The sequence below is a fragment of the Pipistrellus kuhlii genome, unplaced genomic scaffold, assembly GCF_014108245.1.
Source record: "Pipistrellus kuhlii isolate mPipKuh1 unplaced genomic scaffold, mPipKuh1.p scaffold_m20_p_9, whole genome shotgun sequence".
Taxonomy (NCBI): Eukaryota; Metazoa; Chordata; class Mammalia; order Chiroptera; family Vespertilionidae; genus Pipistrellus; species Pipistrellus kuhlii.
In genome coordinates, this window is record NW_023425595.1 from 34,036,511 (window position 1) to 34,282,993 (window position 246,483).

Genomic DNA, 246,483 nt, shown 5'->3' on the forward strand with positions numbered 1-246,483 from the left:
CATGAAAGAAAGAATTGATAAAAAATACAATTAATTTAATTTTAATTTGTTTAATTAAAATTAATTTTAACTTATTAAAATTAAGAGTTTCTCTTCTGTGAAAAATACTATTAAGAGAATGAAAAACAATGAACAGACTGGGAGAAAATATTTGCAGTTGCTATATCTGATAGAAGACTGTTATCCGAAATATACAAAGAACTCTTAAAATTCAATAATAGGAGAACAAACAACCCAATTTTAAAAAGGGGAAAAGACCTCACCTAGGAAACACAGTGAAGCCTCACAGTAAGTCACTGGGATGTTCTGAGAAACATGACCTTCAGCAAAATAGCGCAGAGCAAAGCCAGTTTTACCACAGGCTGAGTGAGGTTCGCGCAGCATACTTCCAGCCACAAAACATCACCAAACTTCTAAATAAAGACCCAAACACTTCTAATGTTAAACACAGAAATAAATGTGACATGTACATTTAAGAGAGATTAAGAAAAACAAATACGATAATTATTTTCCCAACCGCGTATTCCAGTTCAGGGTTGCAGGTGGTTGAGCCTATTCCAGCAGGAACCAACCCTGGACAGAACGCCATCCATCGTAGGGCCACTCACAATCACACACACACACACACACTCACACACACAATCACACACACACACACAATCACACACACACACACACACACACACAATCACACACACACACACAATCACACACACACAATCACACACACATACACTCACAATCACACACACACACTCACAATCACACACACACACTCACACACATACACTCACAATCACACACACACACAATCACACACACTCACACATACTCACAATCACACCCACACAATCACACACACACAATCACACACACTAACACATACTCACAATCACACACACACACTCACACACACACACACACACTCACACACATACACTCACAATCACACACACACAATCACACACAATCACACACACACTCACTCACACACACACACACACACACTCACACACATACACTCACAATCACACACACACAATCACACACAATCACACACACACTCACACACACACACACACACACTCACACACACACACTCACACTCACACACACACTCACACACATACACACACAATCACACACACACACAATCACACACACACTCACACACACACACACACACTCACACACATACACTCACAATCACACACATACACATACACACACAGACTCAGACTAGTACAATCCAGACAGGCCAATTAACTCACATGCATGTCTTTGGCATGTGGGAAGGAACTGGAATACCCACAGATGCAGACATGAGGAGAACATGCAAACTCCACACAGACTGTAGCCCTGGCCAGCAATTGTTCTGTGTTTTTTCTTTTCTTATCAACATCACATCATATAATGAAATGACATTGAGCAAAAGGATGCTATTCAAAGGCCTGCTACATACACATGGCTCCATATCATATATATATTATTTGGGAACTACAGATTAAAACAACATTGACATATCACTACACACCTATTAGAAAGGCCAAAATCCAAAACACCGACAGCACCAACTGCTGACAAGGATGTGGAGCAGTAAGAACCCTCCTTTATCGCTGGCAGGAGTGCAGAATGGGACAGCCACTTTGGAAGACAGTCTGGCAGTTTCTTATAAAATTAAACAGTTTCACCATCTGATCCAGTGATGGTGCTTTTTGATATTTACACAAATGAGTTAAAAACTTATGTTCACATACAAAATCCTATGCATGGATTTTTGGCACTGCTTTAGTCACTCGTGAAGTAAGAGCTAACAGAACTGAAAAAAACAAAGAAGTAGACACATTCACAATTTAGAAGGGATAAAACAAAAAATCAGGAAGGCCAACAATTCAGCTGGCTTAAGGTTGAAATCCCAGTGGGGATAAACAAGGGACCAAAAACTCAGCAGGATATACAGGGAATGGGACAGCCAGATTGGGCTTGAGCTCCCATCCCTCTGGCAAGGCATTTGAGCGGGAAAGACCAGAGTGCCCTGGCTATCGCATACTCTGGTGTAACCTGAGATCATGCAAACAGGTAAGGGAACAGGAAAGTGCCCAAGAGGAAGCAAAAGCGTGGGCAGGCTTGTAAACAGCCTACGTTTTGAATGCACCATCTAACCCAAGCAAAGGACCTAGGACAGAGCCACTGAAGAAGGTGGAAGTGTTACGGGCTCAATGTGTTTAAGCACAACCCCTGACTCAATCATTGACTGAATACTTAGCGATACTGACACAGAGGCAATCCTTAGGAAGAAAAGCTTAAAAATAAAGATAAGAGCCGAAACTGGTTTGGCTCAGTGGTAGAGTGTCAGTCTACGGACTGAAAGGTCCCGGGTTCGATTCCGGTCAGGGGCATGTACGTTGGTTGCGGGCACATCCCCAGTAGGGGGTGTGCAAGAGGCAGCTGGTGGATGTTTCTCTCTCATCGACGTTTCTAGCTCTCTATCCCTCTCCCTTCCTCTCTGTAAAAAATCAATAAAATATATTTAAAAAAAATAAAGACAAGAATTAAAGTAAACAAACAAACAAAAAAGACACCAGTGGCTACACACTACAGGCTCCACAAATTTAGTCCAGAAAAATTATTATACAACCAAAAGCAACAACAACCCCATAGGGGGGAGGTCGGGGGGAAGGGGTAGCAGATATCAGAATAGCTAGAATATATATTCACTCCATGTTATTCCTTGAGCTTCCAGCCAATGCAATAAGATAAGAATATTAAGTACAAGGCATATAAATAGAAAAGGAACAAGTAAAATTATTTTTACTTTCAAAGAACATGATTATATACATAGAATAACTTTAAAAAGCTACAAAAAAAAAAAATCTCCTGAAGCCAATAAATAAATTTACTAATGTGACAGGATACCAGGTCAACATTTAAGAATCAATTGTATGCCGAAACCGGTTTGGCTCAGTGGATAGAGCGTCGGTCTGCGGACTGAAAGGTCCCAGGTTCGATTCCGGTCAAGGGCATGTACATTGGTTGCAGGCACATCCCCGGTAGGGGGTGTGCAAGAGGCAGCTGGTCGATGTTTCTCTCTCATCGACATTTCTAGCTCTCTCTCTCCCTTCCTCTCTGAAAAAAATCAATAAAATATATATTTTTTAAAAAGAATCAATTGTATTGTCCTAACTGGTTTGGCTCAGTAGATAGAGAGTAGGCCTGCAGACTGAAAGGTCCCAGGTTTGATTCTGGTCAAGGGCATGTACTTTGGTTGCCAACACATCCCCAGTAGAGATTGTGCAGGAGGCAGCTGATCAATGTTTCTTTCTCATCAATGTTTCTAACTCTCCATCGCTCTCCCTTCCTCTCTGTAAAAGATCAGTAAAATTTATTTTTTTTAAAAAAGAATCAATTGTATTTACAAATACCAGCAAAATTGGAAAATAAAACATTTAAAATACCATTTATAATAACACTGAAAACAAAGTATTTCAAGGAAAATATAACAAAATATATGCAAGACCTCTACACTAAAAACTACAAAACACTGAAGAGAAAAATTAAAGAAACTTAAAACTAATAGAGAAATATACCATGTTCATGGATCAAATGAATGCAATATTGTTAACTTGTCAATGTTCTCCAAATTGATCAACAGGTTCAAAACAATACAAATAAAACTTCTAGCAGTTATTCTTAAAGAAATTGGTTCTAAATGTTATATGGAAATATAGAAAATATAAAAGATCTAGAATAAGGCAGTCTTGTAATAAGACAAAGGTAAAGAATTTACCTTACCTTATATCAAGGCTTACAATAAGTTGCTTTAATTTTTCTCTTCAGTGGTGTTGGCATAAAGATAGAAAAAAAAATAAAATAAAGTTCCATGGGGCAGGATAGTTAGTCTAGAAATAGTGAATGGTTGAATTTTATCCAAGGGGCAAAAGTATCTCAGTGTGGAGTGTAAAGTTTGTTCAACAAAAATTTCTAAAAACACTGGCTATGACAGAGATTATTTTCAAGTGCAATTATTTTCATGATCTTTGGATAGGCAAATATTTCTTAGCCAGGACCCAGAGCATAATAACCATAAAAATCAATACAATGAAATTAATCAAAATTCAAAGTTTAATTTAAGGTTTCTGCTGCTCAAAAGACACTTAAGAAAATGAGTAGGGAAGTCATAGAGTAAATATTCTCTATATATCTTCAGTCAATCTATGTGACTGCCTATTTATCTTCTTGACAAAGAACTTCTATCCAGAATTTTTTTTTAAAGTTTATGATTTTTTTACAGAGAGGAAGGGAGAGGAATAGAGAGCTAGAAACATTGATGAGAGAGAAACATCGACAAGCTGCCTCCTGCACAACCCCCACCGGGGATGTACCCGCAACCAATGTACATGCCCTTGACTGGAATCGAACCTGGGACCTTTCAGTCCACAGACCAGAGCTCTATCCACTGAGCCAAACTGGTTTCAGCTCTATCCAGAATTTATTAAAAACCCCTAAAACTCAGTAGTAAGAAGATCCAATTAAAGTCCTCAAAAAAAAAAAAAAAAAAAAAAAAAAAAGATACAGACCCTGAACAAAATATATACAAATGGCCAGTAAACACATGAACATGTCATTATTCATCAGCAAAATATAAATGAAACAAACCTGCAAAATCACAATGTTCCCACAAAATGGCTAAAATTAAAAAGACTGGTAACACCTAATTTGGTGAGGATTTGAAGCAAAATCATTACTGGTGGGAGTGTGAAGGGTAGTGATGCAACCACTTTGATAATTACCCTGGAACTTTCTTGTAAAGTTAACATGCACCTACCAAATAACTCAGAAATTCCACTTGGAAATGTTTGCCCAAGAAAATGAAAACATATGTCCATATAAAGATTTGTACTCTGATGTTCATAGCAGCTTTATCCAGAAACTGAAAACAGCCCAAATGTCTATCAACAGGTGAATGAATAAAAAGTTGTGCTATCTCTCTATATAAAAGCCTCAGCGACTGTTTGACCAGTAGCTATGATGCATACTGACCACCAGGGGGCAGACGCTCAACACACAGGCGTGGAAACATGGAACAGACTGATGACATTTCAGAGGAAAGGCGGGGTGGGGGGGAGAGGAGGAGAGAAGTAAGAGATTAACCAAAGATATGTGCATACTAGAGGCCCAGTACATGGATTCGTACACAAGGAGGGTCCCTTGGCCTGGCCTGTGAGGATCGGGCTGAAACTGGCTGCCTGACATCCCTTGAGGGTCCTGGATTGCGAGAGTGCACAGGCCAGGCCAAGGGAACCCACTAGTGCACGAATCCATGCTTCAGGCCTCTAGTGTTTATGTAATAGACTACAACTCAGCAAGAAAAGGCTCACCAAACATGTAAAGAAAATTTACTACCAACTCTTCACATTCTTACACAAATTATTAGAGAAAACAAAAACAAAAACACTTTAACTCATTTTATGATGTTACTAGAGGCCCACTGCATGAAATTTGTGCATGTTGGGGGGGAGGGGGGTTTCCTCAGCCCAGCCTGCACCTTCTCCAATCTGGGATTCCTTGGGGGATGTCCCCCTCACAATCCTAACTGCTCACCTGCCTGCCTGTCTAATTGCCCCTAACTGCTCCCCCCTGCCAGCCTGATCACCCCTAACCACCTCTGCCTGTCAGCCTGATTGCCCCCAACTGCCCCATTCTGCCTGCCTGTCTGATTGCCCCTAACTTCCCCCTCTTCCCACCCCCCCCTCCTGTCAGCCTGATCACCCCTAACCACCTCTGCCTGCTGACCTGATTGCCCCCAATTGCCCCCTCTGCCTCATCGCCCCTTATTGCCCCCCTCTGCCAGCCTGATAACCCCCAATTGTTCCCCTCTGCTGGCCTAGTTGTCGCTTACTGCCCCCCTTCTGCTGACCTGGTCACCCCTCACTGTCCTCCCCTCTGCACTGGTCTGGTTGTCCCTCACTGCCTCCCCTGCTGGCCTGGTCACCCCCAACTAACTCCCTGCTGGCCGGTCACCCCCGACTGTCCCCACCTCACTGGCCTGGCCGCCCACACAGCCTGCTGTTCAGTCATTTGCTTGTCCCTCACTAACCTTCCTGCTGGCCTGGTCGCCCCACACAGCCTGCTGTTGGGTCGTCTGTCCAGTTGTTTTGGTTCTGACAGCCCCTGGCTTTTTATATATTAGGATTGTTACTCTGATACTAGACAAAGACTTCAGAAGAAAATAAAACTACAGACTAATATCTCTTGTGAATATTGATGCAAAAATTATCAACACAATATTACCAAACTGAATCTAGCAACACATAAAAAGGATTATTCACCATGGCCAAATTAAATTTATTCCTAGGAATGTATGGTTGGTTTAACATCTGAAAATTACATAATGTCACACACATAACCAACAAAACAAAGGACAAACCCACATGATCAGCTTATTAGTCAGAAAAAGCATTTGACAAAATTCAACACCATTTTATAATTTTTAAAAACCCACTAAAAAAATTAAGAATAGAAAGGAACTTTCTCAACCTGAATAAGGGCATCTATGAAAACCCACAGCTAACATCATACTTAATGGTGAAAAACTAAAAGCTTTCCACATATGTTCAAGAACAAGACAAAGGGTATATGCATTTACCACTTCTATTTAACACTGTACTGAAGGTTCTAGATAGGGCAATTAGTCAAGAAAAAGCAATAGAAGGGACCTATATTGGAAAGAAAGAGGTAAAACTATGTCTATAGTCAGATGACATGATCTATATATAAAATCCCAAGGAATCCACTAAAAAAACTATTAGACCCACTAAACAAGTTCAGCATGATTTAGGATACAAGGTCAATATACAAAATCCAATAATATTGCTATAAACTAGTAATGAACAAATTGAAAATGAAATTAGAAAACAGTTCCGTTTAGAAAAGTATCAAAAAGAACAAAATTACTCAGAAATTAATTTAATAAAAGTATAAAAATTATATTCTGAAACACACAAAACATTGTTGAAAAAAATTTAAGAAGACTTAAATAAATGAAAAGACATCTCATGTTTATGAATCAAAAAACTTAATGGTGGTGTTAATATGGTGATAGTTACTACATTGATCTACAGATTCAATGCAATAGCTATCAAAATCCCAACTGGATTTTTTTTTTTCCCCAAAAATTGACAAGTTAATCCTGAAATTCATAGAGATATGCAAGGAACAAAATTTGTCAAAACAACCTTAATAGGAAGAACAAAATAGAATTACTCATACTTTTTGTTTTCAAAATTTACTGCAAAAATACAGTGCTCAAGATAGTCTGATACAAACATTATGGATGGACATACAGATCAATGGAACCGAGTTAACAGTCTAAAATTAAACTCTTATATTTATAGTCAACTAGAGGCTCGGTGCATGAAATTTATGCACTTGGTAGGATTGGGCCTAAATGGGCAGTCAGACATCCTGCTCACAATCCATAGGACTGCTGGCTCCCAACTGCTCACCTGCCTGCCTGCCTGCCTGCCTGATCACCCCCTAACCACTCCCCTGCCAGCCTAATTGATGCTTAACCGCTTCCCTGTAGGCCTGGTCGCCTCCAACTTCCCTCCTCTGTCAGCCTGGTCACCCCTAACTGCCTTCCCCTGCTGGCCTGATCTCCCAAAACTGCCCTCCCTTGCAGGCCTGGTCCCTCCCAACTACCCTCCTCTGCTGGCCATCTTGTGGCAGCAAATTTGTGTCCACATGGGTCAGCCATCTTTGACCACATGGGGGCAGCCATCTTGCATTGGAGTGATGGTCAATTTGCATATTACTCTTTTATTAGATAGGATTGCTGTTCAACAAGAAAGCCAAGACAATTCATGGGAAAATAATAGTTTTTTTTTAATAATGGTAGTGGAACAACTGGATTTTCACATGCAAGAGAATAAAGTTGGTCCTTTTCTTATACATAAAAATTAGCTCAACAGGGCCTGAGGGTAAAAGGAAATGGGGAGTTCTTCAAGTATCCAGTTTTAATTTTGCAAGATTATAAGTTCTGGAGATTGGTTGCATAACAATATAAATGTGCTTAACACTACTGAACTTTAACATTGTTAAGATGGTGGATTTTATGTTATATTTTACCACAAATTAAAAATTTTAATAAAAATATTTAACTCAAAATGGATCATAGAAAAAAAAAAAACCAGGGGTAAATCTTTGTAATGTTGGGTCAAAGCCTTCTTAAACATCAAAATCATAAGTGACAAAAGGAAAAAGAATTAAATTGGACTTCAAAGACAGCCTCAAATAATGAAGATACCACCTACAGAATGGGAGAACATATTTACAAATCATTTATCTAACAAGTGAATTGTATCCAGAATATATAAAGAACTATTACAGCCCAACTGAAAAATAGGCAAAGGATCTGAACAGACATTTCTCTAAATAATATATACAGTTCTAGCTGGTTTGGCTCAGTGGATAGACCATAGGCCCTCAGACTGAAGGGTCGCAGGTTGCATTACAGTTAAGATCATGTACTTGGGTTGCAGGCTTGAACCCTGGCCCCAATAGGGGTGCATGCTGCATGCAGGAGGCAACCCATTGGTGTGTCTCTCTCACATAGGTCTTCCTCTATCTCCCTATTTCTACCCCTCCCTTCTACTCTCTCTAAAAATCAATGGGAAAAATATCCTCGGGTGAGGATTTTAATATATGTATACTAGTATACACACACACACACACACACAAGTGACTAATAGACACATGAAAAATTGCTCAGTATCATTAGTCATCAGGGAAATGCAAATCAAAATTACATTGAGAAACCACTTCATACCTACTGAAATGGCCATAGTAAAAAAGACAGACAGTAACAAGTGTTGAGGAGGATGTGGATAAACTGGAACCCTCATATCTTGCTGGTGGGAATGTAAAATGGTGCAGCCATTTTGGAAAACTGGAAGTTCTTCAAAATGCTAAATCTATAATTACCCTGGGACCCAGAGATAGCCTTAAAAGGTATATACTTAAAAGAAACAAAGCATATGCCCACTCAAAAACCTGTTCACAGATTTTCATAACAGCCTTATGCATAACAGCCAAAAAGGAGAAACAACCCAATGTCCATCAACTGATGAGAAGATATATAAAATGTGGTACGTCCATACAATGGAATATTATTCAGCCATACAAAGGGATGAGGTACTGATGCGTGCTACACAACGAATGAACCTTAAAACATCACACTGAGGAAAAGCAGCCAGACACACAGACTACCTCTGACGTTTCAGCGGGAGGCAGAGCGGACGGGTACGGAGGAGCACGCAGTCAGTATGTGCTGGAGGAGTAAGCGAATTAAATAAAACGCCCAGGACTTGGCCACGTGGATGTTAAAGGTGTAAGAGAAATGAGATGGAGGTAAGGCTGAGTTTCCCACGCTGGATGTGTGAGGGGCAGGAGGGAACGTTTAAGAGGCCTCGGAGAAGCAGGGGAGACCCTGAAGCTCTCAGGGCCCAGAGGGGAGCGCAGGTGTAAGTCATCGGCTTAGAGGTGATTTACGTTCACGGAGGGGAAAACGTTCAGAAACGTAAAGAACAGAGTCAGGGCCACTCCTGCCCTTCCGTGTTTTTAGAAGAAGGTGTCCGAGACCCGGGGCATGTAAGTGGCACGAGGGGCAGGGGGACAGAACCGAGGCCTGGAGTCAGAGGACCCGGGTTCGAGGCGTTAGCTTCACCCTGCTCCATCACCTCGGGCGGCGGGTCTTACTGAGGGAGGCTGACTGTCCTCACCTGTAACTGGGGGCGATCACGCCAGTCCTCTCTCTCCCCCAAAACCGTTACGTGGAACAAAAGGGAGAATGCATAAGAAAGTGCTTTGTAAGCTGCAAAGACTCACCAAAGGCAAGGGATTATTATGACCGCAGTGGGAAATTCAGAAGGCCAATAAAGTGGATTTGCTTGCAGTAAGCACAGGGCTTACTTTCTGCTTCTAAAAAAAAAAAAAAAAAAAGGAGAGAAAAGAAAACCCAGCAGCAGCAAGGACTGCCAGGTGCACAGTGTCGTTTTTCCAACTTTGAAAAGCAAATAGCAGAGGGGCCAACTGGCTCATCCCGGGAGGCCTGTCTTCACCAATTGCATCTGAATTCATGACCCGGGGAATGGCAGCGGGCGCCGGCCCAGGACAGCCGGCCCGGCCTGGCAGGGTGGGACCCGGGAGTGTGGGGCCAGCAGAGGTTGTCCTTGGACCCCGGCAGCTGGGAGCTCCCCTCAGCCGCCCCAGCCCGCAGCCAGATGTGCTCCGTGGGGTCCCAGGTGGCCCGTGAAGGGTGCTGCCCAGCCCGCGGGCCACGTTCAGGAGGATCACCTCGGGGTTTGTGGTTTCAAAAGAGGCCGGGCTGGGTTTCCATGGCTCTTCAGGGGGCCGGCCTCAGGAGACCCGGGGCCACCTTGAGGCTGCCAGATGGTGGGAGAAGGTCCAGGGCAGGAGGCTGGGGGAAGCTGCTTCTAGTTCTCTCCAGGCCCAGAGACACATCCCCCTACCCCCCTCCAGTGCGTGGCTAGATGTGAGCCCCCCTGCAAGGAGGGTGCCAGCCTGGAGACAGGCCTCTCAGGGCCCTCGGAGGCGGCCACATGCTTCTCCAACCTGCGTGGCCAGGACGAGAGAGGATCCTGACCCTCCAGGCAGCCCGCCCACCTCCATTTTCAGTGGAAGAATCGGAGGCCCGGGGAGTCAAGAATGTCCGGAAAGGTCATATTAGGGGAGGTTCTCTGAGGCTGCACAACGGCACCAACGAGAGCAGAAAGCAGGCCCCCGGCCTCCCAGCTGTCCATCCCTGCCCTCCCTCCTTTCCCCGCGACTGGCATTTTCCAGGTTCCGTCCCCAGGGGGCCACTGCCCTCTCACCTCTCTCTGAGCTTCCTGGCTGGCCCTGCCACCCGAGCTCTCCACCTGAGGCTCAGATCCTGCTTCCCGCATCTGCTTGGCACTGGCCAGCACCCTGTGGCCCTGAACGGCCCCCCAGGGACCTCCCGGGACAGGGGGGCTGGGGCGCACGGAGGGGGGGGAGGGGAGGGGGGAAGGTGAAGGGGAGGTCAGGCACTCAGCACCAGGCCCCGTTCTGCCGCTAATGAGCATGAGCAGGCAGAGAGAGAAGGCCACCCTTTGAATAAAACGACTCTTCCATCAAGACCTGTGCTGGATGGAGCTTCCACTATCCCTCCTAGGCCACCTCCCGGAGCATCCAACGTTCATTCTTCTCCTTCCCTGAAACCTGGCCGGGAACCTAGGCTCAGCGCCCAGCACAGGTCAGGGCACAGGACACAGACAGCACTTACCAGCTCAGGCCTGCCCTCGGCGGGCCCCGTCGGGTGGAGGAGACAGCCCAGCAGCCGAGAGAAGGAAGCGCAGGGCCCAGAGGCCCCGCCGTGGCTGCTCAGAGGAGGCCTGGAGCTCACACGGAGCCTCAGAAGACATTTCCTGGGCAAACGGGGTGGGGAAGGACCCAGGGAAGCCCACACGACAGGGAGAAGGGGAGGAGGGTGACAGACCTGGAAGACAGGGCCAGACTGGGTGGTCTGAACCCCAGGCTGTGCAGGAGTGAGGCTGGGTGAGACGGGGGTCGGCAGAGGCCACGGGGGAAGGGTGCGGGAGGGAGGTCCGAGGACGTGCGTTTTCCACCACCACCAAGCAATGAGCGGAATGCTGACGCTACAATAGTCACCAGGTGCCGCAAGTTAAGGGCTCAGTCCTACAGCACGGCCCCACCTGTGCCTCTGACCCTGCAGACGCTGTGGGTTTGGTTCCGGATCACCGCGATAGAGGGAGTCGGGAGCTTTTTGCTGGTGGAGGGGCTGGCCTACCATTTGTAGAAATGCAACACCTGTGCAGTGCACAAAGCAAAGCACAAGCAAACGAAATAAACTGGAAATAATCTGGAGGGTCCCCTGACCTCCTCCCTGGGCTCAATTAACTTGCTAGCGTGGCTCACAGAAGGCAGAGAAAGGCTTACTTGCACTTGCCTGTTTATTAGAAAGGGTAGTATAAGAGAAACAGATGAGTAGACAAATAAAGAGGTTCAAAGAGTGGCGTCCAGTCCAACCCTCCCTTTTCCCGCTTGCCCTGGGCCTCCTGAGAGATCCAGTCAGGCCCAAGGAGCCTGCATTTTTTTGTGTGTGTGTGTGTGTGTTTTTGTGGCGTGCCAGGCCTGGTAATTCTTTTCCTTACCGAGCCCTAGGCTTCCCATCCAGCCATGGAGCTTTCTAAATGACAAACACATGGGCCCCATCCCACCTTCCTAAGTCATCCTTTTCGTCCCCAAATATGGGTTGAGCACAAGGCGTGCTCACGCCGTTCTAGGCCAGTGGTCGGCAAACCGCAGCTCACAAGCCACAGGCGACTCTTTGGCCCCTTGAGTGTGGCTCTTCCACAAAATACCACGGCCTGGGCGAGTCTATTTTGAAGAAGTGGCATTAGAAGAAGTTTAACAAATTTGGCTCTCAAAAGAAATTTCAATCTTTGTACCGTTGATATTTGGCTCTGTTGACTAATGAGTTTGCCGACCACCACTGGGGCCAGGCAGTAGGAAGACAGCACTGGGCAAAGCACCTGCCCCGCCCCCTGGAGCTTACCCTCAGAAGCCCTGGGACCCAGGCATCTGCATTTAGAAAAGCTCCCCTGGTGATTTAAAAACCCGCTGTTAGGGGCTGGATTGCGTCCCCCTCAAAATTCATGTATCGAAGACCTCAGAGTGTGACTGTATTTGGGGGAGGTCAGGGGCGAGCCTAATCCAGTATGACGTGTTCTAAGAGGAGATTAGGGCACAGACACAGGCAAGATCAGGGGAAGACACAGGGAGGAGGCTGCCATCTACAAGCCAAGGAGAGGGCCCTCAGAAGAAACCAGCCCTTGCCAACACCTTGATTTTATTATTTATTATTTTTTTTAAATGTATTTTATTGATTTTTTACAGAGAGGAAGGGAGAGAGATAGAGTTAGAAACATGATGGAAGAGAAATATCGACCAGCTGCCTCCTGCATACCTCCCATTGGGGATGTGCCCGCAACCAATATACATGCCCTTGACCAGAATCAAACCTGGGACCTTTCAGTCTGCAGGCTGACGCTCTACCTACTGAGCCAAACCGGTTTCAGCAACACCTTGATTTTAGACCTCTGTCCTCTAAACGGTGAGGAAATACGTTACAGTGGTTGAAGCCACCCAGTCTATGGTACTCAGTAATGGCATTACTAGCAAGCGAATACACTCAGCCTCACCCAGTAACCAAAGGAACTGGCAAAGGGTGCTGCATGCAAAGAGAGGCACCTCCGGCCTTTGGGAGCTCAGCGGCACAAAGCTTGGAGATTTCTCTGTGACAGAAACCACAGTTCTGTTGCCTGCTGCCACAAACACTGGCCAGATGGGTGCTGGTGAAAAAGAGAGAGTCAGCCGCTGAGGAGATGGGGGTCTCTTGTCCAAAGCCCATCTCTCCATCTCAGGCAGGCAGAGATTTTTACACAGAGGGAGAGGCAAAGCAGAACAAAGAGATCAAGGGTGTGTGTGTGTGTGTGTGTGTGTGTGTGTGTGTGTGAGAGAGAGAGAGAGAGAGAGAGAGAGAGAGAGAGAGAGAGAGAGAGAGAGAAAGAGAGAGGAGAGAGAGAACCCACGCTGCCCAGAGAGACCCAGAACGGGCAAGGACCTGGCCTGCGGTCACACAGCACCCCAGCTGGAGTCTCCCCCCTTTCTCGTCCCAGCTGCTTTGTCCTCCAGCCCTGGCACCTTGCCCGAACCTGCTGCCACCCACTCTGCGTTCCCACCCTCCCCTCGCCACCTCTCCGCCTCCGACTGAGGCCAGGAGCATGGTTTCAGGATGAGGAAACGCGCTCCTGAGGTCACGCCGGCCTCTCTGCAGTGGCTGTAATTTTGCACGGCCCTGTCTCCCTCTCCGGCCCCCCTGGTAGGCTGGGGAAGCTGCCAGGTCTTTGGCACACGTCTGGGGGAAATGATGCAAACAGAAGATATCACTTTAAGCCAGCCTGAGAGGATTTGTACATGACGAACCATCTCCGGACCCAGCTCTGGTCTGAGAGACAACCAGGCCGATTACATGATCTTATGCTCACGTCATGCCTTCACTTATCATCCCACTTAATCCTCACCGCGTCCTCTTTACGCTCAGGCTTTCCAACGAATGCTACCAAGCCACTTGGACCTCTGTCCCCAGGCTGTGCTGACGTACACCTCTGGGGTCTTGCTTCTGCTGAGTCCTCTGCCTGAATTGTTCTTTCCTCCTTTTCCCATGTCCCCTTGTCTGCGTTGCCTGGCTATTCCTACTCATCCTTTAAGGTCCAGCTCTGGTTCACCTTTTCTGGGAAGCCTTCCCTAGGCATCTCCCCAACCCCAGCAGGTGGCCTATACTTCGCTCTGCACTCTCATCATACTCCATCTGTGTGCTCCTCATGAATTCAAACCACCTGCTGACATGGCTGCCTGTATCCCTATCCAGAATGGAAGCTTCTCATGAGCAGGGGTGGAGCTGGGACGAGGTTGGATTCATCTTAATGTCCCAGCCCCAGTGCAGAGCCAGCATAGAACGAATCACTGAATGTTGGACAAGCCTACCACCCCTCACAAAGAGAGATGAGGCAGGGAGTGTTGGCTCCCATTTCACGGAGAGAGAAAACTGAGGCTCAAAGGGATTTACCTGACCTGTTCAAGGCCCCAGGGTGAGTTAGGATCAGAGCAGGGACTAGAACCCAGCTCTCCTGGAGCTTAGGGGAGTTCTCTTACACTTCAAGGAGAACATTCATGGAGCAGTCAGCTAAAAAAGACCCACTGAGCCAAAATGGGTGTATTAGTTTCTGATTGCTGCTATGACAAACCACTACAAACTGGGTGGCTTAAAACAATGCATATTTATTCTCTTACAGTCCTGGAGGGCAGAAGCTCAAAACGGATCTCGCCGAAACCGGTTTGGCTCAGTGGATGGAGCGTCAGTCTGCGGACTGAAAGGTCCCAGGTTCGATTCCGGTCAAGGGCATGTACATTGGTTGCGGGCACATCCCTGGTAGGGGGGTGTGCAGGAGGCAGCTGGTCGATGTTTCTCTCTCATCGATGTTTCTAGCTCTCTATCCCTCTCCTTTCCTCTCTGTGGAAAATCAATAAAATATATTAAAAACAAACAAACAAACAAACAAAAAACAAAACGGATCTCACTGGGCAGAAATCAAGACTTTAGCAGATCTGAAACTTCCTTCTGGAGACTTCAGGAAAGGATCCACTTCTTGCTCTTTCCAGCTCCTAGAAGCTGCCCGCATTCCTTCGCTCATGGCTCCCTGCCATCTTCAAAGCCAACACTGGCTGGTCAGGTCTCTCTGACATGGAACTACTCTGACTCGGCCTCTTCTACGTCCCGCGTTAATTTACTATGATCCTGTGATTACACTGTGCTCACCCAGATAATTCAGCACAGCCTGCCCCCCTCAAGGTCAGCTGATCTGCCTCCTGAATTCCTTTTGCCATGTGATCGAGCATGTCCTCAGGTCCCAGGGGTCAGGACGTGGCTGTCTTTTGGGGGGGGAGACATTATGCTGTCCACCACACAAGTGTGCAAGGACGTAAGGATCTGTGTAGGGCAGAGTCACCAGACGTGGCAGTGTGCCCACACTGTCCTGGCGTAGACCTGCCACCCTGAGGTGATTATTGTAGCACCTCCTTTCACCCTCAGAGGTACTCTGAAGGACAGCTGAGATGGTTACCCCAGTCACAGACTATTCGAGCAGGAAATCCAAGCCTACATTTTGCAGACGAGGAAACTGAGGCACCTAGAGGGGAAGGGACTTGCCTTCCTTGTCATATGGTTAGTGGCAGAGTTGAGACTGGCATTCTGATTTTTTTTTTTTTTTTTTTTTTTTTTTGCCAGGAAGAGGCAGTGAACTTGGTGCCCGATTCAGACAGAAATATTTCATTCATCAAGCGGAGAAGGTTTCCTAGGGGAAGGCGTAGGCAGTCGCCCATGGCAACGGCAATGAAGATGATGATGACAATTGATTAACTATTTCCTATGTTCCAGGCACTGTTAATGAGAAATGCTTTGTATGTATTATCTCATTGGGTCCTCACACAAATCTCTCTCTTAAAAAAAAAAAAAAAAATATATATATATATATATATATATATATATATATATATATATATATATTGATTTCAGAGAGGAAGGGAGAGGGAGAGAGAAACATCAATGATGAGAGGGAATCGTTGACTGACTGCCTGCCTACCTGGGATCAAGCCCACAACCCAGGCATGGGTCCTTGGCTGGAATTGAACTCGGGGCCTTTCTGTCCACCAGCTGCCACTCTATCCACTGAGCCAAACCGTCTAGAGTTAAAAAATCTTGGGTCATTTTACAAATAGGAAAGCAGATTTAGAGTGTTTAAGAGACCAACTAGGAGGTATGAAAGCTAAGTTTCTTATTATAAACCTCTACTTAGCAAGCTGCTGGGCTGGGGAATGAAGAGGACTAGAAGCATTACTCCAGAGATTCATTAGCTTTAGAATAGAGATGGTGAGTGATGGAGAGGGCTGCCGACTTACTGAGCCTGTGATTCTGTGAGGAGGAGGTGGCTCAAGCAGATGTGTCTAATTTCCCTGGAAGACTGAAATGTTGGTCCTACAAAGAGGAGTTTTTACCTACAGAAGGCTTCATTCGTTTCTCCACATCTGCTCAATGTAGAATGTTTGGAAAATGCCAGCAGCGAAAAGAAGATTCTCGTGAGAATTCCGTACTTCCAAAGAATCACTGTTAAGATTTTGGCCAATTTCCTTATTACAAGATTTTTAAAAAAAAAAACACAATGATTTCAGCATATGAAAAAGTATAACTATAATATCAACACTCATGTACCTGACCCTCCCTCCAGGTCAAGAAGTAATCTGCTACACCTGTAACGGAAGTCTGAGGCACCCATTTCCACCTGATTGCCTGACAAGAGGTCCTTCCATGCTTGTCTCTGTGCATATTGCTTTTTCTTGGTTGATGTCACTGTGATTTTACAGTTTTATCCCAGAAGAGGTCAGGAAAGACATCAGAAAGTCCCTAACATTCCCACAAACAGGGTTTCCAAATTTTTTTCTCTCTTGATAAACAGAAAGCAGCTTAGGCCTGGCTCTCCCTTCACACATCTGGCTCTCGGTGCCCCAGGGGTGTTGCTCTACCCTTGGTGGTTCCTGCCCCAGGAGTGCAGCGGTGGCCCTGCTTCAGGGCCTTCCCCCACCATGTCCGACCTGTGTGCTCTCCATCCCCCTCTCTGTCTCCATCTCTCCCCCTCCTCCCCTCGCAGCTCACTGCCTTCTCCTGTCAGTCCCTTCCCGGGGGTCCCTGTGTCCTTCCTGGGGCCCCTGAGCTCCTGGAGGTCCCTGCCCTTCGCTGTGTGCTGCTCAGCCAGGCCACGCAGCTGCCCAGATGGAGAAAGCAGTTCTGCTTCCCGCCTGGGGCCCTGCTGCCCAAAGGTAGATAGGACGCCCTCCCCATCTTCCCCACGGATGCCCGGGATGCCTCTGTTTCAGCTAACTCCCCAGTTATCAGGGCGGCAAGCACCCTTCCCTCCCCCCTCTCCCCCTTATTCTGTGGCCCTGAAATAGGCTGAGGGAGGTCACTCGGCACAGTGGACAACAGAGGAGAACCAGGGTCTGGGGGTCCTGCCTCTCAGTTCGTGCTCCCAAGACCCCTCCCCCTGGACCTCTCCCCCCAGGGCTGGGCCCCTCCCGAAGCCTGCTTCTGGGGGCTGGTGTGCTGTGTGCCGGGCGGGTTGGTGGGTGCTGTCCTGTCTGGAGCCAGAGCACCTGCGCAGGGATACGAGAGGGTGCGTGAGGGCCTGGCAGCTGCGTCCTCTCAAGAGCGATAGAGCTGGTGAGGTCTCCGCGATCACCAGCGCCTGCTCCTTCCAGGCGGGAGGGAGGTGGAGCTCGGAGAGACTGGGCTTGGACCAGGGTGACATGCACCCGCTGTGGCTTTCAGTCGCCTGACTCAGTGTCTGCCCACACCAGCATGCTGCGGGGAGAAGGAAACCGCCGGCCAGAGGAGAACTGGCCTCCCCGCCCGCCCGTGTTCATGTTGCCCCTGTTTCTAGTTTTCTGAGTCACCTTTCTCTCTCCCTCCCCTCCCGGCTCTCCTCCTCCTCAGTGCCCGCTGGCCAGCCCTTACGTGCGCAGGATGGGGAGGAGCAGGGCGCGCTGTCCTGGTGGCAAAGGGTAAGAGCAGGTGTGGGTGGGGAGGAACAGGCCTGCTTCGGTGCAGGAAGGAGTGAGACCTGTCTGGTGGATGGTTCTGAGGTCAGCCTGCGAGAAGCGTTGAATGCTGGGAATTTGATCTTTACCCAAAGGCTGCTGTGGGATGCAGGGAGTAGAGAGGCAGGATGGAGGCTCAGCTCCATCACTTAGCAGTTGAACGGACTTGGGCAAGTTGCTCAACTGCTCTGAGCCTCCCTGTCTTCGTTTGTAAAACTGGGTGACAATAAAATGTAATGCGCAGACGAAATAGGATAATTCAGAGTGGGTACCCAGCACGGAGCCTGACACAATAGATGGAGCCTGGCTCAATAGGTAGAGCATCAGCCTGCGGACTGAGGAGTCCCAGGTTTGATTCCGGTCAGGGTCATGTACCTTGGTTGTGGGTACATCCCCAGTGTGTGTGTGTAGGGGTGTGTGTGTGTGTGCAGGAGGCAGCTGATCGATGTTTCTCTCTCATCGATGTTCCTAACTCTCTATCCCTTTCCCTTCCACTCTGTAAAAACAAAATCAATAAAATATATATATATATTTTTTAAAAAGACCTTTAAGCTGCATGCAATTCCTTAGACCTTGCAAAGGCCTCCACCAAGGACTTGACCCCATAGAGAGGCAAAGGTGAGGGGGATTTATTCTCTCTAACCTGTCACACGCAGAGTCGCAGTCTTCCCTGGAAGCCAGGTGTGTGCACACAGGAGCTGCCATTCTTACTGGTGAAGGGTCAGATATACTAAGGAAAGGGTGGGTACCCTGGGAGGGGAGGGTCTGAGAAGCAGTTCTGGCCACACCGTGTATTCTTCAGAGGTGAGAGCTCAGGCCTGTGTGTAGATGTCAGCGCCTACCGGGCGTGATGGGGGTCAGCCCTTCCTGGTGCAGCCAGGCCCCGCTCCACAGCGTCCCCAGGCTGCCAGGCCTCAGAGGTCGCTCCTGCTGGGCTCCAGCCCAGTGCCACCCACTGTGTGACGTGGAACCGGCCTCCCCAGCAGCTCCCTGAGCCTCAGGTTCCTCGTGTTCAGACTGAGGCCGGCAGCACCCACCTGATGGGCTTCCCAGTCAGTGGGTTGTCACGTGGAGAGCACACTGCACAGCATGGCACAGAGGAGGCGCTTCTGCAAATGGCAGCGAGTCTGCTCTGTGTGAGTCTCACCTTCCCAGACAGACCGTGATGGGAGCCCTCGGAGGGCCGCCGTGATGAGATCTCTTTCTCTCAGACCCAAGCGGTGCCAGGCCCCCAAGTGGGCTTGTTCTGTATTCGTCTGCTAACCTAGGCCGGGCTGGGGGGTAGGGGGGCGGTGGAGGGAGAAGGCAGAGGATTTGCCATTTGGTGTTTTCAAGCTGGTGAGGTCATAGATGATGAATCACATGTAACTGGATGCTGAGTCTCGGTGTGGCGTCCAATTGGTGATCTCATTTCGTTCGTACCACCCCTCCCGCTGCCGGCATCATGTCTAGTGGGAGGATAGGGACAGACTGGGATCGGCCTCCCCAGTTTCCAGATGAGAACATTGAGCTTGGGGGAGGCTGAGGGACATGTCTGGGCCACCCGGCAGTTGGTGCCCGGGCTGGGGCGCCTCCCTCCCAGCTCACGGGTTTTTGCGGGAGGCCCGTGGGTACGGTTGGATTGCTCAGGTCACAAGGGACAAGGACCCGCTGAGGCACTGCGAGGACACGTGGGGATGGCGAGGGAGCACAGAAGGACGTCTCCTGGACAAGCCTTTTCCAGATCAGTCCGTAAATGCAGCTCCGCGGGCCCAGCCTCCACTCCAGAGGCCCCCGGGGGCGCCTTCTCAGCTCCAGCCTCAGCCTCAGCCACTCCCGGTCCCATCACTCTGGGCCTCCCACGCAAACCCCCGAGAGACAGAATCTGTCAGCTCCACAGGCATGTCGGTTGAAAGAAGCACCGGCTCTCTCTCAGGACATCTTAGGAATCCTTTTTTTGTGGGGGAGGGCACTTGGTCTGAAACTGGGAGGATCCCAAACAACAAGACAGCCCTCCGCACACTGCATCCTCCTCCGCTCTCCCTGCCCGGTGCTTTGGGGGCCTCCGGGGAGGCCGAACTGTTCACCACTGGCCAGCTTATCACCTCACCGCGCCCACTCTGCCTAGAGGCCACACTGGGGCCTTAGGGAGCCTGTGAGCTGGTGTGCCCCCTGCCTCTGGTCCCACCAGCGGCCTTCCCTGGGCAGCCCCTGCCCAGCCGCTTCCTTAGAGGAGGGTGTGGGCCCAGCGGCGTGGCTCAGTGGTTGAGCAGCAACATTTGAACCAGGTGGGCACATGCTGGGGTTGTGGGCTCAGTCCCCAGTAGGGGGCGTGCAGGAGGTACCTGATCAATGATTCTCTCTCACCATTGATGTTTCTTTTCTTTCTTTCTTTTCTTTCTTTCTTTTTTTCTTTTTTTAAAAAAATATTTTTATTGATTTCAGAGAGGAAGAGGGAGGGAGAGATAGAAACATCAGTGATGGGAGAGAATCATTGATTGGCTGCCTCCTGCATGCCCCCCACTGGGGATCGAGCCAGGCATGTGCCTTTGACCAAAATCAAACCTGGACCGCTCAGTCCACAGGCCAACGCTCTATTCATTAGCCAAACTGGCAAGGGCATTATTGATGTTTCTCTCTCTCTTTCCATCTCCTTTCCTCTCTGAAATCAATTTTATATATACATATATTTAAAGAGGGTATGGAAGTATAGTTGCCAGAAGGAATTGTTGGGCAGGGAAGGCACCTCCTTAGTGCCTTCAGATTGGGTTTGCCTCTACTTACCCCGGAGTGTCCTGGCGGGCAGTATTCCAGAGCCCGGCCATCTATAGACCACCACTCTCTCTCAGGTCCAGCCTAGAGATAGGCACCTCTGTTTCAGGTGTAGCCGGGGTGGAAGGGCGATGAAACTCAACACTGGCAGTTTGTGTGTCCAGAGCAGCCATTTGGCTCAGACAATGCTGTGTGGGTAGCAGACTCCCGAGGCAGGGGACGCCTCACTGGTGGAAGAGGATCCCAGAGCAGAGTAGGACAGCCAGTGAGCACCTGGGTCCATGGTTGGGGCCCTGCCAGCCCACAAGGTGTGTAACATATGGGGACTCAAGGCAAGCATTGCACAGCATGGCGTTCTGGAGAGTTCTAGGCAGCAAGTGGGAAGGTACAGATGTAAGACGGTGCCCCGGTGGGTGTGGGGGAGTGGTTGGAGTGAATATGCAGGTCTCAGATGAGCTCACCTGGAATGAGCCCATTGCAGAGCAGAATGCACTGTGGACTCAAAAGAGAAAGAAGCTGAAACCGGTTTGGCTCAGTAGATAGAGTGTCGGCCTGCGGACTGAAAGGTCCTGGGTTTGATTCCAGTCAAGGGCATGTACCTTGGTTACGGGCACATCCCCATTGAGGGGTGTGCAGGAGGCAGCTGATTGATGCTTCTCTCTCATCGATGTTTCTAGCTTTCTATCCCTCTCTCTTCCTCTCTGTAAAAACTCAATAAAATATATATAAAAAAAGAAAAAAAGAGAGAGAGAAATGTACACAGGTCCCTGTCCTGGGTGAGCCCAGGGATCTAGAGACCACAGGGGGGCGATGGCCAGGGCTGTTGTGAGGGACCCCGCACGGCCTGCCCAGAGCAAGGTCATGTGCCTTCACAGCTGCTGACCGCCCACCACAGAACCTGAATGGGGCCTGGTGAGGACCAGGAAGATGACAGCGCTGACTTGACTCTCCTGTCCCAGGAATGGGCATTCATGTCTGGGTGGATTGGTCCAGGGGAGGGCTTTGGAGAGCAGGTAGCAGCTGCCTGGTAGGGAGCAGCCAGGCTTCCCAAGGGCTCTCTGAGGGCCAGCATCTATGTACGTACAGAATGTTCCGGGGGAAGTCACTGAATCCAACCGAATGCCATCTGTGGGGTGGTCTGGCCATGGGGCCTCCCCGTGCCTCTTACCCTCATCCGTGGGGCCATCCAGAGCAGGAGGCTTCTGGGCACAAGTGCTGGCCTCCTCCGAGCCACCCTCGCTGGTTTAGCAGGAGCCCGAGGCCCCTGGGGCAGCCTGAGGAAGCTGGAGTCCCAGCTTTTACCGGGTGACCTTGGACAAGGGACTGACTGAGCCTGAGCCGAGCTGCCTCGGCTGTAACCTGGGAAACACAATGCATGTTCTGTTGTGGGAGTTCAGGTGGAAGTGCCTCGGGCCAGCAGAGCTCTGAGCACACCTGAGCAGTTCTTGACGTTCGATGGCAATGGAACTTACTGGAAGTCAGAAGCCTGTCTGTCCAGTTCACTTCCGTGCACCCAGTGTCCAGCACAGAACAGATGCTCCGTCAATCTGTTCTAAAGAAACCAGCAATGAAAAGAGGGCGCTTTGAGACTCATTTTTTTAAAAAAAATTTCTTTCTTGTTTAAGGTATCACATATTTGTCCTCAACTCCCCATTGTAATTCCCCACCCCTCCCCACTCATGCCCCCGCCCCCCTATTGTCCTTGACCACTGGTTAGGCTCATATGTGTGCACATAAGTCATTTGGTTGATCTCTCCCTTTTATCCCCACCCTCCCTTTGAGGTCCAACAGTCTGACCCATGGCTCCTTATCTCTGGGTCTGTTCTTGTTCATCAGTCTATGTTGTTCACCATTTCCCCCAGATGAGTGAGATCATGTCCTACTGGAAACATACTTAAAAGAATAAAAAATGAGACAAGCAATAATTGTTGTGCTAAAAGACATATGAATCAGTCTGTAGTGAGTTTCTTTCTGGGCCACCAGTTCTTTTGAGACCCAATTTCAATCTCAAACAGTTCCTATGGGTACATGTCAGCCATGATATTTCAGTTCTGGATGGTGGACAAATGGTGGTAACACAGGTCCAACCCTCTCTGAGACTCATGGTTCATGACGGCCATCCCATCAGCCGGCAGAGAGGGAGGCCGAGGGGCCTGCGGGGAAGGGCATTCGCCGGCCCCTGGCCTGCTGGGGAGCCTGGGGCAGGTCACGTCACCCGTCCGGGCCACACTTCATCACTCGCTCGGTGACAGGCTTGGGTGAGAGGAGCGCTCAGCTGGCTTCTTGGCTGTCTGGTCCTGAGGATGACCCTCCCCCGTCTGGGTCCATGATGGCCATGGCACCGTTCTCCGGGCCCTGCCTCCCTCCCTTCGTGTTTTCTTCCTTCGTCCTCTTAGCATTCCCCCCCCCCCCCCCTTTCTCTGATTGGGCTATTTTCACTTTCAGGACTTGAAACCCTGCTTTGGTCTCTTTGTACACGCGTCTCCTCCCCCTCCCCCATCTAGGAGTCCCCTGTGGGCAATGCTATGTTCCCTCTCCGCCCGCACGTCCCAGGCCCTCCTCGGAGGGGGACAGTCCTCATCTTCTCTCTGGGTCTCTCCTTGGACTGGGCTCCTGGCTGTGGCCGCCCTCATGATGGGTGGGGGTGAGGGGGAGGCAGAGTGACACACTTGCTGACAGACCGAGGCGGCGCTCCGAGGGGACTGGGCCAGCAGCCGCAAAGGTGCAGGCTGTGCCAGGTGGGGCTTGCCAGCGGAGCTATTTTTAGAAGCCATGTTTGCAAATTTTGTGTTAATAGTGTCTCTGTCCAAGCTCTGGCTCTCGGGGCTCAGGGAGGGGGAGAGTCTGAGAAGCCCTCCCTCCCTGTTCTCCTCCTTCGAGTCCTCCTCGCAGGTGGCTGGGGTTAGCGGAAGATCCCATCCAGGTCGGATCCCTTCCCAGCTATCAGCCTGCGGACCGGGAATGCAGAGGGTGGGAGAAGCTGGAGAGGCTCAGAGTGAGGGTCGCTAGAGGCCCAGGGTCAGAGGGGCGGCAGGACGTGCAGCCACAGACATCTCAGCATGCGTGTCACGGGATGAGAGAGAGCCTGGTCTGTCACCGCCTTGGGCAGTGACATGGGTCCCCAACCGAGGTTCTGTGTCTCTGTGATGATGCCTACCCTCACCCCAAGTCCCCCAGCCAGGCCTTCACTGAGCCTACCTCCAACCGGAGGAAATACTGTCCAGTGCGTCTTCCCCGCCCAATTCATCAAGAGGGTCCTGGTGGCAAAGGTGAGCAAGACCCCGACCGAGGCCCAAGCCTGGCAGGGAAGGCAGCCACCGTGAACAGGTCACTACCCCTGTGACAGCTACTCCCAAGGTCGCACGGTGGGTGCTGAGAAGAGTCTCGCCTGTTCTGGGCTGGCATCTGCAGCGTGAGTAGAAGCCAGGTGAGAAGCGGGCGGGAGAGAGGTCCACATGGCAGGAACACGTTCTCCTCAGAGAGTGTAAGGCCCCCCGCGGGAGCCTAAGTGATTCTGTGACCACCGAGGTCAGGGGAATCCCACCACCAACCATGGGGGCTCCCAAGGAGGAGGCTCCCATCTTTCCTTGGTTCCCATCATCCTGGCAGACCTGCACCCCACGCACCCCACCCCACCCCAACTCCCACGCAGCCCAAGACACAGAGCAGTGCCACGGTGGTGAGCCGGGATCTTAGAGACCTGGGCTGGGGGCTCACTCCAATGAGCAGCCTGAGAGGTAATGAGCAGTCTGCGATCAGGAAAAAATTTTTTCAGCTGAAACCCACCGTCCTGTGCGGCCCCACCTGGCCCCCACCTGCTCTCCCTCTAAGAGGCAGCCCCTGGTAGTGTCTGATGTGATGGTCTTGGAGCCCAGGCCTCGCTCGCTCTCTCCTTTAGGACTGTGTGCCCTGGGGCAAGGCGCCCAGCCTCTCCGGCCTGCAGCTCCCAAACTGGGATGCGAAGAGTTGGGAGGATTCAATACCAGTGGGACAAGCCTTAGCCCAGGACACAGACTCCAGGAAGTGCAATAAATACTATGTCTTGCCGAGACCGGTTTGGCTCAGTGGATAGAGCCACGGCCTGCGTACTGAAAGGTCCCAGGTTCGATTCCGGTCAAGGGCATGTGCCTTGGTTGCGGGCACATCCCCAGTAGAAGGTGTGCAGAAGGCAGCTGAATCGGTCTCTCTCCCATCGACGTTTCTAACTCTCTATCCCTCTCCCTTCCTCTCTGTAAAAAAAAAAAAAAATCAATAAAATATATTTATAAAAAAATATATACGATGTCTTGGCAATACTCTCCGGTTGCCATCCTGACCATGGAACACGCAGGGAAACCGAGGCCCCGCGCGGGAAGGGCGGGGGCGGCGCCGTGGCCTCAGGGGCCCTCTCCGGGCTCGGCCCCCCTGGCCGCCCGGGCACCGCTGGGCCGCGGCGCTTTACGAGCAAAAACAAACACGGCCACAAGCGGCCCCTGTGCCCCCGCTCAAAGCCGGCTTTGTGCCCGCGCCGCCGCCCCCGCGGCCCCGGCGGCTTTAATGAGCGTCTGGGTCTGCGCCGGGGCCGCGAATCAAAGCCCCGTTCTTCCCGCGCCCCCGCCCCGCCCGGCTCCGCGCACCCCTGCCGGCGGCCGCGGGAAGGGGCGTCCGCCCGCCCGCCAGCCCGCGCGCCCCGGGTTCGAGTCTCCCCGGGCACAGCGCGGGGACCTGCCTGGGGCGCGCCTGGACGCTCTGAGCCTCCGCCGCCTCGTCTTAGTCCCTCGTGACAGCGCCTAGCGGAGCCCACCAGCCCTGGGAATGCCCCGGAGGGCGGAGGCGGCCCCCAGAGGCATGGGGAGGAGGAAAGGTGTGGGGGCTGCAGGCTGCAACCAGATTTGGACTCTTGTGCTCTTGAGGGTGTCTGACAGGGCAGCCTGGTCCTTCCAGTCCGCTTGGGGTGCTTGTTTTAAATGCGAATACCTGCCTAAACCGGTTTGGCTCAGTGAATAGAGCATCGGCCTGCGGACTGAAGGGTCCCAGGTTTGATTCCGGTCAAGGGTATGTAAGTTGGTTGCAGGCACATCCCCGGTAGGGGGTGTGCAAGAGGCAGCTGGTCGATGTTTCCCTCTCATCGGTGTTTCTGACTCTCTATCCGTCTTCCTTTCTCTCTGTAAAAAAATCAATAAAATATATTTAAAAATAAAATAAAATAAAATGCCAATATGACTTGCCCAATCAGAACCTTTGGGTTCCCAGAATGGACATTTCAAACAACTTTCCTGTTGATTCTAGTGCAAAGGAGGAATGAGCCATAGACCATGGGGGGGGCGGGGGGGAGGGAGGGAAATACATTCCTCCAGTACCATGACTCAAGTGCGACATTTGACCCTCACTACTGAGCCTCATTCCTCTCATACAGCATGATGTCTTTCAATGGACCTCAGTGTGCTTGGCCATAAAACGGGCACAGCTTTGCTCATCCTCCCTCCCTCTTAGGGCTCTGGGAGAACCAACAGTGGCCTGGAACGGCCTTCGGAGGCAGAAAAACTTTACTAGTCCCCTCCGGCACCTGACAGTCACTCCTCTAAAGGCTTTTCGTGTATGGCTGCTGCTGCGGCTGCTCAACATCCTTCTGTGGCTCCCAACTGCCCTCAAAGTAAAGCTCTGGCTCTTTATTCTGGGGTCCACCAAAAGTCATCCCCACCAATCTGACCCCAGCAGGAGGACCCGCTTTGGAGTGGGGTCAATGGGGAGACTTTATTCAGTGAAAACAGCTCAGACATGGAAGAGCACCACTGTGAGACAAGGGATGTTGCAGTTGCAGCCAAAGACTCAGTCTTCAATGGAAACTGACAGCATGCTCCCCCCTGGCGCAGGGGAAGCTGGCCTGATAGAGAGGAGAGCCTGCTTCTGGTCCCCCACGGTCCCGTTTCTATGCAAACGAGGGTTCCAAGCTCTCACAGCTTGATTGGTCCAAATGGCACCATCTGATTGGCCTGTGAGGATGCCAATGAAGGTATAGCTGCCCAGCTCCTATTGGATAGGGCAGGTCTCAGTCTCAGGGATGGAATGGTGAGCCTAGGAGGGGATTTATAAAGGTGCAGATACAGGCGCGCAGTGCAGGAGGCTTGGCAGGCCGCTCTGTGGCTTCTCCCTGAGTGGCAGCCTGCGTGAGGAGATGCAGCGTGTGCGAGGGGCCTCTGTAAACCATGTTTGCTAGATTCTGGTTATGAATCTGAGCCCAGTTAACCATGAGGAGCCCTGTGCGGCAGATAGATTCTTCTCGGGGTCAACACCGGTGTTCCACATCGGACCCAGGTCACCTCTACAGCCTCCTTTCTCACAGCCCCCCATCTTGGTCTGAAACAGACTTCCTTCCCAACCCCATCCCAAGCACGTGTGCTTTTCCGCTTCCTTGCCTTTGCCCAAGCTGTCCCCTTCTTGGACATATGCTTTCCCCCTCTCCCCGCACCCCATTTTTAAGTAGCCAGATTCTGTTCTTTCTGTACTACCCTGTTGGAAGGCTGCCTCCTCCGTGCCTGCCCACCTGCCCCGCTAGCGATGTTCTCTGTGTCCTAGGAACTCCTCCAGCACTCCATGCCTCTGGTGAAGGACTGATTGCTTTCTACGCTGGTTAAAATCTTGGGTTTGGGCGGAAACCAGTTTGGCTCAGTGGATAGAGCGTCATCCTGCGGACTGAAAGGTCCCAGGTTCAATTCCGGTCAAGGGCATGTATTTTAGTTGTGGGCACATCCCCAGTAGGGGGTGTGTAAGAGGCAGCTGATTGATGATTCTTTCTCATCGATGTTTCTAACTCTCTATCCCCCTCTCTTCTCTCTGTAAAAAATCAATTAAAAAAAAATCTTGGGTTTGGGAGTTTGATAAACCTGACTTGTTGTCTGACACTGCCACTGTGAGACCTTGGGCAAGTCCCTTAACCTCTGTGAGCCTCCATTTCCTCCTCTCAATTATTGAGGGGACTCAGGAACATACGGGGAACGTCCTTGGGGCGGTGTGTGGTCAGTGCAGGGTCACAGTTAAGAGAGCAGTCTCAGGACTAGAGTGCATGGGCTGGAAGCCATAGTCTACCTCTTCTCATTAGTGTATGGCTTTGGGTAGGATTACTAAACCCTCCTTTGCCTCCATTTCCTCAACGCTACCATATGGGTAACACTAGGGTGGTAGACAGTCCCAGGTGGCCCCCATGATGTCCATGCCCTGTATAATCCCTCTCTTTGAGTTAGGGGGGGAGACCTGTGATTTGTTTCTGGCCAGTGGAATATGGCAATAGTGAAGTGATTTTTTCAGATGTGATTAAGGTCCCAAATCAGTTGATTCGAATTACTTTAAAAGGAGAGTGTCCTGGGTATGGATTTAATAAAGTAAAGCGCTTTAAAAAGGATTTGGACCTTCCCTGGAGCCAGAGATTCTCTGTTTCTGACTTGGAGGAAGTAAACTGTGAGTTGTGAGAGGGCCCATGAAGAGACCATATGGTGGGGTCTAGGAACCAGAACGCCAGCTAGCAAGAAAGCAGGAACCTCGTTCTCTCTGTAAGCACAGCAGGCGGGTTTTCAATAACCCAAGGGAGTTTGGAAGTGGATCTTTGCCCCAGTTGAGTCTCTGATGACCTACACCCCTGCTAATACCTAGACTGCAGGCTGGTGAGACCCTATATCAGAGAACCCAGCGAAACTGTGCCCAGACTTCGGACCTATATAAACCGTAAAATAATTAAGCTGCCAAATTTGTGTTGCTTCTCAGCATAGAACACTAATGTAAGTAGTATCCACCTTATATGGTTGGTAAAGATTAAATGCAGTCACTGAGGTAAAGCCTTAGCCTGGTGCTTGGCTCATGGGAGATGCTCTCAGTAATTGGAAGTAATGAACTGGCATGGTTATTATGTTTAGAATATGGCACTTGACATAAATATTTTTAATCATCAGCTTATGAAGTAGTGTGTTTAAAAGAACCATAGGCTTTACAGGCAGGAAAAGCCATATTTGAGCAAGCTTGCTGGGAGACCTTCCCTCACTCTGCTATGTCTGTAAGGATGCTTTAGGCCGCGAGTACAGAAAACCTGGCTAATGGTGGCTGTCTGGGGTTGAGATTCCTAGAAGCAGAACTTGAGGTGAGGAGTCACGTGAACGCGATGTATTAGGAAGTGTTCCCAAGACAAACCAGTGGTGGGGAATGGGCAGGGTGGGGGAGTCCGATATCAAGCCAAGTCCCATAAAGGGGAACTTGGGCTCCATCCTACAGAGAGGGTCTAGGGACAGCGTGGACCACTCCTCAGAGCTGTGCAGACCAGTGCAAGGCAGCTGGAGGACTGACACCTCCGTATCCGTCACTGGTGAAGGGGCACCCTTAGGGGGTGGGGTGTAAATTCCCAGGACCTTCTGGGTTTTCGTGCTCACAGGCAAAGTGGGATCCAGCAGCTCGAGGGTGGTCCTGTGACAAAAAGAAGCAGGTGCTGGTTGCAAGGAGGGAAGGCACGGGGCCGAGGAGCCGGTGTGTGAGCATGGTGAAGCGATGAGAGGGCCATTGGCAGGGCTGCACAGTGGCACACGCTATAAGAACATCTGTTGTTTTCTTATCAAGAAACGTAGGCTGGCCCCGGACCAGAGTGGCTCCGTTGGTGGGATCCTGTCCCGTGCACCAGAAGGCCAGGGGTTCAATTACCAGCGACGGCACATGCCTAGGTTGTGGGTTTGGTTCCCACTCGGGGCATGTACAGGAGGCAACAGATGGATGCATCTCTCCCATCTCTCTCTCTCTCTCTCTCCCCCCCTCTCTCTCTCTCTCTCTCTCTCTCTCTCTCTCTCTCACACACACACACACACACACACACACACACACACACACTCTGTCTCTCTCTCCTTCCTCCCTCTCTAAATAACAACAGCAACAATAGCAAAAAACCTTAGGTGGCTCCCAGATTGGTTATTAACATCACTGAGGCCTCAACTCCTTACAGCCTTCTGCAGCATGACCGGCTTTCAGAATCCTCACCCTCACGGCCACAAGATGGATGTCAGAGGTCCATGCCTCATGCCCTTAATCTAAAGTAAGAAGAACAGGGCCCAGCCAATGTGGCTCAGTGGTTGAGCATTGACCTATGAACCAGGAGGTTGCAGTTTGATTCCCAGTCAGGGCACATGCCTGGGTTGCGAGCTCGATCCCCAGTGTGGGGTGTGCAGGAGGCAGCCAGTCTCTCTCTCTCTCTCTCTCTCTCTCTCTCTCTCTCTCTCTCTCTCTCTCTCCCCTTACTCTCTGAAATCAATAAAAATATATTTTAAAAAATGAAATAGGAAGAGCAGGGAGGGCAGCAGAAGACAAGTTTTCTCTTCATGTGACTCTCCTATGAGGAGGAACAGCTTCTCTCCCTCCACGCCTCACCAAGACTGGAGTCTGTCCTGGGCCCTGGACCAGTCACAAACAGAGGAGAGCTGTCACTAGCAAAGGGTAGCTGTGGCCAGTCATGGTTTGTCTTAAGTGATGAACACTGTTCAACCAGGATTCCTTCAGCAAAGAGGAGGCAGGGAAGGACTCCCGTGTGGGCAGGCAACATCGCGTTTTCTCAGTTGTGAAATGGGAATATTGTATTTGCCTCTGACATTCGTGCTGAGGACTAAACAGGCTGAGTTTAATTGCCACATATGTCCATGCTGTTTCTTTGTTGAAGAAGAGGCCATGTCTGACTCGCCCTGGCTCTTGTTGATTCTACCCTCTAAATAGCGCTTCACCATCTTAGCCCAGACGGCCATCACCTCTCGTGGAGACCTGCTACAACGTCTGTATCAGTGTGCATCCATTTGTGGCTCCCTCCAAGCCTTCCTTTCACAGAAACCTGAAACTGTTTGTAAAAAATCACAAATGTGATTGACTCACCTACCTGCTAAAAAAAAAACTTCCAGGTTCAAAAAAAAAGGGGGAGGCGAGGGGGTAATATTCAGAAAAACTACTGGTTTGGACGAGGCCCTGGGCAATCAGAAGAGGTGCCACTATGGACAGCCATGTCCGCGCACTCTCCCTGAACATCACCCCTGTTCGGAGGCCCTGGAAGAGCTGGCTTCTGCACACCTCTCCAGGCTTCTCTCTAGAGACTGCAACCCTATTCCCTGCTGCCGGCACCACCCCCTCCACTTCCCAATCTGTCTCTCTTGCCAGGCTGTCTGGCTTGTACTTCCTCAAATTGACCGCTCTTACTTGTCACCAAGCGTCTGGACACGCCATCTCCTAGAACTGGCATAAGATTTCTCCACTGTCTCGGCTACTTCCTTAGAGTCTCTATCTAGGTGTCCCCTCTTCCATGGTGCTTTCTCTGCCGCCCCTTCTCCCCCCCACCATGGTCTCCCACAGCCACCCTCTGCTTTCTCTCTCGGAGCGTTTGTCACTCTCAATGTTTGTTACGTCTCTTTCTTCCTCACCAGACTGTTTGCTGCTCTTGTTGCTGTTTTGTTTTTTGGTTAATCCTCACCTGAGGATATTTTTCCCACTAATTTTTAGAGAGAGTAGAAGGGAGGAATCAGGGAGAAAGAGAGAAACATCAATATGAGAGAGACACACATTGACTGGCTGCCTCCCACATGTGCCCCAACAAAGGCCTGGATTGAAGCTGTAACCCCCTGCATGCCCTTGACCAGGAATCGAACTCAAGATCTTTTGGTGCCCAGGCGGATGCTCTAACCATTAAGCACACCAGCCAGGGCTAGACGGTGTGTTTCAAGGGCCCAGTGGGACACAGAGGACAGCTGCATCACTGTGCTGGTAGCAGTAGGTGATTATAGTGGTGGTGCTGACAATGGAGAGCAGGACCACTCAGATCCAGGGAAGAGGGACCCCCACCCTGCGTCTCATTCTGACTTGCTTTCAGCTGCATCCCTACCCATAGCACAAGGAACTGTGGGATCAATTGGATGTGTTCCCCATTCCCCTACCCCCTATTCTAGACCAGGGAACCCAGGATCCTGGAATTCTCGGAATTCCTGTCCAAACAGCCCAAGTCTGCTTCCAGGACTGCACAATCTTCTTCCCCAGATCTGTTCTCTAAACTTGAGGGGCGGTTTGTAGGAGGCAGAGGTGCTTGGATCAAACCTGGGCATTGTTCCAGTTACTATTGCTATCGAACGAATTACTACAAATTTAGCAGCTTCAAACAGCTGCTTTGTAATGTTCATAGCTCCTGTGGGTGAGGAACTTGGACAGGGCACGATGGGGATGGTTTAGTCTCTGATCCACAATGTCTGGGGCCTCAGCTGGGGAGACTCATTGGCGGGGTCTTTATCCACATATCTGAAGGTTGATGCTGATAGCTGGCTGGGAGCTCAGCTGGGGCTATAGACTGGAGTGTCTCTGTGAGGCCTCTGTGTGCTCATCTCACCTTGGCTGCATTCACCATCAATGCCACTCTTCCATCCCTCGTTTCCTTCTTCACTAAACATGTATTGGATGCCTCCTGTGGGCTAGGGGCCACGCTAGAGGATGAAAATACAAGGATGACTCAAGAAGCTTACTGTGCCCTCACAATATGGCAGTCTTGGCATAGTTGGACTTCTTACCTAGCTGCCCAGGGTGCCAAGAGTAGCATCTCAGTAAACAGAGCAGTAGCTGCATTGCCTTTCCTGGCCTTGGAAGTCACCTAGCATATTTTCTGCTTCATTCTGTTGGTTACAAATGACTTACAGCACCACTAGTTTTAACAGGAAGGGACATGAGCCACACCTCTCAAGGAAAAGAGATAAAAAGGAGATAAAAGATTTAAGACATGTTTTAAAACCACCAAAGACATGCAGACTGTTGTGTTCACATGTGTGCCCCTCACAGAACAGGAAAGGGTTGGAATGAGAGGAGAGTTGGGCCAAGAGCTGGGAGCCAGGGACCAAGGTTTGACTCCCTGCACCTCCATGTTCTAAGAAGAATCAGAGAAGCATGAACATTTCAAACTTGGATTTGGCCTTCGAGGTCATTAAGAAGGTGTATTTGTCAAGATAAGAAAATAGGTATTTACTTAGTTTGTTAGTTTGGTTTATAACTTTTAAGTATTTAAGATATGACATGTAGACTCCATTTATATTCCTACTGGGCCTTGCAAATGTGAAGGGTGATCCTGGTGGTGGAGGTGGCAGTGGTACTGGCAGTGACAATGGCAATGGTGATCATTCAAGGGCTCAACAACTGCTTAGTGAGCACCTACTACATGTCAATCAACTACATCTCACCTTGGTTGCATTCACCATCAATGTCACTCTTCCATCCCTTATTTTCTTCTTCACTAAGCATGTATTGGGTGCCTCTTGTGGGCTATGGGCTATGCTAGAGGATGACCACCCTGACTCAAGAAGCTTACTGTGCCCTGGGAGAAAGGCCTAGGGACAGATCATTGCAGCACAAAAGGGTAAGTTTGATTACAGAAGAGCATACAATGCTGGGGTGACAGAGAGGACCAGGCAAGGCTTCTCTGAGGAGGGAGTACTATAAGTAGAGACAGAGAAAGGCATTCCAGAACGTGGGAAAGCTGGTTTAAGAGGACACTTGCTTAAGAAATTCTCTGAAATTGTAGCTACGGCAGCCTGGGAACAGGGATCTCTTTGATGACCATCTATTTGCTGCCCACCCCCATATTTGGGGTCACTTATCCCCTTCCCACTCCAATCACATGATTCTAGTACCTCATCCCTGACCACTGAAGACTGAGTATGATGGGTTGATGGACTAATTAGAGTTGTTTCCCAGAATCTTTCCACTGGAAGTGGAGGGGCAGATTCTTTATCCCTTGTCTGATTGAGGTCTATTAAGGCACTTGCTGAGCAGTGCACGATGTCTTGTCTGCCCTTTGAAAGAGTAGTTTGGAAAGAAAGTGCTGATATGCAGGGGGCCACAGAGAGAGAATGTCCTGAGGGTGTCCGTCTGTGGTTCAGGTCTTCTTGGAGCCCAGATGCATTCCATCTTGGTCAGAGAGCAGCACTCTGGCCCCTGCGGTGCTGCTGAGAGACATGGTGAGGGAATTGGGGCTGAACAGACCACAGGAGCCAAATCCTAAAGGGCCAGGAGAGGGAGCATTGATGTTATCCTGAGGGCGGAGGGAAAGCATTGAAGGGGGAGCCTTAATGAAGGAGAAATAGGGTAAGGTTGGAGTTTTTGAAAGAGTATTCTGGATTGTTAGGCAAGACTTTCTGGGAAGGGGAAGAGGAAGGGGTAGACGGGAAGGGTTGCTGGTGAGAAGGCCGATCTCATCCTTGGCCCGGACACCATGGGGTAAAGACAAGGGACAGACTTTAGGGTCAGACCCTGCAGGTCTCAGTCCAGCCCCAACCTCTGGTTGCTGTTTGACTTTGGGCAAGTTCTATGAGTTCTGTGCGGTGAACAATGGTGGGACTGGGATGAGGCAGCACATGTCAAGTGTCCATTCAAACCGTCTTGAGCTGTGGGCCAGAGAGCCAGGCCCTCCTTCCCATTCTAAAAGGTCTGAGATGATTCCCTGGACATAGATACTCATGCCACCCTACCCCCTTCCAGCCTCAGCCAACTCCCCACAACACTTTCTATTCATCTCCCATATCTGACCTTGGGTGAAGAGAAGGCAGGCAGGAGGTGGCTTCCAGGGACCAGGTGGGAGGAAGGAGGCGACTAGCCCTGCCCTGGAGCTGCTGTTGTGTCTGGTGGGGCCTCAGCCTTCTCTCACCCCCAGGCCAGTCATAAACCACAGGCCCCATCCGACTTCTCAGAAACACTACCATTTCCCAGAGCCCAGGGTTTGCGGGGGGAGGCAGCGGGAGGTGTCTTCACAGCTGCTGGAGAGAGAGGAGGAAGCCTCCCCAGGAAACCTGGAGGCCAGGCTTGGCGTGATAATAAGATGATCAAGTTTCAGGCCAGGAAGCTCCTTGGGAAGGTGAAGTGCAACAGAGGCTCTGAGCTCAGGTCCACAGTGCCTGCCCCAGCCCAGGACCTGGCCCCGAGGCTCTGAGACCCATCAGAACTCCAAATCCCAGACCTTAGCTAGAATCTAACCCTTCATGAGATCTTGTCCCCTCCCTGAGCCTTAATTTTCTCATTAAAAAACAAACACATTTTTATTGATTTCAGAAAGGAAGGGAGGGAGACATAAACATCAATGATAAAAGAGAAGCATTGATCGGCTGCCTCCTACATGCCCCTTTTGGGGATTGAGCCTGCAGCCCAAGCATGTGCCTTGACCGGGAATCAAACCGTGACCTCTTAGTTCATAGATCGACACTCAATCACTGAGCAACATGGGCCGGGTAGTTTTCTCATCTCTTAATGCAACAATCCCCACCTCGCTGGGTTGTCCCAGGGATGAGACAGCAGATTAGAATATGCTTTGTTAACTAATGGCCTGGCACGTGGGAGGGGACATGACTACTTTCCTCCAGAGCCTGGTCACCAAGCAGGTCAGTGGGTCCCATAGGACTCCCTGCTGGAGGCTCAGGAAGCCCCGTCTGTGGGAAGCTGGGCAGCCCTGGGAGTCCACCCTTTTCCTCTCCCTCCTCCTACTCAGGGGAGACCCACAGCGAGGCAGTAGCTGAGGGGAAATGGATTTTAACTTGTCCCTTCTCTTCCTCCAGCCTTCATCCTCAACACCTGCTTTAATCTCCTCTGTCTGCAAAACCCTCTTCTTCCATCCCATGCCCACTGCCAGCCATGGCCCTGCTTCTCTCCCCTTTACCACCAGAGTTCTCAAAGATGTGTCTGTTTCCTCGCCCCCAAACCTGCCTGTCTCCCAGCTCTTGACAGCATCCATTGCCGCAGGCACCAGAAGCCCCTTGTCCTGCAGACACATGACCCTTTCCAGGCTCTCAGATACCGCACTCTACTGGCTTCTCTCTGGCACACACTGTGGTTCCTTTGGTGGGTTCTGTCCTAGGGCCCCTTTTTACTCTACAATCTCTCCCAGGCCAACGTCTATCATCTCCTCACTTTAGTTGCCACCCACAGGCCAACAGCTCCCAAATCCCGATCTCTGGCCCAGGATTATCTCCAGACCCATAACATACCCGGGGGGTGCCTCTTGAGACTCACTGGGTGCTCAGCTGGACCTGTGGGCTCTCCCCAGTCACCACAGGAGACACCAGCTGCCCTCAGCCCTCCCTCTCCCTCAGCCCCACGTCCAGTCTGCCATCAGCTCTGCCTTCCCTTCCATCCCGTCGCCTCTCCCGCCCAGGCCATTGTCATCCCATAGATTCCCACAACAGCGTCCGACCTGGTCTGTACCTCACTCCAGGTCTGTACCTCACTCCACCACAAGGTTCTCCCCGCAGCAGGCAGAGCCAGCTTTCTAAACCTCAAATATGACTCCATGCTGCCCTCAGGATGAAGCCAAAGCTTCCTGGCTGGGGATCAGCCTTCCCTCCTTTGCTTCTCGACTCAAACTTGCTTATCCAGCAAACACCATGCTGTTTGATTCAGCCTATAACATGCCATGTCTCATCTTCCATGCGGCTCTCTCCCTATGTCATCACCCACTCTCTTCCCGCCCTCCATCTTTTCTTCTAACTCCTGCTCCCCCCTTACAGCCTGTTGAAATGGCCTCTGTCTGAGCAGGGCCATGTTGTCACAGCCCTCAGCGCTCTGGTGTTGAGATGCTTTCTCTCCGTCTCCAGTTAAGACTTGGCTCCCTAAGGACAGGCAGGGCCCTATTGGTTCCTGACGCTGTCGGTGGCCTAGCCCATGTCCTACCCCCGAGTAGCTTGGAGAGTGTTTTATGAATGAAATCGTGGAAGAGACAACCTCAGGTGTAAAATCATGGAGAGCTGCTTAGAGATTCCCTAGGCAAGCCTTGCATTTGCTAAGGTGACCAGATGTCCCACTTTTGGCGGGACAGTTCCGATTTTTAACAATTTGTCCTGCGTCTCATGGCGTTTTTAAAAGTCCAAAAGATTTAAAAAGAATCTTTCCAAAAACTGGGACGTTTTAAAAATGCCGCGGGACACGGGACAAATTGTTAAAAATCAGGACGTCTGGTCACCTTAGTTTACACCCTTAGAAAGGTCTGGACCAGAGTGAGGAGGTGCTGATGTGCTAAGCATGCCTCCCCTGGTGGAGGAGGTTTGGGGAGAACACCACAAGCTTCGGATGAGCCCATCCGAGAAACCAGGAAGCAGCTGGCCTGCAGCACCGGGAAAAGGACACAGGGGAGTCCCTTCCCGTCAGAGGCCCCAGAGCTGCCTTTGATGGCCGAGCCTCCAGCCTCCTCCTTCAGCAGAGGGGAGGGGTCACTGTGCAGGGGGCAGAGGAGATGGGGTGGCTGTGACATCTTCATGAGAAGACATCTAGGCGAGGCTAAAGGATAGCCAGGGTTCACCATGCGAATGGCTGAGTTCTCAGATTCCTAGATTTTAAATGCAAGAACATATCCCCAGAGTTCCAAGTTAACCCCAGGTGGTGAGCAAGCAAGGCAGGGCTGGTGCCTTCTATAGGAGAGGCAGGCAGAGCCTGTGAGGAGGGTCTTCTAACTCAGAGAACCAGGGGAAGGTCCCAGCCATGTCCCTCAAACCCTAGGCTCAAAGCAGCCCCTCGGACGATGCAGGGAGGGTAACAGCCGTCCCTGCTCAGGGAGGAGAATATTGGTAGGATGCTTAGTATACTTCCCAGGCCTCAGACACACACATACAAGATCAGGCCCCAGAGACAGTAGCCAGGGCACCCTAATGCCAGCCAACTGGCCACTTGACACCATCTTTCCATGGCTTCATCTGGCTTGGGGGTGCTGGGAGGGGGTGGGGAGAGGGGGAGTTGTGGCTGTACTGGGTAGAAGGCAGGGTTCTGGTAGTGAGTAGACCTAGGCTTTAGTCCCGGCTTCACCATTCATCCCTGTGAGGCTTTGGTAAGACATTGGCTGATTCTGAGCCTCTGTTCTCTCCTCTCTAAGGCCCAAGATAGTGGCAGCTTCCTGAAGGAAGACACTAAACTAGCCTCCCATGGGCAAACTCAAATACATACAGGTGTAGAGAGCAGTTATTCCTGAGAGACAACTGAGAGCTGGATGAACAGCTCTGACCAACAAACCAGGGAAAGAGGCCGGAGAGAGGAGGCTGGGAAGCATGAGAGCTTTCCAAGAGCTGCAAGAACTCTCTGGCCAGAGGAGCCCTTGAGCGCCATTGTTTATCGCCCCTCCATTTCCATAGGGCAGCTGGGAGCTCACTGGGTGGCTCACTGGGTGACTTTGGCCTACCTGCAAGGTCACCACAGATTATTCTCAGCTATGATGTTTGCCTCTGAACAAAGGAAGCAAGCACAAAGGCAAAGCAGTGCCCCAGGCGCTGTAACCACCTGCTCAGCTCCAACCAGCTTCCCAAGCTCCCCAGCACATAAAGCCCACACAGAGGCTGCCTCTACTCAGGACTGATTTGGTAACAAACAAGAGAGAGAGCGTACAGTGAGAGCTGGAGAGCTGTGGGAGCTCTCTGAGAGCCAGGGAATCAGGCCAGAGAGGCAAGTAAGAACCATTGTTTATGACTCTCTCCACCTCCATAGCGGGGGCAGGGCTCTAGCCAGCCTACCTGCAGGGTCGCTTCAGCGTCTCTTGGCCGCACTGCCCAAGCCCATTTTGGCCTCACACTTAAAAGAGCAGGCGCCATCAATCAACAGGCCACACCTGGCCTCCCCACCTGGCACTGCTTTGAATGCCTTAAAGCACCCGCTTGGCTCCTACGACCAGCCAAAACCACTGGCACACACAGCCCACAGAGAGGCCACTTCTACATACGGCCACCTTATCAAGGGAGAGGGGAGAGAGAGAGAGAGAGAGAGAGAGAGAGAGAGAGAGAGGGAGCGCGCGCTATTTTGTCTAATTTATATAAACAAATATAGAAAGTCAAACAAAATGAGAAGACAGAATAATAACTCTCAAATAGAAAAATCCCCAGAAAACCCTAAGGAAATGGAAATAAGTAATTTGCCTTATAAAAGACTGAAATAGCCGAAACCGGTTTGGCTCAGTGGTAGAGTGTAGGTCTGCGAACTGAAAGGTCCCAGGTTCGATTCCAGTCAAGGGCATGTACATTGGTTGCGGGCGCATCCCCAGTGGGGGGTGTGCAGGAGGCAGCTGGTCAATGATGTTTCTCTTTCATTGATGTTTCTAGCTCTCTATCTCTCTCCCTTCCTCTCTGTAAAAAATTAATAAAATATATTAAAAAAGAAAAGAAAAAAAGACTGAAATAGTCATAGGGTGCTCAGCAAACTTGAGAGAGGAATATATGAATTTAGGGAGAACTCCCACAAAGAGTTAGAAAGTAAATGTAGAACTAAGTATAACTGAAGAATATAATAACTAAAATGAAAAACACATTAGAAACAATCAACAGCAGATTAGCTAACACCGAAGAATGGAAAACAGACTAGTGGGAATCAACCAATCACAACAGCAAAAAGAAAAAAATTTTTAATGAGGACAGTTTGAGGGACCTCTGGGATAACACAATGAGCTCAAACATTCACATTATAAGGATCCCAGAAGGAAAACAGAGAAAGAGAAACTTTATTTAAAGAAATAATGGCTGAAAATGTCCCAAACCTGGGAAAAGAAATAGACATCCAGGTCCAAGAAGCAGAAAGACTTCCAAGAGATGAACCCAAAGGGACCCACACCGAGACGTATTGTAATTAAAATGGAAGAAGTTAAAGATAAAGAGATAATCTTGAAGGAAGAAAAGGAAAACATCAAATTACATACAAAAGAAACACCGTAACACCTTCAGCTGATTTCTCAGCAGCTACTTATAGGACATGCTGACAGAAAGGAATCTACAACCCAGAGTAATTTATCCAGCAAGGTTATTATTCAGAATTGAGGGAGAGATGGTTTCCTGGATAAGCAAAAACTAAAGGAGTCCATCACCAGCTTTACAAGAAAAGTTAAAGGGTCTTCTTTAAGCAGAAAAGGAGAGGCCATAACTACTACCTGAAATAGACAACTATAGATATAGGATAATATACATAAACTTCATAGTAACCATCAATCAAAACCCTAAAAAAGATATATAAAGAACAAAGAGAAAGGAAACAAAACAAACAAAAACAAAACAAACAAAAAAGCCTAGCAGAAGATGGTGCCTCCCACAATCACATCAAAATCACAACTAAAATACAGAACAACCATCATCCAGAACCACTGAAAAGTTGGCTGAATGGAAGTCCTACAATGAGAGAAGTACAGAAGAAAGCACGCTGAGAGTGGGAGGAGGTGCAGAGATATAGGACGGCTGGCCCAGCACCCACCAGTGTTACTGTTTTAATCGGGAAGGAGATCATCTCTGCAGAGGCCTTCCATGAAGAGCAAGGAGTCCTAGCCCCACACCAGACCTCCAGCCCAGGGCCCAAGAGCTGGGAAAAGAAGTCCCGATGGGCAATTAGAACTACGGACTATAAAATCCAATGCAGATTGGGGCTCAGTGACACAGAGGCTGCTGGAGGTCCTGCTTCCTTTGAGCTCCAGCACCAGGGTGAAGCTCTGGAGAACACAGACACATACAAGGAGGAACTGGATTGTCTGGCATCAGAGCAGGAACTCCTTGTCAAAGGTGCTGGGACCTCCCCAGTCACAGGGCCAACTGGCAGCCATTTCTGTTTGCTCTGCCCTAGTGATTCCTTAAAACCCAGTCTCATCCAATTTATAATCCCATCCAAGCTGGGATCCCACCATTGCATATGAATGGCCTGTCCTTGCTCAGGCTAAAATCTTTCAACAAGTTGCAGCTGGGTCAGGCAGACCCAACTATCAATAAAAGGCCCAAGACCCAGCACCAGCACCAGCCTGCCTTCCTTCATAGTTGGGCCTCATCTGGGCACTTTCAAACCCGATACAAAGAGGAAGAATCTGCAGATCTCTCTGTAGCTCCTGCTGGGTGGCCCCAGGCAGTGCACTTCCCTGGAGACTCAAGAGCCAGTGTACCCAGTGGTCAGTGTGAGACCATATCAGATTACAACTCTATGCATCTATAAGTGACACTCTCAAGGGGCAGACACAGTGAGCACCAAAGCCCCACAGAAGCAAGTCCTGCTCCATAAGGGTATCTCCTGCACAGCAGTTCTCCCACTGTAGTCCTAGCTGATCCTCAGAGCCAACTGGCCTGGAGGTCAATTCCTCCCAGTGATACCAGCAGTAATCAAGTCTCAACCACTGCAAGATTGTGCTCACAGCCCACAAAGGGGTGCACCTAGAGTGCCCAGCTCAGGTGACTGGGAAGGCTGAGCCACTGGGCACTATAGGACACCTACTACACAAGGCCACTCTATCAACTCAAGGAGACATAGCAGCTCTACCCAGTACATAGAAACAAACACAGGGAAGCAGCCAAAATGCAGAGACAAAGAAACATGTCACGAATGAAAGAAATGGAAGAAAGCAAACCACTGGATATAAAGTTCAAAACCATGGCTATAAAGTTACTCAAAAATCTTCTGAAAACTTAAAAAAAAAAAAAAAGGAAAAGGACCAGTCAGAAATTAAGCATACACTGACTGAAATAAAGAATATACAGGAATTCAACAGTAGAATAAAGGATTCTAAGAATTAAATTAATGATTTGAAATATAAAGAAGCAAAAAACATCCAATCAGAAGAGCAAAAATGAAAAGAATTAAAAAATATGAAGAAAGTGTAAAAAGCCTCTGGGCAACTTCAAGCATACCAACATTTGCATTATGGGGATACCAGACGAAGAGAGAGAGAGCAAGATATTGAAAACCTATTTAAAGAAATTATAGAAAACTTTCCTTACCTAGTGAAAGAAACAGACTTACAGTATAGGAAGCACAGAGAGTCCCAAACAAAAGAGGACCACACCAAGACACATCATAATTAAAATGCCAAGGCTAAAGACAAAGAGAGAATCTTAAAAGCAGCAAGAGAAAAACAGTTACCTACAAGGGAGTGCCCATACGACTGCCAGTTTCTCAATAGAAACTATGCAGGCCAGAAGGGAATGGTAAGAAATATTCAATGTGATGAATAGCAAGAACCTACACCCAATATTACTCTACCCAGCAAAGCTATCTTATAGAATTGATGGTCAGATAAAGAGCTTCACAGACAAGAAAAAGCTAAAGTTCATCACCACCAAACCAGTATTATATGAAATGTTGAAGGGTATTCTTTAAGAAGAGGAAGAAGAAAAAAAGAGAAAAAAGAGAAAAAATATCAACAACAAAATGGCAACAAATACATAGCTATCAACAATTGAATCTAAAAATCAAAATAAACAAGTAATCTAATAAACAGAATAAACTGGTGAATAAAATAGAATCAGAAGCATGGAAATGGAACAGACTGACATTCCCAGAGGGAAGGAGGGTAAGGATTAGGAAGAGATTAAACAAGGATCTTAATATGCATATGTACATATATGCATTACCTATGGACACAGACAATAGGGTGATGGAGGTCTGGGACAGGGTGGGAACCGGGTGAGGGAGGCAATGGGGGGAAGAAAGAGGGACATCTGTAAGAATTAAACAATAAAGATTAAAAAAAAAAAAAAAAAAAAAAAAAAAAAACTCAGCAAACCACAAGAGATCAAGAGAGAAACAGAGAACAACCAACAGTTAACAAAATGGCAATAATGACCTAGCTATCAATAATCACTTTAAAATGTAAATGGATTACCAGGCTTGTCTTGCAGTCACTGTGAGAAAACAAACTCAGCAGGCAGAATTGAAGGGTAATGCAACTTATTTATTAATATACAATATAACAACAAAAATAATAAAGCTCATATCTGCAACAGTTTAGGTCTTTGTTATAAGGTCTTGGTTCCTTTGTCCAGACTGGCCATGACCTTCAGCTCCGGCGTCTGGGCTAGGAAGACGTTCCAGTGACCTGCATGGAGGAAAGCAGAAGAGTTGTGTGTGTGGGTAGGTATGTGTGTGCTGGGGTATGTGGGGTGTGTGTGTGTGTGTGTGTGTGTGTGTGTGTGTGTATGTGTGTGTGCACGCGCGTGCATGCGGCTGGTGACTAGTGGCTGTGTAGAAAAAAACAGGACAAGAAGGAGGACTGTGAGGACCTGGGTTCGGAACCCACCGGGAGGAAGGAGGTGGTGTGTCTCCAACATACCCCCACATCCAGATCAGCTCTGGCACATGACCCCACCTTCAACCAACCAACAAGTGGGGGCTGAGCTTGTTTCCTGACACTTGTTGGTGACACTGCCCTCTGTGACTCCCCCAGCCCCTGAAGCCCACCTGGGTCCAGTCTTGCTCAGGGGAGGGCAGAGCAAACTCAGGGCCTCAAGAGGATGTGGTTAAGAGATCCCAAGGGGAAATGTCCCCGTAGAAAGGGCAGAGGCAGCACAAGGGTTTGAGGCTCAAACCTCCCTCCTCTCCAGCCCTGTGTCCCCCATCCCAAGACCAAATCCAGCGAGGCTCCGCTTTATCCTCCGGCTCCTCAGCACCGGAGTTGAGAAATCTCTGGCGCAGACACCCGCTGGATTCCTGTGCCGGGAACTGACGTCTGTGGCTCGCAACCCCCCTCCGGCACCAGCAGCCTGAAACTCGCCGAGAGGCCCTGGCCCCTAGCCAGGCGCTCTTCCCTGGCCCCGTCCCAGCCCCAGGGCCCACCTTCGTGGGTGCCGGTAAGCAGCCGGAAGTTCTGTGCTTCTCTCTGGAAGTCTTGCTTCCTGACTTTCTTGATCTGAATCAAGTGGAAGATTCCTGAGGGCAGAGACAAGGGCATGAGCGGGCAAGGCGGGGCTGTGGGTCAGGGAGACGGGGTGACTCGGACTTGGAATGGACCCTGTCACCTCCCTCCCCTCCCCTGTTCTGATCAGAACGCCAAATCCCGTGGACTGCATTTCCTCAGTATTGGGAGTCTGTTCTGTCTCCGCTGCCGCGCTCCCCATTAGGCCCCCTCATGTCTTGCCTGAGTCACTGCACTAGGTTTCTGACCACTTCACTCCCCCTCGAACCTAGGATCCTACCTGCAGTCATTCAAACGTGTAGTTTCCCTGTCATCCCCCTTCCCTGACCTCTTGTCACCTCTCTGCTGGTCCTGCTCTGGTTTCCATCACTCCCCTGCTCTCATACCACCACATGTCCACAATACAGAAGGGAGGGTTGAAGGAGGGAGGGAGCAAGGGAAGAAGGAAGGAAGGAAGGAAGGAAGGAAGGAAGGAAGGAAGGAAGGAAGGAAGGAAGGAAGGGAGGAAGGAACAATGTATGGTAAAAATCAATCGGTGTGCTTATTCAGACACCAAAACACTAACAAGTGTCAGAATTGTAGGCCCCCCCTCCCCCAGTGCTGTTCACCAGAACCCCCTCCCCTGTGCTTCAGCCCTAATCAACTACTTGAAGACCCCCAAGGGGCCAGGCCTTTACTATGCCACCCTGCCTGTGGGAGCACCTTCTCTTATCGCCACCAAGTGAACTCCTTCCTACTCATCCTCCACGCCTTGGCTGGAAGTCTTCCTTCGCCCCCCACCCCCACCCCACTGCCAGGTACTTATAACTTCTTCTGCCATAGAGGAAGTTATAACTACCATAGCTCTTGGCTCCTGTTGCTGATTGTACCTATGTCTCATGTGCGATCATTGTCTATTCTTTTTTTTTTTTTTTAATATATTTTTATTGATTTCAGAGAGGGAGAGAGATAGAAACATCCATGACGAGAGAGAATCATGGATCGGCTGCCTCCTGCACAGCCCACACCAGGAATTGAGCCTGCGATCCAGGCGTGTGCCTGACTGGGAATCGAACTGCCCAGTTCACAGGTCGATGCTCATGGTGTCACAGTTGGAGCCCGGACAAGGCCACGCCGGCCAGGCTCATTATGTCTTGCCTCCCCCACCAGACTGGGAGCTTCTGGGGGACTTTCCTCTCTGGGCCCCCTGAGTCTGGCCCACATTAGGCATGTAGAATGAATGAATGAATGAATGAATGGAGGGAGGAGGGGAGGGAGAAAGGGAGGAAGGGAAGGATCAGCAAATGCGTGTGTACTCATTCTAGGCCAGGCCCTGAAGGAAGATGAGGTATTTTTCTGGATCTCCTACTGTTTGCATTCCCCCCGGCCACTGGCACCACATGGTGCGGAAGCCCTGCGTACGTGGGCTGTGAGGTCGCACCAGCTGTTACTGCCTGGGTCAGTGGCCAGAAAGAACAGATGTGACAACAAGGCCTCTGGTAGGCCAGTCCCACCCTCAAGGAAACCAAGCACTGGCCTTGCTGATGGGAACCTGAGTGGGAGCTCACCAAGGGCAACGGACAGCACGGATTCTGAGATGAAGGTCTCGGAAGCCAGCAATGCCCTTGGGAACCCCAGCCCAGGCGTCAGGGAGCAGGATATGGGAGAGACTGACTCCAAAGGCCAGGCCACATCGTGAGCGTGAGATAGGGATGGGTCCTCGTGCTCCAGGCCTGCCCTGAACCCACACCCCCCAAAAACACAAACTGGAGAGGAGGTCACAGGGAGGCAGGTGGGGTAGAGGTGGGTGGGCGTGCGTGTACTAGAGACCATCTGAGAGACCACAGGGGGCTTCTGCTCTGGACCCCTTCTACTCTGGAACCCCAGAATATAAAACACCCTTAACCCTAAGCCATCTCTCTGTTCAGCTTCTGGAGCCTGGGGCTCCCCCTCTGTGGTGTGGCCACACTTAGTCCAGGTTTCAACGGCTACCTGCTCCCTTTGTCTCCAGGCCTATCATGCATTTCCCACTGAAATTACCCCTCGGGGTGTTTGACTCCCATGGACAGGGAGAGGGAGGCAGTGGGAGGTGGATGGGGCACTCAGGCCACCCAGGAGGTCAGGAGGGGGAGGCTTGTTGGTGACAGCAGGGTAGGGCCTTGCGTTGGGAAGGTGAAAAGGCCCCCACACCATAGCGCCCTGTTTCTTTTCGGAGAGGCCGGGTGGCAATGAGATGGGCCTGGAGCTACAATGACCCCTTCTGCACCATTCTGGGCACCCCTTGGCCTTCCTCAGGCACCTCCCTAAAAGCATTCGTTCACCTCTGTGAGGCAGCCCTGGGTGGGGACAGTCAGAACTGGGTTTGAGTCTTTACTGCCTAAACTGTATGCCTTTGAGCAAGTTATTTTACTTCTGAGACTCAGTTTACTTATCTGCCAATTGGGGCATTCATACACACCCCCCAGGTTTCCTATGTGGATTAAATGAAGCACATGGTACGTGGTGCCTGCTGCTCACCAACCACGGAGCACGGGGCATAAAAGTGTGGGCTCTGCAGCTGTCGCCAACCTTTCGGACCTCACGGACCACCACCGGTTGGCGACCGCTGCTCTAGAGCCAGAGTTCAAGGCCATTGCTACCGCCTGCCTTTCTAAATCCCGTCCAGCCCCCAGGCTCACCTCCTACACCCAAGTCGCCGATAGACTATTCTCTGTGGTTCCAGCATTTGGGGGGCTGAGGGGAGTCCCAGAATAAACACAAGCCAGCACCTGCCCAGGGACGGGTGGAATCTCACGGTACAAAAGAATTGTAAGGGCTACTCGCCAGCGGCCGGCAGAATCCCCACCCAGCTCTTGGCAGAGGACATGCTCCCCTGAATGGAGCTTGCTCCCCCCTTTCACACAGGAAGGCTCTGAGCATGGAAAGTTCTTTCTCTCTTGGCTGAGACCTGCTTCGCCGCAATTCTGACCGAGTCAAGGAGGTAAGAGGAGAAGGATAGGGACATGGTTAGCACCTGCTATAGGTCAGAGGCTGTACCTACCTTATTTCATTATCCCTCCACACACCCTTTCCCCAATTAACAGAAGAGAAAACTGAGGCCCAGAGAGGTCAAGCGAGTGAGCCAGGCTACACAGCTAAGAAATGGCAGGAACGGGATTTAAACCCAGGCCTGATTCTAAAGCCCCTGCGCATAGACCCCTGTGGTCGGTCAGAGCCCAGCGCTCCCTCTGCCGGGAGCAATCCTTCGGAGCCATGAAGCCAGTGGTCCCGTCCCCCTGAGTCTTCTCTTCTCCGGGCTGCACAGCTCCGCTTTCTTCATCCGTGCCTCCTACGACAGGGGCCAGGGCAGAGCAGGAAAAGAGCCGCATCTGACGTCACAAGACATGGGCTCTAGCTCCTCCACTTACTGGCTGTGTGGCCTGGAGCCAGGTACTTCACCTCTCTGAGCCTCAGTTTCCTCATCTGTAAAACGGGGATGATAATAATACCTAACTCTCAGGATCGCTGAGCATCACGTGAGATAATGAACGTGAAAGCACTTTGTAAACTCTAAAGTGCTCCACGATTCGGTTATTATCACGTCATTATTCTTATTGTCCCTTTACTGTCCCCTTCTGATTGTCCCCTCTTTTTCCACACCCCCCACCCCCACCCCAGGCAAACCCATCAGGAGTGAAAAGTGACCTTAGAACGAATCACAATTAAAGGGGTTTCGTTTGTTTTACTCTACCCAGGGAATTTATTTTTGTCAAGAGAATCAGAAAACAGAACTTTCGTCAATGTCCTCATCAATGAAAATTTCTCTTGACCTCCATCTGGTGACATGAGTAGCCTGTTGAATAGGGTGGGGTGTCCACGGAATGAGAAATACATTCTGGTTTTAACTTGCGGTGGAGTGATAGAACCAGCCACACAGAAGAGGCTGAATGAGGCTAGCCTCAAGGCCCTCCTGTTCTGAGGCCGCTGTGTGGGGCCCTCCTGCCTGAAAAGATGCTGGAATCCCACTAACAGATACCTCTTTCATCAGGGTAGGCATTACTCCGCCCTGACTCCTTGCAAGGTGCAACAACCCCTTCTGCCCAGGAGAGGGAGCACTTCCAGGCCCTGGCAATCTCGGAGTAGGTGAGCTTATCAGAACCGCCAGAGAATCAGACAGAATCAGTGTCTCCCTCTATCCTGGAATCGGGGGCTCAAACCTGGAAGGCCTGCCATAGAGGCAGAAATTCCTGGGCCAAAGGCACCTGATGAACAAAACATGCCCGAACGGCCCCTAAGGGGCCTGGGAGCCCGGGGGAGGGGCCGGTCAGAGGTGTGCCCGGCTGGGAGGACGCCCATGCTCACCTTTCACCAGCCTCCAGAGGTACACGTCCACCTGCTCGGAGGCCTCGCGCTCCAGGGCAAAGCGACGCAGGTTGTCTGGACTTGGGGACACGGACTTGTGCACGAGGACCCGGCCCGGCGCCTTCGGACACCGGGTGGCACTGATCTCGCCACGGCTGGCGTCTGCCTTGTCCTCTGGGAGACACAAGGAGCTTGTGAATGCTCTGTCTCCCCACCCCTGCAGGCTCAAAAAGAGGGGCCACTGGCCTGAACCCCCCCTCAGGGTCTCTTGTGGAACTTCTGGTGCCCTGGGAGGAGGAGGTCTCTGGGGAAGGGAGGGGCATCTCCTCCTTCCACCCCCATTGATTAGCATATCGGCAAACTTCTCCCCGTTGGGGCCCAGGTCACTTCCCACCTCCTCCAGGCGGCCCACTGCTTCCTCCCACTCACAGCTTTTAAAACGCTCCATGACTTCCCATGACTCCCCCTCACGCCCTTAATCCCACAATGCCTTGTCGTTGCTGCTTCACTCGGGTGTGTTTTCTCTTTAAGAGAAAGGCGAAGGGCGGGAACCATGTCCTTCAAGTCTGCTGAGTCGCTCACAACAAGCACAGGCTCTCAGGGAACACACACAGAACGAAAGGTTCGAGAGGGCTTAGGTGATGATGATGGCGGTGATGAAGGTGATGGTTGTGGTGGTGGAAGAGGTGGTGGAAGAGATCATGATGATGGTGACTGCAGTGGCGGAAGTGGGAGGGTGTGGGGGTGAGGATGAGACGGTGGGGATGCTGGTAATTTTTTGGTTGGTGCCAAATTGGATACATTTTGACATGTCGGAATTCCAAGAACATTCTCCAGAGTTTTCCGTGTACCAACATTCCCTGACTATTTTTCAGGGACCAAAGGATATACTAGACTTACTAGTTATGAAGCCCTCAGAGATGTCCAGCTAAGAACTGGTACAGTCTCAATATTTTCAAAAGGAAATGGCCTGGATGCTGATGGCGGGCCCACGACCAGGGATGTGTGTGAAGGAGCCCAGGAGCGAGCCTCAGCCAAGCTCAGAGAGAATTCAAGTTGAACCCCCATCCTGTTGTGCTGCCCCCGAGCCTATTATTCTGATAAATAATAATTATGCCTTAAGTTTGGATATTGATTTACGATTCATAAAGCATTTTCATCAACCCTGTGTCTAAAGCTCAGAAAGGTCAAGCAACTTGTCCAAGCTCACAACAGTAAGTTAGGTAAGTCAGTCAGTAAGTAAGCTGACGTAAGCGCAAATATCCTGACGTGAATGCTGGGGTGGGTGGAGACTTAGGGTAATCGCAGCCACTCGGTTATCTCATTTGTGGAAGTAACTGAGTTGTGAAAATTAAATGAAATGTATGCAATCACTGGGTGTTAGCAGGTTCCTAATGCATGTTTCCTTCCTCTTTCTCTTCTCCGTTCCTCTCCCTTCAGCTTTTCCAACAAAGCCCTTGAACCAGATGTGGTCAGGGCACAACCTCACCTTGCACCTCCTACCCCCTTGCCTTCTTTCTAGGCTGCAGGGACTAGGCCTGCCCCTCACATCGGCTACATTGACACGCACAGGCAGTGCTTCTCAATGACATACTCCAGCCAAAGTTCCCTTTGGCACATCCCAGGGTCACATGGCATTGTTGAAAAGAACTCAGCCAGCAAGTCTGGAAGCCTGAGTTCTAGTTCAGCTCCACCACTTTGCTTGTGACAGGGAAGTCCCTTCTCTTCTCTGGGTCTCGGTGTTCTCATATGTAGAGGAGGGTTGAAGGAAGATAGCAGGGGTCAAAAGTATGGTCTTTGGAGGAAGACAGATGAGGGTTCAAACCCCAGTTCTGTCACTGACAGTCGGTTGTGTGACCTGGGACAGGTATTTATCTCCTCGTCCTGTAAAACAGGGATCCCTGCCTTGTCGGTTGTGGTGGGGGTTACATGAATCCAAGCATGCAGGACACCTGCCTGGCACATGGGAAGTGCTCAGTAAACGTGGGCTATTTCTCTTAAACGTCCTCCTATCCTAAGAGGCTATGACTTCATCAAGTCCAGAACACTATCTGATTCTACGTACACATGTCCGAGAGCCTCTGACGCTGTCCTGTCACAGCAGATGGCTCTGCAGATAACACATTACATGCTTGGCACTTTCTGCCGCCGTGCTCCCAGCATTCTGTGCACCTAAAAACCCTGCCTTCTGTGGCTTGGTGCCCGCGCCCCGCCCACATCAGAGCTGCTCGCTCCGGCTTATGCCCTTCCTGCCCCCAGCTCCTCTTTGTACCTGGGCAGATCTTGCAGCACTTCCCCGCCACTTTCTCCGGGCGGTGGCAGGGGTACTCCGTGGGGCAGGTCACCCGCTGGCAGTCCTGGCGGCCGTCCTGGCAGGTGCACAGGATGCAGGGCAGAGGTCCGAAGGAGCGGAAGGCTGGATGCCACACCTCCCCGTGGGAGTATGTCCTCCCACCATGCACGCAGGCTGGGCCAAGGAAGGCGGAGAGACAGAGGAGAGTCAGGGCCTTGGGCTCCAGCCAGAGCCAAGTAACAGGCAGGGGCGGAGCCTCAGAGAGCCCCTGCTCCACAGCCTGGCGCAGCTACACTGACTGGGAAGTGCAGGCCAGAGTATAAAACTCCCCACTTCCCTGACACCTCCCCCATCTCAGCACTCAGGGCTGTGACATGCTCAGTGAGGACTTGCCGGAGATGGTGAGTCCTCCTCCCACCCTCATGGGGCCCTGTGGAGGAGCAAGGAGGGCGATGGCCTCACAGGGGGAGATAGGACATCCAGGTCTGTCAAGCTCTGGCAGGTCCCTCTGCCTTCCTCAGCCTCAGTGTCCCCTCTGCACCCACCCCCACCCCCTCAGTCGGGGTGGTGCCTCCCCGCTCTGCGGCCGTGGCTGCCCCGGTGGCCTCCTTCCCAGCCATCCTGACTGTCCTCCTGCAGCCCAGCTCTGCCCACTCCTTCCACTGTCAAGAACGTCCCCTCAGCACTTCCTTAAGTTAGAGTCATTGATGGACGTGTCTGGAGCCCCTCAAGGACAGGGACCATTTTCCATCTCTGTTCTGGGCCCCTCAGTTCCCAGGAGAGACATAGCAGATGCTGGTTCTATCTCTGACTCCATACGCTGAACCTCAGTGTCCTCGTCTGTCAAAGGAGGGGGGAATCAGACCTTACTACCTTGAAGGACACCTTCGTTTTGGTGTTCTATGCGTCTATAAACTCATCGCCAAATTGAGATAGGAGAACCACTGAGTCAGGCTGGAGGAATGGGAGGTAGGAGCAGGCGGGGGGAGAGGGGTGTCCCCCTTTTTCCACCTCAGGGGTTGGAGGAGGCTCCCATCCCCACCTTTCTTATGTTTCTCCTTCAGGACGATCTTGACGGTGGTGCTGCCTGCCCCCTTCGGCCGGAAGTGGCGAGGGATGAAGCCCAGAGGGGAGCTGAGGCCAGTGGGGGCTGGGGTGTCCAGGCTTCTCTTTCTCCCGCCGTCCCCTGAGCACGGATCCTGGGAATGTCTCTGCAGATGGCAGGGAGGGTAAAGGTCACCGATAGGCCACCGCCAGAGAAGGAGTGTCGAGGCGCGAGCTGCAGCGAGTGGCCTGAGGGTAGATGCCAGCGTGACTTCCTAGTGAAGAAGGGGCCTGAGCTAGGGACAGAGCGATCTGGATGGGGTCTAAGATGTTCTCAGACAATGGGTCTTTGAAAACTCGGAGGGCAGGACTTTGGAAATCCAGCCTCCAACAAGCCCTTCTTAGGCCTGTCAGAGCCAGGGCCCTGGCACTGGGTGGGCAGAAGGGTTCAGGTCTTTATCTGGGTGACACAAAGTGGTCAGGGACCTGGAGAACTTAATGTTTAAGAAGCAAAAGCAGTGAGGATGAATGTCAGGCAGTCCTTCTTTGAGAAGCATTAGGTGCTGGGACAAGGAGACAGGCCTCTGACGATCCCACCAGCACCCCGTGGGGCAAAGACGAGGAGCGGCCCCATCCGGACACAGAGGGTCCCCAGAGCTTCAGCCCCTACCCCCTTCCTGAGCCCCTGGAATCCAAGGTCCCAAGGCTCTCAGCTTCAGACCAGATGGGGAAGCTGGCAGGGACAGCAACAGGCGCGTGGTGAGGCCAGTGTCACGGGGCAGGAGCTTTGCGTACTTTGGGGACCGGCAGCTCTAGGCCAGGGGAGAGGAGCCAGTGGTCTGGGGCAAGTGGCAGAGCTTTACCCTGCCTCGCTGACCCCCATCACTCCCGTTCCTTCTGCAACCCATCCTGCTCTGCACAGTCTCAGTGAGTCTGCTGATGGCTGGACTGAGCCCACAAGCGCTCCCAAAGCAGAAGCCCTACCTTAAGGCCCCAGCTCAGGCCCAAGCCCCTAGGAGGCCCCTGGGACGTGCTTGTCAGGTGGAGTAGAGGCAAGAAGGGATTGAAGGGCCCAGCCCCCTAGCATACTGCCTCCCAGGGAAAGGGTGGGGGGAAAGGGGATGGCCTGGCTCAGGTCCTGGGGCACCGGCACCCAGACCCCACCTGAGAGGGCCCAGCCGAGGCGGGGAGGACGAGCTGGCAGAGGAGAGGGGAGAGCTCTTTGGCTCGGAGCCCTGGGAAGTCGCAGGGAAGGGAACCCCACCTCCAGGGGAGCCAGGCAGAAAGAGCAGGTGGAGCTGTTCACGTTGTTGGTAGCGCAGATGGCAGAGGTGAGGCGTGAGCCAGTACAGGAGCCCATTCTCCCACCTCTGCCCTCTGTATCCGGAGAGAGCTGGGCAGTTCAGTGCACTGCACTCTGGACCGAGACTGAGAGGGGCCAAGGCAGGAGGGGTAGCCCCAGACAAAGAAGCGGTATCTCAGGAGCAGGGTGGGGAGGGCGGGCCTAAATGAGAGGCCACGCCCCCAGGGAACCCGCCACTCAGAGGTGGCCGGAGTGAGGACAGACACGGGCTCTGGATGGAACAGGGTGAAAGGGTTTCCCAGGAGGGACAGCGGTGCGTTTGGGGCCTGCGTCTGCATGGTTGGTGCTCCTTCCTGGCCCCTCCTGGCCCATCAGCCATGATGGGAGCCATGACAGGAAGCTAAGGTGAGGGGCCGGACATGGTGGGGCTCATGGAGCTGACCCAGGGGACAGAGGAGAAATGAGGGTTCCTTGCTCCACCATCATGGAGACTGGGGCCCTGGCTACCAGCCCACCTCTCCTTCTCTCCCCTCCCTGTCAGTCCATCCGTGTACTCACCGCCCCGCGGTGTGACTGTGCCATGTCCTCTTCCGCTGGCTTCTCACTTGACCCATCTGCAAACCCAGAGGGAAGTCAGATGAGCCTCTGCCTCCTCGGGCAGGCAGACCTCCACCTCCAGGCTCTGCCCACCTCCAGGGCCTATTGCTACCGTGTTTCCCCGAAAATAAGACATCCTCCAAAAATAAGACCTACTTACAGGTTTCCTTCTGACTGAAATATAAGGCATCCCCCCAAAAATAAGGCACCCCCTAGGCTAAACATGAGAGATCTGGTCCACTGATTCTAAAAGAAATGGAGTCACAAGAAATTCACCAGGAAATTCAGGAATTGGATTGTTATGATGATGTTCCAGAAGATGATGACATGATTGTCATTGAATAAATGAGTAAATTATTGATACTGCAGGATTCACAGTTTGTCTGGTTTGTGTTGACAACTACTGTACTACCGTACCATATACAGGTAATAAATTTCCTTTATTTTCATTTAACAATAAATGTGTACCATATTCTTCTTCATGGAAAAATAAAACATCCCCTGAAAATAAGACCTAGCGCATCTATGGGAGCAAAAATTAATATAAGACACTGTCTTATTTTCGGGGAAACAGGGTATTTCTGCAGCCCCAAACACCAGCAGGTCCCTCGGCCCCACCAGGGACTTGTTCCCCCTTCTTATCATAGCGTCTCCTCCCATCGAGTTGCTGCCCCAGTTTTCACGCACGGACCTCCTGGTCGCCATGAGGACTGAACTGCTTGGCTGGGCCAGAGCTCTGGTTCAGTGCCCATCATGGACCGCCCAGAATCCCATCCCTGCAGCTGCTTAGTCCCAGTCACTGGGCAGCCACTGGGCCAGTGGAAGTTCGTGGCTGTCCCTCTTCCCTCTACAGCCCCAGCCTTTCCCGAGGAGCAGAAGATGACTTAGAGCACGGGGCACACTTGATATCAAGCAGAGGCAGCTCCCCAAGGCATCCCTTACACTGTGTCTCCCTCCTTCCTGCTCCTGGGACGGCAATAAAAATGCACAGCAGCCTCTGCGCGGGCTCAGCCTTCTGGGAGCGCAGGGCTGAGTCCCCGCCCATGAGGATGGAATGGTGTGCTACATGCCGAGTGTCTCTGAGGTTCCCCCTGCTCTAACGGCCCATGGCAGGGGGGTGGGGTGGGCATTGCTATATCTAGGGGCGGACTCACTTTTGCAGGCCTGGCAGCAGGAGCTGGGCAGTGGGAGAGGTGCAGGGCAGCCTGGTTCCGGGCAGGTCATGAGGCCGCAGTAGATCTGGCCCTCCTGACAGACAGAGCAAGCAGGAGTTGGGAGATGAGCTGTGGTGAGGACTGGCCCCTGCCAGGGGAGCACATGGCCTTGAGGTCTCCCCTGAGGTGGGAGAGGGAGGGAGCGGCAGAGGGCAAGGTGTGGGCAAGGCCCAGCCAGTCCAGAGGAGGGGTCCTCTGTCCCCTCCCACTCCCTCTCGGGGCCCTGGAGTGGCATCCTCCTCCGCTGCTAAGGCGTTGTCACACCCCGTCTCCCCGTGGGCTCCCACAGCCATTCGGTGAGGGGGACCCTTCCTTCCGGCTTACAGGTGGGAGAGTGCAGGGCGCCTGGGCTGCTGAGTCAGAGACACAGCCGGACAGGATGGACTAGAGCCCAGTCTTTGGGCTTTTCCTACCGAAACCAATGTCCTTCCCCCTGGCCTGGGAAGGAGGACCCGGCACCAGGGAGAGACATTGGTGGGGGATGCCTGGGGCTCCCCTTGCTCTCACTGAAAACCCTACATCTGAAACGTTGGGACTCAGCCCCGAAAGGCAACACAGCCCGGGAAAGGGCCTTCTGGGAATCAGGAGGCCAGACGACCTCTGACGAGTCACTTCTCTTCTCTGGGCCTCAGTTTCCTCCTCTGTGAGATGGGGGCACACCCATCTGGGCTGTGAAGATCAAGTGAGGGGACAGTTGTGACAATCCTTTCTAAAATGTAAGGCCTTTTTTAAAATGGGAGGAAGTGATATCACCTCAAGTCCTTTCCTTAGTAACATCTTCTCCACCGAGTCTCAAAAGGATTCTGAGCCCTCAGACAAGGCCAGGCGTCAGACCCATATAAACAGGCATGAGAAGAGGGCAGGGGAGACCCACGTAGAAGGGAGAAGACCTCACACGCATGCGTTCCCCGCCCCACCATCATCATCTCTGTCTTTCCCCGTAGCCCCCTCCTACAGCAGGCCCTCGACCCTCCTCAGGAGGTGGCGCGATGCAGGAAAAGGGGCGTGGGTTTGGGAGTCACGTAGCCCCAGGTCTGATTTTCGGCTCTGCCCCTTGACAAGCTGGGTGATGCGAGGGAAGTTGCTTGACTGCTCTGAGCTTCCATGTCTCCATCTGAGATCCTTCTCCCAGGGCCTCTGGGAGCTTGTGTACAAACATGAGACATTCCTATGAATCTAGCAGGTGCCATGGAGTACTAACAAAATAACATCGTCCCTGCAAAAACGATCCCATCTCTGCACTGACTTACAAGTAGTCTCCCTCCTTTGTAAGTTGTCCGCCCGGCAGCACAGATACTTTGAGGGTCCGAGCCTTACTGAGGAGATGGAGAGGCTGGCCGAGAGAAGGGCCTCACTCACGGCCACACGGGAGCCCTGGAAGAGCTGGAGCTCCCACAGGGATGTCCAACGCTAGTCTAGGCCTCCCCCCTCGCACCTCTACTACATCCGGTGATTATTTTAAACAGGGAGGACACTGGGACCACCTGGTCAGACTTCGTATGCATGCAAAGGATCTGGGGCCCAGAGAAGTTTGGTGACCTGACAGTAAGGGAGTCTGGAGAGCAGGGGTTTCTCCTGACGAGGACCAGACAAGGAGCTGAGGGGCAGGCTGAAACCCCTGCAAACCCGTGGCAGGGCCACACCGAGAACCCCCAAAGGAGGAGGGTGATCAGGCCTTGTTTGGCTTCTGCTGTGGCACCCTGTAACCTGCAGAGTCAGCCTTGCCTGTCCCTAAGCTCAGCTCTGACGACAGCAGGGGGCGTTTAGGCAGCTTCCGATTAAAATCCACTCGCTGCAATCTGGCCCTGTCTCTGTGCCCCAGGACTGATAACTGGTTATTCACTCACTTATTCATTCATTCATTCATTCACTCATTCATTCAACCATCACTCAAGACATCCTCTGTATGCCAGGCCCTGGGCCAGGAGTAGCGGAAGATAAAGAAACGAATTGGGTATGTTCCCTCCCCTCCAGGAGTACAAAGTCTACTGGAGGGGAAAAAAAAAAAGAGCCAACGTCGGTCAAGGTGACCCGGGCTGCAACAGGCAGCTCAGGAGGGTGCAGACGCCCAGAGAGAGGGGACATGCTCCTGAGCCCATTCACCTCACTTTGTTTTGACCAGGGAGAACCACCTCCCGCCCGCCCGGCCCACACCACCATGCCTCTCAGGCCCAGACCGCGGGCCTGGGGCCCCGGTGACGGCAGGAGCCTCTTACGGTGCAGCTGCAGAGGACACACTGGTTGGGCAGGCGGGAAGGGAACAGCTCGTGGGCACTGAACATCTCTCCGTGCTGGTACGTGGTCCCGTTGTGCTGGCAGGACTTTGGGGGGGCCCGGAGCCCAGAGGGCGTGTGAGGTTCTGCGGGTGGGGAGGGGCAGGAGGAAGAAGAAAAATGAGGTTCCATGCAGATCTAAGAACTTTGCCAGGATGAACTGGGCCACTTTTCTGAAGATTTTGGATTTTAGGTTATTTTGGCATTTAAATTGAGTTCTGGCCTTCTTCTCCCAGACGCACTCCCCCTCACCCCCCCACATCAGCTAGCCAAGAAGAGGCCCTGCTGACACCTACATCTGACCTTGTCACTCCTGCCCATGGCTCCTCACCACGCCCTTTCGGCCCCCCAGTGTCTGAGCTGGTCCTGACTGGAGCCTGAGGCCAGGTCAGAAACCTCAGCTCCACTGAGCCCCACTCAGCGGGGCCCTGTGTCAGTTCCTGTAACACTCAGCAAGCGTCCATGGGCCACCTCCTAGTGCCAGCACCGCTCTGGGTGCTGGGGACACAGTAGTGAAATGAACAAGGTCCCTCGTGGGGTGACATCCTCGTGGTCAGCTGGGGTGATCTAAACTATCCCTGTGCCTGGGGTAAGCTCCTGTCATTCTCTGGTCACCAGAGCCTCCCTCCCCATCACCTACCAGTTAGCCAGTGTCCATCCTTTCAGGAAGAGGGGCAAGCCTCAGCCTCCCATCCTGAGAGAACCTCTCAGGCACTGTTACTAAACATCTCTGTGCCAGGCTCTGGGCTAGGCATTGGGAAAAGAGTGCTGACAAGACTCAGCCCCGCCCATCAGGAAACTCACAATCTGATTGGTAGAGAGACATTCCAGAAGCAGTGATGCTGCTGCATGGACGGGTAGCCACTAACTCGGGCAGGACATGCGGGTGGGGTAGACAGGGGATGATGGTCTGAGCTGAGTCATGAAGAACATGTACAGCCAGGCAGGCAAAGCGGCAGGGGAGAGAGATAGAGAGATAGAGATAGAGATAGAGATAGAGATAGAGATAGAGATAGAGAGAGAGAGAGAGAGAGAGAGAGAGAGAGAGAGAGAGAGAGAGAGGAGCGTGTGAGGAAGAAGGGACCTGGGCCAAGGCATAGTCAGCAAGGAGCGGTCAGGATTCCAGGAGTCAACCTCAGACAGAAGGAGGCATGCTGCCCCCTCACTAGGCAGGAGGAGGCTCAGAGCTCCTGCTCTCTGAGGGAATCCCGAGCCAAGAATCTCTGTGACCCAAGGCAGAGCCACAGTCAGATCCCACTACAGCCCCATCTGGAAAATGAACCTCTCTATCTCCACTCCACACAGGCCCCGAGCTCCCAGGAGAGCCCTGGCTTCAGAGCCTGGACTGGGCTGCAATGGGGAGCCTCCCGCAGCCCCTTCCTGATGCTTCTGAGGAGGGATTCTCCTCTCAGCATCTCCCCGCCCACACTCTTCTCAATCAGCCTCCCGCTGGCTGCCTCTCTTTGGCCACTTGCAAATGCCAGTTTCTTTGCTGGCTACCTCTTCTCTCTGTTACCTTTACTTCATAGAATCCCGATCTTAGAGGCTCTTACAATCTTAAACTAGTGGAATCATAGACATTTAGCATCAAGGTACAGAAAGTCCCTGAACCACAGTGCTGGGAAGAATCTCAGAATACACCTACTCCAACCCCTCTGGTCACTCCCAGGCCCAGAGCTGTGGTCACGGGGCTCCCTGCAGGGCCTCCAGCCCCAGATCACTCACCTCCACTTGGACAGGCAGGTCCACTCCCTTGGCTCTGGCAGCCGGAGACTGTAGCCCACATGTGCCCTCAACAGGCCATTCACGCCCCTGTTTCCCCCAGCTGCTCCCCACAGTCTCTCCCCGCTCCTGCTAAGCACAGCTGCTTAAGAATGAGCAGCTTGCTGCTGCCCCAGCCCTCACCGGGTATCCAGGGTGTTTCTTCCCCTGAGCACTCTGGTGGTGCCCCTCTCATTCCCGGGGCCTCCCTCTGCCGGAGGCTTGCATCGGAGGTGAAATAAGGATCACGGGGCACAAAGGATGAAGGAGGCTACTTACCCACACACCGGGGACAGCACTGCTGTGGCTCAGTCACAGGCTGGGGGCAGTGGACGGGCGGGCAGTGGAGACGGTAACAATTCACATGGGCATTCTGAAGGGGACACAGGGGTCAGTGTTGGTTCCAAAGAGCCACTGCCTCCCACCTGAACCCATCCTCTCCCCAAAACACTCATTTTAAGCCAGAGGTGGGATAAAAACAATAGACTCGTGTGTCCAGTCTCTCCCCTTCCCTTGCTCTCTTGTGTGGCTCGCCCATCCACGTTCCTCTCTGACCACGGAGGAAGGCACAGTGCACATGGGCTTGTGTCCCCTTCCTGGTGTTTGAGACACACAAGGGGAAGCCTTGAGTTATTTCTGCATTGATCTGACTGTGTTAATAGAACTCCAGGGCTTTGTTCTTTGACCTCTGAGCCTAAATGTCATGAAGGCCAAGAGAGGAACGTGACATATGAGGACAGATGGCAGGGATGGGAACAAGACTAGAAACCTGGTGTAGAGCAGGCCCAGGGCTTTGGGATCCACCCCCTCAATCTCTGGGAGGTCCGGTGACCTTGGCACCAGAGAAGAGAGAGTCCGAAGTTCTAATGCTTTTTTCAAGGATAGCAAATGAAAGAGAAAGGAGCAGAGAATAAGGACAGAGAGAGATGAGGAGCTGGAGAGAGAGAAGCCACCACACCTTTTGTCAGTTTCTCCATCCCTAGGCTTCCCACACTGTATTTCCCCTGTTGGGAGGGTCATTGTACTGTGTTGTAATGAACCATGTACAACTGTGTCATCTATTCACCACGAATTCCCAAGAACAAGGACCACGTCTCATTCCATTCATCTCTGAATTGTCAGCATAGGGCCTGGCTCCAGGCTAGTACCTGCTGGAGTTTGAATGAAGGAGTGAGGGAATGAATGGGAGCCAGTAACAGAGGAATTGATGGTCTCTCTTTTAGAGAAATGGAGCCAGCTTTGTTCAAATTTTGAAGTTGGCAAGTTTGTTTCCTGTCTCCTTGCACATCTGAGTGCCCGACGGCACTTGTCCCAGAGGTAGCTTCTTCCCCCACGGAAAACCCAGGCCCAGGCCTTAGTCCCTCTGGAGTCACTGCCCCCCAAGGAGTAATCTGGGCTGAGGCATCAGAGTCCACAGAATTGGTCTGAGCTCCATAGGGGGCCTTCAAGAAGCCTGGCACACAGGGGTGCCTAGCAAATGTCCAGCGGGTGCACTGAGCCCTCAGGTGAGAAGGTAGGACAGAGTACGAGGAACTGTGTGGCCTGAAGAGGTAGAATCTCTCGATTCTGTCCTTGAAGGATCCCAGGGATGGAGATGATCAGCAACATGCAGCAGGAAGTGAGAAGGAGAAAGGCCTGGGGTTGAAAGGGCAGGGGGCCTCGCAGCCAAAGGTGCCCCTCAGGGAAATAATAACTCCTGGGTGGGGGCTTTATGTTAAACAGAAATGCATTATCTCACCTCATCTTCTCAAGAACCCTAGAGGTGGATCCTATTGTCCACACTTTCAAAATGAGAAAAGAGCTTCTGAGAGGCGATGTTGCCTGAGATGCCACAGCAGGTAAACACACTTCCAGGGCCGTGCACTTTCCATGATGCTAAACTGTCTCTGTGAACAGGGCGGGGACTCGTGCATTCACTCAGTAGTCACTGCATGACTACTGTGAGCCAGGGACATAGCAGCGAATGAGACAGACAAGGTTTCTGTTCACATGGAGCTTTCATCCTTGCAGGGGAGAATGAAACAAACAAGTAGCCCTAGCCAGTTTGGCTCAGTAGATAGAGCATCGGCCTGCAGACTGAAGGATGCCAGGTCTGATTTTGGTCAAGGGCATGTATCTTGGTCGCAGGCACACACCCAGTAGGGGGTGTGCAGGAGGCAGCTGATCAATGATTCTCTCTCTTCGATGTTTCTAACTCTCTATCCCTCTCCCTTCTTCTCTGTAAAAAAATCAATAAAATATATATATTTTTAAAAACACACACAAAACAAACAAACAAGTACGAACAAGATCATTTCATGCCTGGCCAGTGTGGCTCAGTGGTTGAGCATCGACATATGAACCAACAGGTCACAGTTCGATTTCCAGTCAGGGCACATGCATGGGTTGCAGGCTCTATCCCTAGTTGGGGGCATGTAGGAGGCAGCCAGTCAATAATTCTCTCTCATCTTTGATGTTTCTACCTGTCTCTTCTTCTCTGAAGTCAATTATATATATATATATATTTAAAAGTTCATTTCCTATGTTAAATTGGTGATAATAATCACAGGGTAATGTGACAGAGTTACTAAGATTAGACTATTTTAGAAACAGAGGCCGAGAAGGCCTCATAAGGAGGGAACACTTACGTTATGAACTGTGAGAGCAGAAGGAACCATTCGTGAGAAGATCCAGGGGAAGAACATTCCAGGTGAAGGAACAAGTAGGAATGGGTTTGGGGTGTTGGTGTGGGTAGGAAATGAGTTTAGAGAAATAAGGTGAAATAAGATGAAAGTCAGATCACACAGGGACACAGCAGTGGGCAGGGGGAGGAGGGGGCGGATGGTTGAATTTTTCTTTAGGTGCACCCTAAAGCTATTGGAAGGTTTCAGGGACTTCGGAATGACATGGTCAGTTTCATTGTCAGCAGAGATGCTTCTAGATCCTAGGTGAGGTATGCGCTTAGAGAAGGGACAGGGATGCATAGCATCCAGGTGAGAGATGAAGATGCTTAGATTAGGGGGAGCAGGATGGTGAGAGAAGTGAAGGGATTCAGGGTATATGTCAGGGGCATCGGCTATAGCTCTTTGGGTTGAGAAAACCGGGCATGTAAACTCTGGGGAGGGAGAAATGAATGAGCTTCCGTGGATCACAAAACTTGGACTTTGTCAACTGGACCACATAATATGTCTGGAATTTTCTGTTTGGGTTTCCTTCCTGTTCTTTGGCTGTATTTCATCAAGTTCTTTTCGAAAAGCTGATTGGCCTCAGATGTGCTAAGGAACACCAGGGGGGGGGGCAGTCCTGGGGGGTTGTGGCCCTGTGGGCGGCAGAGTTCCACCTGGGCCAACATGGTAGAAGTAGGAGGGAGTCAGAGGGAAAGGCCGCAGGAGGAGGGAGACCCCAGTGATCAGAGAGAGGAGAGGGGTTGGCCCACAGACCACCTACTTGCCAGAGTCCACTCTGATTCCCTTCTCTGTTCTCACCCTGAGCTGGGGATTGTTTAACAAGGCTCTGACTGGCCTTCTGCACGCCTCTTGTGGCTTTTGAAGGAAAAGAGAGGGCCTAGGGTACCGGCTCCAGCTGGGAGCTAGGTAAACCCTCCCTCCAAGCACCAGCACCAGACAGAGATTGGTGAGGACAGCATGCCAATCAGGCTGGGCTCCAAGCAACTAAACTAAACCAAGGAATGTTTTAAGCCTTCTTACTCCTTCCCTCCTTCCCTACCCTTCCCACCTTTACCTGGCCTGAGGATTCTGGACCATGTGGAGGTCTCATTTATCCCACCCGGTTGATTGTACAAGGAAGGCCCTGTGAAGGCTGCTGGGTCAGGGATGGATGGCAGGAGAGAAGAGGTGAACGAAAAGACAGGGTCCTGCCTCAATCTGTTCAGCCTTCGGCAGGACACCAAAGTGGACAAAGGAGAGCGCCCGGGGAAAACCTGCTCTCAGGCTCCACCAAGGGGAGGGCAGTAACTGGCAGACACAGTACCTACAATCCTGGCCAACAGGGATCAGGATAAAGGGATAGAGAAATGGATGTGGGACCCAGAAGGAGAAAATGCTTGTAGGTGAGGGATCAAGTGAGGCTCTTGGTCCAGGTGGCATTTGGCCAAGCCTTGAAGAACAACCCTCTGGACCAGTGGGGTTGGGGGGAGGCATCCGAAGGCGGGTGGCAAGAGAGGGCTGGAGGAAACAGCATGAGGAAAGGAGGAGAGGGAGGCCTGGTCAGAAAGGCTCTTTTGTGATACACAGGACGCGGGGAGGCTGGCCCTGGCAGGGGTGGAAAGACAGCTGGGATGAGAGATGGGAGAGCCGCATCCCAGCCCAGCCTAGCTGCTAACACCTTGTGTGACATCTCTGAAAGGGTGAGCAGTGGTGGCAGGTATTGTGTACTCCCAAGCTCCTAGGTGTTGGAGACCGGGCGTAAGCTGACAGAGTCCTTGCACCTGAAGGAACTGATAAGATTCAGTCCCCTACCCACACAGTGTTGTTCCGAAGCTTGTTCGGATGGCGATTTCCAATTATCAGCAAAATGAGAGCAACTTTTCATAGCTTACCAAAAAAATCTATAACTAAGTACTGAAATGTATTAATACTATACCAAAAATTTGCCTTTCTATTCTGTCTCTCCCCTAGAGAGTAAGAGAAACAAAGTGTACATTCCTCCTGACAAACCTCCTATTCAAATGTTTATGTATAAAACACATGACACAATTCATAAAGATACTACGGTCTATCGGCGGCTTGCAGCCCTCCCGATCCCGCTTTCCTATCTTTTTCTTTCTTTTCTCAATTCCCACCTCTCTACCTCAACCCGATTCACCCGTCAAACTAGCCCTAACACCTAGGGAGCCTGCTTCCAGAGTGCTCCTGACCTCCAGAGTCCCTGACCTTGACGTCTCCCAGGGTCTCCCACACATACCTGACACGGGTGGCCCGGGGGCCGGAGGCACCTACCTCGGAACACGTGCAGCGAAGGCAGTACATCAGGCCCTGTGGCTCCAGGTAGGGGTGCCAGCTCTCGCCCGGGGAGTACTTCTTCCCGTGGAAAAGGCAGAACATGTCTGGGCCTGGCAAACCAACCAGCGCTTTGTCAGTCCCAGGAGGCTCCGACCAAAGACCCTGCCTCACCCCTCCTTCTTCTGGCTCCAGGAAGAATGTCATCTGCATCACTCAGGCAGCAGAGAATCCACTGGCCAAGCTCTCCCAGGCAGGCGGCCCGAGCACCTGAGCTTGAATCTCAGCTGGACTAAGCTCACTTGCTGTGTGACTTCAGGCACTCTGCTGTCCCTCTCTGTACGTGAACACTTCTCTCATGGGTGAGGTAAGGGATGAAGCAGGGAAAGTGCTTTAAAGATTCAAATTGTGGTATAAATGCTAGTGACGATTAGATGAATAATTTGAGGCCCGGAGAGGATAAATCACACTCCCAAGGTCAGGCAGCAAGCCAGTCACCAAGCAGGGGTGGCAGCCTCAGTCTAACTGGCTCCCTCTGCCCTCAGAATCACACTTCCTTCCTTTTCCTTTGTCTCACTTTGCTTATTTATTTACTATATCTCTATCCTCCCCTCCCTTGCCCTTTGCTGCTCTCTCTCTCTCTCACCTTCCTTTTGAATAAAGTCACTCAAAACAGTTTTCTTGATTTCATATAATACTTTGTCCCTGTATCTCAGCTAGCTGTGATGGATAATGCTTGAATTGGGAAAATAAAGTACTGCCTAGTGAAAGGTTAGAAAACTGACTTCACTATCCTTAAAAATAGACATCGGTACTATAGAATTGCCAACTGATGATTGTGTGCGTGATTGCACATCAATTACTTTTGTCATCTGCATATTCATTGTCAGTGCGGAGATGAATGCTTCTACAAATGTTTGCAATAGTTAGCTCTCCTGTGTGCTAGCTCTCCTGCAATCCTGTTTTCTTCAAATGTCCACCTCTCTCTCACTTCCTGAGGCCAACCATTGGGCTCTTTCTAGAACACACCAGCCCCCACCTCTTATCCTCTCACTGCCTAGCAGCAGGTCAGGGATCCCTGGTCAGACTGAAGCTCTTGGCCCCACCCCTCTGCCTCTCGCCCTATCCTTCCCACTCTTCTCCACTCAGGCACCTGCTGATTTTTACAACCCCAAGGAGATGCTGCCATTCCCATAGGCAAGCTCTCTGTTATCTGAAGAACAACCTGAGCTCTTTAAGGGAGGTACCAGGAGACTCAGTACCAGCGAAATGTCCACAGAGCTTTGTTGAATTAAATGAGATGGACATATAGAGAAAGGAACCAACGTTTCTGAGCTAACTTCTCTTTACATAAATTACTTACCTCATTAACATTCTGGTTTTGAAAATTAAATGGGTTAGTGCTTGTAAAGTGCTTACGTGGCTCGGTTTCTGACTTAGGATAACCACGGTAACAACAACCCTGCAGGACGGACATTATCATCTTGAATAGACGTGTAAAATTATGGAGTCACTGGGTATCGGAAGCAGTGCACTTGTAGGGGGCGCTCACACACAATGCACAATTCCCTCTCAGGGCAGGTCTGGGCTGGCGCTCGGCCCGGCTCAAGGGCCATTCCCACCCAGCCTTCAGAAAATGTCCTCTGTAAGAGGCTCAAATCGACCTCCCTCTGGCTCGCAGCACTGCTCTGGCTCTGCCTCTTGGCCTCTCAGAACAAGGGTTTGAGGCCATGGTCATGAGGCCTCAGAGTCTGTGTTTCGATGGCCATTGGGGACTGAGGAACACAGGGCTTAGTTCCTTCCTTACCCCTCTTCAGTCCCCCAAAGTAGAAGAGGGGGTCAGACAGCCGATCCAGTTCCCAGCAAGGCCCCGGGCTGGCCTGTATCAAATGAGGAGTGTTTATCTCTCAGCCTCCGCTGGCAGAGAGGGCGGGACACGGGCCCAGCCGGGGTCCTTGTGGGAGCCAGCCCAAGTCTCCAAGGATTGAATAATGTCTTTCTTCCCCAGTCCCCTCCTCCAGCAGGGAGGGGCAATTGCAACACGACCGCGGCCTTAGATCTCAGCCATGTGGCTGAAGAAACCTCGTCCCACCTTCTTTGGGGCAGCCCTGTAGCCCAGCTCCTGTGCCAGTTGGCACGCCCCTCCGCTCACCGCCCGCAGCACGGAGCACGAAGACAGAGAGAATGCCTCAGCCCATGGCCAGGCCAGGAGGCCCCACCCCCCACCAACAGACCTGGCCAAAGCTGAGAGTGTGGGGGGCCTGGCAGCCAATGCAGCCTCAGCCCCCACTCACCATGCCCGCCTGGGTTAGAGGCACAGGGAAGGGTGACAGTGCCTGGAGCTCCCTCTTCCTCTAAGGAGGTAGGTGCCCAAGGCCATGTCAAAACCAGGCAGGAGGGTTACTTCCCGCAGGGGGTGGTCTCTCCTCTGTCCCTACAGTCTTGGCACTGGCCCCGACCCTGGCACATGGCTGATGGAAGGGGCGACAGGTCCTCATGCTACCCGTTCACCGAGGGGGGGGCCATCGAGGAAGACTCTCCCCTTCTCTGAGTCTCAGTGTCCCAACTGAGACTGTGTGTGTGTGTGTGTGTGTGTGTGTGTGTGTGTGTTCAACCATTTTTGGCAGATAGTTCAGAAATCCAAGATTTCAAAATTCTAAGACTCCAAGGTTCTAGGTTTCTAAGACTCAAGATTTGAAAATCCCATGTTTCTAAGAGCCTGCATTTCATTGGAATGTGAAGCCTCTAGAATTGTACGGTTTTGTAGTCTAAGATTCTTTTTAAAAATATATATATTTTATTGATTTAAAAAAATATATATATTTTATTGATTTTTAACAGAGAGAAAGGGAGAGAGATAGAGAGCTAGAAATGTCGATGAGAGAGAAACATCGACCAGCTGCCTCTTGCACACCCCCTACCTGGATGTGCCCACAACCAAGGTACATGCCCTTGACCAGAATCGAACCAGGGACCTTTCAGTCCGCAGACTGACACTCTACCACTGAGCCAAACCGGCTTCGGCTATTTTATTGATTTTTTATAGAGAGGTCGGGAGAGGGATAGAGAGTTAGAAAATCGATGAGAGAAAAACATCAACCAGCTGCCTCCTGCACACTCCCTACTGGGGATGTGCCCGCAACCACTGTACATGCCCTTGACTGGAATCAAACCTGGGACCCTTTAGTCTGCAGACCGATGCTCTATCCACTGAGCCAAACCGGTTTCAGCTAATATTCTATCTTTTGAAGCTTCTATAAGCTAGCACGTGTTTATGATCCCACACACCCAGCCTCTCAGGGGCTCCGAGGGGAGGTGGGACCGGGTTCAGGGATCCAGCAGGCCGTATCCTGAGTGACGTGGGAGGAGGCAAAGTCTGTCTCTCACGTCCCCTCCCTCCTACTCCCTTTAGTCCTCTGTGGCCTCCCACGCCTGCCCTGACCTTGGGCCTGCCCTGCTGTCTCCCCACCCCTCCCCCACCTCTCCTCCCCACCCCCTGCGCCACATCTTTCTCCAAGTCAGAGGACCAAGAGGGCCTTTTGGAGGCCATGGCCCCTGGCTGTGGTGTCTGACCGGGAAAAGACTACTGGAGGGTGAAGTTTTTGTTTGAAAAGAGGTACTGGCCCTGTTTTAGGCTTCATGGAGACACAGAAGAAGTAAAGTTAAAGAGGTCTCATCCTTCTCAAAACCCCTCACTCAGTGGACTCTGGCTTTGGAGTCAGATCGGCCAGTGTTCAGACTGGATTTGGCCTTCTTTTGCAGCCTGAGTTTAGACACGTTACTTAGCCATTCCAGGCCTCAGTTTCCACATCCATTAAGTGGGATTAGTAATCATCTCTACTTCTTAGGTTCATTGTAGAATTAAATCAGATAATACATGTAATATGCCTAGTGCCTGATAACATAGTAGATGCTCAATTAAATAGTTGGTGGACATTTGCTCCCCAAAATTTCTGACCGTCTGTTTCTTACAGTATTTCTTTTATTCCCAGAATTCTATGAGTAGCCCCGGGCAATCTATTAGGGCTTGAACATCATGGATCCTGCCACCGAAGTCAAATCTCCTTTTCAACCTCACCAACCTCGTTTCTGGGGGCTGCTGGTATTCTCCTAGCCCGACTCACAAGCCAGACTCTCTCGACCCCACCTGATGTCTACACAGACCTTGGGCCTTGGGATGGGATGCAAGATGAAGAAAGTGGGCCAGAGAAGTTAGAGGAGCGAGCGGGACGGCAGGAATGAGAGACCAGAGACCAGGCTGGAGAGAGAGGCAGGGACTCAGAAGGGCCTTGACAGCCTGGGGGCAAAGGAGAGACACAGAAAAGCTTTACACCAGGGCATGCCAGCGACCAGGCGTGTTAGAAACAGCACTGTGGCCGTAGGAGAGTGGATTGGAGGACAAGACGCGAGGCAGAGAGGCCAGGAGGAAGCTGCTGCCGTCGCCTGTTTGGAGATAGCGTGGACCTGGACCAAGAAAGAAGCAGTGCCCACAGGCAAGCGTGCAGATCTGAGGACCACTTCCCGGTACAGTGGGCAGGCTTTGGGACAGACTGGATGCGGGTGGAGAGGGGGAAGGAGCCCTCAGGATGGGACTGAGCCTTCGGGACTGAGCCAATAGGGGACCTGGGAACCTGGCACCATAAGCAGCGCGTGCTACTATCATTAGTAATAGCAACACTACTTCCTGCTATTCACTGAATGAGCTTTTTATGTAGCAAGTTTTAGACATGTCCACGGGCCTGGTACGTGGCAGTAAGACACGGTGCCCGCCCTCAAGGACTGTGTGCAGTTTGGCCAACGCTACGATAGTGGGCGCATCGGCTCTTCAGGGAAGGCTTTCCTGAGAAGAGGCCTGAGCCGAGTCTCGAGCAGCTAAGAAGGTGCAAGGGGGCAGCAGTAGCTTTGTGCAAAGGCACAGGGGTGGGGTGACCATGGCCCCTGCAGGCCACTGTAGGCAACTGGGGTGCCCTGGGTGGCAGTTCCCCCTCCCGTAGGAAGCATCCACTTGGATAAGCCACAGCCAAGGCTCTTTCTCTAGCCGGACACGGACGTACAGTGACTGGACTCAGTTGACCTAGTCTGCATTCAGGGCAGCAGTGTTTACTGGACAGCATCCAAATGCTATCAGGCTGCCCAGACTGTCAGAACCTGGCTCCCTCTTGCTTTTCCTGAAAAACACTCTGTGACAGCCCCGCCAACACTTTCAACCTCATCTCCTCTTGCTGGATTTCTCATTCTTCCACCCTCGCCCCCTCCCCCAGGCTCCTTCACACTTCTGTGTCTTCTCACCTGTGATTTCCCCCCCCCCCCCCCCCAATGTCTGTCCAACTCCTTCTCATTCTCAAAAGCCTGTATAGGTGCCATCCTTTCTGTAAAGCTGCCCCAGCCTCCCAGGCCCCTGGCCAATCCTTCCTCGGGACTCCACAGAACTGAGTTCAGCCCTCTGTCACTACTCTCATCACACTGGGTTAGAAGTATTTGTTAAACGGGTTCTTCTTCCTAACTCCACCATGAGCTTCTCGAGAGCAATAAGCAGATCTTGCCCGGCTGGCGTGGCTCAGTGGTTGCACGTCGACCTATGAACCGGGAGGTCGTGGCTCAATCCCTTGTCAGGGCATATGCCCAGATTTCGGGCTCCACCCCTAGTAGGGGGTATGCAGGAGACAGCTGATCAATGATTCTCTCTCACAGATATCCTTATCTCTCTCTCTCTTTCTCCCTTCCTCTCTGAAATCAACAAAAATGTATTTTTTTTTTCCTTAAAAAAAGAAGCAGATCTCAATGACTATTTCTGGCGCTCCATGCAGAGCCTACCCAGAGGAGATGCCTTGGAAGTGAACGCGTGAAGAAAGATGAAGTCAATGGAGGGAGTGGTTCTAGAAGAAGAGGTGATTGGTGGCCAATATTCCTTAAAACACTTTCTTTAACAGAAAGAGAGCTTCATTATGTGATAGGAGAGCCAAATCTCTCTCGCAGCACTTTGGCTTTGCCACCTAACAGAAATTAGCCTTTGACCTCCCTCTTCCAGGTCTCACCATCTGAACTACCAAACCACCTACCAAACCAAGCACCAGGTACAAAAAGGTCAAGAGCCTGGGCAGCTAGGGGATGAGTGAGTCCAGGATATTCACATGTGAGTCAACATTTCCAAACCTCGAAACGCTCGTGCTAAGAGAAAGGGCTCGTAGTGGGCAGTGTGGTTGGGAATTCTTCCACTAGGAAGCAGAAGGGACAACCAGAAAGATGCTTCCGAGCTACAAGGGAGGCTGGAGGGGATCAGGAAGGGCTGGGGTGTGAAGAGTGGCTGGCCTGGCCCCAGCCTGCAAGAACTCAGGAGTCCTGCACGAACCAGGCTCCACAGGAGCGCGAGAACGTTTACATCTTATCCCTCGCGCCCCCACGGCCGTACTCCGTGTATTTATGGTCCCCTTTCTGCCCTAACAGATTGCTCCCCTCTAAGACAAAAGCTATGTGGGAGGCCTCCCAAGGGAACCGGAAGTGAGAACCTCCGTTCCTCCTCCGAGGAGCTCTCGGGAAGGGGCCCTCGCTTCTCCGAACCTGACTCCTCTCATCTGGTCCATGACAGCTGTTCAGAAGCATAGACTAACCTCAGTGCAGAGGATCGTCACATCGGGAGAGGGTCATGGGCAGAGATGACACTGTTCCATTCTAGAACATATCTCACTTAAATTCACAGAGTCTTAAAACGATGTGGGGACTGAGAGATGGGGTCCAGTCCTCTAACAGATGTGGAAGCTAAGTCCCAGAGAGGAATCAGGGCTTGCCCAAGACCATGGATGTTTGCCAGCACAAACTCCAAAGCCAGTCTTCAGATATCTGAGGGAGGTGCTTATAAAAATATCCATCCCCTGAGAAACAGGACCAGAAAAAAATGGCTTTAAATTGCAAACAAAGGAACTCAGGGGAGACATAGGAAGATCCCGACTAGAAGAATGAGTAACGGAAGAAAACTGTGGGACAGCCTTCTCCGGATGGGGTCCTGCCCAGAGGCAGGGATGTCTGAACGGATCTCCTCACCCTCCAGGGGCACCCTACGCACGACCATCCTCTTATTTGGGAGTCCGAAAGATTCAAGGTCCCTCTCCCAGAGCCAGGCGCCATGGCCAGTGGCTGGGGAACTTGAGAGGCCAGTCCTACAACAGGTGCAACAGCTGGAGCCACTGCGCAGCTGTTGCTGGACTCTGGCTCAGAGCTAAGCAAGGGAGTGAGTGAGGCAGAGCCCTCTACTGGTGGGAGAGAAGAGGTGCAGAACTGCCCAGACAAACCTACAGAGGGCCCGCCTGGAGCCAGAGGCCAGGCCTTCACTCAGGCACGCACCCCTTCCCCGCCCTGTACATCTGGACAGGTGGATGGAGATGTGATTAAGCTGAGCAGAAAAGCTGGTGGGTCTCCCTCTATACCCACTGCCCCATCCTTTCTAGGAACTCTCTGAGGGTATCTACTCTACTCCTCCCTGGCAGGGCAGGAGGACCCCCTCCACCTCCCCATCCTCACCAAAACTCCCTTTTCTAAAGGTCTGAGAACACTCAGAATCAAGGCAATTGCATCTTTGGATCTTAACGCCTAAGGGTCGCAGGATGTTAAAGCCAGAGTGGTCCTCAGTGATGATCGATGTGGGTCCAACCATCTAGCTTTCTAATTGGGGAAGCTGAGGGGGCAGAGAAAGGGAGCTTGCTCTGTGTCACAGTTAGACTTGGTGGCAGAACCAGCGCTGGAGCCCTGGCCTTCTGACTCCATAGGAGCCCCCTTGCCACCCTGTCTCTGCTTCTGGGGTTTGGGATGATTCTGTCACCTGGGAACAGAAACTTCAAGTCCCTTCCATAGCACAATAACCCATGGAAGAAAGAACAGAGAGATGAATGTGTCTACTTCTTAACTGACTCCTAAAAGCAGAATCAAATTGAGAGAGAGGAGAAGCTTGCTGAACCCCTTAGGGCACATGTGTCAAACACAAGGCCCGCGGGCCAAATCCGTCCCGCCAGGCCTTGCAATGTGGCCCGCACCGCGCTGTCATCACTGCACTCCGCTGCGTTTCCATCACAGTGACAGTTTATGACTGTTCAGTAAACCATTCGGCCCGCGATTTAGGCTGGATTTTAGATTTTGGCCCCTTCTGTGATTGAGTTCGACACCCCTACCTTAGGGGGAGGGCCAATTTAGTAAGGAAAGGGCACAAAAGAGAGGAGCTGATGCGGGGAGGGGATGAGAGCATGGGAGAGGGAGTCAGGATACCAGGCAGGTTCTCCTTCCTTACAGGGATGAGTGCCCAACGTGACGCCTATGCGTGCAGGCGACTCCACCCGGGGCTGCAACCAGCACTGCTCAGTGACCAAGTCAGGGGTACGGAATCGGGGTTGAGTCTGTGGCCACGGTTTGAGACCCAGTCTGGGTTGGGTAAAGGACTCAATCTATGGCTGGGAAATAGAGCTCAGGATAGAATAACCTTTGTGTGAGTAGCTGCCACGGGCGCTCACTGGCCCCTGGCCTTCGCAGGGCTGGGCCACGCCACAAGTCCACAGACGGGAGGATTTCCATCTGTTGGCACCACGTCCGAAGGCACCTGAGAGGTCCCCATGGGGTTTCTTACCCACAACAGGCCTGCGATCTGACTTAAACCAAGACAAGGGCCTTCGTAAGAGACTTCAGAGCCGCTGACCAGTGACTTCAGGGTTGTTTCCGGATTTACACATTGTCCCCAGTAGACAAAATGAGGCTCAGAGGGGTGAAGTGATTTGTCCCGATCCATACAACCAGTAAGGGACAGGCCCAACACAACCAGCCGGGCTCTGTTCTTCCCTTTAATCAATTCTCTGTGTGGCTGTGGGCAAGTCACTAACCCATGTTGGGGCTTAGTGTCACTGTAAGGATGGGAAAACTGAGGGGTGGAAGCAGATGATTTTCAAAGGCTGTTCCACCTCTGACATCCGGGAATCGGAACACCTCGCCTAACTCAGTAAATCTGCTCTGTTATTTCTTGGGGGGGGGGGGGGGCTGGGGGGGGGGCAGCTAAGCTCCAGGCTGCAGCAGAGACTGACCGCTGGCAGGTCCCGGTGAGAGGTCCGGACCTGAAGCCAGTGGAAGCACGGGGGAAGGGGGTCAGGTGGGCCAGGTGGCCAGGGAGGTTTGCTAAAAGAGGGATGGATGCCTCCGCAAGGCGAAGGGCTGACAAGACATGGAAGGCCATGGGGAGTGCTGTGGGTTGGACATGAGCAACCCTGCAGGGTGACCTGATGCTGGGGCATCTTTCCAAGGTACAGTAAGGGCGACAATATCTGCAAAACCACCCCGGGGGCTACGGAGGATGTGCCAAGTGGGCGAGGCAGGCAGGGCGGGCATCCTGTGCTAAATCCCTCTGAAGGAACAACAGGGAAGTGTTAGGAGGAAACCTCCGGGGCCCAAGAAGGGGGAGGAGGCACGGACTGAGTGTGGGGCATTGTCCTGAGCCCTTTGGCACAGGCACCTTCTTTCATCCTCCCCAGAACCCGCTGGGTTCCAGGTGAGCATGTGCCTTGGGCAGATGAAGAGAGGGAGTCTCAGAGAAGTTGTGATTTATGAAAAGACACACCACTGCTAAGGGGCAGAGCCGGGACTTGAACCCAACACTGAGCTCTTTCTGTGGCTTGTTCCTGTGGACGACTAGGAAGCTCATGCCGCTGGGGGCTCGGGGACAGCCGGACTTGCCTTCGGGAGCAGAGACAAGAATGAAACACCATTCGGCCCCACGGGCTCCAAAAGTCACGTGGGAAAGACGGGCAAGATGGGGAGCTGGGCCGCGGGGAGGAAAGGGCGCGAGGTGGGGTACTGGGTCTCCATCCTGGCTCTGCCCTGTCTAAGCTGGAGTAAGTCACTGCCCTCCCGGGCCTCAGCTCCATCCCTGGGTACTGCAGGATTTGAACTAAGTTCCTTCTTTCTCATTAAGAGAATCTTTGGCTCTGTTTTATATCTTCATGGCATTCCGAGAGATTGGCAAGGGATGGGGTGAGAGGTCCACCAGCCTTTTCGGGGACAGTGAGGAAACTGAGGCTCAGAGATCATATAGACTGTGTCCAAGTAGAAAAGCATGAATCGGAGGACTGATATACTGAAAGAACCTACCATATGCCAATGAGTTGCTTTACACGTTTTTGTTTTTCGAACTTAATCCTCTCATCAGCTCTGGGTTTGTTTTTATTTTATTTTTTTTCACTCCCATTGTATAGGTTAAGAAACTGAGGTTCAGGGAGATGCCCTCCCTGCCTGCCTCCCACCAGCTGGTATTCAGCGTGTCTGGGATAGTGAAGATTGGCTTCTCTCGCTGTGCCTGCTGCCTCCCAGGCTCTCACAAGTCCAAAGCAGCTCCTTCCAGGCCCCGGGGGCAGGGGAAGGCACAGGGTTTGGAATTGTGGAGCTCTGGCTTCGGATGGCTTGCTAGCTCTGCACACTGGAGCGAGTTTCCCCTCTCAGCCTAAGTTTTCTCATCTGTAAAATGCAAATGAGACCCACCTCCTGGGAGTGTTGTGAGAATGAAGAGCGAGAGCAGAAGGGGAAGGTTATCCTAGTTAGCTCTTCTCTCTTCCCACCAGCTCTCTATTTCATTAAAAAAAATATATTATTTGTATTGATTTCAGAGAGGAAGGAAGAGGGAGAAACATAGAAACATCCGTGATGAGGAAGACTCATTGATTGGCTGCTTCCTGCACGCCCCCTACTGGGGATGGAGTCTGAAATCCCGGGGAATCTAACCTGGGACCCTTCAGTCCGCAGGCTGATGCTCTACCCACTGGGCCAAACCGGCTAGGGCCCACCAGCTCTCCTTAACTCGCAGAAGCCTTTTCCTCTTCATCACATCAAACACAGGGGACTACGCTAGGAACAAGTGTCCCCCGCCTCCATCCTCCAAACACAATGGCCAGCCCTCTCTCAGGCTGCTCCCAGCCCTCCATTCTCAGATCCAGGCAGCAGCCCCCGCGGCTCTGCCTTTTGCCAAGTCCCCTCTTTCCCTCCCACCCCCCCCCCCCACCCCCACCCCCAGTCTCCCAGGCATCAGCCCATACCTGTCCGAGGAGGAGCGCCACCCCTCCGGCACAGGTGCTGCCCGGGTGCCAGGCACAACCCTTTGGGGTCCCCCCAGTCCTGGCACTTTCTCCCCGCACATCCCGGGGGGCTCGCACCCCTCCTCTGCCCACCGGGTGCCTTCACCCACCCGCTACTTACGGGCTCGAGCGTGGGAGTCCAGGGGGAGCCAGAGCAGCGCGAGTCCCAGCAAGGAGGAGAGGACCCTTCCCTCGGGAACCATCCTTCCTTCCCCCGGGGCCGGGCCGCCAGGTGCGGGGCCGGCGCGGGCGGCGGAGGCGGTGAGAGGAGAGGGACCCCGGGGCACCGGGGCACAGGGGCACCGGGGCACAAAGCGACCGCAGACCCGGCGGGGCTGCCGCTACAGCGGAGAGGCAGACAGGGGTCCCAAAGGGATGCCCAAGGTGGGAATAGGAGGGGGGCGGAGAGAGGAGAGGGGACCCCGGGGCACAAAGCGACCCGCAGACTCGGCGGGAGAGGCAGACAGGGGCGAGGAGGAGACGGCGGGGACCCGGGGGGATGCCCAAGGTGGGAATAGGAGGGAGGCGGAGAGAGGACAGGAGGGCTGGAGGCGGGAGACGGGGAGACGGGGCAGGGATGCCGGAGGGGAAGCACAGCCCCGGCGGCGGGGAAGGTGAGGCGGAGACGCGGAGGAGAAAGCCGGGAGCGGACCGGGGTCCGCAGGGCGCGGGGCGCGGGGCGAGGCGCGCGGGGCCGGAGGGCTGCCCGGGGCGCGGCGGGGGCGAGGCGGCCGGCGCCCCCCGCTCCGGGGGCTCGGGGTCGGGCGGCGGGGCGGCGGGGCGGCGGGGGCTGGAGGTCGGGCGGCGGGGAGCCGGGGGCCGGCGGGGCGGCGGGGCCGGCGGCGGAGACGGCGGGCGCGGCGGGCGCGGGGCAGGCTGCGCGGGGCCGGCGGTGCTCGCCAGGGGCGCCAGGCGCCGCGCTCGGGCGCATTTGTACTTTGCCGCGGGAAGCAGCAGCCCGGCCTGGCGCTGGCCTGGCGCTGGCGCCTCCTCCGGGGCACCGCGGGCTCGGTGGATTGGCCGCCCGAGGAACAGGCCCACTTTCCCCCCCTTCCCCCCTCCTCCCGCGTGCAGGTCTCCCGGACGGAGGACGCTCCAGGCGCGGCGCGGGGAGGAGGCAGGCGAGGGGGCTGGGGAGGGGGAAGGGGCCACCGGGGCCAGGGGCTTTAACCCCTGACTTCCCGCGACGCCCGGGGTGCAGGGGAGCGAAAGGCACGCGGGCTTCTGGTGGAGGAACTTTCGGGGAAGGGAGAGGCGAGGGAGGGGGGAGGGAGAGAGGCGCTCAGGTGGGCGAGCTCGGTGCGTGCACCGAGCTCGGGCTCTCAGCAGATTCAGTACACTTGCTATGTCTTCTTAATGATGTTTGCAGTACTGTCTGCTCCACCCAGAGCCTGTTTCCCATCTCCGAACTGGGGATCTTAATAGATGTCATAGTTTAATAGCTTCCCACAATTGTTTTTGCTCCGACTCACCATGGCCAACGACCCTGCACTTTACCAATGAAGTGAACTGAGAAAAATGAATGTCACAGCGCTCCCATCTGAAAGAGGAAAGGCCCTAATTCAGGGAGCCTACAATACCCTTACCAGCTAGCTTCCCGCCTCCCCACACAAGTCCTGGCCAGGCTGAACCCAGCACCGCTGGGTCCTCGACACTCCCTCTGGCAGTCCCCTTTGTCCCTATTCCATTCCCAACCCCTCCGGACACTCTGGGATAACCTCTCCTTCCGGTCCACAAGAAGGCCTGCCCTCCTCCCAGAGTGCTGGCCATGCTCGTCCGGTCCTCTTCAGGAAGGGCTGGTTGTCAAAAGTGCTGACTGGCTCACCCCCAGCCTGTGGCTGGTGCTTTGTACCTGGTGCTGAAGGAGTACTGGAGTTGGTAGGATCCTAGGAAGAGAGCCACCAGCTCCATCCAGACAAGGAGCACGCGGACTCTGAAATCCAAAGGGCAGGGTCCTTCCCTGGGCGCTCTCCCTCACTGGCTGGGCCATGTTGGGTATATGCATCCATTCCTGCTTTGGCCCTCAGCTTCCTGCCCAGCTCCTCTGGCAGTGCTGCTGGAGACTCCAACGAGAGCTGGGAAGAGGAGCCAGAAATGATAGGGGAGGCTGAACCACAACCCACTCCGGTAGGGAATCGCATTTCCAGGTTGAAACACTCCTGACTGGCTGCCGGTGAAGATACCTTCCTGTTCTGAGGTCGGGATCCCCCCTCAGAACAGAGGAGGATGCTAGTCTGCCCCCTCCAGAACAGAGGGCCCTGCGGGCAACCAGTGGCCCCAGAAACAGAGCTTCCTCGGGGCTGTCAGAACCAGGGACAACATGATCTGTCTCCCCAGTGCCCTTCAGGCTTAACTTCTATTCCAATCTGGCCTCTCCATTGAGTATACTGTGTATGCTAGTGGTTGGCACACTCATTAGTCAACAGAGCCAAATATCAATAGTACAACGATTGAAATTTCTTTTGAGAGCCCAGAAATCGACTTCTGCGCATGGGCCATGAAGTCTCAATGGCACAGTACGTCCGTGCCCACACGTGGTGTTTTGTGGAAGAGCCACACTCAAAGGGCCAAAGAGCCACATGTGGCTCATGAGCCGAAGTTTGCCGACCACTGGTGTATACCATCAAGCTTCCTTTTTTGTCTTGTCTTTCAGGGAGTTCAAGAATTAAATTTAGCCCTGACCCGGTCCAGTCACTCAGGGGTGAGAACATCAGCCTGCACAAGGAAGAGTCACAGTTGAATTCCAGGCCAAGGGCATGTACCTGGGTTCCAGGTTCCATCAGCATATGGGAGACAACCAACAGATGTGCCTCTCTCACATCAATGCTAATATCTCTCTCTCCTCTTTCCCTCCCTTCTACTCTCTCTAAAAATCACCAGAAACAATATTCTCAGGTGAGGATTAACAACAACAATAGAGTTAAATTTAGGGCTTAATTGCAGAAATAATCTCATGCCAAGGATCTGGGACACAGATCTTTTCCTTTTTCCGGTTGTTGTCATATCTTCAGTTCTTAGATGTAAGAGGTGGATTAAGATGGGCCTCCCCTACATCCTGCTCATTCTACTGCAGGAAAGGTCTCTGCCCGCCTCCCCATCCTACTGCCCTAGAGTTCAGGCCATCATCATCCCTTCCTGACTTTCCCAAGAGCCTTTTAACATGTCTTCTGCCCCTCATCTTGGCCCCTCCAATCTATTTTTCTCGCACCTGCCATAATAATTATGTTGATCATTTCCACAGACAAATCTGATCACATCACTTTTCCATCATTGGAAATAAAAAGCAAATAGTATTAAATGCAACGTGGCATCCTGATTGGATTCTGGGACAGTGAAAGGATATCAGTGGGAGAACTGGTGAATGAAATCTGTATTTTAGTTAATGGTGATGTACCAACGCAGGTATTTTAGTCTTGACATATGTGCCAGGGCTATGCAAGATGCTAACTCTGGGGGAAGCAGGCGAAAGATACACAGGGTGGAACAAGAGTAGGTTTTCCGTTGTTCGTATGAAATATAATACAATAATTAATAAATAATGCAAGAATAGACTGTTTTTGCATACTCACAACTGCAAACCTACTTTTATCCCCACCCTGTATGGTTCTGGGATAAGAACCATGTACTCTCTTTGCGACTTTCTGTCAATCTAAAACTCTTTCAAAATAAAAAAATTTTAAAAAATATATTTTATTGATTTTTCACAGAGAGGAAGAGAGAGGGACAGAGAGCTAGAAATGTCGATGAGAGAGAATCATCGATCAGCTGCCTCTTGCACCCTCCCCCCCCCCCCCCACCGGGGATGTGCCCGCAACCAAGGCACGTGCCCTTGACCGGAATCGAACCCAAGACCCTTCAGTCAGCAGGCTGACGCTCTATCCACTGAACCAAACTGGTGCCGGCCAAAATAAAAATGTTAAGTGAATGAACAACAGAAGAACACATCCTCGGCCTGCTACGACTTCCGTGTTAGAGGGAAACAGCCTCCTGGCCACCGTGTGGCTCAGTGAGTTGGAGCATCCCCCCACCCCCACCCCACCCCCACCCCAGCACCAAAAGGCTTTGGGTTTGACTCCAGGTCAGGGCGCATACCCAGATTGCCCTGGTCAGGGCAAGTGTGGGAGGCAACCGATTGATCGATTCCCTCTCTCTCTCTTCTTCCTCCTTCTCTCTTTTTCCCTTCCTCTCTCTCTAAAAATCAATAAAAGCATGTAAAAAAATCTAACAAACAAATCATCAGCATTGGGTGAAAAATGCACAAATTTGGCTCCTCTTTACCATCACCAACCCATCCTACATTGTACAAGCCATTCACCGCCCCAAACGGCATCTCATTTCCGTGCCTCCATAGCTTCCTGTGCTTTCCTTCTGCCCGACTTTCTCCTCCTTCATTAAGTGAATCCCTTTTTACTCTTCAAAGTCAACTCTCTTCATCCCCCTCCACCCTCCTTCTATTCCACTCTGGCAAAGGGGGTCCAATACAAGGAGCCTAGACTTTGGGTCAGCTCTGAATCGCTTCTCCTCTGAGGCCTTCTCTGGATCCCCTTAGCAAAGTGATTTTTTTTTTTTGGTACCATTTTGTATTGTAGCTACTGGAGTGTAAATATTTATTTGCATTTCTACTCTGCACTGTGAGGGCAGGGATCTCTTTCACTTCTATCTATATTTCCAGCACTTAGTAAAGTCCCTGATACACAAAGATACCGAATGAATAATCGCTTCATGAATGAGTGTAGACCTCAGTGGTTTGAAAGATATTGTTCTTTCATGGGAGGGCTTACAGCATCCCTATTGCCTTCAGTTTTAATTAATGATTGACGTGAACAAGCACTTGAGGAAAGTCTCTGTGTCTCCTATAGAATTGCTGTTGAAGATGGTTTTCCACATATTATCTCATAGCCTTTAAGCAATACTATTTGATAAATTCTTCCAAAAAATTTTTATCTATGCATAGCAATTTATTGCACCAGGTTTGTCTGGGACGGCTTGCTTCCCCCTTGGGGAACTCACTCATTGCCTTCCCAGGCAGCCCAGAGCACTGTTGGACAGCTCTGCTAAAAAGTTAGCTGAAATCTGATTCTCTTGGACTCCCCGCCTCTGCCCCAGCTCTGTCCCCAGGGCTGCACACAGCAAGCCAACCCCTTCTGCCTTTTGAGAGCTCTTCTCTACTCTGTACTCTACTCCTTCCCCGTTCTAGTCCTTGGACCCTTCATGCCACATTAAGTTCGCTCTTTCTTCAAATGTGTGAGCTCTTTTGCTTGCACTCACCTACTCTAAAGTGAGTTCCCCGAGAACACAGACTACTATTTATCTAATTATTAGATTCTAATATCTCCCCTAGTCTTCAGCACACAGCTTTGCACACAGTAGCTACTAAATAAAGGTTTGTTGAAAAATGTCCTTGTTCCTTCAAATAGTCCTCTTGAGACATGTTATTTGCGGGTGGAAGGCCTCCTCGTGGGCTGCAGGCTCGATTGTGTAACATTAACATGGCAATAGGCTGTAGAGATCGGTGTGGAGGAGAAGACTTCTGAACCCAGCCCACTTAGTTCTGGAAGGTTCTAATAGCAGAGGCACTGCCCGGCCAGTGTGGCTAGGTGGTTGAGCACCGACCTATGAACCAGGATGACACAGTTAGATTCCTGGCCAGGTTGTGGGCTTGGTCCCCAGTGTGAGGCAACTAGGAGGCAGCTGATTTAATAACGCTGTCATGATTCCAGTTTCTATCTCTCCCTCTCCCTTCCTCTCTAAAATCAATTTAAAAATATATTAAAATGTAAAAACAAAAGCAGATGCACCACAAGAGTTAATCTAATACTACATAATAGAGACTCTCCATCAGTGGTGTGTTTAACAACCAGTTTTCTAAGGGGGAAAAAGTCCTTGTTTTATAGTAATTGCCAGTCTCCATGGTATAAATACTCCCTCCATGGCCAATTTCAAGCTACCAATGTGACATCATTGGATGTGAGGTTGAGATGTACAGTAGGACTCCACTATGGAGTATTTCCATCATACAAGTACAACAGATGTAAACAATTTCAAGAACATTGGTTATTAAAATATAGTGAAATAATTAGGAGGTGATGAGTTTGACTATTTTGACTTATGGTTTATATAATTTAATATTTAGTAATGATTGTGTTTAACAACCAGCTTGCAAAATTCCTGAAAAAAATTTTAAAAAAATATATTTTATTGATTTTTTTACAGAAAGGAAGGGAGAGGGATAGAGAGCTAGAAATATCAATGAGAGAGAAACATCGACCAGCTGCCTCTTGCACACCCCTTACTGAGGATGTGCCCACAACCAATGTACATGCCCTTGACCGGAATCGAACCCAGGACCTTTCAGTCCACAGACCGACGCTCTATCCACTGAGCCAAACTGGTTTCGGCAAAATTCCTGAAAATTTAACATTCAACTGTCCTGAGCCTTTACAAGCCAGTTTTGGTTATTTTTTTTAATGATAAAATTGAGGCCTAATTAATACAAAATTATATTAGTTCACATTTATAATATAATATATGTATATATTGTGAAATGATCAGCACAATAAGTTTAGTTAACATTTGTCATCACAGAGTTACAGATTTTTTTTTGTGTGTGTGGTAACTTTTTATTTTATTTTTAAATTCTTGATGGAGGATATGATTTTTAAAGTTGATTTTAGAGAGAGGAAGGAGGAATGAGAGAGATAAGGAGATAGAGATAGAGATGTTAAGAGAGAAAAATATGAGAGAGAAACATTGGTTGGATGTCTCCCATAGGTGCCCCAACCAGGGATCAAACCTTTTGGTCTGTAGGATGAGGCTCCAACCAACTGAGCCACAGTGGTCAGGGTTCTTGTGATAACTTTTAAGATATAATCTCTTAGCAACATTTAAATATGCAATACACTATATTAACTACTAGAGGCCTGATGGACGAAGATTTGTGCAAGAATGGGCATTCCTTTCCCTGGCTGCCGGCACTGCTTTGGCTCTGGCTGGAGCCACCTTTCTGCCTTCCCACACAGCCCAGAGGCCCGGAACAGTTAGGGTGGTGTGAAATGCCTCCATCATCATTGGATCAAGTATCCCGCCCCATCCACAACTGCTCTGTGCCTGCATATGCAAATTAACCCACCACCTTTGCTGGGTTAATTTGCATATCCACTCCTGATTGGCTGGTGGGTGTCACGAAGGCACGGTCAATTAGCATGTTACTCTTTTATTAGGTAGATAGGTGCCATATACTGCCTTTACTTGACAATGTCCTAAAAAGGGAGATTCTCTTCAGCCAGGTCAGAGTTACTAAGCCATGTAACAAATATTAATACCTATCTATATAAAACCCTAAGCAACCGGTCAACTGTTTGACCAGTCACTATGATGTGCATTGGCTGCCAGGGGCAGAGGCTCAATGCAGGAGCTGCCCCCTGGTGGTCAGTGTGCTCCCATAGTGGGAGCACCTCTCAGCTGACCTGACTGACAGGTGCCAGATTCTAGGCTCACGGCTGGCTGGCGAGTTCAGCTGCACAGAGTGATCCTCTCCCACCTCCTAGTGTGGTGGTGGCTGGTGGCCGCAGGCACAGTGGGGCCAGGATGAGCAGGAGCAATGAGGCACCCAGCCAGTGCTTGGGCTCCTCTCCCACTGCCTGTAGCTTCCCGCACTACTATATCCCTTGGAGGATGTCGGGCTGCTGGTTTGGCCTGGCCTGTGGGGATCTGGCTGAAACCAGCAGTCCGACATCCCCCGAGGGATCCCAGATTGCGAGAGGGCACAGGCCAAGTTGAGGGACGGGACCCCACCAGTACAGAATGTACTAGGCCTCTAGTTTACTTAAAACACACTATTATTTTAGAATTTCTTCCGTTGGATCTCCAGATATTGGGCATACAGTTGGCCTAAATAAATGTCTGTAGAATGGAGAATGAGCCTCAGCACCCCCAAGTAATGCCTGGTAAACCGTGGGTACTCAATATCTTTATGAACAACTTAATGGATTTTCTTAAAGCGAGGTTCACTTTAAGAAGATCCTGTATTAATTTGTGTGGGTTCTTCTGTGACTATGTGAATATTCCCAAGCCTTTTCTCTCTCTCAATGGGCCCTCTTTTCCCAGGACAAACTGCACACAGACATTCTGATGGAGGAGGTGTCAGGAACCAGGATGAAGGGACACAGAGCCCTTAATGTCACAGAGCCCCCATGAGGGAAGCTGCGTGGGCATAACGTGTCTTCCGTGGAAGACGTGGAGTGAGATCATCCCTCATCCAGGTCCTAAGCTCTGCCACCGACCAGAGTCTCCTCCACTGCAGGTGTCACCACGAACCCAGCGCCGAGAACAGGGCTTCGGCTCCTGCTCCTGTTCCTGCCTCCCCCTCACGCAGGGGGACTTTCAAAAGCAGTTTGTCCTCAGAGACTTCTTCCCACGAGTCTGTGAAGATGGAGGTTAGAGTGCCAGAGAACAGTGCCAAATACCTTGGGTCCCACAGCCTGATGGCGGCAGGTACTACACCCACCCAAAGGTGGGAAAGAAGAGCCACCAGAGTCAGCTTTAAAAATACAAATCAGGCCGAGACCGGTTTGGCTCAATGGATAGAGCGTCAGCTTGGGGACTGAAAGGTCCCGGGTTCGATTCCGGTCAAGGGCATGTACCTTGGTTGCGGGCATACCCCCGGTGGGGGGTGTGCAAGAGGCAGCTGGTCGATGACTCTCTCATCGATGTTTCTAGCTCTCTATCTCTCTCCCTTCCTCTCTGTACAAAATCAATAAAATATATTTTAAAAAAAAAATACAAATCAGGCCAAACCAGTTTGGCTAACTGGATAGAGCGTCGGCCTGTGGACTGAGGTGTCCCAGGTTCGATTCCGGTCAAGGGCACGTACATTGGTTGTGGGCACATCCCCAGTAGGGGGTGTGCAAGAGGCAGCTGATAGTTGATTCTCATTGATGTTTCTAACTCTATCTCTCTTTGTTCCTCTCTGTAAAAAACCAATAAAATATATTTTAAAAATAAATAAATAAAATAAAAATAAAAATAAAAATCAGATCATGTCACTCCCTTACTTAAAACTTCTCCAAGGTCCCTCCCTTACTTAAAACTTCTCCATTGCACTCAGAATAAAATCCAACCCCTATGCCACATTTTGTAAGACCCTCCACGACCTGACCTCTGCCTACCCTCAGACTTTGGCTGTTCTTCTTATGCCTGTTCTGTTCTAACGCACCAGCCTTCTTTCTGGCACACTATGCTGTCTGGATCCTCTGCAGGGTCTCTGCTCTTGAGGTTTCTCTTGCTTGCAATGTTCTCCCCTCAGCCTTTTCCCTGACTGACACTTCATTCAGCTCAAATGCCGCCTCCTTGGTGAGGTGTTGCTGGCCCAACCTACCTCATAATGTCCCCATCACTTTCTACCATATTGCCTTGTGCTTTTTAAAAAGGATTTTTAAAAGTTCATTGATTTTTTTAGAGAGAGGGAGAGCGAGCAGGGATAGAATCAGAAACCTTGGTATATGGGCATGACACTCTAATCAACTGAGCTACCCAGCCAGGACTTGTTGCATTGTTTGATTCCCTTCGTGTCACTTACCATGATCAGAAATGTATTTCTTCACTCGTATGTTACCTGCCTTTCTCATGAACATAAAAGCTCCATGACAGCTTGGACCTTAATTCTTGATCACTGCTATCTTACTAGTTCCTAGAATAGTGCCTAGCACATAAGGCTTACTTATTTTAAATAAATGAAAATAAAGAACAGAATATTTATCTGGATTATCTGATTTATGTGAGGGGGAAAAACCCTTAAACTCAAGACTCCACATCCTTGGAATCCAATCACAGTGGTATTTTTATAGTTATTATTACAACCTTCATTTTTATTCATCTCACAACCCTCATTACCAACAGTGGTGCTACATGGCACATGGGGGTACTTGAGTAAATGAATGGATGTCAACTTTATCGCTGATCTCAAACTTCCTTATTTCCTACTCCCTTCTCTACTCCAACTCTTATGCACACTATGCACCAGCTACTGGGAAGCAATCATTTGCACCTAACACACCATGTTCTCATGTCTCTGTGTTTGGACTTACTCAGCTGTTCCTTCTATTTGGAATTCCCATGCCTTCTTCTGCTGAGTTCTCATTTTTCCGTTAGGGCCCAGTTTTGTATCCAGATAGCCAGACACCTCCTCTTCTGTGCTTCCCTACTGCTTTGCCGGCACCACTGCCACAAACTCCCTTCCTGATTTATAGCTGTTCACTGGCATATCTGTTTTCTCCCCTAGATAGTCACCTCCTTGAGGGCAGGGACAGTATATTGCCATCCACGTGTTCTCAGGAACTGTTGCCGGGCTTTCCGCTTAGCAAGCTTCACAATTATTTGTTGAAATCCTCCATCTGGTATTAGAGCCAGCCATGTGCTAGGTGCTGGAGAAGATGTACAATACGAGTCAAAGCATGGCCCTTGGTCCTGAGGACTTATAAGCTAATTGAAGCGACCCGTCTATTACATAGACAAGATACCGTTACAAACCGGTGTGTTCTAAAATTAAACAGGAGATAGCAGTAGCTAGTGTGATAGAACATGTAGAGGACTGGGGAAGCCAGAAGACTTGGTTACTGGTTCCTACTATGCAGCTTTGACAAATTATTTCCCTCCTGAAGACCTCGGTTTTTTTTTTTCTTTTCTTTTCTTTTTTCTTTGTAAATGAAGAGGTTTGATCAGAAGCCTTTGCAATTTTTCTAAATCCGGTTCAAGCTACGACATTCGGAGTTTGGCTCCTTGGAAACAGTGTAGAAGAGACCTTGGGGAGAGCTCAGTAGTGTTAGCTTGCCCCCTGCTGGTCTCTCAGCGGCATCACAGTCCTGGGAGCCGCCCTTAGGGCTTTTGGCAGGAATGAAGGGAGATAGCAGAGCCTGGAGGCTAGGAAACAAAAGGAACTGCAGGACGATGGCCGCTGGAGAAGAGATCCAATCAGGTTCCTCACTAGTCACTTGGCACAGGATCCCGTCTTCCTTCAGGACGAAGGAACTTGGGAGGCCGTGCTCTCTGTGCTCAGTCTCCAGCAGAACCCGCCTTCTATCTATTTCCTAACTAGAGGAAGTCAGTCAATCTTTGGGAGGCTGTTTCGTGAGCCCCTCCTGACCTGTTCTTCTGACTCCGTCACAGGGCTCTCATCTGAGGCCAATTCTTCATCCTGGTCAGCATAAATATCTATTTATTTATGACAAAGTGGGGGTTTTCTCCCTCCCCCTCTCTCCTGGAGTAGGGTCATGAGCTCCTTCTGGGGCACTGGGTCTAGCAGGCGTCTTCAAACTACGGCCCTCGGGCCACATGCGGCCACATGCGGCCTGCAGAGGAGTCTGATCCGGCCCACCAGGTTTTTTGGGCAGTGAGCGCAGCCGAGGTGTTACAGTAGGAATTAGTAGTTCATATAGTCCGGCCCTCCAGCTCTCTGAGGGACCGTGATCTGGCCCCCACTTTAAAAAGTTTGAGGACCCCTGGTAGGCAAAGCGAAGGGAATAGCATTTCTTTGAGGAGATGGGAAAGAGAGATAGACTCCGCTGGAATGGGGCAGGTGGCCAAACTAGCAGAGACAGGTTTGTGTTTTGGCTGTTTCTCTGAAGTGGGTTTAGGGGAGGGCCATTTGCTCATTTATTTCCTCACTCTCTGTGTGTTGAACTCAAAGGACTTTTTTTTTTTCATATAAGTATGATCTTTGAGAACTTAACGACTTCTTAAAGTTACCTCTATTCCTTAAAAAAAAAAAAAAGAATCACTATGTCAACAAAGCAATTATTGCTTGCTTGAAATATAATACTAGGCCAGAGCCTTGAGGAAGGACAGAGACTCTGAGGGTAGGGGGGAGAGGAGGGACGACCAAGGGGATGGGAGGGAGGTGCAGACAGACAGACGGATTGTAGGTGGGTAGATAGTTATCTAGAGGGGACATTGAAAGAAATTAAAGAACTATTTTTCTCCACTAATGTGCTTGTTAAACAGTTTTCTTTTTGGCAATGCACTGTACTTTGGACCTTGCTAGATGTTAAAGGCATAACTAAGAAGATAACATTCATTCATTCCACAGCATCTGGAATGTGTCAAATACTGTTCTCACAGCCAGGCTCAGCATCCACATCTTGCCTGCTTTGTTCACTGCTGAGTTCTCAGCACCCGCCTTATCCTGCAACATGGTAGGTGCTCAATAAATGGTTGTTAAATGAATGGCTGTTAGCTGCACTATATATTTTTTCCAATGATAGCTCAACTCCATGATAATTATAAGGCTGAGAGCTATTCTTATAAAATTCAAATTCATATGTAACACTTCCTTGGTCCAAATGTTAAAACCTTGTAATGTTCCCCAATATCCCAAGTTTATTTCTCTATAAAATGGAACTAATATGTCAATCTTACAGGGTTATGTTTGGTTTAAATGAGATATATTATTGCTTAGCAGCCACTAGCACATGGTAGTTGCTCAATATATTCTAGTTTTTTTTCTTCCCCAATTTTCTAGCCTCTTGTCCAACTCTGTATTGTAGCCACACTGAATTCCTTACCACGCAGATCCCGAACGGTTGTACCTTTGTGCCTCTGCCCTTGTTTTCCCTCTGCCTGGAGTGCCTTCCCCTGACTGGTGAACTCCTCCTGCTCATCTTTCAAAACAGAGCTCAGATATCCACTCCTCCGTGAACCCTTTCCAACCCCCTCCCCAACTTTCTCCTCTGCTTCCTTAGCACCTTATATGTGTCTTAGTGATAGAGCTTGCAATTCTGTTACAATTCTTTTTTTTAAAATTTTGTTTTGTTTTCTTTTTTAATATATTTTATTGATTTTTTACAGAGTGGAGGAGAGAGGGATAGAGAGCTAGAAATGTCGATGAGAGAGAAACATCGACCAGCTGCCTCTTGCACACCCCCTACTGGGGATGTGTCCGCAACCAAGGTACATGCCCTTGACCGGAATCGAACCTGGGACCTTTCAGTCCGCAGACCGACGCTCTACCGCTGAGCCAAACCAGTTTCGGCTTACAATTCTTTTTTTTTTTTTTTTTCTCCTGTTACAATTATTTATTAATTGTGCCTCTCCATTAAACTGTTCTCTTCAGGGGGTGAGGGATCAAGACTTGCTTGTACTTTTAGAGTGTTGGGGAAGAATCTGGAGGATGCTGGAAAGGTGACGGGCTAGAAGGTTTAGCATTGCAAAAAGCACTACTTCCTCTGCAACGAAAGGGAAGGAATTGAAGATGAGTAATGGTATAGCAAGAATCGTGAAAGCAGAAGGGAAGGGGCCACGTCTCCAGGGGAAATCTGAGGACAGGAAGAAGATGCCACCAGAAGAGAAGAGGAAGGAAAAGGAGAGGTGGTGCCGGTGCGGTCTGAGAGACTGAGCCTCCTCCTTCCTCGACGTGTGCGGTCTCCGGATGGACTCAGGGCCCGGTTAGCGAGAAGGGGTGCTTGGGTCTGGGACAGGAGAACGGCCTGTCTTCCTTCACCTAGGGGGTTTCTCAGTCCAGCAGGGAGAAGCTGGCGCCCCCTGCTAGGGGGAGAGTGGAGGAGGAAGTTTGGGGTGCTGTGAATGAGGGGTGCAGAAGGGAGAGAGGTGGTGTGGACCAGGGAGAGCTATCTAGGAAGACACCGTGAGAAGGATGGCAGGGAACTTGGGCTGCAGAGCAATCCTCAGGAAGTTCGACAGGAGGGGCAGAGCGAAAGCGGCTGGAGAGGAAGCACTGGCAGCGCGGCCGGCTGGCCGCACTGCCACCTGTTCCAGCTGGCACCCTGGAGGGCGGCGTTACAGTGGGTCCGGGGACCCTCCGTGCCACGGTGGCCTGTGGTGCAGGGGAGGCTTCAGAAAGACACAACCTGTGACACGCAGGCTTGTCGGGTTGTTTTGTAATTTACAACGTAGCCTTTGCAAGCATTTTCAGGCGACCCTTCAAAATCAACAAGCCAGCCGAAACCGGTTTGGCTCAGTGGTAGAGCATCGGTCTGCGGACTGAAGGTCCAGGTTCGATTTCAGTTAAGGGCATGTACATTGGTTGCGGGCACATCCCTGGTAGGGGTTGTGCAAGAGGCAACTGGTCGATATTTCTTTCTCATCGACGTTTCTAGCTCTCTATCCCTCTCTCCTCCTCTCTGTAAAAAATCAATAAAATATATTTAAAAAAAAAAAAACCAAGAAAACAACAACAAGCCAGTGGCTCAGGCAGAGTACTTTGATGCAAACAACAAACAGAATTTGTAATTGAAAAAAAAGGGGGAAATGTGCTGAAACGATACAAACTATAGAGGGGAAGGCTGGAGGGTTGGATAGGGAAAATGGGTGATCGCCCAGACGGGCCAGGCAGCAGGCACCACAGCCAAGGCCATACATCGGAAACAAGTGGACCTGGCCACCATCCTTGGGCAGGAACGCGGCCTCCGAGGGGCCCACGGTACTTGAGCACTCACTGCCTCTGCTGCTCTGAGTGATTCTGAACTTGTCCGTCTGTCTTTGCAGTTCTCTGAAGATTCAAAGCTCAGAGGGGAGCGGCCGGGCGGCCGAGCCTAGGTCAGATGTCACGTCCTGGCCGCTTCGGGACAGGGAGACCAGTATCTCCCTGCTTCAGCCTCCCTGCTCTCAGCAATAATGCAGAGAATGGGGCATTCTCCCAAACAGAAAGAAGGCTTAGGTGCTGATGGGAAACAAAACTAAACAAAATGCTGACCGTGTCCTCCTTTTTTAAGACCGCCTTTCCTTTTTTTTGCCAGTTGTCAACGAGGATCATAATCCCAGGCTCCTGGGCTTGACGTGTTAGAACCATCCCCGTCTCCCTCATTTCCACACAGAGCGAATAACTCTCCAGATTAAAAAAAAAAAAAAAATATATATATATATATATATATATATATATATATTTTTTTTTTTTTTTTTTTTTTTTTTTTTTTTTACAGAGAGAAAGGGAGAGGGATAGAGAGCTAGAAACATCGATGAGAGACAAACATCGATCTGCTGCCTCCTGCACACTCTTCGCCGGGACTATGCCCACAACCAAGGTACATGCCCTTGACGGGAATCAAACCTGGGACCTTTGAGTCCACGCTCCATCCACTGAGCCAAACCAGTTAGGGCTCTCCAGATTTCTTACAGTGGCCTTGTCTTCCTTCACAGCGCCTGCCTTCGTGAGACTCCTTTGGCAGCAGCCATGGAGGAGAGAAGGGACTGGAAGTTGGGAGTCAGACTTCTAGAATGCTAGGACAGGAGGAGACCTTTGAATTGATCTGTTGGTGATCTCAGTAGGTCTGAGGTGGGACTTGGGCGTATGTTAAGGTGACCAGACGTCCCGCTTTTGGTGGGACAGTCCCGATTTTTAACAATTTGTCCCGCGCCCCATGGCATTTTAAAAAAGTCCAAAAGATTTAAAAGAATCTTTCCAAAAATCAGGACTTTTTAAAAACGCCGCAGGACGCTGGACAAATTGTTAAAAATCGGGACTGTCCTGCCAAAAGCGGGAGGGACGTCTGGTCACCTTAGCGTATGTGTGAGTGTGTGTGAGTGAGTGTGTGTGTGTGTGTGTGTGTGGGTTGTGTGTCTCTTTGTGTGGTGCACCCCAGGTTGAGAACTGCTGAATTCCAACAGCCTTGCTTTAAAGATGAGGAGACTGAGGCCAAGAGGTTAAAAAAAAAGTTACCTGTTTGAAATTACACACAAGGAGGTCATGAAAGGGGTGATGGAGCCAGGACCAACCCCAGATCTCCTGGCTTTTGAGAGAGCGCTGTCCAGACCTCTTGCTTTTTCCCCTCCGCAAAGTGGCACTTCCTGTCTTTATTTGTCTCCGAGAAAGCATACCACACTTCTGGCTCAGCTCCTCCAGCAGCAAACAGGCTTCTGGTGAAGAGCCCCCGGCGGTCAGGAGCGGACAGCCCACCCCAAGGGCCCTGCTTCTAATGGTAGCTGGCTTCATCTCCAGACCACAGGCCTCCGCTGTCAGAATCTGGGCAGAGTCCTCAAGAACCGCAAGTGGGGGGTGAAACGAGGAGGACCCCTGGACAAAGGACAGTGCGGCCGAGGCCATCCTTCTGCACTTGGCAGGACTCTGACTGTCTGGGCCTCTGTAAACACAAGCCTTGCTTCAATTACTCATTGACCCTTCTTCAATTCTTGACTGTTCTGCAGCCATCTGGTTCTCATCTTGGGAATCCACTTCTTTCTTTCTTTCTTTCTTTTTTTTTCCTTCCTGCTCTCCGCCTTGGATTGGTTTACCACCACCTCGGGCACTGTTTCCGGACAATCCCGTGGAAATCCAGGCCTCTGATGCCTTTCCTTGCAATTGTGTTGCTGCTTTAGACCGTTGCTCTCCTTACAAAACTTGTGTTTTCTTATGAAGATTCCCAAAAGGAAATGCCATTTTCTCAATGCCTTCCTGCTCCAAAACGACTTTAGTGCAAACAAACAAACAACGAAAAAAATAAAAATGAAAAAACACACAAGAGGATGGGAGAATTGCTAGAGCAGAGGTATATCAGAGGGGGGCCGTTCTTTCTCCCATGCCCTCTGCATCCGTAATGGGGATTGGCGTCCGATTCTGAGCACCTCACCCAGGGACCAGCCCAGCGAGGGATGATGTGGTCAGAGCTGTCTTTTAGAAAGCAACTCGGAGAGCTGTGGGAGATGGGCTGGAGGAAGAGAGGCTGTGGGCAGGAAGACAATCTATCGAAAGAAATTACTGCCATCGTCTTAGGTGAGAGATGACGAGACCCAGATTGAGCAGTGGGAGAGGCATACAGAGAGGATAAGTGAGAAAATAGCCATGGTGGTGGGAGAACGACAGAACTAAGAAGCGGACAGGCATGGGAGATGGTGGAGAAGTAAAGGTGACTAGGTTTGGAACTTGAGGAACTGGGAGGAGAGTCCCTTTAAGAGAATGAGGAAAAGAAGAAGAGCTGTTTGGAAAGGAGGGTGAGGAAAAAACAACACAGCGACTTCAGCTTTGTAGTCAGAGATGCAGACATCCAGGATGGCATTTCCATCAGGCAGCTGGACATGCAGGGCTGCACTCTGGTCCAGACTGCAAGTAACAATTTGGGAATTTCAGCTGGAAGAACGTGTGCGCAGGAGGTGGTGGTGGTGGTGGTGGGGGCAGAGTGGGAAGAGGCTGAGGCCTGACCTAGAGGAACACCCACATGTAAGGCCCAAACAGGGGAAGTGGGGGGAGCGGGGTGTGTGTGTGTGTGTGTGTGTGTGTATGTGTGTGTGTATGTGTGTGTGTGACAGAGAGAGACTCAAAGAAAGGAGTCTGAGAAAGAGCTGAGGGAATGAGAAAAACCGGGAAAGTGTTTTTCCAGCCAAAGGAGGGGAGCTCCCGGAAGGACCTGGAGAAGGATATGAAGACGAGGACTGATAAGAAGCTGTTACTTTTGGCCCTTAGTTTCTGGTCACAGCAGGCCTACTCTCGGCCACAAAGGCTACCCTCCCGTCAAAGGAAGCCGGGGGAGAGACGGGGTTCTGGGTAACTCACATACTCCCCACGTGCTTCAGCGTCAGTTAGGAGGCTCTTGCATGATAAATCGGTACACAATGACTTCATAAAGCTTACCATCACTCAGAATTCCCAACAAACCCACTCAGTTGCCACCTTCCTTTGGTTGCATGAAAGGAAACTGCAAAGACTGCTGAAGGAGGAAGGAGGCTGAAGACAGGGTATAGCAACTACAATAAACTAGAGGCCCGGTGCACACATTTGTGCAGGAGTGGGGTCGGGCCAGGCTGGTGGGGGCGGGGGTAGGAGCCGCCCTCTCCCCTGGTCAATCCTCCCCCCCCACATTGAACTTCTGGTTGAGGGGACAATTTGCATATTAGCCTTTCATGATATAGGGTTATCCTAAAGGACATTCATGATGTATCACCTACCGCCAACCAAGTCCAGGAAGCGCCTTCTCTGGCCCCGACGCCCCGCCCCCTCATGAATATGCAGACGAGCCGCCGCCGCTCCCGCCCCGCCCTCCCCGCCTCTCCCTCGCAGCCGCGGACGCGCCCTCACACGGGAAACAAGATGGCGGCGGCGGGTCCGAGCACCCGGGCCTCTTCCGCGGCCGCCGCGGCGGCGCTGAGCCGGCGGCGGAGCCGGCGGGGCCGCTGCGACGAGATGGCGGCGGCCAAGCCCGGGGCGCAGGGCCGGGCCTCGGGCCCCACGCTGCTGGTGCTGCCGCCGCCGACGCCGCTGCAGCCGCCCCCGCCCCCGCCGGAGGAGCCGGGCTGTGCGGGCTGCCGGGAGCCCCCGCGGGAGGCGGCCGCCCTGCCCTGCGGCCACTCGCTGTGCCGAGGTTGCGCCCGCCGCGCCCGCGGCCCGGGCTGGGCCGGCCGTCGGAGCCGCGACGACGGCCAGGCCGGCGCCGAGGTGCGCGCCCGCCGCCCGCCGGAGCGCTGCCGCCCGCGCCGGGACGGGGCCGGGGACGCGGCCGCCGCGGGGCCCAGGCCGGAGCCGGAGCCGCGCGCGGCGCCCGCGGAACCAGGTGGAGCCCCCCCTCCCTCCTCTCCTCGGGGTCCGGGTGAGGCCGCGCCCCAGCCCGGCCCGGCCCGGCCGGCGGGTGGAGGGTCCCAGGCCCCAGGGGAGCGGGGCGCGGAGAAGAGTTCTCCCGCGGTGGGAACGGGGCTTTGCCCTGAGTGCATGATCGGTGTCTGGATCGTGAACTTTGGGGGGAAAAGTAGGGGCGCGATGGACGTGGAGGGGCCCCTGCGCCCTCCGGGAGCCAGAAGTTTGGAGGGAGCCCTCGCCTCCGGGAACTCGTGAGGGCCAGGCTGGAGCCGCTGCGGGAGGGGGCGCTGGGCCAGGGATCTGGGGGGTCCCCAGGGGGGCCCGGTTGGTGTTGGGGGAAGGGCGAGGGGTCGACTGTCTGGAGTTAGGGAACAGGTTGGATTTGAGGATGTGATGCGGGCAGCTTTTCAACCTTGAGATCAGAAGTGAGTTAAGGGAATGAGCCTTTACGCGCAGTTTTCACAAAATCTTTTAAAAAATGCATGTTTAGCACAGCCTGGCACAGAGGGAGGAAGCAGGCAGTGACAGGGTTTTACCAGCAGTAACACTAATACTGAGCCCCGGTGGTACCCAAGGGAGAGGGAAAGAAACTGGGTGGGGTGTAAAGGCTTGGGAAGCAGATTGGTTGGCGGGGGCTGCTTGGTCTCCATGGCAGTGTAGGTTTCCTGCTGTCATCCAGGCCATCAAAGTTTTCGTGAGGACTGTTGCCTTCCACTGTGCCCTTCTTACCTCCTGCAGCCTGCCTGCCCACTCTTGACAGAGCGCCCCGTTTAAAAACAAAACAAAACAGTTGTAGCTCAGTTTAGGGCTCTGAGACACACCCAGTCGACACATCTGCTTTGATTAAAAAAAAAAAAAAATGCTTACCTAGGAGACATCGTCAGGAAAGGCTGAGATATGTGCGCCTCCCCCCCCCCCCCCCCCCCTCTTTGGGAGTTCTGCCATGTGTTAATTTTAGGAGCGTCAGAGGGGGCATTGCTTGTGTAAGGAAGTGCGGTCCCCAGAAACTACAGCTCCCAGAATGCAGCTTGTTTTGATTTGAGCCGTCAGACACCTGCCACTCTTTATTTCTGCCTCTCGCCTTCCTGTGTTTCCTCGTTTAAACTTCACAACGTCCTTATGAGATAGATACTTTTATTTCCATTTGACAGATGAAATGGAGGCCCAGAGAGGTTAAGTAACTCGCCTAGGAAAGAAAACCATATCCATCTGGTTTCCTGCTCAAATCAGGGGTGAAGGACTCCTCAAATGCCAAATAATTTGTGGACGCTGTGTGATGTCCTCATATGCTATTTAATTTGCTTCAAAGTCTGAGATTATGTCCAAATAATAAGACAGTATTTCTCTGGTCCCCTTATTAGTCCTCTTGATTATATGGTCGAATAGGAAAGAAATTTCTATTTTTATTTCTAAAACCTGGACTGCCTTGTGAAATATCCAGTCTGAAATTTGAATCACGAGGAGGAATGTGGCTTGTTGATTTATGCAAACTGTTTCCCTTGAAGAGATTCATCAAAGTGTATCAGTGATTAAGGAGATTATATAAAACAAGATTCCAAATTAGGATATATTGAGTCACTTAGTATCCATCGAGTGTCCAATTACTTTATATGTTTATATGAGTACCGCAATGAAAAATATTTTTTTTCCTTAAATTTTCTTGTTGTTAGATCATTAAGTGCATATAATTACATGTTTATTAAATTAATGCATTATAGAAAAAAATTGCTGGACAGGAAATTACCTTCTAGCTTCAGCAGGTTGTCTGGACCTCTTTAGGTTATATATACTTTTTTTTATTTAAAAGGCAATGCATTCACATAATTCAAATAATGTAAGGATGTATACAATAAAAGGTTCCTCCTACCCCATCTTTATTTCCCACTTCCACCAAAGATTCTTGTTTATTCTTCTGCAATTTCTTTATGTTTATACATAAAAATTAAAATATATTTTATATTTTTATCTTTTTACACAAGAGGTTATATAATATGCACACTGTTCTGTAACTTGCTTTTTTCATGTAACAATGATGGAAATTTTTTCATATTAGTACATAGACGATTTCTTCATTCTACTCACAGTTGCAAGGGATTTCATTGAATGGTTAAGTTTACTTAACTGTCTGTTGGTGGACATTGAGGTTGTTTCCAATTTTTTACCATTATAAATAATTGCTTATAAAATTTTTACATAGGTGCATATGTGCATTTTTATGAAGAGGTAGCTTTCCTTAGATTCTCAAGTGCTTGCAGAGAGAAGGTTAAAAGAATCATTGCTTTAACTCAGGTCCCTCATTCTACAGAACAGAGAAATGAAGCACAGAAAAGAGATTGATCAGTTAAAGGCCGTCGTGAGTTAGTAACAAATAAACAAGGGCTGAAAGGGTAACCCATTAATAAAGGCTAAAATATAGTCTAATTCACAGTTAAGTGCTCGTAATGGCTTTTAATAGGAAAAGCTAAAAATACCAGTTTCATAAATATTTACATTGTAATTTTAGGAGTGGAAAACAAACAGAATTAGCAATTTCAGGTGTATTAAGAAGTATTGCTTTTAGTGTTCTTTTGGTATAGTTCAGTCAATTGATAGAAGAAAGGTTAGGCCTGCTTTATATTACTGGAAATGAAATTTTGTAGTAAATACACTGGTGTTAAGTGAAATCCTTATAAGTTAAAAATGTTGAAGCCTCGTGGCTCTTTTGTACTTGTATCATCTATTTTTTTAAAAAAAAGGAAAGGAAGAGTTCGATTGTTGAAAATTTTGGTTGTACAGGTGACATTTTGTTTTTCTGCCAGCTTCTTGGCAAGCTTTCAAGTTCAGAACCTTAATGATTCCTGTGTAAAAGTTTTTATTCTTATACATGTTGTCAATTTGCTTTTGCATATAATATCAGTTGATTTGTACAACACTGTGTGTGAAGACTAAGTCAGTGGTCATTTTAAGAGGAACCCAGACTTCAACTTTACGTCCTTTGAGCATCTGCAGCTCATTGTATTTACTGACATACAGAGCATTTGTACCATCTGGAGCAATATCCAGCAAGTATGCAATGAATGCCTGCTCTTTGCCGGGCACTGTTCTAGGTTTTTGGGAGACATTAAAGGTTGAAATATTCAAAGATCTCTCCCTTTTGGAGCTTATGCTCGAAATTTAGAGACAGTTCTCATCCATTGATTTTAAAAAAAGAAAATTTACCACACATGTACATAGGTAGGTTTGCAGCTATGTGCAACAGTAACAGGCCCCATTGTTAATAATTAACGAATATTAAGAATTCATTTAACCTTGTGATTTGAAATTAAGCATGCTCATTTTAAATTATACTGCCTTTGAACTTGAAACAAGACATTTTTAGGACAGTTCTTTTTCTTCTACCATGGGTAATCATTAAAGAGAAAAGCTAAGCAGAGGATGATGAATTTTTTTTAATTGGCAGTTTAAAATTTGTAGCTATTTGTAGTATTAAAAGTGCATTTCAAAAATGGAATAGATTTAAAAAATTGAATAGTACCTCATTTATCCCACCCCAAACTCCTTGTTCACTTCAGATTAGCATTTATACATTTAAGCATTTTTCTCTTTCTGTGAAAAACAAGTGGTTTTGGTTTCTTGCTCATGTGGCAGACAATGTTTGCTATATGTGCAGCCTAGATTGCATTTAGGACTAATGAATAATTAAGTCATGTGATTGTAGTGTAAAAGGACAGGAATTCCCCTGGCCTGTATGGATTTGTTTTAAAATGTATAAAAATGACTCAACTTCTTATTCTTACTGACTCATATCCCAGACTTTGAGAGTGTCCTTATGTGTTATACTAATGCAGGAAATATTTGCCATGTACTTGTGTGCTTTGTAAAACTCAGGCTGAGATCACCTCACCAAGTAAGCATTAATCACTAAGAAGGGACAGTTACATTCTGTAGAATTCAGGACTGAGCAGCAGGAAGTTAGGAGGCATTCATTTTTGTTCATTCATATTTCTTGTCTAACTTCCAGTTAATCTCGGAGGAGTTGCCTCCCTTGAATTTGCCCATATCTGAGTTTACTTGCATGTAGGATGTAGAATATGTGTGTCAAATTTCATTTCACTAATTCAGTGAGCATTTTGAATCTTACATTTATGCTGTGTAAGATAATACAATAGAAAGATGATGAATAAGATATGGTCCCTGTTCTTTAAGATTCCACAGTCTGGTTGGGAGAACACACCCGATCAAATAACAATACAGAGTGGTAAGTGAGGTAACTGCACGGTGCCAACAGTATAGCAGCAATTTCCAACTTTTTTCATCTCGTGGCACACACTAATTACTAAGATTCTGCAGAACACCAAAAAATATTTTTTGCTAATCTGACAAGATAAATGGTTATAATTTTGATTCATTTATACTGGACAGTTTTGATTGTGTTGGCTTTTTTTTTTTTTTTTTTAACCATTTAAGGGAAAAGAGATCAGTGCCCTAACTAAATAGTCAGGTGTTGCATGTTTTAAAAATTCTTGTGGCACACCAGTTGAAAACTGCTAGAGTATATGAATGGGACAATTGACAGTCGGGAGGAAACCTGATGAAGGCATTTGAGCCGAATGTTGACAAAAGAGTAAGAATTCACCGAGTTAGGGCGGAAGGGATGGCCAGGCCAGGCAGAAGAACCTGCATGTGCAGGCACAGGGCACTTGACATATTCAGATTCCGACAGGAAATTAAATATAGATGGAATGGGGAGGAAGAGAGATTTTTTCTTCTGCCATGAAGTTAGGTCATGAAGGGCATGGCATGGCATGCTAAAAGAGTTTGGGACCTTATCCTATAGGAAGTGTTGAGCTCTTAAAGGTTTTTAAGTAACGAATTACATAATCATAAATGTGCTTTAGAAAGGCACTATTGGTTGGAATATGAAGGAAAGATGTGAGTAGAAAGTGAAGGAAGGGAGTCCAGACAGGGGGCTGCTTGAGTAGTGCAGGCCAGAGATGGAGAGGTAAAATTGTAGAAGGGAGTATAGTATAAATAGAGCAAGTTCTGGAGACCGACTGCCTGTGTTCAAATTCCAGCTCTGCCATGTATAACTACGTGCCATTGCTTAATCTCTCTGTACCTTAGTTTCCTTGTTATGAAAGTGGTGATGGTAATAATAGCAAAATTGAAAGGTTAATTTTAAAGCTGAATTATTAGAATGCTTAGCTCAAATGCTAGCTGTTTTCGAAAAAAGAGAACCCAGCCGCAGTGAAAGGCAGACACTGACTATGGAGATTCGGTAAATGGATGATGGCAGGATAAGGGAGAGGGAAAACAGTGCTACATTTAAAAGCATCGGAGTATGAAACAAAGGATTGTGAGGAGGAGTGGTTGAAGTACAGAGTACCTGAGGGAGAGTGGAAGGAAGTGGAATTGGCAGAAATAAGTAGTTACTAGATAATAGTGGTCTTTGGATGCCCAATGCTAAGGAATGAGGACCCGCCCGAGAGTTTTAAAGAGGAGTTCATCTTTGCATTTAGAGAGATCACAACTATGGGAATGTCTTTAGCAAGATGGCTGAGGTAAGCTGAAGGCTCTTCTGCTACAAATACCAAACAAAAATTTAAATTCTTTAAAATACGTTCCAGAGCATGTAGGAGAGAGAGGAAAATCTCCAGGTTCCAGAAACAAAAATGAAACCAAAACCCCAGACTTTTGTAAGCCCTGAACTCATGCCGTGTTGCCCTGAAGCGGGTGAAGGGCTGGAGTGAGGGGTTATTTCTCGTTTTCTGTTTCTAGCTGATTGCGTATTAACCATGTAGAAGAAGGAACCAAAGCCGAGACTTCTGCATATGTCTGAGATCTGATGTGTTGCATCCTAGGAGACAGAGTGGGCTCAAGTCAATAAAAGAAATCTGTCTTGATTTGCCTGCACTTTATGCAAAGAGGAAATGGAATAAAAGCTTATCTAAGAAATTGAAGCATGAAACCTATGCCTCACTCAAATTTGGGATCTGACTTTATATTACATGGGTCAGGTATCCCCATGTGGAGAAATAAATCTAAAAGCTGGCTCCACGCCCATGGCTCTGTGGTTGATCTATGAACCAGGAGGTCGCTGTTCCATTCCCAGTCAGGGCACATGCCCAGGTTGCGGGCCCGATCCCCATTGTGGGGTGTGTGGGAGGCAACCAATTGGTGATTCTCTCTCATCATTGATAGTTCTCTCTCTCCCTCTTCCTTCCTCTCTAAACTCGATAAAAATGTATTAAAAAAAAATTAAAAAGCTGGCTCCAAGCTCGTGATAACCCTGGGTCACCCAGAGAACAGAAAAACAAGACTTCAGGAGGAACTCCCCTATCTCAGGCCACAAGGGATTCTTACAGAAGAAATAAGCCCAACCGAAGATGAATTTATAGTTTAAAATTACACACATAAAAAGCAGTTTCTACCACAAATAAGAGCAGATCGAAAAAGATGATTATAGCTCCAAGAATTGGGATCATAGAATGGCAGTTTGAAAGATAATTTAAAAGAGTATATTTTAAGTGACTGAATATATTAAAGAATTAGTTGGCATCCAAAGAAATGAATATGACTTTATGAAACAGGCACATTTGAAAAAAAAAAAATTAAACAATGAAAAATGCAGGTTAAAAAGCTCAGTGAATAAGTTAAGCATTAGTCTGCATAGATGAAAAAATCAGTAGCCTGGGAGGTAGATATGAAGAAATCCTGAGAATGCAAAACAGTTAAGATGAAGGAAGATATAAAAAAGGTCACGAAGACCCAACATCTAATTCCAGAAGGAGAAAAATAGAATGAGAGAGATGTGGAATGTAAGGAGATATGACTTGAAAGTATTTTGGAATTAAAAAGACATGAATTCTTAGGTTTAAGACTCATGATTTCCTAGCAGAATTTAAATGAGCAAAACAAAACCTCACAGCTAAGTACATTGCAATGAACCAAAGACACTATTAAAAGCTACCAGAAAGGAGCAACAGAATGTGAGCAGCCCTCTCTTAACAAGAGAGGCCTGAGAAAAATGGAAGACTATCTTCCAAGTGTTGAGAGAAATTTGAATTTTATACTCAGCTAGGTTATTCAAGAGTGAGGGCAAAATAAAAATATTTTTATATAAACAAAAATATAGGGAATTTATTACACTTTCTGAAAGAACTATTATACTAAACAAAGTACTTCAGGAAGAAATAAATGTAACTTAGGGGATAGAGTAGAATACAAGAAGTCCTGGTAAACAAAAATTGGTAGGTAAACTTAGCCAACATTAACTACATAAAACAAAAATAATTATGACAATTTATGGGAGCTAAAACCAAAGTGGAATTAAAATACCAGACAAGGATAAAATGTAAGCTGGGGATTGGTCAGCATTAAAGAGTTCTAATGGTCTATATATAGTTCAGGAGGAGGATAGAGATATTGATTAACTTAGGCTTTCAGTCAGATGCATATTAAAAATTTAAGGGTAACCACTAAAAGAAAAGAAATATGATATACAACTTGATCTACTATACATACACCTCCCAAATTAGAGAATACTAGTATATATTCTTTTTAAACAAACGTGGGACATTTACATAATTAGGCCAAAGAAAGTTTCAACGAATACTCAAGATTGATATATAAACCATGTTATCTGACTCAATACAGTAATGTTAGAAATTAATAACATCTAATCAGTTTTCCCTACCTATAAGTCCTTGTTTGAAAATTAAAAAGCAAACCCCTTTATTAGACTTCTAATAAAGTACAAATGAAAAACAAAATCATGGGAATTGGAAAATATTTAGAATTTAATACAGCTGAAACCATACTAAGAGGAAAATTTAAGTTCCTCTATCATATTTCATTGACTCTTAAGGTACACTGGTTTATAAGATGAACTATTATTTTCCAAATACAATGTTTTCCTACAGCTTAGACTTTTTAACTTTATACTTAAAATAGAGCTCATACATTTATTTAGATGTAGATTTAATATATCACATGTATATATTTATAAAAGAAAATGAAGTAATAAATTAGAATACTCCTGTGACTTCCTCATATTCAGGATCTGATTCTTCTAAATCATTTTTCGACTGAATCATAGATGTTTTTGTTTTTCTACATAGTATTGCTCAACCATTGAGCCACACTGGTCAGGTGAGACAGCACTTCTTAAAAGTACTTACTCCACAGCTATTTCCAGCATTTTCTTTCAAACTTCTGATTCCCATCAAGTTTTTATATTGATTTTTTACAGAGAAAAAGAGAGAGGGATAGAGAGTTAGAAACATCGATGAGAGAGAATCATCGATCAGCTGCCTCTTAGCACACCCCCTACTGGGGATGTGCCCACTACCAAGGTACATGCCCTTGACTGGAATCGAACCTGGGACCTTTCAGTCGGACGCTCTAGCCACTGAGCCAAACCGGTTTCGGCTCCCATCAAGTTTTGATGCTAATGCTTTATTGAGCTTGCCAGAACGTATCCACAAAAGTTTTTTAGATGAGACTTGAAGCTCTTCCTCAGATGGTCTGTAAAAGTTTTATTGGTTAACATTGAGAGGTTACAATTGTCCAACCATGCCACCAGGGATAATTGGCAAATCACTATACAGTTTTTTATAAGCTGCTGCTTTAATTATCTTATGTTCATAACTGTGTAAGCAATGAGAGTGGCATCATCAGTGCTGCTGGCTGGCAATGATTATAAGATTCCAATGGTAGGAAGCATCTCAATTTCAGAGATGGAAATATGGAAAAAATGTATGTCCTAGAATCTGTAAGGTACTTGAAGACTGAAAACGATTGAGTGGCTAACTGAAGAAGTTAAAAAACTCACAGCAGATTAAACCTAAAGGAAGTAGAAGATGGGAAAGATAACAGAAATCACTGAATAGAAAACAAGATAACTAAAATTAAATCCAATTGAGGAATTAACAGAATCTTTATGATAGCCAAGTCTCTGGCAAAATTGTTCAAGGAAAAAGAAAAAACAAGAAGGCATATATAATGTTAGGAGTGAAACAGGTAATACATCTCTAGGTAAGAGAAAGATTTTTAAAAGCCCATAAATGTAGACTATGGCAAACCTTATGCCCATGGATTTGAAAAATTATATAAAATAGTCAATTTCCTAAAAAAATATAACCTGACTCAGAAATAAGTAGAAAATGTGAATAGAAATGAACTAAAAAAAAATAAAAATAAAATTGAGTAAGTAGCAAAATCTACCCACTAAGTAATACATGGATACAATGAGCTAACCAGTTTATGCAAACTACAGATGACCCATTTTCTTCCATAAATATGTGAAGAAGAAAAAGCAGTAGGAGGGAAATCTGCAGTTTTAAGTGTATGAACTCATTTGAATCCTGATTTAAAAACTATAAAAACATTTTATTGGAATTGAATATAGGTTGGATTTTTTTATTATTATTAAAGGTTATTAAGTTTTTGATTGACAGTAGTTTTCTGGTTATATATTTTAAAAGAATCCTTTAAGAGAGATGCTAAAATGTTTCTGGGTAAGATGATATATCTGGGATTTGTTTCAAAATCATTCAAAGATGGAGGAAGTAGGTAATGATTAAGGGAATAGATTTAATAAGATTGGCAAATAATGGATTTTTTTGGACTCTTTAAACTATTATAAATATTAAAACAGGTACTGATGTCAGTATAGTTGAATAACCAGTGTTAAATAATTAGAGTAAAAAAAAAAAAAAGTAGACTCCAGTAACATGCCGTCATATATATGACAGGTGGCATTACAAGTCATTTGTGGGTGTTAAATTTGTATATTATTATAGCAGAGAGGGAGAAATCAATGGTGCTATAGAGAATGGGGAAAACTGAATGAGCTACGTTCATGAAGAGGTGAGAGAAATGAGATCTTTAACACCAGAGGGAGATTGATCTTACATTGGAATAGGGGATACTTATCCCATTCTGGTGACTAGGTACTTATTACTCTCTTATTTTTGGACAACTTTAATTGTTTAAAAGTGAAGTTTTCCAGTGAACCAAAATCTGCTTCCCCAGTTTCAATGTTCCGGTATTTATCTATTTATTTATTTATAATTTATTGATTTCAGGGAGAGAGAGAGAGAAACATCAGTGATAAGAAGGAGACTGAGCTGCTGCCTCCTGCATGCTCCGTCCTGGGGATTGAGCCCACAACCAGGCATGTGCCCCGACCTGGAATGGAACCGGTCACCTGCTGGTTCATAGGTCGACCCTCAACCACTGCCCTCATAGGCCGAGCCAGTCAGGTATTTGAAGGTCATGATTATTTCTGCCTACAATTTTAGGTTAAAGTTCTCAAATTCATCTCTTTGGTGCTCTTCCTCCCTTTCTCAAGATTGTGGTCAGACCACATGGAGTTCTTGGAATGGAGTGTGCCTCTGGAAATCTTTCTGACCTTCTGTCACCTGTGTCACTCTTCCTTCTTACCTCCCGTCAGAGTGTTCGTCTTGTACGCGCAGGTGAAATAGTGCTCTGGGGAGTTTTTCTCATCCCAATATGAGTCACACCATCCTTGGTGCCACCACGTGAGTGTGTGCATCTGCCATGTCAGTGGATTTTAGTTCCGAGTTTGTGTGTCTGTCTCCGGCAGTACACTGAACCCTCCGAGGTCAGGGATGATGTCTTTGTGTAGTCAGCACTTAATGTGGAACCGAGAACGTATTAGACACTCAGTAAATGTTTAACGAAGGGAAAAGATTCCTAAAAAAGACCTTTACGTTGTTGGTCCTATGTCATAATTTCTTTACCCTTCTGGTTATCTTTAACCATGCCACTCAGAACTGACCCAGATGCTTTCAATAATGGCTGACTAATGCCAGGAATAGTGAGGCTTACTGTGTCCTCCTCTGGATGCTAAATTCTCATTAATACTACCAAAACTGCACTGGCCTTGCTCATACTGAATTTGTAGAAACAAAATTGCTTCCTCCCCTCCTCCCCCACCCACATGAACTGCTGTTAAGCCAGCTTTCTCCATTATATGTGCGTACAATTAAATTTTTAAGTCTGAAGAGAACATATCCAATCTGGGTTTTTATTTTTCTGAATAACAGTGAACTTATTTTCCCTTTATTTCCTTCAATTTTATCATTTCTCTTGTGCTTGTCCAGTGTTTTGTTCTCTAAAATCTATAATAATAAATGCATAATATGTTAATTAGACCAGACAGCCGAATGACCTTCCGGGCATCCTCTGGACGACCTTCCAAACAAAGCTGCGGCTATGAGGGCCGAGCTCCTGGCACGAATTTTGTGCATTGGGGCTCTAGTCTGTGTGTGTGTGTGTGTGTGTGTGTGTGTGTGTGTGTGTGTGTGAGAGAGAGAGAGAGAGAGAGAGAGAGAGAGAGAGAGAGAGACACTATTTAACCGGGGCATTGTAACGGGTTGGCTGGACCCGAGGAGGTTGGGGGGTGGCGCAGGACGGCAGGGGCCTCCGTGCACTGTGCTGGGGGAGGGGCTGCTGCGGGGCCCAGAGAGCGAGGCAAGGCCAGACTGGCGACTGGAGGGTGGGCGGCGCTGGGCTCCTATTTATTATAATAAAAGCGCAAACCCTGGCCGGTGTGGCTCAGTTGGCTGGAGCGTCGTCCTAAGAAAGAGACTGAGCGGCTGCCTGAAGGGTGTAGTGGGTTCAGTTCCCTGTCAGGGAACATACCTGGGTTGTAGGTTAGATGACTGGGCAACCAATCTCTTGTTCTCTCAAGGTAATGTTTCTCTCTCTCCCCCCACCCCATCCCCCGTCCCTACCTTCCCTCTGAGATTTGTCAGTCTGTTTCATGCTTCTGTGTCCCTGGATCTATTTTCTTCATTGGGTTCCACATATGAGTAAGATCATGTGATACTTGTCTCTCTATGACTGTCTTATTTTGCTTAGTATGATCCTCTCAGTCCCTCCATGCAGTGTCAAAGGGTAAGAGATCCTTTTTTACAGCTGCATAGTATCCCATGATGTAAATGTACCCAGCTTTTTTATCCACTCATCTGCTGATGGGCACTCGGGCTGTTTCCCAATCTTAGCTATTGTAAATTGTGCTGCTGTGATCATAGGGGTGCATACATTCTTTCTGATTGAAGTTGCAGGTTTCTTAGGATCTATTCCCAGAAGTGGGATCAGTGGGTCAAATGGCAGTTCCATATTTAATTTTTTGAGGAAACTCCATACTGTTCTCCACAGTGGCTGCACTTTCTCATTCCCGCCAGCATTGCGCTAGGGTTCCCTTTTCTCCACATCCTTGCCAGCACTTGCCATTTGTTGATGGCAGCCGTTCTGTCAGGTGTGAGGTGTACCTCATTGTTGTTTTAATTTGCATCTCTCTGATGATTCGTGACTGAGCATTTTTTCATGTCTCTTGGCCATCCTTATGTCCACTTTGGAGAAGTGTCTACAAACATTTAGTAATTTTATTTATTTATTTATTTATTTATTTATTTATTTATTTATTTATTTTGTATCTGGGCTATAACATTTTGATTAGTTCTTTACCAAAGGATAGTTTTATTTTTTTTAAATTTACATTTACTGTTGTAAGTATTACAGATGTCCCCTTTTCCCCCAGTGACTCCTTCTAGCCCGCCCTCACCCCCTACCCTAGGCCTTTACCACACTATTGTTTGTGTTCATGGGTTATGCATATATGCACATAAATTAATCTCTTCCCACCCATCCATCCTCGCCTGCCCTCTGAGATTCCACAGTCTGTTCCATGCATCTGTCTCTGGACCCAAAAGATAGTTTTAAAAAACAAATAGTGTAAGTTAATGCAGTAGTAATCTGTGGTGTTTTTTACGGCACTTACGTAAGCAGTCTTAACATTTGATGTTAATATTTTATTAGCTTTTAACTTTTTCTGTGTGTACTTCTTCTTTCTCCCAGGTAAACACTCTATATCACCAGCTGTCCCTTGTCACTTGTCTCGGGCACGTGGGTAAATGAGCAGTTGCATCAGTTGAAGACAGTTGGTACTTGGCTGCCACCTGCACTCTTGGAGAGTTAGGGGATAAACCAAAAATAGTAAATAGAATAGAAACCACTTTACTTTAATTTTAAAAACACATTGATGGTTCACTCCCTATGTTTCTACCTTTTTACTTCTTCTGGCATGCTTAATTTCACACTCACATTCCTCTTCTTGTGTACTCCATTTGACCGTGGTTGTTTGGAAGATTAGTGAGCAGTATGCGCAGGTCTCCTGGCGATGAACACGGACGATGGCCATGCACTTACACATGTTCTGTCCCTTGGTGCTCTAGGCAGCACTGGGTGTTTGGTTTTACAACTCTTTGACGTTCTTTGTTTCACGCAAATATATTTTTCCTTCCCAAGTAAGATTGTAAGCTTCTTTAGGACTTGGACCATTTATGTTGGGCCTTTATTATATACCTTTCTTGACTTTCTTAAAGGAATAGTCTCCACTTTTGTCTTCTTCCTCATTGCTCATTCCTAACTTTAACTAATGGTTTCTGCTTTCATGATGAGAATTTTATATTCTCCACTGCTTGTGAAGAACATAGGTTTTGCTTCTGGCTGTGATGGAACAGATTGCAGCAGACCAAAACTACTGCTGAGAATAATTAGAAAAGCCTGGTTTAGAAAAAAAAAAATCTATATGGAGGCATTGGTAAGTTGCCAAGGCAGCCAGGACCTTCAGACATTTGTGGATTCTTGGCAAAGGGAGAGTGCAGCTATTAAGAAGCAGAAAAGCCAGCAGAGCTTTCTTCGTGGAGCTAGAGATTAAAAAAAATTTTTTTTAAATTGTGGTTCAGGGCTGCCAAGGCAACCAGAACTTGAGAGGCCAGATACCAGAGAGAAAGGAGGCGCATTCCCCTCCCGCTGCCCCCTCTCTCCACCTGCTTTTCTCTCGTGAGGCGTTTGCTGAGTCTTAAACTACAGAGTAAAAGGCTAAGAGGTTTCACAGAAAGATACTGAAAAGCAAAGCATTTTTTAGCAGCTCCTCGGTGTTGAGGAGAAAAAAGTTAGGAACGTCTAAGGAAGGTGAGCCTGGTAAACACCACAGACTCACTTGGGCCCTGGAAGGGCTATGGACCCGGGAAGAATGAGCTTTACAAGCTTCGCAGAGATTGCAGCCTGCCTCTAGTCCGCTCACGCCCCGCCCCCATCCTAACGGCCCGTCAGAGAGCATGGTGAATCCTCTGGAGGCATGTGATGTCATCCGGAGCCTCCACAGACTTTTATACACAACGAATGACATTCTAAGAAAATTAGCAGGTAAACCAAGAAACCATGCCAGGCATAAAAGTAGACAGTATAGAAATATAGTCATAGTATCCCAGTTACCTGATCATTTATTCAATCAGTCTCTAGTTGAAGGACAGGTTGTTTCCAGTCTGAGTGATTTGCAGTGAACATTCTTACACGTACATCTTTGTACATCTGTATGATATTTAAGATAAAGGATGACCTTGCTAACTCTTGCCTTTATAAAACATTTTTGTAAAAAAATATATTTTATTGACTTTTTACAGAGAGGAAGAGAGAAACATCTATGAGAGAGAATCATCGATCAGCTGCTTCTTGCACACCTCCTACTGGGGATGTGCCTGCAACCAGGGTATATGCCCTTGACCGGAATTAAACCTGGGACCTTTTAGTCCACAGGCCGACGCTCTATCCACTGAGCCAAACCAATTTCGGCTCAAACATTGTTTTTTAATCTTTGCCTACTGATACATAAAAGCATTTTGGTTTAAAAGGTTTTAATACCTTGAAATATGAATGACATTTAACAGATTTTAATATGTTTATAAATATTCTAAAATGTCCTTTGCCCATATGGTATGGCTTTAAAAATTATTAAATAGGTCATTAGGCTTTTAAGTTATTAAAGAGGTAATAAGACATAGTGCGTAAGAATACAGATCCTAGAGCTAGAGTGCCTGGGTGTAAGTCATAGAGCTCTTTCCCTACAACAGCGTAGCCTTGGGCAAATTAAGGGCTCTGTGCCTCAGTTTCCTCATTTGTAACCTGGGGTTAATAGTATCTCCCCATCAGATCATTATGAAGATGAAACGAGTTAATAATTATACAGTCCTTAGAAACGGGCTTGGTATAATGTGATACATAACTGCCGGCTATCATAATGATGCTGCTGGTGGTGACAGAGATGGAAATTAGCTAAAGAGATTTTTTTATTGGCCCAAGGGCAAATAGCAGCCAGTGGGAGTATTCCGATAAGGGCACAGGTCATTCTGCTGCGCAGGTAAGTTGAGCCTGCGGAGTAAGAAACTCAAACATAATTGTCAGGGTAGCATCTTCCCATTGAAGTTCAGGGAGGTCGTTTTTCTAGTTTTGTATTGAGTGTGGATGCTCTGACAATGAATGACACTTCATTCCTGAGGGTTTGGTGCAGTTAGCAAAATGTCTTGTAGTTTGTTTTGTCTGTCTGCCTCTATTACCTCGCCCCAGAGAAGGTCCTTTTTAGGAAGGACCTTCAAGGAAGGGTAGCTGCTCCTAGTTTCCATTACACTGAGTACAATGGCCGGCGAGGGTGACCAGCCACAGGTCTGTGTCATTCTCAAGGCATCATATTGTTAGAGTCCCCCTTCCTGCTAAACACCATAGTCAGAGGACAGGCATCAGGAAAGTACTTGAGCCCCTGGATGTGTTTACAAATTCCAACGCATTCAGCAGACCCATGCTGCCCAGAGAGGCCGAATGTTTGTGTCTGTGCCACAGAAGCACTTGCAACCCCCGTAGAAGCTGGTGGAGGGAGGGTGAGATTGGGCTAACTCCTCTGGACTAAGGCTCTTTCCTGGTTCTTCTGGGATCTCGTTGCTCTACTTATTATTTTTAAAAATAATTTATTTATTTTATTATTTTTTTAGATTTTTATTGTTTTTTTTACAGAGAGGAAGGGAGAGGGATAGAGTTAGAAACATCGATGAGAGAGAATCACCAGCCAGCTGCCTCTTGCACACCTCCTACTGGGGATGTGCCCGCCACCAAGGTACATGCCCTTGACCGGAATCGAACCTGGGACCTTTCAGTCTGCAGGCCGACGCTCTCTCCACTGAGCCAAACCGGTTTCAGCTTGTTTGTTTTTTTAGAGCAGTTTTAGTTTCACAACGAAATTGAGAGGAAGGTCCGGAGATTTCCCATATACTTCCTGCTCCCATACATACATAGCTCCCCCAGTATCAATATCAGGATGAAGATTGGTTACCAAGGGTGAACTTCACTACAGTGATGTAAGCACCCAAAGTTCATTAAATTCACTTTGAAATGTTTATTAAGAAATAATTCATAAATAAGGCCACGTAGGTGCTCCACATACTGATTGAAATCTTACTATGCCTTGACTTATTTGAGAGTAACAAAAATGGGCAGGGCTGGGGGAGAAGTAGCAATTTACATTCACCAAATACTGCCCGCAATTTACATTCACCAAATACTGCCCGGATGGACGGGGGTGGGCAGCACACGGAGGATTCGTAGGCAGAGAAGTGCTCTGTACAATATTCTAATGATGGACACATGTCACTATACATATGTCAAAACCCACAGAACGCACAGCACCATTGTACAGTGGGTGAAGGTGATGGAATGTCTTACCTCCCAAGCCCAGGGTCTAACAGCTCTCCAGTGCTCGGCAGACCTTTAAGTTACTGTAATTCTACATCTGCGTTCGATGCAATGTTTCTAAGTATCTTCCACTCTTCTAAATAAGAGTCTTTGTAAAATAGTTGAGACAACTGAAAAACGAAAGAGTCAACTTTTCCGCAACAAGTATGTATCCAACTCAATGGGATGTAAAGTTATTAGAAAGTCAAAATAAATGCCGATCCAATCACTGAACATATACACGGGGATAGTTAGAAGTGTCACGTACACCTAAGGAGTTTATGTGTACTTTCCCCCTTCTTTTTTGACAACATTTAGAACTTTTATTCCTCTTCTTAACTTGGATTTTAATCATCTATTTCTATAACAAATATGTATTGTGTGCCTCCTATGGCCTGAGTATCTCAGATTCAGAATTTTAGCTAAAAAACCCCCCAGCATAATAAATTTAAAAAATATATATATTACAATATATATATTGTAACTAGGGTCAAGAGACACAGTGCTTTAGAAAGATGGTTATGTGCAGTCTCTGGAGAACCTTGAGTGTTGAAGAGTTTTCACTTTTTGGCAGATCAAAACCAAAGTTTTGAAGTCTTTGAGGATTAAAAATAAACTGGTTATATACTGGAAACATTTACAGACTGTACAGGAAAACAATCTGGTGGCAGTGTTTAAAAAGAAATAGAAAAATATAGCATTACAGAATACTGTAATAAAATTTTACAGAATAAAACTTTAGCTCATTGAAAATGTTACTTGGTAACATTGAACTAAGACCTTTAAATATAGTTTTTCCTTAAAGTCTTTTAATATGTTAACTTCACCAGCCAGGCCCTTCCAGACCACTCTATGTACAGTAATCTTTTCTCCCATTTTACATTTGTTTTCTTCCATAGCACTTAGTACCTCCAGCTGTATTATATACACACATTTATTTGTTTGTTGACTGTTTCCCTTCACACATTGCAAACTCCATGAGAGCTAGGACCCTATTTGTTCACTGCTTCTCTATAGTGCTTATAACTGTGCCTGGCTTACACCCTTTAATAATTACTTGTTAAATGAATGAATGAATATTCAAGTTAGGATGACTACAACTTTTAATGTAGTTTACAATGTGGGGACAGCAGTAGGATGAGGAGTTGGTTGGTTCCTTCCTAGAACATCCTATTTAAAAAAGCATCTTCATGTCTGGCCAGTGTGGCTCAGTGGTTGAGCCTCTACCCTGTGAACCAGGAGATCACGGTTTGATTCCTGGTCAGGGCATATGCATGGGTTGTGGGTTCAATCCCTGGTGTGGAGCATGCAGGAGGCAGCTGATCAACGATTCTCTCATCATTGATGTTTCTATCTCTCTCCCCCTTTCCCTTCCTCTCTGAAATCAATTTAAAAAAATGTTTTTAAAAATCTTCTTTTCCCTTTCTTCCAGAGTTTATATTCAGAACACCAATCAAATTAAGCAAGCCTGGGACGCTTCGTGAGGAATATGAAAGCCTGAGAAAGGTACAGTATGCATGTTACATTCATTTTTTTAAAGTAAATTAAAATAATGGCATTAAAGAATGCTTAGTGGGAGTTTTGGTTTACCTAGGGGTTTTTTAAATTTACAATACAGAGCCTGTCTTTCTCCACGTTACATTATACCAGCATAGTTAGATGGTAGCTATAATGGAAATAGAGTAAATCTTAACTAAGAGCTGTCCTTTCAAAGATGGAAGTGCAGCTCACAGCGCCTGTCACATAACTGCTGTAATAACTGCCACCAATGAAGTGTTCTCGGCATTTCAATGTTAAACACTAACGTTCAAGCTTTAATAATAATAGTTCGTATTATTTTTCCTTACCTTGCAAGGTTCTTCTAATTGCATGTAACTGATATTATCTCTTATTGCTTTTACTCCGTTAAGTATTCTAGAATAACGGTAACTTAGGCCAGTCAGAGGGCAATGAAATAATTTCCTAGGGAACCTTCACCCTTGGGAAAGCTTTTACCTGTGTCCACCTCATCTTCTTTTGGATGTTTTCAAGCTCATTGTCTGGGAATCACTTAGAGAATTAAGACTTTAAAAGGGCTGGTAATAAGAAGTATGTTACAAGATCTAGATCACTCTTCCCCAGCCATCTTCCTGCAGCACCATCTCTTACCCACCTTTATAAATGATTAGATAATCATTCTACCTGTGGATATTTAATATTTCACAGAGATGAGTAATCCACTTAATCTGAATCAGGCGTCTTCAAACGCAGAGGCGAGACAGTAAGATTATTTGTAGAATTTTATATTGAATAAAAAAAAATCAGTATTAACAAGGCCATGTTTAAAAGATAACAGAAAACTGTTCTTAATTACTATACATTCTTTGGCCCTTTTAAAAAGGAGGATGTCACATGCTGAGTTGGTATTGTGATATTGTGAGGTTTTTGGGAGTTTTTTTGTGTGTGTGTGTTCTGTGTTTTAAAAAAATCACTTACAAATCTTTTTCTACGTAGTAAGAAATTACTCTCAGTGCTACCTCAAAATAACCATAGATTCCTCTTAAATAAGATTCTAGTACGTGCAGGTGCTTAGTTCCAAGGCACCTTTTCAGAAACGTGGCCCCGGCTTTGCCTCAGTGGTCCGAGCGCTGGCCACAGGGTCTGGGCTCGGTTTCTGGTCCAGGGCACGCATCTGGGCTGCAGGGATCATGAAGAATACGGGTTAAAGCCATTGGCTTGAAGATAAAGAGAAAACAAGGAGTTGGAGATAGAAAAAGGAGCTAAAGCAGAAGGCATAGTAAGAGGAGAGGTTTTTATAAGCCTTGAGAGAAAAGAAACCTTGAGGTACTTTTGTTCCTCTTAGGAGGAGGTGCAGGAAGATGGCTTTAAAAGGGACTGATGGCATAATGTTGAAGGAAGCTATGACATTCTCATCGTGTATAAAAGTGAATTGTGTTTGAAAAACACCTGTGTTATTTGAATAAATAAAAGTTAACTATAGGTCCTTCTCCCATGGGATCTATATCCAATACCCAAGTTATCCTGCATTCATTGTACAACCTGGAAAATGAAAATTCAAGTCATAAAATCAAAAGTCACTAATGGCACATCCATACGATGGAATACTATTCAGCAATAAAAAGGAATGAATCATTGGGCATGGGCCTTTTATATAAGAGATGTTCAGGATAGACAAATGTATAGAGAAAAACAGATTAATGGTTGATTGGAGTAGGGGGTGAGAATGGGAATTAACGATGAATGGGTGTGAGTGATTTTATTATAGTAGTGAATATTTCTAAAGCTGATTTATGGTGTGTTCCCCAACTTGAGAAATTTACTAAAAATCATTAAATTATACACTTGAAATGGATGAGTTATATAATATGTAAAATATGCCTCAATAAAGTTGTAAAAAAAATTTCAAGGCACTAGACATTTTATGGAGACCTTGATAGAGAAAAAGATGTCTCAGAATCATATTTTCTGAGACAAAGGAAATACAGAGCTATCTGGGTGAATCTCTAGGGGGGAGATGTCTTTAAAAATTGGTACTGAGCAAGGGATAGTAAGTGGAAATGAACTCTGTAAGACTCCCCCTTACTAATTTGATGTATAGCATATTACTAATATATTTTTATTTAGTATACTTTATTATTTTGTGTAAGTGGCAGTAAAAACCTTTATATGGGCTATAAAAAGTTAACAAGAAATTTTATTCCCCTAATTCTGGTTCTTTTAAGGGATGTTTCCTTAATAATCATAGATTATCCTACCTGAGGGATAGTTATGCCTACCGAGGTTACTATGGATTTCTAAATTTTATGATTCTATGAATAGATTTATATTTCTAAGTGTGTTTAAAATTTTCTTCCTGTCATATGTCAAAATTGTCTTTTTTTAAATTAAAAAAAATAATGCAGGAATATGCAGTGTATGCTGTAAGGGACAGATCCTTCTCTAGAATGTTTCTCTTTTCCTTATTTTCCAGTCTCTTCCCAGGTCCTTACACACACACACACACACACACACACACACACACACACACACGTGCACAAAGCAGGATAAGAAAAATGAAGGGGAGTGGAAGGGACTGTCTTATTTTTGAATTGTTTTTGTGTGTGTGGACATAGCTGGTCAGTAGATAGGGGGATCAGGGCCGTCTCTCAGAGAAGGCACCATTTAAGCTGAAGCTGAAAGGAGAGAGGGCACCAGCCGAGGGAAGGTATGAGGAAAGTGATTCCAGGCGAAGGGAGCAGCCACTGCAAAGGCCCTGAGACAGAAACGAGTTTGGCTTGTTGGAGGAGCAGTGCGGCCAGAGCTGGGAGGAAGGACAGTGTGGGGATCTGGGAGGAATGAGCTGGGAGAGAGAGAAGAGCCAGATCAAAGAAGGCGGAGTGTACCTGGTAAGGAGCCTACCTTTATTTAAAATCTGATGGGAAGATAGCAATCTGGCTTACGCTTTAAAAAGTTTTCTGGTTGCTTTGTGGGGAGTAAGTTGTAATGGGCCTAAGAAGTTAGGAATTATATTTACTGTAAATAACAGAGTCCACAAAATAATGACTCAAACAGATTAGAAGTTTTATTTTATTAAGTAACAAAAAACTGTAGCTAGGCAGTCCAGGACTGATATGGCAGCTCCAAGACACCAGAGATTCAGGCTCCTTTTGTCTTTCTGTTTCGACATTTTCAAGTGTACCTGTCTCCTTGCGGTGTGAGTGGACAGATCCTTCTCTAGATGACATCTAGACAGAAGGCAGAAAGGCTCATGCCAGCGGACTTGGGTCTTTTTAAAGAGCCTTCTCCAACGCTCCACCAGTGACTTCACTTTTATTTTATATTCCAGTGGCCCTGGCTCCCTGTAATTGCCAGGGGCATCGGTAGCATCGTGTTTTACCCGGGTGTGTTAGCTTCCTATGTGGAATCAGGGTCCTCTCATTAAGGAAGGAGAGAATGGATATTGGGTGGGCATCCAGCAGTGTGCCTCATGGATCAAGAATGGAAATAAGACCTGTTAGGACATGTTTGGAATAAGGAATATGTTGAGTTTAAGCAGGGTTAGGGTTTTGCCAAAAGTCTGTTGGAGGGAGAGGTGTAGTGCACTATAAGGTGTACACAGGACGTTGTTATAGTTTTTGGACCATAGTTATTTAAGGAGGGAATTGAAATACATGATAGACAGTGAAAGAGCCGTAAGAGCCGTGAACTGAACGTTTCGATGGTGGTAAAGAATTGTAAAAGCAAGGCTATTAGCATGCATGTCAAGCTGGAAAGCTAGGAAGTGATGGTCTAACGGGAGAGGCTTAAAAATGAGATGGGGAAGAGATTTAGTTATGGGACGTGACAGGGTGTGGGGTATGAGCATTGGAATGTGTAACTGAAGTTCGATGGCAGAAAAGATTTATTAGAAGGAGCTGAAGGAACTGAGAGAGTATACTGATAATGAAATCTTCAGGAATGATCACTGAAGCAGTTGGAGAGAAACTTATATGATAAGTTTTTCTGTGAATTAGGGGTCTTGACAGAGGTAGGTAGGTGACTACCATAAAGAGGGGTCCTGGGTGGGTCAGTCTGATGGTAAATACTTGAAAGAAGCTTGGATTTTTGATGAATAATATGATCCATTGTTTTTTTCACTAACAATAGGATTTTTTTGGGGGGGGACGGGGCAGGTTTTATATAGATACCTTTTCATCCTGAATATTTCATAGCATAGATGAGGCATAATTCACTTAATCATTCCATTGTCTTTGGTCATTTAAATTGTTTCTCATTTTCCCCAATTTAAAAGTTATGCTGCTCTGAACACACATGAACATATATGAGCAAATACTTCTGTTAAGTTAGATTCCTAGAAGTGAAAGTGCAGATTTAGCCAAGACCGGTTTGGCTCAATGGACAGAGCGTCGGCTTGGGGACTGAAGGGTCCTGGGTTCGATTCCGGTCAAGGGCATGTACCTTGGTTGCGGGCATATCCCCAGTAGGGGGTGTGCAAGAGGCAGCTGATCGATGACTCTCCCTCATCGATGTTTCTAACTCTGTATCTCTCTCCCTTCCTCTCTGTACAAAATCAATAAAATATATTAAAAAAAAAAAAGAAAGAAAGTGCAGATTTAAAGGGTATATACACTTTGTATTTTGGTGGATCTCAACTAATTACCCTTTAAAAAGACTTTTTCAGCTTACTCTCTCACCAATAGTAAATGAGAGCCTACCTTTTTTTCAAATCCATGCTCTAAACTTATCATTATTTTTAATATTTTGCTAATCTGCTGGATAAAATATCTCATTGGTTTAATTTACATTTTTTGATTACTAGAGAGTAGGAGCATCTTATGCTTACTGGCCATTTAGATGTTATCTGTGAATTATTTGTTTATAGTCTTTACTAAAAACCATTTCCATCTTTTGGATATTTGCAATTTTGACTGCCAATAACATGATTTTTTGTTGCTTTTCTGTGCTTTTCTAGATGTAGTGTATTAAAAAGTAGTTTTATGACATTTTAAGTGGAGGGAGAATATTAGCATGTGCCCAGTCCTCTATCTTGCTATTGTTTGAGGAATTATTCTATTTAATATTGATTTCATTCTATGTTTCCACTCTATATGAGATTGTTAGGCATTTTTATCTTTTGAAATAATTGACTCATCTCTTTAAATTCTATTTATTTGTTGTATTAAGCTTCTTATTTACCATTAGTAATTCTGTTTGTACAGTGTGTTAGATGCTTAACTTTGACCACGTGGTGAAATAATCGTTGCTTTATGTTAGCGTTGGGAAACATATGATCCAGCATGTTCTAGCTTGTCTTTGAATCATTGGACTCTGGAAGGTTGAAGGTAGGGAAAAACAGCTTTTGCTTAGAGTGCTTATCTCCCTGCTTTCTCTAGTGGGAAAGATGAACTGCTTCTGATAATTCTGTGGGTCACATGCGTGGTTTAGGCTTTCTCTGAATTGGTTTACTGACCTATCCATTTTCTTTTTCTCCTCCCCCCGGTTCTTTTTTGAGGAGTATTTCCTTCCCATTGCTGGCTAAATTATTCAAGTAGTAAGCATGCAGTTCTTAGTCCTTAGCCAGAGTGCAGAGTAATGCGATATGGTCAATGAGTTGCTGAAGTGAATAATGTCTTTATGAGGCAGACATTGACTTTTGTGAAGGAATATTTTTAAAGGTAAGTAAACTTTTAGGATCTAATTATCTTTGAACTTATGTATCTTTCACGTCTCTTGTATTATCTTTCTGCCATGAACTATTTTACTAAAACTTAAAACATTTCACTTAAATCTACATGGCTATGTAATGATCATTAGTTGAATGTTCAGTTGGCTTTACCCCTGACCCCTCCATTTAAAAATTTTTTACTTGTTTTTAAAGAAGGTGATGTTTACCTGGTAAATTTAAAATATGTTTTGTCACATTGCAGAAGCAGCAGGTTATTTTCTTGTTTAAAAATATTTTTTTCCCTATTAGACTGTAAAATCTTTCAAGATGGATCTGTCTGTTCAGTCTCTTTAACTCTCCACTGACCTAATATAATACCTTGCACAGAGGCAGTCATCAAATGCTGATTGAATTGAACTGTTGATTAAGTAGTTTCAGAGCCACTTCTTCTAAGGGAAATAGCTTGTGTAAGGCTGTATAGTTGGTCATGATAGAACTGGTGGTATTTTAAGATTTCTAGAGTTGTTTTGCTACATTTTTTCTCCCTCTGAAATGTTATGTAATCTCTGAGGAAATGCTTACTTACGGCATGCGCTGAAATTGTCTCTTTCCGGAGCCAGAAAATAGGTACTGAATCTTCGACATCTGTAAGAGCAGGTAGGTTGTATAGTACCAGGAAGGGAAAATGCAAAAGAGTAAGTTTCTATTTTGACTGCATGAGGAAAGAACAGTCGTTTTGTAGGATGCTCAAAATCTAAAAATGTTAAACATGGTTGTTTTTTTCCTTTTGCTTCTTACAATTACCCAAATGAGGAAAAACAATTTTATCAAGTGCTTTTTAAAGAAAATAACACATTTGGGAAATTAAAGCATGATTAAAATTAATTAGAATAGCAGGTTATTTAGGCTATTTCTGCAAAGTGCTGTTTTTCCTTGTCTCTTTTATTTATGAGAGAAGAGGATCAGTAGTTATAAGAATACTGTATCAGTATAATAGTTTTTATGGCTTAGAGAATAGTTTCAAATCATTGCAATGCTAGTTGTAAGCCAAACTGGAGAATTTTCCAGAAGCAGTTGCACCTCTTCTATCTCTAGCACAAAATAAAATATCTTGTTAAAACATTTGATTAGGGAGTGTTTTTGTAAATTAAAATAGCTTTATTTTTCCTGTTTATATCAAAGCAGAATTATAAAATCCTGTGAAAGAATAAATTTAGGTTTGTTAAAAATTTTGACATTCTAACCATTTTAAAGTGTAAAATTCAGTAGCCTTAAGTAAATTCAGTGTTATGCAACCATCACTGCTATCTTTTCCCAAAAGTTTCTGATCACTCCAAACAAAAACTCTGTACCCTTGAATCAATATCTTTCCCCTCCATTTTCCTCCCAGCCCTGATAACCTCTAACCTATTTTTTTATTTCTATAAATTTGTCTTCTCTAAATATAGAAGTGAAATTATACAACATTTGTCCTTTTGTGTCTAGCTTATTTCACTCGGCATAATATTTCCAAGATTCATCCATACTGTAGCATATTTTAGTAATTCATTCTTTTTTATGGAGCTGAATAATACTCCGTACAATTTTGTTTATTCATCTCTTGATGGACAGTTGGGTTGTTTTCACTTTTTGGCTGTTGTGAATAATGCTACCATGAACATTGGAATGCACCTGTCTGTCTGAGCCCCTGTTTTTAATTATTTTAGTGTATATCCACGAGTGGAATTGCTGGGTTATACAATAATTGTGTTTAATTTTTTGAGACGTATCAAACTGTTTTCCACAGTAGCTGCACCTACCAGCAATGTATTATATGAGGTTCCAGTTTTTCCACATTCTTGCTGGCACTTTTTATATTTTTTCTTTTATTTTTTTTAATAGTCATCCAGTGGGTATCTCATTATGGTTTTGATTTGCATTTCTCTAATGAACAGTGATGGTGAGCATCTTTTATGTGCTATTGAGCATTTGTATTTCTTCTTTGGAGATGTATCTATTCGAGTCCTTTGTTCAGTTTTGAATTGGGTTGTCTTTATGTTGAATTGTTAAGAGTTCTTCATGTAGTCTGAATATTAAATCTTTATCAGATATATATATGGTTTGCAAATATTTTCTTATATTCTGTGGGTCTTTTCATTTGTTAGCTTTCTGTGATAAAAGTTTTTAGTTTTTGTTTTTTTGGTTTTTTTTTAAATATATTTTTTATTGATTTTTTACAGAGAGGAGGAGAGAGGGATAGAGAGCTAGAAACGTCGATGAGAGAGAAACATTGACCAGCTGCCTCTTGCACACCCCCCACCGGGGATGTGCCTGCAACCAATGTACATGCCCTTGACCGGAATCGAACCTGAGACCTTTCAGTCCGCAGACCGACGCTCTGCCACTGAGCCAAACCGGTTTTGGAAGTTTTTAGTTTTTTTTAATGAAATCCAATATATCTATTCTTTTGTATTGTTTTGTTGCTTATGCTTTTCTATTTGGCTTGTTCATTCAGTCATAATTATTTTGAAATTCATTCACTTTGTTGTATGTTTCGATGGTTTAGTCTTTTTTTATTGATGAATAGTATTTCACTGTATGGTTTTGTCAGTTTGTTTATCGATTTACCTGTTGATAGGCATTTGGGTTGTTTTTAGTCTTGACTATTATAAAGCTATCTATGAACATTCATGTACAAGTTCTTTTATAGATATGTATTTTGTTTTCTCTTAGGTAAATACTTAGGTGTAAAATGGTTAAATTATACGTTAGGTGTAAGTTTCATTTTTTTAAGAAACTGCCAAACTTTTCCAAAGTGATTTTACCATTTTAATTCCTACTAGTAGTGTATGAAAGTTCTGGTTTCTCTTACTTATCACCAACATTGGTATGGTCAATCTTTTTTTTATTTTATTTTTTTATTTTATTTTATTGATTTTTTACAGAGAGGAAGGGAGAGAGATAGAGAGCTAGAAACATCGATGAGAGAGAGACATCGATCAGCTGCCTCCTGCACAACCCCCACTGGGGATGTGCCCGCAACCAAGGTACATGCCCTTGACCGGAATCCAACCTGGGACCCTTCAGTCCGCAGGCTGAAGCTCTATCCACTGGGCCAAACCGGTTTCGGCTATGGTCAATCTTTTTAAGTTTAGCAATTCTGACTGGTGTAGAGTGGTATCTCATTTTGGTTTAACTTTACATTTTCCTAATGTCTATAGTGTGATGAACATCTTTTCATGTATTTTCCTTACATATATTTTCTTTGGTTTAATGTTTGTTCATACCTTTTGCTCTTTTTTTAAAAAGTGGGTTGTGTATTTTGAGAGATCTTTATATATTCTGGATACAGGGATATGCTTTGCAAATATTTTTCTCCCAGTGTCATTCTTTTCATTCACTTGTAGTCTTTGGAAGAGTAGAAGTTTTTAACTTGCAGAATTAGAGTGTATAAGTTTACAAATTTTTTCCTAAGAATGTTTTGCTCAGCTCAAAATCAAAATCAAAAAGATTTTCTCCTATGTTTTCCTCTAGAAGTTTCAGAGTTTGAGGCTTTATGTTTAGATCCATAATTCTGAAATTTTAACTTAATTCTGATATCTGGCCTGGGGAATAGATCCAAGTTCCTTTTTGTACATATGGATGTCTTAGTTGTTCCAGCATCATTTGTTGAAAAGACTCCTTTCTCCATTGGATTTCCTTTTTACCTTTGTTAAAAACCAGCCATCCATATATTTGTGAGTTTAGGCTCTATATTCTATTTGTATTGATCTGTTTGTTTTTAAACCAATATTATGCTGTTTTGACTATTGTAGCTTATAATAAGTCTTGAAATATGGTAGTGTTAATCCTTTTTGCTCTCCTCTTTCAAAGTTATTTTGCTTATTCTTGGTTCTCTGTATATCCATCTGAATTTTAGTATTCACTTGCCAATTTCTACAAAATGCCTGCTGGGATTTTGATTGTACTTGCATTGAATCAACAGATCAATTTGGGGAGAATTGACATCTCAATAATATTGAATCTTCAGACCCACCAACATGGTATATATATTCTTTTGCACAAATTTTATTTAGGGCTCATTTAATTTCAACAATGTTTTGTGATTTTCAATTTCCATATCTTTTGTCAAATTTATCTTAAGTGTTTCATATTTTTGTGTTATTATAAATAGCATTTAAAATTTTTAAACTTCTAATTGTTCATGCAAGTATATAAATACAGTTGATTTTTATATTTTTATATCCTATCCTACTGCCTTGCTACACTCATTTAGTAGTTCTAGTAGCCTTTTGTAGGTTCTAGTAGATTTTCTACATGGATTATGTTGTCTGTGATTTGTGGCTGTGTTTTTGGAGGACTTTACTACCAGATTTAAAGACACATATAATGCTAGTTATTGACATAGTATGATATTGGCATAAGGAAAAGACATATAGATCAGTGGAACAGAATATAGTTCTAACACAAAGCATTGCTATTGACGGTAAAAAGGCATAACTCATTTTATTGCACTATGCTTTTTGTGCTTCACAGTTGTTGCATTTTTTTTTTAATCGAAGGCAAGACTCTCTACCAGGTAAAACATTACAACTTGCTGTATTGTGATACTCACTTCATTGCGGTGGTCTGGAACCAAACCTGCAATATCTCTGAGGTATGCCAGTGAAGTGGTATAACCACCATGGAAAACATTTTGGCAGTTGCTTTATAAATTTAAACATATACTTACTGTGCGATCTAGCAATTTCATTTGTAGATATTTAGCCAAGCAAAATAGAAACATCTGTCTACAAGACATGACTGTTCATAGCAACTTTATTCATAGTAGCCCAAAATTAAATGCAGTCCACATGTCCAACATTTGAATGGATAAACAAATTATACATTTATACAATGGAATATAACTCATCCACAAAAGGAATGTCTTAATAATAAATTCAGTATTGTGAATGAATCTTAAAGATACGCTGAGTGAATAAAACCTGATATAAAGGAATATATGCTGTATGATTTTATAATAGGCAAAGCTGATCTATAGTCATACTCATCAGATTAGGGGATGCCTAGGGCTGAATGAGGTGGGAGACTGATTGCTGGTTGATTTGAAGGAACTTTCTTGGGTGGTAAAAATGTTCTATAGTGCCCAGCCGGTGTGGCTTAGTGGTTGAGCATCAACCTTATTAACCAGGAGGTCACAGTTCGATTCATGGTCAGACCACATGCCCAGGCTGTGGACTTAATCCCCAGTGAGGGCTGAGCAGGAGGCAGCTGATCAATGATTCTCTCTCATCATTGATGTTTCTGTCTCTCTCTACCTCTCCTTTCTTCACTGAAATCAATGAAAAAGTTTTTTAAATATTTTAAATGTTCTATATCTTGATTAGCGAGATAATTACATGGATACAAACATTTGTCAAAACTCATTGAGGTTTATACATTCTATAAGTGTTCATTTTATTATATGTAGCCTATGCCTTAGTGTAGTTGATTTTAAAAAATTAATTCTAAGTTGGTTGTAGATCTAAATGTGAAAGGTCAAATAATAAGCTCCTTAAAGATAACATAAGAGACTTTAAAAATATATATATATATATTATTGATTTTTTTACAGAGAGAAAAGGAGAGGGATAGAGAGTTAGAAACATCGATGAGAGAGAATCATTGATCAGCTGCCTCTTGCACACCTCCTACTGGGGATGTGCCCTCAACCCAGGTACATGCCCTTGACCGGAATCGAACCCGGGACCTTTCAGTTTGCAGGCTGACACTCTATCCACTGAGCCAAACCAGTTTTAGCTAGGAGACTTTCTTTTTAAAGGATATAAAAATACTAATGTTAAACTGCTTTTAGACCTGGAACTTCTTCTCTTGAAGAGATTTTACTAAGAGAGTGAAAAAGGCAAGCTACTGTGTGAGGGGGAAAGGTACATGAACACACACACATCACATCCATTCTCCTGCCTGATGGTACCCCTCACTTGTGGAGGACATGTTCCACGAGCCTCCAGTGGACACCTGAAACTCAGGTAGTACTGAACCCTGCTCATATTATGGTTTTTTTCTATATACACACACCTATGAAAAAGTTTAATTCACAAATTGGGCACAGTAAGAGATGAACAATAACCAGTGTTAAAATAGAGCAGTTATAATAAAATAAGGGTTACTTGAGCACAAACACCATGGTACCAGGGCATTTGATCTGATAACCAAGATGGTGGCTACCACGTGACCAACAGGTGGGGAGCATGTACAACATGGATTTGCTGGACCAAGGGGTGATTCACGTCCTGGGATGGGACGGAGCAGGGAAGTGTGAGATTTCATTGCGCTTGCCAGCACCACACAGAATTTAAAACTTATGAAATGCTTGTTTCTGGAATTTTCCTTTTAATCATTTTAGACCATCATTGCCCGCAGGTAACTGAAACTGCAGAAAGTGAAACTGCAGATAAGGGGGACTACTATATGTCTATGTCTTTTTTTCCCTTGAAAATTGCCTTATATCAAAAAATGTATAAATAGCTCCTATAAGTTACTAGGGGGTGGGGAGGGACCTAGATTCTAAAAGAAAAAAGGGCAGCAATGTGAATAGGCACCGTGTGAAAGGGGATTTCCAAACAGTAAACATATGAAAAACTACATCTCCAGGAGAGAAATGCGAATTGAATTCATCATGCAGTACCAGTGTATATACTTACTGGAATGTCTGAAATAGACAAATAGGCTGAGAGCAACTGTCATTCTGCCTCTCTGCGGAGTAGGAGTGTCATTTGTGCCCGTTCGGACAACCTTGGCTGCATACCCATACCTTATGGGTAAACCGTATCTGTCCTAGAATATACCCCTCAGAGCAGTGTGTGTATCAGGATACATATTCAAAAATGTCTGAGCAGTTTAAGTGTAAATAGCCAAAAACTAGTAATTACTCAAATATCCACTAACAGTAGAATAAATTGTTTTGTAGGCAAACAATAGAATACTATAAAACAATGAGAAAGAACAAACTATATGCACCTTATATGGATGAATCTTACAAACAGTGTGTTGTTGACTGAAGAAAGACAGAATTAATGCATATGTGATTCCACTTAATGTAAAATTCAGAAATAGGTAAAATGATTTTTCTTTTTTTTGGTGTTGGAAGCTGGGATTGTGGTTACTTTTGGGTGAGGAGTAGGCACAAGAGGTACTGGTAATATACCATTTCTTGATCGGGGGATGGGTATGTGGATATGCTTAGTTAATATAATTTACCACGCCTTACATTTATGATTTGTATACTTTTCTGTGTACTGTATAATACTTTGGTTTGCTAAAGTTTATTTTTAAATGTTAGAGCAAAGTAAAGCCATTTTCAGGAAAATTTTCATGGTTTGTTGGTAGTGTGACTGCGTATGAGGTTAATGGACAAAAGTCAATAGTTTTCCTCTAGTGATTAGCATCTAAAAAAGGAAGCAGTGAAAATCATTCCACTCCCAGAGTGGGCAGCCTCACTTTGGTACAGCCTGAGGTCTTGTTCAGGGGCCAGCTGCTTGCTTCTTGCCTTTAGCTCTACGGCTTTTCTCTTGTAGTAGCGGTAGTACCCACCTTGGGCACTTACATTGTACAAGCCAATGTGAGGGTTACTTAAACCTGTTAACCGAGCGGGACGTATAAATACGTTAAACGTAAACAATATCAGGTACGGTTAGGACATATGAATACATCCTTGAAATATTTGTTGCGCCCTGAAACAGGCAGGATGAATATTTCCGAACTACAAAGGTATTAGTCATTCATACATGTCTCGACATGAATTTAAGACACGAAGGGAATCAGTATAATTTCGCTAGTGAGAATGGTGGACATATTCAACAAGAATTGTTTTGGAGTTAACACATGACTTACTGAATAAAGGGTATAGGATTTACTTAGATAATTTCTATAGGTCAATTCATTTGGCTGAACTCTTGTGTCAAAACAATACAGACATTGTTGGAACAATGAGGATAAATAGAGTCGGAATCCCCAGTGAAATAAAAACAAAAAAATTACAGAAAAATGAACATATAGTAAGATTCAAAGACAAACTTATGGTTTTAAAATGGAAGGATAAAAAAGACGTATTGATTCTCAGTTCTATTCATAATGACGAAAAGACAATGATTGAAAAGAGAGGAAGAAAGCAAGAAAAACCGAATGTTGTCCTGGATTATAACAAGAATATAGGCAGCGTAGATTTGGGAGATGGAGTTATGGTGGCCTACACTGCTGCCCGTAATAGGGTAAAAAAATTTTATAAAAAAAATTTTTCTACGATTAATTGATATGTGCTGCTTCCATGCATATGTTATATACAAAAAAGATAAAGGTCATTTGGATCGATTACACTCTCTGATAGACTGTGTAGAGAAATTGGTAGATAACAACATAGTGAAAACCCACCCAAATACATCAATAAGCAGCTCTACATCTAAACCATCACGCTTAGTTGAAAGGCATTTTCCAGAACAAATGAAAAGCGATATAGGAAAAACTAAATCCAGGAAATGCTGAGTTTGCTACAAAAAAGGTGTTAGGAAAGAATCCACATACTGGGGTCCGGATTGTAAGGTAGCACTATGTATCAACAATTGTTTTAAAATATATCACACGGAAGTTGAGTTTTGAATTTTTACATCTATATTTTAATTTTTTTAACTCAATATTTCTATTTTATTTGTGTGCTTTTGTTTATTGTTCTGTAATTGTTAACTTTTTTATATTTTTTGTGTATCGAAATAAAAAAAATATATTTTTTGTAATCTTTATAATTGTTTGTAAAATTTATAATTTTTTAATTCGATGTTTCCATTTTTTGTTGGTATTCTTTTCTATTTGTTTGTAATTTTGTATTTTCCTTTCTGCTTTATATATAAATAAATGAAAAATATATATTTTATAGTCTTTTCATTTATTTTAAGTATAAATAAAAAATAATAATAATGTGAAATTACATCCTCCGGGCGTGACGTATGAACACGTCCTAGTGAAAGAGTGCACGCCCGTTCTATGTTGCCTAATTAAAAAGGGAACTCCCCGGTTAACAGGTTAACACTGTGTGGAGCAAACTTTGGTCGTTGAGGGGTGGGAGTTAATAGATACAAGTTTCCCTTTTTCTAATTTCAGACTGACAGTTTTGAGATACACTGAGTGGCCAGATTATTATGATTTCTGAGCGCATAATCTGGCCACTCAGTGTGTGAGTGTGTGTGTGTGTGTGTGTGTGTGTGTGTAATGTAATATAAAATGCATGAATTTGTGCATGGGTGCAGTCTGGCCAGCCTGTCTAGGGGGAAGAGACATGGGTGGTTGGCCAGCCTGCCTGCTGGTCGAACTCGTGGTCTAGGGGACAATTTGTATATTAGCCTTTTATTATATAGGATATACACTGAGTGGCCAGATTATTATGCGTTCAGAGAACATAATAACCTGGCCACTCAGTGTATAGTTGATAGAATTTCTCATTTTGTCCTCTGTAGCCAACGATTGGGCCAGTATGCATGCATAAACCTTCTTATTAGATTCTGCTCAGTACCCCCAGCCCCATAGCAAAGAGTTATTTGTTTAGCCAGTCATGCTGAGGTTCAGATTCTCTGGTACCTGAAACTTAATGGTTACTATAAAATACAAGTTCTTCAATATTCAATCATGGTGACTTTGGGAAATACTGAGTATTACTTTTTTGTGTCTATGAAATGATAATGATATATACAAAGAGAGCCCTTAAAGATGAAATGAAGCGAGCTCTATGAACTTAATACCTGGAATGTAGAAGAATTTAATAAACAACAGCTATTGATTTTTCTTACTCAAGTTTATATGCTGCTTTCTGACACTCTCAGTCATTTTCCCTGAGTATAAAAAATCTTTCCTAGAGACCAAGTTCTCAGTCCTAATAAATTTCACCAAAGGACAAAAAAAATAACTTCTACAGAACTCAGCATAGAGAAAACGCCAACATGATCCATGTGAAGATTTAAATGGGTATATGGTTTTTCAACTGTAAATTTTTACTTTTAAAAATATATATTTTGTTGATTTTTTACAGAGAGGAAGAGAGAGGGATAGAGAGTGAGAAACATCGATGAGAGAGAAACATCAATCAGCTGCCTCTTGCACACTCCCTACTGGGGATGTGCCCGCAACCAAAGTACATGCCCTTGACCAGAATCGAACCTGGGACCCTCAGGTCCACAGGTCAGTGCTCTATCCACTGAGCCAAACTGGTTTCTGCTCAACTGTGTAAATTTTTAGCTTTGCTAAGATGATGCTGTGTTAGCAGAAACTCAGCGCTGTAATGAAAAGGTGGTTTTGACAGCAACACAAGTCTGTTGTCAAAAACTTTGAAAGCAGAGTTAACATTGTTAGGATGCATAAGGATACATTCTAAAACACACATTTAAAGCCACAGGGCATAGTGTGTAAATACCATTATGCACGAAACACATTAACACTAAAATATATTAAAGGAATTTAATATTTAGGTTTTCTTTTTTATTGTAACTTCTGTGTATGTATATATTATTGGGGCCATCCTGTGCACTTAGGATGTCTAGTAGCAACCTCTGGCCTCAAGACACTAGATGACAGCAGCACACACACTCCACCCCTAAGTTGTAGCCAAAGTGTCTCCAGACAGTGCCGGATGTGCCCTGAGAGGTGAAATCATTGGTTGAGAGCCACTGAGATAAACCTCCATTTGAATTCCAGCTCTAGGGCTATGACTCTGAACTTGAACGCATTGCCTAACTCTTATCTTAAACCTTAGCTTTAAGTGAGCTAGCTCAGCACCTGGCACATAGAGTTCAGTGAATGATAACAATTGTGATGATGTCAAAACCGGTTCCCTTTAGAACCACTCCGCCTCTTTATCCTTTTAAAGTAAAATGGCCGTATGTGTGGCCTGTGGTCAAATTGTTGAACAAGAATGTCTCACTTAAGATCATCAACATTGATCACTCACATGGCAGTTAGCATCGCTTATGATGCTTTCTCCCTGGATTTGGATTTGCTTCTCTTCCTCTCGTGCTGTTTGACTTTGGAAGAGTTGGGAGTGCATTATTTCATTTGAATCTCCTCCTGATACAACATTGTGTATGGTGTTCTTGTAATATTTATCACCTTGAATTAGACTCCGTGTGTTAAAGACTAGTTCAGACTTGTAGGAATCAGGCCTAGAGAAATTAGAAAGATAAAACTAAATCTTTATTGTTGTTGTTGTTGTTTTTTTAACCCTGAAGTAACAGCCAATGAAAAAATTTACTCTTTAGTTTTATATTTTTTTGCAAGTATGATTAAAAATATTAGTACCCTGTAATTGCTTTGATATACATCATCATTTAAGTTTTATTAAAACCCTGGGCAGTAAAAATAGAATAAGAAGGAGATTAGGAAAGGAAACTCTTGATGTACTGTAAGTACACAGCAAGACACAACATTAAGTACTTTATTCTCATTTATCGAATACTTCTTAAAATTGTATCTGCCACATAAGTAACATTATCTATTTTTTTAAGAGGATATTTCCCCATTGATTTTTAGAGAGAGTGGAAGGGAGAGGTAGAGACACACGAGAGAAAAATCGATGTGAGAGAGATACATCAATTGGTTGTCTCCTGAATAAACTCCAACTTCTGCTGGGGATTGAGCCTGCAGCCGAGGCGCATGGCCTTGACTGGAATTGAACCCACAGCCCTTCAGTCTGTGTGCTGGTGCTCTAACCAGTGAGAAAAACAGGCCACGGCAGCATTATCTGTTATGCAGGTGAGCACATGATGGTTCATTTGCCAGAGGTCAGCTGGTAAATAAGGGACAGAACCATCAGAACCCATCTTATCCCAAAGCCCATCTTTTTTCATAATGCCACACCTGCTCCCTCAAATGAGGAGCTATACCTCTGCCTTAAATTTCTTCGTAGGTCATGTGTCTTGATCTATTCTCTGCACCTGCAGGGTTAATGGTATAAATTGTAGGACATTGAAATCTGTTACTACGAGGCCTAAAGACCCATTTTGCCTCGCCCAGCTTCTCTGATCCTATGTGGCCTACCTCTCTGTTGTTCTCCTGGTCCATCCAGCACACTTATATCTGGTTATGGGAATAAGAAGGTTTTTATGTTCAGCCTCTTTTTTACCAAATGATTAAATTGTTTTTGATTGTGTATTAGCTTGTATGGTTTCATATTGCTCAAGAATGCAGAGCAGTTAAATCTTAAGCCATGAAGTGTATGCTTGGCAAGAGTCAAAGTAAAAACTAACTTAATTAAAAATTAAGAGGGTTTTGTATCCAATAAGGAAAACAGTCTCACAACTGCCATGTGATGTTTGTTCTAAGAGACTACTGAGGAAGAGATATTTTTAAGTTTATAGTTGCCTAAAATTCTACTGTCTCGGTGTGGTTTGTATTCTTAGCTGAAAGAAGAAAAGTTACAAGAGGAGAAAACTTCCGAGGATCAAATCCACAAGCTGTTACCAGAGGACACGGAAACAGGGAAAAGGAAGATGGATGAACAGAAAAAAAGAGAGGAGCCGTTAGCATTGAAAACAAATCTGGAGCGTGTGAGTAGATCACTATTTTGATGGACATCTGCCTCAAAATCAGCAGTGATCGCAGGTGACATGGATCTGAAAAGCCTGTGTTGGTGAAACTTGTAATAGTCACTGACTGCAGTTTAAGTGTAGTGAGAACTTAGCGTCCAGATGAGAGCTGGAGAAAGTAATTTATGAATGGGACAATGAGACTTGTATGGAAAGATTAAGGGGATGGTGGGAGAGAATGGCGAGAGGAAAAACCTAGTGCAGTAGACTACTTGTGGTAAATTTTGTACAAATATTGTCATTTTGACTTGTGTTATTTCATCTTTGAATTTTATATGTCTTATATCTTCTACTAGATTTCCTTAAAGCTTGAATTTCCCTTTATTCTTTATTCTAAATAGCACAGTATTAGGAATAAGTTGTTAGATTACTTAGTTTAAATTTAGCCTAATTAGACTTTTAATTGAGCTAAATCTTGCCTGAAATTTTTTCATTACTTATTTACCAAGCAAATTACTGGAAAGGTTATAAGTGGTATATTTAAAGTACTTTTGCAGGGTCCACTGGTTAGCTCAAATAGGTAATTACAACTGAGTTTTTTCTTTAGTAAGTTTATTGGATTGGGATTTTATTATGCATATTTTATACCATTTTAGGAATTTGTAGTGCAATAGGCTTATTTTTACCTGAAGGGAAAGAAGAAATGTAAATATTTTCCTCTCTTATGATTCTAGGTGTTTTGGGTGGGAATATAGAGCGATAGGGGGAGATACCATCTATCTATATAATTATTTATAATAATGTAAATGTATTTTTCAATAATTAAAAGTAACCTAGTGATATTATAATGCTAAAGTTTTTTCTTAAAATATTAGTACTTAATTTGATAAAAATATATCTTTGTTGAGCACTTACTACTTATTAATATGCTACTTTTAACAGTAGATGGAGCATTTTATTTTATAGATGAGGAACTGAAGCTCAGAAACATAAACAACTAACCTACAGTGACCATGATAGCTAAGTAATAGAGCTGGGGTTTGAACATTCTTTTATTTGGTACTGAATTGATTATATGGAAACACCGAAATAGAAATTGCCATTATTTATTCCCTGTCGAGTCTATAGATGTCAAAGCTTTTTTTTTTTTTTCCTCAGAGTTGAAAAGAGACTATTATGTAAAATTGTATAATGGTTAGTACTGTTTAAAAGTTTTCCCATGAACAGTTTGTATAACAGTTCTTTAAGGAGTTGTACCCTACAAAATTTGAAAAGCATCCCTGTAATTTGTAATCCTATTTCTCAAAGACTAACTATTAGGAAACAAAGCTTATTGTCTAGTATGTATGTATTCGTCAGCCTAAAAAAATAAGCATTTCAGGAAGGCAGGGTACTCTGAACCATAAGATGATGTCTTGCATGCCTCTGTCCATAACTCTCATTTTGGTAATCATTTGATCATAGATAACTGGTTAATCATTAAACGATTACATATGTTTTGTTTACCTGCTCTGCAATGGCATTAGGATTCTTAAAGAAAGAAAAGATGGTCACTTGCTCTCACAGAGTTTATTGTCTGAAGCAGAAGACAGACACTTAAATAAGAAACCAGAGTTCAGTGAGATTATTTGCTCCCTTTAAAAAGAAGGCTTTCATATTGAATCATGAGGCAAATAAATACTCACTATATATTGTCTGCAAAAGGCATATATAAAAGAAACTTCAAATGCAAATCGAAAGACTCCAAAAAAAATATTCCAAAATAAAACAAAGGTATCAATAAATGAATGAATATCAACAAGGGGGAAAAGGCTGACTTTAGGGATATTGGGAAGCTGTTTCAGAGAAAGTGACATTTCAGATGCCTCTGAAAGGCCAATGAGCATTTCAGAGGCAGAGCATGTGGAAGGGGAATTTTAGGCAGAGGGAACAGCATGTCCAAAAGAATAGAGGTTTTGAAAGACCAGAGTGGTACAAGTGGAGAGAAGGAAGTAGTTTGGCTGTCCTAGAATTCAGGGAGTTCCCAGTGTGGGAATTGGCATGAGAAAAACTGTGAAAGAAAGTTGAGTCTAGATTTGAAGACTATTGAAGTATGCTGAGGTGTGCAGACTTTCTCTTGAGGTTACCAGCCGTTAAGCAGGATTCTTTGTGCTTGATAGTATGAAGGGAATTAGGAGGAAGGAAGACTGAAGAGAGTGAGACTAGTAAGTGGAGTATTGCAATAGTCCAGGCAGAAGATGACGAGAATCTAAGGGAAGGCAGTGACAGTTGAGTAGTATGCGTTCGATGAGAGGCGTTTTAGCAGTGGAATGGAGTTGAGTGGCAACAGCATGGAGGTAGTTTGGAGACAGAGGTTCTGGATTTATGAACCAGTGTCAACTACTTATTAACTCTACACTTCCAGGCATATTAACTACTCTGAACCTCAGTTTTCCATCTGTAAAATACAGCTAATGATACCTTCTCAATAGAGCTGATATAAATAGGATTTATATAAAAAATACTTAGAAATGTTGGGGTACTCAAAACCTCTATACAATTTATTATTTCTTCAAAGAAAGGGAAAAAAAAGAGTCATGGATGACATCTAGGCTTCAAGTTGGGTTGGTAGTGTGGGTTAAAGAAGATAGATAGTTTGATGTTGGATATATTAAATTTAAGCTGCATTTGGGATATCCAGATTGGGATCTCCAGGAGGCAATTGAGAACATAAACACAGATTGGAGCTCAGGTAGATGTGACAGAACAGAGAGATTTGAAACAGTAGCTACGGGAGAACCGATGGGAACCCCTAACAGACACTGTATCTCCCTTCTCTCCTGCCAGTGCCCCGCGCGCCTCTCGGATTTGGAGAATGAAGAGCCTTCCCAAGGCAAGATGGCACAGACACATCGCTCTGCGTTTGTTTCTAAGAACAGCTCCTACTCCCTGGCTTTCCTGGCAGGGTAAGAGGCTGATGCTGCATTCGGCCGGGGTTCTTTCTCGTTGGGGTACGGGACAGAAGGGACTGGGGGAGCAAACATATTTGTGGTAGCCACTTTGTGGGAGGTGGGACTTGGGGAAAGAGGTGGCAACAGGTTTTAAATACGGTTGAGGGACAAGGGGCTGACCTGAATTTTTAAAGAAAGTGAATCTCGCCCATTTCTGGAATCTTCAGGATGAGACTGTGCTCACTGCTATGCTGCAGAGGGTGAACTTCCCATCCTTCCTCAGCGGACAGTGTCCTCTCTTCTCTCTGTGGGCTCTTCTCTTTAGGAAGACCAGAGCTGATTTTATTTCCAGTGTCTAGAACTAAAATGTGTCTTGAAAGGTTTCAAGAGAGAAACTGAAAAGTTGTTAAAACTTTGCCAAAGTAACCTCTCAATCCTTTAGATCTTGCAGGCCCGAGGGAGGAAAGGAGGAAGTAATTGAATTGGATATTGGATGATTGGGGAGTAATGCCTGTTTGGATGGAGGGAGGAAAGAAGGGAAGGAAAGACAGAGGAAACAGGAAGGGAAGAACAAATAGAGGAAGAAGGTAGGAAGGAATCATTCATTCAGTAGACATTTTGTGAGCAGCTACTACATGCCATGATCTGTTTTAATATAAAGATGATAAAGATAATCATTACCTATTTTGCTATCTCTTTTTGTTGTTGTTGTTAAAAGCTGGCCTTGCTCATCCTTATTTCTAGTCTCTCTCTCGTCCTTCCTAGCAACAGTGCGAGGTAGATCTCTCTTCTGCCCCTATGGATATACACCTGGACCCTTTTTATTTGAAGGCTTTTTCTTGCTAGTCACTAATAAATATGACCCCAAAAGCTACCATATCCTACATAATAACAGGGGAATATGCTAATCATCTGTTATGCCCTGAGGTGTAACGACTGACCCTGTTATGACTGGATCACGAATCAGCAGGAGAGTGGGGCAGTGAGCAACAAGTGGGGGTTGGAGAGCTACAGGAGGGGGCAGGGCAGCAAGCTATGAGAGGGGGTTTGGGGGGGGGGAGGGGCAGGAGGAGCTACAGGAGGGGCAGAGAAGTAGGCAGAGGGTGGCAGCAACCTACTGGTGCACGGTTTTGTGCTCAGGGCTACCAGTTTAAGAATATTATGAGATCTGTACTATTGTGATCGCAGATGTAGTTTTCGTATCTGAATCCTATTTGTATATATCCTTTTAGAGTCGTCTGATTTCCTGTTATTTCTGAGAGTACAAGTCACTTCCCCTTCCCCTTCCCATAAATGCCTTTTCTTCTCTAGGTGACGGTAACTCTTTGTTCCAGGAAGGCCCTTTCCTAGAATATTAATTCTCCCATTTATTTGTTGAATGGACACTGTATTGTTGTCACTTAGGCTTGACTGATGTAATCAGGACCCAGGAGGTAGGATGTAAGATGTAAGCCACTGTACTTTACATTTATGATGAGGATGAAACGCATGCTTTGTGTATATGAGTTAACTGTAGATGCCCTCTAAAGTTAAAGATTGCTTGACTGAGAGTTGTCAGTTGCTGATTGTATATATGAACCCCCCCACCCCCATTCATAGCAGGCATATCGTTTTTTAAAATATATATATTTTATTGATTTTTTTTTACAGAGAGGAAGGGAGAGGGATAGAGAGCTAGAAACATCAATGAGAGAGAATCATCGATCAGCTGCCTCTTGCACACCCCCTACTGGGGATGTGCTCGCAACCAAGGTACATGCCCTTGACCAGAATAGAATCTGGGACCTTTCAGTCTGCAGACTGATGCTCTATCCACTGAGCCAAACCAGTTTTGGCCATAACAGGCATATCTTAATGATTATAAGAGGAATCTACTGAAAAGAGATAAAAGTCATGCCATTTTTCCAATCAAGTCACAATAAACACTTCCTGAAACAAATAAATGTTGCTTTAGCCAATCTGATTAATCAGTATCTCATAATTGAGAATGACTTGGAAATGTTTTTGTTAATATCCAAATATGATGCCAAGGCCAAATTGCCCCAATTAATAGGCATGACTATTAGACAGATGAATTATTTATCACCAGTTCCAGTGTCAACCCTTGTAACTCATTATCGTAAAGCTGGTTGCAGGTTAATATGTCAATACCTAGAAATGCCTATCAAGGAGCTTAGAAAATTCTTCTCTGAAGGGCAACACAAGGCCTATATGGTGGGTGGGCCTCTGAAATATCTGTAATATATCTTCTTTTCCTGCCCTTTGACCCTCCTTATCCTTATGCTTTATCACTGAGCCACAATGGGTCTAATTTATAGGAATATATTCACTTAAAATTTACTGTTAAGAAATGTTTATGATCAGCCTAAACTGGTTTGGCTCAGTGGATAGAGCATCAGTCTGCGGACTGAAGGGTCCTAGGTTCTATTCTGGTCAAGGGCATGTACCTTGGTTGCGGGCACATCCCCAGTGGGGGGCGGGGTGTGTGCAGGAGGCAGCTGATCAGTGTTTCTCTTTCATTGATGTTTCTAACTCTCTATCCCTCTCCCTTCCTCTCTGTAAAAAATCAATAAAATATATATTTTTACAAACACTCTGTGTCAGTATTACACATTTCTGGATTTCAGTATTCATTTTCTAACAATATCCAAGGTTGTGGGCTAAGTTCAATTATTAGTATAGTTATTAATACAGTTGGATTTGGTTGTTAGGAAATAGTTTACTGATGTCATGGAAAACTTAGGGGTTGGAAAATCTATGATGGTAATACTATGGATTGCATCTCTTATTTAGTCAACATGCTTTTGTCCTTGAGAAAATATTGAGTTCCAGTTGCAATATAGAGTTGTTAGTGCTGACAATGAGTTGTAGCATATGGATATATTGAAAAAGAATTAGCTTGGTGGTGGTTGCACAACTATGTGACTGTAAACTTAAAATGGTTAAAATGGTAACTTTTATGTTACATATTAGAGGACTGGTGCATGAAATAGTGCAAGGGGGTGCAGGGGCTCAGCTTGGCCTGCTCCCTCTCGCAGTCTAGGAGCCCTTGGGGGATGTCCATCAGTCTGTCCATCAATTGGACATCCCTTAGCACTGCTACTGTGCTCTCCAGCCACGAGCCTGGCTTCTGGCCGAGTGGGGAGCACCCTCACCACTAGGGGGCAGCTCCTGCATTGAGCATCTGCCCCCTGGTGGTCAGTGCGCATCATAGTGACCACTTGTTCCGGATTGTGAGAGGGCACAAGCCAGGCCAAAGGACCCCACCTGTGCATTGATCAGGGCCAGGGAGGGATTCGGGAGGATGGCAAGCTGGGGAGAGACTGCAGAAGGGCTCCAGGGTGTGACCGGCCCGTCTTGCTCAGTTCTGATCAGCCACACCCCAGCAACAAGCTAACCTACTGGTCAGAATGTCTGCCCCCTGGTGGTCAGTGCCCATCACAGCGAGCAGTTGAGTGGCCTTAGCATAACATTAGTATATTATGCTTTGATTGGTTGAATGGCCAACTGAATGACTGGACACTTAGCATATTAGGCTTTTATTATATAGGACATTTTACCAGAATTAAAAAATAAAATTACATTGTTAACAGTTTTGTGATATTTCAACTGCATTTTTTCTCTTTGTCAAGCAGCAACGAAAGTTTTTCTCTACAAGTTCTTTTCCTAAAGAGTATTCATAAGTAAAAGCCTTTAAAGTTTTTACAACCGTATTTAAATCAAATAAGTCTGCATTAGTTTTACTTATCTACTTTATAAACTTTTCTTTCTTGAACCCAAAAGCACAAAGGAGGTAAGCGTTAGTAGGTCTGATAGGAGGGTTATGTTGGAAGGAATCCATCGACAAATTCTGGCTGAATATTGCCAACAGCTCGGTCTCTTTTCATTTAAGAAATTAAAAGCCTTAAAGAGGGCTTTGCAGCACTATTAACGAAGTTCTATAATCTTTTGAAAATGAAACTTCTTGTAAATAGGCAGACAGAGTAATAGTTAAACCTAGGTCACTTCTAAGTTAATCATAAAATATATGTTAATTGAAAAAAAAATTAACTTGATATACAATTGTAAAGTTAATTTATCTTAAATATCTAAAAAACTGGTTTGTTTGCTTTTAAATTTTATTTCTTTTTACTTCTAATGACCTTTCTTCTCTACTAGAATAATAAAATAAAATAAAATTGGTTGTCCCCTATGCTGTTAAAAGTAATGGAATATGGCTAGAAAATGAAAAAAAAAAAAAAACTTAAGGAGAAGTGATGTGGAACTTAAGAAGAATGGCAGGTTTTAGAGGTGTCAGTAATACCTCTGATATAATAGGATAGAAATATCATAGTATTTTTTTTTTGGGGGGGGGGGAAGGGGACCTGGCCAGATGGTGAGGGAGCTAGCTTTTTCCCAGTGCTTCCTGCCATGTTGAATGTGCTTCACCTCATTTCATTTAATTCTTACATTAAGCCTGCAAAATTTGTAATATTATTCTCATTTCACAGCTAAGAAAAATGAAGCTCAAGGAAATTAAATAACTCACCCAAGAATGCATCACCTTTGCAGAGTGACAGGTGGAATTGGAACTCAGGTCTCTCTCGACTGTAAATCTATGCTCTTTCTATCAAACCATTCTTAGAACCTGTGCTAAAAGGCTCTGTGCTTGGATCTTTGCCTTGAAATGATCTACCTTTGTAGGAGAAAGCTGCCTTTCTTCTTTTTGTTGGATAATTTATACCCTGTTTGTTCTAAAAAGATACTAGGTTGCTACAGAGATCTAAGAAGCTGTCCAGTTATCATGCTGTTTGAGGAGACTCAAATCCTTTTGCATTATGCTGTGGAAGCCGTGTTTCTGTCCATCTGCAAATGAATACTAGTGTATGTTCACAACAGGCAGATATGTGGAGACATAGTGGACCAGTGGTTGCTAAGGAGGAGAAGGATGGGGTTTGGGAGTATTAGTTAAAGGGTATGAGATAATGGAGTTATTCTAAAATTGATTGTGGCGATGCTTAGTAACTGTGAATATCTAAAAACATAATTGTACACTTAAAAAAAAAAAGAAAGAATACTGGTATAACCCAGATCATAAACACACAAGGGAAGGATTGTAACGAAATTTCACCCATTTCTAGTTGTATGGCCGCTACAGCTAGGCCTAAGGAAGTGGCCGGTTTCATTCAAATGTGTGCGTATGTTGGGGATTGGGGGTCAGTAAAGGGGGATCACACACCTAGCCTTTGGCTTCTTGGTGATAATTGGCTCTGCCAGACCTGAGAATGTGATTAAAAGAAACTAATGTGGTTATGGGTGAGAGTGGTGAGTGAGCAGTGGAGAGTATGAGCTGTCTAATGTTTTATATCATGGATTAACATTTGAAAATGTTTTAAGCAGTGTTTTATAAGGATTAAATCTTCTAGCTTTCCAGCTGCATGTTTATACTGGCTGTCCCTCCTTTTCTTTGTTTGAAAGTCATTATGGTTATGGGCATGTTTAGCCTAACTAGGCATCCCAGAAACCATCTGGCTTGTTGGCAGCAGAAATTTTAAACCCGTTGCCTTTCAGACAATGCTGCTTTCTCTTGTTTATTATTTAATGATATGTTCGGGAGAGAGAGCTTCCTAGATGTGCTGGTTTTGTTCTGTGGCGAAGCAGAGCACAGTGGTAGAAAGAGCTCAGGCCTGGAATCAGAGAGATGCAGGGTGAAACCGTGGCTTCCGCTGTGTAACCTGGGAAGGATCACGCCCCTCAGTTCTTCATGAACTGAGGAGGATGATCACTATCTCAGCGGGCTTCCGCATGGGTTAAATGAGATACACTCTATCTGAAACACCCAGCACAGTGCCTGACAGACAAGATTCCTAATAAATGTTAGTTTCCTTTCTTTAAAGAAAAGAGAGGCATTTCTATACAATATTTTCATTCATTTGCAAGAAACTCATTGACTCTCTCCGCTGTGTGCCCAGCACTGTGTGGGGGTTCGGGGATACAGACACTGGTGCACACAAAGGCGGGAGGAGAGGTTACCTCCCTGTTTTTAGTGAAGTTATTGTTGGAGCTCTTTCAGGCCTAAGAATAATATCAAGTTCACTGTCCTTGACTATTTACAGCCAGCACTTTGAAGCTACTTAAGGTGACCAAATACTACAATAATAATATCTATATATTATGTTTATTGTATATTACATTCATGATTTTTGTGATTCTTTGTGTGCCTGTAACAACACAATGGGGGAACAGAATTCTACATAGGACCAAACTGTTTGTATGCTATTGAAGTTGAGTTCATAGTTAATTTGAAATAGGTTGTTATAAATTAAGATGTTAATTGTAATCCCCAGGGTGACCACTAAGAAAATAACCTTACACTTATAAAACCTTATAATACAGGGTGGGGCAAAAGTAGGTTTACAGTTATTTATATGGATAATAATACAATTAATAAACAATAATACAAGAATAAACTGTGTTTCATGTACTCAAAACTGTACACCTACTTTTGCCCCACCCTGTATATGTCAGTTATATCTCATTTAAGCATCTAGATTGCAAAGAAAGAAGTAAATTTATTTACAGGTGACCTGGTGTCATTCATAGGAAATACTAAAGAATTCATGAAAAACTATTAGAACTAATAAACTAGCCAAGTTGCAGGATACAAAAATCAGTTGAATTTCTACACACTAATAGTGGACAATCTGAAAATATAATTACAGTAGGAAAGCAATGCCATTTACAACAGCATCAACAAGAATAGAATAGTTAGGAATAAGTTTAACCCCGGAGATGTAATTCTTGACACTGGAAACTACAAAACATTGCTGAAAGAAATTAAAGAAGACCTCAATAAAGGGAAACACCACTGTGCTTATGGATTAGAAGACTTACTATTGTTATGATGCCAAAATTCCCCAACTGGTTTCACAGATTCTTTGCAATAATCTATTAAAATGTCAATCTCCTTTTTTCCCCCCCCCCCAGAAATGAAAAGCTGATACTAAAATTCACATATGGAATTATAAAGGATCTCAAATAGCCAAAACAATCTTTAAAAAGAACAGAAGTGGAGACTCACACTTTTCTGATTTTAAAACTTACTGCAAAGCTACAACCATCAAAAGAGTGTAGTACTGAAATAAGGGTAGAGATATCAATCTTTGGACTAGAATTGAGAGTCCTGAAATAAATTCATTCATCTGTGGTCAGCTGATTTTCAATAAGGGTGCCAAGACCATTTGATAGGGGAAAGAATAGTCTGTTCACATATGGTACTGGGACGGCTGGATATCCACCTGCCAAAGAATAAAGTTGGACCCCAACCTCACACCATATACAAAAATTAAGTCAAATTTAGCTCTTACATTTAGGAACAGACACCCAAATGTAAGAGCTAAAACTATAAAACTCTTAGAAGGAAACTCTTAGAGAGTGTAGCAGTACAAAATACTGCTTTCCTACAGCGCTGTCATGCTATGGTGCGGTGGACTTCCATGACTGATTGCTCTTGTTGGTCAAGGTTACCTTTTTGTCAGTCCGTCTCTAGTGCTTTGCACAGAGTTGGCGCTCAGTAAAGTCTGCTGACCAAATGAATGGAAGAGGCAATGACAATTTCAGTTATACCAAAGCTTACCCAAAAGATTGTAAATGATCAGAAACTGCTCTCAGTGTCTTCCTGGTGTGCTGGAGTGATGCAATTGTGGCTTTCCTTCCTGGGCCTTTTTATTATCTTTACCACAAATCACATTTAGCGTGTATGTAAAGAGGTCCTCCTTAACTGTGTGCTTGCCATTTGTACTCCGGTAACTTGGGCATGCAGTCAGTGTCTTTACATTTGATTCTGTCACTGATGACGAAATGGATTTATAAACAGTTTTTTTTAATTATATTAAGCTAATTCTTAATTATGGAACGTTTGGATCTTAAAGTATAGGTGTAGCCTCAGTTTGAACACGTAATGACAGGACCTCCTAGGGCTATCACTGAACTGCTCTGACTATTGAAAGTTACAAAGTTCTTTCTTAGGTTGATGAGTGTCTAAGTGTCTACTTCTTCCTCTGATGAAATCATGCCAAACAAGTCATATATTTGAAATAAGAATGCTGTCTTTTCCAGCTCTGTATCCATTCCCCCTGACCCAAAGGACATGTTATTCACTGCAGCATTTTAATCTGCAATCCAGTTTACTTCTGGGTGGCTTATAACACTGACAGTTTGTATAAGCTCTGGGAGTACAAATGGATTCCAATATTGGTCTAATATGGGTAAAATACAAGCCAAGCTGACTTCTGAGCTGCCCTTTATAGGGTGATGTTGAAGTTTACCACCTGTTCCAAAATAAATCTCACACTAAAGGGTACAACTCTCACGTTGTTTAGGCTCCCTGCTGAATTTCCTTGAAGGGCAGATGTGTAATGCAGGTTGGCCACCACTTTCTCCTGTTGATAACACAGCATGGATTTGTTCATCAGAGTGAAGCCATCTAGAAAGGTGATGTGGCGCTCAGACACAGGATGAGAAGTTTTGAATGGGAGGAATATCACAGAAATGCTGGAATGGAAGTCAGAGTAGGACAGGCCTTTGCTAGAAATGCAGGAAGAGGAGAGGTGCCTTGAAAATATATCTCATTACCACCTTTATAAATTTTCTCTGGCATAGTAAAACTTTAAAAGTAAGTTGTTTGCTATAAAAAAGGAGATATGAGCTGAAACCGGTTTGGCTCAGTGGATAGAGCGTCGGCCTGCAGACTCAGGGGTCCCAGGTTCAGTTCCAGTCAGGGGCATGTATCTTGGTTGCGGGCACATCCCCAGTGTGGGTGTGTGCAAGAGGCAGCTGATTGATGTCTCTCTCTCATCGATGTTTCTGGCTTTCTATTCCTCTCTCTTCCTCTATGTAAAGGCTCAATAAAATATATATATATATTTATATATATAAATATATAATATATATTTATTATATATATAATAATTTTTTAAAGGAAAGTTTAAAAAAAGGAGATATGATGTGTTCCATTCCAAAGCTAAGTAAAACTGTTTGGAAATAATTTCTGTTTGGAATCATCTGCATGACTGTGTGTCCACCTTGGCTTTTGGCTTTTCCTGCCCTGCTCTCACTCCATCCAAGTCACTAATAAGCCCCTCCTTTATGCCAGCCTGTCTTTCAGGCACACTCTTTTTGTTGTGCCATTTCACTGTATGGTATTGAATTATTTATTTGTATGCCTCACTGGACTCTGACTCCTCGAAGACTTAGACGGTATCTTAATTCTTTGTGTTTTCACTGCCCAGATAATACTCATCAGTGAGTGGCATTTTGGGTGCTTACATATTTGTAGGTAAATTTTTGTTTCATGGCTGATTTAGATTGTTTGTGGAAACATTTGAAGGGGAAAAATCTGTTGTTTGCAAAGGTGATTGGACAGTGTGTCCACTCCATCAGGAAGGTGAAGTAGCCCCATCTCTCTCAAAGCATGAGCAGAACAGCCATTGGTCTTGTGTTACTGAAGCAGTTCCAGTTTGGAAACAAAAGCTTAAACCAAATGCCCTCTCTGGAGAACTCCTCTTCTTTTGACAGGTTTTGTTCTTTGAATGTGTTTTGTTACTAAATTAACTCATTTTCCATTGCAGTTGCCCAAGGAAATTGTCTTTCTTGGTGGGTGGCTTTGAAAGGACAGAAGAGATTTTTATTTTTTTTCTCCTTAGCTAGCATTATGGGCTACACTTGACTATTTGCCTTCTATTTACTCTTTTTCAGGAACCTAAAGGTAGAAAGGAGTCAGAGCTGCAGTGACACTGCTCAGGACAGAACAAGGAGCAGACTCCGAGCGGCCCCGACCAGCAAAGCCAAGGTACACCTCAGACACAGGCCCTGGGCGTCAGTCCCGTCCGCACCTCCTGTCCGTGGCCAGGAAGGAAACCATTCCATGCGACGAGGCACAGGGTCCTGGGCAGACTGGTTACGCTGGGGAATTTTATAAATAGCAATGATGGGAAGACAGTTTGAATTGGTAGCCAGATGGATAGCATGAGGGTTGGCAGATGAACATTTTTAGAAGTTCTAGATGACTTTTTTCCCTATAGATTTTTAATTGTATTGGTTCAAATTTTAGGAATTTCTGAAAATGTTGTACATTCTAGGTTAGGGATTTTCCCCTTTTCTTAGGCTTATATCACTCTTTATCCCTTTCCTTACCCTTTCCCTCCCTATCCCTCTGCCATTATGAAGGAATTATGAAGAAAAAAACACCCGCAAATATGTACGTAGGTATAATCTTTTTAACCTCTTTCAGGTCACAACTATAACCCCAACCTGCAACCCCATCATTGGTGTCCTCTTGTCCACCCAGAACCATCGCTGCCTCTCCGCCCCCGACTTGGCCATAGAGAAGCGTCTGCCCTTCAGCTCCCTCTCCTCCTTGGCTTCCCTGCATAAGCCCGAGCGCTCCATCAGCCCCGAGAGCAACGACAGCATCTCCGAAGAACTCAACCACTTCAAGCCCATCGTCTGCTCGCCCTGTACTCCTCCCAAGAGACTCCCCGATGGCCGTGTGCTAAGTCCCCTCATCATCAAATCAACACCCCGCAACCTAACCAGAAGTCTGCAGAAGCAGACATCTTACGAGGCCAGTCCACGGATCCTCAAAAAGTGGGAGCAGATCTTCCAGGAGCGACAGATCAAAAAAACCCTTTCGAAAGCCACCCTCACCACCTCGGCTCCAGACACAGGGGAAGACGTGCTCGTTTCTGAAGTCATCCATTCTAGCAAGGAGAGGCCGCGGCTGGCTTTAAACACAAGACTGTCCCGCGGGCATGTGCTCTCTGAGTGTGTGGGACCCGCCCCCGCTGACCCGGACCATTTCCCCTCTGGTAGCCAAACAAAAGCACAACAGGGCAGTGAGCGTAAAAGGAGCACTGAGGTCCCACTGGAAACCTGCTGCTCTTCAGAACTCAGAGCGGGAGCCAGTGGGACTGCTGTGAGAGAGAAGTTTGAAGGGTCAGGGTCAACCCCAGATGCCAAGCTAGACAAAACTTGTGTAAGCACAGCCATGAAAATCTCGGCGATGAATTCAGTGATACCCAAAAACCATGTTCCAGGCGAGGTCCTCAAAACAAAGAGACAGCTGAAGCCAGCGAATCATTTCGATCTGCCCAATGGTGTTGTGGCAGACGACCTAGGCGAGGAGCCACTGCCTGCCTTACGTCGGGGCCGGAAAAGACACTGTAAGACCAAGCACTTGGAACAGAATGGGTCCCTCAAGAAGCTGCGACACAGCAGCGGCGAGTCGGGTCCGGCCCCGGCAGACCCGGTCCTGCGAGAGATGGAGCAGAAACTGCAGCAGGAGGAGGAAGACAGGCGGCTGGCCCTGCAGCTGCAGCGCATGTTTGACAGCGAGCGGCGGACTGCGAGCCGGCGGAAAGGGAGCGTGGATCCGTATCTCTTACGGTCCAGCAGCATGGCCGGGGCCAAGTAGCTCCTCGTGGACAGCGTCACCTGTCTTTCAGAGCTCTCTGTTTTGGGCTTGGCCATTCATGCTGAAGAGCGCAGCGTTCGGACTTGGGGGTTTCCTTCATGGCAGAACACCCCGATGTGGTTCTGAGAGGCTCCAGGGCCTTTGTAGTCTGTATCCAAGGGAACTGTGTCTCTGCCTCCCTGTGACCCAGGCCAGAAGCACTGCCCACCCCCTAGGTGTGCCCCAGGCCTGAGGGCTTCGGGCCAAAGCTGGCAGCACCCGCCTCGAATGAGATTCAGGAGCACAACGGCCAGAGGTAGAAATGGTAGCGGAAAGAGGGGATACCTTCTCAAACCGATAGATCTCCTGACTTCTTTTAACTTGAGTGCATTTGTAAATCGACCTTGCAGATAAAAATAAGTTCCATCTTTTCCAAAGAAGTGGAATAATACAATTCCTTGGCAGATTCCAAAAGATCATGTAGCTCTTCTTCTGACCCTTTCCATGAGTAAATATTCCTAATGAGATCAGTGAGTTTACGCTTCTACAAAAGCTAATTAACATTCCCTGTTAAAAGGTGATTGATGCTATAAAGTTGACAGGCCAATTCAGTCATTGTTGAACTTGGTCTTACCAGGAGACCTAATGTGTAAGTGGGATTAACCCCATGTTTAGATGATGAAACTGCAGTGCAGGTAGGTGTTCAGGTTCTCTCAGCTAAGTGGCTTAGCCCAGACTGACCACTGGGTCTCCCCACAACAAATCCCATGGATTTTCCACGCCGACAGGTTTTATATGGACTACAACCCAAGGTCATTCCGGGGGAGCCTAGGGAAAGCTGCCTAGGCGTTGAGTGCCCATTTTGCAGATAATGAGATTGACTAGAACTGTAAACCTTTACTGTGCAATTAGTCCCACCCCTACAGCTGATAGCCTCCTTCTCCCCAGGCTGTGAGATAAAAGGCAGTAGGACATCATTATTACTCTCCACGTGGCCAAGGGTTATCTGCAATGTTGATCTAAAGTCCAAAAACTTTGCCCAGAAGTCAGGCAAGAGCAATGCTGAAACTCCATCCTGTGGAAACAAGGTATCTAGCTGGATGCAGCTGGTCAATTCAGTCCCATGGACCTTTGGGGTTTATTTTCCTTAGCAGCTGACACCATGTGTCTTTTGCATCCCTGGTGGTGCTTGGTGCTTCTGCCCATCTGGGCTCATTGAGAATAGGGAGTAAGATGTGATTTTAGGGAATCTCAGGTGGGCTGACATTCCCTGTGCATGTATGAGCTGTTACTATAAAGTCATATGACTGGCACTTAACAAACCTTTCAGAGCTTATATATCCCAATGTATGTTGTCCCCTTTAAGTGGCCCCAACAGGATACTGTGTTTTTCCAATGATGTTGCCATTGGTGGAAACATGTCTGGGGCTGTCCTCAAACTCTAGAGACACCTGGAAACACAGACTCCTAAAAAGTTAGAACTGGAAGGGACCTTAACGGCCAAATAGTCCAACTTCTTCCTCTTCTTTGGGCAGAAGCAAAGATCCAGAACAGTGACTCGCTCTCACTGATCAGGGTCACTAGAGATTGATCTGTCCCCTTATTTTGCTGCTTCTCAGGAGACTTGTCTCCCTTCTCTGAGAAAATCTGTAATTGTTTAGGGTTATAGGAGAGAGAATTTTAAATTTCAGACTAGTCAGAAGCTATTGAGACCTCTGGAAGAGAAGGCAGGAAAACGAGGCTTGGGATGATAAATGGGGTGCACCTGTAAAGTGCTCAGAGCCATTTCTGTGCAGCTCATAAACGGTCCCCAGAGATAAGTTCCAGAGATGCCGTAAGCATTTTGGTGATCATTGCGATATGTGGAACCTCCCCAGTGACTACTTTGGTGGGGAGTATCACTCACCTGAATGTATGTGTCCTGTGTTCTCTGTGCGTGCACGCATGCAGATGTGCGTGTAAAAAACACATCAGTCTCATTACTTTATATTCACACCACTTCAGTTCTAGATCCTACCAGCAACATTTGCCCTCCAAAGGCTGCTGGAGGGCACATTGGTACCCAGGATAGAAGAGCTGGCACTGGTCTGCAGAAGACAGAGAGGATGACTTACTAAACGCCCACGGAGAAAATGCCAGTTACCGCCGTTTCAGATAGTTCTTAGTGTTATTGGGAGGCTGATCTCACTGACGGTAGGGAAGACTTATTTTTCCACTTGCCACCCTTTTCTATATCTCCAGTAATTCAAAAAATCCTTTTCCGTTGGAACCGATTTTTGTTTTTGGAAAAAAAGATAAATATTTTTAATAGAAGAATATATATTTTAAATATTTCCCCAGAGTAATACTTTCTTTTTAAGAAATCACATAGTAGTAGCAACAAGTTATAGCTTCAGGTACAGAGTGAAAAGCTGCTTGTTGGTAAGAGAATTATGGATCCAGCTCACTGACTTTCCTCCTTAGCCCGGCGGTGGTGCCTCCGATGGTGTTGACAGTTGCTGTTTCCCATGCTTCCAGCTGAGCAGTAGTACTTCAAATATATGCAAAGCAGTTTAGGTTAGGGAGGGATGAGGCTTAATTTTTAATATGCTTGGCTTCAGAGGAGGCAGAAATCACTAAGGTATTATCTGTATTTTAAGATTCTTCCCATACTTAATAACCAAAATCTGAACACTTTTTCTTTCTGAAAAATTTCCCCTCTCCTGTTGCTTGATTGTGAAGTTGATCACACATGGAGTTGTTGACATGAATTCTTTAGAGAAAGAGAAAAACAAGGTAGGGAAAATAGAATAATGGGGAGGGTTTATCAGCTAGAATAAGAGATGCACTATTTCACAAAGCAAATGTATTTATCACAAATCACTGGAATCTGATTCACTATACAAATTTCTCATGTCCTACTATCTTTTGTTTCTTGTGTATATGCATTCTTTGTGGGGTTGTGTGTTTTTTTTTTCCTTATTAAAGGGACAGTTATGAAGGATGGAGGTCATTCTGATGGGAAATGTAAGAAATGTGGTACCCTGAGAAGGGGGAATGACACTGGGGAACACGTTCCTGACTCTGTTGATTGTATCCATTGGAAGAAGTCATCCGGGCCTGTTAGGTTGGTGTCGAATCAGGGTAGTGTGTATCCAGTCCTTGGCCCCTTTCATGTCATTGCCTCTTTTTAAAAGGTTCATTTTTTTTGGCTGAGGCTTCCCAGGAAAACTTTTTGTAAGTGGCTTCATTTATTTTGTAAATTTAATTTTAAAATTTTTGCCTGGAGAGAGCACTGGTGATGAATGCCTTCTGTGTTTTTTGTTCATTTTCCCTTAAGAGATTAAAGCTGCTTAATTAATTGCTGTATGATTACAAACTGACTAAAATCGGAAGCTGCCACTGTGCTTGGCTGGCGAAGCTGGTGACCGAAGGCTGTGCTGTTGACCATCCTCTCTGTTCCCTTTGACAGTCATTTGCTGAGTTTCGAACGCTGTGCCCACTGTGCTGGGTCGTGGAGATACAACGGCGGAGAGGACAGTCTCTGCTCTGGCGGAGCTCAGTGTCTGATGGGATGTATTTGAATGTTCATGTGGCCGGAGGGTTTGTTAATGGTCTTATGAAAGGCCACTTCTTCCATAGAGATGCTCTTGGATGGTGCCATTCAAGATACTGTCTAGCACCAAGCAGGCTGCCTTGAACATTTTAGATATTCCCATCAGTATTTGTGAAGTGATTGCAATACTGCTTTCCATTTCCTATGTAATTTTGCCAGAAGAGAATGAATGTTATCCTCAAGTGATCATAGGACAATAAGATCTCTTCAGAAGCTGCTTTTAGCATAAGCACCTATGGCCACATCTCAACTTAGTAACCTCCTAACTTCGTTCCCAATAAGAACTGCTCACCTGGAGCAGCAACGTGGCATTTCTTTCCTTTTTCTTGCCTGGCTTTGCATTCATATGGAGGGCCAGCAGGAGAGGAAGGAAAGAAAAATTGAAGGCTGGATCATAACCATAAAATATCATGCAGCTCGAATAGGCAGGCATGGAAATCAAGTCAAACTCTCGCCCTTGCCATCCCTCTTCTTTTTAAGAAATTAGTAACTTATTGTCCAGCACCCTGTGTCCTAGCCTATCTAGTAAAAGAGTAATATGCAAATTGACCATCTCTCCAAGACACAAGATGGCTATCCCCATCTTGTCAAAAATGGCTACCCCCATGTGGACACAAGATGGCTGCCACAAGATGGCCTCCAGAGGAGGCCAATTGTGGGCAGTTAGGGGTGACTAGGTCAGCAGAGGAGAGCAGTTGGGGGAGACCAGCCAGCAAGGGAGGGCTGTTGTGGGGAACCCAGGCCTGCAGGGGAGGGCAGTTAGGGGCAATTGGGCTGGCAGGGGAGCAGTCAGGTATTAATCAGACTGGCAGGGGAATGGTTAGGGGGTGATCATGCTAGCAGGCAGAAGAGGTTAGGTGAAATCAGGCAGGCAGGCAGGTTGGGAGCCAGCAGTCCTAGATTGTGAGAGGCATGTCCGACTGCCCGTTTAGGCCCGATACCATCAGGATCGGGCCTAAACGGGCAGTTGGACATCCCTTAAGGGGTCCCAGATTGGAGAGGGTGCAGGCTGTGCTGAGGGACATCCCCCCCACTCCATGCACAAATTTTGTGCACCAAACCTCTAGTTTTATATTATAATTTTCTAGGGTCTGAATAAATAGTCCTTTAAGTTTCTTTCTCTCTCTGGTAATAAGGGGGACAACCAAATGATTTAGGAGGCTTTTTGTTTTAACAGCTTTCTTCCTGATTTTTAAAGTTAGATTTAAAAGGTACCTGTATCCCCCTGAATATACACCCCGATGGGAAAATCCCCATAGTACAAGGTGAATATGGAATCTTGGTAAGTGACACATTTATTGGAACAGTCATTTTAACTACCGAGGGTTAAAACCCAGCCAGCCCTTCATTTTTCTTTAAAAATTGAGAACTTTGGACTTAAATCTCTCTCAGCCACCCTTGTCCTTTAATCTATAGAATGGCCTTTGGGCCTGGTTTTTAGAAGTAAGTACAACTGCTTATAAATCGTTAGGACTCAAAGAGAAAGCAGGTCTGCTTTGGGAGGAGGGGAAGGCAGTGCGATTCTAGGGAAATAGGTTGCTGAATAGATTTTCCTCCAAAGAGGATCCAGAAATGTATCCTTACACATCAGTGTTATCCACTGAAACTTTCTTATGTTTGTTCTACAGAAAAAGATATATAGAGGTCACCAGTTTAGAGGTTGGTTAAACTGGATGAAGGAAAAGTGCCAAGCCTGTATGTGCACATTGTTCTATGTATTATCAGTATTTTTTTCTTCCTAAGAAAAATATTTACACACTTTGCTTTGAGTGAGTAAATGCTTCCTTAATGCCTTGTCAGTAAGTGTGGGAGGCAACCTCAAACTTGGAGCAGGCTGCCTCTCTACCTTTTCTAGTGTCTTAAATCAAGAACTGGTGGAACAAAGCCAAGGTAAGGCCTTTCATTTCTCTAACTCAAAACAGCAGTGACCCCTCAAAGGTCAAGCTGTCACAACTTAAGTAGCTTTTGGGCCCTGGCTACGGAAGGCAACAGTCAGATTCTCCTGCTCACCCTCCAAGCTGTGCCACCAATGGGAGCAGGTGGGGTCATCCCTTAGCCTCCAGCAGGACACTTCAAATCCTAAGGAGAGAATGGGTAACTGCAAGGAAAACAACAGTTATCATAAATGCATGTGTGTGTGTGTGTGTGTGTGTGTGTGTGTTGTTTGTTCTCAGTTCTTTATACATAAACACAGTTCTCCTTAGGGCCTTTCCCCTTCCCACCTAGAAATAGAAAATGGGTTGGTTTTACTCAACCTGCTGTGTGCATTAATATTGGACAAGGGGTCTGGATCCTTGTGGTCTGCCACTGCTGGCCACCTCTCACATGCATAAAGACAAAGATTGAGAACTTAGAACAGGTCATGCCCTGTCAAGGATGCTTCTGCCAACAAGGAAATGGCACGGAATCAAATGGAATGCTGTGTTGTTATTTAAACAGTACCACAGTGCATTCTTTGATGGATGTTTCCCTTCTCGAGGGGAAGCCCAAGCTGAGAATGTAGTAAAGCAAACTCATGAAAGTAAATGTTCTGTTTCTAGTAAAAAAAAAAAAAAAATCTGACCTCTGGAGAGCAATCTCAGGCAAAGCTGGGCTAAGCTTGGACTGTGTGATTTTTTTAAAATATATTTATTGATTTCAGACTGGAAGGGACAGAGAGGGAGGGATAGAATCATCAATGATGAGAGTCATTGATTGGCTGCTTCCTACACATTCCACACTGGGTATTGAGCTGCAATCAGGAATCAAACCATGACCTCCTGGTTCATAGGTTGACGCGCAACCACTGAGCCACGCTGGCTGGGTGACTGATTTTTGATGCCAGCTTTGCTTGGGGAGATGCCCTGTGTTGGAATGTCTTGCTTTGGCATTCAGAATTACGGGGGAAATTAAGTAAGATGGAGATCCTGTAGTGTACAATTATGTCTTCTGAGTTCTAAGGTATTTCCAATTTATGACTGTTATTCTGATATTCAACCACTCTTCTAATGAAACCAAAAAGAACCCGAGGAAAGAACTAATGTATAGGATGACATTTTCCTTGCACATTAGGGCTTTACTCAGAACATCTGATATGCTTTTTAACCCTCACCGGAGTACTTGTTCACTGATTTTAGAGAGAAAGGGAGGGAGGGAGAGAAACATCTATGTGAGAAAGAAATATTGATCTGCTGCCTTCCATATGTGCCCCGACCAGGGATCAAACCTGCAGCCTTTTGATGTATAGGATAACACTCCAACCAATTGAGCCATTTGGCCAGGGCCAGAACATCTGAATTTTTAAAATACCCTCTTTTGAAATCACTGCTCAGGAACTCATTAAAATCGGCTTGGTGTCAGTTTCTCATCCAACAGAGAACAAATATATCCCTGTTTTATCTAAACTTGTAAAGCCAATTTGAAGAACTGATATACGAGTCAATGCCATACATGGTAGGACCTTTGAAATCATCTGGCCCAACCTCTTCCACAGAGGTCCGTTAAAATGATTTTCAAGAGACAAAGCAATTGGTCAGTATCTCTGATTGCCTCTTGGCTCCTAAAGCTCTACATACCACACTCATTAATCACCTTGTAGCCTGGTGCTGGGAAAGGGGTGGCCCTCATTTACATGGACCTGGCCCTGACAGCCTGGAAGCTGGGCCCTCTGACTCCCAAAGCCAGCACTGGCTTTGAGTGTCATAGCCGTAGCTGTGTGTAATCCCATTAAGATAGCTAGCCTGAGCTATTTTCCATTTCATCCACAAATTCAATCTTATTGAGTATTTTCTGGATACAGACCCTGGCCCTAGCACCAGAGGTATCATTTGGCACCATGCAGTGTGGTGCCCAGTGAGGTCATACTAGGTTAAAGAAAACAAAAACAAAAAAGGTAAGCCCAGTTCGGCTTGGAAGGAGAGTTAAGGACACACCTGAGCTGAGGCTGCAAGGATGAATAAGAAACATCAGCTCCCGTGAGTCCTTACTCAGGCCTCTTCCTAGATGAGGAGCAGCCACTGCGTAGCCTCCTAGTAGTCTCCTTCCTGGGAGTTCTACATTGGCACGCTTTGGAAAGGGCCAGCTGTCTACACTCATTCGGTAAATAGCCTCCCTGATGGCAAAGCTAAGAATCAGGAATGCAGGATGATTCTGGCAGCAGGGAACTCCGGGCTGAGACTAAGATGAAGAAATGTAAAACAAATCCTCCATTAGATATCAAAGGCCAACTTCAAGTATAAAAAAAGGAAAGCAGTTCTGATCTTAGCAGTCTGCTGATAAAGAATAAAAGCCAAGTGGCCTGGCTGGCGGAACTCAATGGTTGAGCATTGACCTAGGAACCAGGAGGGCACTGATTCCTGATCAGAACACAAACCCAGGTTGTGGGCTTGATCCTCAATTGGGAGGCCTGGAGGAGGCAATTGATCAATGATTCTCATCATCAATGTTTCTCTCCCATCCCCCCTTCCTCTCTGAAATCAAGAAAAAAATATTCTAAATAATTAATTTTAAAAACCAAAGCAGCAATGCCATTGGTTTTAAGAGTGAGCAAAAGCCCTAGCTGGTTCGGTTCAGTGGATAGAGTGTCGGCCTGCAGACTGGATGGTCCCAGGTTCAATTCTGGTCAAGGAAACATGCCTGAGTTGCAAGGCTCAATCTCCAGTAGGGGGCATGCAAGAGGCAGCAATCAATAATTCTCATCGACATTTCTCTCTCCCTTCCTCTCTGAAATCAATAAAAATATATGTAAAAATAATGAGCAAAAGGCAAATTCTGTATAAAAATATCCAACCCAGAGAAGGGATATACTCTTGGCCAGAGAAAACAGAGCTAGGGCAACTGAGGGGCTCAGGCAGACAGCCTACCCAATGGCTAGAACTGTCCTATAGCTTTCCCAAAAAGGAGGGGGTGAGCTCCCTGTCACTGGATGTGCAGGCAGGAGCTGAATGATCTGTTGTGTTTACAAAAGGCTTCCTGCCTTGAGGTTGGGCTAGGATGTCACAGGAGCTGGTCAGGCCTGAGACCCTATGGTTTGATAGTGTTCCTGGCTGAAGGGAGCAGTCCAGTTCTCCCAAACTGGAACTTAGCCAGGTTTGGTGTGAATGATGGAGTGATTCCCCTCATGACATTAGGGGAAGGGTGGTTTTGGGCCCCAGGAGGTCTAAGGTGATGAGTCAGCATATGCTCTTGCACAGCAATGCTGCTATGGGTAACACTTGAATTACCTGTATCTGCCCAGGTGCCTATGTGAATGAATGAGATATGACTGACTTTGAACTTGACATGAATGAGAATGTATCTGGTATGATGAGTATTTAACTGGTCACATGTGAGATTGGTTGAGTACGACAGGATGCAGATATTCTGTGTCCCAACAGAATCTCACACTTGAAATACTGCAGATACTCTGGGCTTGTCTTGTCAGCTGTGGCTACAAGACTATATTTCTATAATCACTGTAATTACAGCTTAGGTTGTGGAAATTTGTATCTCACTGAGGATCCTTAATTCTTGTGCCACTGCTCCCTGGACCCTGGGAACTGCAGCCTGCTCTTCAGGTCTGAATTACAGGCACTTCCAGGGGAACGGCCTTAGGAGCAATGGATGCTAGGTGACACCCAGCATCTACTTCAAATGCACAGTCTCTGGAGTTCAGCCCAATGGCCTTCTCCAGACCCTCCTCTGTAGCAGGTGCTGACTGCTGGGCACTCACAAGAATAGGACAACCCCACGGGCTGCCTTGGCCAGTAGTAAGTAGTTTACTTACATGAGCCCAGATTGACCCTGCACAGCCCCAGGGTCCATTTTAGAGCCGCAGCCCATCACGCTTACGTGTGGGACTTCAGTTTGTGTCCTAGATTAGAGTACCTTGGGAAACTCCATGTAAGCCCTCTCCTAAGCTTGTCCCAATTTTATGGCCTGGCTTGTTCTTATCGGATAAGGGAACTCCCTCCCCCACATTTACCCTCACAATAGAAAAAGCTGCCCAACAGAAAAAGTACCATTTCTAGAACTTGATGGCCTCAATTTTACGCCCCCTTCCCCATGCCCCCAAATACACTTTATTGGCTGTGGGTGAGTTAAATTCTCGGAGCATTAGGTTCTGTGCTACTTCTCTATTCCATCAGCTCCATTTTCTATCCTCCATTTTCTATGAAGCTCTGTTGGACACATGTGGCAGGATCTTCCCTCAGTGTGACAGCCTGGTACAGGCTCCAAGAAAGAACGTGGCCTACCTTGCTCTGCACACCCAGTCTTTATTGCTGCTGGGCCAGGCGCCGGGTCCTGCCGGGCCTGGGAAGGGGGGCTCCGCCCTCTGCAGCCAGCCAGCGGGCAAGGCTGGGGTTGGCTCCGAGGCCTGTGTCCAGCCGAGCCAGCCCCAGTGTTCCAGCTCCACCAAGGGAACGGAGCCCTCCGGGAGGGCGCGAGGCACAGGGTCAGGGGCACAGGCCCGCTGGCGCGCATGGCCCTGTATGCAGCTCTAGCTTTTGGAGTCGCTGGCTGTGGGCTCCGGGTAGAACTCATCCACGAACTGGAGGAAGCGGCTTAACTTAGGGGCGCTCAGGGCTGGGTTGGCCAGGGCCGGCGCCCTGAACACCGACTTCAGCGAGCAGCGCACCATCTCCCGGTAGCGCGCCTGAAACTCCTTCAGCAGCCGCTTGGCCTCCAGGTACTGCTTCTGGTTCGCCAGCCCCCGGCGCTCTGGCCGCTGGCGCAGGATGGCTCCTGCAGGAGGGAAGCCAGGAGGGGCAGCAGGTCGCTCTGGGTCTCACCCAGTCCAAGGTGGGGGTGGGGGATAGGGTGGAAGGAAGCTGGATCCAGGGTTCCAAGAAAGTGGGAGGGGGAAAGAGAAGGGTGTTCGGGGGACTAACAACTCAAAATAGCCTCCCAGATTGGGGCATTAGGAAGCCAGCAGTGCCCCCTCCTGATTCTATCTTAGTCCTTGGTTCTAGTCTGTATCACGCTCCCTGCTTATTTTTATTTTTTTATTTTTTAAAAAATATATTTTATTGATTTTTTACAGAGAGGAAGAGAGAGGTATAGAGAGTTAGAAACATCGACCAGCTGCCTCTTGCACACCCCCCACTGGGGATGCGCCCGCAACCAAGGTACATGCCCTTGACTGGAATCGAACCCGGGACCTTTCAGTCCACAGGCTGACGCTCTAGCCACTGAGCCAAACCAGTTTCGGCTCAGGCTTGTTTTTCCGTCTGCACATGGGAAGGACTGGGGCACATGCTCCTAAGGGCTCTCCCTGCGTGACACAAGCCCTTTGCCTTGTACCAGCAGAAGAGTGAACCGTTTTAGCTCGGGCTATAACAGCCGAGGACTAGGGGCCAGGGTCATACCTAGCGGAGCCTCTGTAACGTTCTGGGAATCCCGCATGCGAATGAGGATGTCATCCAGCAGCTGGGCTCGAGTCTTCCGTGGAGGTGGGACGGGGATCCTCTGGGTTTGACAAAAGGAGAGAGGAGAGTGTTGGCCCAGTCCTGTGCTCAGACTTTCCTGGCCTCACCTCCTCACAGTCTCACAGCCATAGGCAGGGAAGTAATTGGGGGCTCTGGGGAAGCATGGCCCTTAGAAGGCCCGGAGTGACAGCCACCTCTGTCCCCCTGGGGGCGGGGTGTGTGCTCAGTGCGGTGCAGGTTTACCCGTTTCTCCTTGGGGACGTAGTGTTTCTGAGGAGCGCCCAGCTTGGGCCTGGTGGAGGCGTACAGGAGTGGGTGCTTCAGCATGTGCTGCAGGGCCTGTGCGTTCTTCTGGATTCCTAGGGCAGGAAGGCAAGGTGGAGCCAGGCCTTCCTCCTCCGCCCGCATGCCGCCTCTAATTTTTTCATTCCCCATAGGACAGCGGCCCCGGGTAAAAGGGTGTGAAGCCCCACATCTCTCCCTGGTCTGTTGCTGTGTCAGAAGCCCATCATTCATTCAGTGAATGCCAGTCCCCTTATAAGTAAAGATCCCAATGGACAACAGCATTGGGGTGGGGAAAGGGGCTGGCCCCACTGTACCCACATTCACCTCAGAGGGCTTGCCCTGCAGGGACGGACACCCAGAGAGCACAGCCGAGTGCCACTTCCTTTGAACGTGCCAGGACTATTAATACATCAGCCTGAAATAAGGGGCTCAGAGAGGGCACTGCCTCCCTTGCCTCAAACCAAATAGGGAGGATTTGGGAAGTTCAATTTGGGATTTAACTGGGAGCCTGGCCAGTCTGAGTGTGTGTTCATCACACTCCTGGAGAGACTTTCCAACCAGAGCTGGGCCCGGGCTGGCTGGAAGCTCTGAACAGCTGTGGCTCCCCAAAGCCTAGTGAGCCCCAGGCCGGGGGTCCTGACGTGGGGCTCCAAACCAGGATCCCCGCAGGGGCCCCTGGACAGACAGCAGATAGAAGACAGCACCCTGGTTTAGAAGAGTCTTGGCACCAGCCTTGGCTTTGCCCTGACTTGACCTGGGCTATGGAGAGGGCTCCTGCCTCGGAGGCTTTCTCCTCACATACCCTTTGGCTCAATGAAGTCCGGGTCAGGCTTGGCTGTCAGCAGCTCCTCATAGCCACGGTACTTGCCGGAGAGTGTGGCAGATGTAACCTTCCTCCGAGTCTTTTTCACCTCTCTGGGAGCTGAGGCCGGTGGGGATGATCTTTTGTTTTTATCTGCCTCTGAATCATCCCTATGGAGGAGGGAGTAAGACAGCCCACTCACCTGTGTCCAAAAAGAAAACACATTTATTCATTTATTCATTCATTTCACTAATATTTATCATCAGCGCTGTGTGTGTCCCCATACGGGGCCCTGTTAAGGACAAGAATCAAGACTTGGGAGAGAGGACACAGACGTAAAAATGGACAGTGACCATGTTCCCTGGTAAATGCTGTAACAGAAGGGAGCAGAGGGCTCCAGGTGAGCCCACAGGAAGCCCTAAGCGGCCTGGGGTGACAAGAAGCTTCCTGGAGGAAGTGATGCCTTAGCCTGAACTAAGTGTTAAAGAACCAGGAGAGCCATTCCCTGGTGGGGCTGCGAGAGATGAGAAAGAAGGGTTGTTGCAAGCAAGGAACAGCGTGATACAATCATAGCCAGGTGCATTAGTGATTTTAAAACTTCCCACAAAGAAAAACTACGGACCAAATGGCTTCACTCGTGAATTCTACCAAATACTTAAAGAGGAATGGAAAAGATAGCAGAAAACACCCCTTGCTCCTCACAGGTGGCCTTCAAAGAGATGATCTCCCTCCTGATTAAAAAAACAAGACAAAACGGCACACTTGGGTGTCAGACTAGTCTATTCTGTGTCTCTGCCCCTCCCACCAGTCTCTTCTTTACTTCTCTAGTTGTAGGACTTCCATTCAGCCATCTTTCAGGCAGTTCTGAGTGATGGTTGTTCTGTATTTCAGTTGTAATTTTGATATGGTTGTGGGAGTCAGCAAGCACCTATGCTGCCATCTTAGCTCCCTCTGTCTATTTTTAAATGCTTATTTGCTTATATTCTACTCCAAAACTGTTATTATAGTTAATAAAGATACTTTTATACTATTAATAGCTCAACCAATGTGGCTCAGTGGTTGAGCATTGACTCAGGAACCAAGAGTCAGGGTTTAATTCTCCGTCAGGGCACAATCCTGGGTTGCGGGCTCAGTCCCGCAGGGAGCGCGCTGGAGGCAGCAGATTGATGTTTCTCTCTTATCGATGTGTCTATCTATCCTTCTCCCTTCCTCTCTCTGAAAATCAATAAAAAATATTTTTAACAAGATACGTTTATACTACATTAACATGTATGCTGTTGTAAGTCCTCTGTGGAGTAAGAAATGGATGGATAGAGAATTAGACATAACCATGTGGATAGATGTGCATCTTGGAAAGATCTGTCAGATTGGAGGGGCAAGACTGCAGGTGGGGAGGGCAATGGTACAATAATAAAGTTTAAGGGGGTCCTGCCAACTCTTCCAGCCACTTATGTCCCTTTTCCTACATGGAACCCTTCTGTTGCACTGCCACTCAACCATTCATGGTTCCTGTGCATACCGTCAATTTCCCTCCTCTGTATCCTGCTTCATGCCGCCCTTGCTGCCTACTTCCGCACTATGTTAACTCCTACTCAGTCTGCAAAGCTCATCTCATTCGAACCTCTTCCAGGAAGCCTGCCATCTTCCTCTAGGCTTCCAGCTCCTGGGTTTCTTTCTCACTCTCAACACTGACTGTGTACATTGTTCCTGCCCGTCTCCCCCATTAGACTAAGGACATCTCAAGGGCAAGACCATGTCTCATCCATTTGTATTCCCAGGATTCCGAGGCATTAGAAGTGAGGTGACCTTAAGCAGATGGGCAGAAGCAGCAGCAACCCTTCCTAAAAACTGTTCGGAACCATATCCTAACCTCAGGTGCTGTCTCTACCACAGTACCATGGCTTGTCCCCATAGGTGTCCCTACCAGTACCCATGGATTAGTCACTGGCAGGCCCTGCTAGGTGTTGACTTCTGGTTTCCAGACCTGCCATGTGCTTGCTTCTGGCTGCCGGTAGCAGTCTAACCATCTAAGGGCTGCACAGGAGCCTGTGGGAACTGGGAACGAGTGGGCAGGGGCGGGTGGATCCAGGCACCTGCGTCAAGAAGATGGACTCTGTGCTCTTGGTATCCTCATCTGATGGGTGCTCTGGGCTGAGATGTCCAGCAGTGTCACTCGGGCGAGACGTGGTCTCTTCAGTATGCACGGTGGAGTCAGAGCAGATGGGAGGAAGTGGCACGAAGGGCCGGCGGTACAGGGAAAGGCCCTCTAGGCCCTCAATGGCCATTGCTCGCTTCACAGGAGTGTCTTGGGCCATCGGCAGCACTTCAAGCAGCTGTGGCTCCAATGTCTCCTCCAAGGGAGACTCAGGTGGCCGATGGAGCACCAGGGGCTGCTTTGGCACCTTTGGAACTTGGGTTTGTACCTGTCATGGGAGAAGGGCTCTATTGGTTTGCTTCCTAACTGGGGTCTCTCCCATGGACCCTCACCAGCCTAAGACCACTTGGTACAGTGATCGGAGCACTGGGTGAGGGAGGGAGCAAAACCACATTTGCTAGGCACCTACGATGTGCCCTATGCATAACAAAGTCAAAACTACCCAATGAATAATTATCCTCACTTTATAGGTGAGGAAATGGGCTCAGAGAGGTAAAATGACTTGTCAGCATCACAGAGTTATTCAGTGGCAGAGCTTGTTCTGGGCTCCCGGCCTCATTATAAACCCCTGACCATAACACTGTGGCCTGCAGGAGCCTTAGCCTCTATCTAAGGTTTAACACAGTTCCCTTGACTTTCCTCAGGGACTCTTAGGAGGGCAAGGGGGAGATGGTCCTGCTTTTCTGGAAGTGAGCAGCACCAGGCCTGTTCAGGATGCTGCTCCTGCACCTTATACAAAGATCCGTAAGGTAGCCCAGCTGGCGTGCTCAGTGGTTGACCTATGGAGCAGGAGGCCACGGTTCAATTCCCATTCAGGGCACACGCCAACCAATGATTCCCTCTCATCATTGATGTTTCTCTCTTCGCCCCCCTTCCTCTCTGAAATCAATACAAAATATACTTATAAATAAAAAAGATCCATAAGGTGAATCTCCCTAGGGTTCAGGACCAACAAAATTACTTCTTTTCTGTTGAACTGCTTAGCTTCCTTTATTAGCAAAAGCCCGTCATCCTTCCCCCTCCTCCTTCACCTCAGCTGCCAGGAGGGAGCCATGTGCTCGGTGCCCTCAGCTGGGCTTAGTTCCTCCTTCCTCCCAGATTATACGAGGGCTTGATGTTATTCTTAGTCGAAGGTATTTGGGCCACTTAGATCTATACGTTGACGGACAATGTAGGGGAATGGAAAGATCCTAACCACTGTTTTTATAAAAATATGAGCTGGCATGCAGTCCTCCCCTTTGAGCTTCCATCTCCTCCTTGTGAAATGGGAGAACAGCCCCTGCCCTGCCTATGCTGCAGAGTTCTTCCAAATGAGATGACTTACTAACAAACTAAAAAGTGTGAAGACAATGTTTTAAAAACAACATTTCCTTTTTTAAAATATATAAAACTTTAGTGTTTAGACTTGAAGCCTAAAGATCCAGGGTCTTTTTTCAGAACCACACCCGGTGCTGTCATTTGCTGCCAGAGTGCAGGGCGGGGCTGGGGGGAGAGATGCTCTTTGTCTAGGCCTCTGCCACTTCCCCAGCTCCTTCTCCAGGGAAGACCAGATAATGTAATTGGTCAGAGGCTGACAGTCCCTGGTGAGCTGGATTGGCCAAGGGCAGGCTGTTCTGTCTTCCATTTGTGTCTTGCATGTCAAGAGCTCACACAGCGTCTTGGTTACATGTGGGGTGGGTCTGGGCCTGCTCGTTTCCCCCAGTTCTGTCCATGCCTAGCCCTGAGGGAGCACCGGCAGTCTTTGTCCATGTAACTGAGTGAGTAAAAGGCCCAGAGTCTGCTTGTACATCAGGCCGTCTCTGTGAGCACACTGGGACATTCAGGCAGCTCTAATCCAGCTAAGGCCTAGCCACATTCTCCAGGCTTGTCTGCACTGGAGGTTAGATTGTGTTTGCCTAGTTTTACAAAGCACTGATTTGCTTCTCATTTGGTCACTGGATTTGTGTTTATTCTCTATCAGTCAGAACTTTAGAGGTTCCTCTGGACCTGGACACTAAGTACATTGTATCACCTCTCTGAGCCTGCTTCCCTGTCTGTGGGAGGATTATGGGACAGCACACACGAAGGTGCTCAGCAGAGTACTGGGCTCTGTACATGGGAGAGAGGATTATGGAGTTAGCATTCGACTCACTCTGATTCTGCCTGTCCCAGCTGCTGTTGGGGAAGGAGGTAGTAAGATCCTTAGATAAGGGGAAGATGATGCAAACCACTTGAATTTCTTTTTCTAGTTTTAAATGCTACTCTGGTCCGATGAGGGCTCCAGACAAGAAAGAGCTTGCCTGAACAGAGGCAGGCTGTAGAGCACATGTGTCAAACACAAGGCCCCGCGGGCCAAATCCGTCCCGCCAGGCCTTGCAATGTGGCCCGCACCACGCTGTCATCACTGCACTCCGCTGCGTTTCCATCACAATGACAGTTTAAGACTGTTCAGTAAACCATTCGGCCCGCGATTTAGGCTGGATTTTAGATTTTGGCCCCTTCTCTGATTGAGTTCGACACCCCTACTGTAGAGCGATGGCAATGGTAAACTGTACTTAACTTCTGGTACCAGCTTTCGGCTATAGGAAGATGCAAATTCCAGGATGGAGGAGCGTTTCACAGAAATTTCTGAAATCCATCAGATGAAAAAGGGATTTAATTTACTTTATGGCATCCCAGAAGGCAAGTCTAAGACCACTGGCTGGGAAAGTACAGAGGGAGCCGACTGCTCTCAGCATATGGAGATGCTTCTTAGCATTCAGGTAGGAGGTGTGTGTGTGCTAGGCCTGGCACAGCCTTCGTGACTGCCACAGGCAACTATAACTTGCATTGGTATGGGTTTGGGGGTTTATCGTGTATTTTCCTATCTGTTGCTTCATCCAGTCCCCTCAGCAGCTCTGAGAGGTTTTAGAGTTGAGAAGCTGAAGCTCAGAGAGTGAAACTCTTGCCCAAGTTCAGACAGCTATGGGAAGTGATGGGGCCAGGCTCATACCTGGGTCTTCTGATTCTCCCCACATCTTCACAGCTCCTTCTCTGGGCCTCAGTTTCTCTGTAAAATTGGGGGGCCAGATTCAAAGACCTGCAAGGCTCCTCCTGAGTCTGCCTTTGGGTCTCTCTGTCTCTCATCCCTCTTGCGTTTATCTGTATTAATAGAGCAAGGGAAGGAGAAGACACTGCTGCTATTACAAACCTGCTGGAGGGATTCCGGGCATTGTGGGAGAGTGCAGCTCTATCTCCAGGTTAGTCCACCTGCACTGACATAGGCTCCACTCCCTCTGGGGCAGGGGGTCCCACCTGGGAAGCCTTACCTTCCTTGAAGCCTTCCGAGGCATTAAAATATGATGTTTAGCTTTTGATGTCTTCCTTCGAATTAAGTGGATTCCCAGCCGCTCCTGGAGGAAGCTTTTTAGCAGAGGAGGGATCCCTGGGCCATGATGGGAAAATAAGACTACAGTTAGCTAACCTTTCCTGGGGCTTACTATGTGCCAGGCACTGTTCAGATGGCTGTGTGTATATTAACTTATTTAAGTCTCACACCAACCCTACGAGGCATATACCCATATTATTTCCATTTGATAGGTGAGAAAACTGAGGCACAGAGAGGTTAAGGAATTTACCTAAGGCAACAAAGATAGTGTGGAGCAAGGATGAGAACTCCACTGTTGTCTCTCCAGTGCCCAGGATTCTAAAAGGCCTTCAGCTGCCTCAATGCGGACAGTGCATTGCACTGCGGACACAGCATCCCCTGCATTCACTGTGCTCTGGGAGGGGACAGCCCAGCACCTGCACCGTCCTCAACAGGCAGCTGAAGTCACAACAGACCTGTTCCACAAAGCAGGGTGTTGCTTAAATAGCTCATGCCAGATCTAGGTAATACTGTATTCCATTCCCAACTATGCCTCTTTCATGATGTGTGGCCTTGGGCAGGTCACGAACCTCTCTGATTCTCAGTTTCCTCCACTGTGCCCAGGGACAGTAACGCCTGTCTAATGGGGTTACTGTCAGGGTGACAGGTATTCAGCAGTGTCTGATGTTTTCTCCATCCCCCTGCCCACCCAAGATGGAGAGCAGAGCCCGGGGCTTGGCATCAATGAGATGGGAATGAGGGTGCCCATTATGCTTCCTGGGCACCGGGTTGGAGGGAAGCCTTATATGCACCCTACCTCGTCTGTGGGCCACTAGAGGGTTGTTATGAAAGACGAGCTCATAGAGAGATGGGAAGAGAGCTACTGGCAGGATGGCATCTTCCTTCGCAATCTGTGAGGCATGCAGGAGAGAGCATCAGGTCAGCACTGTTACTCACCTCTGCCAAGTGCCCCCAGGCCCACACTGCAGGGTTACATGCTTGCTAGGATTGGGGTGTGGGTGGGGTGATGCTGCTGTGGATAGAACTCATGCTGAGCAGCCTCTATTCCTATAATTTCACCTGCTCACACCCAGAACACCTTGCCCCTCTGTCCAAAATTCCATCATCACTGTTTTATGTTTGAAAGCTAAGAATTTTTCTCCCTTCTCCATACTGGTTATATAGCCTAGACCAGTGGTCGGCAAACTGTGGCTTGCGAGCCACATGCAGCTTTTTGGTCCTTTGAGTGTGGCTCTTCCACAAAATGTCAGTCTGGACAAATCTATTTTGAAGAAGTGGCATTAGAAGAAGTTTAAGTTTAAAAATTTGGCTCTCAAAAGAAATTTCAACCGTTGTACTGTTGGTATTTGGCTAGTTGACTAATGAGTTTGCCGACCACTGGCCTAGACCAAGTATTGAGGATGTTGGTGACAAAATAATAACAAACACATATAGCACTTGTCTTGCAAGGAATCTGGGAGGTAGGCAGAGCATTGACTTTGACTTCAGTATACAATTCGTCTGACACTTCATCTTCCTCAAAGCAACCTCTACACACCCTCTCAATAGTAACCCTGATGGCCTTTTTCGCTGTGGCCTGTTCTGGGTACTGATTTGTGGAGGGATTAGGGGACAGGAGGTCAGGGAAACACCTCTCTAAGGGATAAGCAGAGCCCATGGTGAGAGAGATCTCCTGGCTGTATGGGGCCCAGAGGCCGCTCCATCCCTGTGAGGCCAGCTTCTGAAGGGCAAAAAATACACAATTCTTGTTGAGCAGAATGTCTGGAACATCTGAGGATAACCTTAGGGAGGCATCTATTAGCAACAGAACAGTATCAGATCCATCAGTATCACTGAGCCCAGAAGTGGGGTCATGACCTTTCAGATGGCTGGATACACTGAAAGCTGTTAGATCAGATTTGGGACCCACAGAAGGTGCTAAGGTCTGAGGGTTGGAAGGAGGAGGGCATTTCAATTTGGCTTCCTCTGGAACTTTATAAGGTAGCACTACATACCCAATGGACAACTAACCAGTCATTGTCTTTCATTTTTGTTCACTCAGTCAAATATTTACTGAATGCATACATGTGCCAAGCATTGGGCTGGGAATGAGTAAAAGAGAAAAAATAACTCCTGTCATCACGGGGCATGGCCTAGTGGGAAACAAGCATGGAAGAACCAGTAACATAAAAGAGAGTAGATTTATAATTCTGATTAGTGCCATAAAAGAGAAGCATATGAAGTACTAGGGTGATGTGACCTAGTGACTAGTGGGGGAGATAAGGTGATCCTGAGATCTGAAAGGTGGGTAGAAGGTAATTAGTGAATGCAGTGGGGGATAAAGTATGTGGCAGAGAAATCTCTGTTAACAAAAACCATTTCCTCTACCTTCTGAGCACACAGCTAGACTGTGCATCTTCTTGCCTCCCACCCAGGCAGCCAGACGTGGTCATACGACTCAGTTTTAGCCAAAGCAATCTTGGTGGAAGTAGTAAATGCCATTTCCAGGTATAGACTGTTCAAAACCTCTTGCTTGTCCTCTACATCTATCAACTACCTATCTACCAGATGCCTAGGATCCAATAAAGTACTCTTATGGCCCTATGGGATGCCAGAGCCAGAGGGGCCTGATCTCTGAGTGATCACCAGCCAATCAGTGGATTTTTGTAAAAGCAATAAAGAAACTTTTATTGTGTTAAGTCATTAAGATTTTAAAAAGTTTGTTGCAGTAGCTGGTATTACTTACTCTGATTAATGCAGAAAGGAAGTGTTACGTGCAAAGAGAACAATGTGTAAAAGGCCTAACAGCAAGGAGGAAAAAAGCCTATTGGGGGGATTTAAAGACAGTAGTGTGATTAAAGCAGAGAAAAAGGTTGCTTCTGCAAAATGAGGCCGATGATGGAAATATGAACCAGATTGATGCTATTTTAAAGAATTTGGTCCTTGGGGAACCCATTAAATGATTTTTTAGAAATATGAGGACCTAAATTTGACAAGATTTGGTGATGGAGGAGATATGATAGGGAGGAGCAATGTAAAGGAGAGAGGAGTATAAGGATGACTACCAGGTTTTAGCTTGAGTAATGGATGATGGAGTTATTCCCTAAGGTATGGAATAACAAAAGAACATCAGATTTGAAGGGAAAGATCATTAATGCACTTGGAAACATGTACTTTAGAGGTACCTTTGAGACCTCAAAGTAGATATTCATGTAGATAGTTTATACTCTGGTTTGGAGTACAGAGGAATGGTCCATATGGGAGTTATAAATTTGTGAGTCAGTGGGCCAATGGGTATGTGAAGGCACCCCTAGGAGGATTATGACATGCATCCTCAGAGAGTACAGAGTGAGAGAAGAAAAGGAACTAGGGGTGGGCTTTGATCATAGATCCTAGACCATGGACAGCAAACCTTTTCAGTCAAGGGCTAAGCAATCAATGTTTTAGGATTTGCAGGTCATTACTATTTACCTTAGCTGTTGTAGCACAAAAGCAGCTATTGACAATTAATGAACAAATAAGTGTGTGACTCTTCCAACAAAACTGCACAGATGTACTCTAAAATTTGAACTTCATATAATTTTAATGTCATGAAGTGTTGTCCTTCTTTTGATTTTTCACAACCATTTAAAAATGTAAGAATCACTTTTAGTCGAAACTAATATAATATTCTATGTCAAGCTGTAATTATTTAAAGTAAAAAAAGTTGAAAGTGATTATTTTATTTTTGACACAAAAATTACTAGACTTCTGAGATAATATTATGAGCGTAAGTTTCCATTTCAAGGCAAAATTGGTTTTAAAATTTGTAACTTCAGCATATTGAATATTAATTTCAACACAAGTAGCTCAGTATTCTTTGATCTGATCAAAACATCATTAATTCATCTAACAAACTTACTGAGTATCTATCATGTATCAGGTGCTATTCTAGATAATGGAGATATAAGTAAAACAATGTTTTAGATCTCAAAAAAAAAAAAAAAAAAAGAAAAGAAACCCCATCCTACATTCTGGCAGTAGACAACTGGTAGCAGACAAAAATATATGCATGTTAGGTGGTTACCACCATAAAGGAAAACATCATTAAAGTCTCCAGTGAGAAAAACACACCTGAATAAATTATATCATAACTTTTCTTGAGTCCAACAGAGAGTTAAAGTCTCAGGGTGATCAAGTGGCCTGAAATCTAAAGTTAGATGGGCGACATGAAGGAGAGATGGGACATAAATACTGGTTTACTTGCAACAGAATACAAGTATCACACAAGCATTTAAGAATAAATCAGCTAGAGCCGCATGCAGCCAGCACTTGTCCGAGGAGTGGCAGTCACATGAGCAGCCCACCCCCATCCGAGGAGCGGCAGCCCCCGCAAGCAGCCCACCCCTGACCAAGGAGCAGTAGCTGCGCAGAGTCCATTCCCATCTGAGGAGCAGCAGCTGTGCAAGCAGCCCATCCCGTCCTAGGAGTAGCAGCCACATGCAGCCTGCCCCCATCAAAGGAGCAGCAGCCTCATGAGCAGCCCACCCCTGTCCGAGGAGCAGCAGCTGCATAAGCAGCCTGCCCCCACCAGCCAGAGGAGTCACAACTGCTGTGAGCAGCACCCACCAGAGAAGCCACAGCCAACGTAGGAGCAGCCACTGCCATGACTGCCTGAGGAGCAGCCACCACCTGAGGAGCAGCTCCTGAACTACTTGACACCTAGATCCTTCAGTGAGAGCAAAAATAGGGAGACGAAGAAGCCCCCAAAGGAAAGAAAAGGAGGAATTGGCAGAAAAGTAGCTAAGTGAAACAGAGGTATGCAATATGTTAGAAAAGAATAAGGGTCATACAGTTCATAAACTGGATGAATAAAAAAAATCAACAACTTATGTAAGAATAAAGAAGAAATAAAGAGTGATATAAGCTGCAATAAAAAAAAAAAAACACCACCATAAAAAACACAATAGACTAGGAGAAGCGGAGGACCAAATTAGCAAATTAGATATTTATATTACAATTCATTAACAGTAGCAAAATTACAGTTATGGAGTAGCAACGAAAGTAATTTTATTGTTGGGGGTCACCACAACATAAGGAACTGTATTAAAGGGTCGCGGCATTAGGACGGTTGAGAACCACTGCTAAGATGAATGTAAGCAGAATACCTTAAAAGTTGTCTGCATTTCAGACTTGCGTAGGGTTTACAGGAATTAAAACAGGGCATGGATATTGGTAAAATATATTAACATAAAACATGTTAAGAAAACACATGCTAAATCTGTTCCATGGACTTTATATCTGCTCTTCCTTAGGGCTAGAACATTTCTCTGTACTCTACCCTTACTTTTCACCTCATTAAATTCATTTATTCATATCTCAATTTAAATACCACTCTCTCCAGAATCTTTCCTAATCCCAAATTTTAGGTTAGACACCTTTCCCCATCTCTATCATATACTTCATAGCACTATCAATTTCTTTATAATACTAAACATGCTTATATTGTGAGATATATATATCTCACTTATATAGAGAAGATATATATATATATCTTCTCTATATAAGTGACAAGCTCCATAAAGGCAGGACCCAATCTTTCTTCACACAGCTATATACCCAAGCCTAAAACAGAGCCTGATACATGACAGTTACTAAATAAATATCTGTGACTGAATGGATAGAATCCTGCCTTGGCCTAAACTCCCTCCACATCCTCTACCCTGAGAATTCCTGAGCCCCAGACCTATAATGCAGGGAATTAGAGGGTTGGCCTTTAGGCCAGAGCAGCTGGCATCCCACCCCCCAATCTGTGCCTCTTGAGGGAATAGGAGAAGCAAAAAGTCACCTTGTTGTAGGCCAGGCTAAGGCACCTCAGCTCTGGGAAGGGCGGGGCCAGCGTCTGGTTCCTGGCCTTCAGTAACTTCACGGGAAGAATCTCGAATATGGGAGGAAGCGCACATACCTTGGTTGTCTTAGAAGGGAAAAAAAAGTCCAAGTCAAAGTGCCTTCATGATAAAGAAGTTGAAAGCCACCGAGGGCCGACATGCCCTTCCTATGGGGTGTGGTGAAAAGAATAGCCATTGTAGAGAAGCTTGGACAGAAGTTACATCTAAAGTCATAAAGGACAATGTCTCCAAAGGCCCAGAGTTCTGGTTCCAAGTTCTCTGAGATAATATGTGAGCGAATTCTCCAGCACCCAAAGTTCCAGTATCAAGTCTCTAAGGCCAAAGGCTAGTAGCACTGGTATAGATGTCAGAGGTTCTTTGTCCCCACCTCCCACACTGCCCTACAGCACTTACCGTATTTTTCGGACCATAAGACGCACTTTTTTCCCCCCAGAAGTGGGGGGAAAAAGTCCCTGCCTCTTATGGTCCAAATATAGCCTACACATATACTTTTTAAAAAAAGTTTTTTTACTTGCCCGGCTCTGTGTGGTCTCTGTGTGCTTGCCCTGCTCTAAAATGGTTCTAAATGCTGCTGTTTACTTTACAGGGTTGATTACATGTGTTTATGACTGTGATGTTGGGTTTTAATGCACATAAAATATTTTAGGACACTATTTGTTTCAGAATCTTTTTTTCTTCATTTCCCTTCTCTAAAAACTGGTGCGTCTTATGGTCCGGAGCATCTTATGGTCCGAAAAATACGGTATCCTGAATAGGACCCTCCATCTACACAATTGGGCTAAAATTTCTCCCGAGGACAAAGAGGAGTTGCTTGCATTGTTAAGGGGACTTTTCCTAGGGGGGAGACGGAGAAGAGTGACCTGAACCTTGAACACCTGGCTGATGGGTTAGCTCACATCCTACAGTGGAGGGTCTTCACGGCAGGATGGAACAACAGCTAAGTCCTGAATCTCTTCCGGCAGGCTGTGGGGCCTGAACGTGGCCCAGTGTGCACCTGGGTAACTTGCAGGGTCTTGGCCTCTCAGCACAACCCAACTTGCCTGAGGGTCAACATGTGTGATCAAACAGAAATTGAAATAGCTGGATTAACCGTGCCTAACTCAGTTCACTCACTGGTTCCTGAGTTAGATGGAAATTACAAGGTAGATATTGGACTACAGACTGGGTTCAAATGAACAAGATTCTCTTCCAGGCTCCATTAGCTAATGTGTAGTTGTACTTCATATTGTAAAATAAATCAACAGTTAGTGCATCAATCTTGGTGAGCTTGGGTAGTGAATGTTTACCTAGACAGAAAAACCAATATTCTGGTCTAACAAAAATAAAGTGTCTAAGCCAGTGGCATCAAGGATTAGACCCTGGATTGTGTAACTGGCAAGGACCACTGGCTTTGGGGGACTCTCATTAGGAGCTAATGAAATCCATCTGGTGGCAGCTTTACTTCAATGCCAGCTTGATCACTTGAGGCAGCAACCTCCACTTAGTGTAGGGGTGTCGAACTCAATCAGAGAAGGGGCCAAAATCTAAAATCCAGCCTAAATCGCGGGCCGAATGGTTTACTGAACAGTCATAAACTGTCATTGTGATGGAAACGCAGCGGAGTGCAGTGATGACAGCGCGTGCGGGCCACATTGCAAGGCCTGGCGGGACGGATTTGGCCCGAGGGCCTTGTGTTTGACACATGTGACTTAGTGAGTAGCTTCTGAGCCTAGAAAATGCAGCCCATGCACTGGGTGTGATCCAGGACCTGCCTGCCTAGTCCATCACTATATCTCTACAGGCCAGCACAGCGCCCGGCATGTGATAGGTAATTGGGAAATATTTGTTCAACAAATCAGTTTCTTCAATGTCATATTATAAATGTCTCTCCTTAACTCCAAATGTGATATATATAAATGTCTCTCCAAATGGTTCCAATAACTCATTTTTGTTTATTAAAATTAATGTTCTAACTCAAGGACACAAATATAAAATAAATAGTGCTTACCTCTGGGGTTGAGAATCCAGGGTAAGGTGAGAACACAACCTCTGAAACAAGAGCGAAATAGAACAAAGGTTGGTGAGAGCATGAAGTGACTCCAGAGAGGCCAGAGTCTGGGCCAGCCACCCACGGTGCACAGCAGACTGCATCCCAGAGGGGTCCTCACTGGTTGTTAGCGCCAACGCTAAATGGGAGGAGGAGCTGGCTGTGACATCTGCCAGGTAATAAGCCCTTTGCACTTAAAGTAAAATCCAAACTCCTTGGCAAGGCTTTTGAGGTCCTGCCTGACCTGGCCCCTGCCTACTTTTCCAATCTTATCTCATGCAACCCTGCACCCCTCACTAGATCTTCTTTTTGGCTTTGCAACGTACAAGCTCTTTCTAGCCTCAAAACTACTGGGCAGTTAGTATTGATCAGAAGACAAAACAATGTGTCTTAGAAGAGAGAAATGTGGATAAAAGATATTATGTCACAGGATTTAAAAATATTATTTGTTGTATCAGTAGAAATGGAATGTGTTAAGATAGTGAATTCAGGAGAAAGGCTAAGTATAACCAGCAGCACTATAGTAAGGGAGAGGCTGCAAGTGATGTCATTTTGGGGGCCATCAGAAAGAGATGAGCCAATAAACAGTTGAGTTCAACCTAATAAATCAGAGCATTGACCAGGACTACATCCTGTGCAGGCACCACTCACCTTTGCTCCAGCTAACGAGACCCTTTTCACATATTAATGATATACTGTAAAAGGTTACATGAAATAATATAAACAATGATAGGGTGGAATACCACATGGCATAAATAACTTCTCCTGTGACTCAGGCTGGAAAGGAGTCTGGGAAAGGTATGTACAAGGAACAAGGTAGGAATTAGCAGGAGGAAGGGCTGTGGTCACAGGTGTGGGTGCTGAGGAGCAATCCTCTGGGGAGGCAGAGAGCGTCCCCCCTCCCCCCACCCAGCCCCAATCTAGAAAATGAGCTGCAGCATACTGGTACTGCCTGAATGCAGGTCCTGCCGTTCTCTGCAATCTCAGGAAGTAGCCCAGACATTGTACACTGCATCCTCAGGTTCTGATTGGGAATTGTTCACCAAAAAGATGGACAATTAAGAATCTCCTTGTATTATAGGAAAATTAACACTATAAAAAGTCATTAAATACAAAAAATAGAAGAACTACGGTATCATTTGAAAGAAAAACCACAAGAGAGTTTTATTAATAAAGAGAAAAACTTTAAAATAGAATAATTGTATCCTCTGAGAAATTTGAAAGACTATTTCATTCCTAAAACAAAAGCAGGAAAGAGAAGTTATTAACAATTCTGTGAATTTAAAATAGGGTAATCAAATAAAAGACTTAATAAATGTGCTGGATAAATGAGCAGACCCAATTGAAGAGCTAATTCATAAAATGAAAGACTAAGCTGACTCTCAGGATGCAGTGCAAAAAGGCAAAGAAATATAAAGAATAATGGAAAAGAGGACTAGAAGGTAGATCCAGCTTTAAGCAAATTGTGGAATTTCAGATAGAGATGACAGAATGGGAAGGGAAATTTCTCCAAGGTGAAGAAAACCACACGTCTTTGATTGAAAGCACCTTTAAGTACCTCACAGGATAAACAAAAAGAGGGGTACATGTGGATGCACCTTAGTAAAGTTTCCAAAGGGTAAGAGGAATATGTTAAATTCCAGAGAGCAAAAATAGATTCCCTATAGAGAGATGAGAACCAGACCGGCATCATTGGCAACAATGGATCTAGAGGGCCATGGAGTAATAACATCCAAGTTTGAAGGGAAAATTATTTTAAGATAGCAATCTCTATTCAACCAAACCAGCATTCAAATATAAAGGTGATTTTGAATATTCAGAAACTCGGGAAAGTCTACTACTTGTAAACCCTCTTTGAAAGAATAACTTAAACAGCAAAATGAAAAGCAGCACACAAAAGCAAACTGTCTTTGTTGCCACCTGGCTTTGCTGGCAGTGGGGTGGCCATCTTAGACCCCAACAGGAACCAACCTACAGAGACGAGCAAGCTGGCCGAGGACGGCCATAAAGATATTGGAAAGAACCTGAGTCCTTTGAGGACATCAGTGCCCCCAGAGTTAACCATCCCGAAAAGCCTTACCTCTGGGTCTCTTGTTGAGATTGTTTTTTAACCAACTTTTGATTAGGTTTTAGAAGCACCTTAACTGAGAATTAGTTAAAAAGTCACTGAAATAATTCATATGAGACCTCCACCACCCCAGGCCCAATAGCTGAAGTGCAGCAGCTCCCCAGGAGCCACCGACTTTCAGAATAAACTCTCAGAAGCTTACGCTCCCACCGAAACCGGTTTGGCTCAGTGGATAGAGCGTCAGCCTGCGGACTGAAAGGTCCCGGGTTCGATTCCGGTCAAGGGCATGTACATTGGTTGTGGGCACATCCCCAGTAGGGGGTGTGCAGGAGGCAGCTGATCGATGATTCTCTCTCATCGACGTTTCTAGCTCTCTGTCCCTCTCTCTTCCTCTCAGTTAAAAAAAAATCAATTATATATATATATATATATATATATATATATATATATATATATATATATATATATATATATAAAAGAAGCTTACGCTCCCCATGGGGCTAGAGTCTCTGGAACAAGGGGCATCACTCACCTGTCCGGTCATCATCCTTTTTCATGGGCAGTATGGTATAATCCTGATGTTCATCTGAGGCCTCGAAGACCCATGATTTGGGCTGCAGACTGGATGGGAGCCCTCTCCGAGGACTCCCTCTGTCTCCAACCCAATCCCCCGACCCGGTGCAAAGCTGAACCTGCTGTAGGTACGGGATCCGGAAAATCTTGTTTTGGTCCAGGCTTAACTTCTTCAGTCTTCAATTAAGGAAAGTGAATACAGAATCTCGGCAATATTATACCTCAGGGACACATACCAAGCAACTTTAGGGAAGAATATGGACACAGTCTTGGACACTTACTCCTCTTGTGTGACCTTGAGCCAGTAGCTTAGCCTCTCTGGGCCTCAATATCCCTACCTCTAAAATGGGAATAATATTTATTAACCTTTCAAGGTTCTTGTGAAGATTAAATGAGGTAATGTAAATGGCTTACTGAACCAAGTTGTGTTCAGTAAACGGTAGCTGAATCCAAAGTAAAATTTCCAGGGATCTAAAGCTTAACCATTTAAGAGCCAGCATTTTCATTACTTCAACCAAAAAAGCATTAACTTTATCTTTCTGATTCTGATTCTTTTTTTTTTTTTCCTTCTGTCTCCTCTCTCTGGGTCAGGATCCTGTCTCTGGTAATATCTCCCCTTTCCTCCCCTTTCTCTTTGTGGCTTCTAATCTAGTCACATGATCAGAAGTGCCTTTACTGATACCCTACTTTTATTGCTGAGTTAAAGCTCAGAGGGGAGAAATGACTTACCCATGGCCACATAGCAGAGAAAAGTGGTGGGGTTGAAATGGAAACCCAGGCCTTTTAGCTTCCAGAGTGGCATTCAGGGTGTGAGCTAGGCTGGGGGTTAGAGAGGGCCCTGCAGAGAGAGGCTTGTGGCATTACCTCCTGAGCCCGGCCAGGCTGGCAAAGCAATTGGGGCTGGAGAGTTTGTTGTCATCCAGCATCAGTGTCTCCAGTGCTGGGAACCTCAGGATGTACCTCTTGCCTGACAGCGATGTTCCCGATGTCTCACTGTGAGTGCAAAGCTCTTGGTTAATGAGCAAGGACGGGACAAACGCCACCATCCCCAGGAAGAAATGGGGGATAAGAAATCAATCAAGAGGTCTAACCAACTTGGAAACTTCTCTAGTGGCCCAGAGAGTCCCTCAGAGAAGGACCAGGACATGTTGTTCCCTCCCCCAACCTCACTCATGCATAGTCTTCTGTACGGAGAAAAGTTCCATCCATGCACTGACAGGCTCTGTGAGACTGGGTTGGGGCAGGATGGGGGTAGGGGGAACACTTGTAGTTCTCATGGAAAATACCAGAGTGAATGAAGCATGACCGAGTTGGGGAAAGCATTCTGCAGAGAGAACAGTGCACATTTGGGAGCCAGGACAGACACTCGGGTATGCTGTCTCACCATGAGAGCACCAGGAGACAATGCCCTTGACATGGACCACAGCCTTGCCACTGAGTAGGTGGGTAAGGTAGGCTGGCTGCAGTAAGGATAACGTGCCTTCATAAAATGCACACGTCAGTGAAAAACTGAGAAGTTTCTTTTAAACTTAAACCCTCGGAGGATTCCCAGAAACCTAAAAGTGGGAACTAGCAGGCTGAGGCTTTATCCACTGAGCCATGCTGGCTATGGCTATTATTATTATTAAGAAAGGAAGAACTAGTACATTCTGGCCAAAAGGCATGGCCTCAGCAAATGTATGGAATGGGAATATGCAAGGCTTATTTAGAGGGTTCATGAAGAATAGCCTGGCAAGAGCAACAGCCACAATTTACCAGTGACCAATCAGAGGCAAGTAGAGCAACCTGTCAGACACTGTGTCTCTCCTAATAACACTGAGGAGTGGGGATGTCCATCTGAGGCCTCCCTATCCTTTGGGGTCCTGCTCCCATGGTTGCCTTTACTGGGAGCCTGTCTTTACAAGACTACTAAGCTGCTTTGGACTATTTCCTGGGTTACTTGTACCCAGAGGAAGGTTCACAAAGAGACACATAGATGGAGCCTCGGCTGTAGAACTTACTGCTCCGTGACAGCCAAATTCATTGGCAGGGAGGTGAGCCCATTGCCTGTGAGGAGCAGGACACGGAGGTGTGGCAGAATCCCAAGGTCACAGATGGCCTCTGGATTCAGGCTGTTGAAGGAAAGGTCCAGGAACTACGGAGCAAAGACAAAAGAAGGGGGGACCTAAGTACGATGCAGAACAATAATTTTCATACATGAGGTGGGAGCCAGCTACTTTTTCTTTTTTAACTTCTGGGGGAGGGGTATCACCCACAAGCTAAAACAATCCTGACTCTCTGGATTAATATTTAAGGTCGACCAGAGTCAGTTCCGACTTATTTGTCAGCTTAAGCTCCCCCTGCAAACCTTTATTTATCCTTTGGTGCTGGCCAAAGTGACACCCCCCCCCATAACCATTCCTTACGTCACTTTCCCTAAGGTCTTAGCTTTAGCTTTTCACTCAATCAGAATCACCCTTTCTCCATGTATCTCAATCTAAGCCCCCAAAACCAGGTCAGAAGCTGCCTCCTTATAAAACCTTTCCTAACTTTCTGGCTAGATAGAATCTCTCTTGCTCTTCTTTGACTTTGAGTGCTTTATCTAGACTGCTCTGGGGGGTCTTTCTAGTCTAGGTCTCTGCCGTAGCTGGATATATGTCTGAGGAATAAGGATACTGGTATACGGATGTGCCTAGCAGAGCCCTGGCACACAGTAGTGTACTAGACCATAAACCCTCTGAGGTCAAGTGCCATGCCACAGTATCTCTGTATCCTTGTAATGTAGCTTAGGACCTGGCACTAGTAGGTGCACATAAAAAATCAGCTGAATGGCCGAGACAGGTTTGGCTCAGTGGATAGAGCGTCAGCCTGTGGATTGAAAAGTCCCGGGTTCGATTCCAGTCAAGGGCATGTACTTTGGTTGCGGGCACGTCCCCAGTAGGGGGTGTGCAGGAGGCAGCTGATTGATGTCTCTTGCTCACTGATGTTTCTGACTCTGTCTCTCTCTCTTCCTCTCTGTAAAAAACCAATAAAATATATATATTTTAAAAAATCAGCTGAATGAACTGGCTTATTCGGTTGGCTTATAAGGATAATGACCCCACTTGTCACCCCATCATCAACTGGCCACTAGATTAATGAGATACTTGACTAGGGTCAGGGGGCCAGTCAGGAAACTGAGTTTCTCTCAACAAAGACAAAGGCAATTGGGATAAATGATGTCAGTTCAGTCTTTGTTTTCTCTTTTCTGAGCCTCTCTAAATACTCACTCACTTTAGCTCTTATGTATGAGTCTGCTTTCTCTCTTCCCTTCCCTTCCCCTCCACCATCACACACCCATTGGAGCCTGTCGAATGAGGCCAGTTTCAGCATCTTATCCAGTTGGTATAGGAGCAAGGTCTTTGGCTGGTGGCTTAAGGGTTACATAGTCAGACAGACACATACAGCTGACTGCAGATCATGGCAAGAAGAGGACTGGGTTTGGTCTGATTCCATTTAGTAATTAATTGATGAACTCTGCAGACCTGAGTTTAAATCCTGGCTAACTGTGTGATCTTGGGCAAATTACCTAACCTGAGTTTCCCTACCTACGAAGTGGGAATACTAATGGGCTCTTATGAGGAATTATATAGGTAAAGCCTTTACCATGGAATCTAGTACATAGGAAATGCCTAGTTGATGTTGACGGTCATCATCATCTCCGTTCCTTCATTCAAGGCCCCTCCCTATACTGAAGGTTTACTGTGAACCAGTTCCTGTCCTCTGCAAGTTCACTACCTATTCAGGCAGCTAGACACATATAAGTGTATCAAGTAGCAATGCTGCTGGGATAGAGGTCTGAAGCACAAAGGAAGGAATGGTCAGCCCTACCAGGAGTCCAGATAAGCTTCACAGAGCAGGTGACACCTAAACTGTCCTTAGAGACTAGTCGTTATTCACCAAATTGTTAAAAGCAAAAAAAAACACAAAAAAACATGGAGTGCAGCAAGTGGCACATATAGAAGCCAGGAGGCAGGAGACAGCCTTGCTTGTTCTGATAGCTATAAATTGTCTGGCTATAATAAGAGTCTGTTATTAAGAGAGAGCTTGATAAGACTAGACAGGCCATGAGAGATGCCAAGCCTCTAGCAAGTGCCAAGTTTATGCCTTTGGCAGCAAATTTGAAGTTTTGAGAATTCACACAAAGGGGTGATCCCACTTGGCAGAGAAGCAAGCCTTCAAGGAGGAAGACCTGGAAAGCTAGCTCAGAGAAGCACAGATGAAGGTGGGGGAAATTCTCTCCCCCATATCGTATGTGGGTAGATAACAGACAATGGATTCTATCTCCTTAATATCTCTCCAACTTGTTCCCTCCATTTTCATACAGTATCCATAGCGGTTTTCCTACAATGCAGTTCTGATTCTATTATTCCTGTCCCAAACCCCTCAGTAGATTCCTGGTATCCAGAGGACAGGGTTCAACTCCTTAGCAAGACTTCCAAGGTTCTCCCCAGTTTCTCTTCTGTCACCTCTCCGGGCTCATCTACCCACACTCTACCGTTCCTCACTCTCCATTCCAACCACACTGAGCTGTTTCACTGTGTTCCAGCTCAGGTCTGTGAGCCAAATCCCACCTGCCGTCTGTTTTGCTTGGCCTACGATCTAAGAACAATTTTTATTTTTATTTTTTCACTTAAATTTATTGGGGTGACATTGGTCAACACGACCATATAGGTTTCAGGTGTGGGTTTCTATGTTATAAGATATTGTAACATTGTATATTGCATATTGCACCATGTGCCCATCACCCAAAGTCAAATCTTCTCCTGTCACTATATTTTTAAATGGTTGGAAAAAATAAAAAGAAGAATAATACTGTGTGAAAATTATGTGAAATTCAAATTTCAGCCACATAAAGTTGTAGTGGAGCACATCTGTTTTTGTGAGGTCTACAGCAGTAGCAGTGTTGACTAAGTATGACCATATGGACCACAAAGCCTAAAATATTTACTGTCTGGCCTCTTACAGAAAAAGTTTGCTGACCCTCATCCTAGCAACTTTAGCCATTTAATGTTGGGTCCAAATTTGCTTTCCACAGAATTAAGGGCAGTTCGAAGAAATGAATAGTCTTAGCATCGTAGGTCATAGAATTTCACAGCTGGCCCAGAATTTACAGAGGAGGAAACATAAGCCCCAGATTATTTGGCCAAGGAGGCATGCCAAAGTGGTGGCAGGACCAAGACTAGAAACAAGTTCTCCTGACTCTCAGGGCAGGGCTTCAGCTGACCCTTTTTCAGATCCAGTTGCAGAGAATTATGACAAAATTAAGTTTTTCTAAATTGACTCCTGAAGAATCTTACTCTGGGTGGCAGCTTTTCTGGCCAACAAAATTCCTTACCTGGCTTCTATATCTGCTGAGTCATATCAAGTTTTATCACACATCAAAATATTCATTACTGTGAGCTGCAAACTCAGGACATTAGACAGGTTTATTCTTTTTCTTAGCGAGCCCTTGCAATTCCAAGAGAGATGAAATTAAATGACGGACCAAGAGATTTGGTCTTCTCATTTTATACTCTGTATCATGACTTTGGTCTGCTCTCTTATGTAAATAAATTTCCTTGGGTAAGGTTGGGTTTGCTTGATAGATACAATCCATCAGAAGCTATCTATAATAATAAAAGGGTAATATGCTAATTAGACAAGACTTATTCTGGACGTCTTTTCCAGACGTCCTTCCTGATGAAGCCAGAGTGGAGAGGGGGAGGAGGGCGGGGCAGCCTGCTTGGGTCCCAGGTGCCTGCTGGCAGCCAGAGGAGGGAAACCTGGGTCCCAAGTGCCTGAGGGAAGCTGGTGGTGGCAGCCGGGGGAAGAAAGACCTACTGTTGCACAAATTTTTGTGCATCAGGCCTTTAGTCAAACTATAAAGTAGAGCCTCCAAGAAGTCAGTCATGATCAACCCATAGATCCAAGCTAGTCAGCTGTGGGGTCAGAGTCCATAGTCATGTCCCCTCCCCAAGGCCCACAGGCACTTGAAATGGGTTTAAAATAGTAGGTGCAAGGAAACCAAGATGCCTGGCTCCATGCATGACTTGAAGGAGCTCAGTAACTACCTTTTTAAAAGTAAAATAATGAATAAGTGGAAGTTCATAAGAAGCTCACGGGCCTGTCGGTCAGGGTAATGGTTCCCTGTATCTTTAGAGCACCTGGAACCTGCTTCCCACTACCTATACTAAAATCTAGTATAACATGTTTTTAACATAGCACACACAATTGCATCAGTTGTAAATTTACTCTGTTTTACTGGACTTTTAGGACAAGTCTGAGTACCACTCCTGTTCTAAATCACAGAAATCCCTGTTATCCTCAGTATAACACGGAGAGGAGGTACCATTGCATTCAGTATGGCATGCTTTAAGAATGCAAGGATATAACTGTATTCAATCTATTTTAGGAGGACTGCCAACCCAAACAGTCAAAACTTTGACCTATAAAGGACATCAACTTCCTAAAAAATTCACTCTGTGAAAGGACTTTTCTTGCTGCTACCCTCTTCCCACCCTTCCCCTGATTAAGTGAGGGCTTTTGTGAAGAAAGGCTGACCACTGATGTTTGAAGATTAAATCATTTAAGTTACCAAGTATTTGGGGTCAACCCCAAGGCTCAAGACATACAGACATTTGCTGAGGTGTGAGTTGGAAACACTTAACTTCATGGCTCCTCAACTCCCACTGTTTCCAGGACTCCCTCAAGCTCTCCTTCTTTTAATATCTGTTTAAATTCACTTTTCTGCATAGACTCCTTTGGATCTGACCTTTGGCAATTATTTTCCAGGGCCCTGCACCATGGCCATAGGAATAATATATTCTCATCTATTTGCCACTGCTACCACCACCGCCACCACCACCATCACCAATCCCATTACTCCCATCACTACCATCAACCCCACTACCCTCCCCAGAGGATTGCCCAGAAACTAGGGTCTGTCAAGGACCAGAAAGCCCCTTCCCAACAGTTGTAAGCAGTCAAGAGAGACCGCTACACCCAATCCTTACAGGGAGACATGTGGGCACCAAAAACTCCCTACCTCCAACTTACTTCCAAGAACTTAAAGTCTCCATTTCTCACGTAGAGTGTTTTGATGCCGTTAAACGCAAGCTCCAGTTCCCTTAGGGCTGGAAACGTATGAAATGCATCTATAGGGGGAGGAGAGAGAGAATCTTCAGCTGGTGAAGGGCTTAAGATAAAGGTATTAACAGTGGTTGCTTACTGGGTTCCAAGGGGTTGGGCCAGGCCCTGGGTAAGTTGCTTTACGTGCATGACCTCTAAGTCTCTAACAATCCTGAAAACTAGCTGAGGAATGATAGGATCCGCTAGGCTAAGTGATTTGCTAAAACAGAATTTCTGGTAAGTGAAAGGCCTAACTCCAAAGTCCATTTTAAACATTATAATAAAATATAAAATAAAAATAATAATTTCTGATCATAAAAGTAAAACATGTCCACCAAAAAAGTAAAAAAATACAGAAAATAATAGTTTCCTTTCATCTCAATACCGAGATAACCATTGGAAGTTTCATGTATATATTCCAGACTTTTTCTCATGTGTCTACTGAAACACACACACACAGACACACACACACACACACACATTATTTTTACAGAAATGGAATTATACCATTCACACTATACTGTGACTTGCTTTCCCCCCTTAACAATATGACTTAAGGATTACTCCATGTCAAAACTATAGATCTGCATAATGTCTGAATTATGTTCTACAATATAGACACACCCTAGTTTATTTAACAGTTCCCCTATTGACAGCTTTTAGGCAATCTGGATAAAAGGTAAAAACACTTTCCCTTTCTGCATGACAATTGGACCTTGGGTTAACTTTCTAGTCCGTTCCCCTGAAACCTGAAACAAATGATAACTATGTTACTGAGCAATATCGCTGGGATAAAAATTATACCTGGACCAAGAGTAACTATAAATGAACAATAAATACCTAGTGGAGACACCAAACTTTGAGCTTCCCTGTGTGTGGTGACTCCTGTAATTGGACATGTTCTTTGCAGAAGCTCTAGGAGCTATGTCCATGGAGTATTACAGTGGCTATTTGTTCCAGTGGGAAATGACATTTTTAAGCCAGAATGGTTCCTACATCGACCCAGTGAGGGTTTCAATGTCTTGGACCTGACCTGGTGGCCACAGACGACTCACAGATGGTTACATGGACTGCTACACGAAATGCTGAGGCCTTCACTGAAGAGGAACTGGTGATGCTGTGTGACTGTGTGGAATTGCTTGTATCCTTGTTAGTGAACATGGTGTGAAGTGTGGCCTACGGTGGTCTTGTAAGTCAGAATGTTCAGTAAAGCCTAGTTTTTTTTAAAAAGTAGATATTTCAGGATATTTCCAATGAACATCCTGTACAAGTGTGCTTCTATAGAATAAATTCCTGGAAGTGGAGCAACTAGATGAAAGGCAATGACTGTTTTAAGAGAAACTGTCAAATTGCCTTCCGAAGATGCTGCACCAATTTATTACACTTCTGCCAGTTGAATTCGAGAGGATCCATTTCCCTACCAATGTGGTCCAACTGCCATCCTTCCTCACTCTTTGCCAGCCTTTGATAAGTAGAAAATAGCATTTTGATGCTGTTTTAATTAGTGAGGCTGAGCATCTTTTCATAGGCCTGTTGGCCTTTGTGTTCAAGCCTATGTTCCTGACAGACTGCACTGTTTCCTCAAGGGCAGGGACTTCATCAATTGCTTCTTCAAAATCACTCCTCAAACAACGCATTCAGACGGAACTCATCCTATTTCTTCCAGAACTCACCTCTCTTCTAGTGCTGTCTCAGTGAATCCCCTTGTTCCTCCCTCTCTCCATAGGCTCACTAGTTACCAAGCCCTATTATCTCTGCCTCCTTCTGAACCTCCTTCTCTTAACCCCTATTACCCTTATTGCCACAGCCCTGACTCAGGTCTCACCTCCCCTCCCTTGGAAAAATAAAACCATCTCCCAGGTTTCCCAGTCACCACCTTCTTCTCTTGTAATCCACCCTCCTCTGAATCACCACTGAGCCCCTCTATTTAAAAGCTGTTGAAGGCTCTCTCTGCCTGCAGGAATAAGTCTAAGCCACTCAGGGCCCTTGATAATCTACTCCCTACCAAGCTTTCTAGTTTCTGTTCTCTACTACCTGCACCCCTTGCAAACATACAAAGCTTCTTCAGGAGCCCTGATCAGGCACTGCCATCCACATCTGCTGGGTCAACCTTACCTTCTAATTCCTGAGTCTCTTCTATTCATTTTTTTTAGACTTCAGGAATTCATTTTTTAGGTGCTCCTCTTCTCAGAAGTTTCTAGACACTCTGGCCTGGCTTGATGTCTTGCTTATATTCTCCCATAGCCTTTTGTGACTCCCTCTATCCTTGCATTTACTGTCTTCTGCTATAACTGAACCCATCTCTACCACTAAACTAAGACTCAGCAGAACAGAACGCGGCTGCATTCATTTCTAAAAGCCAAACATTCACACAGTCCTGATATCCAGCAGGGGTCGCTGTGGGTTTGCTAAAACTTAAATAAGGCTTTATGCTCCAATAGGGGCTCTTACTGTCTCAAAACATCTTTATATAACCATCTCATCTGAGCCTACCAGGCATCTTGTCTTGGAGAGGAAAACAGAAGCAAATTATCTCCATTTACAGATAGAGAAGCATCAGCTCACAGAAAAATGTTCTTGGTAGGTAGTGCCCGCTCTGGGTTACAATCCAGATCTGTGTGTTCTCCAGCACCCAGCTTACTGTACTACAGAAAATAGATGGGTGGCCAGTCATAGGTGTCTGACAGGCAGGCTCTAACTTGAGTGATTGCCTGTGCCGGCCAACAGGCAGAAACAGTTTCCGGGAAGAAAAGGCTCACCTAGAGGCAGGAAGTTTTCTGAGGCATTGATGTAAATCACGGAATCAAAATGCTTGAAGTCCTTTTCCTTAGCCTGCAGAAAGGCATTTCAAAAGAATGTTCAGAGAAGAACAATGAATGATACTCTGAAGACCCATGTAACCACTATCCAGCTTAAATAAATCTGAATATTTTGCTTCGAATTTCTTGAAAGAAAAACATTCCAGAGTTGCCCCTCCCTTCATATCCCTTCTAATCACATTCTTCTCCCTCTCTCCCACAGATGACACCTATCCTAAATTGGTGACTATCCTTCCCATACTTATATTGCATTCTAGAGGCCCAGTGCATGAAATTCGTGCATGGGAGTGAGGAGGTGCTGGTGTCCCTCAGCCCAGCCTGCACCCTCTCCAATCTGGGACCCCTCAAGAAATGTCCGACTGCCCGTTTAGGCCCGATCCCACCGGAATTGGGCCTAAACGGGCAGTCAGACATCCCTCTCACAATCCAGGACTGCTGGCTCACAACTGATTGCCTGCCTGCCTTCCTGATTGCCCCTAACTGCTTCTGCTTGCCAGCCTGATCACCCCCTAACCATTCCCATGCCAGCCTGATTGATGTCTAACTGCTTCCTTGCCAGCCTGTTTGTCCCCAACTTCCCTCCTCTGCCTGCCTGGTCACCCCTAACTGCCCTCCCCTGCAGGGTTGATTACCCCCAACTGCCCTCCCTTGCAGGCCTGGTGCCTCCCAACTGCCCTCCCCTGCTAGCCATCTTGTGTCCACATGGGGGCAGGATCTTTGACCACATGGGGGCAGCTATCTTGATCTTGTGTGTTGGAATGATGGTCAATCTGCATATTACTCTTTTATTAGATAGGATAAAGGCCTAGTGCATGGGTGAGGGCCAGCTGGTTTTTCCTGAAGGGTGTCCTGGATCAGGGTGGGGGTTCCCTTGGGGAGTGGGACAGCCTGGGAGAGGGGCCTGTGGTGGTTTGCAGACCAGCCACACCCCCCAGCAACCCAAGCGAAGGCCCAGGGATCTGGGATTTATTTACCTTCTACTATTGAAATTTTGTAGCTTGGAATGGAGCCAAGCCTTCTGCTTGCTCCGTGGCTGCTGCCATTTCTGTTTGGATTTGTTTACCTTCTATAACTGAAACTTTGTAGCTGTGAGTGGAGGCTTAGGCTGGCTAGGGCAGGTGGAAAGCTTGGTTTCTTCCATTGTCAGAGAAACCCAAGCTTCCCTCCTGCTCTCTGTGGCTGCAGCCATCTTGGTTGGGGTTAATTTGCATACTCACTCTGATTGGCTGGTGGGTGTGGCTTGTCGGTGTAGTGGAGGTATGGTCAATTTGCATATTACTTTTTTATTATGTAAGATTACATGTTTCCATAAACTCTATATAGTATTATTTACATTTTTAAAACCATAGTAAGTGCAATCACACTAGATATTCTGCAACCTGCCTTTCTTGCTTAATACTATGTTTTTGAGATTTACTTGTGTTACTTGTGTTAGTTCATTCACTTTAATTGTATAATATATAAGCAATCTCTCTTTGTATGCCATGGAAGGCCTACAAACAAAAAATGCATGCCATAATATCCTGTATATACATTGGCTAATGGTAGGCCACACATTTGACTCTGAGATACCTATTAGCCAATGCAAGAAAGAAATAGGATTCATTACAGTAGGTCCTCGGATTACATCAGAGATCCATTCCAACAGCGCGACATAACCCGATTTTCGCCGTAAGTCGGAACCCACCTACATAAGCACCCATGTCACTCACATGGAGCACATACCCAGCAGTAATGAAGTGAAACAGTAAAAAAATTTTAAAAAGAAAGATAACAATTCCTGACCTTTACTTGTGGCAAATAAATAATAAAAAACATAAAGCACATATGTACATATGACAGAACTTTTTTATATATATAAATAAATGGGAGATTGTGACATAACCACGAAACGGCATATGTTGAGTCCGACGTAACCCGAGGACTGTCTGTACATGAGTCACAGTATCTATAAGTTAAGAACAAACCAGCATCTTGGGAGAAACATTACCACTTCTGGCACTGAAACCTGAACAGAAAATTCTTCTGTAGGCTCTTTTGATGGGAACTCTGTCACACAATGAATCATGCCCCCAAAAAATTCGATGGCCAATTCAAACACACTTCTACAAGGCTATTTCCTTTAATTAACCTCACACGGAACGATGATAAGACCAAATTTAGAACAAAAGATTGTGTCTTAATATTGTTTTCACCCATGAGTCCTTGTCTGATCCTCCCCTTCCCTTGTGACCAGATCCCCATGCCCCAGGGACTCTGGACAAAGAGCCAGGAGCCACCTCAGGTGTGGCTCACCCCAATTACATCCCTGCTGTGTGGCCTCACCTTAGAGAACTTCAGGCCGCTCACGTTGATGGTGCACAGTTCTGACGGGTTCCTCACACAGTGGTGCTTCAGCTGGAACACAGTGCAGAGAGTCAACTCTCAAGGTCCCAACAAGGTTTGTCTAATTGGCCAGGGCAACAGTGACTTCCTTAGAGGAAGGTAGCCTGGTACAGTGGGAAGCACGTGGGCTTCGAAGTTGTTCAGAACTGAGCTGCCATCTCAGCTCTTCCACCTCTCCGTTTCCCAGCTGTAAGATGGGCACAGTAACATTGACTTTATGGGATTCTTAGGAGGATTCCTTCCTCTTTCTTCCTTCTCTGTCCTTTTGGCCCCATTTTCTCTACCTGGTTCTAAAAAACTGTATTTCTGAGGCTTTACCAGTCTTAGATATTTGTCATAATTTGTTCGTTTGTCCACCCATCCATCCATTCATCCATCCATCCATCCATCTATCCATCCATTCACTAAATATATATTAATCACTATGTTGGGCCATGCATTATGTTAAATATATCAATAAACTTTCTTCTAATCTTAACTATTATACCACTTTTAAAATGAGAAAGATAAGACTAAGAGCTAGTGAGAGATCTATTGTATAATTTTAACCCAAGTCTGTAATCACTAAACTCTGAGCTCTTTTGACTACCATATGTTGTCCCTCAACACTAAAAGGTTGGAAGGAAAGTTTAGCTTTGGAGCTTCTATTTCTGTTTAACAGAGTATTATTCCTTTTTTCTGTTAATCATTTATTTATGATGTCTTTTATGTTTAGACATGGTACTAGGCACTGGGAAGATAATAAAGGAAAACAGAAATATTTCATGTCTTCATACAATTTTCAAGTACATGGAAGCCAAATAGCAAGCAAGTTTTTAATGTGCTAAATATTTTAAATGAGAAATTCAAGATGCTAAGGGAAACAATTATAGGAGGTGGAAGGGAGGCCATAGTTACTGAAGGAAGTAATATTTCAACTGAGACCTAAGAGCTAGGTAGGAGTTGGTCCCATGAAAGTGGGTGGCAGGGGCTGTGAATACTATCAAGACAGGAAAAAGCAAGGTGCTTTTGAGAGGATGAAAAACAAGAGAAGGCTAAGGAGGCAGTCATGAGATGCTATCCAAAGTGGCAACATGGATAAAAAGCCATCTCAATTAATGTGGACCTTATATGTGGCTGAAAACAAAGGGAAAAGACCACAATGAGAAGTGTTTCATCAGTGCTGCTGTGTCAGTCCTTCTCACCCTCAGTGAGAAGTGAACAAAATCATGAAAGAAATTCCATAGGACTCTGTAAAAAGCTTATACCGCACCACTTGAGTCGAGATTCAACAACCTATCTCCTCAAAGCTCTCTTTCAACATCTGATCTGTGCAGAAACCCATCTCTTGGGAACCAAGAGAGTCTGGAACAAAGCAGGCTTCCAGAGAGTTCTTCGCAGGGAACTATGAGAACTGGACTGCGCATTAATGTTGGCTTACAGAAGGTAAACCACAGAGCAGTCATGACTGCCAGACGTGAAATCACCTGGCTGGTCAGCAGCACAGCGACCCCAGTCCTCTTTGGAAAGTGTGTCCCAGGCACTGGGTGATATCTGGTCGTCTGTCCTGACCATCAGCCAGACACTGCACCCAAAGGACAAAGGTTGGGGAGTGTAATAGAGCTCCCCAAGCGCCCCTGCTCCTAGAGAAATCTCCCCAGAGCAGAGCAGGAATCGCCACACCCTACTAGGTGCTGGAATGGGATTTCCAATTTACTGTTCCCCTTGATTTTTTTTTATTTTTTTTTGTGTGTGTGTGTGTGTGTGTGTGTGTGCCTCATTTGCCTCACCAACTCAATTAAGAATTTTTACCTGATATAATGTAAAGGCACAGGTTTTGGAGTCAGTACACCAGAGTTCTATCGCTGAGTAGTTCTAATCTTGAGTAGACCAGAGTTCTAATTATCAGCTATAATTTCTTATGAGGATTCCTTCCTCTCTCTTCCTTCTCTGTCTTTTTGGCCAAGGCAAATTAACCTTCAGAGCCTCAGATTTTCCCATGTGCACAATGGCAACAACAAAATAGGGAAAATCTCACAAGGCATAAAGGAAGCTTTATACAGAAAGCTTTGGGTTCCTTCATCATCCTGCCTGTACTCCATTTGCCCCTCTAAAAGTTTGGGGTGGGTTGGGATAGTTGTAGAGTGGAGCAGCCAGAACAGCCATCAGCTGAGATAGCCAGCCATTCCACGATGGATTCACTCTCACCAGAAAATCCTGGTCCAGCACGGGTCCAGGAATGTCTGCTTGGCTTTTCCATTGAGACCTTTTCTTCCCTTTGGTCTCAAAAGAAACCTTCTGGCTTTTCTGAACTTCAGGTGGTGTCTCAACCGCAATTCCCTTGGGCTTCTTCCTGGGGATTTTCCGAGCCACTAACCAGTGTCCTCGGCCTGTTGAGAAGATCAGAACAGTGAGGAACAAACTCTTTCAAAGCCACTGCTAGTGTACTTACAGATTATTTAACTAAAATACTAAAACCAAAAAGGCTTCTCATTACCTAACATGTACCAGATATTGTACTGCTACTGGAGATGGGGCTTGGGGAGAAGATGGCTGCATAATTATCTCAATTAGTTGGCCCCAATCCCAGTGAAGATATGGTACTGCCCATTTCACAGATGAAAAGGCTAAGACTCAAAGAGATTAAATGATTTGCCTAATTCCTTCCTCCACATTTTTGCCTTTAAACTCTAATCGTTCTTCAAGACCTCAGATCAAGTATTTCCTGTTCTGTAGAACCTTTAAAGGACTCCCCTCAGCAGAGCTGGTCTTTCTTTCCTATGTCAACTAGTTACTGGCCCATTTGTCATCTCTTGGGTAAAGCTCAATGTGTGGCATCGTTCAATGGGCTCCATCTTTCCAGAAGTTACCCAAGACCCCATCATATAGGGGAAAAATTGCTTCAGAGGCTCAGGAAAAGAACATGATAGAACAGCTGTTAAAACACACACACACACACACACACACACACACACACACACCAATAACACAAGTTCATTACAGAAAGAACTAGGAAATGATGAATGTAAAAAAAAAAAAAAAGTAAAATGAATAAATGTGAAAAGGAGAAGGAGGAGGAGGAAGAGGAGGAGAAGGAGGGAGAAGAGGGAGGGGGAGAGGGAGACTGGAAGGGGAAAAAGGAGAGAAGAGGGAGGAGAGAGAGGAGGGGTAGGAGGAGATGTTTACTAGTAAACTCACTTAATAAAAATCATGCCCTGGCCCATTTTACTCAGTGGTTGGAGAGTTGGCCCATAGACCAAAGGGTGGCTGGGGCACATGCAGGAGGCAACCAATCGTTGTGTCTCTCTCACATTGATGTTTTTCTCTCTCTTTCCGCTACCTACCGCACCTTCCTTCCTAAAGATTAATGAAAAAATATCCTTGGGTGAGGATCAAAAAAATAAAATCATGACAACATTCTAGAATCTATTCTCTCTATCAGCAATTTTTTTTTTACTACAAGACATTCATGGCAATCTGTAACTATTTTATTTATTCACTTATTTATTGTCTTTCTTGCTCTCTAGAGCACGTGTCAAACACAAGGCCCGTGGGCCAAATCCGTCCCGCCAGGCCTTGCAATGTGGCCCGCACAGCGCTGTCATCACTGCACTCAGCTGCGTTTCCATCACAATGACAGTTTATGACTGTTCAGTAAACCATTTGGCCCGCGATTTAGGCTGGATTTTAGATTTTGGCCCCTTCTCTGATTGAGTTCGACACCCCTACTCTAGAGTGTAGATCCACAAAGTGTAGACTTTATTCATTCACGTCAATATTCCCAAGGCCTGGAACAAGCTGACCGCACTGTGAGTGTTGCCGAATGTAAGTGAGCTACAGCCCCCACCCATAACCATCCATTCAGACTGTCCTGAGCATCTACTTTGTGCTGGGAGCTGGGGCTATGGAGATGAATAATATAGAGGCCCTGACTCAAAGGAGCTAAAAGATGGGAGCTACCAGACTAAAGTATGAGCTAGATTTAGTAAGTTGAAAGTTGACTGGGTGGAAATTAAAAAAACCAGGCAGTCGGGCAGAGGAAAGAGCACAAGTACCAGCTATTCACAAAAGATTGGGACCAGCCCTAGCTGGTTTGGCTCAGTGGGTAGAGCATTGATCTGCAAACTGAAAGGTCCCAGATTTGATTCTGGTCCAGGGCAGATGCCCAGGTTGTGGGTTCAAATCCCTAATTGGGGGCTTGCAGGAGGCAGCCAAAAGATGATTCTCTCTCATCATTTATGTTTCTATCCCTCTATCCTTCTTCCTTCCTCTTTGAAATCAATAAAAAAAAATATTTTTAAAAAAACAAACACAAAAGAACTGCATGGAGCTATGGGAACCAGCCTTTTACTACTGGCTCCCTGTCGGGGGGGTTGCCCTAGCTCACCTGACCAATGCTGCCGATCCTGCCTCTTAGATGCAGCTCCTGGCCCATGTCTGGTGTGAGCCAGTTCCCACTCCCATTCTGGGCCTGAAAGTTCAAGCACTCCATTTCCCAAAGCTGTCCCCATTTAGGCATAGACCCTTGTCCTATATTCCAACAGCCCTGTCTCCTAGAGACTCCAGTCCGAGTTGATGCCAAAACCCCTAACACAGCTAGAAGGAAGGCCCAGGGTGTATGTCAGGAGATGAACATGAGGGAAGAAAGATGAGACTTGGAGGTGAGCAGAGTCGGATGAGAAAAGGTCTTGAGGACTAGAAAAAGAGCTTGGGTTAAAACGGGGTAAGCTTAAAGCAGAAATAGTATCTATGGGAAGGATTTTTTCCCCCTCGACATTTTTCATTTCGAGATAATTTTAGACTCCCAGAAAGTTGTAAAAATAGTAGAGTTCTTGTACAGCTTTCATCCAGTTTTGCTAACGTCTTATGTAGTCATAATATAATGATTGAAACCAAGAAATTAACACTGCTATAATATTAGTAACTAATCCTAATAACCCTTTGAATTTTGCCAGTTTTCTCATTGATATCCTCTGTTCTAGGATTCAATCCAGAATCTCATATTTCATTTAGTTGTTATGTCTCATTAGTTTATCCCAATTTTGTGACAGTTCTTCCGTCTTGCTTTTTCCTTGAGTGATTTTGACCCTTCTGAAGAATACCAGTCAATTATTTTGTGTTATGTCCCAAAACAATTTGAATTTGTTTGATACGTTCAGCTGATGGATATTTATTTAATGGTTTATAATCCAAATCTACCTTTATCTATCTTGTTGCTCAGAATGTCCCAGCTTTGGCTATTGGAAGCTCCTTTAAGTTGGCTCTTACATCCTTTTGACATGAACCTATCACTTTTCTGACCACTTCTTTACTTTCTGGCACATGGTATTCTAGGCTCAACTTGTATTTTCCCTGACCCAGCCTTAGGAACAACTTGTTCTCGAAGGGGCTCTGGCTTCTTTTATTGGAGAACAGTATTTAGAAACCACAATGTAGGTGCCAGTACGCACTTCATGACTGAGGTATCACTGGGCTAGGAAATATACACACATATACTAACTCATGCAGATACATCTGAGTATATTTACCTCTCTCTCTCTCTCTCTCTCTCTCTCTCTCTCTCTCTCTCTCTCTCTCTTTCTCTCTCTCTCTCTCTCTTTCCCCCCCCCCTCCATTTTGTGAGGAGGTATGGGTATAACATCATGACTTCATACTGAGAATTCCATGGGAGGGTCTGAAACAGGTAGGGGCCAGAGAAGGTCTCTATGTGAAAAATGAAATCACTCTAGAGAAGTGGGGAGGACAGACAAGAGAAGATGGTTCTTCCAAAATGCAATGCACAGAGACCAGAAAGTCACTTCATGTGGAGTAAATTAGGGGTACTCCTCCTTGCTCTACTCCTTCAAAGCAACAAATCCAATCCACTGAAGCCACACCTGTGTGGCTCTGCTCATGTTGTGAGGAGTCCCTGCCACAGAGATGTTTTTAACTAGATGAAAGTTTGAAAAACTACTTAGCAGAGTTAAGTTTAAGCCATTTTACTTAAGAGCTTGGCAGAATATAATTCATCATTAAACAGGAAACAGAAAGAGGAAGATGGCTCACAGAGAGGGTGGGCACTGTGGAAGCCACATGCGGGAGCTACCGTATTTTTCGGACCATAAGATGCACTTTTTTCCCCCCAGAAGTGGGGGGAAAAAGTCCCTGCGTCTTATGGTCCAAATATAGCCTACACATATACTTTAAAAAAAAAGTTTTTTTTACTTGCCCGGCTCTGTGTGGTCTCTGTGTGCTTGCCCGGCTCTAAAATGGTTCTAAATGCTGCTGTTTACTTTACAGGGTTGATTACATGTGTTTATGACTGTGATGTTGGGTTTTAATGCACATAAAATATTTTAGGACACTTTGTTTCAGAATCTTTTTTTCTTCATTTCCCTTCTCTAAAAACTGGTGCGTCTTATGGTCCGGAGCGTCTTATGGTCCGAAAAATACGGTATATGTGGGAGAAGGGCTGGGCTTTGTGGATGGGAAGAATTTGTATAATTGGCACAAGGGCTGGAACATTCTGGGCAAATAAAAAGAGCTACGTGAAATGAGAGCATTAGGGAATGGGGCATAAATAAAGGAATGGAGCTGCACAAAGGATAATGGGAGGTTAGACTCTGATGACAAAACAGCAGGTGAAGGAGCCAGCAATGGGAAGTCACTGAACAGAAGGGAACACAACGGGTAAGACGTGCACTTTAGAAGGCTCCCTGAGGCTGCTGGGGAGGGTGACCTGGAAGGGATGGGAATAGGTGCGGCTGGGAACAGAAGCCAAGGGGCTGGAGAAGAAGAAATGGACGTGAGAGACATTCTAAAGCAGGAGCTGGCTGTGGGGCAAAGGTAGCAATATGAGAAGTCACCTGACCTTCCTCCGGTTTCCGAAGCAGGTTTTTGGCTGGAAAACAGTTGTTCAGGTAAGGCTTCCCATCATCCAGTTTATAGATTCCCGAGGAGGCCATCACCCTGAGAGCGAAGCAAGGAGAAAGAGGAAGTAGAAGAGTGAGAAGGTGCAGCATTGCTCTCTCATCTCCTAACACCACACAGTATTACACTCTATCTCTGAGGCTCAGTGCCCTGCTTCACAAATGGGCTTTACATGAAGAGGGAGACAAAGCCTTGGGTTTTTGTTTTTTAGTTCAAATCAATCCTAACCCAGCAAGAGCATCACCTTTGGACTCAGGCAGACCTGGTTTGGCTACTAGCTGTGAATTTCCTTGCTCCATGAGTGGGAAAGTTACTTTGTCCCTCTAAGCCTGTTCCTCACCTGCAAAATGTATGTAATAACACCTCCCTTCATAGAAAGATAAAAGGACCAAGTTAGAAAGGTAGTGCCTGGTACACATTAAGTACTCACTAGAGATGTTCTTAGTTTTAACAGATTTCAGGGAAGAGAGGGGCTCATATTTTTGGCAAGGTGATAGGCAAATAATGAGACTTGAACTGGGTAAGTAAGGTTTGAGGGATGAATTGAGTTTACTGATAGAAGATAAGCATCCTGCCGAAACCAGGTTGGCTCAGTGGATAGAGCATCGGCATGTGGACTGAAAGGTTGCAAGTTCAATTCCGGTCAAGGGCACGTACCTTGGTTGTGGGCACGTTCCCAGTGGGAGGTGTACAGGAGGCAGCTGATCCATGTTTCTCTCTCATCGATGTTTCTAGCTCTCTATCCCTCTCTCTTCCTCTCTGTAAAAAAATCAATTTAAAAAAAGAATATATATATATATATATATATATATATATATATATATATATATATATATGAAAGATAAGCATCCTAAACGGAAAAGCCACATGACTGAGAACATGGTGGCCGGCATTCCTGGTGCAATGAAGAAACAATGTGACCCAGGAAGAGGATGAGTGTTTGCAAGTCTTGGACAATAAGGCTAGACAGGAAGGGTGGTGTCTGCTCCTGAAGGGCCTTCAGTGCCAGGCTAGGGGCTTGGGTTTCACCATGTAAGTAACGGAGAGCCATGGATGATATCTGAGCTGGGAGAGCTATGACCCAAGCTGTGCTTCAGGAGAGAGATCTGATAAAAAATAATACTAGATGAAGAAATGGGATTCCACTAACTGGCCATTGAGTCATGACGCTTCCAGCTCAGAAATACTGTTCAATGTACTTTTCTGTTTCTTGCTGCTTTAAATCTTTTATCCCCCACCCTCACCCCCAATACTGCAACAGTCTTCTGAGTGGATTCCCACTGAGCATGAAGGCCAAATGTTTGAGCCTCGTCTTAAGGCCCCCGAATAGCCAAATAAAGCATATGGCGGTATTCCCAGGATCCAAGGGTTTTTATACATATTTCTGAGCTCCCTAATTAAACTCTAAGCTCCTCCAGAGGAAGGTCAGCATCTATGATGTTCATCTCTTTATCCCCAGCACCTAACCCAGCACCTGGCACATAACAGATTCCACAATTATTTGTGGAATGAATGAGTGATGTTGGTATCTTCTTCAGTCTACCACAAGGCAATTTCCTGATTCTTGACCACCCCCAAAAGGATTGTAGGCCCCTCCTCTGTGTCCCCACCACCACCCATACTTCTAGTGTAGTACTTATTACTTTATTATAATTGTTTGCTGCTTTTACCAACTTTCCACCTGCTATGGAGCCTGTAATACCTTACCACTTATGTAGTACCAGGTCCTAACATAGAGCCTAGAACTCACTAAAAATGTGTTGGGAAGATGAATGGATCAATGGGGAAAGATCAACAGTATTTAACTCAATCTTTTAGGAACTGTCTCTTGTGACCAACTACACCCATCTGCCAGATAGATAGATGAATGAATGAATGGATGGATGGGAAATGTTAGAGATGATGACTGTTGGAGAAGGCTCAAGTAACTTATAGAACATAGGAATCTTATTTCTGGTCTGCATAGTACTTACTTGATCTTTGATCTTGGGAAAAGTCTCTTTACTTCCCTTTTTTTGTGTTTCTTCACCTGTAAAATAGATATTATACTCCTTTTTAGCCTGCCATTCAGAGCTCTTGACCTTGCTGCTTAATTATATTCTTCTATTACTCTTCTGCTCCAAAATGTGTCTCACCTAGGGCCTAGAAAAATACCACACACTAAAAAGCCCAGAAGTAGGTTGATACATATGTAGAGATAGAGACAGAGACCTAGATGGGAAGGTGGAACAGAAGAATAATTTTATGACAATGAGATGTGGCTAGAGTGCTTAAAGGAGATGTGCAAATCACAAATCAGTAAGGAAAGAACCAGTTTATATCATCATTTACACAAGATAAATTTATGCACAGCAACAGTAGCAAAGACCATGTTGTAAGATACGATATAATCTGGGAAAAGATATTTGCTATGCACATAACACAAAGAAATGAATCAGACTCATACTCAAGGGGGATATACAGACCTGTACACAACTAATCACAGAAATTCCAATGCCCCCTGTGGAACACTAGGTGGTAAGGTGTGGATTTACAACTAATGACCCAGAAAGGGCGCACAACCCCCTGCTCACATTGCCTAGAAAGTAACCCAAAGAGAAATAGGAACTTTACCTACAGGACGGAAAAAATCAAGTTCAAGTTCCAGATTTAGAGGCTGCCTGCGGAGTAAGCTTCAGTTACTTCTGGTCTCATTTGAAGGAGCTAATCTCAGCCACACACACACACACATACACACACACACACATACACACACACACACACACACACACACACACTCCACATGCTTTTCATCTGCACTCATTTGCTTGTCTTATTCCTTTGGCCTATCACACATTGCCCCTCTTTGCCTGGCTCATGCAGAAGGCTTCTCCTCAGGTTGACCCTTCTCTGACCCTTCTCTGTGCTACCATCTAAGGCCTGCCTCTTAATGGAGGCACAATGCCCCATTAGGTATATTATATGATCTGCTTAACTGCCTGTTCCTCACTCCAAACACCCCCCCGCCCCCAACCCCAGGCTGTGAGCCACTCTAAGGCCAGGCCTGCATCCTACATATTTCTCTATCACCAGCACCTCATACAGCCCATTGAAGAGGCTCAATGAACGTTCACTGAAATAAACTGAACCATGAGCACAATGCTACAGAGCACTCACTTCATTCTCTCTGGGGGAAGGAAGAAGGAAGGGTCAGGGAAGGTTTCGCAGAACAGGTGACATTAGAGCTGGGTCATGAGAAATTAGAAGTTATCAAAGATAAACAACAAAAAGCTACAGGGGCATCTTCACCGAGATGAGGAAATCTCACCTAATATTATTTAGTGATAATTACCAGACGAACGTTAGCTTTGCCAAGACAGGTGTTTTATCAGCTCCATTCAACAAAATATCCCCAGTGACTGCTACATAGTAAGCACTCAATAAATGTATGTTTAATCATTTGGACACTGAGGTGTTTATGGAAATAAAAATCACACAAGTGATGCAATGTAATAGAGCACTATGTGATAATTTGAATGGGAATTCTATGAGAGTAGGAAACAGATCTGTGAAAGAAAAGAGCCACATGCTAACTTGACAAGCTCAGGGGAGGCCTGCATGCAGTCTTGCAAACCCAGAGACCTAAGATAACCACAAACGATGGTTTGAAAATTAAATATCTAACAGGTTATAGTAGGTAGTCAAGTCCCAGATATTTCACCTGACAAAGATCAACTTTGATCTTTTACTGAGCCCATCTGCCTTCCGGCATCTAAGATAACATATCTGTGAGATGTCTGGGTAACTTGTAACTTCCTTTTACCCCAGACCCCTCAGGGCACAACAAATGGCCTCGAGACATTCCCTCATTGTTATTGTTATCAAGTTAATTGTCAACTGTTAATTACATTAGAGTAGTGTATCCTGTATCCATCTCTGTAAAAGAAGCTCATGTCCATCATTTCACCTTTGACCCTATCCCAGAGGTTTCCCCCTTCGCTCTGTCCCACCTCCCTAATCTATCACCAATGAATTTCATGTAACTCACCTAAGTCCCTTTCCTTTGATTGCAATGTATAAATATAGAAATGTAACCCGCCATTCTCTGGAGCATTATCTCAATCCGTTGAGGTTCTACTTCCAGGCACGTGTCGACAGTAAGACTCAAATAAACTCACACAAAAATTCTTTACAGGTTTCAATGTTTTTTTCGTTAACAGATCTGTCTTGATCCCCCTGTATCCCTTAGTATAGTTCTGGGCAATGTTACTGCTCAAAAAATTTTGTGGAAAAATATGTGAATCAGTAAAAATCTAGAATACTATTACATCCTAAAATTATACAAGCAGAGCAGCAGAGGGAACATACCATGCGTTTTGAGGTTAAAAAAACAACAACACTTGGCTTCTAAATCAGGTTCTGATACATGCTATATGGCCTTGGGTAAATTCCTTACTTTCCTCACCTGACAGGCTGAGGACAAAATGGATGTAGTGAAGGTGTGGCACAAGTCACACACACACACACACACACACACACCCACACACACACACACACACACACACAATGGAGTATTACTTGGCAATAGAAAAGAATGAGCTCTCTTCTTCAGAGCTGCCTACAGAGGGGGCAGCCATTTCCTATTCTGCCTCATGGCAGCCCTCAGACCCCTCATGAAACCCAAGACCAATCATCAGAAACAGGACCAAGAGCTCATCTATCACCAGTGGGGCAGATATGTCAAAGTTAAGCGGAACTGATAGACACCCAGAGGCATGGACAATCAATGCACAGGAGGTTTAAGGGCCAGACCTTGATGTCCAACACTGTTACGGGAGCAACAAGAAAACAGAGCCCGTGCTGCCCAGGGGCTATTGAGAGTCACTGGCCCACAATGCCGAGGACCTGGGAGTGCTGCAGATGTCCAACAAATCTTACTTTGCGGAGACCGTTCCCGACGTTTCCTCTCACAGCTGCAAAGCCATTGTGGACAGAGCGGCCCAGCTGGCCACTAGGGTCACCAGTCACAACGCCAGGCTGCACAGAGAAGAAAATGGACAGACAGCGTATGGGCACGTTATATTTGAGTTTAATAAAACCATAACATTCTCCCATCTGGCATTTAATATATCTATCTATATCTATATCCATATCTATATCTATATACATAAATAGATTTAAGGAGCTAATCTCAGTGTAATTGTAGTGCCTCTCAGCTCCACACTTTTTAAAATTATATATATACTAAAAAAAGAATTAAATCTTGCCATTTGCAACATGAATGATCCTAGATGCTAAGTTAAGTCAGAGAAAGATACCATATGACTTCACTTACATGTGTAATCTAAAAAAATACACAAAAAAACGAACAAAAACAGATTCACAGAGATCAAACTGATGGCTGCCAGAGGGGAGGGGTCAGGGGGATAGGTGAAAAAGGCGAAGGGGAATATAGTCAATAATATTGTGATAACTTTGCACAGTGACAGATGATTTACTAGACTGTAGGGTGATCACATCGTAAAGTACGTCAATGTCGAATCACTATGTTACACGCCGGAAACTAATATACTATAGTATATATCCACTGAGCTTACATAGGAAAATAAGTAAATGCACACAGAACACTGCCTGGCGGACAGCAGTCAGTGAACCAGTTTCCTGTCATTCTCTGACAGGACACACGGAAACATTACTAACGGTGAAGAGGACAGTCGCCAGGGAGAATAACTGGTGCTGTCAGGCCTAGAAAAAGACGGAGAACGAGCTCCCGCTCGCCCGCCCTCTGGAGACCCTGCCTTGGGGACCGGGAAGGCTCTAACCCCGCAGGCCAACTAAGTTTCCAGCCGCACCGGCCTCCGGCGTCGCTTCCGCCTCCGAGGCGTTCGAGGGAGCGACCTCCCGGTCAGGCGGGATGCGCGCCTGCGAGCCTCACGGGGATCCCGGAGCCGCTCCACGGTGGCGCCTGCCACTACTTTCTCCACCCCTTAGTAACCGCGACGCCGCGGCTAAGCCCTCCCGGCAACAACCGGCAGCCGGCGCGTCTAACACTACAAATCCCAGCAAGCCCCGCGGCCACGTCCGAGGGCCACCTCGCGTCAGCCCGCCTCGAACTACGGATCCCGACGGGCTCCGCGCGGCACGTCACGCCGGGGGACTCCAGCCAATCGGCTTCGGACAAGTAGGAGTGGGAGGGAGAAGCCTAGGCAGACAAGATGGCGGCGGCTGGACAGGGCGGGAGATCTGGTGGCGGCGGAGGCGGTAGTGGGGCTGGCGGCGGCTATAGCAGCGGGACAGGCAGTGGCCGCAGCGGCTTGTTGGACAAGGTGAGGACGCCGTTCTGGGGGACCGTCCAGGCCGGCGGCGGAGGCCTGGGAGGCGCGGCGAGCCAGCCTTCCCATCCCCGCCCCCCTTTTCTTGAGAGGTTTCTCGCGGGCAGTACTGGTCTGGCACACCATGGGAACCCTACTACTCTCCAGACCCGGGCTCTTTTCCTCGGCAGGTCTACTTTCCTTCTCGGAAGGAAGTGCTCCCGGTCCGTACTGCTGGTCACCGCAGCTTCTTAGGATAACCTGATGGTTAGCCTGATGACTACCTCGTTTCTGCGCGGCCGGCGCTTTTCCTCGGTGGTGTCGGGGCTCCTGTTCCGTGCGCCCATTTCACCGACGGGGAAAACTGAAGCCCGAAGGAATGACAGCATCTGCTGGAAGTCGGTAGTCCCCAGACTCCCCACCACGACTCCCCCCACCCTTGCGTATCGCTAAGGATTCAAGTTTCTAGGCGTTTTATCACAGGTACCCCTACTACTGAACTTAATGATTGAGTATGGACTTCCTCTGCTGGACTGACAGGAAGCCTTTATGATTTATTTTTTTCTCTCGCCGTCTTCAACCCCCCACCCCCACCTCCACCACCCCCAGTTTCCTCTTCTTTCTGCTCGAGTCCAGGTGAATCGATTTCGCTGCTTGCACTTGCTTTGCTTTTTTCCCTCCGCCCAGCCACGCTTTTAAAAACTATGGTTCTAGCAACAAGGGTTGAGAAGAAAAGAAAAAAAAAGAAAAGAAAAGGGAAAACTCTGTTTTTGGGTTGTTCCTTCTTGTCCTTTGCATGGCACAGCACCTGGGAAGAAACAATTGCATGGAGATCTCCGTCCTAGTACTGGTTCTGCCTCCCCTCAATTAGTTGGGTGACCTTGAAATATGCTTATTCTTCCTATGTATTTCCTCATCTGTGAAAGGAGGGTTTACTATACGCCTTAAGGTTCCTTTCAGTTCTGTCCTTGTAGGGCCCTGGGCCAGTTGGATGAGAAGTGTTAAGCATGGGTCTTTAATATAGTAAGTAGTCAGTGTTTTTTACTTTAATTGGAAACAGATTTCAGACTTCCCGGTGCCTTACACATAGTAGGTGCTGAAGAAACGAAGACGTATCCAATCGAGGGATCCTGATCTCTTTGCTCGTCTTTTGGTGTCATCCGATTTGAATTATATAATTCTCACACTCCTTCTTAAGGGACAGAATGTGTTGAGGGGGATGGGTTCAGAGCACATTGTTCGGAAACATGTGAAAACGTTGGGAATTGATGGTCATTTTCACACGCAAACCCTGCCTTCTTGCTGGGTGAGCACCTTACTGCCTGTGCTTTTGCCTGTCCCTCCATTTGGATTTACCATCAGCAAACATTAAGCATGGGCATTCTGCTAAGGTAGTGATTACTGAAAAGTACATGGCATCATTGTGTTTTTTAAAGAACCTGGATTTGGGGGTCATCAGATTTGGGCTTTGAAGTAGCTACGTGCAGACTGTATGAATGCTTTGTTAGCCTCCCTAAGCCTCCTTTTCTTCATCTGAAGTGTTAGGGGCTTGGGGAGAATCAATTGAGATGATAGGCATTAACCATCTCTCTAACCTATGGTGTCTTAATACAAATGTGTGATGGCATAGGAATAAATCAAGAATCCTGTTGTCAGAAAGTACTCAGTATTGCTGAGTATAGGACATGGGATACCCAGAATATTAAACAGAGAAGTTTTTGGTGTATTTAGTTGTGTACTTTTTACAGAGGTTCAAATGAGAGAGAAAATGATCCCTGAGATCTAATTGATGGGGGAGGATGGGGGAGGGTCAGGCCCCAGGGATGACCTGTTGTCTGAAGTGGAGCTGGGACTTTATTTGGGGGGAGAGTGCGGGAACGCATATACTGTGCCAGTTAATGCCCTGAGCAAAGGTACACAGATGGTGCCTGATGTTTCTTAGGTAGCTGAGTTGATTGGAGAGTTCTGTAAGAAACCTGAAGGATTGACGAGGGCATGGACCCTTGCTGGTTTGGCTTAGTGGATAAAGTGTCAGCCTTCAGCCTGAAGGGTCTCATGCCTGGGCTGCGGGCTCGATCTCCAGTAGAGCCAGTCAATGACTCTCATCATTGATGTTTCAGTCTTTCTTCTTCTCCCTCTCTGAAATCAATATAAATAAATAAGAGAAAAAGAGGGCATGGATTCCTTGAAGTAGGAGCAGGAAGCTGTTGAAGCTTTTTGAGACTAAAGTGCATTTAGGAAAATTATTCAGATAGTTTGGAGAGTAAAAATTAAAAGCCTTCTAGTAAGGCCTTATACTATAGTAGTTTATTGAGTTTATGTAAAATGAAAGACAAGCTTAAGTTCTAGTGCTGCATGGCTTTGGATAAGTTACCTGGTATTCCTGAACTTAAATTTTCTTATGTAAATACTGTAGATGCTCATCCTCATATATAATGAAAGCCTAATAAGCAAATTGTCCCCTCTGGCGGTGGTTTGACCAGGAGACCAGGAGTTCTACTCCTTGCTGTGATGTGCAGTGACCACCAGGGAGCGGCACAGAACATAGCAGGTGCATGTGACGCTCTGTGACCTCTCGCTGGATACCTGAGGGCGAGGGTGATGGGGACAGAGGTATGGTGAGGATTTGGGATGTCCATCGAACTCGCTCTCACTCCCTCTGTTACCCTCCCCCAGGATGCCAGGCAGGGCTCATGTGCCCGGGTAGCCCCATGCTCAGGTGTCAGGGGCCTGTGAGGAGCCCACCCCATACTGGAGTGGCCTCTGGCCTCTCCTGGGTGAGCTAGGCAGCAGCCACCAGGACCGCAGGGCCAGATGGCTCCTCTGGGTTTGCGCAGGAGCCAGTCTGGGAAGCAGGCTGGGAGGGAGCGCACTGCCCACCTGGCTTCTGTACGGCACCATTGGGTGGCCCAGAGGCTCACACTGCGCCCCAGCCTGCATCTCCTCATGGTGCTGCCCAGGACACAGAGTTCAGCTTGCGCTTTGATCACTAGCCAGGCCTAGGGACCTCTAGTATAAACATATTACAGGCTTGTTGTAAATATTAAATTGTATAATATTGGTACATGTTCCTTGTAAAGGGCTATAAAATTAGATTGACAAGGTGATGAGAACCCCTAAATTGAATAATAAGTAGGCGAAAATAGATAAAGGAACACTTGGCAGAATTAACCAAGAAGGGAGATAGAAATAAGTCAGGAGCTGTTCAGGCACTTCCTTTTGGAAAACTTCATTGCTGCCTTACATTGAGCTGTTCCCCTTCTGAATTCTCTAGCATTCATGGAACATGGGTATTAAGCTGTCATTTAATGTGACATACAGTCTTGTATTGTTATACCAATTTGTATTTGTCCATTTTTCTCATGAGAGATTCTAGAGAAAGTACTTGCAGTAGTGAATAAAACAGAGAAAAAACTTCAGATCTGCCACTTCAGTCATCAGAAACAGTCTTAGAAGATGGTGCTTCAAGTTGTCTGAAAACAGGGTGCTGTGGAAGAGAACAGGAAAAAATATTCTCAATGGAACAAGATCTGAATGAATAGAAAAACTTTTGCTCTGTGGGAATGAGAGACAGTGTCTTTGATTTGTCTTGATTTTTTGGAGGGTTTTTATTTTTATATCCTTTAGCTGTAATTTCACTTGCCATAAACAAATATAATAAAGCGATGCAAGGGTACTTATAGCTTTCCCTCGGCAGATTTGAGTTTCTGTTCCAGAGAAAATGACTTTAAGAACAAAACAGTTCTAGTTTCCTGGTCCTAAAAATAGGTATGCAAATATAATCTAAACTCCATCACAGAATAACTTAGATCATTGCAAAAAGTTATTTTGCCCAAAATACACCAAAGCATTTTGTTCTGCCTAGCAGACTATAAAGAAAAGTTGCTTGCTTAATTTGTTTCGACTATTAAAATTAATATGTTGTATTAAATCATTCTTTCCAAAACTAAATCCTTTTCTGTCTCCTGACTGAATTTGTTTTGGCTATTAAACTGTGGTATTAAACCATGCTTTCTAGAAGCTATATCTAGACCCTTTTAACCTCAGAGCTGGATTTCTGTCTCTTGATTGGACTATCAGCTAAATCTTAAAGTCCAGCTTTTGTATCTTAGTAATTGAGTACACAAGCTCTGGAGCCAGGCCATCTGTCTTTGAATCCTGCCTGCCACTTTCCAGGTATGTTCTTGGGCAAGTTAGTAAATCTGTTTATATCTGTTTCTTCATCTGCAAAGTGGGGTGATTGTAGCATTTACCTTAAAAGGTGGTGTCTGGCACATAGTAAGTACTCAACAAAGTGCATGTAGCTACTGCTAACTAGCAGTTGTTCTGGGTATATTCGCTTTCTTAAAATATTTTTCATAACATGATATGGAGACTGTCTACATCAGACCCCTTCGGGATCACGGATAAAAATACAGATTTCTGAACCTCATTCCGGACCTGAATCTGATTCTCTAGAGGTGGGGCCTGGACACCTGCATGTTTTCACACATACTGGTAGCTACTTATTCCCTCTGCATTTTAACAATTCTGGGTTGAAAACTGCTGTCCTAGATGACTTTTTAAATCTCTTCTGGTTCTGACATCTTAAGGTTTTTTATTTATTTATTAACTGTTCTGCTTAATCAGTAGTGTTTTCTCTAAAATGCTTGTAATGAGATCTTGAAGCTCATCAGTTCCAACCTCCTCATTTTGTAGACATGGATACAGTTGGAGAGGGGAAAAGAAGCAACTTGCCCAAGACCACACAGTGCGTTAGTAACAATCCAGAACCTGGCTTCCCCAGTTCTCAGTCAGTTCTCTTACCTTACTATGTTGCCTCTCATTCTGGAGCAGGCCATGTGCCAGCTAATGCAGTAGTGGAAAGAGCATCTGTTTTGAGATTGGAAGACTTGGGCTTAAGCCTTGGCTTTGTCACCTACCAACCATGTTTCCTGTTACTCTCAGTGATGGTATCTTAGTTTGTCAGACTTCTGGATGGGATGCTTGTGTCCTGACCCAGCTCCGACAAAGAAATGAACAGTTTTATGGCATTACTGTAAGTGTGTGTGTGCTTAAAGAAGCAAGGTGGTGCCTTGGTCTGTTTTCCTCAGTGGTTAGATCATTGGCCTGCACACACTAAAGGTCAAGGTTCAATTTGCAGTTAAGGGCACGTACCTGGATTGTGGGTTTTATCCCTGGACCCAGTCAGGGAGGCAACCAATCGATGTGTCTCTCCCATTGATCACTCTCTCTCTCCCTCCTGCCTCCCTTTTACTCTCTGAAAATTAATGGAAAAAATATCCTCAGGTGAAGATTAAAAACAAAAAAAGAAACAAGGTGCTGGCTTTTTTAACATAGTGTTGCAAACTAAACTTTAATAGTATCTTACAACTCCTGTTTTTTACTTCAAATTTAAAAACATTTTTGTGTCAAAGGACACTATCAAGAACTTGAAAAGACAATTTATAGAATGAGAAAATATTCGCAAATTATATATCTAATGTGTCTATACTATATAATCTTATATAATTCAATAAAAAGACAGCCCAATTTTAAAAAGAATAAAAGGTGAATAGCTCCACAGAAGATAGATGGCCAACAAGCACTTGAAAAGAAACTCAACATATTAGTCATTAGAGAAATTCAAATCAAAACCACAATGAGATACCATTTCACACCCACTAGTCTTATATAATTTAAAAAACATTATATATATTTTGTTGGTGAGGATGTGGAGAAATTGGAACCCTTTTCATTGCTGGTGAGAATGTCAAGTGATGCAGTTACTTTGTAAAACAGTGTATTAGTTCCTCAAAAAGTTAAACATAGAGTTAACCTATGACTCTGCATATTCCACTTCAAGGTATAAACCCAAAAGAATTCGAAAATATGTCTTGCATGAAAACATGTATGCAAATTATAATAGCAACATTCTTCACAATAGCCAAAGGGTAGCTGCAACCCAAGTATTCCCCAAGTATTCGTTGACAGATGTACTATAGTATGTATAAATAAAATATTGTATATCCATGCAATAGAATATTTGGCTATACAAAGGAATGAGGTACTGATACCTATTACAACCCAGATGAACCTTCAGTACATTATGCTGAGTGAGAGAAGTCAGTCACAAAAGGCTGCATATTGTATGATTCCATTTAGTACCATATATAAAATGTCTAGAAAGGGCAGATCCATGCAGACAAAAAGTAGATGAGTGATTGCCAGGGCCGGAGGGAGGCTGGGAGGGGAGTGACTGCTTATGGGTATGAGGTTTCTTTTTTGCACGACGAGTGTATTCTGAAATTAGATAGTGGTGATAATTGCACAACCTTGTGAGAATAATTTAAAAAACTACTGGATTGTATATTTTAAAATGGCAAGTTTTATAGTATGTGAATTGTATTTTAATTTAAACTCTTTAAAAATCTTTATAGTGCTTACTGAGTAACCTGTGAAGCTTCAAATTATTAATATTATTATTAACTGCTTATTTACCATTTTGTAGCTCAGTGATATCATAGAAGTTAATAACTTCTATTTGCCTGGTCCTTTTTTGGCTATTGTCTGTGCCATTTCTCTGCTGTGGCCTCCCTCTGGTGAAATCTCAATGATAGTTTTTCATATTACTCAACCTTTCAGTAGTAGTTGACTCAATGATCACTTCATTCTTGACATGCTTTCTTTATGTGGCTTCAAGAACACTTCTTGCTCTTGGTTTTCTCCCACCTTCACTGGTCTCTCTCATTTATTTATTTATTGTTTGTTTATCTAGTCTTCTTCCTGGCTGTAAATATTTGGCAAGTCTCTGGCCCTCTTCTCTATCTACACTCATTTCAAAGAGATACCCAGTGTCATGGCTTAAATATAATCTGTAAGTTGATGACTTCCACATTTATATTTCCAACCTGGACCTCTCCTCTGAGCCTATCCAACTGCCTACTTGTCATCTCTGCTTAAATGGTCTAATATATATTTCTATTTTGTGTATGATAAATATATAATAATTACTGCTCTAAATACTGCTATGTTTATAGCCTTATATATTATTTCTTGTTGATGTGGATATGGAAAAATGTCCAGAAGTTGTAGATATGGAAGAATGTCCAGAAGTGGGAACTTGAATCCAAGGTGCTAAATTGTCTTTTATAAGTGTTGTAACATTTTCTTTTCTTTCTTTCTTTTTTTTTTTTATAAATCACTATCAAATTTTTAAAAATATATTTTATGGATTTTTACACAGAGAGGAATTGAGAGGGATAGAGAGTTAGAAACGTCGATGAGAGAGATACATCGACCAGCTGCCTCTTGCACACCCCCCACTGGGGATGTGCCCGCAACCAAGGTACGTGCCCTTGCCCGGAATCGAACCCGGGACCTTTCAGTCAGCAGGTCGACGCTCTATCCACTGAGCCAAACCGGTTTCAGCTAGGTGTTGTTACATTTTCAATTTCTGCCAACAATGTGTGAGAGAATCACTTGCCTCTAAGTAGCACAGTATTTGATAACCTTTCTCAACCTCTGCAAATGAGGGAAATTGAAGCAGGGTTTGTCCAAAAGCACAACTCACTGGTGATATAAGTTGGTTTTTAAATAAAAAAAATTTTTCCAACAGATTATACTGGATTTGCTGTTTTCCTATAGTTAAGACATGCTGGTAAAACATAAAAGTTGTTTGCTGATGAAGATACCCAGTTTCCCCGAAAATAAGACAGTGTCTTATATTAATTTTTGCTCCCAAAGATGCTCTAGGTCTTATTTTCAGGGGATGTCTTATTTTTCCATGAAGAAGAATACGGTACACATTTATTGTTAAGTGAAAATAAAGGAAATTTATTACCTGTATACGGTACAGTAGTTGTCAACACAAACCAGACAAACTGTGAATCCTACAGTATCAAGAATTTACTCATTTATTCATCTTCTGGAACATCATCATAACAATCCAATTCCTGAATTTCCTGGTGAATTTCTTGTGACTCTCATTTCTTTCAGAATCAGTGGACCAAATCTCTCATGTTTAGCCTAGGGGGGGCCTTATTTTGGGGGGATGCCTTATATTTCACTCAGAAGGAAACCTGTAAGTAGGTCTTATTTTCGGAGATGTCTTATTTTCGGGGAAACACGGTACTAGTATATTAAAGGAGACCTTTCTCATTTTATTAGTGTCCAAAAGTCCATATAAATATATATTTTCTGAATTTTGTGGTCACAAATGAAAGGATAACCGAGTGGAGAACTTTTCTGTGCTCACATGTGGGTAGAACAGGAATGGGATATGTGAGTTCACGCTGTAGTCTCTGTAGCCCATGTAAGTGTTCTGGTTTTCGGCTTACAGATTTTTTACTTCTCAGCATGGAGACTCGCAACATGCTGAGCACCACCTGATCCTAGTGACCCTACTCTCCTTCACCTTCATTTCTAAGTGTTCTGTCTTTGAGATGTCCAACATCGGAAGAGAAAGAGTAAATGGTACTATACTTAAGAATGTCCTTAAGGAAGTAGTTCATTTTACTTTCAATAAGATGCCATATTTCTTGATGTACAACTCTTTTTTTTACAGTGGAAGATTGATGATAAGCCTGTAAAAATTGATAAATGGGATGGATCAGCTGTGAAAAATTCTTTGGATGATTCTGCCAAAAAGGTACTTTCTTGAGGTGGTGGGTCTGTTAGTGTGTTTATAGGTGATGGCTCATCGGCAGGATCTTTTTCTCTGTCACTTGGAATGATCTTAGTTTTCCATGTTAGGAATTGAGTCAGAAAGCAGTTTCTAAAATCCTTACAGTGTGTGTGGGGGAGCGTGTGTAAAAATATAAATGTTAGCTACCTAACATTTCAATTTCAGAAAGCTTATTAATCTGTTGTTTTTAAGTTGATTAGCTAAGAGCCGAGAAGATTGAGGGAATATAACACATTCATCTATGATAGTTCATCTCTCTAATTAAAAAGGGAAAATAAATTTTAGTTTCATCCCAGAGAATAAGTTAGAGATTTTAAAAAACATATGAGAAGTTGATGAACTTTTTCTCTGGACATCTGTTATAAACTGCTTGAGTACTTTTGCTTGGAATGATAAAATTCTGGTTAGAAAGAACTAGTTGGTAATTTATATGATTCCTATATAGCTTTTATCTTGGAAATTAAGAATAAAAGCAGATTCTAGGAAGGAAGCACTCCTGTTAGCTTGATTCTTGTTCTTCTCACTAGGTACTTCTGGAAAAGTACAAGTATGTGGAGAATTTTGGTCTAATTGACGGTCGCCTCACCATCTGTACCATCTCCTGTTTCTTTGCCATCGTGGCTTTGATTTGGGATTATATGCACCCTTTTCCAGAGTCCAAGCCTGTTTTGGCGTTGTGCGTCATATCATATCCTTTATTTATACTCAGGTTTGTTTTCTAGTGACTATTTTAAAATCTTTACTGTTAACCTCCCTGTTCCTTATAAAAGACAAACTTGGATTTGGGGCTCTGCCAATAATATTATCATCTATGGGAATCTGTAAATTTATCTAGTAATTATCACTGACATTTTAGATTTAATATGTTTATTTTTGTCTTTAATTCCATTTATTGTAGTTATTAATAGAGGTAATAATCCAAGTATGAGCACCTGATAGCAAAAAACAATAATGATGTTTTATAATAGCTCTTCTTATTTCTAGTCTAGAACTTCTCCCATTAGACCAGGTTGCTTCAAGCCACTCATTCCAGGATATTAGGAAAGGATCAGATTTTGAAGGTTAGATCTGTGTCAGGTTTCCTTGAAGCTGAGAGGCGGACTTGGAGTTACTGAGCATGAGGTATAAAAGTGGAGTTTGTGTAACCGTGGAGATAACCTATTGTGGAACTAGCGAAACCTGGGTTTGAAATACAGATTGTTTTGTGATCTTGTGCTAATAAGAACTCCTTTTTGGAACTGTTTGAATGTTAATTATTTGTAAATATGAGTAATATACACTCAGAATTATCATTTTGGTAGGCAGTTTACTTTTCTTAACAGTGTTATTGCAATCTGAAATATTTCTAAAATCTTCACTTCAGGAATTTCTCTTCAAAGATATTTTGCAAGCTATTTAACCAGGTTCTGAAAAAAAAAAAAAAAAAAGGGTATTATCCAAATTGATCCCAAATCATAGTCCCCAGATGTGGCATCTATAAATCATTCCATTGTGAAATTTTTCACTATACTTTCCTGCCTCTCACTGTCATAAAATTTAAATTATAGTCTATACAAAGCTCTTATGCCAATTTCTGGCACATAATAGGTTCTCAAAATAGTAGTTAATGCTGTCATAAACTGAAAATAATAAGTTCCATGAATATGAAGTAGTTCTTATAGTAAACTAATTTCAAGTCACTTATCTTCTCTTTTAATGCCTCATGAAATTGGTTGAATTTGGTTAAGTTCACTGTGATTATTAGTTTTGTATTTTATAGAGAAATAAGCACAAGTCTTGACAAAGTAGGTAACATAATCTTCTTATATCTGCTATCATTGAACAGAAAAGATAAGTGCTGGTTTATGCTCTTCCCTTTTGAAGTTTCCCTTTTAAGTATTCTAACCTGAAAGCCTTGCTTCTCTTGGTGCATAAACATAAGGATGAAAATGAAATGGCTAAATATTAAGTGTTTTTACAGCAAGAAAGAACTTGAATAATTTTTGTAGCCCTTGCTTGTCAATATGTGTTAGTTCTCTTTTGTGAGTATGTTTGTGTGTTTTCCCCTTAACCGTATTCGAACCTATTTTGTGATGATGGGGATCCTGACCATTTATACCTCATATAAGGAGAAGAGCATCTTTCTCGTGGCCCACAGGAAAGATCCTACAGGGATGGATCCTGATGATATTTGGCAACTGTCCTCCAGTCTCAAAAGGTATGACTATCCTCACAGATTCTTAAATCCAGTGTTGGCTTTTCCATGGGTGTTGAGTCATCAGCAACAGACTTCGTATGCTTACTCTATGCAGATCATACTAGTCATGTAAAATGAAGAAAGGATTATGAATGATCTATAAAGTTTTTCTTGGCATTGCAGTTTTGATGTTGCATTATCACAGATATGCTCTGAGGATAAACTCTGGGAGAAATTACTTTGGCGGAGAATTACCTGAGTCAATTAGGATGCAGAATTATAAAGGCCAAAGGTATAAAGTCAGTATCTTTGAAGAATTCCATTAGCTCCCATTTCTTCTTTGCAATCAGGAATCTCTGAAGCAATGTGCCAGGCAACTCAGAGAAGGACAATTCAGTCTGTTTCTGACCAACAGTAGGTATAACTTTGTCCAGCTGACATCTGAGATCTTTTTAAGTATCTAGAATAGGGTTCAAATTCTAGCTGTGTGACTTCTGGTATGTCATGTAAACTATGAACTTTAGTAGGGTCAAAAATGACTTGTAGAGTTGTTCAGAAGATGAGATACTAGCTATAATAATAGCAGATTTCTATTGAGCATGTAATGGTTTTTGTACTAAGTTTATTATCTCATATAAACCTTAGAACAGTGTTTCCCAAGCTTTTGACATATGTGTACCCCTTCTATAAGTTTGGTAATGCTGAGTACCCCTCGTACTCATGAGAATGTAGAATTAGGCGCAGCTAAGCACGGTGCAGTGCATATCCCCACCAAACTCTGGTGCAACGCGTACCCCCACCAAACTCTTCCTGTTCCCCTGGGGGTACATGTACCACACTTTGGGAAACACTGCCTTAGAACAACTCCTTTTTAAAATAACACAGGCCCAAAGAGTTCGATTAATTATTATTTAAAAAAATATATATATATTTTATTGATTTTTTTTTTTTTTTTTTTTTTACAGAGAGGGAGAGTGATAGAGAGTTAGAAACATCGATCAGCTGCCTCCTGTACACTCCCTACTGGGTATGTACCTGCAACCAAGGCACATGCCCTTGGCTGGAATCAAACCTGGGACCCTTGAGTCCACAGGCCAACGCTCTATCCACTGAGCCAAACCATTTAGGGCTTGGTTAATTCTTTCAGGGTCATACAGCTCAAAAGTAAATTCTAGCAGGTATTCCAGCCCACGCCTGAGCCAAGAATTCATGCTCCTTTTTTTTTTTTTTTTTTAAAGATTTTTTAATTTATTTTTTAAAGATGAAGGAGGGGTGGGGGGCAGAAACATCAGTATAAGAGCAGAACATCGATTGGCTAATTCCTGCACACCCCCTACCAGGGGTCGAATCACATCTCAGGCATGTGCCCTGACCGGGAATCAAACTGACAACCTTTTCGTGCACAGGGTAATGTCCGACCAACTGAGCCACATCAGCCAGGGTAGAATTCATGCTCTTAGTCATAATCCTAAAAACATGATACAGTTTCTAGCATATAGTAAGCTCTCAAATCACAAGTACAGTTATTCACAAATAGAAGGTAAGTACAGCATCATTATAAAAAAGCTTTTTATTACCAACTTGTTGAGATGCCTGTGAGGAGAAGCAGACCTTCCTTCTGATGTGGCAGCTGAGTTCTTATCTTCTGGCAGAGCTCACTGAAACATAGATGCAGAATTCTAGCCCCTAATATCATCTTGACTTCATTATTTTCATTCTGACTGTGTTTTTAAAGCAGTTTTATTGAAATATAATTCATATACCATACAGTTTACCCATTTAAAGTGTATTCAGTTCAATGGTTGCTAGTGTATGTACAGATATTTGCAATTGTCACCACAAACAATTTTAGAACATTTTCATCACCTCACAAAGAAAGCCTATACCCTATCCTCCCATTCCCCACAACCTTAAGTAACCATTATTCTACTTTGTGTTACTATAAACTTTCTTGTTTTGGATATTTATATGAATGAATCTTATAACATGTGTTTTATTTTTTGACAAGCTTCTTTTACTTAGCCTAATGTTCTCAAGATTCATCTGTGGCATAGCATGTGTCAATATTTCATTCCAATATTTCATATCTACCTACCGTATTTCATTTCATGCTGAATAACGTCCCACGGCATGTATAAATTGCATTTTGCTTACCCATTTATTAGTTGGTGGACATTTGAGTTGTTTCCATCAATTATGAATAATGGTGCTCTAAACATTTGTGTACATTTTTGTATGGACATGCATTTTCCTTTCTTAGATAATATAACTAGGAGAGGAATTGCTGGATCCAGTTTTAACTCTTTTAAAATTGGTTGAGGAAATGACAGATTGTTTTCCAAAACAGCTGCACCATTTTACAATTCCACTAGCATTATATAAGGGTTCTGATTTTTCCATATTCCCTGCTGAATTTTACTAACTGCCATATTATTAGTGCCTGTGGAGAGGAAATAATGCCACCTCTTTTTCTTCTGATTGCAGTTAAATATAGACCCACTTCTCTTTTCTTGAAGAAAGCTTCTAGTTCATTGGCACTCTAACATAGCTCTTTCCATAAATCTTAATGGATGATTATTCTGGTACTTCAGCCTCTCAGTTTTACTTTCTCTTTTCTGATTATCTTGTTTTCTACAAGTCTTTTTTTTTCCCCACAGAGAGGGAGAGAGAGAATCATTGATTAGCTGCCCCCTGCATGCTCCACACTGGGGATGGAGCCTGCTACTCAGGCATATGCCCTGTCCGGGAATTGAATTGCAATTTCCTGATTTGTAGATTGATGTTCAACCACTGAGCTATGCTGGCTCAGCTCTACCAAGTCTTAAGCACTTATTTCCCTGGTCATATACTAGACCTACCGTGTTTCCCTGAAAATAAGACATCCTCCGAAAATAAGACCTAGCGCATGGAAAGATAAGACATCCCCTGAAAATAAGACCTAGTGCAACTTTGAGAGAAAAAAAATAATATAAGACACTGTCTTATTTTCGGGGAATCAGGGTAGCTATTACTGATACATAAGTATCTTCAATAATTTCAGTTTTAAGTATCCCACTCTCTGGCCACTGCTTCGTAGTCTATCTCCTTGTAGTTTCCTTGTCCTAACAGTTCTTCAGCTCCATTGGCTTCCCTTGAGCCTGCCACCTTTTCACTTCACTGTCCCTCTTCTCCTCACTTTCTCCTTACCCATCTTAGGTTTCATGGCATTTCTATAGTCCAGTTGCTCTCTCACTGTCTAGAGCACATGTGTCAAACACAAGGCCCGCGGGCCAAATCCGTCCCGCCAGGCCTTGCAATGTGGCCCGCACCGCGCTGTCATCACTGCACTCCGCTGCGTTTCCATCACAATGACAGTTTATGACTGTTCAGTAAACCATTCGGCCCGCGATTTAGACTGGATTTTAGATTTTGGCCCCTTCTCTGATTGAGTTCGACACCCCTAGTCTAGAGGATCTTTCATACCTTCTCTGTCTTCGAACCTCTTCTCCTGCACCTTTACTCTCAGCCTCTTTTGTTCCTGAGAAGATAGAAGCAACCGGAAGTCTTGCGTCATTATCTGCTCATCATATTCCACTTTTTTAAGTTCCTGTCTGATGCTGCCTCTCCATTTGTCCACTAAATTCTTATCCCTTATCATTGACTTGATGTTTCTCCTTCTGCTGAATTATTCTTTCTAACATAGAAACATGCTGTAATTTCTCCCAACTAAAAAAGTTGTTCTCTTTCTCCTTACTCTTCTCACACGTTGTTCTCATTTCTCTGTCCCCTTTTCTTCTCCCATTATCTTCTGATCTGCTCCTCTTCACTTCCCTTTCCTCGTTGTACTTGACCTATCAGCAGCATTTGACACAGTGGATCACTCTCTCCTTGTTACACTTTCTTTTTAGAGTAGGCTTCTAGGATAATCTTCTAATTTCCTTCTTACTGTAATGTCTGTTTCTTAGTCTTATAATCCTTCATTATTCCCTTTCTCTAAATTTGAGATGCGACCAGTGCTTGTTCCTAGCACCTCTTCTCTATATTTATTCACTAAGTGCAATCTTACTACACTTTCAAGACTTTACCATCTATATAATGAAGATCTTTAAATCTGAGTTTTCATCCTATCCTCTACTCTGAATTCCAGATGTTTCCCAGCTTTCTATTTAACACTAGATCTTAATCAGCATTTCAAAATGAACACATCTAAAACATAATTCTGCTATTCCCTCATTTAAACCTGCCTCAATAAATGGCAACTCCATCCTTCTAATTATTTAGGTTAGAACTCTGGAATCATTTTGACTTAGCTCTTTCAGTTCTTCCAACAAACCCTGTCAGCCCTACCTTCTAAATATATTCAGTCTGACAACTTACCATCTCCTCTGCTACTATCATCTCTCAATTAGGTTACTGTATAATGTCCTAATGGACCTCTGCAGTTGCTCTCCCTGCCTGTAGTCTATTCCCAGTACAATAGGCCGAGTGATCATTTTTAAAATAAGGCAGATCAATTCAATTTTCTGCTCAGAACCCTTACTCATAGGAAAAACAACAACAACACTAAAATCTTAAGCATAACTTAGAAATCCATACTAATTTTTTTCTGCACCCCATATACATATGCAAACACATCCCTCATATCTTGTGGCTTTTAGCCTCCTACTCTATTATGTTCTTTCTTATTGGTCTCTTTTCTGTTCTTCACACATTCCAGGCATGTTCTTGTCTCAGAACCTTTGCATTTGCTGTTTCCTCTGCTTGGGACAGTCTTTTTTTCAGGTAGCTTGTTTTATTACCTTCTTTAGGGCTCTGCTCAGGTATTGTATTTTTTTACTTTATTGTTGGTTTCCTTACACACACTAAACTAAAGGTTTGTCCTAGTGTTCACTGCTCTATATCCTTAGCTTGTAAAACTGCCTGACATGCATAGTTGGAGCTGAATAAAATATTTATTGAATTAGTGATTATTTCTAAAATGCGTTAGTTTACAGCTCATCAGATCATGTTCTGCCATCAAAGCCATGGAACTGCCAATGGAACTGGGTCCAAAAGTCCAAATATTGGTGTGATATCAGCAGTAGTTGGTCAGAGCTTGAAAAAAAGAGTCTTCACTCCTAGCTCTCCAGGTGTGACAAATAACAGGCTAGACGACTTTTTTAAGTTATTAAGCTATCGGTTTGTTTGTTTTTCCTCAGCACTGGTTAATGATAGGCATTTTTAACCATGACAGTGATCCTGAAAAGTATGTGGTAGTTTTCCTATTTTAAATGCATAGAAACAGGCTAAAACAACTGCTTCCTTTAAAGGTAATACCAGCCTGACAATCCTTTGAATCTGCCCTAGTTAAATGGAGGCAGAAATAGGTGGGAATAGGGGAAGAATGTCAGCCCGCCAGAGGTTGATGTTGTAAACCTTTTTGAATGGATGGAGATAGTAAAGGCCTTCAAGATTCCGTAAGGTCTAGCTAAGGAACCTCTAGAATTCCTGGAGCAAAAGACACCCCTTGCCTAGCATCAGGGTAGAACATGGAGCTAGATTGATTACAGGATCTAAGGACTGAGTAGCCTGGAATTGGGGAGCATCTCTGAAAACAAAGGTTCTTTATTTACTTATAAAAATGTGATTGCCCAGCAAGTGCCAAGCTAAGAATAGAATACAAAAAAGACAAACATTTTGCCCTCAAGAATCTTTGAATCCAGTGAAGTATACAAAAAATAAATAAATACAAATACATAAACATTATTTCTTTAGGTAATTTCATTGATTGCATGGGAGCCAATCATTGAACTTGGCATATGATTGGGACTCAGTATTTGACTATTGATTGATGGTGCTGTGCAAGACAAGGGGAGAGACATCTGACCTAATTTGGGAAGGCTTTCTCAGAGAAGTTTAAGACCTGATATTAACAAACTAGAGGCCCGGTGCACAACCTCTGGTGGGGGAAGGGGACGTTGTCTCCTCATCTTGGCCTGTGCCCTCTCGGGGTGCAGGCCTAAGTTGCTGGCACACATCCCCCGAGGGGTCCTTAATACTGCCTTGGAGGTGGTCTCGGAGGTGGGAGAGATTCCTGCCACCACCCCTGTGCTTACCAACCTTGAGCCTGGCTTTTGGCTGAGCAGTGCTCCCCCTATGGGAATGCACTGATCACCAGGGGTAGCTCCTGTGTCGAGCGTCTGCCACCTGGTGGTCAGTGCATGTCATAGCGACCGGTCTTTCCACAGTTTGGTTGATCTGCATATTAGCCTTTTATTATATAGAATGGGAACCAGTCGGTTGAGATTGGGGAGAAGTGGCTACTAGGAAGACCCGTCTAGCATAACAAGTAACAAAGTCCAGAGGTGAAAGAAGATGTTCCAAATGGCTTAACAGTTTATGCCAAGAAAGATAAAAGACATATACAGTAATTAAATCAGGGACCCAAAGCAACACCTATGAATGAGCGTTTGTATCTTGAAGGCAGTTTTTTGAGAGAACTCTTTGTGTAGGCTTCTCACCTTTATTCTTTGAAAATACTTGCTCTTGCCAAAACCGGTTTGGCTCAGTAGATAGAGCGTTGGCCTTCGGACTGAAAATACTTGCTCTTCTATTACTGGGTGAATCTCTTCCTTTGTTTTTTATGGTTGCTGATTTATTATTTTTGCTTAGGTTTGATGACCAATACACTCTGAAGCTGACCTTCATCAGTGGGAGAACAAAGCAGCAGCGGGAAGCTGAGTTCACCAGGTCCATTGCTAAGTTTTTTGACCACAGTGGGACACTGGTCATGGATGCATATGAGCCTGAAATATCAAGACTTCATGACAGTCTTGCTACAGAAAGAAAAATAAAATAGCCAATTCTAAAAGCAGCCATCTTTTTGCAAGATCGTGCAAAATTATGGGGTGAGAAGGAAAGAAGTAAAAAAACGTTAAATGTTACTGTTTTGTCCTGAAATTTAGTCCATTCTGGATAAATAAGATTTTCTATCTGAGATATGAGAAATTATAGCTCTGATGTTTAGCTGTAGCTTTCTTGGTCTGCTGATTATACTGTTTTCATTTGCTTTTCTGGAGAAGCATTTTTGCTAAAAACTGAACAGACTTTCTCCTTCATATCTAGCAGAATAGTATAGCTTTGTGCCATGCAGCATATTAAGACTCAGTTTTTAAAATTGTCAATCTGTTGTTAATTCCGGTTTCAATAGCTGTTTTAATTGTATCCTTAATTCAGGATACAACTACTTGTACACATCTTCTTCACACACCATTTTTTTGTGGTGTGTATATATCTGACGAGGAGAATTGGGGAAAAAACCCAGCTTTTTAATTTGTTTAAAATAGACCGTCTGCCTGTTACATTTTGTGTGCTCTTAACCAATTAAAGAAGCCAATGACAGTTTTAGTTTTATATTGTCTATGCTTTTCACTAGTATATCCCTGTTGATTTGCTGATTTGTTTGTGTCCTTTATTAACTGCCATTTTCTAAAAATTTTTTCAATAAAAAGAAAGAAGATATGAAAAAATGGAGTTTTTGATGGTTAGTTTTGATGGAAAGAACAGAGCAGCAAGTGTTAACAGTCTTACTTTATCATAGGTTTTTTACATTCTAGGCTGTTTTATTGGTCAGAGACCCCTAAGAACCTGTAGCGAGGAACTGGTAGCTTTCCAGTGATAACAATGACATTCAGTACTTACTTTGTCAGGTAGTGTACATGTATTAACTCAGTAATGCTCACAACGATCCTAAGAAGTAGGTATTATTATTAACCTCATTTTATACTTGAGGGAACTGAGACACAAAAGTTAGTGATAGAACTGGGATTTAAACCTGGGTAATTGGATAATGGCTCCAAAATTGTGAACATCTTCTTTTCCAGATTTTCCTACTGTGGTAGAGCAGAACTGAGCAGTTGCCTAGATCCTATGAGCTCTAAAGATATTGTCTCTCTATCCTTACAAAAGTATAATTCTCGCTGAACCTAGTACCTAAAACCTTATTCACTTTATAAAACATCATGCATCATAATTTGTTCTTTGACTTGGGAATGTGGCCCCCTATCTAGTGTCACACTTAGTGGTGTGGAACATCAACAGGTGGGAGTTTTATTCCTGACAAGCTGGGTGAGTCATGTAATTCTCTCAGCTTCTAGGGCCCTCTACCCCCACAACTGTTTTTAGATGGTAGTTCTAGTCTGTAAGCTATTCTGTCAGCTTTTGAAAGAGTGTAATTGGATAATGGTATTTTCACAATGAAGGAGTTAGAGTTATTCTTAGACACGGGGGTCCCAAGACTTGTGTTTGTGGATAGGTAATAACCCTCTCCAAGATAATTTCTTGGTTTTGCATACTTGGATATACCTTTTTCTTTTACAAATATAAACATGTTATCTTCACTTTTAAAAAACTCTTTATTGAAAGAAACGAGAAAATTACTGAGATAATGCATGATGCTTGTTTTTGTATTTTTTAAAAAATATATTGATTTTTTTTACAGAGAGGAAGAGAGAGGAATAGAGAGTTAGAAACATCAATGAGAGAGAATCATCTATCAGCTGTCTCTTGCACATCCCCTACTGGGGATGTGCCCGCAACCAAGGTACATGCCCTTGACTGGAATCAAACCTGGGACCTTTCAGTCTGCAAGCCGATGCTCTATCCACTGAACCAAACTGGTTTCGGCATGCATGATGCTTGTTAAGGAAGAATGGCAACTATTGGTTTGTCTCATAGCCAACCACATCCTAAATTCTATCATGTCAACCTTAGATCCATTTAGAGACAAGAATAAATGTCTCAAATTTGTTTTTGCAATGGGCCTTGCCTACTGTAAGGGAGCTTTGAGCCTTTGGGGGTGCGTTCCCTTTGACAGATTCTTCTGGGAACCAGTGATGAGTATTGAATAGTACTCTGCCTGGATTTGGTTTGTAACGCTATTGAAAGTGACCCACTGAAGAACGAGAAACTCCTGGGAGAGGCAGTCTGTCACAAGCACCGAGTATTCCACTTGGAAGACTACAGAGTGTCAAAACAAAGACACTCCTCTTCGGGACCACAAACTAGAAATGAATTATTGCTTTTAATTGAATTGTCTGGGTCATTCATGTAGATGCCCTCAGTGGGGGCTGTTATTTGATGAGACCAACTGGAATCAAGCTGCTGCTGATGGAGCCTGTACTACTCAGATTGTCACCATTGTTGCCTGGATCTATCACACCGGACGTGGCATTATACTCACCTTAGTATCCTAGGCACAAAGTAAAACACTTACATTTCTGATGCAGGGGCTACTGCTGCATGCCAGACTGTGACTCCTTTCAAAAGTCCTGTTGTCTAGCCTTGAGTGAGATCGCATAGCACAGGGCATGGCCCGTCACCCACTCTTGGCTGTTTGGCTATGTCAGACCTTTGGCTCCCTGTGAGGGTTACCATCAGTACCTCACCAGTGTTGACATGTTTTTCAGGTTAGTGTTGCTTTTCTAGTTCAGTCATCTCCAACCACACTATTTTGGTCTTCAAACTAATCTGTCTGATATTTTTGGTTATCTTGATCACATGCAGTTGGACAGTGGTGCAACTGTGGCTGTCAGTCAAGGTATTCGATGGACCTTAACTCTTTTTTTAAAAATTAATTTATTCTTTAAAATATATATTATTGATTTTTTACAGAGATGAAGAGAGAGGGATAGAGAGTTAGGAACATCGATGAGAGAGAATCATTGATCAGCTGCTTCTTGCACATCCCCTATACTGGGTGTGCCCGCAACCAAGGTACATGCTCTTGATCAGAATCAAACCTGGGACCTTTCAGTCCGCAGGCTGATGCTCTATCCACTGAGCCAAACCCGTTTCAGCAGGACCTTAACTCTTCCATCCATAGGAATTTAGTATTGTTGACTGTTAGAACAGCCCATTTAAAAAATGTACTTGGAAGATTTCTGACTTTACCTCCCTAACCTCATCCTGGTAAGGCAGTTTGGTCACTAAATATTGCTGTCCACTGAAAGCTGTCACTTCCCCTTGACTACTACGTTAGAGTTCTCTAAAGAAACAGAACTAGGATATGTGTGTTCATATATAAAGAGATGTGTTATAAGGAATGGGCTGGATTATGGGGTTGGAGAAGTCCCATGATCTGCTTCCGGAAGCTAGAGAACCAGGGGACCCAAGGATATTGTTCTAGTCTGAGTCAGAGGCCTGTAAACCAGGAGGAAGTTCTAGTTCAGAAGCAGAAGACTGGTGCAAACAGGCAGAGAGTGAATTCTACCTTACCCCGACTTTTGTTCTATTCTGGCCTCCAACAGATTGGATAAAAGCCCATCAGCATTTCAGAGGGCAGTCTGCTTTACTGAGAGCACTGATTCAAATCTCATCCGGAAACACTCTCAGACATACCCAAAATAATGCTTAACCAAATATTTGGGGGGTCTCGTGTTCCAGTCAAGACATAGAATTAATTATAGTTGCTTACAGAGTAATGATCAGAACGAGGGATTGGGGAGCGTTGTATAGATTTATTTTGAAAATTCAGTATTCTGATGACCTGACTGCTGCTGGGTATGTTTTCTTTGCCATAATAGCGTCCCCAGGCCAACCTGTTTGCCACACCCTGCAGATGGCACCTTAACCAAGAGGAGGCCTTAAGTGTTCACATTTAATTCTAGTTTAGCCACCTGGATTCTTTTGTTGGATTGACATGGTTGAAGATACACTATTTAAAAAAAGAATCGCCCCTGGAGCCTTCCTCTCAGAGGAGAATGGCATAGTAAACTCCCCCAAACTGTTGTAAGCTCCCTAAACTTGTCTGATTACTGGTTTTGCCATCCCCACTAGGTGACTCTGACCACAATTTGATAGCCATTTCCTTTAATCTACTGAGAAGTCTATTGGAAAAAATCACTACTTTCAGCTCCTGTACTTTCATGCACATCATGTCACAACTTCCAGACCCTCCCACCTCCCCTTGTAGTTCTTAGTCATCCTATGGGGAGGACAAATGCCACCTGCCTGGCTGGTTGTGTAGGCGTGCAAGAAGGTTGGACTAATCGCCATTAGGCAGTCTTTCCCAAATAAGGACTGGTTTCAACTCTTCTAAGTCAGTGGTTCTCAACCTTCCTAATGCCGCGACCCTTTAATACATACAGTTCCTCGTGTTGTGGTGACCCCTAACCATAAAATTATTTCCCCTGCTACTTCAAAACTGTAATTTGGCTACTGTTAATGAATCGTAGTGTAAATATCTGGGTTTTCCGATGGTCTTAGGCGACCCTGCTAGCGGTTCTCAACATGCCATTTTATTTTTTGAGTAGGGGTGGCCCAATCCTCTCTCTCTGGGCCTTTTAGTGGAGCCCCCTCTGAGGGCCGGAACCTTTGCTTACCTCTCAGGCTGTCCGGGGAAGTTTTAGGCGGTGATACCCACCCGCCAATAAAGGGGGAGGGAAAGCTGGGGAGGGGGCGGGGGAGGAAAAGGAAGGGAGGGGGCGGAGCCAGAGCTGCGCCGCCTTTGGGAGACGTGGCAGGCCGAAAGCCTGGGCTGAGCTCGGTCCCGGGGTAGGTGGTCGGAGAGGAAGAAGGGTCAGGCTCTTCACCGCGGCGGGGGCCGGGCTGGGGGCCGCAGAGAGCGGGGACGGGAGGCCGGCGGCGGGGGGCGGGGCGGGGCCGCAGCACCGGGCGGGGGCGGGGCCGGCTCCGGGCGCTGCCAACGGCGCCCAACGGCCCAGGCCTCCGCCGCCTCCGCGCCTCCGCGGTGTCCTTCCCGGTCTCCCGCCTCCGGCCTCTCCACGTCCCCCTCCGCGTCTCCCTTCACTCTGGGGGTTTGTTTTCTTGTCCGCAGCCGCGCTGTCTCCTGCCTGCGTCTCCCCAGCCGCGGCCGTCTCCCAGGCTCCGGTGCCCGAGCCCCGAGGGCCTGCCGCCGCGCCCCCGCAGCCCGGAGAGAAACGGGGGGCCGAGGGCCTACGCAGGTGAGCCAGCCTGGGGGGCGGGGGTCCCCCGAGAGCGGGCCTGGGGGCGGGGGTCCCCGGGGAGCGGGCCTGGTTGGCGGGGGTCCCGGGGAGCGGGCCTGAGAGACGGGGGTCCCCCGAGAGCGGGCCTGGGGGCGGGGGTCCCCGGGGAGCGGGCCTGGGGGGCGGGGGTCCCGGGGAGCGGGCGTGGGAGACGGGGGTCCCCGGGGAGCGGGCCTGAAGGGCGGGGGTCCCCCGAGAGTGGGCCTGGGAGGCAGGGGTCCCCCGGGGAGCGGGCCTGGAGGGCGGGGGTCCCCGGGGAGCGGGTCTGAAGGGCGGGGGTCCCCCGGGGAGCGGGTCTGGGGGGCGGGGGTCCCTGGGGAGCGGGCCTGGAGGGCGGGGGTCCCCGGGGAGCGGGCCTGAGGGGCGGGGGTCCCGGGGAGTGGGGCGGGCGGCGGTGGGGACGGGGACGGCTGTGGGGACGGGGTCGCAGCACCATCTGGGCTCAGGAATTCCGATCTTGGGAGGAGGGTATTGTGTCCGTTAGCATCTCCGACTTATACCCCGAGTTTTCGGGGCTGGTTGTGGTTCTGTTTTCCTCCCGCCGAAGCCAGACGTAAACCTGAGCTTTGGCGCATTGCGGAGGAAAGGCCCTGAGACAGGAACCTCGCTTGGGGGGAGGGGTCTGCGGCCGCCAGGAGCCCTGCGCGGGGACTTGGAAGAAGACGCGGGCCTTGGTCCAGGCTTTGCTCCTGGTCCCTGAGCGGCCTCGCTTCCGTTTGCTCCTCTCCGTGGCCTCAGCTTCGCCATCCATTCCATGAGCAGGGTTCGGCCTACAGGATCTGCAGAAGCCTGATACATGAAGGGTGCTCCTTAGAAAATACTCGTTTTTAAAAAATACATATTTTATTGATTTTTTACAGAGAGGAAGGGAGAGAGATAGTTAGGAACATGGATGAGCTGAAGCCGGTTTGGCTCAGTGGATAGAACGTCAGCCTGAGGACTGAAAGGTCCCAGGTTCAATTCCGGTCAAGGGCATGTACCTTGGTTGCCGGCATGTCCCCAGTATGGAGTGTGCAAGAAGCAGCTGATCGATGATTCTCATCGATGTTTCTAACTCTCTATCCCTCTCTCTTTCTCTCTGTAAAAAATCAATAAAGTATATTAAAAAAGAAAAAAGAAAAACATGGATGAGAGAGAATCATCAATCAGCTGGTAAATGCCCTTGACTGGAATCAAACCTGGGTCCTTTCAGTCCACAGGCTGATGCTCTATCCATTGAGCCAAACCGGTTTCGGCAAATACTCGTTTTTTAAAGAGTGAATAAATGAGATAGGGAGGTGTCCTTCTAGGGTTTACTGGAGGCTGTCGGCTGCATTGGGTTAACTGGGAGCCTGTGGAATTAGAGTTCTTACAACCTGAGAAATAGGTGGTCTTACCTCCATTACCAGAGGAAATGGGCCCCAAAATAAAGCAATTTGCTACTAAGCATCAAAGCCAAGTGACATCTCAAAGTCCGTGCTACACTTATCCTCTCCCAGTAAGGGAGGGTTTCACTGAAAGGTGTTCCTATGGAGCAGCAATTAACCCTTTGCCCTCCTCTGTCCCCTCTCAGGGGACATCGGAATTGTAGCATATCACTCGGATGTCCCCTCTCAGGGAACATTGCAGTTTATTAGTGATTACGGGGAATTGAGTTAATTCAACGCACGTTTCTGCCGTTAGCGTCGAGTAGCTGGTAGCCAATGTCCAGAATGGTTCGGAGTGCAAAGGGTTAATAATATGAGTTCTCCACTAAAATGAACATCTCTAAAGCAGAACTGGATCAGATTCTTCTCTACCTGTAGTTCCCAGCATAGGTATGGTTTGTGTGAAATAGTTTGGGTGTCAGTGCCAGAGCCGTCATCTATGTTAACACTGTCATCAACACGATCAGCCTAATAGCAAGAAAAACTAATGATAGTGACAATAATTGCTGATAGCAAAGCCATAAGTGAAATTGTAAAAAAATCAAAATTTACAATAAAGACTTTTCTTTATGGGGCCTTAAAGTTTATAAAGCACTTTCCAGTGGTTCTTCATATTGATCATCTTGGTAGGTATTATTATTATCCATATTTTACAAGCAAAGAACCCAAGACCTAGAGAGATTAAGTGAAGTGACTAGCGCAAAGTCTCACAATAAAGACATAAAGCAGGGACACCACTCTGCCTTCCTGTGTTCCATTCTTATCGCCTAGAGAATTCTCGTTTCAATGTTAACGAATAATCATGTGTTGGCTGATGATTATTAGTGTTAGTATTAACTCAGAATTGAAATGTTAACTTATAAGAATTTAAAGTATCTCTCCCAGAGGCACAGAGGGATTTAAATGCTTTTAAGAAGGGGAGTTGTAATTGCAGATATTATCATCATCATGATCCACAGATTTCAAGGAATAAAACTAGAATATGCGATGATTGACAATCTAAAAATAGTAACTGTCTATATTGAACTCAAAAATGTCATGGGCACCGTGACAGCCACTTAAACTATTTTACTTAATTCTCTCAGCCACTGTATTGAATTTTATAAATGAGGATAAAGAAGTTAAATAACATGCTCAAAGTCGTGTAGTCTTAGCCTGGTCCAATTCCTGTGTTCGCAATCTTTATACCAGTTTGGTCAGGGACTGATTTTTACTTAAAAGAAAGCCTGCCTCTCCTTGGCAGGAGAGCCTGATGGGGGGAACAGAGAGGCCCTAGTCTGTGGGGAGAAGACTATTCACCGTGCCTTTCAGCTGTGCCATTGAGAGCCCAGACTCGGAGTGAGGAGGGAGGCTTTTCTTCTGGACTCAGGAGACCACCTCCCCACATCTCTTTAGAAATAGTGACTGAATGAATCTTTCATAAGCCATAGATGCAAGTTTGTCTTGACTGACACTAAGAGGATGCAGCCAAAAGCAGTGTAACTTTTCCCGTCAGTTCATTGACCACAGGGCTACCTGAGACATTGATCTAAAATGCATACTTGATCATGCCATTCCTCTGCCAAAAACTCTTAAGTGGCTCTCTGTCTGTGGGATAAACACCTTAATAAGGTATCAGAGGCTCCCAGGATCTGGTCTCTGCTGACCCCTTCAGTCCCATCTCTGCTCACAGCTTTTGAGCAGGATAGTCATACGGGACTCCTGAGATTTCTCACAGCTCACTGTTTTCTGTCACCTATAGATTTTTCACATCCACTCTCCATGTCCGCCTCCTTTCTACCCTTCAATTGGCTAAACCACTATCCTTTAAGATCCAGCTCAGCCATTCATTCAGTCACTCAACAAATATTAGTGCTTATCAATGACCAGGTATGGTTCTAGGTGTAGAAGTGTAGCAGAGAATAAAACACATATTCCTACTGCCCATTGGATGACATTATTACGGAGGTGAAGGAATGAGGTATGTGGCTATCTGAAAGAAGAATATCCTATATAATAAAAGGGTAATATGCAAATAGATGGCAGAACAACTGAACCAATCAAAGTGTAATATGCTAATGGTATGCTAAAGTTGCTCAACTGCTTGCTATGATGTGTACTGACCACCAGAGGGCAGATGCTCCAACTGGTAAGTCAGCTTGCTGCTGGGATCTGGCCTATTGGGACTGAGCAAGATGAGCCAGACACACCATGGAACCCTCCCATGGTCCCTCCCAGGCCCATTTGTGCACTGGTAGGGTCCCTTAGCTTGGCCTGCACCCTCTCACAGTCCAGGACCCCTTGGGGGATGTCAAAGAGCCCCGATCTTGCAGGCCACTCTCCTTGGGAGGGTGCCAGACACAGCACTCGCCTCTCCCATTCAGGACTGATTGGACATGGCAGGCACAGTGGGGCTTGGATGAGTAGCAGCGGCAGGTAGGAGCTGCAGGCAGCATTGGACTGTGGGTTTCTGCAGGCCTTCCAGGGAGACCCCCCCCCCCCCATGCACGAATTCATGCACTGGGCCTCTATTAAAGATATATGAGACAGGAGCTCCCTTGGCTATGTTGTTAGCTCTCCAGAAATTCTCTGCAGCCTCAATGTGGACAGCTGCCCTTTTCTATTTCCTACGTGCTCTCATTACATGGTGGTGTGATTGTCCGTGTTTATGTCTCACTAGGGTGTGGGTTTCTTGAGGGCAGGGGCCTCTGAGTTCTATTTCCTCAGCACCTACCATATGGCCTAACTTAGAGTAGGCACACAAATATTTATTAAATGAATGAATGTGGTCTTACAGGCATTGTTCTTACAGTCTGGTAATTTTTATAAATTATTTACAAGCTAGGGCATGGATGACAGGTGAGAGAAAAAAAATAATGTTAAGCCTGGTTCTGTGTAACTGGCTTAATTCGTTTTTTGGGCCTCTGAAAAGTAAAACTCCTGATTTTCTTTGAGAAATGTATCTTGCGACTTCCATTTTCAGGATTATGGCCAGCTATATAACCTGTAAAATGGTGGATAAATTATAAAAAAATATAGCTGAATTTTCAAGAAAGTAAGAGAAATCCCCAGGGGCCGAAAAACCAAGAGTAAACTGAAAACCAGGGTAGTTACTCCCGTAACCCGACCTCAGCAGTCCTGGATGCTTGCTGGTCTTACCTAGAAGCTTGGCTTTAATAGACATGTTGTTACTGTGAATGAAACTATGGGCCTGCATGGTCTAGACTCTGGTTGTCACAGAGATCCTTGCATGAAATCATGTCCCTTGAAAATCAACATTTTCTGATTGGGTGGATGGACTAGGAAAAAAGTCGCTACTGATGCAGAGATGACAAAGAAGATTGCCTTTTATCCAATTTCAAAGAGAGGGAAAAAGTTTCCCCAAAGAATTCTTAATCAGAGGCATTTCTTCTTTGGGTTTGTTTATATATATGTTACCCAAATGGTCTAAAAATTCCAAGCCAAGAAATTGGTATTAGAAGCCATCTGGGTGGTAATGTCCCTGGATGCTTGGCAGAAGTAGAAACGGAATCTCCGGAGAGACCCACATGGCGCAGGCCATGTAGAATTCCCACAGAGTCTGGAGGATAGATGTGTTAAACAAGAATGCGTATTGCTTGCTTTGTGCGGTTGGGACCATGATGTTATTTTTATATTGAGAAAAATAAACTCTGCCTCTCAGTGATCTCCAGAAATGGAATGATAGAACAGAACTGTGTACAAGCCAGCATTTGGATACGGATACACATTGAGCTGCCTCCTCTCCCTGCAGAGATCATGGAAGAAGTGACGTCGTGCTCCTTCAACAACCCCCTCTTCCAGCAGGAAGAGAAGGGGGGGGTCACCTACCGCATCCCAGCCCTGCTCTACATCCCCCCCAAGTACACCTTCCTGGCCTTCGCAGAGAAGCGCTCCACAAGCAGGGACGAGGATGCGCTCCACCTGGTGCTGAGACGAGGGCTAAGGACGGGGCACACAGTACAGGTGACTCACCCCAGATCTGGGCCAGGGCCTCAGTTTCTCTCCATATTTGCTCTTGTGTCTTTTCCCACCAGTGCAAGAAAAAGCCTGTGTAAGAGTTAAAGAGGAGAAAACAGTAAAAGCAATGCCTCTCACTGAGTACTTACTGTGTGTCAGGGGCACATTGGCCCCTCGGCCACTGTGACAGGAATTGTCGGTCACATTTACAGATGAGGAAACGGGCTCAGAGAGTTTGCCTTCATTGCTCAAGGTCACACAGCTACAATGAAGGAGTAGAAGCGGGCTTCAGATTTGATCTCTAACTCTAGAGGCCTCTGGTTCATATGTACTTTTCGTTCACCTTCTCTTTTATCGTTCTAAGTCACCAAAAAAAGTAGACATTGTTAGCCCAGGGTTGCTGGTGAGGGATCCTGGTGCTCTGCAAGGTAGGTAGCTTGTTTCAGACCACAACTAGCCGATAATGGATTGGAGGGTATATGATAACAACAATCATTCTCCTACTGCTGTTCTTCTTACCTTATGTTTGTTCATTTTTATTCTTTGATTAACTCAGTTGTAGAATCTTGAAATTAGAAGAGTCATAAGCCCAACTTCTTTTCCAGTGTAGAAATCTTCTGTAATCCATTGGTGGCTACTATTAGCTTAGTGGCTAAGAGCATGGCTTTGTAGTCAGGCAAGCCCTACTATTTATTGGCTCTGTGACGAGAATACTTGACTGACTTCTGTTTCATCATCTGCAAAATGTGATTAATAATAGCAGTTAACATGGTAGGAAGTCAACATTAGTCATCTTCTATAAAGGTTCTGCTTACTCCTCAAATAAGGAATTCATCCTGTGGCTACTGTTAACTTTTGTTTGGAGGATGAGATGATCCATACGCCTCTATAATTACCCGTTGGTCTTGTTCGGCCTCCTGGGGTTGTCAGTCTGTACGTAATAAAGTCCCGTCTGCCGAGACTGCTCTTGGAGATACCTGAGAGTGGGTGTTCTTGCCCACTGAGCTTTCTATGTTGGGGACTCACAACTTGAGTTCTTAGTGTCTTCTTAGGTCACGGTCTGGATTGGGTTTCTGGGCCCTTGAAAACTGATTACTCTGGGATGTTAGAGTCCTTTTTAAAAGAATGGTATTCCGAATTGAACTTAAACCCCAAGGATAGAGCCACCCCACCAATGAGATGGCTATCCCATCTTGTATCCTTTTCATGCATCCTAAGGTAAGTAGCATTTACTTTTTGATCCTACATAACACAGTTGACTAATAAATATTTTTTTCTTATTTTTTTTATTATTATCTGTGTACATATCTTACCAATGCCCCCCCTCCCATACATGCCCTTCCTCTCCAGAGTTTTTCGTCCATTGGTTTTGCTTATATGCATGTATACAAGTCCTTCGGTTGATCTCTTATCTCCCCCATATCTCCCTACCCTCCCCACTGTAATTTGACAATCTGCTTGTTGCTTTACTGTCTCTATATCTATCTTTTGGTTCATCAGTTTATAATTTCTTTATTATCCATAAATGAGTGAGGTCATGTGGTGTTTCTCTTAGCATGATGTTCTCTAATTCCATCCAGGTTGCTGCAGATGATAAGAATTCCTTTTTTATGGCAGCATAGTATTCTATTGTGTAGATGTATCATAGTTTTTTGATCTGCTGACGGGCACCTACGCTGTTTCCAAATCCTAGCTATTGTAAATTGTGCTGCTATGAACATAGGGGTGCATACATCCTTTCTGATTGGTGTTTCTAGTTTCTTGGGATATATTCCTAGGAGAGGGATTACTGGGTCAAATGGGAGTTCCATTTTCAGTTTTTTTGAGGAAACTCCATACTGTTCTCCACAGTGGTTGCACCAGTCTGCATTCCCACCAGCAGTGCACAAGGGGACTAATATTAAGTAGCTAAAACTTCCAAGTCTTTTTCACATTTTTTTTTTTTTAAAAAACAAACACGAAAACTTTTAATTGTAGTAAAATACACCTAACAAAATTTTCCATCTTAATCATTTTAAGTGTACATTGTGGTATTGTTAACTGTATGCAAATTATTGTGCAACAGATCTTTTTATTTTTTATTATTTTTTTATTTTTTTTAAATATATTTTATTGATTTTGTACAGAGAGGAAGGGAGAGAGATAGTTAGAAACATCGATGAGAGAGAGTCATCAATCAGCTGCCTCTTGCACACCCCCTACTGGGGATATGCCCGCAACCAAGGTACATGCCCTTGACCGGAATCAAACCTGGGACTTTTCAGTCCCCAAGCCGACGCTCTATCCATTGAGCCAAACCGGTTTCGGTGCAACAGATCTTTTTAAAACTTTGTCATTGTGTCTGACAGCAGTTCCTTACACATTGAACAACTCATCCCCCCCATCAGTCTCTAATAACCATTATACTACTTTGTTTCTGAGTTTGATTATTTTAGGTATCTCATATGCAGTATTTGTCTTTCTATGATGACTTATTTCATTTAGAGCAGTGATTTTCAGAAATTCAAAAATTTAAGCAGTGAATTTTTAAAGCATGCAATACCTGACTATTTAGTCAGGGACACTGACCTTTTTCCCCGTACATTGTCAAATTTAAAAATAACAACAGCCAACCCAACAATAGTTGTCTGATGTGAATGAATCAAAATTAAAGCTGTTTTTTGTCAGATTTGCAAAAAGTATATTTTTTCTGTGTACTGCAGAATTTTAGTAATTAGTTTATGTGTGCCATGGGATGAAAAAGGTTGAAAATCACTAATTTAGAATAATATCCTCAAGGTTCATTTTGTAGTATATGGGAGGATTTCCTTCTTTGTAAAGACTAAATATTTCATTGTATATTTATCCATTGATTGGTTTATCCACTTTGTTTATTTATTCATTCTGTTGTTGGACACTTGGGTTGCTCCCATTTTTTTGGCCATTGTGAATAATGCTCTATGAACATGGTGTGCAAATATATCTTTGAGACATTGCTTTCAATTATTAGGATATATACCAACAAGTGGAATTGCTGGGTTATATGGTAATTGTATTTTTAATTTATTGAGATTCCTCCATACTGTTTTCCACATCAGTAGTGCACAAGGCTTCCAGTTTCTCTATATCCTTGCCAACACACATTTTGTATTATTTTGGTAGTAGTCACCTTAATGGATATGAGCCTCTGGGCATTGTAGATTTTATTTGCACTTTCCTAATTATTAATATTTAGTATTTTTTCATATGCTTGTTGGCTATTACATTTGTTCTTTAATCATGTTTCTCCATCCAGACTTTTAAATCCAAGACTCATTTTACATTTCTGTCAAGCCTCAGCTTGTTTATATTCCATTGCTGCAGCTGGATGATATAATTTGGATTCTAGTGCTTTTATCTTTAGTTTACTGTTTCTTCTAGCTTCATATAAACTTTATTTTAGACATATCTGGTCCAAATAATTTTCTCCTCTCAGCTACTAAGGATGGCTAAGCTTCTGACTTTCCAATGACTAGCTTGCCCAGTACAGTAATTTCCCCACCCTCCTAAATTTTCCATGTTTGTCTGTCTTGCTTTGTGCTTCTTTTCTTTTTATTTATTTATTTATTTTGGAGGCGAGTCCTTTCTTTTTAAAAATATTTATGTAGCTCCTATCATGTACTGAGCACTGGAGATACAAAATTGGAATAATTTGGTTTTTACTCTAAGAAGATTCATAGTTTAGGGAAGGAGCCAGTCACATAAAAATGTGTTATATAATAATTGCTTAAGTGTTTTGTATATACAAAGAGAAAGACAGGAGGTGAGTTTTGATACCATTTATATAAGTGAGGAAGAATGTTTTGGACAGAGGGGATAGCATGAGAATTAAGTGAATAGTTGGGCCTTCACAATTTTATAGATTTCAATACCGTTTATTTAATTTCTCTGAAATGTTCCAATGCTTTTAATGAACCTCATGTCTTCCTATTAGTCTCTCACTCCTGCTCTCTCTCCCTTACTCTTGTCTAGTGGGGACCACTAACACCACTGATGGAAGCCACGATACCTGGGCATCGGACCATGAACCCCTGTCCTGTGTGGGAGCGAAACACTGGCTGTGTGTACCTGTTCTTCATTTGTGTGCAGGGCCATGTCAGTGAGCGTCAGCAGATTCTGTCAGGCAGGAATGCTGCTCGCCTCTGCTGCATCAGCAGTCGGGATTCTGGCTGTTCATGGAGCAACGTGAGGGACCTGACTGAGGAGGTCATTGGCCCAGAAGCTAAGCGCTGGGCCACATTTGCTGTGGGCCCGGGTCATGGCATCCAGCTGAAGTCCGGGAGGCTCATCATCCCTGCATACACCTACTACATCCCTTACTGGTTCTTTTGCTTCCGGCTACCATGTAAAGCCAGGCCTCATTCCCTGATGATCTACAGTGATGACCTAGGCACCACGTGGCACCATGGCAGGCTCATTAAGCCCATGGTGACAGTGGAGTGCGAAGTGGCAGAGGTGACTGGGAGGGCCGGCCACCCTGTGCTGTACTGCAGCGCCCGAACCCCAAACAAATGCCGGGCAGAGGCCCTGAGCACTGATCATGGTGAATGTTTTCAGAGACCAGCCCTGAGCCAGCAGCTCTGTGAGCCCCCTCATGGCTGCCAGGGCAGTGTGGTGAGTTTCCAGCCCCTGGAGATTCCAAATGAATACCAGGACCCTAATGGCAAAGATGATCCTGCCCTTCAGCAGAACCCTCTGCTGGGCAGTTCGAGGCCAGAGCAGGAGGAAGCTGGGACACTGACAGAATCATGGCTCTTGTACTCACACCCAACCAGTAAGAAACGGAGGGTTAACCTAGGCATCTACGTCAACCGGACCCCCTTGGATGCTGCCTGCTGGTCCTCCCCCTGGATCTTGCACTGCGGGCCCTGTGGCTACTCTGATTTGGCTGCTCTGGAGGAGGGCTTGTTTGGGTGTCTGTTTGAGTGTGGGATCAGGCGGGAGTGTGAGCAGATTGCCTTCCGCTTGTTTACAGACCAGGAGATCCTGAGCCATGTGCAAGGTGAGTGCACCTGCCCTGGCAGGAACTCGGACCCCATTCAGAACTAATTGGCTGAGGATCTGGCTTTCCACAGAAGGAAGCCATTAGACGGCGACCGTGGCCAGGATAACAGAGGTTACGGAAGCCTACAGGGAATCGCAAAATATAATATTTTGCTCCCTACCTTTTTTTCTCCCCTTCAAGATAATGAACTATAGCCGAAATAGCACTGATCTGTGTGAATTGGGAGACTGTGATATGATCTTGGATCTGCCATGGCTGGCTCTAGGAACTTGAACTCTCTGGGCCTCAGTCTCCATCTGTAAAGTGAGAGGATTGGTTGTGATCTCCCTCCTTCCTATCCCTCAGGAAGGCAGAGGGCCTGATGGCCACATGATCATCAAGTCCTGGCTGCATAGGACTCTGGTATCAAAATGGAAACCATAGGACTCATCTTTTCAAATGACTCACTGCTTATCCAAGTGTGAGGTTCTAAGCAAGTGTCATGTCATAAAGGATCTGGATGATCAGTAATAGACGAACTCTGTCGGCTTCCAAGAAGACTTGGGCAAAACAGAATCATGAGGTCACCTACCTTCTTAGCTTCGCAACTCTGCTCAACCTGTGCTTACGTATCCAAACAGCAGTACTTCCTAAGGAGAAAATGAAAGGCTCAGTACCATGTTTCTGATGACATTTCTATGAAAGACAAACTAAAGTTCATTTATTAGGATGGTTCCTGATGAGAAAAAGACATGACTTAGGACTTTAAAACATTGGACAAAACTTCCCACCGTCTCTGCCCTCGAGGAGTTCACAGTTTATGAGGCTGGAAGAAGGAGAAAATTTGTTTTAAATGCAGTTGGTGGGATAGTCAGTAGATGTTGGGCTCTGAGTTGCAGATCTGTAGATCATTATCTTGGTGCCTGGAGTCATCTGCCCCAGGGCTTGTCCAGGCTGCTAGGTTCCCCCTAAGTTTGTTTTTCTTAGAATATTGTCCCGGCTCAGCCACTCTGTTTGCCAGCGGAGAAACTCTTCGCCCTCAGGAAGGTCTCGGACCCTCCAAACCACTGAATCTGGCCTGTTTGGATCTACTGACGTCTCTGTTTGTGAAGTGAGATGACCTTGTCTAATAGTTTTGGGCTCAACTTTACTAATCCTGGGTCTCCCAGATGATACCAGGTTAGTTGCTCTTATTTTAGGTTGTTTCCCTCGTAGCCTGTTAGCAAGAGCTGTTTGTTTTTTGTCCCTCTTAAATCGGTATATCAGCTAAATACAGGGTGGGACAAAAGTAGATTTATAGTTGTTCATATGGAAAATAATACAATAATTAATAAATAATAGTACAAAAATAACTGTGTTTCATGTACTCAGAACTTTGTCCTACCCTGTATATGTGGTGCTAGGTAATGGCCCAGAGTGAAAGTCTTAGTGGTAGAGCATAGTCTAGGATGCATCCATCATACGGTGGAGAAGTCCTATAGGAGGAAAGAAGGGATTACCTTCACCTCCTTTGTATTTAGCTTAAACCATTGTCTTAGGGTGGCCAGTGTACATTTGCCATTACCTTCTCAGTAGTCCGCTGTGATCATTCACTCATTTATACATTTATGTAGCTACTTTGTGAGTGCCTGTGCATAATGTAAGGTGCTTTCTGTTGCCATTCCCTGGTTGAAAATAATTTGTGGCTCCTCATTGCCTATTAAAGGCTACAATTAGCCTGGCATGTAGGGTGAAATAATGATTACTTATCTCTGCTTCTTTACGTGAAGGCCACTGTCAAGCCCATTGTCAAGTTGGCACGTGGAGACAGGTGGGGTGAGGTGGGCAGAGTGGTGTAGGGGGAGGATTGAAAGGGCAACCCCCTCCTGAGATCTTGTTCGTCAAAGCTTTCCTGAGCACTTTACTCTGAATGGGTAGAAATAGGCAGGATGGCGAAGCTCTACATCGGGGCTCAATGGAGAGAGAATGAGAATATCAGGACTTCTTGGGACTATCCAAGAAGGGAGGGACTTCAGTCACATGCCAGTGGGGACCGCAGATGTCCGGTATGGGTATTCCTAAAGACTTAGCCACCTTTAAATTGCCCCACCCTTTCTCCTTCGCCTTTGCCTCATGTTTGCTTCTCCTTAGAGAGAAATTCCCTTAATGGGCAAAGGGCCTATATGCACATTTTGGGACTAGCAAGAAAGGAGGTTTAGGGCAGGCATAACCTGGAATGAGGATTAGAGAGGAACAGGTGGGTGATGGCAGCTGTGAAGAAAAAGAATAGCAGGTAGAAGTCCTGGCACCTTTGGAGATAGAAAGGACAGACTGACATGAGGCCAAGCTGGAGGGCTGTGTAGGTGGTAGGGCTGTGAAGAAATGATAACTGGCTGGAGCTGTTCCGAGAAATGTGGGAACGGATAGAGGCCTGCACAGGCAGCAGGAAAATTCCTCCCCAGCCCAGTAATTGTAAGCTGGCTCTACTTGACCAACAAAAACCACCATAGGCACTCAACTCTGTTTGTGCCAATTACCCAGATCTTCAGGGCTCTGGGACCGACCCCGTGATGCTGGTGTCCTAACTAAGCCCATTCCAGCTTTTTCAGGTTGGTAGGATGAAAAGAGAGGGCAGGTGATGGCAGCTGTGAAGAAAAGAGGAAAGACTGAAGGCCTCTGATACAGAGACATGAAGAGAGGACTGCATAGGCTGTGCACCTTTGCTCCCGGATACCCCATCCTGTCCTTGAACCCTTAGTAAGTATCCATCTAGCAACGGTGCCCCCCAACACCTCCACTGGAAGTGCAAGAGAGCACCGGAAGTGAGTGGCCTCCTCCTGCTGATAGGTACCCATCTGTTCAACCTGCTGCTCCTGCTCATGCTCCCTAACTCCTGGTTCCTCACTCTTAGGCAGGCTCCTAATATTTACCTTGGGCCTTTGTTGTTTGGCTCTTGTTATTTGTTATTTGGATCAGTTTTTCCTAGTCACCAGTCTCCCCTCAGATATCCACAGGGTATCATGTAGCTACAGCCCTAGGTAAGAGACCTTGCTTCCTGCCTGTGGGGCAGCCCGAGGGACTCACAGGCCACCCTGAGGCTGCCCAGCCTCTGCTCCAGGACAGTGGGATTCAGGACTCTCACTTGGGCCACATTAAATTGCTCAGGCTCTTGAGGACGTGAATTTTCCCACTGCATTATTCAGTAGGTGTCGTGTCCTGTGCTGCCACAACGCACAGTCTGAGCCTTCCTGCGGGCCTTCCCACAGGCTGCCCTGCGTTATTGCCTGTTGTGCCCTCTAGGCCTCTGCTAGGCTGTGAACTCCTTGAGGGCCAAGTCTGACTCCTCACTGTGTCCTCTTAGAACAAATGCTCTCTATCACATTTCCCTGTTTAGGACTCTTGAGTCCTCTCTGTCCTCTGACCCAACACAGGGCCTGGCACAGAATAGACAACAGTGAAGCTATGCTGAGTTACTAACGGAGTTAGAGACCCTTGGCCTTCAAAGCTAACTGAGAAGGGTAGGGCGAGTTCCCTCCAGGGAGGAGCGTGTCACATCCCTCTGGATTGAGAGCACTCTAAACGTGCTGGACGCTCGCTCCAAATGGGTCTTCTCTGCTGGCCGCTTCCACGTCAGTCAGGGTTTCCTGGGAACGAGCTTTCCTCCGGCTGCCTGGACATGCCAAGGAAAAACTGATCCAAATAACAAGTAGCCCAAACCCAAAGCAAAGCCTTGACTTGGGGTTCTCATTTCACTGGTAACCCCCTCCCCCCTCTAATTGGATTTTCTGGAGCTACCACTCCTCCAGGACTCGGAGGGAGGTGCTGGGGCTCAGCATGGTCCATGCATGTCTTGATTCTGTGATACCCCGTGCCACAAGTGCTCTCTGTACTGTGAAATCTACCATGACTCCTTGAAACAAGAAATACGAATAAAAAGCATAATTCTGGTACTACTAGTTTTGTTGTTGTTAAGGAAACCTAGATTGTAATCATTCTTATATTTAGTTTATACCCAACTTTTTTTTTTTTTATTTGAGGCATTTTCTTGCTTTTCATACGAACTTTAGCTCTCAGAAAACATTATTATAATAATCCTTTGCACTTGTACACACTGATATTTGAACATAGTGACGGATTGAGGGCGGCAGTACAGAGGTGACCATGGCTGGTGTGATGACACATTAGCTGTTAAGTGGAGGCACCTGGGTGCACAAAATCCCTCCCTCTAGCACCAGCCTCAGTGCTTTGTCACCCACGTCTAATTTCTATTTTCAAAAATACCTTGAGATTACTCTCAAAGTGCAATTGGAGAAGCCGCAAATATTACCTCAATGAAGTGGGGTAATAGCTTTTGCTTGACTTCCTTTTGGTTACTTTGGGAGCTTAAGGCATTACTGATTCTGCCAAATGTTTCAACCTAACAATTCCAGTCCTGTCACTAGGTCAGCTGTCTTTTTTTTTTTAAAATTGACTATTGAAAAAGTTTCAAATGGACATATCTTTTGTTGTACCACTGAGAGTCTTAAAATGACGAAAGAATGAAGTTGAGAGAACTGCGAATTTGCCTCTAAAAGTAGTTTTACAATAATTCTAGAATTGTATTTTAAAATCCAATGATCTTTTTGTGTGTGTTGTGTTAGATTGCTTAATGTCTGAGGGACCTCTGGGTTTGAGAGGAATATGCACCACTACGTAAATATTAGTGCTCTGTTTATTAAACTCATATTCAATAAAACATTGAAAATCTCTCGTGTATTCAAACAGTAACACTTGATTAAACTGCCTTAAACATAAATACCAGTTACAAATTTAGTATAGCTGATCCTTTTGAACAATTCAAACACCCTACATAGTAGATAAAACATATCGTATATATATCCAATGATAAAACACAAGCTTACATCCAAATGGAGCTAAAAGAGTTGATGCTATGGATTAACACTGTTCCTTATTATCCTTCCACCTCTTGGGACTTTTAGCTTTTCAACTCCTTAGAATTTTGGTGTCTTTACCAGATTTCCCCCTCTGATCTCCCAGGGATTTAGTAATAGCAGATCCAAAGGAAAAAGCATGCCATTTCAGACCAGCTCTCTCCACGGGCTCATTAACTGGGAGGCTTCCTCGGTGGGGGAGATGCTTGTGTGCAACAGAAGCCTGAAAGAGTGGAGCCGGGCAAACACAGCCCTTATGACATCCACTGAGGTCCTTCCTCTCCTGGGAAACTAGAAACCAACCCCAATTGTTACTTCATTTTTATTTCTTAAGCCAGCTTGAGTTGGATGTATATAGAAAGAAGATACCCATTTTTACAGAAAATTTGATTGATTAATACAATCAGTCATGATGTGGAGGAGCCACGAGAGATTAACTCTTATTTCAACCTACTAAAGTTTGGTCAACTATTATCTAGCAGTGTTTCCCAAAGTGTGGTACGCATACCCCCAGGGGTCCTGGAAGAGTTTGGTGGGGGTACACGTTGCACCGGAGTTTGGTGGGGATATGCACTGCACCATGCTTAGCTGCGCCTAATTCTACGTTCTCATAGTACGAGGGGTACTCAGCGTTACGAAAATTATAGAAGGGGTACACATGTCAAAAGTTTGGGAAACACTGATTCTAAAGGATACATTAGCAGGAGAGGCATTGAGATCAAATGGAGAAAGTGCTGGACTAGGAGAAGTCAGGAGTCCAAGGTCCTCGTCCTAGAGCTTGCCACTGGTATGATGGGCGACTTCGTGCTGGTGACTGGCCATCTCTGGGAACCCATTTATTCAGCTATGACAGGAGCATGACCAATGCCCCGCCCCTCAACAGGGAGTGGTGTGGATCTGATGAGCTAGTGAGTTCTCAGAAGGGTTTAGGAAACAGTGCAGTGTAATGTAAATAGCAGATAAATTACCTCTCACCCATTGAACTCCATTACCCATCAGCATTGACAACATCTGACAGTTGAATGCTGAAAACAAGGATGATGGATAGAAAGGAGAGCAGGAAGGCAGAGCCCACCGAGGAGGTGGTCCACGTCTGGACAGCCACCTCGCCTCACCTCCATCATGTCCTTCGCAAACTGCAGGCCTTAGGATGTTGCGCAGTCTTCTGACGTTGCCCCGCCTCCTGACGTTGCCCCAGACCTTTTACTCGCTTCCTGAGGCGATTTTAGCTACAAGTATGAAGGGTTGTGGTCTCAGTCATCTCTGTTCTCTGTGCCCACCGTACATCCACGCATAACATAGCACAGTATAGGAAAGAATGCAAGGGCAGTAATATTTTATTTTTTAATTTTTAAAAAAAAATATTTTTATTGATTTCAGGGAGGAAGGGAGAGAGACAGAAACATCGATGAGAGACACACATTGCTCAGCTGCCTCCTGCACACCCAACATGGGATCAAGCTAGCAACTTGGGCATGTGCCTGACCAGGAGTCAGACCCGGGACCTCTTGGCCCATGGGACGATGCTTGAGTCACTCCAGCCGAGCAAGGGGAGTAACATTTTAAAAGTACCTACTTGTGAGTTATATGTACTGTTAGGTAATTCAACAGCTCATTTTAGAGAGAGGAAAGCTGGGCCTCAACAAGGTTACATGCCATGTTCCCAATGTCACACACCTGTAAGCAAGGAAGCCTGATACGATTCTAAACCCATATTTTTGTCCTATGGCAGCTAAGAGACAGACTGAGGGTAAGGCTTGTAGATTGATGAGGCCAAGTTAGTGCCTAAGTCCTTGCAACATGGGGGCGTGCGGCAGCTGGTGAGAGATCCTCCCTCTAGTAGCGTGTCTCACAGCTGCACTGGGTGGCATCTCACACCACGATCGTCTCCTATTTCATCCACAAGGAAGTTTCTCTTCCTTGGAAGCCCAGCTGGACATTTCTTTCCAGTACTCCCGGCCTTCAGGCATTTTCCTTCCAAGACCCAGAGTTATCCTAAACATAGACTGTTGTCATAGACTAGGAATAGAATCAGACACGAGAGCACAGACTCCCTTGAGAGTAAACATAGAACTTGGTAGCAGGTGAAGCTGCTGAGTGCTGAGTGAGAAGGTCAGAGGCCGCAGGCACCCGGCTGGTCTCTGATGGAGCCACAAGTTGGAGATAGCGTCTCTGCCTCTGCCTGTATGCAGTGTGCATGGTCTTCCACACACTTTACAAACTCACAGCAGCCAGGGGAGTGAGGCCTCATTGTCCCTGACCCACAGACAGGAGACGGAGCCTTGGAAAGGTTAAATAACATGGGCAAGTATCTTCACTGGAATTTCTTCATCTGTAAAAACTAGGACAAGAGGAGTATCTCATGGGGTTGTTGTGAAGCTTATAGGAGATGATGTATTAAAATTAGATACAAATTTTAAAATATCTGGCACATAATAGGTAGTAAAACATGGCAACGGCCATCATCGTTATTTTTCCCTGTCGTAATCATATTAGCCCATCGTGAGCCACCCAGCCAGGGCAGGGCTATTTTGTTTGTTTTAATTGCAATGAAATGATGGTTATAGGCCATGGAGTTTGGGTTAAGGCCATGATGATAGCCATGCAGTTTGAGGGGAGGGTGCCATGCCCATTTGTTGTTGGTATTATTTATCCCCTAGCATAATAGATACTTAATAATACAGGGCAGGGCAAGATAGGTTTGCAGTTGTGAGTACGTGAAACACAGTTTATTCTTGTATTATTAATTATATTTTTCCATATGAACAACTGTAAACCTACTTTTGCCCCACCCTGTGTTTTTGAGTTACCGGTAGTCAACCAATGGCCGCTCCAATTTCAATCACTTGGGAAAGTGGACTTGGGCAGATAGGCCACTCCTGCTTTTCCCAGCCTCACTTCTTTAGTTTGACACTTCATGGCATCCAAGTGGCCCAAAGAGTGATCCTGGAAGCCCGAGTTAGAGTGACCTGGACCTAGGGAGGTACCATTGAGAGGATCCCAGGCTTGTGCTGAGGAACACCCTTGCCATTCAGTAACCCAGGTTCATTCCACATCCTGTTGTTCCTCACACTCCTTCCTCCAGCCTGCCCAGCGCACTGCAGCCTGGTGTGCACGGTGCTGTCGGCATGGAGGGGTGGTTGGGTGACACACTTGACTGGGGGCCTTGGCAGTGGAGAGCGAGTTTCCCGAAGGCCATCCTGGTGGTGGCTGCAGGGGTCGGTGAGGGAAGCTCTAAAGGGGAAATTGAATCATATATATATATATATATACACATATACATATATATATATAAAATTGATTTTTCACAGAGAGGAAGGGAGAGGAATAGAGAGCTAGAAACGTCGATGAGAGAGAAACATCGACCAGCTACCTCCTGCACATCCCCCACCGGGGGGTGTGCCCGCAACCAAGGTACATGACCTTGACCGAAATTGAACCTGGGACCCTTCAGTCCACAGACCAACGCTCTATCCACTGAGCCAAACCGGTTTCCGCGGGAAGTTGAATCTTTTTTTTTTTTTTTTTTTTTTTTAAATATATTTTATTGATTTTGTACAGAGAGGAAGGGAGAGAGATAGAGAGTTAGAAACATCGATGAGAGAGAGTCATCGATCAGCTGCCTCCTGCACACCCCCTACCGGGGACACGCCCGCAACCAAGGTACATGCCCTTGACCGGAATCGAACCCGGGACCCTTCAGTCCCCAAGCCGACGCTCCATCCACTGAGCCAAACCGGTTTCGGCGGGAAGTTGAATCTTGAAGTGAGTGAGGTCAGAGCCTGGTGTGCCATCTGCCTTCTAGCTCTCACATGCAGTCACTCTTGTAGGAAAGTAACTCATGGGGGGAGGGTGGGGTTTGGGGTGGGGCTTCACATTTACTCTCCAGGCTGGTGGGTAAACCAGGGTTTCAGAGCTGCAAATGGGAGGGCACAGCCCAGAGTCAGGAGGTGGGGCAGACCCCCCTCAGACAGCCCTGAGCCCAGCAAGGCCTGACAAGGATCCACAGCTGCCAATGCAGTGACACTTGCTGCCAGCAAGGGACAGATGAGTTCCAGATTCAGAGCTTAGGTAGGTCAGTGGTCGGCAAACTGCGGCTCGCGAGCCACGTGCGGCTCTTTGGCCCCTTGAGTTTTTAGCAAAGGCCAGCTTAGGAGTGCCCTAATGAAGTTAATAACAACGTGACTACCTATGTAGTTTAAGTTTAAAAATTTTGGCTCTCAAATTTTAACCGTTGTACTGTTGATATTTGGCTCTGTTGACCAATGAGTTTGCCGACCACTGAGGTAGGCGATGTGTTGAGGGAGGCTGCTGCCATACTGAAGTGCCTGGGCAAGGGCCCGACATCCAGACACACGGAGCTCCCCAAGCCATACACATATGTGTGCAGAGAGTGCATCTTCTCCTTGGCACAGATTAACCCACGGGGAAGCGTGGGTTTAGGTGTCTGAGGCGGGCTGAGCTCCTGCTGGGGAGCTGGGGCCAAGGCTGGCTCTCCTCCTCGCCCTGCGTGAGGCTGTCCTGGGCCAGGGATTTGCCTGCCTCGTGTTTAAAGTGGGTGCTCTAGACCACTCTCAGAAGAGGCCTTTGTACTTGACAGTGGGACCTCTGGCTTGTGGGTTGGGATAAATTAAACTTTTTATTTTTTGAAGACTCAGAAGTACGGAGGGTAATACTTGGGTGGCATTTAGGAAAATGTAATTCATTGAATAGAGCAAAAATGATGTAGATGAAAGTTATACTGGGAATCAAGAGGCAGCTTGGAGCAAAGGCTAGATTAGATGCCGGCTTTTTCATTTTTAGCCCTCCCTCTCTTATCTACCTCTTTGCTTCCTTTGTAACTAAAAAAGAAAACACACACACACACACACACACACACACACACGAAAAACAAACTGAAAAATCCAGCTGAGTGAGACTTTGGGCAATTTATTGTAATTACTTTATAGGGTATATAAATGTCTTATCACTGTTGTATACCTGACACTAATGTAATATTGTTTGCCAATTGTAATTGAAGCATCGATTTAAAAAAGAAGAAATACCATTTTAAAAGACAATATCATTACTTGAATATCCCTCTCTGAGCCAGCCTTTGTTGTCTGTAAGGAGGACACGATTAACATGAGGATGCAGAGTGTGCTTATGTGATGCTCGGGACAGACACCCAGATGGGACCCTCCTCCCTCTCCCTGCATGAGGGGTGGGGGGGAGGAGGGAGCCACCATGTCCTGCCAAGGTTACCTAATCCTTCCTCCGCTGCTCCTCCAGGGCAGGAGTGACTGCCTGCTTTGTACAGAAGAGGAAGTGGGGGCTTAGACTGACCAGGTGCCTTGCTGAAGGTCACACAACAACTTAGTGGTGAACTGAAGCTGGAACCAGGTGGTCCAGAGACAGTCTGAGCCGAATTTCAATTTTCTGCACTTCTGTAACCCCAGGAGCTGTGTGGGTGTGGTTTAAGAGCAGCTCCCCACGCAGAGGACGGCAATCTGAGGGGGGGCCTCCCGTGCCCGCTGTCTCCCGGGCTGACCCTTGCTCTGAGTCCTGCCGGAACTCAGAGGGTCAGCCTACGACCAGGTACATCAGTGCAGTTGTCTAGATTTATTCTCACTGTCACCCTGCGAGGTTGGCATGCTTCTCTCACATTTGAGATGAGAAATGAGAGGCTCAGAGAGTGGCAGTGACTTGCCCAAGTTTATTCAATTGAAGTCCGGCTTGGGGCTTCCAATACCAGAGTTTCGCCTGAGCTCGATGGCACTGCCAACAGTGACCACCAGGTGGCAATCTCCCCCAACTCCCTGCTGGCCACAGGCAACCTGGAAGCTTAAACAGAAGTGCCTGGAGTTGGTGACAGATCTGCCATCTGTCAGTCTTTCAATACTGCCCGGAGGCATCACTTATTCGTTTTGTTGTCCCCAAGGAGAAACGGATGCCAGCGAGGGGCCATGGCTTTCCAGAAGATGGAGTTCTGTGTGTGTGTGTGCGTGTGCACACCAGCTGCTTCAGTGGATTCCATTTGAGACTGGGGGAACTGCTGATCACGGGTCGGCCGAGAGATGATGGGCAAGATTTTCTTGGCACGGATTTCTTTCCCCTCTGCCCGCTCTGTTGCCAAGGCCTGGCTCAGAAATGGCAGCTGAGTTTTCTTTGTGTGTGTGTTTATTCTCCTGTGTGCTCTTTGTGTGGAACATGGGAACTGCTGCATCCAGGAAGCACTGGGAGCACCTCACCATGCTCCTTTCTCTGCTCCTAGATGGAATGGACCCCCACCCCTCCTCTCGGTGGGAGTCCTGCCTCGGAGCTAGCTCTCTTGAAACCCGCCCAGGCCCTGTGCTGCTCAGTGGCAGCCTTAGGGTGTGCCCCTGGGCTCCAGCTCAGCAAGCTCTCTGCCTGGGTGAGGTGCGGTCTCCGGGCTGGCATACCCAGGGTCCACCCTCCACCAGGGCAGTCACTTCTCAGTGTGAGCAGGGAACTCCTGACAAGGCTCTGGCTGACCTCTCCCCTTTTCCCGTGTGTGTGTGTGTGTGTGTGTGTGTGTGTGTGTCTGTGTGGTGTGTGTGTGTGTGTTTGTGTGTGTGTGTGTGTGGTGTGTGTGTGTGTTCCTTTACAGTGTGTGGTCTTAGAGCCTTTTGTCCTCAGCGTGGGGGCAGAAGGGTTTTTCTCCACAGGAAGGGGGTGGAAAGCAGAACAAGTATTCATTGACGTAAGCATCGCACAGCCATTACTTCAAGGTTTCCAAGCTTTTCTTAGTCTCATTCCTCTCCCACCATTGCAGCTAAAGCCAAGTATTATTCTTCATATTTTTCTTTAACATATTTTATGTATATACCCAATGTCATTATCTCTCAGGAGATCACCGGCTTGATATCTTAGTTACGTTTTTCCTACGTAATATATAATACATGAAAGTAAATACGTAGGTATTTAAGAAATAGCAGAGACCACCAACAAACATCCTATGTACCACCGGTGAGGTGTATACCACACTTGGATTATTTAATGTTTATAAAACCCTACGAGATGAGTAATGTTATTTCCGTTTCCCAGGTGGGGACATAGAGGCTCAGAGAGAGGAACTGCCTTGGCTGAGGTCACGCAGTCTTCTGATCTCGGCCCCGCCGCCTCCAATAGGAGAGGGGAAGAGTGGAGTATGTGTGCTTAGGTAGAGGATGGAGTGGGGGACAGAGGATGGGGTGGAGGGCCGGGGGAGCAGTGGGATGTGACAGCTACCAGTGAGAAATGAAAGAAGGCAGGGAAGATGGGGATTGATGGGACTGGAGGAGGGGGCAGGCAAGACTCCACATCCAAAAGGCAAATGACCTGAGTCTCAATGTCCTATGCACAGTAATGGCCATGAAAATAGCTGCAGATTGGCCTGCATCTGTGTGACCAAGATTTATTGTGCCAGCTCCTCCGGTAATTGGATGATGAGAGCACTGCAGCTGGGGCTGTTTGCCCGAGTTCGTTGGGGAGGAGGGGGAGTGGCCTGGGCGATGCCGGCAGTGGAGACTGTCACCCATCGGAGAGCAGGCGGGCAGACCTCAGAAATCAATGGACCCCTGCCCACGCGAGCTGAGGCCCAGCGAGGGAGGCGACTGGCCCCGAGCCAAGCCTTCCCACAGCGGAGCTGGGTGAGAGCTCTCCCCTGAGCTGGTTCCTGGGAAAGATGGGCAGCCACAGCAGCAGCGGGGGCCTGGGCCTTGAGTCCAGAGAGGAAATCTCTGAGCCTCAGTTTTCCCAGCTGTCAAATGGAAGTGGTGAGGACCGAAGGAGACTGTGGGGATCTACCTGTGTAGACTTGGGATCTACTCTGGGGAAATTCACTCTCACTCCCACTGCTCAGATCTGGCCCCGACCCCCCTGTCTGGGTCCTGCAAGCCCCTTCCCCATTTCCCAGAGCCCTAAAATGTGATGCCCAGACACTGCGGGCACTTTCTATACGAATGGCAAATGTCCCCAGTGGGATGGGGTAACCCAAAAGGGACTAGGGCTTGGGGATCCCAAGAAGAGGCCCATGAGGTGGGGGGGGGGGGGGGCCCAGATCTAGAGAACCTCCAGGGTAGGCAAGCCTCTCTCAGCAGGACTCCGGCTGGGTTTGCAGGGGTTTGCCATTCCCCTCTTTCAGAAGTCACAGGGTCTGAGGGTAAGGGCGGGGGACAAAGAGAAGGGGCTTGGCTTACTGGGGCTAAGGAAGGAGTAGGAGTGTGCTCTGGGGAAAGAAGTCTCAAGGATTCTCACTCTAGCTCTGCCAATTAGCCAGCTTAGCTGTGTGTGACTCCACAATTCATTTCCTATCTCAGCCCTAGCTTTCTCATCTACAAAATGGGATATACTTTATTTGCAAATCAAAATGGGGATTTCTTTAGTTGCAAAGAACAGAAAACCACTTGAGTCCATTTAGACGAAGGGAGGGGTTAGGGAAAGAGCCAGCTGTTGGGGCTGGAACTGGACCCAAACATTGAGAAGAACCGAGGCCACTTGGAAGCTGGCACTTCTCCCCACCTCTTAGTCAGTGGGTTTCTATTGCTCTCTGCTTACCTCTCAGCCTCACTGGCTGGTTCCTTTTCTCTCCGCTCTGCCTCACAGCCTCTCCTTCTTCAGAGCCCTGTGCTCCGGGCTTTTGTGTACACATGACCTCTTATGGCTACAGCTCAGCTCCATGCTTCCTCCCGCCGGCCACCTTGCCATTCTCACATCTTACTACCAGTGCTCAGAAAAGTTTGACTGAGTGAAACTCAGTCCCCCTCCTTCCACACCATAGACCTTTCCCTGGCCTCTTCCTCTGGCTTCACCTTCACGAAGGCCTTGAGCCTTGGATCCCTTCACCTCTGATACTTTCCTTGGCCTCTCTTCCTCTCCCGGCAGCCTGGAGATCATCCCCTGCAGACCCCCTGCAGTGCCCAGCACTCACCACCCTACCCCAAACCCCAGCTCTGCTCTTCCTCTTCCCCAAGGTCTATGTCACTGGGAAGGAAGTAGGAGATAGTTGTAAGTTGCTACCATTCATTGAACGCCTATACGTGCCTGGCTCTCACAATCCCCCTTGGGATGGACTGTGAACAGATGAAGGAACTGAGGCTTGGCATGCTAAAATGGGGTGAACCAGCTCTGCCTCCAAAACTTGGCTCAAGAGCTAAGGTGTGAACTTTGTCATCGTTCCTACCTTCTAAGTGGAGTTTCCATAGCCTATAGTTTCCATATGCTATTACTCCCCCTTTCTTTTTTTTAAATTCCTTTATTGATTAAGGTATTACATATGTGTCCTTATTCCCCCATCATCCCCATTCCCCCAACTTCCCCTTTCTATGGCTTTACAAGATGAGTTCGCTAACAGCTAATTTTGTTGACCACTAACAGCTCACTTTGATCAAGCACTTAATATGTACCGTGTACTGTCCTAAGCACTTTACATGTATCAACTCCTTTGATCTTTATAATAACTACTAGTGGTCTGGTGCATGAAATTTGTGCACATTGAAAGGGAATTAATTAGAAGAAATATTTTAATGCTATTTGCCCCTTCTCGGTAATAGAAGTGTCAGAGATAAAACAAAATTAGTAAGATGTATATGAAAATCTTCCTCCTGTCAGAATCTGGAGCACAACACGGCAACCAGAGTTAAGTCTCCACTCACCCACGTGCACCTCGAAATCACATGAGACCCAGACCCAGCCCGGCCCCACCTCATTGGGCTAGATCCAGACCTGGCGGGCCGCACTTCTGTCAAGCCCTGCTGGGTGGGGGCATGGCCTCAGGTCCCTGGATCAGTGCAGGAGCGGGAGGTGCAGCCTGAGGTCCCCCGGCCAGCCCCACCCCTGTCAAGCCCCACCAGGTGAGGGGTGCAGCCTCAGGTCCCCTGGCCCAGTGCCTGGGTGGAGGCACAGCCTGAAGTCCCCCTTCAAGCCTTACTGGGTGGGGGGTTTGGCCTCAGGTCCCCTGGCCTGGTACTGGGGGAGGGGTTGCGGCCTAACGGCCCCCAGCCTGGCACTGGGGCGGGAGGTGTGGCCTAATGTCCCCCATCCAACCCCTGCTGGGCAGGGGGGCACCGCCTGAGGTCCCCTGCCCCGGCCCAGTGCCATGCAGCCTCAGGTCCCTGCTGATTGCTTGTTAATGCTCGTTAGGGGAGCTTGTCCTCCGCTGTTGGTGTAGCCATCTTGTTATGGCATGATGGTCAGTTTGCATATTCCCTCTTTATTAGTTAGAATATGGGATCAGTATTGTCAGTATTTCTGTTTTGGAATACTTAACCTCAGCCTGAGCTTAAGTAAGTTGACTAAAGCCATGCCATTCTGATGGAGACAAGTTTCTAGCCAGATCATCTGCTACACACTCCAACCTCTGACCCACAATGCTATTTAGTATAGGGGCCTCAAAGCTGCCCTCACTCCAGTGTAGGGCCCTGGAGCCCACTCCCTGCAGGAAGTGGTTCCACCAATCATGGCCTTGCCTCTTTAGGCTCTCTCTCTCTCCACTGGCTCCTTAGTATTCAACATTTCTATGCCTTCTCATCTCAAAAATGGCCTCCATCCCATGTTACTCTACAGCTACTCTTTCCTCACCGTCACAGCACAGTATATTTTTCTTGTTTTTTTCTACATGCTCTCTACACTTCCTCACCCCTCTTCACACTGGCTTCCGCCCCCTCCCACTCCACCTAAACTCTATCCTAAGCCTATGTAGATTGTAGGGGGGAAAAACTCTATGCCCATTAACAGCCTAAAAGAACTGTTGATTAAGCATGGAATCAGCTATGTAAAGTGTAAAACATGTTATGTCGCTAGACAACATTTTCATCAAGATTGAAGAGTTGCAAACACTGAGTACTTTGGCACAGCTCAACTGATGATGGCACTGGAGCCAAGTCTTCTCCTTCTAGCTCAAGTTTTGCTTTTTCTGCTCACGTGCATCCTAATATTATACCCAGCCAATGTGTCACTCAAGTATAAAGGCAACAGCCCAAGTGTCTTTAAAAGCAACAGAGCTGACACTTAGAGTGATCTATTGCCTTGCGTACACACAGTTCTTCCTCTTGTTCACTTATTTAACTTCTAGCCATGGTGGATCGTGGCTTCTTTCTTGTTAACTAAAATTATTAGAAAGTCGCACTAAAAATAAAGTTCCCTTTTCTTTGTGGGTTCTCAGCTACCATACCTCCCTAACAGTTGGTTTGGATTTCTC

The 246,483-nt window shown here is 45.9% G+C and overlaps 5 protein-coding genes and 1 long non-coding RNA gene across 9 annotated transcripts; 4 read left to right on the forward strand and 2 right to left on the reverse strand.

The window, feature by feature from the left end:
• Window positions 1-42,674: 42,674 nt before the first annotated feature.
• On the reverse strand, window positions 42,675-75,213 carry CHRDL2 (chordin like 2). Of its 2 annotated transcripts, XM_036428264.2 has the most exons (12): window positions 74,605-75,213; window positions 63,391-63,503; window positions 58,733-58,826; window positions 56,636-56,778; window positions 54,360-54,453; window positions 53,167-53,222; window positions 51,304-51,472; window positions 50,241-50,435; window positions 47,969-48,142; window positions 47,035-47,089; window positions 43,570-43,662; window positions 42,675-42,832 (listed from the first exon to the last, which is right to left on the reverse strand). In XM_036428264.2, exons 1-12 carry the CDS (start codon window positions 74,684-74,686, stop codon window positions 42,742-42,744), a joined length of 1,359 nt encoding a protein of 452 aa, XP_036284157.1. In that variant the 5' UTR covers window positions 74,687-75,213; the 3' UTR covers window positions 42,675-42,741. The 2 variants fall into 2 exon arrangements, with proteins under 2 accessions (XP_036284157.1, XP_036284158.1); XM_036428265.2 differs by lacking the exon at window positions 47,035-47,089.
• Window positions 75,214-92,490: 17,277 nt separating this feature from the next.
• RNF169 (ring finger protein 169) lies at window positions 92,491-147,421 on the forward strand. Of its 2 annotated transcripts, none has more exons than XM_036428259.2 (6): window positions 92,491-92,971; window positions 110,999-111,072; window positions 129,127-129,273; window positions 132,079-132,197; window positions 141,918-142,011; window positions 142,453-147,421. In XM_036428259.2, exons 1-6 carry the CDS (start codon window positions 92,512-92,514, stop codon window positions 143,632-143,634), a joined length of 2,076 nt encoding a protein of 691 aa, XP_036284152.1. In that variant the 5' UTR covers window positions 92,491-92,511; the 3' UTR covers window positions 143,635-147,421. The 2 variants fall into 2 exon arrangements, with proteins under 2 accessions (XP_036284152.1, XP_045434097.1); XM_045578141.1 differs by having other exon boundaries at window positions 142,510-147,421.
• A 6,000-nt stretch (window positions 147,422-153,421) lies between these two features.
• On the reverse strand, window positions 153,422-196,993 carry XRRA1 (X-ray radiation resistance associated 1). The gene is made up of 20 exons (XM_036428258.2): window positions 196,767-196,993; window positions 195,853-195,951; window positions 192,909-192,964; window positions 190,877-190,974; window positions 186,235-186,416; window positions 183,988-184,059; window positions 181,603-181,675; window positions 178,772-178,869; window positions 173,716-173,849; window positions 172,580-172,708; window positions 171,675-171,892; window positions 169,036-169,076; window positions 166,988-167,113; window positions 161,978-162,071; window positions 161,123-161,238; window positions 157,774-158,103; window positions 155,681-155,882; window positions 154,837-154,952; window positions 154,534-154,633; window positions 153,422-153,910 (listed from the first exon to the last, which is right to left on the reverse strand). The coding sequence occupies exons 4-20, from the start codon at window positions 190,968-190,970 to the stop codon at window positions 153,666-153,668; spliced, it is 2,370 nt and encodes a 789-aa protein (XP_036284151.1). The 5' UTR covers window positions 190,971-190,974; window positions 192,909-192,964; window positions 195,853-195,951; window positions 196,767-196,993; the 3' UTR covers window positions 153,422-153,665.
• LOC118713572 lies at window positions 162,070-165,915 on the forward strand. Its single transcript, XR_004986305.2, has 3 exons — window positions 162,070-162,354; window positions 162,454-162,455; window positions 162,574-165,915. It is a non-coding gene; the product is annotated as an uncharacterized LOC118713572 (long non-coding RNA).
• A 79-nt stretch (window positions 196,994-197,072) lies between the features above and the next one.
• SPCS2 (signal peptidase complex subunit 2) lies at window positions 197,073-215,553 on the forward strand. The gene is made up of 5 exons (XM_036428266.2): window positions 197,073-197,240; window positions 205,771-205,854; window positions 206,418-206,578; window positions 207,953-208,087; window positions 214,697-215,553. Exons 1-5 carry the CDS (start codon window positions 197,130-197,132, stop codon window positions 214,881-214,883), a joined length of 678 nt encoding a protein of 225 aa, XP_036284159.1. The 5' UTR covers window positions 197,073-197,129; the 3' UTR covers window positions 214,884-215,553.
• A 3,895-nt stretch (window positions 215,554-219,448) lies between these two features.
• NEU3 (neuraminidase 3) lies at window positions 219,449-235,128 on the forward strand. 2 transcript variants are annotated; one of them, XM_036428261.2, is made up of 4 exons: window positions 219,449-219,577; window positions 219,861-219,987; window positions 225,187-225,398; window positions 229,383-235,128. In XM_036428261.2, exons 3-4 carry the CDS (start codon window positions 225,192-225,194, stop codon window positions 230,457-230,459), a joined length of 1,284 nt encoding a protein of 427 aa, XP_036284154.1. In that variant the 5' UTR covers window positions 219,449-219,577; window positions 219,861-219,987; window positions 225,187-225,191; the 3' UTR covers window positions 230,460-235,128. The 2 variants fall into 2 exon arrangements, with proteins under 2 accessions (XP_036284154.1, XP_045433453.1); XM_045577497.1 differs by lacking the exon at window positions 219,449-219,577 and adding an exon at window positions 219,583-219,601.
• The last annotated feature ends 11,355 nt before the right edge of the window (window positions 235,129-246,483 follow it).

Bases quoted from the DNA above. Each gene is read 5' to 3' on its own strand.
- CHRDL2 (XM_036428264.2), bottom strand. From the start codon at position 74,686: ATGGTTCCCGAGGGAAGGGTCCTCTCCTCCTTGCTGGGACTCGCGCTG. The intron at 50,436-51,303 runs GTGGGGATGGGA...TCCTTGGCCCAG, and splicing joins GAAGGAGAAACATAAGAAAG to CCTGCGTGCATGGTGGGAGG. The intron at 43,663-47,034 runs GTAAGTGGAGGA...CTCTGCCCTCAG, and splicing joins GGCTCCAGGCCACACAGCCA to GAATCTTCCACTTGATTCAG.
- RNF169 (XM_036428259.2), top strand. From the start codon at position 92,512: ATGGCGGCGGCGGGTCCGAGCACCCGGGCCTCTTCCGCGGCCGCCGCG. The intron at 111,073-129,126 runs GTACAGTATGCA...TTGTATTCTTAG, and splicing joins AATATGAAAGCCTGAGAAAG to CTGAAAGAAGAAAAGTTACA. The intron at 132,198-141,917 runs GTAAGAGGCTGA...ACTCTTTTTCAG, and splicing joins TCCCTGGCTTTCCTGGCAGG to GAACCTAAAGGTAGAAAGGA.
- XRRA1 (XM_036428258.2), bottom strand. From the start codon at position 190,970: ATGGCCTCCTCGGGAATCTATAAACTGGATGATGGGAAGCCTTACCTG. The intron at 161,239-161,977 runs GTAGGGTGCATA...ATCATGGCCCAG, and splicing joins TCTAGTGGCCCACAGACGAG to GGATCCCTCCTCTGCTAAAA. The intron at 154,634-154,836 runs GTAAACCTGCAC...TGTCAAACCCAG, and splicing joins ACGTCCCCAAGGAGAAACGG to AGGATCCCCGTCCCACCTCC.
- SPCS2 (XM_036428266.2), top strand. From the start codon at position 197,130: ATGGCGGCGGCTGGACAGGGCGGGAGATCTGGTGGCGGCGGAGGCGGT. The intron at 205,855-206,417 runs GTACTTTCTTGA...TCTTCTCACTAG, and splicing joins TGGATGATTCTGCCAAAAAG to GTACTTCTGGAAAAGTACAA. The intron at 206,579-207,952 runs ATATCCTTTATT...CCGTATTCGAAC, and splicing joins TTGGCGTTGTGCGTCATATC to CTATTTTGTGATGATGGGGA.
- NEU3 (XM_036428261.2), top strand. From the start codon at position 225,192: ATGGAAGAAGTGACGTCGTGCTCCTTCAACAACCCCCTCTTCCAGCAG. The intron at 225,399-229,382 runs GTGACTCACCCC...ACTCTTGTCTAG, and splicing joins GGACGGGGCACACAGTACAG to TGGGGACCACTAACACCACT.